Genomic DNA, 218,656 nt, shown 5'->3' with positions numbered 1-218,656 from the left:
ACACACCTTTTCAAATGATGTTGATAATTACGATTACCCAGGCAGATATAATTTTATTAGCACCAAAACATGTCAGTGGTTCAATTTTTCCAAAATTCCAAAAAATAGCTTTCCATTCTTCTTGGCAAAATGCCTCCAGTTCCTGTAAATGTTTTTCTTCTCCCCAAAGTGGCTCAATGACATTTTGGTCAGGATGCTTGTGATGGCCACTCCAGAACCTTCACCTTTTTTGCTGTAGCCATTGGAGGTTCAACTTGGCCTTGTGCTTTGGATCATTGTCATGTCACTATCCAAGAGCATCCCATGCACAGCTTTTGTGCTGTAGAGTGCAGATTGTCTGCCAGTATTTTCTGATAACATGCTGCAATCATCTTGCCATCAATTTTGACTAACTTCCCTGTCCCACTGGAGCTCACACAGCCCCAAACCATGAGAGATCCACCACCATGCTTTACAGTGGGGATGGTATACTTTTCACTGTAGGCCTTGCTTGACTCCTCTCCAATCATAGCGTTTATGGTTGTGAATATAAAGGGTCTCATCACTCCAAATGATTCTGCTCCAGAAGCTGTGAGGCTTGGCTAGCTGCTGTCTGGTGTACTGAAAGCGGGCCTTTTTGTGGCATGAGCGCAGTAACAGCTTTCTCCTGGCAACTCAACCATGCAGGTCATTTGTGTTCAAGTACCTCCTTATTGTGCTCCTTGAAACAACACCACTTTTTTCCAGAGCAGCCTGTATTTCTCTTGAAGTTGTTTGTGGGTTTTTCTTTGCGTCCTGAACAATTCTCCTGGAAGTGGTGGGCGAAATCTTTTCTGCTCTACCTGACCATGGCTTAGTATCAACAGAACCTCTTATTTCCCAACTCTTTATCAGAGTTTGAACAGTACTGATTGGCATTTTCAATTGTTGAGATATCTTTTTATATCCTTTTCCTGCGTTATAAAGTTCAACTACCTTATTACACAGATCTCATGGTGCAGTATCCAGTAAGTTAGTGCACCACCCCATGAGCTGAGAAACTCACTGATTATTAATGCACAGACACTAATTACAATTAGAATGAGTCACAGGTGTGGAACCTTACTTTTAATAGCCATTGTGTGAGTGTGTGTCAGCCTGTGTGTTTATAATGTGGCCAAACATTCAAGGATATGTAAACTTTTGATCAGGGTTGTTTGGGTGATTTCAGTCATCATTAGGTTTTAAAAAGGAGTCAAACATGTCTGTGATAATTAATGATTTCACGTGACTGCTATCCTTAAATAAGAAAAATGATCTTCATTATAAGTCATATTTTCCAAATAAATGGCAATGTTTAACAATTTCTTTCAGGGTATGCAGAATTTTGAGCATATACTCTGAACTGCTGGACAGTTATTTTTTTTGTGTGTAATTATGTTTTAGTTTGTACATGCCTGGAATATTTTATAACAAATTAGTTGTGTCCCAAAATAAAATCTATAAACCTAATTTAAACCACATACTTTAATCGGTAGGTGATTACTTCCATACATTCTGGCCCAGTCAGAGGTCATGGGTCAGCTATGCGAGATCCTCAACCTCAGTGTGCTCATATGCCTAGTTCAGGCTAACAAACAAAGTTCTTAAACACTTCATATTAATATAAAAAAAACCATTATCACTCACTCAAATGTACAAGAGTGTCCTCAAAGTCTCCATTCATATGGGACGTCCATTGTGCCTTCATCAGTGGATGTTCATGAACGTCCACTTCTCAGTTGATCCACAACATTTTTAATCTTTTTGAATTTGTTAAGTTTGGTAGCAGTGTCATGTCTGATGTGCTGGCCATGTTACCTCATAAATTCCACTGCAACCTTGTCACAGCTTCCTGATCCACAGCCATGAGAATGATTTCATTATGTTCTTCTTTCGTCAAAGGCATTCTAAAAGGCTAGCTGAAAAAAAAAATTACAAACTAAGTACAAAATATTTTGGAAGACATTTTTTTTTAAAAATGCTAATTTCCCCTGTGTATGAATTGAAGAAACCTGGTCTCTATTTGGTCTATATATATATATAGATACAGTTAGGGAAAAAATTTTTTGAACCCCTGCTGATTTTGTAAGTTTGCCCACTAACAAAGAAATGATCAGTCTATAATTTCAATGGTAGGTTTATTTGAACAGTGAGAGGCAGAACAATAACAAAAAAATCCAGAAAAATGCATTTCAAAAAAGTTATAAATTAATTTGCATTTTCATGAATGAAATAAGTATTTGATCCCCTATCAATCAGCAAGATTTCTGGCTCCCAGGTGTATTTTATACAGGTAACAAGCTGACATTGGGAGCCCTCTCAGCTCGTTACCTGTATAAAAGACACCTGTCCACAGAAGCAATCAATCAATCCAGATTCCAAACTCTTCACCATGGCCAAGACCAAAGAGCTTTCCAAGGATGTCAGGGACAAGATTGTGGACCTACACAAGGCTGGAATGGGCTACAAGACCATCGCCAAGCAGCTGGGTGAGAAGGTGACAACAGTTCAACTCAACTCAAATCAACTCAACTCGCCGTTTGTGGAGGAGGAGGAATGCTACCTATGACTCCAAGAACACCGTCCCCACCGTCAAACATGGAGGTGGAAATATTATGCTTTGGGGATGTTTTTCTGCCAAGGGGACAGGACAACTGCACCACATCAAAGGGAGGATGGATGGGGCCATGTACCGTCAAATCTTGGATGAGAACCTCCTTCCCTCAGCCAGGGCATTGAAAATGGGTCGTGGGTGGGTATTCCAGCATGACAATGATCCAAAACACACGGCCAAGGCAACAAAGGATTGGCTCAAGAAGAAGCATATTAAGGTCTTGGAGTGGCCTAGTCAGTCTCCAGACCTTAATCCCATAGAAAATCTGTGGAGGGAGCTGAAGGTTTGAGTTGCCAAACATCAGCCACGAAACATTAATGACTTGGAGAGGATCTGCAAAGAGGAGTGGAACAAAATCCCCCCTGAGATGTGTGCAAACCTTGTGGCCAACTACAAGAAACATCTGACCTCTGTGATTGCCAACAAAGGTTTTGCTACCAAGTACTAAAGCATGTTTTGCGAAGGGATCAAATACTTATTTCATTCATGAAAATGCAAATTAATATATAACTTTTTTGAAATGTATATATATATATATATATATATATATATATATATATATATATATATATATATATATATATATATACATATATGGCAGATGCCCTTATCCAGAGTGATTTACATTAATCTTTTTGATATAAATGAGCAGCTGAAGGTCAAGGGCCTTGCTTAAGGGCCCACCAATAGCAGCAGTGGGATTTAAATTAAAAACCTAACGATCGCTAGTCCAAGACCAGAAAACTCATAAGCAGCTTGCATTTATGTTAATTAACAGTGAACTCCCCCCACCCCATCGCACTGTTGTTTTGATAATTATTTATAAATCTTTCTGAGAAGATTTTGTAAAGAAAAAAAGCTGAGTGGCCATTTTATTTATATCTTTATATGTATCCATTTATAAAACTGTTAATGTAGAATAATGTATTCATGTTACCTCCCTTTTGAATACACATCATCACAAGCTTCTGACACTGGCTCCATGTCTCTCGTTGACTCTAATTTACTCTCATTCCCAGGGTTTAGACCTTGATATAGAGACTTGACCTTTCGACCTTTCAGGAGCTCCTCATTCCCTCTGCATTGTTTTCCAACGGTTTTGAAAGCTTGTTCAGGACATTAGCGCCATTTGTTCTTTTTCCCACGGTGCATCACCAGGCCTCTGTAGAACAAGCTTATCTGAACAATGCTTCAAATAGCTACAGAGACTCATCGGTCTTGCATTCCTGGCCCAGAGCATGACATGAGACTTTACGAGTGTGAGGTCTTTGTAGGGCAGAGTGGGTCTTAAGGACCTATATATAGGTGACCAAAACAATTGGAAAGGAGAAGAGGTGCCACAGATGGACTGTTGACATGTATGGAGGCCTGGTGGAGAGTTATCAGATAGCAGCTGTTGGGTTTGACGTGGCATCATCACACAGCTGTACTTGCACTATTGTCTCTTCTGGTTACCATAACAACCTCTCAGTGACAGTATGTGATCATCATTACTACCAGGCATACATTGATAATCCTTCACTGGTTTTGTTAGAGATTGTTGAAATACAGCCTTAACAGATTGTCATTTTTAAGCAATTTTAGCTAAATCCTTTACAGAAATTTTACACTGCCTGTATTTTTTTTTTTATTAACCAGTGTCATGATGCAGTGATCACATGTTTTTGGGATCCGCATGCATAAAATGATGTCAGTAATTCTTTTTAAAATTTGTTCACATACATAATGGAGGGTGTTGAATGCATATTCTGAGCATTTTTAATTGGACTATTCCTTTATTCATCATCAGTAAGCACTTTATCCAGGTCAGGGTTGTGGTGGATCAGGTGCTTAACCCTGGGTGTGAGATATAGGAATACACCCTGGATGGGTTGTCAGTCCCTTGCAGGGCACCCTGCACACACACTCATTCACACTTAGAGGCAATTTAAGATATCCAATCCACCTGTTGACATGTTTGGAGGTGGGAGATACCTAGAGAACCTGGAGGAACCCCCACAGACATGTGCACTGCATAGAATGCACCCACAGTTAGACACTCTTTAATCAGAAGATGATTAATGCATTCTGCCTTTGCCCTTGCATCCAGAATTTCAGTTCAGAGGTCATGGGCCAGCTATCTCAGATATTCGACCTCAGCGTCCTCATGTGCCTTGTTCAGTTTTTAGACATTTCCACATTACCGACGATGAAACATTTTAAACAACTTTATATTCATATTACTAACATCGCCAAAAAAAAAACATCTACAAACATATTGCTCAGTTGTCATTCGATAGATAGATAGATAGATAGATAGATAGATAGATAGATAGATAGATAGATAGATAGATAGATAGATAGATAGATACTTTATTCATCCCATAGGAAAATTCACAGTTTCCAGCAGTATCCACAAACACAGGTAATAGATAAAATAGTACTTCGAGCTCAACTGGTCACTCAAATGTCAAAATGTTCACAACAAAGCAGAGAAACAATATGAAATATTTTTAAGAAAAACCTGATATGATCACTTATACGCATGATAATTAACTTTGACACATTCATTCATTCATTCATTGTCTATACCCGCTTATTCCCAGGACTCCTAGGGTCACGGGGGTCTGCTGGAGCCTATCCCAGCGCACATAGGGCAAAAGGCAGTGGTACACCCTGGACAGGTTGCCAGTCCATCGCAGGGCACTTTGACACATGAAATTTTAAATATTTCATCATGAATTGCAGTGTTTGTATTTTTCGTGACCGTTTTCTGTTTGTCAGTTTGTTCTTCTTTGTGTGCCTTCCTTCCATTAACAGACAAAAGTCATATGCAGTAATGACCAGTATAGTAAACAAAATCTTCTCAATCCTTCAGAAAGAAAAAAACAAAACAAAGATGAGACTATAGTCTATGAAAGAGCTACTGTGTGTTCATATGAACTGAAGCTCAGTGCACTGACTCTACATTTTCTTGCACAGGCACATGGCAGAGTCAAAAGCATAGACATGTCCAGACTTGACTGCTTGAACTAGACCTGAAGTCAGGCTTGGAAATTCCCATCTAATTCAGTTCATAGAAATGTTTCAAAACTGTTTTGTTTCCTTATTTGGAGAGACTTGTCAAAAATGTTACACCACTGCAAAGCATTAATTATTGATTAAACACAAACGGTACCTGTATAATTCGACCCAGAAACCACAGACGCATTATTTTTTCTTCTCAACTCATCGCAATGCTTGACATCAATCCTTGTTATGACTTTTGTCCGGCTTGTTAGGAATTTACTGTCCTCAAAATACACCCACTGATTAACAGAAATAGAGTGAAATGCCATCTTCAGCACATGTGATAAGACTCAGATGTGGCACAGTGCTAGAAACACAATCTGCTGGTGCTGGTTTATACAGAGTACCTGATATTTAGATTCTACCCTCTTCTAACACCATGCCATTGACCGAGTGATCACATGTTAGATATACCAGTGAAGATAGACAATGTCTGCCAAGATCTGAATTAAGTAGGCACTTTCAGGATCCCTCCCATCAAGGCTCAAATGCTGTGGGATAGACTGACTCACAGCATAAACATGCCTGTATGTCTGTGTGCCCAAGACAACACCCCCACACACCCTGGTAACCATAATACAGCCAACAATACAACAGGCGAAGAAAGTCAGAAGACCTCTAAATTACACCCTATACAAACATAAGATGGCCTTTGAAAGTGGATATTGGTTTAATAATTAAGGAAAGGTGATACACGTGCTGTTAAAACTTGCAGCATTTTATATAGTGAATTGCTGTATAATGGGCTGTAAAATACTGTAATTGTTGTACAAATCCTGGGGCTTTTTCATGATGCTTGTCTGAAATTACAGTACAGTAAATATTTATCTATGAATGACAGCAAATAATAGTATGGGTTGGTATAAAAAAAATAAGTTTAGGTATGGTTTATTATAAACTTTAGATTCAACTACTGTATTGTGGACTGAGACTAAGAGCTGAACCTGTATTAATACAGATTTTCATGAACAAAAGAAACAGGAAGGCAAAAGAGCAACTGAGAAAATTGACCAGATTGATAATTACTGTATATACTGTACATACTAAAAATAATTTCATAATTATGTTATTTTAATATACATACAAATTGTAGTAAAGTTACTAATATTAGATTGTTTAATCATTGAACTTATAGATGAAATGTTATATACTACTGAAAAAGTCTAAAGTGTCCAAATCATGACCAATAAACTAGAGTGTTATGGATTATCTCTATTAACTATTGACTTACATTAACATCTAAGAGATTTCCTGTTTACTAAAAGTTGATCTAAAAGTTCATTAACTTTTCATATCTGCCAATATTCTTCTAGCAATTAAAGTCAGCAAATTTTAAACACGAAACTCTAAATAGTAAATAAATATTAAACTCTCTCTGTCTCTCTCTCTCTCTATCAGTATATATTATTTATATATATACACATGTAATAATTTGGAGTCATGGCATCTCTCTCTCTCTCTCTCTCTTTCTCACTCTTTTGCTCTCTCAGTATATATATATTTTTATTTCATTGTCTGTACCGCTTATCTGATCTATACTCGGGTTACGGGGAGCCTGTGCCTATCTCAGGAGTCATCGGGCATCAAGGCAGGATACACCCTGGACAGAGTGCCAACCCATCGCAGGGCACACACACACACTCATTCAGTCTCAGTATATATTATTTATATATATACGCATGTAATAATTTGGAGTCATGGCATTTGTCTCTCTCTCTCTCTCTCTCTCTCTCTCTCTCTCTCTCTCTATCTATCTATCTATCTATACATTTATATCTATACCTATATATATATTATATCTATACATTTATCTATCTATACATTTATATAATAAATAATTAATTAATCTTATCTATATATATATATACATATATATATATATATATATATATATATATATATATATATATATATATATATATATATATATACATATATGATTCATTAAGGAAAAGCAACAGGTGATTGAAAAGCTAACATTGTAAGATATGTGTAAGTTATGTGAAGTCCTTGTGCCTTGAGCATCAGATTCTACTGTACTTAGCTTATCTGCTACAAACCAAAAGGAACAATCAAATAGATAATGAAATCAGGTTAGTGAGGAGTGAGTTATTATAGTTGGGTCCTGAGAGTAACAGACTGCAGTGTTGTAATGAGGTATTTTAGGGAAGAGCTGAAGGGTGAAGGTCATTTTGAGCCACATTTCCGCCCACGTTCCGCCAATGAATTACTCAAATACCGAAAGCGCATGTGACGTGCAGGAGGCCGGGCAAAGCACACCGCTATAAACACTCCCAGTCTCATTCATTCCCAGTCACTGCCACACCAAGGAGAAGCTCCGAGACACGACAAAGACAGGAGCCTTTTATTTTATTTTATTTTTAAACCACTACATTAACGGCTTTCAGGATTCAAACCTGATCCTCCACAAAACATGAAAATGACTTCGGTAGAGAGCTCCAAGGTGCTGAAGGAGGGCGAGCTGGAGAAGAGGAGCGACAACCTGCTCCAGTTCTGGAAGAGAAAGACGTGCGTCCTCACCACGGACAGCCTGAACATCTACGCCGACACGCAGAAGAAAAGCAAAAGCAAAGAGCTCAAGCTGCAGTACATTAAGAAAGTGGACTGCGTGGAGCGCACCGGCAAGTTCGTCTACTTCACCATCGTCACCACGGACGATAAGGAGATCGACTTCCGGTGCTCAGGCGAGGATAACTGCTGGAACGCGGTGATCACCATGGCACTGATCGATTTCCAGAACAGGAGAGCCATCCAGGACTTTAAAACAAGACAGGACGCAGAAAGCTCCACTTTGGGACAGCAGGAGGCTTTACGCATGGCCCGGGCGCCGTGACACGCTCACATTCAGCACACACACTTACACTCCGGTGAGTCTGGCTTTAACACATGGAGACACTCTTTAGTGTGACACGCATATAGTGTTTAATACAGCTGTTTCATCATTATATCTCATTCAAAATACTACAGCTCTCCTTTGTACTGTATATATAACAGCAGTTTTTCTGGCTCTTTGGGTAACCATGGTTACGATTTAAGGCTATAATCTGCCATCTTGCTTAATATCTAATGTCTAATATTTGATATATCAATAATGAAATAATAATTTAAAAAAACAGTCAAGAGCCAAATATCCAATAAATCCACTCATTGTGGTCACGCATTAATTTTTCTTGTTTTTTTTTTCCTTTTTAAGGAGATGTAGAGCGATAGATGCAGAAGAAAGCTTGGACCAAAGCGGAGATATTTGCACCGTATCTGAGAAGAAGAGATGCCAGAAGAGAGGTGTAATATCTAAGATGAAGCGCTTCAGACACGCTGAAATAATTTCAACAGGCCAAACAGACACTCAAGACTGAATGCTCGAACTTTCAAAGTCAAGTTCTTCAATATGAGGGATCCTAATGCTCCCTGGATTTCACTTGTAAATTTGCTTATTTATTTGCTACGAGGAATGTAGTATGCATAAAAGTTGTTTGTTTGTCTTTAAGTTATTTACATGTCCTGTTTTTAATGTTAATTTAAATAAATTTTCATAAAAATATAGCAGTTCTTTTGGCTGTGTTATTCCGTCAAACACACTCATATCATTTTTACATATCAGATTCTCTTTCTATATACTTTATATCATATTCTGATTTTTCTTTGCGATAGTATTAAACGCATACAATTTCAAATGAAAGACGGCACGATGTAAAGAAGCTCAGCTATTTCTAAAGGCCACGGAAAGTCCCTTACTCATTCATGAACAATGTGGCGTCATACTATACGCGATAAGGGACTCAATAGACCTGTTTTATTGCATTGCTACATTGCCCTGTGATGACAGGATGCTGAAATCCTTAAGAGTGTGACGCTGGGTGTGCGTCCAACTATGTGGCTTAATAGTCTTTACATTATCAGCGTTTACGAGGGGTTTAACAAGCTTTTGCCAATAAACATGACTGAGTCTATAAGCAATCATGTCTGACTCACCCAAGGTTCAATACAAGCCGCTTCAATAACTGATAAAAATAACAGTAACCTAAATACAGAAAGCTATATTGTGTACTGTCATTTAGCACACTTAGACACACCAACTCAACCAGTTTCATTCTAATCCAACGTGAGAGCAGGTACAATCTAAGACTTGTAGATGTTAATGTATAGTAGGGATGTAGTGTGGAAGAAATGTAACATTAGTATATCAGTACGATATTTATAGTGTATATAGTATACGTTGGCACAAATATGACAAGTTTGTTCTTAATATATAATGTGGCTACTTAGCTAATAAAACACTTTTTTTGACATTTATTTCCCCTACAATGCCATTTTTAAAAACATATCCAGCCATCCAAGCAATACATTAAATAAAATCTGCACACATGGGTAGGTAATCATGTGCGAGCCGGCTGTAGAGAGCGTGTAACTCAGCGCTCTGTGTGTGGTGTTACGTTGCTGCCAGGCTTTTGATGCTGGATCAGACTACACTGTAGATCAAAGGCTATCCTGATCTAAGAAGAAATGCTGTGCTCTGATCGTGTCCCGAAATATGTCTCGCTAATTTGCCCTTCACGTCCAGTTCGCCCTCTAGCCACTTGACCATGAAGTGAAAAGTGTGTAACACCCATGACACTTTAGTCTTTATAGCATCATCATGTGCTTTTGCTTTGATAATCATGTGTTTGGCAAATACTGACTAAAATACAGCAAACATAGAAATCTTATAAAGAGTTTATAATGTAATGTCATTGAGGTGTATATGTATTTGTGGTACGGTTTAATGTCAATATTGGAGCGGACGCTGTCATTATAACTCTATCACATGAATAGAAATTAGTACCACTGTATGACTTTCATGTTTACTTTCTGGGCTTGCAGCAAAGGTATTTGGAGAAGTGGCTTGGGAATATATGACTTCAAGGTCACTCATCTGTGAGAAACAGGAAAGTGTCAGTGTTTGTGTTTGCTAAAGGTTAGGCTGTAAGCGGAAATGCCTCTCTAAGCCCATATCTAATAGATAAGCCTATCCCACAAGGCAACTCTCAGATCCTAGGAGTCATAACTTTACATGCCCTTCTGACTCATGGCAGATTATTGATACATCTCATTTTATGACTGACTTTTCGTTTTAACCTTAAAAAACAAATTGAACTGTCTGAAAGTAGATTAAAAATGAACAGAAAATTACTTAATTTATAAATTGGGTTTAAAAATAATGTTCAATCCTGAAGTTTAAAGCTGATCTGAAATAATTTAAAAACAATTTTGTTTATAATGAAGTTTTCTCACACAGAGAGAATTTACAATAATGTGTGTGTGTGTGAGAGAGAGAGAGAGAGAGAGAGAAAGAAAGAAAGAAAGAGAGAGAGAGAGAGAGAGAGAGAAAGAAAGAGAGAGAGACCTACTCTGTTGTAAAGTAAAGAGTGGATCGTTCTGGTTCTGGTTTGTTCTCCACAACTTTATGAGTCATCAAGGGGCTTTTAGGCTCTAGTAAACCAGCCAGACACGCTTCCAGACATCAGCGGTAACATAAAAACAAGCCTAGACCTACTGTTTCCTAAACACTACCACCAAACTACCATCATTCCTACATGACTCTTGGCCACAAGCAGTAATTATGACATCCGATTTCATCAGCTCACTGATCAAAAATGTGTTACAGCTATTTAAACTAGTAAACAGCCTGCGAGAGTGTTTCATTGGCTCATATACTCGTTTTGCTGCTGAGGCAGACTGCAGCTGCTGTGTCTTGTAGAGAAGCAGAAGTCTGCTGGGAGTCTAACTAACGTTCATTCATATTTCTCTTTCAGACAGAGTGGAATTTTAAGATTTCTCACGGCTTGAGAAAAATCACAGGAGAAGGTCAGGTGATCAAATACCAGTCACACCTTAACACATTCTCTTCACAATAAAGCATGAATATGACATGACAAAAATGTGACCCGCATACATGGTTCTTTTGTGGAACGACAAAGCGTAAATTGCGCTAATGCTTTACTACAAGTCATGTGACTGTATACAGTATGATTACGCAGTGTGTGTAATGGTGTAATGTGTGTGCTTTGTGCATAGTGCTTCATTTCTCTCACTTACTGCTAACTGAAGTTATTTTGAAATACTTTGCTTCGACTTGGTGCCCATCCTTCGATACACACACACACTGAATGCACAATGTTGGAATGAGGAGATATCTCATGTCTATCAGTGCCTCCATTTTAGCTGAAATTACCGATTGGAATCCAGTGAATGTGGCATCTCAGACACTGTTCACTAAGCACGAGGAGCGCTAAGACTCGTGCTGCACCCAATAAAGAAGAAAATCATGTGGTCTGAAGAATGAAGCCATCTGCAGCTGTCTATAGAAGTCGTGGAGAGAAGAAGGGAGAGGGAAGAGAGAGAGAGAGGAAGCAAAGAAAAAAGCAGAGCATATGAATAGTAAGACATATGTTTAACAGTCTGTGGGTCAATGTTAGCTGACAGAGTTGTTCACTGTCTGCTTTGTCTATTCCTGTTCCTGTCTGTTCCGTATACAGAGACAGATGGAGAGGTATGGACAGAGATGTAGTGGGTGTGATGTCATTTGTAAAAGCTTTTGCAGTTGATTTCTTCAAGGCATTTTGAAACCATACACCACAAAAGTAAAAAAAAAAAAAAAATACACCCACAGTTGAAATGAAGGATTGACAGATGCCTTTATCTGCCATGGAAATATATGGCTTCGTCAGAGAACAGACTTCCAGAGAAAGACAAAATGTAAACAGCCAAGGATGCTAACACAAATATTTATTTGTGTCTGAAAGAGGCAAGCATGTAATAGTGTACAACAAATATTAAGGTATAAATATGGTTTTGAAGAATAGAAACAATAAAGCCACAGATCCTGCCACAAAATTTGAGATAAATGTCTGCAATAAGCACCAGCTGGACTCATTTTCAGAGCATGGCACAGTTTTTAATGAGGAAGAGGTGGGGTTATTAGACCTCCAAACTCAATTTACTCCCAGACATAGGCCCATTTTTATATATTTCAGACACAACTGTTTTAGATTATAAAGCACTTAAAAAAGGGGGGTGAAAAAGAGCGAGCCAGACCATAACACTGAATATTGGTTCATAGTTGTTCTTTTAGTTATTAGTGCTATATATCAAATAACTTTCTATGTATCAAATGAATAAAACAAACATTTTTTTAGTGTCTTCTGAGCGGCAGATAAGCTTTCCCCATCCTCATAAGAGCTTTCAATTTCAAGAAGTTTGCTAGTCAGTTCAATTCAATTTTATTTCTATAGCACTTTTAACAATGGACATTGTCACAAAGCAGCTTTACATTATTATATGAATTTAGTATCTAAATTTTACATTTACAAATTTGTCCCTAATAAGCAGAAGCGATGGTGCGCAACTCCCTGAGAAAAAGAAACCTTGAGAAAACTGACTCTAACAGCAACCCGTCCTCATCTGGGTGAAATAATTTCCATTCTATAAATGTACACTACACAATCAAAAACATTTCTGATGATGCCACTGCCAACTAGAGCTGTAAGTCAAAGGGATCAAAACTGTCTGTGTTCTGTGGGTAGCATACTCTCCTGCCTGTCACATTCAACAATGTTTGCTAATTGTAGAAGACAATTGAAGAATCATATACGTAGAAGACGGTGGATTTCGCTTTTCTCTACATCCTAGCCTTCACCCTCAGCCATTGTTATGTCATATGATAGAAGAGAGCTGGCTGAGAATTGAGAACTGCATTAGTCAATACATGTACACCGTCATGCAGTTTTATAATCAGTTGGTTTTGTCTAATTTAAGCTAAAGAAGCAAATTGATTTGATTCTCACCAAAAGGAAATGGCTTGCTTTATTGTAGTGGTGCTCAAATGTGTCATTTCTGTGCATCTTCCTACATATTCTAAGGTTTGCTATTTATGTCATTGTGTGAGCTTAAGTCCCCAGTCTCGCGTCTTTACTTTCTTTCAGAAAGGTTGAAGTCATAATTAGCGGGATCAGATCCTTAAACGAGCTCTTCATTTGCTTTGGAACAATAAAAAGCATAAAAACATTTTACAAATGTATTTGAACTAAATTTCTGCCATTGAAAAGCTTCTCATGTTGTATGTGTGCAGCTGAACAGTCACATGCTGATACGGTCACATGCTGATATGTTTCACAGGCTGGCTGTGTCTGCGAGAAAAGCCTTCAAGTGGAAAGTCCCTAACAGGAGTTTCGTTATTAACTACTTGACCTCCTGTCCCTTAAGCACAAATCATTCGAACAGCATCCATCTCACAGGCAATCGATTTAGCAAACAGTCATCAGTGTTTCTCCACGTGAGGAGGGTGAAGTTGATAAATTAGTTCATTATTGGACATGGTACAGCGATTATAGGATTGTCATTAATTCCTCAGGGAAGGAAATGAGATCGACATAAGCTATACATACTCAGGTATAATGTTTCCTAACTGTATTTTCCAGGATCGCTTTGGTGGTACCATTAAGGGTGCATTTTTTTCTTTCATTAGTATGTCTCTATTACCCGGGAAGGCGAATGTGATATACCTTAGCCTTTCCTATAAGTTCCTATTATATATTCAGATACTTACTCTAGATACCAAAGGGGCATCTTTGATGATATCACCCCAGTGAGAAGAAAAAATACAGCTCAGAGTCTTTATTTCTGAGAGCGTAGCATTATGGAAAATTCCACCTACAAAAAATTAAAGTTATGCTTAGGTCATGGGACTTGTGTTACTTTTTTTTTTTTTTTTTTTTTTTTTACAACCTGCTAAATCCTACTTACTGCTGTTTGTTTCCATTTATATTTTAAGAACAAGCTCACATCATTTCTGTTCTTACACTCATACACACTCAGACATGAAGGAAAGACCCATCATTTCTTATCCACCTCAGCCTTTTGGCAGTGAAACTCCTGCACCTGTGTTCTGCTGCAGTATCTTTCCCAGGAAGCTTAGATTTACAAGGTCACTGTTCAACAGCCGCTGGCCTTAATGATTTTGGAAGCGTAGGTGTTGCTTTAAGGATCCAGGAACTGAGTACATATTCCATTGTATTCTAGACACAATGGCCGATTTTTTTTCACTCTACTATAGTCGGATGATTAAGAAGCAGGGTGCGGAAGTCAATTCTATAACATGGCTGCGATGGATATCCTAGTTCATAAAAGTTCAGACATATCCTCCGAAAGGCCATCTGTTTGGGGGCTGTATGGATGTGACTGTAATTGGGTCAGCAGCCGTATTCAGCTCGGCAGATAAGATCACAGGTTATTGTAGACACCGGTACTCCCCTGGTGGCTAGCTTTTTCATAATAATGTAACTCAATACAGGTGTTTGCATGGGAACCATATGCGCCACCTTTTTACTAGCCTACAGAAAGCAAAAAAACCCGCTTTTTAAAAAAAAAAAAAAAATCAATTTATGCCTTAACTGGGACTAATGGAGACAAATGCAACCCTTTACATGATTACACTTCACTCACACAGAGAGCTCTTTCACAGAGGATGGCTCTGCCCTATTTTGATTCTCTTAGGCTTGCTCTAAATCGTTGTTTGCTGGGCTGCAGGTTTTTGTGCGTGTCTCATGTGTATTTGTGTGTAAGAATGGGTGTGACATGCTATCCTTGAGTTTGGCTGCTTTACTCTGAGGCCATGCGGAATTCAGAGGGACTTTTAGAGAGACAGACAGACAGCAATGGAGCACAACACTGTGCTCCAAACACGCAGGACTGATGGGAACTGAGTGGGTGAAGGTGAGAAAGATTCCACAAAGTTTGTCTAAATCTGAACCTGACATATTAAATAAATAAAGAGCTGTATTCAAATCTAATGCCTACTCCAAACTGTTTAATATAGACGTAACCAAAATACAAATACATTCTTTAGACTGAACGTATAGTGTGTTCTATGCTAATAGAAGTTTTGTTTTTAGAGAAAAAGCTTCATACTGAGACTAGGTGTGTGCGTCGGAACTGGGATCTCACAGAACAAAAAGAAAAAGTTGCACAACTGCAAGGTTTTTTGCTCAGACAGAGCTTGAAAGGCATGAACATGAAGCAAGCTGACAGTTTTGGCAGGTTTCAGCAAAAAATTTACTCAAACTACAATTCAAAACCACACTAAAAGACCTAGCTCCTTTTTCAGTCTTTGCGTAGGAAACAATGGTGTGCACACATTTCTGCTTTATTTATAGAGCCTTTGCTCCATGTAGACAGGCCCATGCTGTGCACAGGGCATCATAAGTCTCTAAAATATAATCTCAGAAAAATAATTATTTATTGAAAAAAAATAATTTCTACAATCATTGCACTGTGTTCTGTATTTGTAAATAATATATCTCTATTATTATTGTAAGACAATCTTGCCACAAAACCATATAATAAAATGCCATTTTGACTCGCTACAGCACTTTAAGTACATCTCAGTTTTGTAGTAGACTCAGATCTTTCTAGAATGTAACAAATCTTAAAATCTAAAGGATATGTGATAAAATAATGATTAAATGTGTATTCCAGTCAACTATAAACAACAATAGCTGATTTGGGAAAGACATGCAGTGAAACCTAGCTTATTTACTCAGATATAGTAGACAGAAGATACTGGAAAGTTATAATGGATGCCTGGATGTGTTGTTAAATAAAATTATGTTCTATTTGTTGTGTAATTTGTGAATGAAAATGACTTCTTTCTTCAGCACCTCTTTTTGTCAGTGTTTCGCAATCTGTCCAGGGCATAGTTGTAGAGTCCACATTAAAACAAAGGCTCACCAATGGTTTAAATACCGATACTGATATTTTGAGCATTAAATAAATACAGATTTATTATGTTTAGTATTTAGTAATAACGACAATAAATCATGTGCCCATGTTTATTTATGAAGATGAGCAGAAATGTCACAATAAGTATGTAGGACTTTGAATGACAGGAAATGCATTCAGGCACACATATAAACCGGATAATACAGGCACATTGTGGCCTGCTGAAGTCCATTTCCAGCTAAACGGAGACACAATGAATGCTGTGTAACGGCAGTCAAGTCATTACACAACTTACACTTGTATAAAAGCAGAAGGAATCCCAGTTAATGTTGTAATTATTCATGGATATCTTTATGTCCAGTGATTCGAATGAATTTTGATTTAGTGTCACAATGTAATAATGAAGCAATACTTTATTCATTTTGATGCACCTTGACATGACATGATTTCTACAGCAGACATTCTGATTTATAATATTTTATATATTTTCATTTATCATAAAACATGAGACATTTTCTTTACAAAGCTTTATTACAGGCAACAGTTTGTATTTTACAAATGACGTACATGCAGAACAAACCTTTTAGATAATTTCCCTATCAATAGCTGCAGGTAACTTAAGTATTTGCATTCTTGGCAGAGAATGGGCAAAACTAATGAGACCAGATCAATAGTCAGTGTGTTTATGTTTTCAGTGCACAAGTGTATGACCTTTCTAATAACAAAAATCATTTTCATAAAAACGTTCATTCATCTTAAGTACGCTCTTTATCTTGGTGAATGGATCTAGAGCCTATCCCAGTGTATGAAGTGGGAATACACCCTGGATGGAATGCCGGAGCATCACAGGGCCACACACACACACATACACACACTTACTCACTCATGCATACCTAGCAGCAATAGTCAAATCAATAGTGAATAGTCATACACTTATCAGATTTTACAAAGTAGGGGTAAAGTCACACAGGAGAAACTGGGAGAAACTTCACATATAGAAAACCTCCTGAGAATATATTTTGTAAATTGTAAATCTCTCTAAAGCATGTATGGCAAAAGTCCTGACCACAGTAAACAATATCTAAAGCAAATAAAAAAATAAAATTTGTTGTATTGTATACACTCACACTGCAGTAGCTTATCTTTCTACATACCTTGGGAAAAAAGATGGACAGATGATTGTTGCATTGAACAATTTAACAAAATAAATACAGTATATACTGTTAGAAATACTATTAACCACCAACACGAGCAAGTTTCTACCCTCTAAACTTCTTTCAATTTTATCTGGAACTGCACGCATTAGCAAAATGCCCCTGACTTGCTCAGTGCATGTGTTCTTCGTATTATGTATAAGCCTTTATTCTTTTTCATAATGTTAGAGCTGACTGCATAGTGTTAATTTTTATAATAAAATACATAAAAAGTTGTGAAATTTACTGTTATAATATGTGCAGTGTTAGATGTTCTCTGTCTGATAATCAGTGAATTAGTGATTAGTCACATTGTTTAGTGTTAGGGTACATAGAAAGCAAATCTTTCTTAGGCGATAGTGGACTGAATTACAGACAACCACTCCAACTTCTCTAGGGCTGACATGCATTTCCTAGAATGCTTTCTCAGTGCACACACTTAAAGTCCTGTCCATGTGCCAGGATCTGGTGTCTAAGCCGTTGTCAGAGATAAAGAGCTCAGGATCGGTTTATTCTTCTTCACTGCCCCACTCAAATACCCACAGCCATCTCTCTTTTCTGCTCATACAAACAAGTCATACATGTGCACACAGACATGTATATTTATATACATCCATGTCCACAGAGAACCTCTCAGCTGTGCTGCCATTCCAAAGGAAGTTCTCATTTATCAGGGCCACGACAGCTGGTCATGACAGCAACTGCTGGCAGACACAACACGGGTGGAGAGCAGAGAAAAAGACAGGAAGAGAAATCTAGCATGAAGGAAATTGTGTTTCATGGAGTGAAAATGTCAGACTGATGACGGCTGATGGCAGGGTAAAGACTAGGAAATTAAAAATGCGGTCGAATCAGAGGTTTTGCAGTCGAGTAAGGAAAAGCAAAGGATTGACTCAAGTTATTTATTTATTTTTTATACACACACACATATATATATATATATATATATATATATATATATATATATATATATATATATATATATATATATATATATATATATATATATTAAAAAATTATATATATATATATAATATATATAGGTATATATATATATAGGGTTAGAGCTAACTGAAAAACTGCCATAATTACACTATAAAATCATTATAATGACACATGCGTAGCACCCAACATGCAGTATATTGTCTGCTTAAATGAAACAACCTATTCTGCATCATGTGTGAAATCAGGGTGTAGAATATCCACTTCATGATTTCCATAAGTCACTAAACTGTACATTTGTATGGAATAAAGTTTAATATTGCCTTCATGTGCTATCAGAATTATACTGTGTCCCACTTCTGAAGTGGTAATTATGAGCATGTCGTCGTTTACATGCTTTATTGTCATGGATGATAGCTGGCACCCAAAATAAATATCTGATTGGAGAATTCACACTGTTATCTGATCACGATGAGAAGAAAATCTCTGCACTTCCAGAATGTTTGTCCTTACACATATAGAGTAATACAGTTTCCAGGTTGAAACCAGGACAGATGTGTCATGTTTGTGTTTAAGCCCTGGGTGTGGGTTGTAGCTGTATATATGTGTGTGTGTGTGTTTGTATCTGGGCAGTGTTCGCGTCTCTCTGTGAATAAAGAAGTGAGGTCTATAACAAGACCTGACAAGCACAGCACAGCTCTAGTCACGCTTGGCCCTGCAGTTTGCACACACCGCCATCGAGACGGGTCAGAGCAGGGTGCCGAGCGTAGGTGGGCACACAGACGAGTGTGGAGTGTAGATGTGTGTGCCGCTGCTGTGTTTTGGCCCCTCTCTCACCCCGAGGGCTGCTTTGAAGTGAGCGGGGCTGACAGACAACTTCATCTCAGGCCCTGGAGCCAGTTTCAGTCATTACAGCGGACATGTGTCAGATTTGAGTTGAGGAAGTGAGACAGTGCAGATGCAGGTGTTATAGCAGACCACATAGACACTTCACTATGACTTTATCATTCAGAGGAGGGTATATAAACCCATGTGAACCCAAGCAGTAAAGTACAGCTGTAATTAGAGCACTTCATCATACAAGCAGCTCACTTCACAAACTGCACATGTGGTAGTTAAGGACCCAGTTTGAGGCCTTGACATACACTTTATCCACTCAGACACTTTAGAGGACTGCAGAGAGCAAGTGTAATTCCTTAATACTGTACATAATACTTGATAACATAAATAACTGGCGTAGATTTCATTTCATCTCACTGTGAGAGACACAGCGCTCCTGCACCACAATATGAATAAAGTTTCATACTAAACTAAACACGTATTAGCTTATATTTATATAGAATATACTGGCAACTCATTGTCTTGACACCACCAAACTACCACTGCTGAACCCTTAATCTTCTACAACCTTAAATTACTTTCAGCCAAATGAATACAAATTATATTTTATAACTCCTTCTTTTCATAACTATTTATAATTATAAGGCAGAGTGGTATTAATAACGCTAATCAAGGTCATTTAAGACCTTGACCTTAAGGTCTTTGATCTTTAACATTAACTTTTATATAACAAGTCAACCACCAAAAGACCTTTTAATGACATCCATGTCACTGTTTTAATGAACTGCGATTATTAAAATTTATTATTAACTGCTTCTAGTCATAAACCTTTATGGACAAGTGAGAGCTGCACACAGACTTGACAGATCCTGTAGATATCTGTGAATTTCATATAATAAAATAATATACAAGGTCTTAGCCAAATTCAACAACCAAAATCTCTTATGAAGTTTTATTCAGAGTGAAAATGCCGGAATGTTTCGCTCAGCTCTCGTCAGAGGACAATTCACTCTAACAAAAACATTGAAATGGACAGTCAGTTCTTTGTGCCCCAAATCTACACAAACCAACAACTTTTGATTTTTACTTAAAACAATTTGTCATATTACTTTTCCTCAGGTTTTGAGTCAACAGGTCTTAAATCAAAATCAAGTCCAAGTCATCTCACCTTCACCAAGTCATGCCTTAAGCTACTAATCAAATAGGACACAAGCCCCATCGCAGATGGAGAAAATGAAGGGTCATCCCACATAGATAATCTAAAGAGCTGCACTTCCTAAAAACAGTTCATACCAAAGTCTCACCCTTTGTCTCAGTACATAATCTCATCTGGATATTGTAGCTTTGTACCTAAAACTGCTATTGTAATCATAAAGACTGTAATAATCACACTCAGTACTGTTCAGTTTCACTGTATACAACTGTGGAAGAGTAATGAAATGCAGTCCGACTATTTGGTGCCTGATGAATTCGAAAGCTGAAAAATTCAGAAGTCTCTGACATTTTTGTCCTCCATGCATTCAGGCTTCAAAGTGGGAAAAATATGGATGCCGTGTCTTTTGTTAGCAAACATCAGGTAAGCTAACTGTGATGAGTGATGTGTATTTACCTCCTCAAATTAGTAGTCAGTGTATAGATATAGCAATCTTATATGTCTGTATTTTGACTGAACTGAAGCAAGTAAATATATACTGCGCTACTTTATTAATGGATGTGAGCAGCAGTGATTGCAGACTTTATTGACTTTTCAAGTAGTGAGGGTCACTTTCCTGCCTAGTGAGGGTCAGAAAGTCTGAGTTACACTTTCAAAGTGAATTGAAATATTCTGGTTACATTAATGAATATAGCAAAATCTTTTTGAATTTCACCTAGCTTATGAAACAATAATTCATACAGATTAAAAATCAAGGCAGGCAAAATTCCACGAAAGAGTTCTTAGTCTTAAATCTGTACTTTTAACACTTTAATTGTTTTGGTTTGGACTTTAGCTCATGAAAATTGAATTTGGACTCACTGTCTAAATACTGTACAACATTAACCAAATCAGTGCCACAGGGAGGAATATGAACAGTGTTTACTGGCACATCACTAAATAAAACACTACAGTCGCAATGTTTGTTCGTTCCAGTAAGGGTTTGTATTGACTGTAACCGAGCCAGCGTCTGCTCTTACACACAGCACATTTAACCTACTGTCTCTAGACATGCTGAAAGGGTAATGAGTGAGTAGGACTCAAACAGTGACTGTTGTTTGCCGTAAGAGTGTGTGTGTGTGTATGAGAGAGAGAACTCTGGTCTAGTCCTGCATGCCTAGGCATGTCTCCCTCACGTCTGTCTCTCACAGCGGAACTAAAAAGACTTCAGAATAGCTGTAATTACTGGGCAAACATCCGCACAAGGAACCCAACCCTATTCATTCTGACACACCTCAGTTTGCCCTCAGTGGCTCATAGATAATAAGAGGTGAAGGTAATCATTGGCAAATCACTTCTTCAAAGAAAGCCTAACATAGCAAGTGTTCCAGAGGAACATCAAACTCTTCTCTCAAAAGAGCTTTTAAATTTAGCTTCTCAATTTGAGGGGAAAAAAAAGCAGAATGAACAAGAAGGTTAAAGAAAGCTTCCACATCCTTACTTACATACTTTCACTTGAAAAGAAGTCACACAGCTGTGAATAATCACCTGATTTATGTGTAGTTTACTTATTTCCCCTGTAGTGAATGTGGGATTTCTGATTATTTATGTAATTTTCTTACATTAGTTATTTTTTTAACATGTGATCACATACTGTTTATGTTGTGTTTTGCTAGGTTTTAAAGTTCTTAATAATATCAGTGTATGAGTATTCACTGACCATTGAAACGTCTATACCAGTTCATACTTTTCTGCAGACCAGTAGACAGGTCAGAATTTTCTGCTTTTGGTCTTGCTTTCCTTACCCTTCCCACTTATTTCATGGCTTGGAAGTTAGTGTTGACTCATGCTTTAAATCATTAATAAAAGTAAATAAGTGTTAAATTATTAAGACAGCAAATAAATTAACTGGAGCATATCATCAAGGATGTGAACTTTTGAGCTTGCTGACTTAGGATCAGTTACATATATATTTAGACCATGCTTTTTCATTTATTCTGTATTGGGTGTTCATTTATTCACGCATGCACCAAGAGAGATAAAAACATCCAGTGAATATGTGAATATTTATAAAAAATAAAAAGAAAAAAGAAAAAATAATAGTGGCATAAATGCATATGCAATATGTTCCAACATGCTGAAAATACAGCATTATTATTATTATTATGATTATGATTATTATATAGGATTTTTCACTGAACTGAAGTCATCCTCTCTACAAGAGTGAGTCAACATATCCTGCTAACTTCTATTTAATGTCAGCCTCCATAGCAACAGCAAAAAAAAAAAAAAAAAAAGACAGTTTCCAAAATCTAGAAATGTATGAGAGCAGTGGATAGCCATGCAAGCAGGAAAACAAAAGTCCTGTTCAGGCTTGAAAGCTGGAGTCGTGTTGGAGAAATATGGAGGAAGCATGTCAGGGTATGCACATTAGTGGGTCAGCATAGCGCATTACAGAACAGGATTAACCCCTGACCCTATGCATGGATCCCAGCCTAAGGGCATGACATCATCCAAACACCCACAGACGAGCTTCTGCTCTGTAGGACACTCAGCAGCGCAGGGTGAAGTTCCTCACACACAAAGGAGGCACCTACAGGGTGAGTATATAAGTGAATATGAAATCACATCTGTCCGTATGTGAATAATACTCCAGGTTGACTATAAGCTGTCATTTTATAGAAGCATTCTTTGAATTCCGAATTTTTGACAAACATCGATAAATAACATAAGATAAAGCTTCAATAAAGGTGGAAAAAATCTAATTAATAATGGATTTCACACTCTATATAGGTCCATACATTTCACAAACAAAAAACAGTGGTGTATGTGATTCCCTGAATAAGAAAGCACACACAGAGCAGTGGGAGGGAGGAATTCTTTTGTGTGACGTCCAAGCACACATGTGGCCTAATTTGGCCCTGCGGTTCCACGGCGCTTCCGTCGGCCCCCGCAAGCGTCTGAACACAAAGCACCAGTGTGTGTGCGCCCACAGTCAGACATGGACGCTGTAGGCCTGGGCTTATTGCCACTGCAGCTCTGGAAAGAGGGAGGATCAAAACACGCTGAACACAGAGCGCTGTGTGAGGCGCCATGAAAGGCCAGTGTGTGGGATTTAGAACAATATGAGCAAATATACAGGTAGTCAAGTAAGAAATCCAAACATATAAAGCCTAAGGGACAGGAAAAGCTTTAATGCTGGACAACATGCGATTTAAAATATGGGGAGAGACCCAATACATCCGTAGGTTATTATAATACTTTTAGAATGGAATGCTGGAGGATTACTCACAGGAGGATCTCGAGGTTTACTCAAAGACTTCTGGTGTAAAGCCGCTTCATGTATGTGAGCTGAAATGTCCTTAAACTAAAGTGGTAATGAAAACTGTTATAAGATGCTAATATATACTACATTTCTGTTTTAATTTTAGAAGCCCAGCAGCCGAGTGAGTGAGAATGGAATTGATTTCTAATATACACAAAGTAAGGATTAAAAAGGAAAAGGATTTATTTATTGTTGTTGTTTTTTTTCATGTACTCTTCAAATAGTGTACTACAAATATTAGGAATGAATGGGTTCACAAAAAAAAAAGCCCCTTAAATTAGCCTGTCAGTGAAAGAAATGCAGTTAGACTTGACATTACAAAAAAGCACCTTAAGGCCTAATATAAAGTGCAGAAAGAGTTTTCTACAGCAGCAGTTCTAAAAGTAGTGCTGGCTTTAGGGCAAGTTTTAATGAAAGCACTTGTTCTTCATTATCATTCTTAGAGTAATAACCTACACAGGATTGTTTTTATGGAAGAAGTGTCCAGTGTAAGAGCTTTGTAACAAGCAGAGGTAAAGCTGTTCTTTTAAGAGCTCTAACGCAGAGGTTTCACTGTAACATGACCAAAAAAAGAGAGAGAGAGGCTATTGATGGAGCAATTGTTTGTAGTTGCTATAACACAAATGATAACAGGAAGTAAACTCGTCTCCCGGACTTTCTTAAAATTAAAGGTTAGTACTATTTTTCATAGGAAAATATTCCACATTGGGGTAGCACATCACACCACCTCGTTGTTGATTGCTTTCCAAAAAACACATTCCCTGCTGTATTTTATTGTCTCATTAAAGTATTCAGTCTTTCACAGTAAACCTACCCCAATCACTATAAGCCTGTGCTCTGGGAAGATATCCAAGAGATCTTACTAAATCTTAAACACACCTCTGTTTGATCAGGAAGCGATCAAAGGGACTTAAATAACATCCCTTGGGTTACACTTTGTTGGGGAACATTTGGTTTGATTAAACAGCCTATAATCTTACCCACAGACACATAAGTAACCAGTGATAAAAAAAAAAAAAAAAAAAAACTTTAAACAAATTGGCTGCGAGCAATCTCACATGAGCCGTCCTCTTATTCAACCTGGACACACCTGTGTCTGAAAAGTCTAGTGTAACGCAGGTAAAACCACATAACCACCCTCTACTGTAGTCTTCTAGGTTAATTATAGCTCCTAAGGGCTCTTTGCTTAAAGTCTAGCATCTTTTTGGTTATGTTGAGGGAGGAACCACACAGGATGGTGGAAATATGGCTGAGCTGCTATCGTGGTTTATCACATCCAGTGCATTGTGAAAATTTGCACTTATTGTCCTCACACATCTCATACTCAACTCATAGTACATGGCTAATAATACACACACACAGTTATTCTTTTGATTAAAATTGACCCATGCTCAATTTGAACCCTTTCTAGCAAGTTTAGTCAGGTCACTGTTGGGTTTCTGTGTGTAGAGTATCATGACCCTGATTAGCTGCTGGTGAACAGGTCAGTGTGATAGATAAGGGGTGCGAACTCCCTGCTGAGCAAATACTGTACAGGTACAGAGATAAAAAGGACAGCACAGATCTTTAGATAGTAAAACACTGAACAAGATGTGCAACCGCCACATTAAAATGATAACGTTAGCACACCAAGTAAAAACACTGATAAGAAGCTGCAAACTCCTAAAGCCCTGAGTGTTTACTTCATATGATCCACCATTGAAGAGGGTGACATCACGAATAAATTCAGTGTAGAACCCAGGCACAAGAAACATGTGAAAATTATACCGTTTGGATGTTGGTAATGAAATGTCTGAGCAGTGCTGCCCTCTTGTGGTGGTAAAAGAAATGAAACTGCGTTCGAAGTCAAAGATGTAGAAAGACAAAGATGAAACCAGTCAAAGTTGAAAAGTTTACTGTAGTGCTGCAATATGTAATAAGTATTGACATTCAGTGAGCTATTGGTATTTTTCTCCATTTAGAACAGTTTTACAGACTGCCATAAAATGTAAAAAAACAACAACAAAACAAAACAAAAAACAAAACAAAACAAAAAAGGCATTTATAGCCACCGGTCTCTCCACTCCTGCATTTATGGAGCCTTATGATGACTTGAGGCGTGCGTTTTTTTTTTTGTTTGTTTTTGTTTTAACAAGCGTGCTAAACTTGCATCAGCTACAATGGAAAAAAATCGTGTGCTCAAAGTCAAATCACAACAGGGCTCTACAGTTCATCTGGTGTATGTACACTACAGGCAGACGAGAGAACAGCTAGCCATCTATATCCCTGTCTCACCGTTCCACACTTTTTGCGGAAGAACAATGACCATATTGCTCCCAGAAAACCTGAATGAGTGATGCATAATATTTTTTTTTAAAATAGCATGATTACAAAAAAAAAAGGAAGAATCTAATAAATACATTCTTGATTTCATTTAAAATGGCATTGTGTTCCAAACAAATATATACACACTTGATCACAGAACCCTCATCGTATTCCTTATAAAAGACTTCATTGAAATTCAAGGCCAATATAAGCCAACAATGTACCAGTACCAACCCAAATGCTACATCAGCCTCATGGATCTGTATTCTGGACTATGGCTGATTGTTCATTTAAGTTTCATTAGGACACGTAGCATTTATTTATTCCTTCATCCGTACAATTTGTCGTTTGGCAACAGTGCATTTTTTTTTTTAAATATAGGGTACAGAAACAAACATGTAAACACAACTGAGGAATACTGTTTTGGTAAAAATGATTAATTTAAGCAAATATTGTTTGATTCGGACGTTAACACAAAAGCACGGAGAATTGCACTGATGGATGTTCTTCCACAGACTATTCTTCTGTTTTGTCTTTTCTATTTGGCTTCAGCATTAAGGCCCATCTTAATGGAGTGGGAAACGAACCGATTCACACACGTGTCGCTCACAATTAATCATTCATAACCTTACACTCACACGCCACAGCTGCCCAAGGAGCCTAGATGTGTCCAACAAACAACAAAACTGAAAACTGGTATGAAATAAGTTACACATCCATAAGCAAAGGTACAATTTTCCCTCCATCTTTCATTGGTAAAAAGAGTCTTGCGCTCTGCATGTCTGAAGTGCTGAGTGCCTGGAGCTACAGTCAGTGGGACCCTCAGGAGCTGTGTAGTGTTGGGAGTTTATTACTGTGTTTATTGCTAGGCAACAGTTGTAATGTGATGGTCTCAGAACAACTAGATGATGGTCTCTCAGCTGAAGACGTAGTTGATCAGGAGTTGAAAGAGCAGCAGGACGCACAGAACGAGGCAGTGGCGGAAGCTCAGATGCATACTCTGCTCTGTCCATCGCATCAACTCACGACTCAACACACTCAGATTTCTAGGTCAAGCAGACAAAAAAATATTTTATTGCCTGAATGTATGAAGCAATGATCAGGTTATAGTTTTCCTTTGGATTTAAAGGAGTGGCCTGTAATTGTTTTAAAAAAATCAACTGTAATATTGCTTATTATAATTATTATTATTGTTGTTTTTGATTTATTAACACTATGATTATTACAGGCATAGGAGCATGTTAAATTTTGCCAGCTGACCCTTTAGGAAGTTTGGATTTTTGAAAAACTATATTTTTGAACAGTTGTCCTATAAAAACCATACGCTTGATGTTTTTGTGATACTCACCTCTGAATGTCCTGCTGTGATTTCTGTATGGATGCTATAGATGTCTCTATTTGTGCAAGGTCTTTCATTTCCTTATTACATCTGGCACACTGGCTGTCAAAACCTAGAAACACAACACAGTGAATCTTTAACACATTACTTTACCACTACTACTGCTGCTACTATTTAGTATAGAGATAAGATAGTATAGGTCTTTAGAATTGATATATAATGGTATGTTGGGCTTGCCTTCATTATCTGAGGATTCATGTGTTGGCTCTGGTGTGCTGCTGCTGCTTTCTGTGTTCTGACTACAGCTGGATGGCTGGCTGCTTGACTTCCTGTGCTTTCCGTGAACCTGGGCCTACACATACACACAAACATACACCAAAAAGGGACATGTGAAGGCAAGCTCAAAAGTAGAAGAAAACGTTTTTAGAATGTTCTCAAAAAGCCCATCTGACCTTCTGCTGGCTGCTCCAGTTCTGGCTGTAGGTGAAGCCGTTGTGCTGACGTCGGGTCTTTTCTTTGGTCTGGATTATACCGTCTTTCTCAAACTGAACCAGGCAGCAGTTAGGATCCCATGGCTTAGTGCTGGAAGGAAGAACAGAAACACAAGGCATGATACAAAATTATGATAAAATCCAGGTCTTTTTGTTATCTTCGTTTTCAAAGCTGTGGCCTTTTGTGTGTTGAATGAACTTGGTGGGTGCATACTCCATGTGTTTGTAGTTCCACTCATTGGTGATGGGGTTCAGAGTGAAAAGGTGTGGGTTCCAGAGCCGGTCTCCTCTTTGCCGTGCCTCCTGCCTCTGTGCTTCCTCCAGAACAAACTTCTCCTGTGTAGCTTTGTTCTGGTCCTTGGTATTAATGGCACTGGTCACATGCTGCCATAACCTGAAACAAAAGGCAAACTCACTGCAACATGTGCCGTATCTTTCAAAATTCACATGTGCATAATTGTGGATAATTATAACATGCTAAACCATTCTTCTCCCCAAGTTTTTTTTTTTTTTTTAAATGTACTTGTACACTTAGTTTTGATAGAGTGTATTTTTAATCCTTTTTTTTTTTTTTTTTTTTAGAACATTTACAAAGACAAAATGTACTTTTACATCATTATTTTTGTTAAATTTCTGTGGCTGAATCTCCTTTAATATTCTCCTGGGCACAAAATGCACTAGGGCACTATACTTTATACCCTAAGCAGTGAGAATATGCAGGGAAAGAAACAAATTTTTCGGAAACATAATTGTGTGATAAACTGAAGGGAATTACTGTGAGTAAATACAAACAATTAAAACTATGATTGTGCTCAATTTCTTTGCTTAAGAAAGCAACATAATTTTGCCCTCTGTGGTTTAGGAGTGTGAAAGTGTTGTGCTAGGGCTAACGTATGTGGCAGAATAAAATAATATGCTAATTTATGACTGTGTATGAAGACTAGATGTAAACTGCAAGGCAGTCTGACAGCACTACTCCATGTCTTCATCTCTAGCTGCAATTATTAAGCCATGCTACTGAGAAAGCAGAGAATTCAATACATATTAATTATTTTAAAGATGAAAGCTGAAAGCTTCAGGCTGTATGATGTGTATTAGAAGATTCTGTAATCAGTATTTCACTGCTTGTTCCTAAAATTTCAGTGATGCATTATTATTACTATTATTATTATTACTACTACTATTATTATTATTATTATAAATACGTGGGTAACGTGAATAGCTACCTTAGGGATTTTAAATAGTTAAAACTCAAAAATCTGTTCTTATCAATTAAAAATAAAACCTTAATGAAACTTCTGTAGAATGGGACTATGAAATGTTTAAACAATGCAGTACTGTCAGTATTGGTACAATTAAATACAGCATGTGATGTTATTCTCATAAGCATAAGCGTACCGCTCTGATTCAAAGGGTCCCTGCTGATCAAACCGCACCACCTGCCTCTTCAGTCGCTGACTGCGTATGTCAGGTGTGGGGTTCCACAGCACCTCCTGGTGGCCAGTCTTCTTCTCACAGAGAAGCACCTCACCATCCTGCCAAAAGACATGTATTAAACACTTCAGGCGCCAGCAGAAGATCATTTATTCCAGCTGAAACATTAAACATGCCATCACTTGATGAAGAGCTGTGCTTTATCATTGCTGACAAGGATAACCATTTCAGTATGTGGGAAAGTGTATCTGGAGTTTGTATTAATACCCAGTGCCCTTCCACTGAGGCCCACACATCCTCTCCCAGACGGATCTTTCCAGAAACCTGGTTAACGTTATACGAGCTGCCGAGGAAAGGCTGAGGAAAAAAGGCAAGATATTGATCAAGAGTGTGCCCGACTTGAAAAAACTAGGAAATGTCATGAAGACAAGAAAGGAGTGTTTTGGTACCTTCAATTTGAATTCAAGTTCAGAAGAATACTTTGTTTTTTCACACTCGATAGTGATTTTTCCTCCGAGCTCCAGAGACATTGTACCATACAGAATGCCTAGAAAAAGCAGTCAAATTTGTAGAACATTCTAACCTTAAAAAAGTGAACAAGAATAGTTAATAATATCAGTACCTTTACAGTGAGCGTATGGCATTGTTATGACATATTCCTCATCACGACTTAGAAACAAAAGTCTGGCCTTCCCATCCAGTATTGCAGACAGAGAGTTCCCTGGGGATGGAAACAAATTATTATTATTGCCCAAACTCTCACAAAAATGCTCACGCTGTAGTAACTCCGATATCTACCATAGAATTTGGACTTGGCCAGGATGCTACCACTGATGATGAAGCCATCCTTCTTATTGCTCACATAGAAAGCAGAGATAGGAGGATGATGAGATACCTGTATATGGATAAAGTGTAGAATATTACAAAATCTGTCCTGCTGAAGGCTGAAACCAAATGGAATATATTTTCAGTGCTGTAGGTGTTATAGGTGGAGTCTCACCTGCTCAGCTATATAAAAGGTACAACTGTCAGTCTGGGGGTGCAGCCAACAGCAACGGAATGTTTCCCCGAGAATGGGGTTGTATGGCTTTTTCAGACCCTGGAAAACAAACACACACACTTCTATCATGTAGATCAAGATCAGATAACAACTAAATGTTCTCAAGAAATAGGTCCAAAAGTGAAGATCTTACCTTAGGTTTTTTGTAAAAGCCTGACAAATACCAGCGTAAGACTTGCTTCATCCTGCAGTATGGGCTTTCCTCTGCGACTGCCCTAAAACCAAGAAAACAAACAAAAAAAGTTTAGAATATCAGGAATATCATTTTCGTGTCACGCTTAATGTGATGATCGTTTTATTTGTGATCCTATTTTAATACTGTTCTATACATTTATACACATACCTATAGTAAGTGTAAGTGTTTATAGCACATCTAGCATCAAGAGCACAAGAGAAATGTTACAGACAGAGGAATAAAGACTCACTGGGACAGCAGGTTGGCGTGGTAGTAATAGTCAGACAGTTTGTCCAGGAAGGATCGCGCCTCTAGGATGAAGGTAGGCAAGACTACTTTGGATAGGTCCATGCCTGGCCTCAGCTGCTTCAGCAACGTCCAGATTAACCCTTTATTCTCATCTGACACCGTCTCCACCTGAGATGCTTCACCAGCCTACAGGAACAGCAGATCATTTACTGCTCTGGCATCGTGTTCTCTATTAAATGTCATGCTAATGTCAGGTAAGGACCCAACCCACCTCTGGTATTACTGACACACAATGTGTTTATCTCTATGTACTCTATAACTCCTTGGAGACAACTATATAATACAGCAGTGTGGGTATTTAACCCGTGAGTTCTCACCTCTCCCATCTCCTCATGGCCTTGTTCAACATACTGTGTTGCTTGGAGGCAGGGCAAAGGGTCATCTGATTGGTCCATATCGCTTTCTTCAGTTAATCTCCCACCATTTTCATTGGCTGCATTATCCGAGTCTTCATGGGCCTCTCTCTCAGATTCATTCTCCATCTGGCTGTTTTCAAGCATGGAGTCATTCAGCCTTAAAGAAAAAGAAACTACTATTTAGCCACAATTATAAATCTAATTATTTTAGTGAGATATGACTTTTTTGACTCCTTAGCAGATGCTGCAATTTATAGAGCAAGCAACATACATTATGATTATTCATTAGTACAATGCTGTGTTCTCATCTGTTATTACAAATGCATCCAAATGAAATGATACGCATTTCAACCAGTACAGGTAATGATTTCAAAGTCGCCCTGTTTGCTTTAATTAACTGCTATCCAACAAGGCCCACTAGTATTACATCACAGTCCTGGTCAGCCCAGTTTCCTAAGCAATTACACCATACTTCACCTTCATGAGCAATGACAATGTCACAAAGGCCAGTGATGGCACAAGATAAACGTGATGTCTGACATCCCCCAATTTTCAGTGAAAGCTTGACATAACCTTCACACACACACACACACACACACACACACACGCACACACACGCACACACACGCACACACACGCACACACACGCACACACACGCACACACACGCACACAACCAGAAGAAATGAACAGTGAAACTACTGATTACTTCTTGACCCCAGTTCTGGAATGTGCTTTGAAAGCTGGCTAGAAAATCTGAAAACTGACTGTTAATAGAGATAATATGCCTCGAATCCATCCATTAACAATAACCAGTAAAATCACAGCAGTCATTTGTAGTGTTAGCATTGGCTCAGACAGACAGTGAGAGACCGTCATCTCCCACTTCGTCCAGCACGCACACACACAGACACACACACAGACACACACACAGACACACACACAGACATACACACAGACATACACACACAGACATACACACACAGACATACACACACAGACATACACACAGAGACACACACAGACACACACACACAGACACACACACACAGACACACACACACAGAGACACACACACACAGACACACACACACAGACACACACACACAGACACACACACACACACAGACACACACACAAATTAGACCTGATAAAGGAACAAAAAAAAAAAAAAATCGCAAAATGACCGTCAAGAAGGAATAAACGACTAATGACTTTGTCCAAGAAAAGGCAATCAGGCAGTGTAAACATTAATCAACTTCTCTTACCTTACAGGCACAAGCAGTTACAGTTAAAAGGAAAAAATTTGACTGCTGTTAACACATAACTATCTTTCTTTCTCTTTAGCAGACAATCGTTTAATAAAAGGAGCTGTTTTTCTTGCCATACAGGCTTGCTTGCTTGCTGTGTGTGTGCGTCTGTCTGTCTCTCTGATGACGGCTCTCTTGGGGTGGTATTGACTTCATATTCTCCTTGTCGTTTCCTGCTTTGCGGAGTCACATGACCCACTAAGGCATATCTGATTGGCCAGGAAGTGTATCATGGCTCAAAAGTGCTAAAATGACCAACAGGCCATTTGGGTAGAGGTGGGGAAAGAGGCGGAGTACAGATTTGTGCTGCCAGCTGGAGAGCACCAGTGGTTTATTGCATACTGTGAGCATTAATACACGCACACACAGAGTGGTTTTACTATATCTGTGGTAGTCTTATTAAAATATGCATTACTATAGATAATCCTAACCTGCCCCTAAAATTTCAAAAGCGTGTCTCAATATGTCCGGCTTTTCAAAGTGAACCACATGATCTTAAATATTCAAATGTCTATTTTTTGCATTCAAATATGTAAATATTATGCAAATTATGGATTAGAACTCAAACAGTGAAGTTCATTCAGACCATTGTGTCTGTGCCTTGTTTTAGCAACTGTTAAAACAGAACTAAATCTAGTTTCTTGGGTATAATACATAAAGTTATATTCTGTGACTTTCTGTTAGTTATTCACTGAATGCCTCAGTATGGGAGTTAAAAAGTCAGGATTTGGGATAGAAGGCCAAAACACAGAAGCACAGCACAGCACATACTAGTTCTCTGTGATTGATTAATGACTGGACTGTAGAGGACAGCCCAGCTAAATATTTAAAATCTGGGAATATTGTGTATTCCAATCCAACATAAAATAGTTTAAACTTAATAATGTATCGTAGAATTAAAAGTCTACAATGGCACATTTTGACCTTCTCAAACTAAATTTTTATTATATTAAATAAATTTATCAAATCAAATATATATAATATATCAAACTAAACTTGTATTAAGCCAACATGGCATCACTTCCAGACAAGCATTTCAGACAGACTTAGGAAAGTAAAGCAAATGTCAAGTAACTTCTAGGTCATGGTTTGTTAGGACACAGTTCATACCATCACTTGCAATATAACTGACAACATGATGAAAAGTATGTTTCACAACACAAAAGGCCAAATCACACCAGACCCGGCATGTCATGTGCCTCGTCATGAGTCACGTTCAATCCATTTTAGTAAGACTTTTTTACCAAACCACACCTAGAACATTACAGGCACGTCTGTGAAGCATCAAATTTCGGTGGGACGGTGCCCATGTTTTCCTTTTTTCCCCCCACTTGGGTCAGGAACTAAGGACGTAATGAGCAACTGTTGAATGTATTCAGTAAACAGAAGGGTTTACTCAGCTTGCCTGAGAAGCAGCTGTGGTTATCAGTGGCACTTCCAGGAGACTGAGACAATCTAATGTGGTCGCTATCAAACTAGGCTATTATGATTTCACAAATCTTGAGCCTAAACCTGAAGGATCCAGTAAGAATGTCAGGCAAGTTAAGAACTTAAGGATATATAGTGTATTGGATGTCCTGGAGTTGCTGAGCATGTGCATATCACTCACTGTAGCAATTCCTGCTCACTCAGAGCAGTGGACTGGAGGAGCTGGAGTATATGGGAGGACTCAGAGGAGCTGCTCAGGTCCCCATCCCTGCAGCTCTTAGCAGTCAGCTTATACAGGCTGGAACAGCTGAGTGCCAACTCCAACGCATCCATCCAGCAACGGCCTGTGCGTACGAGAGACAAGGTCAGGTCTAACCATACCAAATACAGCATACTGTTCAATTATTTATCAGGCTTAGATAAACTGCTATGTAGGGTTAGGAAACTAATTTTCCACTACCAGGGTTTATATCATGACAGTTTTCCATCATCTAGTCAGCCTAATATATCACAGTACTTTGCCATCAATAAGAGTTTCAGTGATGGTCTGTAGTTACGTTTCTGTCCTGAGAACCTTGAAACAATGCTAGATATTTACAACTGTAACTTGGATTCTTTTATTTTAATGCTCTTTGATGTCATAATGGCTGTGTAGGCTATGCGACACAAACAGTAAACATTAAATCATCATTTATACATTTCTTAACAACGTTTGATGTTACTTTCATTTTCTAATCAAGTTCGACTAGCAGTCAGACATAATGGTGAAATTAAAGCGACTCCTTTGAGAAAAGCAATTGGTTACTATAGGGAATGTGGGCACACAACACAAAATCTATCTAATATTTTATCAAATGCTATGTGCAATTCCTGTAATACCTTTAACAGTGCCACTTGATGGATATGAGAACTTTGTACATTAAAAAAATGACAGCAACAGTTTCAAGCTTGCAAGAATATACAAGCTCATAATATCATTCAGAAACAAATCTATCGGAAATATTCTTCAACATTCCTCAACTGTATTCTAAGAGAAGCTACAGACTCCACCAATGATGTACTATAAAAGAATCAAATCGATCCTATTCAGATAGCACTTTTAGCAACAGATATTATCCCAAAGCATCTTTACAGAATTTCTGGTGTTGACTTGGATCCTTTAATGAACAATCTACAGGGACAAGAAACATGAGGCAGAACCCTACACAGGAATGACGTTATCGTTTTCATGGAAATAAAGGATAGTGCAATGATAAATCATTTTATAATTCATTATACAGCTGTATATTACTGTATACAGCTGTATAATGAATAAAGTATGAAATTATCCAATGAAGTGTGAGACTCAGACTATTTTTGGGAAAAACCGATAAATGCAGAAGCAACTGCAAGGTATGTTAGCCATAAAGCACTTTTAAGCAAACACACTATACTGTTAGCAGGCTTTAATATACACATTATATTATACACATGTTATACTAAATATAGGAAAGGTTCCAAACTATCGTGTCTGGTCTGAAACATAGTTACACATGCATGTGTACTCACCATCAGACTCAGATGCTGCTCTAAAAATCAGGTAATTGCTAGGCAGAGGCTGTGTGATGGAGCCAACTGTCTCTCCTTTAGGGCCCTGGGATTAATTAATCAACCAATTATTTAACTGTTTTTCAATTAACACACAGATAAAACAATCAAATTTAACGAGGCATGCAGAGACAATTTATTTCAATTGGAAAGCATTGCTCATTTTCAGGATCACCATGCAAGAGTGACATGCATGAGAACAAAGAGATTGGGGTTTATAAATCAACAGATAAAGACAGCTATGTCTAACCTTCATGGCCCAGATGGACTTCTCTAAGGGGTGGTAAAGTTTGAAGCAAAAGCCATCTTTCTTCGAGGGCCGCTCTATCAGTTTGCAGGCGTTTAGTATGATAGTTCCCACCCAGTGCTCGGAGCTTGGGGTTTTATAGATCAGGAGAACCCCAGGCTTCAGAGCGCACCACAGCTTCGTCCAGCTCTTCAGTGTCCCCCGGATCTAATGGGCAAACAGAATTATTCGCGTACTGCTATCTATCTGGGAACTGTATTTTTAAAATAACAAACATTTAGAAAAGTTTCTATACCTTTAACCAGTTAGAAATTATGACCACACTGGGGTCCTTTAGAGCACTGAATAGTTCTTTGGCTGCTCTCTTCTTTTCCTGCCGGTAATTCTTTTTTTGAACCTGCAGAGAAATATGGTAAGAAAAGACAACGTAGTGTGTGAAATATAAATTGTTGTAAGCCACCAAAGCAAAACAAAACAACCAAATACACACAACAAAAGCACGTTCAAAACCGCACCACTAGGGGGAGTCAGAGATACAGACATGGTGCTCTGAAAACTCTAGAACATATCTAAAGCTCAGCCCATCCGGTCAGGACTGTCCAGTCTTATCTGAAGGATAATTGTGTAACCAATCAAATCAAACGGATGTTTGATTTAACATGTTCAATAATAACTGATTTGCAGTGGGTTTATGCTCGTTGGAATGAAAACTTGCTGGCCCATTATAGATAAGATTGGACACCCTGCGTCATGTTTTAGTTTTTGTTGTGAAAACATGAGCATTAGAGGAACTTCCTTCACTTCCTCTTCTGTAGAATTTTGCTTGAAATGGACACCATTGTGCCCATTATCTGGTAGATCAGTTATTAGCTGAGCTGAGTCTCTGATATTACTGTGTTGTATAGCTACATTGTACATCAGATTTCCCATAAAGGTGAACATTGCTGGAAAACGGTGAGCGAAGAATTAAAGCCTTGCGCTGTTGTATTTCAAAAATACTGTGAAAATCCGAACATCAGTTCTTCATAGTTGAAGTTTTATATTAAACTCTATTCTAACTGATCCCAAAATATTTCAATTGACTTTGCCTTTAAGAAATACTTTTAGGAATGGAAATATATTCTACCTTTAGAGATTCCTTCCTGGCCAGCTTTTCAGTGGGTGAGGAGCTCTCCTTCTCCAAACCTATGAACATCTTTGATTCTGACTACACATGAGAAAAAGAGGACAAAATTGAAGAAGTAGTGAAGTGAGTGCATCAGCGATTGAGCAAGCATAAAAAAGCAATAAGATCATACACATCCACTGTACCACCACAGGCCACCATTAGTCTTACCACTACCACTTACCTCTATGTTTAGACTCACCAGCTCAGTAATTATGTTAGACTGAAAGGGAGGCCATCTTTAACAACAGCATTTTCCTTTCAATCTAACCGCAACTACAGGCAGCTAAATTCAGCAGGTCTGTGCAGTCAGCTGTGGATGTCAGCTGAAGCTCAGAGAGTGAGACGAGAAGGATGACTGCCTCCATAGCCCAAAATTAGCTTCGGAAGCTTGTGCTTTAATGCTAGAACCTGTTTTTACTCTACGCTTATGCGGATGATTTTTATAAATACTGCTTCTCAATCTTACCATACCCACAGTGTCTCATCTACTTTAATACTTCTGCTCAGACATTTTCTTTTCTCTTACTCACCATTGTCTTACAGACTCACACGTATGCCAATGATGCACGCTCTATCTAGCTGTTATTTCACTTCAGGCAAGTCAGCACCTCAACATCTATTTAAATCTGATTTACTGCAACTAACAGAGCTTTAGTGTTGCCATTGAGGAGGCTAAAAGTACACAATGACACAGATACAATGACTAAATAACCATCATTTAATTAACCACCATCTGTCTGTAACAGCAGTTCAACACAAAAACAAGAAGCAAGGCTATTAATAAATATTATTTGTTTTAAAAAAAGCATTGAATGGATGGAAATATTTTCAGACACATATAAACTGATGGGAAGAAGGAAGGGTGACTCACAGCACTGCTAGGAGACTGGCCTGGGCTGACCTCATCTCTTGGTAAAGGCAAACCATTCTTCTCCGACTCACTGCCTACAGAACATGTACACACACATACACACACGCCCACCTGAGCAAACACTTCAACTTTATTCACTGTGGATAAGGGAAAGATAAATACAAATTATATACACTGTCCTAAGCAAAATTATGGATTACAGGTTTAGAATATTTAGAATTGGGCCACATCAGTAGTGACTTCACATGCAGTGTGATGGGCAATGTAGTGTTAAAAGTTGGGACTAAATTAAATTATTTTGTTAATCCTTAGATTTAACAATTTGAAACAGTAAAAGGTGATAGCAGTGAAGAGTGAATGTCATGCTGTGTCACAAAGTGGCAGTATACACTCAGGGGAAAGAGCTGTCTACCTTCTTTCACATACAGGAGCACATAGATGCCTGTGACTGGCTAGAATACGCAGCTAATTTTGCTTTGCCGATGGCAGTGTCATTATATAGATTCATACGTGTGATGATTATGTTAATAAGATTGATGTGCTGAATCCAAACAAAGTACCGAATGTGAGTTAAACAAGGACTTACACAGTAAGAGTATTTCCCTTAGAAACTCAGTAACTAAAGCATAATGGTTCTATCAGTGCAGCACTGAGAACATTAGTGGCATGTACCTGGGCTGATCGGGTCCACTTCGTTGTCCCCGCCGTATGACAGGTTCCGGCCAAGAGCACGTGGATCTATTTTGGGTGGCGTGGTGGCTGTGGGACACAGAGAAAACCGCCGACGGAACAGGTTCTCCTCCTTCATCCCGTCTGCCAGGCTGTCGGTCTGCAGAGAAACGGATATGTGTTGAATTTTTATACTCATTCATTTCCCTCCGCCTGTGTTAATTACTTAACGACTTAATGACTTAACTAGGTAACTAGCTCACCATGTATTATTACCCTACATAAGCTAGCCTGCTCATTTAGAGTTCTGGAAATCTGGAGAGCACACTGTGATATCTAATGAATATATCATTTGTCCACCCCAGTTATGTGTCATTGCTACTACTAAAACGTCAGGGCACATTTACAAAATTAAATGCGCCGACAAAAATGGAAAGGCAAATGACTGAAAAAGAAAAAAAGAGAACAGATTTAAAAACCATCACTCTGACTGCTCCTTTTAGTAACACTTATGTCTGATATGTATCCAGTTACATGGTAATGTTTTCTTTCCATTACTATGATAATTATAAGGGTGTTTATATGACGCAGTGTTCGAGCATGGGAATCAAGTTAGTCCAAATCTCATCTCTGCTCTTGGAAGTGTGCTAAAAATAGCCCTTCTACTGCAGTGAGAGTCTGAGGAGGTGCGTGTGTGAGACTGCAAGTCTTTCAGGTGCAGTGTTACAAAACCCCACTCTGTTTCTCTCTCTCGCTTTAACTGGCACTGCAGTTCTGGCAGCACACACACACACACACACACAAAAAGATTGGCAACCCACAAGGCCAACTGCAGGTCAAGAACATTGCCGGAGGAGGGTTCGAAACGGACATCAGGGATTTGATTGGCTCAACATCTGGTTGTCATTTGCTAAGACGATTAAAAGGCTCTTAGTAGAAGGGCAGTGGAAAAAAAACGAACCAGACTAAACAAATGCAACATGCAAAAATGGCAAAACTAACAAAGCAACGTTACGTAAAAAGACGTGTGCAGGCCATGCTGCATTAGTCCCTGATGTCAGCTGCCCTACATAATGCAAGCTGGAGTTGTGTGTGTGTGTGTTGTTTATTTATTAAAAACAAAACCAGCAGAACTGTAGTTTATATCAGCATGATAAATATCATTTAAAATCTTCTTAGGGCAAGCTAATACACCTTATATGCAAGTTCATATTTTTTGTAATCTGTACATAAAAGACAGATTAATATTAACCATGCTGCTTGCATGTCGGCATGTAATCGTGTAGCACTAGCTGGCAGTCACGTTTATGTCTAACCTTTCATTCCTCTGCACAGACACACTTGAGTAGTCTTTTTCCAGGACCTGGTAAATAAATGTTAGAGATATAATACAGTGCTGACAGATCAGCAGTCATCACTGGGCAGTTCACCTACCTCTAGTGACCCCTCAGCAGTGATATAAACCACTAGCATTAACTTCCCTTACATTCATCTCCTGGAAGGGGAAAAAAAAAACAGCTTAATCCAAGCATCTGACATGTTTAGTCAGTTAACCTTTAACAAAGCCAGTGCTGAGATTTCACTTGGAGAGAATCGGTTATCCTGATGCTAACAGCTGGCTGGGTTCTGACTAAAAGGTTGAGGAAATCTGTTAAACGTCTCTAATTAACTTCTAACAGCTGCTCATAATTAATGATGATTTAAACATACATATGTTTAAGTGTCAGTCAGTCATTTAACTGGAGAAAAATTCAAGCGCATCACTTATTTCTAAGCTGCTAATAAAACCTCTGTCTCCATGCCAGCATGAAAGAGTGATGAATATTATTCTTTTTGTGACAGACCAAATATAGGGCTTTGCTTTGAATGCCATCGTGAATCATGAAATATGTGTAGGTCACTTGTATTATGTATCGTCTGTTTATTAGCATCAGCATCCACTAAGTTTACATCAAGATTTATTTGTCAGATGTGCGTTCATAGCAGGTACAAAAATGCAGTAAAATTAAATGTGGCAGCTCTGAAGACTGCAGAAAAAAACAAGAAATAGACTATACAGAGAATACAGCAATGGATAAAAGGTAAAGAAGAGTGCAAGATGACACATGCTAATGGATGTTAATGTTGGAGCCTTTTTCTACAAATGCATGACATTTGACAGATGCACAATATCAGTATCAATACTGATGCACCCCTAACTACTAATAACGGGCAAATAAACTAAGTAACAAAGAAACAAAGAAACAAAGATGGGAAATGTGACATGGGAGATATATTTCTAAATGTCTTTAAAAATCACTCTTGCAGCTGCATCAGTCCCTTTATCTGTTCCCAACTATAAACCACACCCAACTGCGTCATAGGAACATCCACTTGAGAAATACATTCACGATGAATCCTCTTTAAAATGAAAACAGAGCTTAAACACAGTGTGACAGAACAGGGAGTGTCTACAGGAAGCCAGCTTCCGGTTTGGGATACAAGCTTGGCCCTGCTGACCGGGAGTTTCATGAACTGCCTTAAATTTTCCTTCGTGGATTAGATGCTCACATTGGATCTGCAGACTGATCAGCTGCCCCTGGCAATGCTATGGTGAACAAGCACACTTGAAGCTCGTAAGATGACCTACATGACCGTGTCTTTTCTATTCTGAGCGTGCACAAGACCACTTAAGTATTGAGTATGTGCAATATGAACTGAAGCCAAGTCACATGAAAATCAAGTCAAGCTCAGTTAAGGCGAGTTAAAGAATCACAGACTTACAGTGACCTTAAAGTTAAATGTTAAACAGTAAAAAAACAAGGACAAAGCTTTCGGAATCTTCAAGCATTGTTAGAAATTAACTGGGTAAAACTAGCTAGAAATCATATTTTAGAAACTAATATATGAAAGAACAGACATGTGCCTTTGCACAACTGTCAAGCCAGTATGTCAGAGCTATAAGCAGGAAAGAACTTATGAAGGATTTAAGAAGTGACCAGTAGGCCTTCCTACTACTGGTTACCATAGTAATAACATCTGTCAGTAGGCGGCACAACTAGCATTATGAATCAGTTTTCTTATTGATAAAACAAAACATTCTGGACAGAGAGTGTTTATATATAATATTCAGCAGAGTATATATGCATCTTATCCTACGAGATGAAGGAGAAGCAGTCTGTGCTCTTTGCCATGAATCATGTGCCTTCTACCGTCGTCACCTCCATTGGTAGTCTCTGCACCAAGTCACTGTGTATTTGCATTAAGTTAAACTTGTTTCAGCTTCGTTGTTTCACGGGACACACCCACATCTAGTCGCCAAATGTTGCTGTCTTGTAGAATATAAGATGCAAGACACCACAATGAAAACCAAAAACCACAACTCGAAGAATCATCTCACCGTCCACTTTAATAAGAAGTCCTTTACAACTGCTCATTAATGCAAAGATACAGACCAAGAGTTTAAAATGAATGTGATATAAATATTAAAATAAACAAATAAAAATAAAAAAGGATCAGGTGTTCTGGTTGGGGTCTTTCAGAAACTGATGATCTCCTGGGATTTTCATACACAATAGTCAATAGAGTTAACACAGAATGGTGTGAAAAAAAAACAATACATCCAGGGAGCGTCAGCTTTGCCGGTGGAAATGACTTGTTGATAAGAAAAGCAGGGGAGAACAGGCAGGCTGGTTTGAGTGGACAGGAAATCTACACTCAAATAATCACTGTTTACAACTACGGTGGGCAGAAAAACATCAAGACAACATGGCAAAATGGGCTGCACAGTGACAATGAGCGAGTTCCACTCTCATCAGATATGAACAAGAATCTGAGGATACAGTGGACGCAGATTAAAAAACAACCAAGCTACGTGTTCCCCCCCCCAATCTTCAACTGAAGCCAACATTGCAGCAACTAAACATTAACTTCAGTTGATGGCAAACATTAGTATATTTTTCTTGGACAAAAATGATGACAAATTTATGTGCGTCTTCTTGTAGTTGTGGAAATATCATAATCATCTCTTTATATAAGGGTGAAATAAATAATATCTAATAAATTATATATTGTAAAGACACTATCCCTGTGTCCCAATTCTCTTACTATCTGTACTAAATGATAAGAAAAAGACTTTGTTACTGTCACATAGACCTTACAGCACAGTGACACATATTTCTTCACATATCCCAACTATGGAAGTTGGTGTCAGGGCTCAGGGTCAGCCACGACACAGTGCCCCTGGAGCAGGGAGGGTTAAGGGTCTGGCGCAGAAGCACAGCAGTGGCAGTTTCGCTGTGCTGGGACTTGAACCCTGACCTTCTGATGAACAACCCACAGTCTTAACCGCTTGAGCTACCACTGCTCAAGCATCCACTATTAGTGCGACCCAAATATAGTTTGGGTAAACCAGCATCCTACTATTTCCAGTAGAATTTCGATGTGTGGACACTTTTTCCAGATAATCATGGTCAGAACTTGTTGCAGGAGGAAGAAGGAATTTTGTGACTGCTTCTGCACATTTTAAATACATGTTCGAGAAGTGAATGAAGGGCATGTTAAATTAAATAATATAGTATAAATGATAAAGACATATTAATTGAAGAAATTCAGCAAGGAGTTTGTTTGCAGTGATAAAACTAGGCAGCAATGTTCACATCTATTACATGATATGCCAGTATGTCCCAGTACTCTTTTGCTACACACTCAAAAGTATATATTTGTCATCACAAAATAGCATACATACTTACAGTGCATAATATAAGTAATTGTTTTGCGAATGAATTTAGATGCAGCATATGTCTTTAAAACCGCCTCTGTCGCCTTTGTTCAGCTTTTTGATTCTGTCAGTTAGAATATTCTTCATGAGTTATGCACTCAGCTGTACACAACAGAGATAGCGATCTCATTTCTGAAACTTGCTTTAAGGGTGCTTTTATAAGACAGATCTCACAGGGATCACAGCTAGCTCCGGGTGCTCAGCAGAGATATCATTGTGAGATTAAGTGGAAATAAGAGCGTGCGTTTGTTTTTGAAGACTAGCCCTTATTTACCCAAGTTGCACAACCGCTAAAAAGTAAACATGCCCTGCGTTTAGGAAACCCGAGAATACCAAAACAAAGCCCGGTTCAATATTCAACTACAGGAGATGACAGTACCCTGAAGTAGACACTAATCAGCCACTAAAAATTCACAGCATGATACTTTTACTCATCCAGAACAGAGATTTATCCACGTAATGCGTCAGTATCTCACGGTGCACCTTTTCCTCTTAATTGTTCACAGTAGGTTCTGAGCACTAGTCATAATTCACATTTAACCTTACAGGAAGAATCCACCCAGAAACGCATATTATATACTTATGCTGAATTATTTGGGATGGGTTTCTTAGTTGGTGCAGTATTTTCAATATTTCTTTGAGAAGGAAAGTAGCTGTCAGTGCTAATAGATGCACAGGTAGACATTACAGTAGTGTTTTATACAAAAATAATAATAATAATAATAATAATAATAATAATAACAACAACAACAACAACATCAGACATAATGGATAACTAATGCTAACATTTTGTTGTTAAAAAACAATATGAGCGAGAGTATTTTTTTCTTACCATTTTCCAGCGATGTTCAGTCTCACATTAAAGAGAAGTGTAGAAGTTTCGGAGGAAGCAAACGCTGGACTCAAAGTTCCAGAATGCAATACACTGTACGAAGTTGCGATGATTTACGGCAAAGACTTGAGATGACGAGCACAATGGCTTAGATGGTGGTATTAACATATGACCTAAATCTTTGTAACCTGATCTGTTTGAGTGGTGAGGATTTGTTTGTTTGTGTTTATGTTTATTGCCATATCAGTTTCAATGGCTATTTCATGGAAAAAAGAGATATTAATCAAACATTTAATCAAATTCAGGTTATAAAAAAAATATCTAACAATTAACGTAAAACTCTATAAAAGTTTTCCTAAGTTTGTCTTACAAAATACACTGATCAGCCATAACATTAAAACTGCGAAAGCAGTGTCATGCTTTGGGCAATGTTCTGCTGGGAAACCTTGGGTCCTGCCTTCCATGTGGATGTTACTTTGACATGTACCACTTACCTAAGCATTGTTGCAGACCATGTACACCCTTTCATGAAAACGGTATTCCCTGATGGCTGTGGCCTGTTTGAGCAGGATAATGCACTGTGCCACAAAGCAAAATTGCTTCAGGAATGGTTTGATGAGCACAACAACGAGTTTGAGGTGTTGACTTGGCCTCCAAATTCCCAAGATCTCAATCCAATCAAGCATCTGTGGGATGTTCTGGACAAACCAGTCCGATCTATGGAGGCCCCACCTCGCAATCATGGTGCCAGATACCACAGCACACCTTCAGGGATCTAGTGGAGTCCATGCCTTGACAGGTCAGGGCTGTTTTGGCAGCAAAAGGGGGACCAACACAATATTAGGCAGGTGGTCATAATATTATGCCTGATTGGTGTAAGTCTTTCATTGTCAGTTGTATGCTGCTATCTCATAACACTGAAAATAGAGCAGAGCGGGAAAAAATGTTTTACAGTCAAGGGAATGTTACAGTATTGACATTTTGGTGGTTCTTCATACCCATGAGTCAGGATCTATTTCAAATAATTTGTTATTCAGCATTCTTCGCATGTTGCTTGCCCTTTGCCTGTACAGATGAGGAGGTGAGAGAGCTGGACAGAATAAAGGACTAAAGTGCTGCTGCATCATGCTATTTAGGTTAAAATAAATCATGAACTAATTCCCACTGAACCGCAATCAGCACTATTGAATAGCACCACTGGTAATGTATGAAACTCTTATCCAAAGTGAAAATAGACCAAAATGTCAATGGAAAAAAAAAAAAGTCAACTCAATTGTATTACAAAATGAATCTTGGCCCCACTGAAGATCAGATCTTAATTATAGAGATTAATGAGCAAGCCATTCAGGGTGGATTTTGGCTTTAATGATTCAGGCAGGCCAGAGCAAGCAAAGACAAGAAAGCGTCTTTTAACTAGAAGTGACTAATCATGCAGACACTCAAACTCCTTCATCATGAGTGGGTAGTAAGTGCTTCGTGTTTGTGTGCAAGCATAGAACAAGAGCCTAAAATAGAGAAAATCAAATCCATCAAATAGAAAAAGGTGCTATGAGAAGCAGAGGGAAATGCTATATCAGATCTTTTCTCTTTCAGAAATTGTAGTATGAGGAATGGAAGAATGGCTCTCTCAGTATGAACCAGAAGCAAGAATAGCATTAGCAGCAGTGCAAGGCTACACCTGAACAACTTTATGCTTACAAGATTACCAATATCCTATTACCTTTGACCTGCACGCTAATGCAAATGCGGCCATTCTTGGGCCCTTATTCCAAAATGCAAATTCACAAAGATCCCCAATGCCTAAGCAAACGAAGGTGTGGTGCAGGAGACTGGAGAGATGCTGTAAAGAAGGACGGGTGTTCAGGAAGATTCTCAGCTTATTTATATTAACTATACACAATAAATTTCAATCAGAACAAAATGACAAGGGGTGTCCACTGTGCCTGATTTTACATCTGTATGGACTGCTATATATGTATTTAAATGGCAGTTTTATAGAAATGTGGATCTAGATTTGATCTCAGAGGCAACACTCTTTGCGAGGCAATTTCTCTGATAGGGTATTAGGAAGAAACATTGAAAGGAACCAGATTCAACAAGGAACACGTGATCTCTAAGGGGGCACCTGCTTGTAAATAATGTGTTTAGAAGAGAACTCGAACAAGATAGACGTCAATTTGTATTGGATTGTTGCAGTTAAGAGTTTTTTTTTCAATCCATAATAGTGGAAACGCATGGTAATAATAATCTGATGGTACAAATACAGATATGTGCATGCCGTATTTACTAAACCCTTAAATGACTGAACTGAACACGAGCCTCATGAGAGTCGAAACATCTATAATCTCAATCCAACTACAGGGTTCAGATCAAAAATACTCCCTGACATGGTTTTCTTTAACGTTACTGCTTTATTTAAAGATACTGTTTCAAATGTGAGGATATGCAAACTGTAAAATAAGCAAGAAATATTAAAAGACATGGGGGCAAACCTATAAGAATGCTGTGATTCCTTCTTATTCGGATCAAACAGACTGCCTCAAATTCATTTCATGAACACTGCCACGAGGAAGAGAAATTTATGAGGAGATGCGTTGGTGCAAAAAAAAGCATTGATCCATATGTAGTATATCGGAATATCAGCAGAGGAACTACAAAATGCACGTAAAGCAGTGACTAAATTTAACTCAGTCTGCCCTCAAAGCATACCGAGAGGACAGGAAGGACGGCCCTTTAACCGTCCTTTAAACACAGCCAGGCCAGTCTGTGGGGTTAAAATAAAACACAGGGCCTCAGGGTTTTGATCTTTACTGCCCTTTCCCAGTGATATAATGTTATATTTGTCCAGCCAGCACTCGTTCAAAAATAATCAATATGCTTTGGCTTTGGACTCTAGTTATCCTGTGGGATTAAAAAAAAAAGGCAGCCCCCCCTATACAAACCCTGTGGGAAAATAAACAAACAAACAAACAAACAAACAAACAAATAAATAAATAAATAGCAACCTCAGACTGCAGATAGATTACATGATTAGATTTAAAGCTACAGTATCAATCAGAAACATTTATCGTCCATTTTTACAATCTTCCTTTTAAACATTAATAGTCTAGATAATCAGATTTTTTCTTATCGCTCATTTAATGCGATTTATTATCTTTTAATCACACTGTTGCACTTGAGTATTTTATTTACTGTTCTAGATATCACATTATAGTAAGTGATGTTAAAGTATTATGGACTGAAGTTTATTAATTTCCTCAGGAAGGAAAATCACTTACTAGTATTACTTCTGTATTACTTCTTGTTATAAATCACTTCTTTATGCAATTATACAGAAGACTGTTCATGTAAAAAAAAAAAGCCTTCTTCCAAAAATGTGAAGTGTCTCAGAAACAGAAGTGAAAAGGTGAGTGTTTCAGACTTGAACTGAGAGAAGTGATGGAATTAAATGGCATTAAATGTGGTCACTCAGGATGGTTGCTAAGAGTTATACACAGTGACCAGCATACAGAAAAGCACTATAGTGCAGCATGTAGACAGACTGAGTCTGTTTATTAGTTTGGAACAACACCACAAAGAAAATAAAAAAGAAAGCAAAATCGTAGGACATACGTGCCTGAATAAATGAATTGCAGCAGCTCATCTTATTAACTCGTACAAAATACATCTGATTTCCTACAGCCTAGGTGTCTTCCTCGAAACTGATTTAACTATAATGGGTGATTTCTGCATAGTAGTTTACAGCATAACCAGCAGTATCAAGATCATGGCTGGAGATTTATTTTTGCCGTACTTTACATACAAACGCCTTTGTTTTATTTTGTAGTGATATTAAATAGGAGGAGAATAAAAAATGGAAAAAGAAATTGTGACCAAGCTCACAAGTTTGATGTGGCAACTGTACCCATTCAGCCTCACGGTGCAAAAGAGGATTTTGGGTCCTGCTCCAATTTCCACTCTGATCTATTCTCACAGTTCTGCTTCCTCTCGGGAAGTGTGCCCGACCAACCACACACAAGAACACACTTTCACACCTATTAATGATGCGAGAGCTGTTCTTTCAACTGGCACTTTAAGCTCTGAAAGAAATCGGGGCAGGTACACAATTCTGCAAGTGGACGTGTTTGGAAATGTTCACTACTAATGAGTCAGTCTATCACAACAGTGACGCACAATCCCTAAAGATTCATATCTCTTTAATTCAGGATATGCGACATATCGCATATTTGCTTTCTGGATACAGCTGTGAAGGTTCTACCACTGTATTTAGGTACAGTGAATATAGAATGAACAGACATAGTGAGATGATCTCTCATTGTCCTTTATGGAAATCTCGGCATAAGTTACATATACATGCTGGGCACAATTACAACACTTTACCACTCAAGGAAATTTGATTGTCCATAATAAAGACTGTAAATCATGTTTGCATAGTCAATGATTAGCAGAAGCATCTGCCACTCCTTAGAACACCAGGCTATGTACACAAACCATGCTCGGGTTGGAGAGAAACCTTGGAGAATCCACTCCTTATATGGAATGACAACATCTTTCCAACTAATAATTCCAAGGCAATGGCGATGTTTGATTTAAAGGCTTATAAAAATACAAATGCAAAGGAAAGCAGATAAAATGCAAAGACGCACCAAGCCCAATCAAAATAATGCTTAAGGGAGAAAAAAGACCAGCTGAATGCAATGACATGAAAGGAAAGCTGCACTATGCAGGCCTGCCCCTTTTATTTAGTCTACTGGCAGAGGCAAATCTCCCATTCAGCAAGCTTAACAATGAGACTGGTCTATATCTGCGCCATTAAAAAGAAAAATCCACCATTTCTAAAACGGAAGCACGACAACAATAGAGTACAGCTAGCCTAAATAAGAAGGGAGGCGAAAGTGATTTATGTGAGTAATGGCACACTGAATGAGAAGGAAAAAAGTTTAGGTCATCGTCAGGGTCTAGCTTCTCCTTATAAGGACACTAAATTAAAAAAGGTCACCTGAAATAAAGTACGTTTTATTTAAACTCCAGTTTGACATTTTTCAGGTCCTGACAGCCAACAATCAGAATACATCAGAGCACATTCATGGTTCCCGCCCATGTTATAAGCTGCATATCATGGAATATGCATACATGCGCCCACAGACCCAACGAATGGCTATTGTGGCTGTGATTGACAGGAAAAAGAGATTATGACATCACTCCCACCCAGACAGTTTGGCAAGTCTTGCTTTCTTAGTAGCTTGTCCACAAACGGCTGTCGTGTCGACGGGATTTGAGTTTGTAATCCTCTAATGACATGAAGAACAGTCTTCTGCTGCACCCTAAAAAACCCCATAGAGTTAAAAACCAATGGGTTGAAGCTGTAGAAAAAAAATCAGCTTCAACAACTAAACTTTTTTATTTGAATATAATTCAAGATCTTAGTCCAAGTTACAACAAATCAGAAGCATCAGGAAAATAGTTTCCAAACCACCTGCAACTAAAGCAAACGTTAAACATGAGAGCAGCCTTTAGGAGATCACAAGCATGGGGGTAAAATTTGTCAACTTTCACTTACTCCGTTTTTCTGTCTTCACTTTTATAAAGCCCATTTTTATTACTTTATTGTTAAGAAGGTGAATGACACCTTACCCAGACTGCTCTCGATCATCTGATCAGTGTGGAATTGAAACTTCTCTTCATATAGAAATGTTAACAGGACTATAAGATTTGCTGCTTAGGAAACAGGAAGCAGTCCAGCATCTCCAGTAAAGAGCCTTTTGTTTGTATAGTATTTTATATTCAAACCATCTCTTGGACCTGAAACACACTCACTCGATTGTGCAGGCTGAAGATTCAGTCTCCAAAAGAGAAAGAAGCTGACGCCGACATTTTTTGTTATTTGGAAAGGGAGGAAACTGAATCTACAACAGCAGGAACTGATTCGTGAGAATGTTTACACACACACACACACACACACAGTTTATATGTATATGAAAGGTGGGTTCAAGGAATTTTTCAGTCAAAACCAGTTTTGCAAATGTTTGGTGAAGATCTCCTCATAGTATGTCAGCTGTCAGTTTCTGCTCACTGGAAAATAAAACCACTCTGCTTTCTATAACAGCCATAGGCTCTGTAAATGGAAGGAAAAGCAGCTGATGTGGCTTGCTGTATACTTATATTTGCTGTAGACTGAAATGTAAACAAAAAGATGCCTGCAAGAAGATGCCACCCAAATCATTATGCTTTCAAATAAAAAGCCTAATAAAAAGACTTGTGCATTCAAACTGAAAATGTAAAAAATAATACTAGTATCTCTTTAAATGAGTAAGATAACATTAGTTTATCCTAATAACAGTTTGTTGAGCTATTAGATGCACTGCATGTAGAGTTATGGGAAAATAATCATTGTTGGGATGACCTGATACAAAGCAGGGCTACTTTTACTATCCCAAAATTGATTTTTTTCCCCCAGTACACTCCAGTGTCTAGGAGTGTTTTATTCCTCTTATAGAAAAGCTATTTCAATTACAATTTTATAAATATATTAATGAATAGCAATTTTTATCAGTTTATTGTTACTTATGATGTTATTAAACATCTATGAGACAAATTAGTTCTGTTATCACTTTTACTACAGCAGCTATAAAGTGTCTTTTGATTATTATTATTACTATTACTTTCCCTTTTTTGAAATTGATAACACCAAAAACACCAAGCTGCAACGTGGAAACTCCTGTGTCCAGAAGACACAGAAGTCCTTCCTGTGTCTGACACCAGAGCCTCTTCCTATAAGTGTTAAATATCTCATTACAGCTTCACCATATCAATGATTATCTACTTCTTCAACACATTTTATACAATTTATTATTAGGCTTGGATTGGAATGTGCCGTTACTATAGAAACTATAACGTATACATGCTAGAGCATTATTATAAACCTGTGACTTGCCAGGCACTGCTGTCACAGCTGCTGTTTTATGAGATAATTCAGCTCCTACTGACCAATCAGTCACTGTAGTAAGAGTTAATATAATATACACTCTCCTGAATGAGACTATGACCCTGAGCCATGTACATGTACAAGTACTGCTTGTGAAGATGAGTACAGGCAAAAAAAAAAAAGCTGAACAGCACTCTGTATTGATTTCATTACAGAGCCTTACAAAGAAGCATAAAAAAGATTTGAAAAGCTCCTCATGATGAGGATGAAGAAGGGAAATCCATGCTTTTTTTTAAGGAATAGGTACGATCCATAAATGATTTATCACAAGGATAAGCTGGTGACTTATACCAGTCAAAAATCTGATGATTGTTAAAGATATGAGGACATAGCAGCTGAGGTTTAGAACAGGAAATAGCAGGACAGAACTTCTTAAAGACACTATGGGGATTATGTTGTCTCGGAGTTGTTTAGAAGACATGGTGTACTATTCCATAAAATCAGGCAGAAAAATGAAAACAGAACTTATAACACTCCTTAAAGTTTGGTGAATTGCTGGATGCTGAATTTAGTTCTCCAGTTCTGCTGCAAAGTAAATCTGACCCTCCTGATCTCCATGTCTAAGCGTGGGAAGGTATTTTATGCGCACTCTCTCTCTCTCTCTCTCTCACACACTCATACACCCTCCCTCTCCCTGCCAACAGTAGAGAGGCATGCCCCTAGAGAGGGCTAGGATGGTTTGTTTACACTGCATGTGCTCGTTTCCAAGGTCAATACAACCTGGGAAGGCCCCGGAGAACTAGTACCTTTTTCCACACGGGTTAAAACGGTCTCATCTGCCCTGCATGTGTCCGCTGGATCGGCTACAGTGAGACTGTTATTTGTAGGTCTGTCTATGTGTGTGTGTGTGTGTTACCATTAGAGGACCCTTTCTACTAATGAGCAGCCTCAAGTAAAGGCCCTGCTACACAGCCATTAGACACTGAGGGCTCCTTGATTACTACATGTAATTTCCAGCGGAAGAACATTAGGGAGCTTTCTCTGCTTTCTAGAGGTGATGGGTTTTATATCTTTATGCAGCAAATCAGCAGCAAGTGCTTGAGCTGAGGACACAGCAGTTAATCAAAGCCCTAGGGCTGCAACCACTCGGCAATACTGCTGATGATAACTATAAATAACCAATGTTACTACTGTTGTAGTTTTATCTACGTGACTACGTATTTTGACTCCTGGGAATATGTGAAGAAATCACAAATAGGAAGATGTCAGCCTTAGAAATAGCATCAAACCTACAAATGCTCGTAAACTAATCAAGGGAAATTTCCAGAAAAAATACTGGAAAAAAAGGAAAATGGTTAAGTGACAAAAAAAGTCACACTTACATTATTAAATGTGTCAGCTACATCTGAATAATGGTGGGGATTTGAATATTCTCTAGCCTCTTACTGTAGCACACAATGTTTGTACTGCAGCAGATCCACTGAGACCAATTACAGCTCTACCATTCCTAATCTCTAAGGCAATCCATGTTCATGTTCAGTTTCAGTCTATAGCCAAGCTGAACCAAGCAGCCCAGACCTCAGATAATACACGCATGAAAGAACGAGGTGGACTAATCACTAACATGGGTGTTCAGGACAGGCAGATTTTCAGTATCCAGGATACTGAAAACAAATATCCTGGTCATTTGTGCACTACACATATCAGGGTGTGTGTAACTGAGAGGAGAATGGATTCTACTATAAGATGGTGGCAAAACTGAAACTGCCAAACATACTACATGGCCAAAAGAAAGAAGACATTGCACAACCATGTGTATTAATATTCAATCGCTTCCCATTTGCTGTTATAATAACCACTACTCTTCTGGGAAGGCTTTCCACTAGATTTAGGGGTTTGGCTGTGGGGATTGGCTCGCTCTGGATGAGGGCATCTGCCAAATGCCAGAAATGATTGGCCCAATCAGTCAGAAGAGCATTAGTGAGGACAGGTGATGATCCGTAGTGTGAGGACCAAAGAGTTGAAGTCTGGGTTTGGAGAAACACAAATTCATCCACGCTAACCTTAACAAAATGTCTTCATGTGCTTTGCTTTATGCACAGGATCACCGTTATGCTGGAACAGGTTTGAGGCTGTAAGATCCAGTGAAAGGAAACTGTAATATGACAGCACACAAAGACATCCTATACAATTGTGTGTCTCCAACTTATGGTACCAGTTTAGGTAAGACCTAAATATGGGTATCATGGTGATGTGTCCACATAGGTTCGCTCTTTTGCAAGCATAGCAAACAGTTGCCTTGTGGTTACAATTGCTTTTACATTAAATGTACGGAGAGAACACTACAGTTCATAGCCAAAATAACGTTCTGTTAAAGTGCAAACACAAACACAAAAAAAACTTTATCAGGTTCGGATAAGGACAATAGCTACACAGTCATCCCCTCCCTGGACCATATACATGACCATTTCCTTCTGTCTACATTAATGCACTTCACTAGCTTGCTATGTTATCTACCACTATTTAGCCAGGTTTCTGGGCAACCAGAGCATGGGACTGGGCAGTACACTGGATTAGTTATTATTTTTTTTTATCTAAAACAGTAAGATACTAAAAAACAAAAAAGATTGCAACATATGGTTCATATGGTACTCATCTGAGAACAAACAATAGGAAAAACCAAATGAAAAAGGAATTCAACAGGCTCTTCTCACCCGTCCGTTAACTGGAACTGATTCTGAGAAAGCCAAACATCATAAATGTTAGAAAGCCTTTCAAGGTCAGCTCCATCATCCGTGCTTTTTGATTAGTTTATAACAGGCATGGATTATTTTCCACTCATTTACTCAAACTGGCCTCCATTACTCTTTAAACACAACAATTATTTTCCATTTAAAACATTGCTTCATCCATTTAAAATCAATCTGATTTCATATCGTTTATAGTCTTGTATAAAAAATAAATACTTTTTTTTTAAAAGAAATCAGGCTGCGAACCTGTAATCTCTTCAGTAAAGATTTTTTTTTTTTTTTTACAGTGATATGTTCATGTTTGAGTCTTGGTGACGTGGAATAGTGCACACACTGCATTACTGCAGCAGCGCACACACAGTCCTGAGACTGTACTGCACATAGAGCAGTGGGAAATTAGGGCAGGGCGTTCTCCTGCTTCCCAAAGCTGCAGGCCTCCTCTAAGACCAGGGCAAACTTAGACCAGGACACGTTTTTCCTGTACGTTGATCTCAATCAACAATCCTGAATGTCTTTATTCAGAAATGATGAGAAATATTTTTATGCTGTGCGGCCTGTAAAAGAAAGGCAGTGTGGATCAGGTTAAATTCAACCCTTATTTACTTTAATTTTTGCCTATATAAATATTTTCTCAGGAAAATAATCTGTTTTTTTTTTTTTTTATACACAATCAGAACATGTGAAGAGAGACACACATGTGGGTATACACATACACACAACCACACGTACACGCTGCACCTGCACACGGTGTGACCCACTTTATCCACCTACTCACAAATAAACAAGTGTTAACTGCTCTGATGTGCTTAAAGTGAAAAAAATGCACAAAACTCTCACGGTGTTTTCTTCCATTTCACATGGACCGTATTTGTTGTTGTTTTTTGGCATCCTTATTATACAAATCCAAAAACTTTAGTGAACTGAATTATAAGTATGCTGTTTAGCAACCCACAGTCCCTTTCCAAACTGTTCACACTAATACATGAGCATATCCCAACATACAGTACACTCAACACAGCGGTATGAAAATAAGCATCTTTACTACATTCACAGGAGATAAACAACAATTAAATATGGATAAATTATAATGATTATAGTTTTCATGATGATGATAATGATGATTGTTCTTCTTCTTCTTACTATTATTATTATTATATTATTATTATTATTATTATATAAGGCAGCACTTCACTTTTCATTTTGACACTGAGGGTCAAAATCTGAAAGCAATAGAAATAAAAAAAACTAATGCTAGTTGCTTAGATTTTGTAGAGATCAGTATCAGACATCAGTGCATAATAATCAGTGCTAAGCATTGTTACATGAGATATTAAACTAATGATCTTCATATTCAAGGTTATTCTGTGTCTCTACAAAACTTTGCATGAATCTGATTTGAGTGCATTTGAAGTGAATGAAAACATTGGCAGGAAATGAAGACATCATTCTGTATTCTTTGTTGCGCTCCACCAGTGTGCATAAAAAATTGTTTTTCTACATTAAGACTGAAATGATTTATTTTCTTTTCCACCCACCACATAAGTGTTGCACAAAAAAAAAACCCCACAGTGCTCGTATACTTAAACAGAAGTTATAACACACACTACTACTTCTGGCTTAACTAACAGCTAGGTATCTCTTTGCTGTAAAAAACTATTGTAAATCTTGGTATTAGGCATATTATATATTCAGTAGTATATAATAATAGTATACAGTCCCTGGTTTCAGTAGGCAGTGAATAAGAGAAGGCTGACGGAAGCAGACCAGTGGTGGACTGAAATCATATCGACCTCTGTGACAGTGAAGGCTATTGCTCAGGCATTTCATTACTCGCCTCTTCACGTCATCCATTCTCACACAGATGACACAACCACACCAGCCTGACAGAGTGTAGGACACTGCCATCCAGCCTATATTTATCTTATCTAAACTATATCAGCATAGCAGTACACACTCGAGATTATTCTAGATGATACTAATTTGACAATAAACAGCCTAGTAGATTTCAAATGAGCACATTCATCAGGAACGCCAGTGATTTGTTCAAATCCGTCCTGGTTTAACAATGATGCAATGAACACACCGCTCACATAACTAATTATGGAGACCAAACCTTAAAAATTAAGACATGCGCTGTCCCAATCTCTAGTTCGGACAAACAGGGTGTTACATATTCTGCTGTCTCTTATGCTGTCTGAAAGTGTGAAGCTTCTCAGCATTATTACTGGTACATTACTTGAGTTTAAATTTGGAAAAGGCAGAGTGGCACTATGAGCAAAGATTACACCGTAGAAAAAGCGCCAGCCGAGTGTCGATTTAACATCGTACACTAGTCTGGATTGGTTTAATGAGATGAGAGAAGCACCATTTGCTGAGAGCAGCACTCACAGAGATGGAGACAGAGCCCCTGTCAGCTGTCACACTCCACTAAAGAGGTTTAGCAGCCCTCGCCTTCAACCCCAAACACAAACCTAAAAATACACCATACACTTTAGCACTTTTTTTTTTTTGCCCTACTTATACAGAACAATAACTCAAACCAAGTTAACTTTTTAAAAGTACCAAACTTTTAACCAAATCTGACTAGTATACTTAATCTTAAAAACTTGTTCATATTTAGAAGGAGAAATCAAATAAATTTTTTAAAAAATCATGTCAATTTTAGCAATTTGAGGTCTTTTTCCAAGTTAAAATATAGCACAAGGCTTCGTAACTCCGCTTCTGCTGCCCAGCCCTTCCCCATGCAGATTAAATTTTGGTTACAAGAGGCAAGTCTGTACACCTTCAAGCATTACCTAACACCATTGCCTTTAAATTCATTTTTAAGCTTTTGGCCTTTCCAGAGCAACTCGCAGCATTTTTCTCTAATTATTCAAAAAGAATTAACATCTTCAAAAATAAACCAAACATACTGACAAAGCGAAAATCAGTGATTTTTGAACTGTAAACTTTACATTACTTTATGTAGAAGGTTATACCTCATGCAAAAATCTATCGCAATGTACTACATTCTTACAGCATACCGTATAACACATACTACACTATATACATAGTACCTGTAGTTGCAGTGAAGTTACATCTCGGATTATACCCTAAAGTAATACACTAAATATAAATAACAAATAACTGCACTATATCAGACTTATAATACAAATCATCATTCCATTGGATTGAACCTGCTCAGAGAGGCAGTTAGTTAAGTGCACAAACTAAGTAATCTCTGTGAGTTAAGTAAGTGTGAAATTATTTCCAGTGTCTCTTAATGAAATGTAAATGCTATAAAGAAAACAGATGAGGAGGAATGAAGAGTCTCAGTGGCTGTAGCAGGTTGAACTCTCCCAATCCTTCCCTTTGTGAATGAACTAAAATAGTACCCCAATTGGTGTTGACTTTTTTGGAGTGAAAATACACAAAAAAAAGGATACTCAAACAAGGTATAAATCCCAACATTAGGGGAAAGTTACCGTTCATACAAATGGCCTATCTGCTTCTGTTATGCAACGACAGGACACGATGTGGAGTGTTAGTACAAACCAGAAGAGAATAGGATTTTTCCATTCTTGAGGAGGTCTGAAAACATCACCACTCCTTTAACCAAGTCATGGTGAGGGGTGTAACATCTACGACATTTAGGTTATGGTGGGTTACCATGTTTTTACCTTCTAAGAACTATTGCTGTAATGGTTAAGACAGTGCTGTGCTCATCCCAAGACTATTATTCACAAACCACGCATTGTTTCAACACACTAAGTACGTTAATGTTCTACAACAGTACATCACCCACAATAGCATGAGTTCCCTTTTACATATCTTGTTCCTCTCACAGTTCCTCATGCTGTATCAGTTTCAGTCAACAATCCTTCAAAGTATCTGTATATCTTTGAATGCACTGATCTGTTGTTGAGGATTCGCACTGAGCAAGTACTGGATTGAAGCTGTGAACAGAATTTGATTTCAAATATATTTTATGCTGTGAACACCTGTAATGCTGACCAACATGTCACATATCTTGCACTTGAACACAGCCCACAGACGTGTTAAATGAGGATTTGCATATCTTGGTAACAGAAGCATGCTTGGTTATTATATCTGCCAAATGTAGCATTTCAGTCGCAGGATTTTTCTGTTGTAACGTGGTGTATTCTGGACCGAATTCTATATAAACTGGCAAAAAAAAAAATAAAATGTGTTATATATAGTATCTTTCCCTATTCTGAAGCATGCCTCAAAGCATACAAGAGCACGGAAAGCTACGAGTGGCCAAATGATCCCATAAAGCCTTTCATTAAAGGGACAGTAGGTGGAGATCAATTTTAGCAATAAAACATCTCGAAACAAATTTCCCTGCTGTCCCATAACACAGCTAGCTAGATAACACAGCTGTGCGGCATTATGACAGGGATGATCTGTTGCAATGTCGCTTGTTAAAGACCTACTGTATGAAATCATGTGCATTAGTGTATTACTTCACTGTTTAATGAAGCTCAGACATGAGAACATTGACTCAGTCAGCCTATTATTTCCTCAAAATAGCAGCAATAATACAGAGTGACATCACAAAAAAAAAAATGTAAAATCTGTACACTCCATCTACTAATCTCTGATGCCCGGGATAGGGGAAAGGAAAGAAAGAATAAAGAAAAAATGTGAGTTCAACACCAAGTATGAGAAATTAAAATATAATGGCTCACCTATCCAATACACTGTCCCTAAAGATCCTGTTCATCTCAAAGGTAAACTATTAACGACTAAATGACTTTGACTTTGGGGTCATTAGTGCATGGTACCAAACAGTAACTAAAAAGGTAAAGAGCTCGCACGAGCACAGGATATATTTACATAGCTTTAACGTAATGCAGATTTGTATACACGACACATGCAGGTGTTCACGTGCACTGAAACGTAATCCGTCCTCCCTTTTCACGTCAAATGAAACTTAGGCGTAGTCTAACCAAAGGACTCCGGGCTGAGGAGATGTGAAATAATGAATAAATACTTCTATCGATCTGAGATAATGGACAAATCTGTCTGCAAAACAGAGATGGTCTGATAATACGTATCTGATCGCGCCTTCCCAAAGCAGACCCGAGGCAGACAGACAGACAGACAGACAGCAACGTGGCTGCAGCAGCCTTACAACCAAATCATGACCTAATAGTACTGACACCTCTAATGATACTGCTCTGAAAACCATTTAAGAATAAGCATAAGAGTTATTTTTAGAATGTTCAAGTGTAAGCAACCTCAACGTAAAGACGGTCAGTGCTAAAAATAAAAAAAATGTCTATAATAATAATGGCACAACTGTTGCCCACTATGCGTCCAAATACACAGTTTAAACAAGGTCTCGGTGTTAGCATGGTCACCTACTCGTTTTATTTAGACACGAGATGACTCTTGAAGATGAAGCTTACCTTTTCCTTTTCGTCGATGTTGACGTTGCAACTTCGCCCCTTGTAAATGGAAACGGAGCTAGCAGGCTAGCGAATTAGCTAACATGATATCCGAAAGACTCCATCATCCCACATCACGTCGTCGAGAGCACACTTCACTTTATTTACCCTCACTGACACACGTTAGCTAGATAACTAGCTAGTTATCTAGGTGTTTCTTTTTTGAGGACTACTAGAACGTCATTCAACCCGATCATGTGAAGAGACGTTGTCTCAGACGAAAGTGCTAAATAAAACTAGCAAGTACAATGCTAGTCTTTAACTAAACAGCGGCGGTTTAAAATGTGAGATCATCTACATCCGTGATGTCCTCCGAAAAGAAAAAAAAAGAAAAAAGTGGCCACCCAGCAACAAACCCGCCCTTGGCGACTAGATTTGAGCTGAATAAAGCCGTTCAAAAACAAAGCGAGGGTAGGTTAAAAAAAAACCCGAGCACACAACGCGGTGCTTTCCGTGGAGACAGATACAGGAAGATGGTTATGGAGGCGTTGTGAAGTTCGGCAGCAATGTAGCGGTTCAGGAATAAAGCATCCAGCTGCTGCCGCACACAGCTGTTACACAGCGAACACAGGAAATGCCATCGGAGTCAGCAACACTAATCACACGGGTTTCAGCTAAACTCGGACTGGAGTCCAAGAGGATCTGGATTCACTCCGGGTCGCTCAACGTCACTTTTCTCCGCCATGTCTACGTTCACATCACAGCGCTACAGTGACGTAAATGTGTCTCGGAGCAAGGTCCCCCCCACTCCCTTGTGTGAACAGTATGAACGCAAAAAATTCGGATCTTTTAAAATCAGATTAATGTTGCGTTCACATTCGGTTACGTTAGAATATTTGCTCAATTCAGACTTTTTTTTGTTTTATTGAGATTCGATCCCATGGACAAATCACATTTGTGACAGCAATCTCTCTTTAATTCAAACATACCTATGCTCCACACTGATTCTCTAAATATCAAGTTAATCATGAATTTCTCCTTCCTACCAAGGAATATAGTCACTGCTGACAGTGGAGGATAATAAGAACAATGATATATGCATGTGTGTTGAAGGAGTCCAATCTGTCTGTTCTCCTTTATGTTGCATGGCCACGTATCAGATATGTATCCATTCTAGGACCTCATGGCTCAAGTCTGAGTTGAAAAGATTGGAACATGTCCACACAGTGCTGAAAAAAAAATACATGTCTCACATCTTTGCAGAAATTGATTTGTGTCATGTATGAGACATTCACAAAAACTCCATTTAGAGTTTCTCCTGAACATGCTACATTCCTGAAATGAGTCTCATGCCAGTGGTGGTTCTCTGGCCAGTCCATGACATAAGCCAGTGGTCCTCAAAGTACGGCAAGATGGGGTCTGTAAAGCATAACCAGAGGTCTTTTTTTTTTTACTTAGTTTTGTTGGTGGAATTCATAATCATTAAAGTCACTATATTCAATCACTGAGTTCTTATAGTTATTAGTTATTAGACTATGTAGGTCAACACTTCTTGATCCAAACCTTAATTACTTAAAAATAAATAGTTCTATAAATAATGCCAACTTGGATCTAATAGATGGGTGGAAATTTTGATCTATGCCTCTATTATATATAAATTATATTTATTATATATATATATATATATATATATATATATATATATATATATATATACATAATGAGACTAATATTTTATAGATCTGTGCTGAGGGGTTCTGTGTAATACAATTGTCACTTAAAGGGAACTGGTAAAAAAGTACAGGCAGCTGCCAATGGTGCCCTCTATGTTTACAATGACAAACAACAAGCAGTCATTCCCATCAAGGTTTTTTTTTTTTTTTGCAAAAGCCGGAAATCTGAGAATGAAAGATTTCTGCCCAAATTTCATGATACATAATACCAATAATACAGGTATTATTTTGTATCAGTTTTGGTATTAGTTAGCCTGCACTCTTTGCTTTGTATAGTCAAAATGTTATATGTACAAGGAGGCAGTTTAAAAGAAACAAGATGAGAAACTGTCTAAGGTGTTGGGTCACCATGAATTGCCAGAACAGCTTAAATGCACCTTGGTATAGATTATACAATCTCTTTAACTGTATTGGATAGATAAATTCCTTTGTTACCAAAAAACAAACATATTTCTTAAATTGGTGTTTTTATAAGGATGATGGTGAACACTAAAATATCACCAAAATCTCTTATTGGGCCTGGCATTTCATTGGGTTGAGCTGGTGACTTTAAAGGCCATAGCATATGATATACATCATCTATATCCATCTTTATCAAGTGAATCAAGAGCATGTCAATAAAATAACCCACAGCAAAACATAGTCCCTGGACCCTCGTACTTTAAGAGTCATGCAGACCTGTATTATTCTTGTTGTGTTTCACATGCACTTGCCCACTTTGTCAACTATATTGTGAGGGATGACTCATCAGTGTGCCTTTGACTCATCTCTGTAAACTCTTGCCTGTGGTTTTTACACCATTATTCTCTTCATGTTTTTTCTTATGCACTGCAGTCTTATTATAATAATCAATCTTGATGCAGCTGTTCCTATTCCTGTTAACAGTCTGATCACACACTGCACTGACATGCCCAGTCATCTAAAAACTGTTACTCTTCTGCTTTTCCTTTACGTATAAAACAAACATCACGGTCACTAAATGTGTATTTTTCAGCCACAAGTTTCAGCCCTATATACTGACATCTTTCCCATGGCTCTAAATTCAGTTGTCAGTTTAGTCACTGTCCCTACAGAAATAATAGCCAATTCAGCTTTTTTGTGTGACTGACAATGCACTTGCAGCACTTTAATAATTAATTCTCATTCAAAGATCCTTTTCTCTTGCCATGTTGATCCAACCTGGAAGAAAATAACTTTGTCTGCTCAGCATTTTTATACACGCCACAGCACATGGAAGGATGTTAACTGTTTCTTGCACTAAACCTGGCTGGAAGTATCTGCACTCATTATGTTTCTCCATTATATAACATTTAGACCTTTTAGATGTGGCAGATGATTATAGATTTTAATGATGAAAGAATCAAGCAGGTTTAATGGATTGTATAGTGGGAACAATATATCACCAATTGTTCTTACTATTCTTTAACTCTGTGTCTAGGGTTAGGCCCATTATACACTATGGCCCTGTGATAAAACCAGCCACAGCATATCTTCTCACTCCCAATTATCTTTGACACACACCGCTTTATTAACCCAGTTTCCTTTCTTTTTTTTTCTATTTAATGACCACTACATTTTTGGTATCTGGAATCACCCAATATAAGAGGCAACAATTTTGTCCTTACACAGTTTTGACTTCACATATCTAATTTTTATTTATCTAATGAATTATTAATATCTGTCACTGAGTTTCAAAAAACATCTAAATAACATATTTTAGGAAAGTCTGTTATACTTAAATATGATGCTGAGGCAATATCATATTTCTGACACAATCTGAAATGTTTACCATATTTATTGGCACTTTTTTTTTTAAATCACAGCTTTCAATCACCACAATATGTTTAACAGAAAAATGAACAAAGAAAGTATGATCTGAATAAGGCAACTACAATGTTTCTATGTGAATAATAAAAATCTGCATTGCAAAACTAAACATCTTTAATTTAATAAAACTCTTAAAGGATTTAAAAATATACATCTAGTAGAAAGTTACATTCACACTGAAGCTAGAAATCTATACACATACATATGTATATATACATATATATATATATATATATATATATATGAAATAACAAAATATTGCACAAGCCTAATTAAATCTTATAACAGTAGAGAATGCATTCAGCCATCACAGACTCATTACTCGAGCCTTATAACCTTATAAATTTTATATTGACAATTAAAAAATGCAAATCAGTGCTGAACAAAAATAACTTCCACAAATGTCCATTTCAGTACCTTTGCATTACAATTCCTATAAAAAAATATCAGTCATTAATGTTTGATCCTACAGTAACAGAGAAAGAACATACAGTGCTAATTCATTTTTATATCCCTATTTTATATCCTGAGTCTGACACTCTCGCAAAACATGACAGCAAAACACACAAATGTACAGTGTACAGATTAATGCCTGCTCAGGTTACTTCAAGCAACAAAAGAGCGCCCCCTGTATTTTTAATGATTAACTTCTTTGCTGGAATTTTGAAAATCATTTTCTGTTGAATTAATTCACCTTATATGTTAACATTTAGTGCATACCCGTATAAGAAATCTGAACATACTCCAATATATGCTTCCTGTTTACATTATTTTCATGTGCGACTTAAGACATGAATACATGTTTCATCTAACTCACTTTTCCTAGACACCTTTTGAGCTAAATTTAGGGGCTAAACCATTCTGATTCCCACAGATACCCATATATAGCTCTGATTATAGCTGAGGTCTTGTGTGGATGTTCTAAAATTTTTATGCTCCAAAATCCAAGTTTTTGGATAACACTATTTGAAGGCATGATGACCGGATAATAACTGCCTTATCATGTTATTCTTTCACCAGGAATACTTCATATACACTCATACATTATTTTATAAATTTGTTATCCAGTGATTATATGTAATGTATTATAGTCTTGATGACTTTCAAATAAAGTTACAGAATATTAGAAACCTTTGGTATGGTTTCAGATAAACCTATCTGAAGACCTTTCCTGCCATAACGTCCCATGGAATATTGACTATACTACGGCTGTCTATCGCCAAAAGACCATCATGTTCTGCAACAGAACATAACTCATACTGCAATGTTACAGTGAGCAAAAGCAACAAGACTGTCACAGACAAATCCATGTTATAACTGAAGGAACCAATTGTTCAGGGTGATTACTGAGTTCACAAATATGTGCCTAAAAAGTGTACAGTACATTACATTATTTTCATATATAAATTAGAAATATTTCTTACATTTCTTCAAAATTTAAGAGGTACACTTTCATGAAGAATATTAAGTACAATTTTCTTGTCTTACAATCTAGGGTAAAAAATGTGTTAGTTAAAGCATACTTCATAAAAATATTTGTCAGTGAACAGCAATGTTGTTGTGATACCCAGTTAAAAAATTCAATGGCTCATGCTGATTTTCCAATATCCTACAAAAATTTCCCTGATGTTCTGATCCCAAGTTAAATGTCACCTGAAATCCATTTCTGCTTAATGCTTTCACTCTTCATCGCTGCACATTCTCATAGATAGCGAACGCTGTTGCATTCTGGTAAATCAGGTCCACGTTGGTACCCATTCTGGATTTAATTATGTCAGAAGCACACTGATTCAAGAACACGTATTGGTCCTGTGGATTGATAACAATAAAATATAAGGCATATAAATAATTTATAACTGATAAAACCCATTACTGACAATTGACTATGATTCGAAGATCAGCCCATATACAAGCACAGGGTGGGTTGCAGAAACTTCACTTTTTTGAAGGCAAATGAAAGAAAAATTGTTGCTGATAAACAAAATTTATTTTTTGATAATGAAAGAACATAATTTCAGTTTTCAAATTATGCTGTTTTAAACAAAATATCTTGAAGGTGGTGGCCACCATTTTCTATGCACTGAATGCAACCGATTTCTGACATTTCCCTCTACACGTTCCAACATGTCCAACGAAATTCGGGCTATTTCCTGCCGAATAACATTCTTCAGCTGAAGCAGGTTTGTGGGGCGATGTTCAAAAACCACTGCCTTGAGGTATCCCCATAAAAAAAAAAATCACAGGGCGTTAGATCAGGCGAGCACACCGCCCATGGGATGTCACCTCAAATCGAGATGAGCCGTCCGGGGAACATTGCCCGCAAAACTGGCATCGAAGCTCGGGCTGTGTGGGCCATGGCACCATCCTGTTGGAACCAGACATCTCCTAGGTTAATTTCTTTAAGAGCCGGTTGGAAAAAGTTTTGAATCATGTCCACATACCGCTATGAATTGACAGTAACTGCTCGATTGTCCTCCTCAAAAAAATAAGGACCAATAATTCCAACTCTCGACAACGAACACCATACTGTCACCTTATCACCGTGAAGTGGCCTCTCATGGAGCTCTCTAGGGTTGTTACCACTCCAATAGCGCATATTCTGCTTATTGACACGTCCGGATAGGTGAAAATGTGCCTCATCACTAAAGAAAACAATTGCGTCAAGGGTAACAGTTTCTAATAAAGTTTCGCACGCCGTTATTCGGGCAGGAACCAGACCTCTGGGCTGAATTTTGAAGTGAATACGGAACGCACGCTGCACCGCCACATAGGAACGGTTGTTCGAAAAATAGGCTTCGACCACAAACGCACGCTGCTCCTTCGTCCACCTCATGTTTTGTACAGTACTAAGGGCTAGACAAAAATTTCCATGACTGAGGCGTTCGCCACGCAAATCCCCACTTATCTTCGACCTAACCACCCTTCACAATGCGCCTTCAAAAAAGTGAAGTTTCTGCGCCCCACCCTGTATAATTAAAGAAATGTAAGTGAAAAATGTTTAAAAGGATGTATACTGGCTGAATTAGTAGTCTTTTTTGTGTCATACCTCAGTCTGAACCATTAGTGGTCTGTGCATACGCATGTCATAGATAATTCCATAAATGTCTACCATGCTGTCCCTCTCAATCTGAAAGATCAGGTGATCGAGGGCAATGAATGTCCCAGTCCTCCCCACACCAGCACTGGAATAAATAAATAATTTCAATTATTAGGCACAGTTACATCCACAAACTGCAGTATCAACTCTTAATTTATTTTAGATAAAATACCTAAATTTACTCTTTGTATTTATTAGGTTTCCTTTATCTCATTAATGTTTGTGAAGTTAGTATAGAGCCTTCATATTCTACACACTGAGATATCTTTTTTGGAGAAGCATCCCATTAAAGATGTCATGAGTGTGAATCGTACCTGCAGTGCACTACAGCGGGAGCGTTACGGGAGAAGCTGTCCATGTGCTCTCTGACCAGGTGTCGGAAGTTAATGAGCACCTCTGTGGTCTCTGGAACGCCGTGATCGGGCCAGGCCGTAAAATGGAATTGACGAACATTCCTTGTCTCTGCTGTTTTCACCTGAGGGAATACTCTAATTTACTTCTTAGCTGTTGCTATTCTTAAAGATTAAGAGATTAAGACTGTGTAAAATAAATGGCAGCTGTTTCGAAGACATTATCAAAGAACACTTCTATTACTTGACGCCATTCCTCTCTACTAATTGAATTTTGAAAATATCCATAAAAAACCTTGTGCGGAAAAATCATTAATAAACAAAAAAACATATATTGACAAAAAAAAAACCCTTTTATTTCTGGTTTGCTTTGAACTATTGAAATCAGGAAAATAGTTGCTATGATTATCAATAGCATTAGCCTTGTAATCTCCTTGTGACCATGACCATGGTTAGCTGGTTAATAGTCCCAACTGCTTCAGCTAATCCTTTTCCATTCCCCTCAAATACCTCATCAGCAATGCACATAAAAGTGCTACTTGTGGACAGTGTGAAGCGGACGTTTTCTGCCTCTCTTCATCAGATTTTACACTCAGTGATACTTTATAGCAGCATCTGTGATGTGGTCCGTGTGATTCTGCTCTTGACCTGTTACTGCATAGATTTATGCATTGGATAATTAGCAATACTGATGTTCCTAATTAAAATGGATGGTGAGAGTATGCACAGTGCCGAAAGCCCAACCCAAGATTTTATGAATCTGGCAACACTAAGCCAGATATCCTAATTTTCACATGGTACTAAATTTCACAGGTTCACATTTCCTGATTTTTATTTCTAAATTGTGTAAAATGAGCAGTTCTAATACAGAAGAGTGATCTCACATTCTTGATGGTGAACTCCCTTATAGTCCAGTCTTCCAATTCGATATCTGATGTTGTTGTCACAAGTATATTGCTGTACAGCTTGGCTTCCGGTGGCCAGTATTTCTCACATTTAACCTGTAAAAGAACAAAAATTGTAAACAAAACATCAATATTTGCCCTATTTCAACTGCTGCTTGATAAGGAGTAGAAAAGATGACAAGGCAATAACAACTGGAGCTGAAACTGAAGATTCATCACACCAAACCGATAAGGCCATCAAACCGACAGTTTTTCATCACTCACTGAGACACTGAGCTGTTCTGCAGTTACAGTATTGCTAACCATATAACAAAACCATTCTTACAAGTATCAGTGATATTACATTGCACAGACTGTGTATCTTATTAGTGGATTTAAATAGTATTACCATCTCTAGTAGCATTCACCGCTGTATAAAGAAAAAAAAAACAAGGCCCTTATAGTGAAGCACTAAACTCACACGTCCTTGCTCATAGCACTTGGTCAGCATGACTATGGTATGGCAATTCTTTTCCCAGATCATTCTCCAGAACTCATTCACAGTAGCTGGTAGTGGTCCCTGAGCTGCTATGTACTCCTTCTTAGAGTTGTAACCCTGAAGAAATAAATTTCATATACAAATTGTATATCAATATGGGCGTTGAACAAAGTCAAGACAATATATATATATATATACATTTCATATTTATAACTCTGATCAGTACATGCTTTAGAAGGAAGAGTGCAATAAATTCAATTACAAATCCATGAATGTTTTGGTAAACATAAAAAAATCACATATACAATCTAGAATAAGAAAATAATAGAATAAAAAGAAATATTGGCTCCATGTACAGTGTTCATTGTTAATCACTGAAAGACATATATTTATTAATGTGCATAACCACATGTCTCTAAACACAAAGAAATGAATGTCAACTCACTGAAATATAGTTTGCGTTGATGTAGTCATCAAATGGGCTGCCATGTATTGACAATTTAACTCTTGAAGAATCGTCTAAAAAAGATTGACACATTCAAAGGTTTCAGCATGTTAACAGTTTGTATCTACTCTATGTCTACTAATCTACTACACCTACTAGTGCTGCCAGTAGTAACAGTAATAATTTACAGGGAACGAAGAGTCTACACTTACAAGGTAGTACATTATTGTAGCGATTCTTCCCCTTGTTCTCCATGGCAAGGGCACTATTCTTGGTTTGAGCTGTTCCAACAGCCTTAAGGTCCTGCCAAAAATAATAAAATAAGGCACCTTTTTTCCACAAAGGCATATAACCTATGTAAAATTTTCACTCTCATGTATATCCTTTTGGAAATATTCCCAATTTTGACATAATAAAAAAAATCCATTTATATTATTTAGAGAGTTTTCACACCTCATATTGTTCAGCAAAGCCACAATTGGAATCCAGCTGCTGCTTTTTAAAATATGCCTCAAATTCCTCCAACCTCACAGGAATGCTTCTGCAAATGACAAAAAAGTGGAAACAATTACACCAGTGGTACTGATGGAACTGAACTGATTCATGAATACACAAACTTCTATTAAAATGTTTTACTTACATTTTCGTTCTGTGTAAAGAAAGAGAAATAATTAGTGGGTTAGATTAGTCATAGAATTCCTTTACATAATGTTACAAAAATATCAAAACATAGAAATAATAAAATCACCTTAAGTTGTTGACAGGAATATCTGTATAGTCCTTTGTTATTCGTCTAAGAAAAGAATAAAGACAGTGAAGCTAATCAAAAGAGGTACTTCATCCTGGCTGTGTGTCAGAGACATAATAACCATAGTGTCCTAAAATATCCAATATTCTTCAGTTCCATTTGTTCTTACTGCCTTGTATTAAGCCTATTTCAAATGCTCAAGGACAAACATGGCACACAAAACAATGAAGAAATTCATGGCATGGTGGCTTTCCCTAAGGATGTGTTGCTAATGTTCAATCAACAGTTTGTAACTAACTGCTTCACTTGTACCCTAAATTATTTTACAGTGCCCTCCTTAAAGCATAATAACACTAAGACACCCTAATATCTCACACCCCGTTTTTCTAAACATTGACACTATGTGTCATGTTTTACCTGATAAGAGTTGCATGGGTTCTCACCTTTTCTGTATCACGAGGACTATGACAGCAATGATCAAGAGAACAATGATGGGCAACAGCACCCCCAAAACAATTGCAAGAGTGTTTGCTGTAGAGAGTTAAAGTTGAAGATGAGGGATTAATCAAAATACAGAGAAGTCACATGGAACATAAATGTGTGGTTGCTGTGGAACGGGGTTAATACTGATCTTGGGCTCAACAGTCCCATGTCAAGCTTACACAGTGTTCACCAAAACAAGTTTTCCCAGCAGTGGGCTCACACACAGAAGCTAAACAGAGTTACGATACTTTAAACAAAAACCTAACAGTGATATGACTAATCGTACTACAGTCTTGAGGTGAAAAAATGATTCATTTGTGAGTGTAAATGAGAGATAAATCAGTTTCCTTTCTGCTGGTGCAATGGAACACCAGTGCACTGCAATAAAATGTAATAAAATGAGAGACATCTAGTTTTCTATACTGTCCTTTACCCTGTTCCCTGCAGTTTAGCAAAACTGATAACAGGCTGGAATCTCACATGACTCGAAATTATTCATGCTTATTAGAATGTCAAGCCATGACCCTTAGACTTCAATAGAACTTTGCACTTTTTCCCTGTGTCCACCGTTGATAGAATCATCATATATAAATATATCAACAAAGGTACACACAATAACATACATTCTTCCATTAAATGATGATCATCGAATTATGAAACTCATGTTTCATAAAACTGCATAATATAAGTTGTATAAAACAATATAAGAAATGTAAGTTGATTTACATGTGGGGTCCAATGGTTTTGCTCTATTTTGGGCAAAGGGTGTTATAGAGTAGATTGATTGCTGGGTGTCCACAAGCCTGGCACTGATTTCCAGGTAGGTGAATAAAACCAAGGCTACCCTGCAAAGAGATAATAGAATTGGCTGTAAATAATGCGACTGACTATTACTACAAACTTTGAATGAACTTTATTAAACTTAAACCTTTAATTGTCTCTTTTATACTTTCATTCTCAGTATTCTGTAGCCTTACCTGTATACCTGATTTTCCAGAGGTCCGTTTTGATATGCTGTATTATTGAGTACATCTGAGTTATTTCCAATTACAATCGTAATCATATTGCTTCTCGTGTTTTTATTTTCATTTAATTTTAAAACAGTGAGATACGCCTCGGTGTTCCTGTTCAGCCAATCACTATAGGTCATATTCAGGAAGCTACTGGAGATGCTACCTGAAATCACAATCAAAACATTCTTGTTGTAAAAATGTTCAAGGTATCATCCTTCTATACAAAGCTCATTAAAAAAGGAAAACAATCCTACTTTGATGGTCAGTTGACAGCAGAACACCATAGGCTTCAATTGGTCCATTAGCACCATTCAGAAGACTGGCACTGAATTGTAGCTTAATTATACTCTGGCTTATTGGAGTGACTTCTATTGTTACATCTTCTCCCTTACTGGGAACTGGTGGCTCTTTAAAGATACAGTACAAAAATACAATTGATTATTTTCTATCATGCATCAGGACAAATATCTAAGCAACTTATCAGTCATGTTAGCTATACAGGGCTATTAATATGAGCTATTCACTATAAGTTTTAGACTACACAATACGTGAAAAGGACATGAAAAGAATTAAATCACATGCCTGTAACGCCTGTTGTGCAATTAAAGTTCCATGTGCCACTGTCACCACATCCAAGGGTTGAAATAACCAAACTATAAGTGGTGAAGTATTGGAGATTTTCAGAAAAACTGTAGTTACAGACGTTATTGCACTGTGGAATGAAGTCACTGATTGTTGGACTGAGACTGATTGTTGGCCTGAGACTGATGTTGAATCCTTCGTTGTTGCCTGGAGGATTCTGCCAAGTTAAGTTCAGCAACGCTGTTGAAGAGCGATTTGGTCCTTTACAGATTATGTCAATGACAGGACTTGCACCTTGAGGAATCAGATATTTACAAGATTAGACAAATTTAACAAGAACACAAATATTTCAATTGTAATATTGTTCATCAAACCGAGCATTTTAATGGTACTCAAAATGAGAAAGTGATTAAAAACACTGTTTGCTCTCCTTGAATGTACATACACAGAAGGTTTTACATATGGTGCTTGGGGAAAAAGGTGCCACTTGTCTGTTTTATTGAAAATAGTAGAAAAGATAACATGCACTCATTATTTTTTGTATATTAGGTGGAAAATACTGCATATAGCAATGCATAATAATGTATTTTCTATTACTTTAACAAATTGATTTTGTAGTCTACATCTTAAATAAGACAGGCAGCTTTTTTCCCCCACAAACATCTGGTGGTAAAATCCATGTATATATGCACTGCAGTTTCTACTGCGAATGGATCATGCTGTTTGAAATGAACACATTTTTTGCATATTTGAGTGATAGATCAGTAGCAAGCTCCAATATTAAAATGTGTACATAATGTAAAAATGTGCAAATTAACACCAAAATTAATTTCAAATATTTAGTATTTCACGTTACTCCCACACTTGTGCCTTTACAACCATGTAAGTTCAGGAGTGTTGACTTGACATGAAGGTGTTATAAACAAAAAGTGGCAAAAAAGAGTCCTTAAATGATTTACATGTATTTTTCTACTTTGCCTGCCCCAGTGTAGAAGATATTTAGTGAAGGAGGTTAATTTCTTACTATTACATGTTATCAATATCTCTGAGGTTACAATGTGTATACTCAAAAGTGTCTAAATACTTTCACATTTCACTCTCACATTTAGTCATGTGAAACATACCTGTGCAAGTGGAAACTTTAACCAGAGATCCTTCTGTTTTATTATCGGCAGCAACAGCTGATACTGCAAACGTGTAATTTGTTCCAGGTTCTAGATCAGTGATGCTAATGTTAGTTATGTAACTTCTTGTATTGTTGTTCATCCACTGCACTCTAAAAAAAGACCATTCTCCTGAAGGTACATCCCACTGCAGAACCATGGAGCTTGTTGTGACTTCAGAGGATATGAGATTTCTTACAGCATCTGGCTCTGTGGGAAGAGTTGTGTGTTACAGAAGAAAGTATAAAAAGAAGAATTAACTCTGGATGTTAAAAGTCCAAAAAACCCACAACAGTATCAAACAAATATTCAATGACATATACTTCGTTTAACAGTAGAATAAATGTGGCTTTATATAGCTCAGTAGCAGGAGTGCAGGTGTTCATAGGGAGTCTCACTGACATACTATGTTTTATTTTAAAGTAATTACTGTGTCCAATTTAGAATTTCTGTGATTCTATAGGCAATAAAATGATGAACATGACCCTGCTTACTGTTTCTTGTCTGCCAGCTCCACCCTGCCCTCATCCACCCATCAAAACAGAGTACATGGGTTCAAAATCATACAGAAACTAGTCTTGAGCTTCAGTTAATGTTGCCATCAAACATCATAATGAGTGTGATCTTTGTGCTTGAATGTTGGTACCAGATGGGCTGATATGGGACTTTCACATAAAACAGTTTCTAGAGTTTACACAGAATGGTACGAAAAACAAAAAACATCCTGTAAGCTAAGGGTCTGCAGGCTGATACAACTTGTGGATGAGTTCAGAGGAGAATGATCAGACTGGATTGAGGTGACAGGAGGTCTATAGTAACATAGTAACTCAAACAATTACAACCGTTAAGAGGAGAAAAGCATCTCAGAACATGCAACACATCAAACCACCAGGGAGATGGGCTACAAGTCCAGAAGAACACATTCCTGTCAGCTAAAAATAGTCAATTTATTCAGCAAAACTTGACAGCTGAAGACTGGAAAAAGACCAGTTTCTAATCTTCAGCAGTCCAGTTTGTGTGTCACTGATAGTATCAGATTCGTGTTCTTGCCTGACAGGAGTGGAACCCAATGTGGCCTTCTGCTGTTGTAGCCCATATCTCTCAAGATTTGTTGGTTTGTGTGTGCTGAAATGCTTATTCTCACCGCTGTTGTTATCTGAGTATTACTATATCCTTCCTGGCAGCTCCAATCACCACTGAACGGTCAGTCATTCATTGTTTCATGTATGAATATGTGTAAAAACATGCCATGATCAAAGTCACAGACATGTTTGATATAAACTTCTGAAGCTGAAGCTCTTGACCTATATTTTTATTTTTTGCATTGTACTGCTGCTACATGATTAGCTGATTAGATAACTGCATAAATGTACAGGTGTATATGTGCTCCTAATATAATGGGTGGTGAGTCTATTTTACATAACGTGAGAATTTACCAATTGGCCCAAGTACAAAACAATAAAATACAGGATAATAATAACATTGAATTAAATGCAGTGGCATTAACTGTCAGGCTCTGTAAAGTCAAAGGACCATTAAAATGAACAATGCTCAGAAACTCATTTTTTCATCAAATGAGTACAAATGAAAAAAATCTGAAACATACTTGTATAGACTGAAAGACTAATTGCTTCTCCTTCTGTTATATTATCTGCAGCAACAGCAGATATCAGGATGGTGTAATTGACTCCAGGATTCAGATCAGTAATGTTAAAGAAAGTGTTTGGGGTTGTTGAATTCAATGTTATGGTGTCATTACTCCACTGTACTTTAAAGAAATATCTTTCTCCTACAGGTTGAGTCCAGTTCAGAAACAATGAGCTTGTTGTAATTTCAGTCACTCTGAGGTCTCTTGGAACATCAGGTTCTGTGAGTACAGGTTAGAGGCCATTGTGTCAGAAAGTCACAAAAATTAATATGAAACAAACAGTAAATAATGAATTTCACAGTGGATCTGAAGCCTGTGCAAAAAAGGGTACAATATGGCAGAGGCTCCAGGTATACACTCCTTAAAGAAAGTACCCTGAACACAGCATAGAAGTGTGGACATCATGCAATTCTACCTGCTGTACCAGCATGCAGCCATAATACCAAATTACTTATGATAACTCATGGCTTACTTGTGTAGGTAGAAATGCAGCTGTAATTTCCTTCTGTTTTATTATCTGCAGCAACTGCAAACACTTTGAATGTGTACTGTACTCCAGGAGTCAGATTAGTTATGTTAATCCTGGTGATTTCAGTAGTCTTATTGACTGTCATATTGACATTGTTATATTGGATTACATAATGGGAAATATTCCCCATTGCCTTAGTCCAGTCCAGTAATATAGAGGTGGCTGTAACATTAACTGCTGTGAGGTTGCTAACAGTGTTGGGCTCTGGGAAGACAAAAGAAAGTCCATTAACATAAACATTGTTCAGAAATATCTTTCCTCATCTAATGAGAAGATAATTCACTAAAACATACTTGTATAGACTGAAAGACTAATTGCTTCTCCGTCTGTTATATTATCTGCAGCAACAGCAGATATCAGGATGGTGTAACTGACTCCAGGATTCAGATCAGTAATGTTAAAGAAAGTGTTTGTGGTTGTTGAATTCAATGTTTTGTTGTCATTACTCCACTGTACAATAAAGAAATCTTTTTCTCCGATTGGTTGAGTCCAGTTCAGAAACAATGAGCTTGTTGTAATTTCAGTCACTCTGAGGTCTCTTGGAACATCAGGTTCTGTGAGTACAGGTTAGAGGCCATTGAGTCAGTAAGTGACAAAAATCTAAATTGAACAAACAAGTAATAATACATTTCAAGCATTCAGCATTCCTTAATAAACACATCATCCTGGAAATGGTCACAGTGGGTCTGAAGCCTATGTGGGGGAAAAATGGGTACAAGTTGGGAATACACGCTATATGAGATGCCACTCAACTCTAGGGCACCACATACACAGTCATTCAAGCAAAGGAGCAATTTAGATTAGCTAGTCAATCCACCAGCATGGGTCAGGAGGCAATATGAAATAGGAAAACCTGAAACAAAATCCACAGAAACATAGAGAACATACAGTATATAGAAACTCCACAAAGTACAGTAACCTGAACACAAAATGGAAGTGTAGACACCATGCAACACCACCTGCTGCTATAAAAGCAAATTACTTATGATATTCAGACAATATTTCTAACTCATGTCTTACTTGTGTAGGTAGAAATGCAGCTGTAATTTCCTTCTGTTTTATTATCTGCAGCAACTGCAAACACTTTGAATGTGTACTGTACTCCAGGAGTCAGATTAGTTATGTTAATCCTGGTGATTTCAGTAGTCTTATTGACTGTCATATTGAAATCATTATATTGGATTACATAATGGGAAATAATCCCCATTGCCTTAGTCCAGTCCAGTAATATAGAGGTGGTTGTAACATTAACTGCTATGAGGTTGCTAACAGTGTTGGGCTCTGGGAAGACAAAAGAAAGTCCATTAACATAAACATTGTTCAGAAATATCTTTCCTCATCTAATGAGAAGATAATTCACTAAAACATACTTGTATAGACTGAAAGACTAATTGCTTCTCCTTCTGTTATATTATCTGCAGCAACAGCAGATATCAGGATGGTGTAATTGACTCCAGGATTCAGATCAGTAATGTTAAAGAAAATGTTTGTGGTTGTTGAATTCAATGTTATGGTGTCATTACTCCACTGTACTTTAAAGAAATCTCTTTCTCCTACAGGTTGAGTCCAGTTCAGAAACAATGAGCTTGTTGTAATTTCAGTCACTCTGAGGTCTCTTGGAACATCAGGTTCTGTGAGTACAGGTTAGAGGCCATTGTGTCAGAAAGTCACAAAAACCAAAACGAAACAAACAGCTAATAACAAATTTCATGCCTTCAGTCAAGTTCAATAATCACTTAAACCAGGACAGGTTCAAAGAGGATCTGAAGCCTGTACAGGAAAAAACAGGTAGAAAACAGGAATACACAATCTATTGGATGACACTCAACTCTAAGGCACCATGTACACACACTTTCACAAACAGTGGCAATTTAGATTAGCCAGTCAATCCACTGACAGTTTTGGGAGGTGAGTATGAACAGCAAAAACCTGGGAAAAAGCCCCATAAATACATTGGGAAACATGCAGAGAAACTCCACAATGACAGTACCCTGAACACTGCGTGGAACTGTGGACACCATGCAACGCTACCTGATGCACCACCTGCTGACATAATACAAAATTACTTATGATGTTCTGGCAATGTTTCTAACTCATGTCTTACTTGTGTAGGCTGAAATGCAGCTGTAATTTCCTTCTGTTATATTATCTGCAGCAACAGCAGATATCAGGATGGTGTAATTGACTCCAGGATTCAGATCAGTAATGTTAAAGAAAGTGTTTGTGGTTGTTGAATTCAATGTTATGTTGTCATTACTCCATTGTACTTTAAAGAAATCTCTTTTTCCTATAGGTTGAGTCCAGTTCAGAAACAATGAGCTTGTTGTAATTTCAGTCACTCTGAGGTCTTTTGGAACATCAGGTTCTGTGAGTAAAGGTTAGAGGCCATTGTGTCAGTAAGTGACAAAAATCTAAATTGAACAAACAAGTAACAATACATTTCAAGCATTCAGCATTCCTTAATAAACACATCATCCTGGAAACAGTCACAGTGGGTCTGAAGCCTATGCGGGGGAAAAATGGGTACAAGGTGGGAATACACGCTATATGAGATGCCACTCTACTCTAGGGCACCACATACATAGTCATTCAAGCAAAGGAGCAATTTAGATTAGCTAGTCAATCCACCAGCATGGGTCAGGAGGCAATAGGAAACAGGAAAACCTGAAATAAAATCCATAGAAACATGGATAACATACAGTATATAGAAACTCCACAAAGACAGTAACCCGAACACAACATGGAAGTGTAGACAGCATGTAACACCACCTGCTGCTATAAAACCAAATTACTTATGATATTCAGACAATATTTCTAACTCATGTCTTACTTGTGTAGGTAGAAATGCAGCTGTAATTTCCTTCTGTTTTATTATCTGCAGCAACTGCAAACACTTTGAATGTGTACTGTACTCCAGGAGTCAGATTAGTTATGTTAATCCTGGTGATTTCAGTAGTCTTATTGACTGTCATATTGAAATCATTATATTGGATTACATAATGGGAAATAATCCCCATTGCCTTAGTCCAGTCCAGTAATATAGAGGTGGTTGTAACATTAACTGCTGTGAGGTTGCTAACAGTGTTGGGCTCTGGGAAGACAAAAGAAAGTCCATTAACATAAACATTGTTCAGAAATATCTTTCCTCATCTAATGAGAAGATAATTCACTAAAACATACTTGTATAGACTGAAAGACTAATTGCTTCTCCTTCTGTTATATTATCTGCAGCAACAGCAGATATCAGGATGGTGTAATTGACTCCAGGATTCAGATCAGTAATGTTAAAGAAAGTGTTTGTGGTTGTTGAATTCAATGTTATGTTGTCATTACTCCATTGTACTTTAAAGAAATCTCTTTCTCCTACAAGTTGAGTCCAGTTCAGAAACAATGAGCTTGTTGTAATTTCAGTCACTCTGAGGTCTCTTGGAACATCAGGTTCTGTGAGTACAGGTTAGAGGCCATTGTGTCAGAAAGTCACAAAAACCAAAACGAAACAAACAGCTAATAACAAATTTCATGCCTTCAGTCAACTTCAATAATCACTTAAACCAGGACAGGTTCAAAGTGGATCTGAAGCCTATACAGGGAAAAAACAGGTAGAAAACAGGAATACACAATCTATTGGATGACACTCAACTCTAAGGCACCATGTACACACACTTTCACAAACAGTGGCAATTTAGATTAGCCAGTCAATCCACTGACAGTTTTGGTAGGTGAGTATGAACAGCAAAAACCTGAGAAAAAGCCCCATAAACACATTGGGAAACATGCAGAGAAACTCCACAATGACAGTACCCTGAACACTGCGTGGAAATGTGGACACCATGCAACGCTACCTGATGCACCACCTGCTGACATAATACAAAATTACTTATGATGTTCTGGCAATGTTTCTAACTCATGTCTTACTTGTGTAGGCTGAAATGCAGCTGTAATTTCCTTCTGTTATATTATCTGCAGCAACAGCAGATATCAGGATGGTGTAATTGACTCCAGGATTCAGATCAGTAATGTTAAAGAAAGTGTTTGTGGTTGTTGAATTCAATGTTATGGTGTCATTACTCCACTGTACTTTAAAGAAATCTCTTTCTTCTACAGGTTGAGTCCAGTTCAGAAACAATGAGCTTGTTGTAATTTCAGTCACTCTGAGGTCTCTTGGAACATCAGGTTCTGTGAGTACAGGTTAGAGGCCATTGAGTCAGTAAGTGACAAAAATCTAAATCGAACAAACAAGTAACAATACATTTCAAGCATTCACCATTCCTTAATAAACACATCATCCTGGAAACAGTCACAGTGGGTCTGAAGCCTATGCAGGGAAAAAATGGGTACAAGGTGGGAATACACGCTATATGAGATGCCACTCAACTCTAGGGCACCACATACACAGGAAATTAAACAAAGGAGCAATTTAGATTAGCTAGTCAATCCACCAGCATGGGTCAGGAGGCAATATGAAATAGGAAAACTGGAAATAAAATCCACAGAAACATGGAGAACATACAGTACATAAAAACTCCACAAAGTACAGTAACCCGAACACAACATGGAAGTGTAGACACCATGCAACACCACCTGCTGCTATAAAAGCAAATTACTTATGATATTCAGACAATATTTCTAACTCATGTCTTACTTGTGTAGGTAGAAATGCAGCTGTAATTTCCTTCTGTTTTATTATCTGCAGCAACTGCAAACACTTTGAATGTGTACTGTACTCCAGGAGTCAGATTAGTTATGTTAATCCTGGTGATTTCAGTAGTCTTATTGACTGTCATATTGAAATCATTATATTGGATTACATAATGGGAAATAATCCCCATTGCCTTAGTCCAGTCCAGTAATATAGAGGTGGTTGTAACATTAACTGCTGTGAGGTTGCTAACAGTGTTGGGCTCTGGGAAGACAAAAGAAAGTCCATTAACATAAACATTGTTCAGAAATATCTTTCCTCATCTAATGAGAAGATAATTCACTAAAACATACTTGTATAGACTGAAAGACTATTTCCTTCTCCTTCTGTTATATTATCTGCAGCAACAGCAGATATCAGGATGGTGTAATTGACTCCAGGATTCAGATCAGTAATGTTAAAGAAAGTGTTTGTGGTTGTTGAATTCAATGTTATGTTGTCATTACTCCATTGTACTTTAAAGAAATCTCTTTCTCCTACAAGTTGAGTCCAGTTCAGAAACAATGAGCTTGTTGTAATTTCAGTCACTCTGAGGTCTCTTGGAACATCAGGTTCTGTGAGTACAGGTTAGAGGCCATTGTGTCAGAAAGTCACAAAAACCAAAACGAAACAAACAGCTAATAACAAATTTCATGCCTTCAGTCAACTTCAATAATCACTTAAACCAGGACAGGTTCAAAGTGGATCTGAAGCCTATACAGGGAAAAAACAGGTAGAAAACAGGAATACACAATCTATTGGATGACACTCAATTCTAAGGCACCATGTACACACACTTTCACAAACAGTGGCAATTTAGATTAGCCAGTCAATCCACTGACAGTTTTGGTAGGTGAGTATGAACAGCAAAAACCTGAGAAAAAGCCCCATAAACACATTGGGAAACATGCAGAGAAACTCCACAATGACAGTATCCTGAACACTGCGTGGAAATGTGGACACCATGCAACGCTACCTGCTGCACCACCTGCTGACATAATACAAAATTACTTATGATGTTCTGGCAATGTTTCTAACTCATGTCTTACTTGTGTAGGCTGAAATGCAGCTGTAATTTCCTTCTGTTATATTATCTGCAGCAACAGCAGATATCAGGATGGTGTAATTGACTCCAGGATTCAGATCAGTAATGTAAAAGAAAGTGTTTGTGGTTGTTGACTTCAATGTTATGGTGTCATTACTCCACTGTACTTTAAAGAAATCTCTTTCTTCTACAGGTTGAGTCCAGTTCAGAAACAATGAGCTTGTTGTAATTTCAGTCACTCTGAGGTCTCTTGGAACATCAGGTTCTGTGAGTACAGGTTAGAGGCCATTGAGTCAGTAAGTGACAAAAATCTAAATCGAACAAACAAGTAACAATACATTTCAAGCATTCACCATTCCTTAATAAACACATCATCCTGGAAACAGTCACAGTGGGTCTGAAGCCTATGCAGGGAAAAAATGGGTACAAGGTGGGAATACACGCTATATGAGATGCCACTCAACTCTAGGGCACCACATACACAGGAATTTAAACAAAGGAGCAATTTAGATTAGCTAGTCAATCCACCAGCATGGGTCAGGAGGCAATATGAAATAGGAAAACTGGAAATAAAATCCACAGAAACATGGAGAACATACAGTACATAAAAACTCCACAAAGTACAGTAACCTGAACACAACATGGAAGTGTAGACACCATGCAACACCACCTGCTGCTATAAAAGCAAATTACTTATGATATTCAGACAATATTTCTAACTCATGTCTTACTTGTGTAGGTAGAAATGCAGCTGTAATTTCCTTCTGTTTTATTATCTGCAGCAACTGCAAACACTTTGAATGTGTACTGTACTCCAGGAGTCAGATTAGTTATGTTAATCCTGGTGATTTCAGTAGTCTTATTGACTGTCATATTGAAATCATTATATTGGATTACATAATGGGAAATAATCCCCATTGCCTTAGTCCAGTCCAGTAATATAGAGGTGGTTGTAACATTAACTGCTGTGAGGTTGCTAACAGTGTTGGGCTCTGGGAAGACAAAAGAAAGTCCATTAACATAAACATTGTTCAGAAATATCTTTCCTCATCTAATGAGAAGATAATTCACTAAAACATACTTGTATAGACTGAAAGACTAATTGCTTCTCCTTCTGTTATATTATCTGCAGCAACAGCAGATATCAGGATGGTGTAATTGACTCCAGGATTCAGATCAGTAATGTTAAAGAAAGTGTTTGTGGTTGTTGAATTCAATGTTATGTTGTCATTACTCCATTGTACTTTAAAGAAATCTCTTTCTTCTACAAGTTGAGTCCAGTTCAGAAACAATGAGCTTGTTGTAATTTCAGTCACTCTGAGGTCTCTTGGAACATCAGGTTCTGTGAGTACAGGTTAGAGGCCATTGTGTCAGAAAGTCACAAAAACCAAAACGAAACAAACAGCTAATAACAAATTTCATGCCTTCAGTCAAGTTCAATAATCACTTAAACCAGGATAGGTTCAAAGTGGATCTGAAGCCTATACAGGGAAAAAACAGGTCGAAAATAGGAATACACAATCTATTGGATGAAACTCAACTCTAAGGCACCATGTACACACACTTTCACAAACAGTGGCAATTTAGATTAGCCAGTCAATCCACTGACAGTTTTGGGAGGTGAGTATGAACAGCAAAAACCTGGGAAAAAGCCCCATAAACACATTGGGAAACATGCAGAGAAACTCCGCAATGACAGTACCCTGAACACAGCGTGGAACTGTGGACACCATACAACACTACCTGCTGCACCACCTGCTGACATAATACAAAATTACTTATGATGTTCTGGCAATGTTTCTAACTCATGTCTTACTTGTGTAGGCTGAAATGCAGCTGTAATTTCCTTCTGTTATATTATCTGCAGCAACAGCAGATATCAGGATGGTGTAATTGACTCCAGGATTCAGATCAGTAATGTTAAAGAAAGTGTTTGTGGTTGTTGAATTCAATGTTATGTTGTCATTACTCCATTGTACTTTAAAGAAATCTCTTTCTCCTACAGGTTGAGTCCAGTTCAGAAACAATGAGCTTGTTGTAATTTCAGTCACTCTGAGGTCTCTTGGAACATCAGGTTCTGTGAGTACAGGTTAGAGGCCATTGTGTCAGAAAGTCACAAAAATCGAAACCGAACAAACAAGTAACAATACATTTCAAGCATTCAGCATTCCTTGAATGAAAAAGCATCGTCCTGGAAACAGTCACAGTGGGTCTCAAGCCTATGCGGGGAAAAAATGGGTACAAGGTGGGAATACACGCTATATGAGATGCCACTCAACTCTAGGGCACCACATACACAGGCATTTAAACAAAGGAGCAATTTAGATTAGCTAGTCAATCCACCAGCATGGGTCAGGAGGCAATATGAAATAGGAAAACCGGAAATAAAATCCACAGAAACATGGATAACATACAGTATATAGAAACTCCACAAAGACAGTAACCCGAACACAACATGGAAGTGTAGACAGCATGTAACACCACCTGCTGCTATAAAACCAAATTACTTATGATATTCAGACAATATTTCTAACTCATGTCTTACTTGTGTAGGTAGAAATGCAGCTGTAATTTCCTTCTGTTTTATTATCTGCAGCAACTGCAAACACTTTGAATGTGTACTGTACTCCAGGAGTCAGATTAGTTATGTTAATCCTGGTGATTTCAGTAGTCTTATTGACTGTCATATTGAAATCATTATATTGGATTACATAATGGGAAATAATCCCCATTGCCTTAGTCCAGACCAGTAATATAGAGGTGGTTGTAACATTAACTGCTCTAAAGTTGCTAACAGTGTCTGGCTCTGTGAAGGCAAAAGAAAGTTCATTAATATAAACAATGTTCAGAAATTTCTTTTCTCATCTAATAAAAACATAATTCTCTAAAACATACTTGTATAGACTGAAAGACTAATTGCTTCTCCTTCTGTTATATTATCTGCAGCAACAGCAGATATCAGGATGGTGTAATTGACTCCAGGATTCAGATCAGTAATGTTAAAGAAAGTGTTTGTGGTTGTTGAATTCAATGTTATGTTGTCATTACTCCACTGTACTTTAAAGAAATCTCTTTCTCCTACAGGTTGAGTCCAGTTCAGAAACAATGAGCTTGTTGTAATTTCAGTCACTCTATGGTCTCTTGGAACATCAGGTTCTGTGAGTACAGGTTAGAGGCCATTGTGTCAGAAAGTCACAAAAACCAAAACGAAACAAACAGCTAATAACAAATTTCATGCCTTCAGTCAACTTCAATAATCACTTAAACCAGGACAGGTTCAAAGTGGATCTGAAGCCTATACAGGGAAAAAACAGGTCGGAGATAGGAATACACAATCTATTGGATGACACTCAACTCTAAGGCACCATGTACACACACTTCACAAACAGTGGCAATTTAGATTAGCCAGTCAATCCACTGACAGTTTTGGGAGGTGAGTATGAACAGGAAAAACCTGGGAAAAAGCCCCATAAACACATTGGGAAACATGCAGAGAAACTCCACAATGACAGTACCCTGAACACTGCGTGGAAATGTGGACACCATGCAACGCTACCTGATGCACCACCTGCTGACATAATACAAAATTACTTATGATGTTCTGGCAATGTTTCTAATGCATGTCTTACTTGTGTAGGCTGAAATGCAGCTGTAATTTCCTTCTGTTATATTATCTGCAGCAACAGCAGATATCAGGATGGTGTAATTGACTCCAGGATTCAGATCAGTAATGTTAAAGAAAGTGTTTGTGGTTGTTGAATTCAATGTTATGGTGTCATTACTCCATTGTACTTTAAAGAAATCTCTTTCTCCTACAGGTTGAGTCCACTTCAGAAACAATGAGCTTGTTGTAATTTCAGTCACTCTGAGGTCTCTTGGAACATCAGGTTCTGTGAGTACAGGTTAGAGGCCATTGTGTCAGTAAGTGACAAAAATCTAAATTGAACAAACAAGTAACAATACATTTCAAGCATTCACCATTCCTTAATAAACACATCATCCTGGAAACAGTCACAGTGGGTCTGAAGCCTATGCGGGGGAAAAATGGGTACAAGGTGGGAATACACGCTATATGAGATGCCACTCAACTCTAGGGCACCACTTACACAGGCATTTAAACAAAGTAGCAATTTAGATTAGCTAGTCAATCCACCAGCATGGGTCAGGAGGCAATAGGAAACAGGAAAACCTGAAATAAAATCCACAGAAACATGGAGAACATACAGTATATAGAAACTCCACAAAGTACAGTAACCTGAACACAACATGGAAGTGTAGACACCATGTAACACCACCTGCTGCTATAAAACCAAATTACTTATGATATTCAGACAATATTTCTAACTCATGTCTTACTTGTGTAGGTAGAAATGCAGCTGTAATTTCCTTCTGTTTTATTATCTGCAGCAACTGCAAACACTTTGAATGTGTACTGTACTCCAGGAGTCAGATTAGTTATGTTAATCCAGGTGATTTCAGTAGTCTTATTGACTGTCATATTGAAATCATTATATTGGATTACATAATGGGAAATAATCCCCATTGCCTTAGTCCAGTCCAGTAATATAGAGGTGGTTGTAACATTAACTGCTATAAAGTTGCTAACAGTGTCTGGCTCTGTGAAGGCAAAAGAAAGTTCATTAATATAAACAATGGTCTAGAAATTTCTTTTCTCATCTAATAAGAACATAATTCTCTAACACATACTTGTATAGACTGAAAGACTAATTGCTTCTCCTTCTGTTATATTATCTGCAGCAACAGCAGATATCAGGATGGTGTAATTGACTCCAGGATTCAGATCAGTAATGTAAAAGAAAGTGTTTGTGGTTGTTGAATTCAATGTTATGGTGTCATTTCTCCACTGTACTTTAAAGAAATCTCTTTCTCCTACAGGTTGAGTCCAGTTCAGAAACAATGAGCTTGTTGTAATTTCAGTCACTCTGAGGTCTCTTGGAACATCAGGTTCTGTGAGTACAGGTTAGAGGCCACTGTGTCATAAAGTCACAAAAATCGAAACCGAACAAACAAGTAACAATACATTTCAAGCATTCAGCATTCCTTGAATAAAAAAGCATCGTCCTAGAAACAGTCACAGTGGGTCTCAAGCCTATGCGGGGAAAAAATAGGTACAAGGTGGGAATACACGCTATATGGGATGCCACTCAACTCTAGGGCACCACATACACAGGCATTTAAACAAAGGAGCAATTTAGATTAGCCAGACTAGTTTAGGATTAGTTTAGGAAACAGGAAAACCGGAAATAAAATCCATAGAAACATGGAGAACATACAGTATATAGAAACTCCACAAAGACAGTAACCCGAACACAACATGGAAGTGTAGACACCATGCAACATCACCTGCTGCTATAATAGCAAATTACTTATGATATTCAGACAATATTTCTAACTCATGTCTTACTTGTGTAGGTAGAAATGCAGCTGTAATTTCCTTCTGTTTTATTATCTGCAGCAACTGCAAACACTTTGAATGTGTACTGTACTCCAGGAGTCAGATTAGTTATGTTAATCCTGGTGATTTCAGTAGTCTTATTGACTGTCATATTGAAATCATTATATTGGATTACATAATGGGAGATTTCCCCCACTTTTTCATTCCAGTACAGTAATATAGAGGTGGTTGTGACATTAACTGCTGTGAAGTTGCTAACAGTGTCTGGCTCTGTGAAGACAAAAGTCCATGAACATGAACAGTTCAGAAATTTCTTTCCTCATCTAAAGAGAATATAATTCTCTGAAACATACTTGTATAGACTGAAAGACTAATTCCTTCTCCTTCTGTTATATTATCTGCAGCAACAGCAGATATCAGGATGGTGTAATTGACTCCAGGATTCAGATCAGTAATGTTAAAGAAAGTGTTTGTGGTTGTTGAATTCAATGTTATGGTGTCATTACTCCACTGTACAATAAAGAAATATCTTTCTCCTATAGGTTGAGTCCAGTTCAGAAACAATGAGCTTGTTGTAATTTCAGTCACTCTGAGGTCTCTTGGAACATCAGGTTCTGTGAGTACAGGTTAGAGGCCATTGTGTTAGGAAAATATATGCATCTATATGAAAGAAACATAACTTACAAATAATATACTATAATAAGTTTGGTATACGTATAGCGTCTCCTATGACATCAGGATCTGTGAGTATGAGTGTGATTACGTAATGGGAGAGTTCCCCATTCAGTCCATAGAAGTTGTAACATTAACTGTTGTGATTGTGCTAGCAACACCAGGCTTTGAAATTTAGAATTTCATTTGTATTCGTATAGGATTAAAGAACAACTGATTTTCTTTGTTTTATTATCTCCAGCATTGTCTCATATCACAAGACATAATTTACTCCTTGATTGAGATTAGAGAAAGAAGAAATTCATAGTATCTCGAGCTGCTCAGTTCAACCTAATACTGTCATGGCTCCACTGCAGCTGACACACAGTGTTATGGATGGCAGTTTTAACATTTTGATCTTTGATCTTTGCTGTTTTTTCCACCTTGATAAAACAGTATTGCTTCAAGAGACAGTTCAATACTTACCAAATTTGCATGTGCCTTAGCAGTGTGCTTTCACTTTCTGACCTACCCATAAACCATTATCATGTAGAGCACTGTTGAAATTCACTTGCAAATAGTCAACCAGTAATCCTCAATCCTAAGCAACATTCTTATTATGAACGCACACAGCAAAGACAGAGCCCCTCTCAAGCTTTCTTTACAGTATGGTAATTGACATTAATGATGCTATACAAGCATGTAGACACATTACAGATACTACCAAGGAAGTCTATACAAGTTATTTTTGTGAACATATGCATGTTTGCTGCATCTAATATATACATGAAAATAAAAGAACAAGTTACCTGTGATTATTCACTTCTATTATTAAAATGATTTTATAACTTAATGTAAAGTACAGGTCTTACTTGTGAATGCTGAGGTTTGAGTTGGTGCTCCTGTAGTTTGGTTATCTGCAGCTACTGCAGTAACAGTGAATGTGTAGTTCACTCCAGCAGTCAGACCAGTGACAGTGTAAGATGTGTTTGAAGTGTTACTGCTTTCATTCACATTGCCACCAGTCCAGTTTACTATAAAGAAGGAGCTGCTCCCATTTGGCCCATTCCAGGTTAGATACACAGATGATGTGGTTCTGTTAAAGGCAGTGAGATTGCTGGAAACATCTGGCACTGTAAATCACACACAGACACACAATGTAATTACTAACATCTGTAATTTAATAGCTCAAAATGTATCTCAAGAAATGTGTCTCAACTAGGGTGTACATCTGATTCATAAAAATACTGCTACATAACTGCTAAAACAAAACTGCACTCAAATATACAGAGAACCAGGAAATGTGTAATGAATAAGGTTGTCTGGACTCACTTGTGAATGCTGAGGTTTGAGCTGGTGCTCCTGTAGTTTGGTTATCTGCAGCAACTGCAGTAACAGTGAATGTGTATTTCACTCCAGCAGTCAGACCAGTGACAGTGTAAGACGTGTCTGAAGTGTTACTGCTCTTATTCACACTGCCATCAGTCCAGTTTAATGTAAAGAAGGACCTGTTCCCATGTGGCTCATTCCAGGTTAGAGACACAGATGATGAAGATTTGTTAGAGACAGTGAAATTGTTGACAACGTCTGGGTCTGTGAATCAGACACACAAACACACATTTTATGTTCATTTTAAGAATTCATTTTTGAAAAAAATATCAAAATGATCAATTTAGAGGGTGACACCAGGTAAAAAGATAAATCAGCAACAGGCACAGTTCATAGCCAGTTACTTCTGTAGTCCTAGGATAGTATGAGGCTCAGGATAAATCTTAATATGCCTTAATATATATGTTTGACACACAGTATGATTCTACTACTGCGATTCCACTAAAATTCACCATTCATTGAACGAAGAAGACTTCACATGATATTATATCTGACATTCCATTATGCAGTCAGTCTATATCATACAATACTGTCTTTGATCAGTATTGTATGAAAGCTATTTAAAGCACAATGCCCCAATTTCTCCCTCTGATTATTATACTGCAAATAAACTATTTACCATCAGGCTGTGACAGGCTGCAGATGTTTATAGCAAAGCTCCCTACAATGAAAAACAGTATATCTAACAGTAGAATCTAGCAGTTGGCTTCTAGCAACAACTAAACATGCAAAAAATCTCTGTCTCCAAAATATTTCTATTTAAAGAATCATGAAATGTACTAAACACCAGTTCAAAGTATTCAGACTTCTTAGAGGCCTTCGCTGGGGTGCTGGAAGGAGCCACCACAAGTGACTTCATAGTTTTACTGGGGACATTTAACACTCACATGGCTAATGGCATTGAAACCTGGAGGTAATTGAATGGACTGTCTTATCTGAACCAGAGTGGTGTTCTGTTATTGGATTACTCTGCTAATCACAGTTTATCCATAACAAAAACAATAAGAACATAAGTGTGTCCTTAAGTATACTTGATATCAAAGCACCCTACTCTGCAATTCAGCTACATGGTTGTATCAACAGACTTGTGACCATGTGTTCTGGACACTCAGGAGAAGACAGCGGCTGAGCTGTTAATTGAGCACCACCAGGTAATAGTTGGATCAGATGGCATGGGGAGGTGCTGGACAAACCTGGCACACCAAGTGTGTAGTGAGGGTTTGCTGGGAGCATTTAGCAGATGCCAAAAGATCTGGAAGAAGGCTAATGTGGCTCAATGGAGCGTTGGTTGTAAGATTGTCTTTGCCTGCTATGGTGGTAATCCCCAAACTTATTGGTGGACACCGGGGGTAAAGGGAGCCCTCAAGCTTGGCAGCTGACAGATACTGGCAGGCCAAATGGAGCACAGCATTTGCAGTTGCAGAAGCACCTCCAAAACTGAGGCCATGGTTCTCATTCAGATCAGTGGATATGAGCGGAAGCCCAAGAATCTCTAAGGTTTATAAGAACCAGCCATTCAGTAATGGAGCTTGCTTTAAATACATCCAAAATCATCCCATACTTTCTACTGACAAATCCCAGGAAATGTCCCTAGTACAGAACTTACTTGTGAATGCTGAGATATGAGCTGATGCTCCTGCAGTCTGTCCATCTGCAGCAACTGCAGTAACAGTGAATGTGTAGTTCACTCCAGCAGTCAGACCAGTGATGGTGTAATATGTATTTAAGGTGTTAGTGCTGCCAATAGTCCATTCTATTTTAAATGACCAGTTCCCAGATATGTCATTCCAAGTTAGAGACACAGACGATGTGGTTTTGTTAGAGACAGCAAGATTGCCGACATCATCGGGATCTGTCAATCATACACATGCGTTCTTTTACAAAAAATCAAAAAAGTTGCTTTCAGTCCAAAATATTGTTAGTGTTTTGCACCCAAATGTCAAAAACTGTACAAAACTGAGCAAGAGAAACAATTCTTATATGCTATTTAAAAAATATTTATAGCTGATTATTTTTGGCAGGCATAATGAGGTCTCACAACTCATAGGACGTTGTGAGACTGAGCATTTATCATTACACATAAAATAAGGACATTTAGAGTAATAATTTATAAATAGTTAGCAAGTTGGTGAGGTAGGGTCATACAGATATTCTATTAGTTTTATACTTATATGTTTAAAAACTGGTTTACACCCAAAACAAATACTAATAAGCTGGTGCTATGTAGCAAATTTGACTTCCATCAACAAGAAAATTCAGTTACCTGCCTGCAGTTACTTACTTGTGAATTCTGAGATTTGAGCTGGTGCTCCTGTAGTTTGGTTATCTGCAGCTACTGCAGTAACAGTGAATGTGTATTTCACTCCAGCAGTCAGACCAGTGACAGTGTAAGACATGTTTGAAGTGTTATTGCTGTTATTCACACTGCCATCAGTCCAGTTTACTGTAAAGAAGGAGCTGCTCCCATTTGGCTTATTCCAGGTTAGAGACACAGATGTCCGAGTTTTACTAGAAACATTGAGATTGGTGACAGAATTTGGCTCTGTAAATCATAGACACACACACACACACACAAATGTGTTATTTATTCATATCTAAATAAAACATATTAAAACATTGTTTAAATCCAGTTGTTTAAAATTCTGAATAAATAAAGCTCTAGTTGATAACTACAAAAACCTTACTCACGTCTACATATACTGAAACACAGACAGATATAATACCACAGAGAGAAACTGTATTTTAAGCAGGTTCAGATGTTTAGTCGAAATGTATTTAAAATTCAATCCAATCAGTCTAATGTGTATGGCTGTCTTTATTTAATAGCAGTTCAGGACTTACTTGTGAATTCTGAGATTTGAGTTGGTGCTCCTGTAGTTTGGTTATCTGCAGCTACTGCAGTAACAGTGAATGTGTATTTCACTCCAGCAGTCAGACCAGTGACAGTGTAAGACATGTCTGAAGTGTTACTGCTCTTATTCACACTGCCATCAGTCCAGTTTACTGTAAATAAGGAGCTGTTCCCATTTGGCTTATTCCAGGTTAGAGACACAGATGATGGAGTTTTATTAGAAACATTCAGACTGGTGACAGAATTTGGCTCTGTAAATCATAGACAAACATACACACACATGCACACGTTTTATTTATTCACATCTAAACATCTTAAAACATTGTTTTTAGTAATGCATTTAAATCCAAGTGTTTAAAATTCTGAATTATTAAAGCTCTATTTGATAAATACTCAAACATTACTACATATACAGAGACACAGAAATATAATTACACAGAAGAACTGTATTACTCATTTTGAACAGTATTGTATTTTAAGCAGGTTTAGATGTTTAATCAAAATTAATCTAAAATTCAATCCAATCAGTCTAATGTGTATGGCTGTCTTTATTTAAAAGCAGTTTAGGACTTACTTGTGAATGCTGAGGTTTGAGCTGGTGCTCCTGTAGTTTGGTTATCTGCAGCTACTGCAGTAACAGTGAATGTGTATTTCACTCCAGCAGTCAGACCAGTGACATTGTAAGACGTGTCTGAAGTGTTACTGCTGTTATTCACACTGCCATCAGTCCAGTTTACTGTAAAGGAGCTGCTCCCATTTGGCTTATTCCAGGTTAGACACACAGATGATGGAGTTTTGTTAGAGACAGTGAGACTGCTGACAGAATTTGGCTCTGTATATCATAGACACACACACACAAATGTGATAATTAGTCACAATAATAATTGTATTATCTATTAAAAAGTGATTAAATAGGCTTTCTTATTTAACAAGCACCCTCCTGCCCTCTCATGCTCAATACTTGAAGCAGCATCAAAAGTGAAAATCTCACCCATGTGGATATTAGACAACCAATTATTTAAAGAATTATAATCTAATGTACTTTCTGTGGGCAAATAAATGTAGTTTTTTTTTTACTGTTTACTGCATACAACTAGAGAATCACTGAAAATCCACCATTCAGATAAGTTTTCCCAATTGCCACATTATCAACTGTACAAATTATAATATTATGCCCATATACTCCTTAAACAGGAAATGGTTGAGATGCAGGATCAGGAGCAGAGTAATATTAATTTCACACAAGCCCATTGCCAATAATGACTATATATCTATTTATTCTTAATGCAAAAATGTCATCAGTTTAGGACTTACTTGTAAATGCTGAGGTTTGAGCTGGTGCTCCTGTAGTTTGGTTATCTGCAGCTACTGCAGTAACAGTGAATGTGTATTTCACTCCAGCAGTCAGACCAGTGACAGTGTAAGATGTGTCTGAAGTGTTACTGCTGATATTCACACTGTCACCAGTCCAGTTTACTGTAAAGGAGCTGCTCCCATTTGGCTTATTCCAGGTTAGAGACACAGATGATGAAGTTTTGTTAGAGACAGTGAGACCGGTGACAACATCTGGATCTGTGTATCACACAGAGAGAGAGAGAGAGAGAGAGAGAGAGAGAGAGAGAGAGCAAAATGCACAGTATTAAAGTTAGTGATCAAATGGGACTGCAACCAGAGCAGAAGCCATTAAGCCTAATAGTTTGAGGTACAACAGGGTGCAGTTCCCCCTTCAGAAAGCAGGCTAGACACACATGAAACACTCCTACTGGTTTAACTAACATGTGCTTTAAATGATCAGGTTGAATCTTTAAAAAAGTTTGGTAAAGCAAGAGCAAATTGGAGTTTACATAACTAACACATACTCCAACATCCAGCATGTGCACCATGCCTCTTTTTTGTTTGAAACTGGGCAAATGTGCTGTTTGAAGGCAACAAAACTGTGCATCTACTTAAGAAGAAGCTTTTATGGTGGAGAAACATCTCTGCACAACCAAGGTAGGTTAATACCTGAGAAATTGAATTGTGGACTATTTCAATAAGATGCCCAAAACACCTGTGTGAATGCAGAGCATATTTTGTTAAAGTTTGGTGGCTTGATGATGTTGCATTAGTTATTAAATATGGAATAGTGGTCCCTACCTGACTCATGTGTTACCACTGTCAGGTGTATTGAAATAAGGGTTACTGAGAACAATGCAATACTGGTAATTATTTAAAAACATATATTTTTCAGTCTACAAAACAATATATTGAATATAAATTCTGAGATTTGATTCATGTTTCAATTATTATTCCAGTTGCATAATACCATTATTTTATCTGCAGCATAATTCTTACTTGTGAATGCTGAGATTTGAGTTGGTGCTCCTGTAGTTTGGTTATCTGTAGCTACTGCAGTAACAGTGAATGTGTAGTTCACTCCAGCAGTCAGACCAGTGACAGTGTAAGACGTGTCTGAAGTGTTACTGCTTTTATTCACACTGCCATCAGTCCAGTTTACTGTAAAGAAGGAGCTGCTCCCATTTGGCATATTCCAGGTTAGAGACACAGATGATGGAGTTTTACTAGAGACATTGAGTTTGGTGACAGAATTTGGCTCTGTAAATCAAAGACACACACACACACACACACGCACACACACACAAGTGTATTTTTCACATCTAAGTAAAACATTTTAAAACATTGTTTTGTAAGAAATGCATTTAAATTCAGGTGTTTAAAATTCTGAAGTACATGATGAAATACAGGGTTTACTTGTGAAAGCTGAGATCTGAGTTGATTCTCCTGCAGTGTTTCCATCTGCAGCAACTGCAGTGACAGTGAATGTGTAGCTCACTCCAGCAGTCAGACCAGTGACAGTGTAAGATGGATTGCTTGAATTGTCACTGCTCATATTCCCACTGCCATAATTCCAACATATTCTAAAGAAGGACCTGTTCCCATTTGGCTCATTCCAGGTTAAAGACACAGATGATGAGTTTTTGCTTGAGAAATTGAGACTGGTGACAACATTCGGGTCTGTCAATCATAGACACACACACACACACACACACACACAGCTTGATATGCCAACAAGATCAAAACAAATATTTTGTAATTAACGACAGATTTCAAGAGAATGGGCATAATGATTGCATAAAGTAGGTATTAAACAATAATTCATATTGGTGAAACTATTATCTTCTTCTTCTACAAAATTATTCTCAGAAAACTATTTTCCAAATTATAGTAAATACTAAATAATAAACAATGGCTATACAACAAATGCAAATGGATAAAAATACCTTTAAGCACAATCAGTGTAAGTTTAAAAGGTTTCACACATTTAGACCAGAATTGTTTTAATGCTCAGTGAGGAGGATGACGAAGGAGGAAAAAGATCTTATAACAAACCACCTTTATAACTGCTATCTTCATTTGGAATGATTGCACATACAGTGATTGTGTTAAAAAATACTATCTGTAATTATTCACCTCTATTATTAAAATTATTTTATAACTTAATATAAAGTATAGGACTTACTTGTGAATGCTGAGGTTTGAGCTGGTGCTCCTGTAGTTTGGTTATCTGCAGCTACTGCAGTAACAGTGAATGTGTATTTCACTCCAGCAGTCAGACCAGTGACATTGTAAGACGTGTCTGAAGTGTTACTACTTTTATTCACACTGCCCCCAGTCCAGTTTACTGTAAAGAAGGAGCTGTTCCCATTTGGCTTATTCCAGGTTAGATACACAGATGATGGAGTTTTACTAGAAACATTGAGACTGCTGACAACTTCTGGGTCTGTGAATCACACAAACATATACACGCATACACAGACACACACATACAGAGAGAGAGATTAGAATTTCTGATCAATAACTGCTAAAACAGTGTGACAACCTAAAAAGCATACATTCACATACCTATGTACAGACATATAAAGAAAAAAGAGTTACTTTAATTAATACTTTACTTTAATTAATTAAAGTAAAAGAGTTACTTTAATTAATGTTCAAACATTAAAGGAAAATAGAAAAAAGTGTGACCCCTGTGATTTTAACTATGGCATGACTCCTGGTTTTTGTTAGTTCTGACCTCCTGGGATTTTCACACACAACAGTCTCTAGAACAGTCACACAGAATTATAAAAACAAAAAATCCCATGAGCCCTCTGTCTGAATCGGCTGTTGCTGATGAGAGGAGAATAGACTCTGACTGGAGTTGAACCAATGTGGTCTTCTGCTTTCGTAGCCCATCCATCTTAAGGTCGATGTTTTGTGCATGCAGAGATGATTTTCTTCTCACCACAGGTGTAAAGGGTGATTATTTGGGTTACTATATTCTTCCTTACAGCTGGAACCTATCTGGCCATTTATTCTCTGACCACTCTTTCCAACAATGTGTTCTCACCCAAAAAATTGTTGTTCACTGATTGTTTACTGTTGTATGTATCATTTTGTGAAAACTCTAGAGACTGACATGGGAAAATCCCAGGAGATCAGCAGTTTCTTAAATACTTCAATCCAGCCCATCTGGTACCAACATCAATGCCATGTCTTGACTTGACTCTTGATAAAGGTCATAGAGATCACACATTTTCTTCATTCTGATGGTTGCTCTAAACATTATAAGGTTTTAGGTCAGTATCTGCATGGTTTTATGCATTGTGCTGCCTGCCACATGACTGACTGATTAGATAACTGCATGAATGACAGGCTGACAAGTGATCATGATAAAGTGGTTGGTTTGCATATTATTCATTAAGGGCTTTATTTGGAGTTGAAGTGAGGTAAATAACAGAATTGCTCACAGCAGTATACATAACTCAGAAGTAACTATGAGATATGTGAATATTGTGGGATTTGTCAGGAAATAGAATCGCATGTCAATTATGCTTGTGTCGATTTTTTCGTGTGTGATATCGTCTTCTGTGAGGAGAAGTTTGCTAACAATATATGGCACTCTCAAGCAATCATATCATCCCTGTAAAGCAGGGGTGTCCAATCTTCTCCAGAAAGGGCCGGTGTGGGTGCAGGTTTTCATTCCAACCAAGCACAAGCTACTCCTGGCTAATCAACTGATCTTGGCTTTCAGTAGACTCAGGTATGGCTTCTGCTCGGTTGGAATGAAAACCTGCACCCACACCGGCCCTTTGCGGATAAGATTGGACACCCCTGCTGTACAGGAAACAGCTACAACTAAACAGCAGGTTTGTGGGTCATATGTGGGTCCTATGGGTCCTAAGTCACCTAAATAGCTATTGCATCAATGTGATCAATATAGAAAATATTTTCAAAATATAAAGGTAATACAGTGATATCATAATAGTGATAGTGATTAAATTAATAATTTGTTTTCACTTATCAGATGAACTGCAGTGTACATTGTACATTTGTTTTTAGATGTTGGTGAAATCCATCTTGCGACTGTATTACACGTTACATTATTAATTTGTTGATGACTAATAAGTTATTTTGCAATTAAGTCTTTGCAATATTCTGTATTTTGTACAAGCCATCATGATATACAGTACAAGCCAACAAGCCTACACTGGCATGGTCTTGGAACAGATTTAATACTAACTACAGTGTAATTGTGCCTGACTGTAACTAAAGTGAAATTGTGTAATACTCAGCAAAAACTGCAAAATGCAGCAAAGACTGCAAATAACACAGCTTGAGCTCCTGATCAATTTGTTGAATATATCTTTTAGGTCAAGCCAGAGCAAGAACTTCTTTTTCAGTCAAAGCAATCACCCAAGTGTTATTCTTGGGTGATTCTTGTTTTAGGGATGTATTCTTGGACAATGCATTCTGCATGAATGTATGTATATAAAAAAAAAAATCATATATAAGCAAGCACATAAAAAATCTAAAACAAATAAACATAGATAAAAAAGATAATTGTAATAAAATGTGTTTTGAGATAAAGATAAAATTGCCCAACTATTATTAATTTAAATTGCATCACATAGGAATAATAGGCTCTATTTTGTGCCAATAAAGAATAAAATGTATTTTTGCTATGGTAATAAATTATTGTGCTGTGCAATAGGGTGTTACTTGCTAAATTTGCTGACACAGTAAGATGTCCACATCCATTTTGGTTCAAAATGCAAACACAGCTAAAGAATACTTCTTCAATTTCTTACAGCCCAGGTTAATGGATATACAATATTTTTGTCAGTCCACTTCAATATAAATAGGCCACGATTACAAACCCAATACAACAAACTTTGCTACTTTATCTGTAATAAGAACAAACCATTCAGCTGTGGCTACTGAAGGCCACAACAGAAAGCCTTTCAGTTACACACAAACTTTTTTTAACTAGTGTTTAAATCAGCAATGCTCATATATAGTAGATTCCAATAACATACTATCTGGCAATTTATCATTTCACATATTAGAGCAATTGTAGAATAACATCTGCAAAACAAGTCTTACTTGTGAATGCTGAGATTTGAGCTGGTGCTCCTGTAGTTTGGTTATCTGTAGCTACTGCAGTAACAGTGAATGTGTATTTCACTCCAGCAGTCAGACCAGTGACATTGTAAGACGTGTTTGAAGTGTTACTGCTGTTATTCACACTGCCATCAGTCCAGTTTACTGTAAATAAGGAGCTGCTCCCATTTGGCTCATTCCAGGTTAGATACACAGATGATGGAGTTTTGTTAGAGACACTGAGACTGCTGACATCTGGACACACACACACACACACACACACACACACACACACAGTTAATTATCCAGGTTAACAAATGATATCATTTAACAAAAATTGTTTGAACAATATGACTGTTCTGCATTTTACATACAGAAATAAAGAGAAATACAGAGAGAAAACAATTGATCCCAATTTCTTTTTAAAAAAAAATATGATATACATATCATAGCTCTAGAAATAGAGTAGACCAGTTTGTGGCAGTACTAATTACACAAAGCAAACAAAAGGTATGACACAGGATCTGTCCTGTGCTAAAGAAAACTTTGCTAAAAATGGTCTACAGAAAAGTTTGGTCTACATTTGGTTTGGTTTGCATTTTGGTCATTTTGGTTCAAGGACCCTAAATAGAAGTACAGAAAATGGGTTGTATTAATGAATAGCATTTCTCTGCAAGTGTTTACAGATGAAATGATGTCCCACTGTTCAAGATCTTTATTAGGTCATGCTTTAAATGTGGGAATGAGAATGACTTCAATGGGTTTTTTTTGCAGAAAAGTCTCCATTCCATAAGACAATTGTTTATGTTTTAAAATACTGGGTTAAAGTAATAGTATATTGTGTCAAATGTGTCACACATGTCCTTATTTATTATATGTTTATGTTTAGTTTAGCATGAGAGGAATCTCACTTTAACACTCCCAAGTCTTGAAACAAAGGACTGCACCTCAGCTACTTTAGAGCAGTCATGGAGGACCACATATCTTAGGACATCATTTGGGTGTATTAAATTTTTTTTTTAAAAATTAGAAAACTGAACAGGCTATTAGACTATTATTAGACTAATAGCTGGTGGTGTCATCATAATCCAATAAGCCAAACTTATATATTTAACCCAGTGATGCTTTGTAGTAAACATTGTGGTAATAATGGAATTTCCTTCCGTATCTATCTATCTATCTATCTATCTATCTATCTATCTATCTATCTATCTATAAGGGGTCTGAATACCTGTGTGATATTTCAGTAAGAAAAATGTAAAAAATTTAAAAAAAAAAAAAAAAAAAAAAGAAGAACAAAAGAAAAGAAAAGAAAAATGGGTCTGCATATTATATTCATATAATAAAAAAATACATTTGATTAAATAGGTTTAAATAGGACCAAATTCTCAGATATTGAAGCAACACAAAAACAAGTGTATCTTCTTGCACCGACCAGTCACAGTGTAATTTTGCACTTGTGAAATGTCAGATGCAAATGAAGTATATTAATAAACATTTTCCAGCACAAGCATATGCATGACAACGTTCATTTCATGTGATTGTTTTGTGCCAGTAGATGGCACTGCTGAACTTCCTGAGGCTGCAGCTGACGCGTGAGAACCAAGGAGCAGGAAAATGCTTTAAATATGACTAATATTTTCTCCTCCAGGTATGTTATCTGCTTCCTTCACATTCCACAGGGTCCAATCATATCCTCTACTTAGTTACTTTCTAATCAAAGATTCCCCAATGAATGAAAGCTACAGCTCTGTCTCACACTGCAAAACTGATCTTACTGGCCTGACAGCACTAGGTTTCCTGGCTTGACATGAAAGGAAACCTCAACATATAACTTCCTCCTCTTATATAAAATCCTACTGTATATGAAGAAAATGAAAGGTTAACCATTTTAAATTACTTACTTGGACCAGCCACGTCTGAGCTCTGAAAGAGAGAGATGACAGATAAATAAAAAGCTCGCCATAATGTTATTGTAATCAAATGGCAGTAAAGATTAAAAAAAAAAGAAAAGTAAAAATTAGTTTCAACTTTATATCTCAATATTTACATCAGCTGGTAACATGTAAACTGCAGGTTAGACACCAACTTATACAGAGCAGTATTTAACTTCCTTTCTATTTGAATTGAATACAAACCACCAAGCTGAATATGTGTCTAGGTGTAGGAAAACAACTGGGAACAGCCTTAACACTCAGACATCTCTATTTTTTATGATTGTGACACACCCTTTATCAGAATTACATTTTTTGGTATACGTTTGGTATTTTCATAAGCATATTGCTGAAGAGCAGCACGAACTGAACAAAAGAGCTAAGTTTGAATAAAAAGATTATTAAGAGGTGTGGTTAGGTGAGGGTCTGCAAACAAATCAAAACCCTAGTGTGTGCACTGTGGCACAATGATGTGTTTGTAATAAGATTTGGATTATCATTTATACATTTTATATAAAGTCTTAGTGGTAGAAATAACCAGTTAGCTGACATAAAGTAAAACAATTCTGTTTTCAGTACTTTCATTATACACTATATTGCCAAAAGTATTCGCTCACCCATCCAAATAATCAGAATCAGGTGTTCCAATCACTTCCATGGCCACAGGTGTATAAAATCAAGCACCTAGGCATGCAGACTGTTTTTACAAACATTTGTGAAAGGATGGGTCGCTCTCAGGAGCTCAGTGAATTCCAGCGTGGAACTGTGATAGGATGCCACCTGTGCAACAAATCCAGTCGTGAAATTTCCTCGCTCCTAAATATTCCACAGTCAACTGTCAGCTGTATTATAAGAACGTGGAAGTGTTTGGGAACGACAGCAACTCAGCCACGAAGTGGTAGGCCACGTAAACTGACGGAGCGGGGTCAGCGGATGCTGAGGCGCATAGTGTGAAGAGGTCGCCAACTTTCTGCAGAGTCAATCGCTACAGACCTCCAAACTTCATGTGGCCTTCAGATTAGCTCAAGAACAGAGCGCAGAGAGCTTCATGGAATGGGTTTCCATGGCCGAGCAGCTGCATCCAAGCCATACATCACCAAGTGCAATGCAAAGCGTCGGATACAGTGGTGTAAAGCACGCCGCCACTGGACTCTAGAGCAGTGGAGACGCGTTCTCTGGAGTGACGAATCGCGCTTCTCCATCTGGCAATCTGATGGACGAGTCTGGGTTTGGCGGTTGCCAGGAGAACGGTACTTGTCTGACTGCATTGTGCCAAGTGTAAAGTTTGGTGGAGGGGGGATTATGGTGTGGGGTTGTTTTTCAGGAGCTGGGCTTGGCCCCTTTGTTCCAGTGAAAGGAACTCTGAATGCTTCAGCATAGCAAGACATTTTGGACAATTCCATGCTCCCAACTTTGTGGGAACAGTTTGGAGCTGGCCCCTTCCTCTTCCAACATGACTGTGCACCAGTGCACAAAGCAAGGTCCATAAAGACATGGATGACAGAGTCTGGTGTGGATGAACTTGACTGGCCTGCACAGAGTCCTGACCTCAACCCGATCACCTTTGGGATGAATTAGAGCGGAGACTGGGAGCCAGGCCTTCTCGTCCAACATCAGTGTGTGACCTCACAAATGCGCTTCTGGAAGAATGGTCAAAAATTCCCATAAACACACTCCTAAACCTCGTGGACAGCCTTCCCAGAAGAGTTGAAGCTGTTATAGCTGCAAAGGGTGGACCGATGTTATATTGAACCCTATGGATTAGGAATGGGATGTCACTTAAGTTCATATGCGAGTCAAGGCAGGTGAGCGAATACTTTTGGCAATATAGTGTATTTTATGTTAATGTAGTGGTAGTATAACAGCACCAAGACTTCCGATACATATAACAGACTAATGTGGAGATGCAGGGGTGTAAAAGAAAGATGCCAAAGACATGACAAACAAGACATTAGAGTTTGTGGTTTTAAATGTGTAAATGCACATTTGCTATTTATATATCACATCTTCACATCTTTAATAATTTGAAAGAACTTTGCAATGTGTTCTTTTAAATAAGGCACTGCGTTGTGGGAGAATTACAGACTCTTGGCTTTATACGATCTGCTTCATGCCATCTTTAACAGAGAAAAACCATTTCACAATTTTATACCAGGGTGTAAGAAAAGGCATTCTGTGCCTGCATCTGCTCTAAGAGGTGGTTTTCAGAGGCCCCCATCCCGACCAAAATAAGGTCGAAACTGGCCGAATTTGCATGCTATACGCTTTTCTGCCATTCTGCCTTCACCACAGCTGATTTATTTCTGACATCAAAAACACCAACAGAGTTCAAACAAAAAAAAAAACCCCTAGGTTTCACATAATTAAAATATAAAACCCTCAGCATCTGTAACTAGAGCCATTAAACCAAACCTACGATTCTGTAATTAAAAATGTCCAACAAGTCCAATCAACTTAAATTATATTTCAACTGGATGCTGATGATCAACATTAACATGTACTTTGGTGAAGCTGGTATAGACATGATCTTTTATTTTATGGTTTTTAACAAGGACCAGTCACAGTGGATGGGTTGGTTGAGACTAACAAGTTGTTTTCAGCAATATTAAACCAAAAAATGGTGCCCTGAAGTGTCTTTCACACAGACAAAAATGTTGATATGGTAAAAAGAAAAAGAGAAAAAGCTCTGTGATCACATTACAGTGTTTCTAAAGAGTATTCTGTGGCCAATTTCATTGCTGCTCAGGCACTCTTCAGTTACACGCTACTAATACTACATAAAAAAGCTTAAGAGATAATGTATGAAATCATGATGAATCTTTAGTGCTAACTACAACAGCTTCATTGTTACAAACAACAGAGGTCTATTATATGTCTTTAATCATTAATAGGAAATTGAATTGAAAGGCCTTTTACAAACATGCCAACAATGTCACTCAATGAGCGGTCTATTTACTAGACTGGTAAATATTAACAAATTCCCCTACCACAATCAGTTCAGTTAGTCTTTTTTCAGTAGAACAATCAGTGTAAAGATTATTTACTGAATATTAGATTTAGTCCAGACTCTACACAATGGGTGTGTAGCATTGCCTTGGCATACAGGGAGCAGGAAGAGCATCATACTAATACCACAATTGCCACTTCCCACAACGACTGTTCTCAAAGAGCCTTGCGTTGCTGCTGACCCTCCTGACCCTTTTCCACTGCTCTGCCCTGTCTCGAACTCAATACTCTATTCTTTATGAAGGTCACAGAACATGCTGATATAATGTTGAGCTATGTATAGCATTTTCATAAGGACTACTGCATATGCCTACAATTGTTACAACAATCTCTACTTACAGACTTTTAACAATGTAATATTAAGTACGTGGTGATGTCACCAAAGACATTTCTTAAAAAACCCCTTTCACACCTCTGAGAATTTTAACTCTGAGAAAGAGATAGGACAGCAGAAAGGGCATCTAGTGTTTACACTTTTCTACCCAGGCTCAAATTTCAACACTGGCTTTAAAAATAAAATTAACACATTAAATGGGTGGATAAATAAATTTAATGAAGAGATAATAAAATCTCAATTTATGTTTTGCCAAACTACATTCAGGGTCCAATGTGTCTTATGTGTGTCTCTTAAGTTATCTGATTGTCTTTAATTGAATTATTTTATACATTTATGTCATTTAATTATTTTATACATTTATGTGTGTCGTTCAAAATAACCCCAAATATCTAGCAAATCATAGCATGTATCAAAAGCCAGTGAATGCAGGAAAGGTTACAGGGTTATAACATTTCAGCTTATACTAGATATTCTGGATATTCTGTTTTGATAATGCTATGCCTGTGTTGTTGTTCTGCAGGCTTAGATTTAGTTCCCTGGACTGGTGCTCACAGAACTTTGAGTCAGCTACTTAGTAGATTTTTATCAATTCACAAGGTTTAAAATCACAATGTTCCTTGTACTGATGATAATGGTTTGTTCCATTATGAAAACTAAACTATGACTAAACTAAACATAGTTCAATGACCTGTTCAAAATACATGATAAAAGTACATTTCTTTATCAAATAAAATTCTAAACCATCTTTAAACTCTTTCACAAGGCGCCTATGCAAAGTAATTATATTAAGACATGTTACACACTACACAGTGAAGCAAGAAAGCACACCCGCAGTGCTAAATGAACTATATGTGTATGTGTGCTAATGCTCACACTTCTTGCTTGTGATGGTGTGAGTGACACCATTTTGCGATATAATGTTTTATCTTTGAGGAGGTTTCAAGTTTTGTAGTTGTTTTTAGGCTGATACAATATCTTCTAAATAGAAATAGCATGTTGTATTACATTTTTTTCATTCATAGTTGCCCATTAGAGTAACATTATTAACGAAAAACTAAAAACACCCAGTAATCTGTATTTCTGTGTGTGGAAACAGCTTTTTGATGGGGTGTGAGAGGAGAAAGGTCAGACTGGTTCTAGCTAACAGGAAGGCTACAATATCTCAAATAACATTTCTTTACAAAAATGATTAGCAAAAAGCATCACAACACAACATGACATTGAAATCCTTTAGATGGATGACCTTCAACAGCAGAAAGCCACTTCACGTTTCACTCCTGTCGGCTAAAAACAGGAATCTAAGACTACACTGGCACATATTCACCAAAACTGGACAGGTTGGCAGCGTGTTTTGTTTTTTTTCCCCAATCCTCAGTTGTCCATGTTGCGTGAGCCTGTCCCTATTATAGCCTCAGATTCCTGGGCTTGGCTAACAGGAGTGGAACCCAATGTGGTCTTCTGAAGTTTTATTAGCCTGACCGATTGCATGACAGATTAGCTAACATAATTTGCATATTTAGGGGGAAAAAAAAATACCAACAAAGAGTGTATTATTTGAACACTAAAACACTTTACTTAGTGGTTAGGAATATGGTACCTTATCAGTAATTTGGTATTGCATTCATGTCCCATCTAATTTTAGAAATAGTATAATGTTAGAAAAATGTGCACATTGTCTATTTCATTATTGACCTTGAGGGCTGGTTTATAAATAGCTGGCAGACTGGATCTAATTTCTCAGACAGACTAATCTCACTCATCTTTGCATCTCACCAGAGCAGTATGATTTTAGAATTAGCAGTACGTAGATGAAGTTTATAGCAGTTTATATCTGCAGAATAAATGTTGGATTTTTCATTATTGTCTAACTGTTTTCTTGTTCTAAGAAAATTCTGCAATGTTCCTCACTTTTTGTTTCCTCTCCCGCAAACAGACACACACACACTTGTCAATAAGGAAGTTTAAATAGAGTAGTTACAGTATGAAACAATTTTTGCTGTCATGGTGTCACCTATATTTTACGGCATGGGTGATGGGCAACTGATGTGACAAACTAATACTGATCATCAGCATTTTTTATAACACTGCTGATTCCATTATTACGACATGTTCTACAAAATGTTTTAAACAGAATCTTTCCCTTTATGTTTTAACTCAGCTTCCCTTTTAACAGAAAAGTGGGGGTGGACAAATAAATTCATTAGCTAGCATAACTGTCAATATTTACAAACTTGAGACAAACATTTGTCTGTCAACACATCTTAAGTATTGAGTTACTTAACTGCCAGAAAATTAGCTTTTCTATTTGATAATAGCATTAAATATACATCTAAATGAATACAGAATTGCAGGCATGAACACAATTCAATGCTTTGCAATGGTGATTTCAGTCTTGAACCCAAAAATTTAAAGGAGCTTTCTAAGTTAAGCATATAAGGATGGTCCAAGATCTGTTTCTAGGCAGTCTTTAGGCTGTTCTCTAAGCTTATCAGTGCTGTTATTTTCTCTAGGGTGCCAATAATTTCAAAACCATTGTTTTCCAAAGGAGTTAGCACTCCTTAGAAGTTTTATATTAAAAATGTACAGCATCCCCAGGCATTTAAGCTCAAAATATAACGCATTCATTTTCTATATAAATTATTGACTAGCAATGCTTTCTTCTCTATCTTTTTATTCATATAGCCTCTAACTTATTACAACATGGGTAGGATTTTGTATTTGGGATTGTTAATGCATAACACATTACCCAAGTGAATGAACAGCCACTTCCTCAATTCCTGGTATGTGTTCACCACTGCGCATCAATGCAAATGTCTCTATAAATGATCTTACTGTGTTTCAAGCCAATTTCCTTATTTATCACTAAAACTGTCAGTCATTGGATTTTGTCATGTACAAAAGGACAAATCATAATCTTTGTTATACCATATATAAAACTTGGCCTGGACAAGATTTTAAATGCTTTCATTGTTTTGCGAATGCTGGTCTTCTGCCTGGTGAGAATCTATGTGCTGTGGAATTGTGGCACCTGCTAACTAGTTCTCATGTCATCGTTAACGTTTAAAGGTTCCTCAAGGCGTCTTTAAATACATAAGCGTTCGTAGCAGCTTTGACAATGCAGCGGTTTCGGGTTTCTTTAAGGAAACACAAAATAAGGACTGCCTAGTGGAACAACCAAAGGACTCTTCAGTTTTAGATTTAACCTAAAAAGTTACAGTTAAGAAAAGCCAATTCACCTTTTGACCCTGGAGCTGACAGGCAGCAATACTAACTGATAACACACTGTTGCTTTAAAAGCTTTAAAACATCCAACAACAAAAAAAATCCCTGGGAATGTACTACATTGTTAGTAAAGTGAATGTAATGAATAGTCAAATTGTCAAACTGTCTATCCCATTATTCAGTCAATAACAGGATGGTTTGGCATACACAAATGCATCTGCCCTTCCTACACTACAATTTCTGTGTAGTGTGGCCAATTATTGTCAACCATAGAGAAGAGAAAGGGAACATCATATAATTCCTTAAAATTTTGTCAATAATAGCTAAACACTCTCTAACAGTTGCACATTTCAAACAGGGAACAAGCTCCAACCAAGGACTCTGACACATACTCCCGAAACTTCCCATTACTGTGTAGCTGAAATTTTGTTCCAACTTCCTGGAAGATGTCAATACAGGTAAAACAAAGGCATGCCATTCTGTTCCACTTTGTTTATGGATAATCAAACAGCTTCCTGGAGGAATCTACTCCACTGCTTTTGTTCGCTCTCAGTAACATGTAACACTCCCACATTGCAGTGCACATACTGAACCTGTCAAACCTGTATACAATACAGCATAGTGTTAGCTCAAATATAAAAGGGAAACTGACAGTGATATCACCTTACTTAGAATTGCTTAGCCGGTCCAAATTAAAAAATATTTACAGTTCCTTGAATACATATCCATACGTTGCATATCCTTAACTGAATAGGGATGTTAAAGAAGAACATATAGGTGTGATGAACAGGCGTCCACAAATCTTTGGTCAAATAGTGTACAATAAAATAGTACTTTACAGTACTATTAAAATAGTACTTTAGATAAGCTACTTTTGTCAACATAAAAGGAGATAGAGGTGACTCAAGTAGTTAAGTAGTCAAGTAGTTAATGCTCTGGGTTGTTGATCAGTAGGTCAGGGTTCAAGCCCCAGCACTGCCAAGCTGCCACTGTTGGGCCCCTTGAGCTAGGCCCTGGATCCTCTCTTCTCCAGGGATGCTGTATCATAACTGCCCCTTTGTTGAGGTACAGTATGTGAAGAAAAGTATTCTGCTATAATGTATGTGTGGTGATAATATTGGATTCTTCTTCTTTCAATAAGAATTAAGTCAGGGGATTGGAATGGCCTTATCAGTGGATTAATCCTGGTAAGGGATCATTTCCTTTCTGGAACAGCCAACCATGGCCCAGTTGTAGCTTCTTGACAGAGGAGGCAAGATTTACATTTAAAATCCCCTTGTATATCTTAAATATCCATCATTCCTAACAAGTAGACCAACATCATCACAAATCCACAAATAAATTGAACAGTGGGGATTAGGTTCTTTGTTGTATAACTCTCTGTCTTTTCATGCCAAACCCACCTTGCGTGTAAGTTGTCAAAAACTTTTTTAAAAAATGTGCATACTTTCCAAATAATTTGTTGCATGGAGACTAAGTGACCCCAAAATGCTACCATATTCTGATGATCCCCAACTATGATTTTCGGAGAAATTTTCACCTCTATAACCGTCCTAATTTCCCGCTGCATGTTAGGGGAAAATACACTTACACCCTCTTCTAGGCAGGCTCATTTCAATTCTAGTCAAGTTTTTATTTATTGCTGTAACAGTGGTATGAGATTCTTTAGTGAAGTTAATGTGTAGGTAATTTTATTGACATTGCAGGATTTAGGAAGGCCATAACTTCACCGCATTTCATTTAAGTAACCTTATATTGATAAAGGAACTAACTCTGTCACTTCATATTTATGAAACAGGAAGTGCATTTGAGTAACCAATTGAGTTCCTAGACACTCTGGTGTACTTACAAAAGTAAAATAAAATAGGAAACAAGTTTCAGTTATGTTTTTTTCATTTCAGTGTCTGTACCGCTTATCCAATCTATTCTCAGGTCATGGGGAGCCTGTGCCTATCTCAGGCGTCATCGGGCATCAAGGCAGGATACACCCTGGACAGAGTGCCAACCCATCGCAAAGCACACACACACACTCATTCAATCACACACTATGGACAATTTAAAGACTCCAATCAGCGCAACAGTTCTTTGGACTGTGGGAGGAAACCCACCAAGGACAGGGCGAACATGCAAACTCCACACACACAGTAAGCAGGAGCGAGATTCAAATCCAGGAGACTGGAGGTGTGAGGCAAACCTGCTACCCACTAAGCCACCACGCCACCTTCAGTTATGTTCTTATTCATTAGAATTCCTATGATTTCCATTGCCTGAGGGAAAGGTTACGTTTTAACAGATTTGTTTTTACATTTTCATTTCTTAGAATAAATGAGCTGTTTTAAAATTAAGTATATATATATCACCTTTTATTGTATGATTTCTTTAATTAACCTCATGTTTTTAATTATAAATTTTCATTAACTCTACAACTTTTGAAGCTGAATGTCTGTCTTGAACCATTATGTTTGGGGTGTCAGAGTTCAATGGTCCTCTGCTCACATGTTTTCAGAAAAACTTTTTTGGGACCCCAAACAATGAGGAAGTAAATGCAATCTCAACAAAACCATGAAGGCATAGCTAAATGAATCCACTGTACTACTACTTTTTTTGCGGGTAGTGGTGGTGTTTTGAGATTTTTTTGCACATCTTTTTTGCTCATTACTTTTCTGTTCAAGCTTTGTCTTTTCCAATATTAATTCATTTTAATCTGCTAGCACAGTAATGTAACATGTTTCATATTACAGCCTTTAAAATAAATGCATAACCATATGCATTAATTCTAAAATGTAATTTTGATTCGGTCTATGGCTATGGTTACTTTCACATAAAGAGAAGTAAATAAGTATGCCCAACTCATAGGGTTCCCCATATTACCGTAAACAGCATTGTTACTAGTTCTTCTATTAGTCAAACAGACATTAGTTGAATAGAGAACTGACTTTCAAGCAGCTACATGAAATGTGTTGGCACTGAGGGCACTGTACTGTAGCTGAATATCTTCTTTAATGCAAATCCAGATGCAGATGCAAAACAATGACCTGTAATGCATGGTCAACACTAGAAATTAAGGTTGTTTTTAACCACATCAGCTGTTCTACTGTTCTGACAGGAAAATTTCCATGCTACAAATGGAAAACTCATCAGTACAACCCTGTGGGAATGATATACCATCAGATAATCATGCAAATGAAGAAAGCACATTAAAGCATAGTTTTAGCATTACAAAAACATTCCAAATCAGGTTTCTAAATCGTTTCATATTTTTTCTCTTGATCTTTTACGTTTGTTCCTTTTGCATCTTGTAAACTCATGTCTGTACTTAGCCTTGTCTGTTCCCTGTTTCACCTCTCTTTTTAGGTGCCATGCTTCTGCTCTGTTCCTTGAGTAGTCATGCATATGTAAATCTGCAATGCTGAGCTATGGTACTGAGTACTTTATTTCCTTGTTCTTTCCTCATCACATAATGTACCTATCTGGACCCTGATTGTTGATATGCCAGTGATAAACCTCTTCCCTGACCCCAGCCTTGCACTTTGATTAAGTGTTAAAGTGTTAAGTGTAAAAATAATAATACAAAGACTCTTTCTCCTAATAGGTACAGTTCTGAGAATGCATGTTGATATAAAGATATAATTATAAGCACACATTTCCCTACATTGATGACGTTGGATTCCATGTTAAACCTTTCGCAGGGTTTTATGCAAAGCAGTGCAACATTCTGTCTGACTTCAAATGCCCACATGGCTTACTGAGTAGCTGTTATGCCAGGGAAACGCTATTATGAAAATGACAAGACTGATACAAGGATGGTCTTCATTCTGGATGGTCTTCCTTCATGTTCCATTAGGTCCTAATATCTGAATTCAGCTAATCCAGAAGGCCAGGCCATACCACTGATGTGTTGAATCCACAGGGTTCTTGTAGGTGCTCAGATAATACTTGCCATGAAAAACAAAAATGCCCAGGGGACATTTCAAAGACAGATTTTAGACCATCCGTTTTGAGTAACACCCAAACCGGTACTTATCACACATATTAGAAATAACAGAAAAAGAATAAGCAAGAAAAACAGGCCATAATTTTCTTTCAGTCATCCTAGTCAGCCTATCCTAAATTCTAGGTGTGAGGTAGACTGGCATGCCTGTCATTTGCAAGGCAACACTTTATAGTATTAGTTATTTTCAAACATGTTTATTTATGTATCAGCACTGACTCCTGTTTCTAACATTGCACTATTAGTATCTTCTTAAGATTGAAGCTGAGGTGTTATCCTTTTGTTAAGAGCAATTTAACAAAAGTAGCTGTATCACGTAAAGTGATCTTTTGGAATTACAATTGTATACTATTCTATATTACTTTATACCTTTTAATAATTATTTTTCTTACACAAATAGTTATATGACACAAATAGTTATATAACAAAATATATGGCCGTTTTTACATCAAAAATTACTTTGAAGTATCTTCTAATACAAACCTAAAAATGTTATATGCTCATGAGGATGATAGCTCAATATTCAAAAATCAGAGATTTGTCTCATGTAAATGATTGTAATGTAAAATGTAAATGTAAACATAAATATAAATAAATCAATATAACACATTATGATTTTGTTGCAATGGGCAATATTAGTAGAAGTGTTTTCATTATATATAGTTTACACATAAAGCAGGATTCCGTGAATATTCACAAAGCAATTACAAAAAGCATAATGACATTTGTCTTTCACCTGTCACCCATTAAGGGACAACAAAGGCGAGAATGCTTGCAGTTTTGCAGTTGATACCACCAAATGCCTTTTTACACTTTGACATACTAAGTCTATTAACTTACAAGTCACAGTGCATGCATCTCTATTCAGCAAAGAGCCAAACAATAATGCAGGAGAAGAATAACAGGAAAGAAATGAAGATGTGAGATTTTTAACACAAACTCCAGTGACCCCAAATCACCTGTTCAGGGAGGTGTAGTGAAGGGGACTTGTTTCTCCTAAACTGACAGAGTTTTGCTGTTCATTCTTCCTGAATACTGCTATGAATTAAGTAATGCCACCTTGACCTAAGTATTGTAATTTAAAATAAAGCTGAAGTGTACTTTACAGTTGAGCACGTTTCTGTACCCCTTTATGTAAAGTAACTCACAATGAAGACAAAATTCAAAGAAGCCACAGAGCTGAAGCGTTTAGAGATAAGTATCCTGACATTTGAACTCTTCAGATCACCAGCCCAGAACTTAAAGCTGAAACAACCACTGCTTTTTACTGATAACCACTGCTTTTTACTGATAACTACTGCTTTTTACTGATAACTACTTTGTTTTCATATTTACTTCTGACATAGTAATGACCACTGTTACTTTAAAGACAAACAAAAATGTGAAAATCTATATACTTCTGTATCTTAGTTCAATTCTCTGTTGATGAACATCAGGAGAGAGGCCTTATTCCAAACTCTTATTACATTCTTATTACATTCTTGTTCAGTGTAGGACATAAAATCCTTTTGAAAATATTGGCATAAATTTATCCAATGATTACTTATAGGTTACTCCATCAGGCCTTGCTGCAAAAAATCCTGGTGCCACATACTAACCACATGCACACAGATCCACGAAACTTTTTCCGTTTCCCACTAAAATCAAAGACCTCACTTATCACAATTTTAGCTTCTTTAGAATCAAGTGATTTTATCTCAAAGCATTTCCTGTTGTCCAAAGAAAACAGTTTTATGTGCACTCTTGCTACAAGTAGTCTTTACTCCGTGAAGACTAAACAACCAAAAGATCTGTTTAGATTTAGAAAATATAATTTAACAGGAAGGTCTGTGTAACACAATGTGATATTACTGGGAAATGATCATACACTCATTTGCAAGGTCAGGAGTCAGAAAACAATCACGGAATTAAAATGTTTCAGTTCCCCTATTTCTAAGTGCATTTAAATAAGTTTCAGTAGTGGCCTATAATGACACAGACATTTCACAACACACTTTACAAGCCCAGAAACTAATGTTTTATCAATTCTATACATAGCAAAGACCAATAAACATTCAGAGTCAGCTTTCAGCTAGAGGACAAGTGTATAAGGGCTCTTAAGCCGTTGCATTTACATGAACTACAAAATATGAGGAACTTCACGTGAAAACTCTCGCCTAGCCTACTACTGTAGACAATTTTACTTTCAACCTTAGCCATGGGTTAAATGAAGAATGTTAAAAATGTCTTTTTGGTAAGAACTAGCACAAACTGGTAACATGCTGGTAATAGAACTCTTTGGTGTCCCGCACGTACATTGTCTTCTGTTTCTTTCCATTAAAGGTTTTAGTGTAAGCATTCAGATGATGTGCTACAAAGTGTTGTAATATCATGCAAGAAACTTGTATTTTGTATTTTGTGTCATTTTTAAAGGTCACTGGATGTACCAAGAAAAGGAAAAACGATACAACATCCCAAAAATATACTCAGGATCAAAATATTCACCTACTAAAGGATCAAAAGATTTACATTTGACAGTTTTATCAAGTCTAGTTCATAAACAATAGTGATTCGCCTACTTTTCCAAGCCCCTTCGCAAGTCTGATAACGTTTAACTTTTCCACAAACACTGATGGAGTTCATACTAATCCAGCGCTGTACCTGATGGAACAGGTGCATGGCTTTAGGTTTGAACCGTCATTACATCGTTCACTAGTCCTACACGATCAAACTTTTATCGTCAACGTTATTAAAAACAGATACCTACCTGAACTTGACACAGGCTCAAGAGAGTCGCATGAAGAAATATTCTTAACGAAAGCCGTGTCATGATCCCTGTTTGAGTCCAGCTGAGCGGGGGAGCCTCATATGTCCTGTTAAAAGTTTGCTCGCGCGAGCTCACCTCTTTCTGAAGACGCTCTGCCTCGAGCTCGAGACAGTTCGAGTTCGCTAAAAAAAAAATGTTTTCATAAAAGTATATATAAACAAATGAGAACAGAAAAACAAAACTCGCCGCCACAGACCCTCTAGGAGTGTGTGCGATATCTCACACTGTAAGATACTGTGAGATAAAGGAAGACAGATTTTGAATATACACTACTGGGTGGAGCGGCCATCGGGCACCAGCAGTCACTTCTGATGGCCTAGCGCACTAGTTCCGCCTTTTCACTAGGCCTCCAGAGCTCACGCCACAATGCTCTCTCTCTCTCTCTTTCTCTCACTCACTCTCTCGTTTTACCGCAAGCAGTGTATGTGGCTTTCTAACAGCTAAAAAGGAAGTTAGGCCATATGCATGTAGAAAGAAAAAACCCTTCTTTTGAAAGACCCCCAGAAGATGACCTGTTTTAGTGTTGTGTTTTTCTGGATGTCATCACTATGTCATCTGATATTTCAATAAAGTCATGTGGTCAACTGCAATTTTACTTGTCATTTGTCCATATCAGAAATTCAAGAATGACTAAAGAACACCCTTATGATCAGAGCACAGGTTCAATTTTAAGAACAACAGGGCAGTGTACCACCATATTTATCCAAGCCATCAAAGCTTTCTTATTCCTGATTTTCTACTCATCTGGATGATCTTCCACTCATCTGGATGCGCTAAAACAACATGGATCATTTTAACACTGATATTCCTGATATTAATTTTTAATTTCACTATTAGTGAAAAATCACATGTAATCACATGTAATCTTCTGGTTCTACTTACAAGGGTTTTACACCAGGACTTACAGTGGAATTCAGTAACTGGGGTGTAGAAATGTTTTAGTTTCATCTACTGGTGGTTTCTAAGAGAATCAGAAATGAGATCTGTTAGTTGTTGTGGTCTCCTTTTCATATTCAGATTACTCTGAGAATATAAACCACTGCTGTGTTTGCAGCATTTCTTTTAACAGTTTCACAGCATACAAAACACTTCCTGTTCCATCCTGTTCTACTATCATTGCTGCGGGTCAGAATGACCCATTTTGACTGCTTATATAACCCCACATACTGTACATATCTGCAGGAAAGTCTCCAAGAAAGTCACATCAACTCAGCAGACATGATCACTCAAATGTTCATGTTTCATATTCAAAATTACAGAAGAATTATTGTAAAACATAAACAAACAAACAAACAAAAGTCAAATACCTCTACAATAAAGAATTAGATGAGAATATGGCAAGTGAACTTACAAGAACTGAGAACAAAATCAACAGAACGATGCCACCCCAATCATGTAGTAGGTTCATATTTTGGGATATTTATCTATTAATGATCTATTAAAACACAGTAATCTCCTTATAGTGATGCATTTATAAAAAAAAATCCCGGTAACTTTCTGGTGTAGTTCTTCCCTTTAGATTCATCTGTTAACCATATACCAGATAACAAATATACCAAAACTTAGGATCTCCTACATATGTTCAAACTGTCAGGTTTTCTAGGTTTTTCTATAACAATCATGCATTAGAAGAGAACATATGCAATCACAAAGTTTTTGGTAAGCAACCCCTTATCACATCAGACATTTTTAAGCATTAAAGGAACATTTCTGGAATGTAACAGTCTAATCTTCAAATTGTTGAATACATATTAAACATGGACATGGACACAGAACTAACAGGGATATACAGTATCTTTTATTATATCAGTAATATTTTATTATATCTTTTCATGTGACAACACTGAAGAAATGACACTCTGCTACAATGTAAATTAGTGAGTGTACAGCCTGTATAACAGTGTAAATTTGCTGTCCCCTCAAAATAACTCAACACACAGCTATTAATGTCTAAACCGTTGGCAACAAAAGTGAGTACACCCCTAAGTGGAAATGTCCAAATTGGGCCCAAAGTGTCACTATTTTTTGTGGCCACCATTATTTTCCAGCACTGCCTTAGCTCCCTTTGCATGGAGTTCACCAGAGCTTCACAGGTGGCCCCTGGAGTCCTCTTCTACTCCTCCATGTTGATATCACAGAGCTGGTGGATGTTAGAGACCTTGCGCTCCCCCACCTTCCGTTTGAGGATGCCCCACAGATGCTCAATAGGGTTTAGGTCTGGAGACATGCTTGGCCAGTCCATCACCTTTACCCTCAGCTTCTTTAGCAAGGCAGTCTTGGAGGTGTGTTTGGGGTCGTTATCATGCTGGAATACTGCCCTGTGGCCCAGTCTCCGAAGGGAGGGGATCATGCTCTGCTTCAGTATGTCACAGTACATGTTGGCATTCATGGTTCCCTCAATGAACTGTAGCTCCCCAGTGCCGGCAGCACTCATGCAGGCCCAGACCATGACACTCCCACCACCATGCTTGACTGTAGGCAAGACACACTTGTCTTTGTACTCCTCACCTGGTTGCTGCCACACACGCTTGACACCATCTGAACCAAACAAGTTTATCTTGGTCTTATCGGACCACAGGACATGGTTCCAATAATCCATGTCCTTAGTCTGCTTGTCTTCAGCAAACTGTATGCGGGCTTTCTTGTGCATCATCTTTAGTAGAGGCTTCCTTCTGGGGCGACAGCCATGCAGACCAATTTGATGCAGTGTGTGGCGTATGGTCTGAGCACTGACAGGCTGACCCCCCACCCCTTCAACCTCCGCAGCAATACTGGCACTCATACGTCTATTTCCCAAAGACGACCTCCAGATATGATGCTGAGCATGTGCACTCAACTTCTTTGGTCGACCATGGCGAGGCCTGTTCTGAGTGGAACCTGTCCTGTAAAACCACTGTATGGTCTTGCCCACCGTGCTGCAGCTCAGTTTCAGGGTCTTAGCAATCTTCTTATAGCCTAGGCCATCTTTATGTTCGTGTTCTTTGCCATGAGGTGCCATGTTGAACTTCCAGTGACCAGTATGAGAGCGTGTGAGAGCGCTAACACCAAATTTAACACATCTGCTCCCCATTCACACCTGAGACCTTGTAACACTAACGAGTCACATGACACCGGGGAGGGTAAGTGGCTAACTGGGCCCAATTTAGACATTTCCACTTAGGGGTGTACTCACTTTTGTTGCCAACAGTTTAGACATTAATGGCTGTGTGTTGAGTTATTTTGAGGGGACAGCAAATTTACACTGCAATACAGGCTGTACACTCACTACTTTACATTGTAGCAGAGTGTCATTTCTTCAGTGTTGTCACATGAAAAGGTATAATAAAATATTTACAAAAATGTGAGGGGTGTACTCACTTTTGTGAGTTACTGTAAATGCTGTGAGTAAAACAAGTTAACAATAATTGTAAGGTAGTTAGAAAGATCTGGGAGCAAGTTGTAGGACAAATGAAAAAACAAGCAAATGGTAGTGAACTAAGACAGCATCACATGAAGTTAATTCTGTAACATCAAAACTAGAAGAGTGAGTAAAGAGATTTTTATATAGGATTTCACAGACCCACACATATTTCCTCATTCTGTAACTTCTGTTATTTAAAACTGCCATGAGAGTCTTTTTAAACTATGGCTTGCATGTGAAGATTTGTGTTTTCTGTAAGCCTTCGAAAAATAATGGACAATATACCTGACTTTAATCCCTACTGTTGAATTTACTGGTACATAGTTAAAGTCTGACTGAACTGCTAGGGTTTTATTTCCTGACGTTTATCGTTATTTAAATCAGGCTGTCAGTATATTAAGGCTTAGATCTTGCTATAATTATGCCAAAAATCATGCGGCCTGTGGATGACTTTATGTTATACCTAATACAACTAAACAGTGACAATACATTGTCAGCTTTAATACTGACCTCACAGCAATCTCTTATAACTGTTTTACTGCAATATAAAACCCTCATACTTCCTGTATAAACAAAGAAATTCCTTCTTTATTAAACTTTAACATCAAAGTTCAACATAATAGTTTCTTCTCATGGAGTGTAGAATCATTTCAGTCCCCTATGATTTAAGCTATTTACAGAGACTGCAAATTGCTCTAATTACACACAAACAACGGATGTAGAAACACAAACAGCATGTATTTATGTCACCATGGTACTTTGGAGAATATGGTTAATGCAGTTCCTTATCAAATGTCACCTCTTAGTCAGCACTGGGGCCCTCACTGACTGGACAGATATGAATGATGGTATGTAGAGGTATAGCCACTAGCCTGGTCCTCCAGGGTGAGGGTGCGTCTGCTCATGAGAGGTCATTAGCCTCCAATAAAGGCCAGTTCCTTTCCTCTCTCTGCTGAGTGGTTTTCCTATAAACAGAGACCTCAGGCACAAACACCATAACAAAATGCATACAAACTAGTGCTTCAAGCACACAGTTAAAATCCAAACTAAGATTTGTCTTTTTGTAAAAAGTTACAACTTCTAGAATTCTAAACAGACATTTTAATTACAGCAAATGTTTCTGTAGGCAAAAACATATTAATAGGTTTAGTTACTACTACTTTTTCATATATAAAGTGTTAATAACATTAATAATGTCTCCCTTTTGCTTTTCTTTTATCTTTCTTCTAGGCTCTGTTTTAAAATACATGTATGACAAAGAAATAAGTCCTAATTGATCAGGGATTAGCTTTTTTCTAAACTTAATCCCTACATTTAAGTTTGAAAAAGTCTAAAACTGAATAATGATATAAAAAAGTATATCACCATAATGCATGGGTATATATCAGTTCTGTTAGGTCCTGTGGTTTTCTCACATGCATTACTAGATAAAAGGTTTCAAGGGTACAATAGTGTGTAAAGCCAAGGGCAATGTTAGGGTGCACACTTTTTACTCCACTACAAGTAATTTCAATTTCTTCACAGCTTGCTGTTGAACATCATTTTCATCATGAAAGAGAACAAGGCTGCAGGGTATCGGACTTTCTCTAGATAATTAACTCACCGTTCTCTAGATCATTAATTTCACCTAGTTAATGATTTGGGGCGTTTTGAAGTTCTCCTGCAAAGCCTCACATGACAGCATTAAAAAGGAGGAACAATGAGAACATGTTTTGTTATACATCTTCCTGGTGGTTTTGGCTGAGTTAATTTTAGATTTGTTGACACATCTGTCATTATGCAGCTTAATTTTACACTCTAAAATTGCGGTGTTGAAAAGAGCCAAATCTATTAGACAGAACAAACTGTGTCAATTATACTATATCTGTTGGGTATTATTATTATTATTATTATTATTATTAGTAGTAGTAGTAGTAGTAGTAGTAGTAGTTGTTGTTGTTGTTATTTGTGTCAGTATTTTGCGTACAGTGATATTTCTAAAATGGTTGATGACAAGTAAATAGTTTATAATAAATAAATAAACAGTAGAATATTTTATTTGTGTATGCAGATCATACATGCAAAAAAAAAATAATTAAATGCAAAATTCATCAACACAGACAAAAGAAACCTCTATTATAAATAAATAAATATATTTATTATAAATATATATATATATATATTTTAATTTATTTCATATATGAATTTCTAACAAAAGTAGTTACAATAGACTTTGCCTAGACATATTTTATGGATTGATTATTGCAGTATATTATTTGCTATTTATTCTACATAATGTATCCCTGGGAACCATTTTAGTGTTTAAATAGTCAAATGTTGTAACCACAATCTTAATATAACATGCAAACATTGGAACTAGGTGGAAATAGAACTTCCATATTCAGACCTGACAGCAATTCTATAGCTATTCTATTATGTCTCATTTTCTGCACTTTTTGACCATATAGTACAAATACACAAGGGAAATTATTTTATAGTTGCACTCCCCAGTGTTACCCAGATGAGTATATATGTACTGTGTATTCTGACACCTTTTTTTTTATCAGAACCAGCATTAACTTCTTCAGCAATTTGAGCAACAGTAGCTTGTCTGTTGGGCCTTGGCCTCCCATGACCCTGTCACCGGTTCACATTTCTTGGACCACTTTTCATAGATCCTGACCACTGCAGACCGGGAACACCCCCCCATTAGCTGCAGGTTTGGAGATGCTCTGATCCAGTGGTCTAGCCATCACAATTTGGCCCTTGTCAAACTCACTCAAATCCTTACACTTGCCCATTTTTCCTGCTTCTAACACATCAACTTTGAGGATAAAATGTTCACTTGCTGTCTAATATATCCCACCCACTAACAGGTGCCATGATGAGGAGATCATCAGTGCTCATAATGTTATGCCTGATCTGTGTATATCTGCAATACTTTGAGTATTATTAAAATCAGATATTTAGATTTAAGCAGATATTTCAGTCTGAAGTAATTTAGCAATACTGTTTATTAAGAACATATTAAAATGAAGAATATGAATTTAATGCTGTTGCGCACGAAGTGCCTTAAGTCACATCGCGTGACGTCACGAATCCTGTTTTACAGAGGCCAACAAACATGGCCGCCACGGACTCCAACTCCCAGCAAACACCAGCGCTTCTACGGTCGCAATCGCCGGACTTTTAATGTAGCTCACTTGTATTCATTTATGTGTTTGCTTTTCCTGTTTGTAAGCTTTGCTGTTTTAGTTCTTTTTCGTGAGGTATACGCTTTTCGCCTCAGGTTTGTGACGTCACTAAACCGTGTTTATTCTTGGTGTGCTTTTGATACACTATGTCTTTATTTACGTTTGCATAATTCGATATTTTCCGAAAATTCTATTTTCGTGACTGTGCTCGTTCATTTGCATCCTCTATTTTTTTTGTGACTGCTTCTGCATTTTCACCTGTGCAAACTTTCTGTGACTTCAGTTTTAATTTTGCTGTTAATTAATCTGTGGTCTTTTAGAGCCCAGCATTTTCCCTGGTGAAACATAAGGCAAGGATTTGACGTTCTTCAACATTTTTGGTCGGGCACAGTCTGTAAGAGTGAAAACTGCAGACAGTTTATCAGCAGTAGCAGTGAATCAGCCTGTCTTTTGACTGACAGCAGGAATTGGTTGCTTCTGTAATGATAAAAAAAAACTGTGTGCAAAGTCTTACAGCTTTAACGTAGGGCCTTTAACTAAAACTTGCTCTTTGATCCAAACCAGGAAGAAGGTTGACACATTTATTTCTAAATTGACTTATAACTTGCACCTGATCAATTCAGCTTGGTATATACTGTACACTATTAAGTAAATCTTAGAAAAGCAGGTGATATTAATTTGGTGATACTAAATCTTGTTATTATTTATAAATGAAACATGGAAATTTAGTAGTAACAATAATAATCTTGCAGTAAGTTTTTGCCTATAGAAACATATGCTGTAATACAAATGTGTCTGAAGTTATAGACAATGCAACTTCGTACATTAAGACAAACAGAGTGATGTGGGAGCTTAGTTGCTAAAACGTTGGGCTACTAATCAACTGACTACTGGTTGTAAGTTCAAAGCCCAGGTCCACCAAGCTGTCACTGCTGGGCCCTTGAGCAAGGCAATTAACCCTTAATTGCAGAAAAGGAATAAAAAGTAAGTCACTCTGGATAAGGGTCTCTGCCAAATGGCAGCAATGTAAATGAACAGCAATACACATTATCCATAACTTTTAATGTCAGATAATCAAGATAACTGACAGACATCCACAGAGCACCACTGTTGAATAATCTCGAGTAATGAAGTGACAATAAAAACCTGATAAATAAATGTAAGGAATAAGAAATCAGTTCATTTGTAGGCATGGCTGAGTTTACTTTTTTTTTTTTTTACTAAACATTTGTGAACATCTCTATCTGATTGTTTTTCCCTACAATATTTGATCCACACTTTAATTTTAAAGATCTGTGCTTTCGAACTTGACTAATCAAAATAAAGTATTTCACCCAAAACACGCCCATATCATGACGGCGCTCCGACTCTCAGTTCCACAAGAGTATCCTACATAATGTGGAGCTGATTAAACATAAACTGGAATATATTATCCTCACATGAAATTTTAAATTCTCTTTAGACTACAGACGACTATGTAATTTGTTTGTTTTAGTGTGATGTCGCTATTTCCCTGTCCTCATGCAGACATCACATAAAAACAATCTCAAAGTTCACCGTTTTCTGTCCATCTGACGTAAGTGGTAACATTTCTCCAGTAGGTGGCGGTAGAAACCCTCCACATTTACTACAAGCTGTCTGTGTGTGTTGGCATGGCTCTATCAAGCTGGGCTTCTCTGTTTTCAGTAACTGAGCAAAAATAAATATAAATTAATGCCCACTTGGTGTCTGAAATGTCAGTCTGTCTGTATTAATTTCTTGTTATCCAACTGTTGTATAAAGCAATATCATACACAATATCATACTCTCAATCACGCTGTGTAGCAAACATCAAAATCGCAATCAAACGGAATATCAGCATGATTACAAAGTCACAGTTATGTTGATGAGATATGTTGACAACAATTCTCTTGCACGTACAATATTGCTTCTTTATACTACTACTCCGCGGTTTAATACTAGAATTGGATTGTTCACACTGGAATGCTCATTCTAAAATGGTATTGTATATATTGTTTTTAACACCACAAGGACTTGGATGTTGGATCCTCCATAAAATCATGTGTATGTTTTTAGAGGTTGAAGGAAACTGGATATCCTGTATTTAAATCCACATGAATCCCGGCAGGGCCGGCCCAATCCTTCAGAGGGCCCTAAGCAGAATTTTATTTGGGGGCCCCTCTGTGCCACCAATTTGACTAATTATGACTAATTATTTTAATTTTGTATAATAATCATTGTCATTTTGTATAATAACCATTGACATAATATACCAAAAAAATTCAACGATCTGTCATTTCATGTACTCTTGGGGGCCCCCTGGTGGCCACGGGGCCCTAAGCAGCCGCTTAGTTCGCTTAAGCCTTGGACCGGCTTTGAATCCCGGGTGAAAATGTGAAAATCAAAGACAGTAACTAGAGGACCCTACAACTGTGATGCAGCTATAGGGTAAATGAATGGCTTCTAAATGCTGTTTATAATTGTCCCAGGTAGTTTATTTAAAAAAGAACTGTCAGTGCTAGCCCTTTGCTGGTCTTTTTGGTAAAGTTTATGGATTGGAAAGAAAAGATCATATTTTAGGGATTATATTACTAGGAAAGTCCCTACTCAGCAATGCTACCTACTGCACCACCATGCTGCCTGTTTTTACCCATAGTCTGAAACATATAGCACAAATGATCTCCTATATGATTTGTTCTTCTGTATGAAAAACAGCATATAGCAGTAGCATTTATTTAAGATTTTATGTATTACTTCACAAGTGCAACACATTTTATGTTGCATTTCCCAAGATAACAACACCACACTGGATATCTTCTTCTCTTTTTGTCTCATAAAATTAAGTACTGTATTTAGAATATAACCTTTCCTCTTAAACCATTTGTTGTAGTAAATTTACAAAATGAATATATTTTGCTTACTTTTTATTTTATGGTTCATCTTTTATTTTCTTGCCTGTTAATTCTATGGGTCAGTATAGGCATGCAGCCTATCAGATTATGCAGATTGTGCTTTGTGCCTAAGGGGCCAACACCTTCCAGCGACCCAAACCTTGGCCCTGACCTGTTATCCTGTGAGATTCTGAATCCTGCTATATTTCTGACCTGATCCTGATATTCTGCCTGATCTCTGCCAGCTGTCAGTACCTGTTTGACCCTGGAACCGTTTCTGGATTAAGACTGGGATCCTGATTATTTCCTGCAAGCCTGTTCTGTCTGATACCTGGTTCAGACCCCTGCCTATATTATTAGACCTGGAATCTGTCTGCCTACCCAAATCTGTCTGCCTGTCTTCCTGTCCGAATCTGTCTGCCTGTATTCTGCCTGCCTCTCTTTTACTCTAGCCATCAGTTAGACTCTAGCCGTCCCTAGACTTCTCTCTCCTGTCTGCCATTTTGAGAGTCCTCATCTGTCCACCATCTTGGACAGCAGAGAAGGCCTTGCTGGCCCTGACGGTCCGCCACTGGTAAAAAGGATGTGCGGGGATGCTGAAAATCAAAATACAGTACAGCTGGTGGAAATAGTCTGGCCAATCGGAATGCCCCATTCATTTAATCACAGTTGTATGCATAGCTGCTGGCTATGCATGCAGTTGGGGAAAGGGAAGCAGAATTCTCCCAGTTCCTCGTGTGTCACTTTTGTTTTAGTTTTTCTGCAAGCTCTATTATGTCGCCCAAACGCTCTGTACCTTCTAAAGCTACTGGCAAGGAACTTACATACATACATACAGTACTCACTGTAAATGTTATATTTCTACGAATTTACCCCAAATCCATCTTGCGAAATGCTTGCAAATGTATTCTGTGTGTGTTTAAAGAGTGTGGGAGGGTCATTTGCGTCCTTGGCGTCCTTGTGTCGTGGATTTTCGTTTATCGTGGGTGGTTTTGGAATGTAACGGGGGATTACTGTATTGATTCGCTAACAACAAAAGTGGGTGGGTCCGGAGCGCAGAATGCTGCACCCTGAGGAAAATTTGAAACAAGCTAATCAGAGCTCATCCTCAAGTCACATGCTTTTCAAAACTTTACGGACCTACATACACACTCGTTTGCCTGGTGCCCCGCACACATGAACGAAATACAGTTTTGATTTTTTATTTTAAATAAATGATCATATGACATGTGATTGGAATAGTATGCCTAAATGATTTTATTTCGTTAAAACATATAATTATTGTTAAAGTGTTAAAGTAGGAGTCTTCTCTGGCTAACTTTATCAGGGCGGCACCCCAGTGCCCCCTGTTGACCGGCTGCCACTAGGGATGGGCGAAACCACAGTTTTTTAATACGATACGATAACGATACATTTTGTTACAATTTTTTATTTTGTTAATTTTTAGAAAAAAATTCTGAAGCAATATCAGCATTGTCCTTCTGAAGCACTATCAGCTGCATCACCAAAGAATTTTCAACTGGCCTTGCCTTTATACAGAGTGCATTTGTGCTTTTAAAACTGCAGGTGCTTTAAGATCCCACTTATCTAAATCACACCACAACACCGACACAGTCAGTTGAAAACTTTCAACATTTAATTGTGAACTGTGTGAATTCCGAGAGATTTGTACTGAGAAAAGGTTTTTCATTCACCTTCAAAATCATCTGAAACACAGAGAAACAATTCAGTGTCCCTTTAAAACAATCACCCAACCTTCAGCTCTCATAGAAGCAGAAATCATAGAAATCATACATTAAAGGACTTTCGAACGGTATTACAGTCTCAGATAGTGTTGATAATAAAGTGCTGTGTACCTCACAGAGCATTCTAGAAAGTGAATTTGATGAAGAGAATACAATAGAGAATATTGAAGATGTAAATACTCATACACTTGAACACAAGATTGCCTCGCTTTTATTGTGTATTCAAACTGTATTGCATGTCTCAAAAAATGCTACTCAGACAAATGTTGAGGAACTTAAAAGTATTTTGTTATTCTCAAAATCTCATGCCCTTCATACAATAGAAACGATTCTAACAAAGCACAATATTAACATTGAAAGTACTGTAATCAAAGACTTTGCAGATTCTGTGTTTCTAACAAATCCACTTTAAGCACCCATATCTGAAAAGAGTACTTTGTCTACTGACTATAGACGAAATCTATATTTTAAAGAGAGCTTTTCTGTAGTTGAACCTACAGAATATCTTTTGTTCACGTACCAGTCATTCAGTTGCCTGAAACCTTGTTAAATCAAGACAACTCTTTTTTCATTGAATTCACACATGAACGTCTACCTGGATGGTAAAGTTCATTTCAAGATGGAAAGTACTATAGGTGTGGTGAAAGAGAATTCATTGTGTGCTCACATTTACATTTCCGGTCGTGCCCCCGGTACTCATTATTGGGCTCTAGTTTGGGGGTATATAAAAAGGCGTTGCAAGAACAGCCAGGTCTTGCACTAATCCATTTCCAGAGGTGCTGTATGTGTCTGGTGTGTTGCATTTTTGATTATCACATGTGAATGTTATCGTCTAGCTAATATCAATTTCCTTTGGGAAGTGGGTTTAATCCTGGATCTTCGTTGTACCCGAGGTTGATGGATAAGCATCTCGTTGGCTGCCATTATACTCGTCCCTTCTAAAGAGCTGCACACTTTATTTTCTTGTACCTCTGGAGACAACTGCTGTTGCCTGTATGGTATGTGGGTTTTTGTTTCTTAACAAAAAGTACTTAACGCTTAGTAGCATGAAGATTATTAGGTGTATAAATTGACTGTTTCCCTATTTATTAATCTGTTAAAAGACTGACCGCCAGATAGGTGATGTGGTCTGCATTGTGTGGTAGGTGAAACCTATTTTCTTGGTGTCCGCCATACAGGTATGTGCTGTATCTTTTGTTTTAATGTCTTGTTGTATTTTAGGTAAATTGATCAGCCTGTGAGTGTGCTTTCCCACGTGTCCTCGGCTTTGCATCGCTTACAGCTTGGCTTGCAGCTTCAGCACTGCTGTTTTGCTTTTGTTTTGCTGCTGTTTTGCTTTTGTTTTGCTGCTGTTTTGCTCTATTTTGTTTTTGTTTTCTTGTTATTATTGTTTTAATTCTGCTAATTATCTCTTGCTTCGGTGCTAAGGCTTCGACGCTAGCATTTGTGTTGCTGGTGCTTCGGCTTTATTTGCTTTTCTTAAGTTTAAGGGTTTTGTTACTCTGTCCTGTGCTAATTTCTCTCTTTTCTTTTTTTTTTTTAGGAGCTGGGGACCGGGAGAAGGCAGACTAGCTGCTCGTGTGAAGTGGTGTACCTCTGTTCATGAAGTGTGGTGTGGCGTGGTACTACATTTTACTGGTGTGTGAGTGATTTGGTGCATGTTTGAGTACTTAATTTTACGGGCATTATTGCAGCCCTGTACCTAGCTTATCAACAACAACCAATAAGGACCTTATGGGAGTCTTCATGGCAGTCATTGACATGTACACACCAAAGCTTCTGAAACTATACAGAGCCAGAAAAGGAGCTTTTGGACATGAAATGGAATAGCTCCTGGAAAGACTTGATAAAATGCAAGAAAAGTTTCAGTATTTAAATGTTTTTTTTTACTGTTTGATCTATGTTAGTTTGGCTGATGATAACTCAGTTTTCATACTTTGACTATTTTGTTGTTTCCTTTTGTATGTTTTTGAAGACGACAGAAATTGTTAATCACAGTAGGATGGCTGCTTTGGAGGGCCTGCCTTTGTTTCTTCAATAGAACCCAACCAAGCTGTTTAAGAAATGTTTAGGAAAAGTATGTATCAAAGACTTTAAAGCAGGTTTAAAGCAGGGGTGTCCAAACCTGCTTCTGCATGGCTGGTGTCCTGCAGAGTTTATCTCCAACCTGTCTGGAAGTTTCTTGTAATCATGAAGACCTTGATTAGCTGGTTAAAATGTATAATTTCAGTTAAAGCTAACCTTCACAGCACTCTAGGAGCAGGACCAGACACCCCTAGCTTAAGAGTGTTCCAGATGTCATCAGTATGACACTGTTCATCTGTTCACTTAATTACTGCGGATTTGTTTTAAAGCAAAATAGTTTGATGCAGGATTTTATGAAAGAGTGATAATGAAAGATGATTCATTGTATTTGACCCAACAGTAATGTTGCAACACAAATCGATTAGAATAAATTAAATTCAACTTTCTTGTCATTGTGCAGAGTACAAGTACAGTAGCAGAAAGTAACAGAATTTTTTTTTCCATGTGTCACTATTGCTTTCTGTTATTACAGATTGTTTGAAATGTACTTAGTATTTATACCTTTTCAACCCAAATGGCCGATGTTGTATTCAGAGTAAAATGCATCAGCATTCATATAGTATTTTAAAATCATCTTTGGCTGATCACGGCAGTGGAATTTACTTCTGAATCTTTGTTTACTTATTGTAGACCTGGGCTCCTCATTCTTTACATGTTGTCTGTTTAATTGTCTGCTTAATGATTTTAAATTATAACACTATGTACAACTATAGTGTTAGAAACTAGACTATTACATAGCATGTTCGTAGTCTTACAACATAACATCTTGCTTGCTTGTTGATAAAGCACTATAACATATTTTATTATTTCGATACTCAAATGTATTCTTATTGTTATTGCTGTCACAGGAAACTGAAGATGGGACAAAAGGGGGTATCTATTGGCATTCTCTATGTTTTGGAAGATAACACCCAAACAGCAACACCAATGATCCAGAACATTGCTGTTGTATGGGAGGAGGTCGTTGTTTTGGAAGATCTTCCAGATACCTCTAGTGCTCTGGCATATCTGTTTGGCCTTCTCTATGCTCTCAACTTTTCCTATCTGAAAGATTTCAAGTACACTTTTGATACCATTCAGAATGTGTTCGTGGAGCTTGGGTCTGGATGCACCTAACGTGTGCTTTCCCTTAAAAACAAAATGTTAAACTGAAACAGTGTTGTCAATGGTCTTATGTCACAAACAAAGACCCAAGGTACAATTTGAATACTACATCTGGGCTGTGATTGTTTAACCAATGTTTTCAGTTAAATGTTTTGAATTGAAAAGGTTTAGATTTTAATGTTTTAATTTTGTCAATACACCAAGCACTGACATTTAGTTTTGTTTGGAATTATGGAAGCTGATGTCTGAATCAAACTGTTTGTCTGTGATTTGTTCTAAAAGCATTTGAATCAAATTTAGACAAGTATTCCAGTGTTGTCTAGATTTAAGTTTAAATTATTCATTAACCTCTCTATAAAGTCACTGCATTTTTTAGATACAAAAGTTAGAACTTGCATATGTGCCTGCAAATGACAGTATACTAAATTGGACGAGAAGTGTTTTATATTACATTTAACATGCTCATTGGTTATGATGTAAAACTTCAAAATTGTTTTTTTTTATTGTTGTTTTTTGCATTTGCAGTGCTTTTTCATCTGAAAACATTTACACACTTGTGTATTATGTACTTGTTGCTTGTTTATCTGTTGCTCCCAACTGAAATAAACTGGAAAAGTAATAAGTTCATGTTTGTAAATAGAGTTAAAATAATTTATAAATGGATAATATAATGACTAGTAATACCTTATTTTGCAAATTGAAAGATTTTCATCCAGTGAACAGAAAAAAATAAATTGATTCAACAACAGTAATTGTTCTTTCAGTTGCTGTGACAAGAATGTCTTTATTAGCAATATAAGACAATTAATATGGCATGAACAAAGAAATTTAGGTTAGCTGAACAAAGTATGGTTACTGAGAAGAACTATAAAATAGTTGTTGAGACAAAGGTCTTATTGCATCAAGTTGCCTTGTTTTTTTGTTTTCTCAACAATTTTTTTTACAGTGCACACACAAAAGAGAGAGAGAGAGAGAGAGAGAGAGAGAGAGCAAAATGCACAGTATTAAAGTTAGTGATCAAATGGGACTGCTACCAGAGCAGAAGCCATTAAGCCTAATAGTTTGAGGTACAGCTTAAACAGTGCGCTGTTCCCCCTTCAGAAAGCAGGCTAGACACACATGAAACACTCCTACTGGTTTAACTAACGTGCTTTAAATGATACTCAGGTTGAATCTTTAAAAAAAAAGTTTGGTAAAGCAAGAGCAAATTGGAGTTTACATAACTAACACGTACTCCAACATCCAGCATGTGCACCATGCCTCTTTTATTTTTTTTTGAAACTGGGCAAATGTGCTGTTTGAAGGCAACAAAACTGTGCATCTACTTAAGAAGAACCTTTATGGTGGAGAAACATCTCTGCACAACAAACGTAGGTTAGTACCTTGGAATTGAGTGTGAATTGTGGACTATTTCAATAAGATGTCCAAAACACCTGTGTGAATACAGAGCATATTTTGTTGAAGTTTGGTGGCTTGATGATGTTGCATTAGTTATTAAATATGGAATAGTGGTCCCTACCTGACTCATGTGTTACCACTGTCAGGTGTATTGAAATAAGGGTTACTGAGAACAATGCAATACTGGTAATTATTTAAAAACGTCTTTTTCAGTCTATAAAACAATATATTGAACTAAGAAAAGAAAACTTTTTGTTTAAAAAAAATATTATATTACAGTAAAACTAAATTACAACTGTATCTAAGCTGGAAACTGTATTGTGTTTTCCTTTTCATGCATTTTCTCCTATTTTAAGAATAGAAGCCAGTATACAGTATTATTAATTTGAATAGTACAGAATTTTGAGCAGATTCAGATGTTTAATCAGTCAAATCTAACCTAAAATTCAATCTAATCCATCTATATATAATGATGTTGTCTATCAGCAATACAGCACTTACTTGTAAATTCTGAGATTTGATTCATGTTTCAATTATTATTCTAATTGCAGAATACCATTATTTTATCTGCAGCATAATTCTTACTTGTGAATGCTGAGATTTGAGCTGGTGCTCCTGTAGTTTGGTTATCTGCAGCTACTGCAGTAACAGTGAATGTGTAGTTCACTCCAGCAGTCAGACCAGTGACAGTGTAAGACGTGTCTGAAGTGTTACTGCTTTTATTCACACTGTCACCAGTCCAGTTTACTGTAAAGGAGCTGCTCCCATTTGGCTTATTCCAGGTTAGAGACACAGATGATGGAGTTTTGTTAGTGACGGTGAGACTGCTGACAGAATTTGGCTCTGTAAATCATAGACACACACACACACAAATGTGATAATTAGTCACAATATTAGAGCTTGGGTCTGGATGCACCCAACGTGTGCTTTCCCTTAAAAACAAAATGTTAAACTGAAACAGTGTTGTCAATGGTCTTATGTCACAAACAAAGACCCAAGGTACAATTTGAATACTACATCTGGGCTGTGATTGTTTAACCAATGTTTTCAGTTAAATGTTTTGAATTGAAAAGGTTTAGATTTTAATGTTTTAATTTTGTCAAGACACCAAGCACTGACATTTAGTTTTGTTTGGAATTATCACTGTTTGTCTGTGATTTGTTCTAAAAGCATTTGAATCAAATTTAGACAAGTATTCCAGTGTTGTCTAGATTTAAGTTTAAATTATTCATTAACCTCTCTATAAAGTCACTGCATTTTTTAGATACAAAAGTTAGAACTTGCATATGTGCCTGCAAATGACAGTATACTAAATTGGACGAGAAGTGTTTTATATTACATTTAACATGCTCATTGGTTATGATGTAAAACTTCAAAATTGTTTTTTTTTTTATTGTTGTTTTTTGCATTTGCAGTGCTTTTTCATCTGAAAACATTTACACACTTGTGTATTATGTACTTGTTGCTTGTTAAAAAAGGCTTGTTTATCTGTTGCTCCCAACTGAAATAAACTGGAGAAGTAATAAGTTCATGTTTGTAAATAGAGTTAAAATAATTTAAAAATGGATAATGTAATGACTAGTAATACCTTATTTTGCAAATTGAAAGATTTTCATCCAGTGAACAGAAAAAAATAAATTGATTCAACAACAGTAATTGTTCTTTCAGTTTCTGTGACAAGAATGTCTTTAACACACACACACATTTTATGAATTCATTTTTGAAAAAAAATATCAAAATGATCATTTCAGAGGGTGACACCAGGTAAAAAGATAAATCAGCAACAAGCACAGTTCATAGGCAGTTACTTCTAAGGATAGTATGAGGCTCAGGATATGACTTAATATGCCTTAATATATATGTTTGACACACAGTATGATTCCACAACTGTAATTCCACTAAAATTCACCATTCATTAAACAAAGAGGACTTGATATTATATCTGACATTCCATTATGCAGTAAGTCTATTTCATACAAAACTGTCTTTGATCAATATTGTATGAATGCTATTTAAAGCACAATGCCCGATATCTCCCTCTGATTATTATACTGCAAATAAACTATTTACCATCAGGCTTTGACAGGCTCCAGCTGTTTAAACAACACATAAACATACAAAAAATCTCTGTCTCCAAAATATTTCTATTTAAAGAATGATGAAATGCAAAATCATAGACACACACACAAATGTGTTATTTATTCATATCTAAATAAAACATATTAAAACATTGTTTAAATCCAGTTGTTTAAAATTCTGAATAAATAAAACTCTAGTTGATAACTACTAAAACCTTACTCACGTCTACATATACTGAAACACAGACAGATATAATACCACAGAGAGAAACTGTATTTTAAGCAGTTTCAGATGTTTAGTCGAAATGTATTTAAAATTCAATCCAATCAGTCTAATGTGTATGGCTGTCTTTATTTAATAGCAGTTCAGGACTTACTTGTGAATTCTGAGGTTTGAGTTGGTGCTCCTGTAGTTTGGTTATCTACAGCTACTGCAGTAACAGTGAATGTGTATTTCACTCCAGCAGTCAGACCAGTGACAGTGTAAGACGTGTCTGAAGTGTTACTGCTGTTATTCACACTGCCATCAGTCCAGTTTACTGTAAATAAGGAGCTGCTCCCATTTGGCTTATTCCAGGTTAGATACACAGATGATGGAGTTTTGTTAGAGACAGTGAGACTGCTGACAGAATTTGGCTCTGTATATCATAGACAAACATACACACACACATACGTTTTATTTATTCACATATAAACATCTTAAAACATTGTTTTTAGTAATGCATTTAAATCCAAGTGTTTAAAATTCTGAATTATTAAAGCTCTATTTGATAAATACTCAAACATTACTACATATACAGAGACACAGACATATAATTACACAGAAGAACTGTATTACTCATTTTGAACAGTATTGTATTTTAAGCAGGTTTAGATGTTTAATCAAAATTAATCTAAAATTCAATCCAATCAGTCTAATGTGTATGGCTGTCTTTATTTAATAGCAGTTCAGGACTTACTTGTGAATGCTGAGATTTGAGCTGGTGCTCCTGTAGTTTGGTTATCTGTAGCTACTGCAGTAACAGTGAATGTGTATTTCACTCCAGCAGTCAGACCAGTGACAGTGTAAGACGTGTCTGAAGTGTTACTGCTGTTATTCACACTGCCATCAGTCCAGTTTACTGTAAAGGAGCTGCTCCCATTTGGCTTATTCCAGGTTAGATACACAGATGATGGAGTTTTGTTAGAGACAGTGAGACTGCTGACAGAATTTGGCTCTGTATATCATAGACACACACACACACAAATGTGATAATTAGTCACAATAATAATTGTATTATCTATTAAAAAGTGATTAAATAGGCTTTTTTATTTAACAAGCACCCTCCTGCCCTCTCATGCTCAATACTTTGAGCAGCATCAAAAGTGAAAATCTCACCCATGTGGATATTAGACAACCAATTATTTAAAGAATTATAATCTAATGTACTTTCTGTGGGCAAATAAATGTAGTTTTTTTTTACTGTTTACTGCATACAACTAGAGAATCACTGAAAATCCACCATTCAGATAAGTTTTCCCAATTGCCACATTATCAACTGTACAAATTATAATATTATGCCCATATACTCCTTAAACAGGAAATGGTTGAGATGCAGGATCAGGAGCAGAGTAATATTAATTTCACACAAGCCCATTGCCAATAATGACTATATATCTATTCATTCTTAATGCAAAAATGTCATCAGTTTAGGACTTACTTGTAAATGCTGAGGTTTGAGTTGGTGCTCCTGTAGTTTGGTTATCTGCAGCTACTGCAGTAACAGTGAATGTGTATTTCACTCCAGCAGTCAGACCAGTGACAGTGTAAGATGTGTCTGAAGTGTTACTGCAGTTATTCACACTGTCACCAGTCCAGTTTACTGTAAAGGAGCTGCTCCCATTTGGCTTATTCCAGGTTAGAGACACAGATGATGGAGTTTTGTTAGAGACAGTGAGACCGGTGACAACATCTGGATCTGTGTATCACACAGAGAGAGAGAGAGAGAGAGAGAGAGAGAGAGAGAGAGAGCAAAATGCACAGTATTAAAGTTAGTGATCAAATGGGACTGCAACCAGAGCAGAAGCCATTAAGCCTAATAGTTTGAGGTACAACAGGGTGCAGTTCCCCCTTCAGAAAGCAGGCTAGACACACATGGAACACTCCTACTGGTTGAACTAACATGTGCTTTAAATGATCAGGTTGAATCTTTAAAAAAGTTTGGTAAAGCAAGAGCAAATTGGAGTTTACATAACTAACACGTACTCCAACATCCAGCATGTGCACCATGCCTCTTTTTTGTTTGAAACTGGGCAAATGTGCTGTTTGAAGGCAACAAAACTGTGCATCTACTTAAGAAGAAGCTTTTATGGTGGAGAAACATCTCTGCACAACCAAGGTAGGTTAATACCTGAGAAATTGAATTGTGGACTATTTCAATAAGATGCCCAAAACACCTGTGTGAATGCAGAGCATATTTTGTTAAAGTTTGGTGGCTTGATGATGTTGCATTAGTTATTAAATATGGAATAGTGGTCCCTACCTGACTCATGTGTTACCACTGTCAGGTGTATTGAAATAAGGGTTACTGAGAACAATGCAATACTGGTAAATATTTAAAAACATGTCTTTTTCAGTCTATAAAACAATATATTGAACTAAAAAAGAAAACTTTTTGTTTAAAAAAAATATTATATTACAGTAAAACTAAATTACAACTGTATCTAAGCTGGAAACTGTATTGTGTTTTCCTTTTCATGCATTTTCTCCTATTTTAAGAATAGAAGCCAGTATACAGTATTATTAATTTGAATAGTACAGAATTTTGAGCAGATTCAGATGTTTAATCAGTCAAATCTAACCTAAAATTCAATCTAATCCATCTATATATAATGATGTTGTCTATCAGCAATACAGCACTTACTTGTAAATTCTGAGATTTGATTCATGTTTCAATTATTATTCTAATTGCAGAATACCATTATTTTATCTGCAGTATAATTCTTACTTGTGAATGCTGAGATTTGAGTTGGTGCTCCTGTAGTTTGGTTATCTGCAGCTACTGCAGTAACAGTGAATGTGTAGTTCACTCCAGCAGTCAGACCAGTGACAGTGTAAGACGTGTCTGAAGTGTTACTGCTGTTATTCACACTGCCATCAGTCCAGTTTACTGTAAAGGAGCTGCTCCCATTTGGCTTATTCCAGGTTAGATACACAGATGATGGAGTTTTGTTAGAGACAGTGAGACTGCTGACAGAATTTGGCTCTGTATATCATAGACACACACACACACACAAACACAAATGTGATAATTAGTCACAATAATAATTGTATTATCTATTAAAAAGTGATTAAATAGGCTTTTTTATTTAACAAGCACCCTCCTGCCCTCTCATGCTCAATACTTGGAGCAGTATCAAAAATGAAAATCTCACCCATGTGGATATTAGACAACCAATTATTTAAAGAATTATAATCTAATGTACTTTCTGTGGGCAAATAAATGTAGGTTTTTTTTTACTGTTTACTGCATACAACTAGAGAATCACTGAAAATCCACCATTCAGATAAGTTTTCCCAATTGCCACATTATCAAGTGCACAAATTATAATGCCCATATACTCCTTAAACAGGAAATGGTTGAGATGCAGGATCAGGAGCACACACACACACACATACAAAGGTTTTATTTATTCACATCTAAAACATCTTAAAACATTGTTTTTAGAAACGCATTTAAATCCAGGTGTTTAAAATTCTGAATTATTAAAGCTCTTTTTGATAAATACTCAAACATTACTACATATACAGAGACACAGACATATAATTACACAGAAGAACTGTATTACTCATTTTGAACAGTATTGTATTTTAAGCAGGTTTAGATGTTTACTCAAAAATCTAATGTGTATTGCTGTCATTACTTAATAGCAGTTTAGGACATACTTGTGAATGCTGAGATTTGAGTTGGTGCTCCTGTAGTTTGGTTATCTGCAGCTACTGCAGTAACAGTGAATGTGTAGTTCACTCCAGCAGTCAGACCAGTGACAGTGTAAGACGTGTTTGAAGTGTTACTGCTTTTATTCACACTGCCATCAGTCCAGTTTACTGTAAAGAAGGAGCTGCTCCCATTTGGCTTATTCCAGGTTAGAGACACAGATGATGGAGTTTTGTTAGTGACAGTGAGACTGCTGACAGAATTTGGCTCTGTAAATCATAGACACACACACACACAAATGTGATAATTAGTCACAATATTAGAGCTTGGGTCTGGATGCACCCAACGTGTGCTTTCCCTTAAAAACAAAATGTTAAACTGAAACAGTGTTGTCAATGGTCTTATGTCACAAACAAAGACCCAAGGTACAATTTGAATACTACATCTGGGCTGTGATTGTTTAACCAATGTTTTCAGTTAAATGTTTTGAATTGAAAAGGTTTAGATTTTAATGTTTTAATTTTGTCAAGACACCAAGCACTGACATTTAGTTTTGTTTGGAATTATGGAAGCTGATGTCTGAATCAAACTGTTTGTCTGTGATTTGTTCTAAAAGCATTTGAATCAAATTTAGACAAGTATTCCAGTGTTGTCTAGATTTAAGTTTAAATTATTCATTAACCTCTCTATAAAGTCACTGCATTTTTTAGATACAAAAGTTAGAACTTGCATATGTGCCTGCAAATGACAGTATACTAAATTGGACGAGAAGTGTTTTATATTACATTTAACATGCTCATTGGTTATGATGTAAAACTTCAAAATTGTTTTTTTTTTATTGTTGTTTTTTGCATTTGCAGTGCTTTTTCATCTGAAAACATTTACACACTTGTGTATTATGTACTTGTTGCTTGTTAAAAAAGGCTTGTTTATCTGTTGCTCCCAACTGAAATAAACTGGAGAAGTAATAAGTTCATGTTTGTAAATAGAGTTAAAATAATTTAAAAATGGATAATGTAATGACTAGTAATACCTTATTTTGCAAATTGAAAGATTTTCATCCAGTGAACAGAAAAAAATAAATTGATTCAACAACAGTAATTGTTCTTTCAGTTTCTGTGACAAGAATGTCTTTAACACACACACACATTTTATGAATTCATTTTTGAAAAAAAATATCAAAATGATCATTTCAGAGGGTGACACCAGGTAAAAAGATAAATCAGCAACAAGCACAGTTCATAGGCAGTTACTTCTCTAGTCCTAGGATAGTATGAGGCTCAGGATATGTGTAACGTCTGGGACCCCCGCCCTATGTGGGGCTCGACCCCAGACGCCCGTGGTGTGTGTGCGCACGCCGGCACACGGTGTAATGAGACCCATGCGCAGGATTCAGCGAAGCACTGCTTTTATTACATTTAAGACGCGACATAGGGAAACAAATGTAACACTAGACATGGCGTGGTTAACTAAACTAAACTAAACTAAACCTAGACCTTAGCTTGGACATGGAACCTAGCAAACAAAACCCCAACAGAAACCACGGTACAGATAACAATCATGGACAAGGACACAAACACAAGGATCCCTATTTATAGGGGTAGACATTAGGGCTAATGGGATACAGGTGACAATCAGGATAGGAACAATAGGAAGGGCGTAACAAGAGACACACAAAGAAGCAGGCTTCCAAGGTTCACCTGCCAGCGCCCTCTCTGGGCCTGGCAGGGAACTGTCCAGCTGTTCCTGACAATATGACTTAATATGCCTTAATATATATGTTTGACACACAGTATGATTCCACAACTGCAATTCCACTAAAATTCACCATTCATTGAATGAAGAGGACTTGATATTATATCTGACATTCCATTATGCAGTCAGTCTATTTCATACAAAACTGTCTTTGATCAATATTGTATGAATGCTATTTAAAGCATAATGCCCGATATCTCCCTCTGATTATTATACTGCAAATAAACTATTTACCATCAGACTTTGACAGGCTCCAGCTGTTTAAACAACAAATAAACATGCAAAAAATCTCTGTCTCCAAAATATTTCTATTTAAAGAATGATGAAATGCACTAAACATCAGTTCAAAGTATTCAGCCTTCTTAGAGGCCTTCGCTGGGGTGCTGGAAGGAGCCACCACAAGTGACTTCATAGTTTTACTGGGGACATTTAACACTCACATGGCTAATGGCATTGAAACCTGGAGGTAATTGAATGGACTGTCTTATCTGAACCAGAGTGGTGTTCTGTTATTGGATTACTCTGCTAATCACAGTTTATCCATAACAAAAACAATAAGAACATAAGTGTGTCCTTAAGTATATAGTACTTGATATCAAAGCACCCTACTCTGCAATTCAGCTGCATGGTTGTATCAACAGACTTGTGACCATATGTTCTGGACACTCAGGAGAAGACAGCGGCTGAGCTGTTAATTGAGCACCACCAGGTAATAGTTGGATCAGATGGCATGGGGAGGTGCTGGACAAACCTGGCACACCAAGTGTGTAGTGAGGGTTTGCTGGGAGCATTTAGCAGATGCCAAAAGATCTGGAAGAAGGCTAATGTGGCTCAATGGAGCGTTGGTTGTAAGATTGTCTTTGCCTGCTATGGTGGCAATCCCCAAACTTATTGGTGGACACCGGGGATAAAGGGAGCCCTCAAGCTTGGTAGCTGACAGATACTGGCAGGCCAAACGGGGCACAGCATTTGCAGTTGCAGAAGCACCTCCAAAACTGAGGCCATGGTTCTCATTCAGATCAGTGGATATGAGCGGAAGCCCAGGAATCTCTCAGGTTTATAAGAACCAGCCATTCAGTAATGGAGCTTGCTTTAAATACATCCAAAATCATCCCCCACTTCCTAGTGACAAATCCCAGGAAATGTCCTTAGTACAGAACTTACTTGTGAATGCTGAGATATGAGCTGATGCTCCTGCAGTCTGTCCATCTGCAGCAACTGCAGTAACAGTGAATGTGTAGTTCACTCCAGCAGTCAGACCAGTGATGGTGTAATATGTATTTAAGGTATTATTGCTGGTAGATGTACTGCCAATAGTCCATTCTATTTTAAATGAGCAGTTCCCAGACATGTCATTCCAAGTTAGAGACACAGATGATGTGGTTTTGTTAGAGACAGCAAGATTGCCGACATCATCGGGATCTGTCAATCATACACATGCATTCTTTTACAAAAAATCAAAAAAGTTGCTTTCAGTCCAAAATATTGTTAGTATTTTGCACCCAAATGTCAAAAACTGTACAAAACTGAGCAAGAGAAACAGTTCTTAAATGCTATTTAAAAAATATTTATAGCTGATTATTTTTGGCAGGCATAATGAGGTCTCACAACTCATAGGACGTTGTGAGACTGAGCATTTATCATTACACATAAAATAAGGAAATTTAGAGTAGTAATTTATAAATAGTTAGCAAGTTGGTGAGGTGGGGTCATACAGATATTCTATTAGTTTTATACTTATATATTTAAAAACTGGTTTACACCCAAACCAAATACTAATAAGCTGGTGCTATGTAGCAAATTTGACTTCCATCAACAAGAAAATTCAGTTACCTGCCTGCAGTTACTTACTTGTGAATTTTGAGATTTGAGCTGGTGCTCCTGTAGTTTGGTTATCTGCAGCTACTGCAGTAACAGTGAATGTGTATTTCACTCCAGCAGTCAGACCAGTGACAGTGTAAGACATGTTTGAAGTGTTATTGCTGTTATTCACACTGCCATCAGTCCAGTTTACTGTAAAGAAGGAGCTGCTCCCATTTGGCTTATTCCAGGTTAGAGACACAGATGATGAAGTTTTGTTAGTGACAGTGAGACTGCTGACAGAATTTGGCTCTGTAAATCATAGACACACACACACACACACACAAATGTGATAATTAGTCACAATATTAGAGCTTGGGTCTGGATGCACCCAACGTGTGCTTTCCCTTAAAAACAAAATGTTAAACTGAAACAGTACAGAGACACAGATGTCCGAGTTTTACTAGAAACATTGAGATTGGTGACAGAATTTGGCTCTGTAAATCATAGACACACACACACACAAATGTGTTATTTATTCATATCTAAATAAAACATATTAAAACATTGTTTAAATCCAGTTGTTTAAAATTCTGAATAAATAAAGCTCTAGTTGATAACTACAAAAACCTTACTCACGTCTACATATACTGAAACACAGACAGATATAATACCACAGAGAGAAACTGTATTTTAAGCAGGTTCAGATGTTTAGTCGAAATGTATTTAAAATTCAATCCAATCAGTCTAATGTGTATGGCTGTCTTTATTTAATAGCAGTTCAGGACTTACTTGTGAATGCTGAGATTTGAGTTGGTGCTTCTGTAGTTTGGTTATCTACAGCTACTGCAGTAACAGTGAATGTGTATTTCACTCCAGCAGTCAGACCAGTGACATTGTAAGACGTGTCTGAAGTGTTACTGCTGTTATTCACACTGCCATCAGTCCAGTTTACTGTAAAGAAGGAGCTGTTCCCATTTTGCTTATTCCAGGTTAGAGACACAGATGATGGAGTTTTATTAGAAACCTTCAGACTGGTGACAGAATTTGGCTCTGTAAATCATAGACAAACATACACACACATACACACGTTTTATTTATTCACATCTAAACATCTTAAAACATTGTTTTTAGTAATGCATTTAAATCCAGGTGTTTAAAATTCTGAATTATTAAAGCTCTTTTTGATAACTACTCAAACATTACTACATATACAGAGACACAGACATATAATTACACAGAAGAACTGTTTTACTCATTTTGAACAGTATTGTATTTTAAGCAGGTTTAGATGTTTAGTCAAAATTAATCTAAAATTCAATCCAATCAGTCTAATGTGTGTGGCTGTCTTTATTTAAAAGCAGTTCAGGACTTACTTGTGAATGCTGAAGTTTGAGTTGGTGCTCCTGTAGTTTGGTAATCTGCAGCTACTGCAGTAACAGTGAATGTGTAGTTCACTCCAGCAGTCAGACCAGTGACAGTGTAAGATGTGTCTGAAGTGTTACTGCTGTTATTCACACTGCCATCAGTCCAGTTTACTGTAAAGGAGCTGCTCCCATTTGGCTTATTCCAGGTTAGATACACAGATGATGGAGTTATGTTAGAGACAGGGAGACCGGTGACAACATCTGGATCTGTGTATCACACAGAGAGAGAGAGAGAGAGAGAGAGAGAGAGAGAGAGCAAAATGCACAGTATTAAAGTTAGTGATCAAATGGGACTGCAACCAGAGCAGAAGCCATTAAGCCTAATAGTTTGAGGTACAACAGGGTGCAGTTCCCCCTTCAGAAAGCAGGCTAGACACACATGAAACACTCCTACTGGTTGAACTAACATGTGCTTTAAATGATCAGGTTGAATCTTTAAAAAAATTTGGTAAAGCAAGAGCAAATTGGAGTTTACATAACTAACACGTACTCCAACATCCAGCATGTGCACCATGCCTCTTTTTTGTTTGAAACTGGGCAAATGTGCTGTTTGAAGGCAACAAAACTGTGCATCTACTTAAGAAGAAGCTTTTATGGTGGAGAAACATCTCTGCACAACCAAGGTAGGTTAATACCTGAGAAATTGAATTGTGGACTATTTCAATAAGATGCCCAAAACACCTGTGTGAATGCAGAGCATATTTTGTTAAAGTTTGGTGTCTTGATGATGTTGCATTAGTTATTAAATATGGAATAGTGGTCCCTACCTGACTCATGTGTTACCACTGTCAGGTGTATTGAAATAAGGGTTACTGAGAACAATGCAATACTGGTAAATATTTAAAAACATATATTTTTCAGTCTACAAAACAATATATTGAACTAAGAAAAGAAAACTTTTTGTTTAAAAAAAATATTATATTACAGTAAAACTAAATTACAACTGTATCTAAGCTGGAAACTGTATTGTGTTTTCCTTTTCATGCATTTTCTCCTATTTTAAGAATAGAAGCCAGTATACAGTATTATTAATTTGAATAGTACAGAATTTTGAGCAGATTCAGATGTTTAATCAGTCAAATCTAACCTAAAATTCAATCTAATCCATCTATATATAATGATGTTGTCTATCAGCAATACAGCACTTACTTGTAAATTCTGAGATTTGATTCATGTTTCAATTATTATTCTAAATGCAGAATACCATTATTTTATCTGCAGCATAATTCTTACTTGTGAATGCTGAGATTTGAGCTGGTGCTCCTGTAGTTTGGTTATCTGCAGCTACTGCAGTAACAGTGAATGTGTAGTTCACTCCAGCAGTCAGACCAGTGACAGTGTAAGACGTGTCTGAAGTGTTACTGCTGTTATTCACACTGTCACCAGTCCAGTTTACTGTAAAGGAGCTGCTCCCATTTGGCTTATTCCAGGTTAGAGACACAGATGATGGAGTTTTGTTAGTGACAGTGAGACTGCTGACAGAATTTGGCTCTGTAAATCATAGACACACACACACACAAATGTGATAATTAGTCACAATATTAGAGCTTGGGTCTGGATGCACCCAACGTGTGCTTTCCCTTAAAAACAAAATGTTAAACTGAAACAGTGTTGTCAATGGTCTTATGTCACAAACAAAGACCCAAGGTACAATTTGAATACTACATCTGGGCTGTGATTGTTTAACCAATGTTTTCAGTTAAATGTTTTGAATTGAAAAGGTTTAGATTTTAATGTTTTAATTTTGTCAAGACACCAAGCACTGACATTTAGTTTTGTTTGGAATTATTATCACTGTTTGTCTGTGATTTGTTCTAAAAGCATTTGAATCAAATTTAGACAAGTATTCCAGTGTTGTCTAGATTTAAGTTTAAATTATTCATTAACCTCTCTATAAAGTCACTGCATTTTTTAGATACAAAAGTTAGAACTTGCATATGTGCCTGCAAATGACAGTATACTAAATTGGACGAGAAGTGTTTTATATTACATTTAACATGCTCATTGGTTATGATGTAAAACTTCAAAATTGTTTTTTTTTATTATTGTTGTTTTTTGCATTTGCAGTGCTTTTTCATCTGAAAACATTTACACACTTGTGTATTATGTACTTGTTGCTTGTTAAAAAAGTCTTGTTTATCTGTTGCTCCCAACTGAAATAAACTGGAGAAGTAATAAGTTCTTGTTTGTAAACAGAGTTAAAATAATTTAAAAATGGATAATGTAATGACTAGTAATACCTTATTTTGCAAATTGAAAGATTTTCATCCAGTGAACAGAAAAAAATAAATTGATTCAACAACAGTAATTGTTCTTTCAGTTTCTGTGACAAGAATGTCTTTAACACACACACACATTTTATGAATTCATTTTTGAAAAAAAATATCAAAATGATCATTTCAGAGGGTGACACCAGGTAAAAAGATAAATCAGCAACAAGCACAGTTCATAGGCAGTTACTTCTCTAGTCCTAGGATAGTATGAGGCTCAGGATATGTGTAACGTCTGGGACCCCCGCCCTATGTGGGGCTCGACCCCAGACGCCCGTGGTGTGTGTGCGCACGCCGGCACACGGTGTAATGAGACCCATGCGCAGGATTCAGCGAAGCACTGCTTTTATTACATTTAAGACGCGACATAGGGAAACAAATGTAACACTAGACATGGCGTGGTTAACTAAACTAAACTAAACTAAACCTAGACCTTAGCTTGGACATGGAACCTAGCAAACAAAACCCCAACAGAAACCACGGTACAGATAACAATCATGGACAAGGACACAAACACAAGGATCCCTATTTATAGGGGTAGACATTAGGGCTAATGGGATACAGGTGACAATCAGGATAGGAACAATAGGAAGGGCGTAACAAGAGACACACAAAGAAGCAGGCTTCCAAGGTTCACCTGCCAGCGCCCTCTCTGGGCCTGGCAGGGAACTGTCCAGCTGTTCCTGACAATATGACTTAATATGCCTTAATATATATGTTTGACACACAGTATGATTCCACAACTGCAATTCCACTAAAATTCACCATTCATTGAATGAAGAGGACTTGATATTATATCTGACATTCCATTATGCAGTCAGTCTATTTCATACAAAACTGTCTTTGATCAATATTGTATGAATGCTATTTAAAGCATAATGCCCGATATCTCCCTCTGATTATTATACTGCAAATAAACTATTTACCATCAGACTTTGACAGGCTCCAGCTGTTTAAACAACACATAAACATACAAAAAATCTCTGTCTCCAAAATATTTCTATTTAAAGAATGATGAAATGCACTAAACATCAGTTCAAAGTATTCAGCCTTCTTAGAGGCCTTCGCTGGGGTGCTGGAAGGAGCCACCACAAGTGACTTCATAGTTTTACTGGGGACATTTAACACTCACATGGCTAATGGCATTGAAACCTGGAGGTAATTGAATGGACTGTCTTATCTGAACCAGAGTGGTGTTCTGTTATTGGATTACTCTGCTAATCACAGTTTATCCATAACAAAAACAATAAGAACATAAGTGTGTCCTTAAGTATATAGTACTTGATATCAAAGCACCCTACTCTGCAATTCAGCTACATGGTTGTATCAACAGACTTGTGACCATATGTTCTGGACACTCAGGAGAAGACAGCGGCTGAGCTATTAATTGAGCACCACCAGGTAATAGTTGGATCAGATGGCATGGGGAGGTGCTGGACAAACCTGGCACACCAAGTGTGTAGTGAGGGTTTGCTGGGAGCATTTAGCAGATGCCAAAAGATCTGGAAGAAGGCTAATGTGGCTCAATGGAGCGTTGGTTGTAAGATTGTCTTTGCCTGCTATGGTGGCAATCCCCAAACTTATTGGTGGACACCGGGGGTAAAGGGAGCCCTCAAGCTTGGTAGCTGACAGATACTGGCAGGCCAAACGGAGCACAGCATTTGCAGTTGCAGAAGCACCTCCAAAACTGAGGCCATGGTTCTCATTCAGATCAGTGGATATGAGCGGAAGCCCAGGAATCTCTCAGGTTTATAAGAACCAGCCATTCAGTAATAGAGCTTGCTTTAAATACATCCAAAATCATCCCCCACTTCCTAGTGACAAATCCCAGGAAATGTCCTTAGTACAGAACTTACTTGTGAATGCTGAGATATGAGCTGATGCTCCTGCAGTCTGTCCATCTGCAGCAACTGCAGTAACAGTGAATGTGTAGTTCACTCCAGCAGTCAGACCAGTGATGGTGTAATATGTATTTAAGGTATTATTGCTGGTAGATGTACTGCCAATAGTCCATTCTATTTTAAATGAGCAGTTCCCAGACATGTCATTCCAAGTTAGAGACACAGATGATGTGGTTTTGTTAGAGACAGCAAGATTGCCGACATCATCGGGATCTGTCAATCATACACATGCATTCTTTTACAAAAAATCAAAAAAGTTGCTTTCAGTCCAAAATATTGTTAGTATTTTGCACCCAAATGTCAAAAACTGTACAAAACTGAACAAGAGAAACAGTTCTTAAATGCTATTTAAAAAATATTTATAGCTGATTATTTTTGGCAGGCATAATGAGGTCTCACAACTCATAGGACGTTGTGAGACTGAGCATTTATCATTACACATAAAATAAGGAAATTTAGAGTAGTAATTTATAAATAGTTAGCAAGTTGGTGAGGTGGGGTCATACAGATATTCTATTAGTTTTATACTTATATATTTAAAAACTGGTTTACACCCAAAACAAATACTAATAAGCTGGTGCTATGTAGCAAATTTGACTTCCATCAACAAGAAAATTCAGTTACCTGCCTGCAGTTACTTACTTGTGAATTCTGAGATTTGAGCTGGTGCTCCTGTAGTTTGGTTATCTGCAGCTACTGCAGTAACAGTGAATGTGTATTTCACTCCAGCAGTCAGACCAGTGACAGTGTAAGACATGTTTGAAGTGTTATTGCTGTTATTCACACTGCCATCAGTCCAGTTTACTGTAAAGGAGCTGTTCCCATTTGGCTTATTCCAGGTTAGATACACAGATGATGGAGTTTTGTTAGAGACAGTGAGACTGCTGACAGAATTTGGCTCTGTATATCATAGACACACACACACAAATGTGATAATTAGTCACAATAATAATTGTATTATCTATTAAAAAGTGATTAAATAGGCTTTTTTATTTAACAAGCACCCTCCTGCCTTCTCATGCTCAATACATTGAGCAGCATCAAAAGTGAAAATCTCACCCATGTGGATATTAGACAACCAATTATTTAAAGAATTATAATCTAATGTACTTTCTGTGGGCAAATAAATGTAGGTTTTTTTTTACTGTTTACTGCATACAACTAGAGAATCACTGAAAATCCACCATTCAGATAAGTTTTCCCAATTGCCACATTATCAACTGTACAAATTATAATATTATGCCCATATACTCCTTAAACAGGAAATGGTTGAGATGCAGGATCAGGAGCAGAGTAATATTAATTTCACACAAGCCCATTGCCAATAAAGACTATATATCTATTTATTCTTAATGCAAAAATGTCATCAGTTTAGGACTTACTTGTAAATGCTGAGGTTTGAGTTGGTGCTCCTGTAGTTTGGTTATCTGCAGCTACTGGAGTAACAGTGAATGTGTATTTCACTCCAGCAGTCAGACCAGTGACAGTGTAAGACGTGTTTGAAGTGTTACTGCTGTTATTCACACTGCCATCAGTCCAGTTTACTGTAAAGGAGCTGCTCCCATTTGGCTTATTCCAGGTTAGAGACACAGATGATGAAGTTTTGTTAGAGACAGTGAGACTGGTGACAACATCTGGATCTGTGTATCACACAGAGAGAGAGAGAGAGAGAGAGAGAGAGAGAGAGAGAGAGAGAGCAAAATGCACAGTATTAAAGTTAGTGATCAAATGGGACTGCAACCAGAGCAGAAGCCATTAAGCCTATTAGTTTGAGGTACAACAGGGTGCAGTTCCCCCTTCAGAAAGCAGGCTAGACACACATGGAACACTCCTACTGGTTGAACTAACATGTGCTTTAAATGATCAGGTTGAATCTTTAAAAAAGTTTGGTAAAGCAAGAGCAAATTGGAGTTTACATAACTAACACGTACTCCAACATCCAGCATGTGCACCATGCCTCTTTTTTGTTTGAAACTGGGCAAATGTGCTGTTTGAAGGCAACAAAACTGTGCATCTACTTAAGAAGAAGCTTTTATGGTGGAGAAACATCTCTGCACAACCAAGGTAGGTTAATACCTGAGAAATTGAATTGTGGACTATTTCAATAAGATGCCCAAAACACCTGTGTGAATGCAGAGCATATTTTGTTAAAGTTTGGTGGCTTGATGATGTTGCATTAGTTATTAAATATGGAATAGTGGTCCCTACCTGACTCATGTGTTACCACTGTCAGGTGTATTGAAATAAGGGTTACTGAGAACAATGCAATACTGGTAAATATTTAAAAACATATATTTTTCAGTCTACAAAACAATATATTGAAGTAAAAAAGAAAGCTTTTTGTTTGAGAAATACTGTATTACAGAAAAAACTAAATTACAACTATATCTAAGCTGGAAACTGTATTGTGTTTTTCTTTTCATACATTTTCTCCTATTTTAAAAATAGAAGCCAAATATACAGTGTTATTAATTTGAATAGTACAGAATTTTGAACAGATGTTTAGTCAGTCAAATCTAACCTAAAAGTCAATCTAATCCATCTAATGAATAATGTTGTCTATCAGCAATACCGCACTTACTTGTAAATTCTGAGATTTGATTCATGTTTCAATTATTATTCCAGTTGCATAATACCATTATTTTATCTGCAGTATAATTCTTACTTGTGAATGCTGAGATTTGAGTTGGTGCTCCTGTAGTTTGGTTATCTGTAGCTACTGCAGTAACAGTGAATGTGTAGTTCACTCCAGCAGTCAGACCAGTGACAGTGTAAGACGTGTCTGAAGTGTTACTGCAGTTATTCACACTGCCATCAGTCCAGTTTACTGTAAAGAAGGAGCTGTTCCCATTTGGCTCATTCCAGGTTAGATACACAGATGATGGAGTTTTACTAGAGACATTGAGTTTGGTGACAGAATTTGGCTCTGTAAATCAAAGACACACACACACACACAAGTGTATTTTTCACATCTAAGTAAAACATTTTAAAACATTGTTTTGTAAGAAATGCATTTAAATTCAGGTGTTTAAAATTCTGAAGTACATGATTATGTGAAATACAGGGTTTACTTGTGAAAGCTGAGATCTGAGTTGATTCTCCTGCAGTGTTTCCATCTGCAGCAACTGCAGTGACAGTGAATGTGTAGCTCACTCCAGCAGTCAGACCAGTGACAGTGTAAGATGGATTGCTTGAATTGTCACTGCTCATATTCCCACTGCCATAATTCCAACATATTCTAAAGAAGAACCTGCTCCCAATTGGCTCATTCCAGGTTAAAGACACAGATGATGGGTTTTTGCTTGAGACATTGAGACTGGTGACAACATTCGGGTCTGTCAATCATAGACACACACACACACACACACACACACACAGCTTGATATGCCAACAAGATCAAAACAAATATTTTGTAATTAACGACAGATTTCAAGAGAATGGGCATAATGATTGCATAAAGTAGGTATTAAACAATAATTCATATTGGTGAAACTATTATCTTCTTCTTCTACAAAATTATTTTCAGAAAACTATTTTCCAAATTATAGTAAATACTAAATAATAAACAATGGCTATACAACAAATGCAAATGGATAAAAATACCTTTAAGCACAATCAGTGTAAGTTTAAAAGGTTTCACACATTTAGACCAGAATTGTTTTAATGCTCAGTGAGGAGGATGATGAAGGAGGAAAAAGATCTTATAACAAACCACCTTTATAACTGCTATCTTCATTTGGAATGATTGCACATACAGTGATTGTATTAAAAAATACTATCTGTAATTATTCACCTCTATTATTAAAATTATTTTATAACTTAATATAAAGTATAGGACTTACTTGTGAATGCTGAGGTTTGAGCTGGTGCTCCTGTAGTTTGGTTATCTGCAGCTACTGCAGTAACAGTGAATGTGTATTTCACTCCAGCAGTCAGACCAGTGACAGTGTAAGACGTGTCTGAAGTGTTACTGCTGTTATTCACACTGCCATCAGTCCAGTTTACTGTAAAGGAGCTGCTCCCATTTGGCTTATTCCAGGTTAGATACACAGATGATGGAGTTTTGTTAGAGACAGTGAGACTGCTGACAGAATTTGGCTCTGTATATCATAGACACACACACACACAAATGTGATAATTAGTCACAATAATAATTGTATTATCTATTAAAAAGTGATTAAATAGGCTTTTTTATTTAACAAGCACCCTCCTGCCCTCTCATGCTCAATACTTTGAGCAGCATCAAAAGTGAAAATCTCACCCATGTGGATATTAGACAACCAATTATTTAAAGAATTATAATCTAATGTACTTTCTGTGGGCAAATAAATGTAGGTTTTTTTTTACTGTTTACTGCATACAACTAGAGAATCACTGAAAATCCACCATTCAGATAAGTTTTCCCAATTGCCACATTATCAACTGTACAAATTATAATATTATGCCCATATACTCCTTAAACAGGAAATGGTTGAGATGCAGGATCAGGAGCAGAGTAATATTAATTTCACACAAGCCCATTGCCAATAAAGACTATATATCTATTTATTCTTAATGCAAAAATGTCATCAGTTTAGGACTTACTTGTAAATGCTGAGGTTTGAGTTGGTGCTCCTGTAGTTTGGTAATCTGCAGCTACTGCAGTAACAGTGAATGTGTATTTCACTCCAGCAGTCAGACCAGTGACAGTGTAAGACGTGTTTGAAGTGTTACTGCAGTTATTCACACTGTCACCAGTCCAGTTTACTGTAAAGGAGCTGCTCCCATTTGGCTTATTCCAGGTTAGAGACACAGATGATGAAGTTTTGTTAGAGACAGTGAGACCGGTGACAACATCTGGATCTGTGTATCACACAGAGAGAGAGAGAGAGAGAGAGAGAGAGAGAGAGAGAGCAAAATGCACAGTATTAAAGTTAGTGATCAAATGGGACTGCAACCAGAGCAGAAGCCATTAAGCCTAATAGTTTGAGGTACAACAGGGTGCAGTTCCCCCTTCAGAAAGCAGGCTAGACACACATGAAACACTCCTACTGGTTGAACTAACATGTGCTTTAAATGATCAGGTTGAATCTTTAAAAAAGTTTGGTAAAGCAAGAGCAAATTGGAGTTTACATAACTAACACGTACTCCAACATCCAGCATGTGCACCATGCCTCTTTTTTGTTTGAAACTGGGCAAATGTGCTGTTTGAAGGCAACAAAACTGTGCATCTACTTAAGAAGAAGCTTTTATGGTGGAGAAACATCTCTGCACAACCAAGGTAGGTTAATACCTGAGAAATTGAATTGTGGACTATTTCAATAAGATGCCCAAAACACCTGTGTGAATGCAGAGCATATTTTGTTAAAGTTTGGTGGCTTGATGATGTTGCATTAGTTATTAAATATGGAATAGTGGTCCCTACCTGACTCATGTGTTACCACTGTCAGGTGTATTGAAATAAGGGTTACTGAGAACAATGCAATACTGGTAAATATTTAAAAACATATATTTTTCAGTCTACAAAACAATATATTGAAGTAAAAAAGAAAGCTTTTTGTTTGAGAAATACTGTATTACAGAAAAAACTAAATTACAACTATAACTAAGTTGGAAACTGTATTGTGTTTTTCTTTTCATACATTTTCTCCTATTTTAAAAATACAAGCCAAATATACAGTGTTATTAATTTGAATAGTACAGAATTTTGAGCAGATGTTTAGTCAGTCAAATCTAACCTAAAAGTCAATCTAATCCATCTAATGAATAATGTTGTCTATCAGCAATACCGCACTTACTTGTAAATTCTGAGATTTGATTCATGTTTCAATTATTATTCCAGTTGCATAATACCATTATTTTATCTGCAGTATAATTCTTACTTGTGAATTCTGAGATTTGAGTTGGTGCTCCTGTAGTTTGGTTATCTGTAGCTACTGCAGTAACAGTGAATGTGTAGTTCACTCCAGCAGTCAGACCAGTGACAGTGTAAGATGTGTCTGAAGTGTTACTGCAGTTATTCACACTGCCATCAGTCCAGTTTACTGTAAAGAAGGAGCTGTTCCCATTTGGCTCATTCCAGGTTAGATACACAGATGATGCAGTTTTACTAGAGACACTGAGTTTGTTGACAGAATTTGGCTCTGTAAATCAAAGACACACACACACACACAAGTGTATTTTTCACATCTAAGTAAAACATTTTAAAACATTGTTTTGTAAGAAATGCATTTAAATTCAGGTGTTTAAAATTCTGAAGTACACGATGAAATACAGGGTTTACTTGTGAAAGCTGAGATCTGAGTTGATTCTCCTGCAGTGTTTCCATCTGCAGCAACTGCAGTGACAGTGAATGTGTAGCTCACTCCAGCAGTCAGACCAGTGACAGTGTAAGATGGATTGCTTGAATTGTCACTGCTCATATTCCCACTGCCATAATTCCAACATATTCTAAAGAAGGACCTGTTCCCATTTGGCTCATTCCAGGTTAAAGACACAGATGATGGGTTTTTGCTTGAGACATTGAGACTGGTGACAACATTCGGGTCTGTCAATCATAGACACACACACACACACACACACACTTGATATGCCAACAAGATCAAAACAAATATTTTGTAATTAACGACAGATTTCAAGAGAATGGGCATAATGATTGCATAAAGTAGGTATTAAACAATAATTCATATTGGTGAAACTATTATCTTCTTCTTCTACAAAATTATTCTCAGAAAACTATTTTCCAAATTATAGTAAATACTAAATAATAAACAATGGCTATACAACAAATGCAAATGGATAAAAATACCTTTAAGCACAATCAGTGTAAGTTTAAAAGGTTTCACACATTTAGACCAGAATTGTTTTAATGCTCAGTGAGGAGGATGATGAAGGAGGAAAAAGATCTTATAACAAACCACCTTTATAACTGCTATCTTCATTTGGAATGATTGCACATACAGTGATTGTGTTAAAAAATACTATCTGTAATTATTCACCTCTATTATTAAAATTATTTTATAACTTAATATAAAGTACAGGAATTACTTGTGAATGCTGAGGTTTGAGCTGGTGCTCCTGTAGTTTGGTTATCTGCAGCTACTGCAGTAACAGTGAATGTGTATTTCACTCCAGCAGTCAGACCAGTGACAGTGTAAGACGTGTCTGAAGTGTTATTGCTATTATTCACACTGCCATCAGTCCAGTTTACTGTAAAGGAGCTGTTCCCATTTGGCTTATTCCAGGTTAGATACACAGATGATGGAGTTTTGTTAGAGACAGTGAGACTGCTGACAGAATTTGGCTCTGTATATCATAGACACACACACACAAATGTGATAATTAGTCACAATAATTATTGTATTATCTATTAAAAAGTGATTAAATAGGCTTTTTTATTTAACAAGCACCCTCCTGCCTTCTCATGCTCAATACATTGAGCAGCATCAAAAGTGAAAATCTCACCCATGTGGATATTAGACAACTAATTATTTAAAGAATTATAATCTAATGTACTTTCTGTGGGCAAATAAATGTAGGTTTTTTTTTACTGTTTACTGCATACAACTAGAGAATCACTGAAAATCCACCATTCAGATAAGTTTTCCCAATTGCCACATTATCAAGTGCACAAATTATAATGCCCATGTACTCCTTAAACAGGAAATGGTTGAGATGCAGGATCAGGAGCAGAGTAATATTAATTTCACACAAGCCCATTGCCAATAATGACTATATATCTATTTATTCTTAATGCAAAAATGTCATCAGTTTAGGACTTACTTGTGAATGCTGAGGTTTGAGCTGGTGCTCCTGTAGTTTGGTTATCTGCAGCTACTGCAGTAACAGTGAATGTGTATTTCACTCCAGCAGTCAGACCAGTGACAGTGTAAGACGTGTTTGAAGTGTTACTGCTGTTATTCACACTGTCACCAGTCCAGTTTACTGTAAAGGAGCTGCTCCCATTTGGCTTATTCCAGGTTAGAGACACAGATGATGAAGTTTTGTTAGAGACAGTGAGACCGGTGACAACATCTGGATCTGTGTATCACACAGAGAGAGAGAGAGAGAGCAAAATGCACAGTATTAAAGTTAGTGATCAAATGGGACTGCAACCAGAGCAGAAGCCATTAAGCCTAATAGTTTGAGGTACAACAGGGTGCAGTTCCCCCTTCAGAAAGCAGGCTAGACACACATGGAACACTCCTACTGGTTGAACTAACATGTGCTTTAAATGATCAGCTTGAATCTTTAAAAAAGTTTGGTAAAGCAAGAGCAAATTGGAGTTTACATAACTAACACATACTCCAACATCCAGCATGTGCACCATGCCTCTTTTTTGTTTGAAACTGGGCAAATGTGCTGTTTGAAGGCAACAAAACTGTGCATCTACTTAAAAAGAAGCTTTTATGGTGGAGAAACATCTCTGCACAACCAAGGTAGGTTAATACCTGAGAAATTGAATTGTGGACTATTTCAATAAGATGCCCAAAACACCTGTGTGAATGCAGAGCATATTTTGTTAAAGTTTGGTGGCTTGATGATGTTGCATTAGTTATTAAATATGGAATAGTGGTCCCTACCTGACTCATGTGTTACCACTGTCAGGTGTATTGAAATAAGGGTTACTGAGAACAATGCAATACTGGTAAATATTTAAAAACATATATTTTTCAGTCTACAAAACAATATATTGAACTAAAAAAGAAAGCTTTTTGTTTGAGAAATACTGTATTACAGAAAAAACTAAATTATAACTATAACTAAGTTGGAAACTGTATTGTGTTTTTCTTTTCATACATTTTCTCCTATTTTAAAAATAGAAGCCAAATATACAGTGTTATTAACTTGAATAGTACAGAATTTTGAACAGATGTTTAGTCAGTCAAATCTAACCTAAAAGTCAATCTAATCCATCTAATGAATAATGTTGTCTATCAGCAATACCGCACTTACTTGTAAATTCTGAGATTTGATTCATGTTTCACTTATTATTCCAGTTGCATAATACCATTATTTTATCTGCAGTATAATTCTTACTTGTGAATGCTGAGATTTGAGCTGGTGCTCCTGTAGTTTGGTTATCTGCAGCTACTGCAGTAACAGTGAATGTGTATTTCACTCCAGCAGTCAGACCAGTGACAGTGTAAGACGTGTCTGAAGTGTTATTGCTGTTATTCACACTGCCATCAGTCCAGTTTACTGTAAAGGAGCTGTTCCCATTTGGCTTATTCCAGGTTAGATACACAGATGATGGAGTTTTGTTAGAGACAGTGAGACTGCTGACAGAATTTGGCTCTGTATATCATAGACACACACACACAAATGTGATAATTAGTCACAATAATAATTGTATTATCTATTAAAAAGTGATTAAATAGGCTTTTTTATTTAACAAGCACCCTCCTGCCTTCTCATGCTCAATACATTGAGCAGCATCAAAAGTGAAAATCTCACCCATGTGGATATTAGACAACTAATTATTTAAAGAATTATAATCTAATGTACTTTCTGTGGGCAAATAAATGTAGGTTTTTTTTACTGTTTACTGCATACAACTAGAGAATCACTGAAAATCCACCATTCAGATAAGTTTTCCCAATTGCCACATTATCAAGTGCACAAATTATAATATTATGCCCATATACTCCTTAAACAGGAAATGGTTGAGATGCAGGATCAGGAGCACACACACACACACACACATACAAATGTTTTATTTATTCACATCTAAAACATCTTAAAACATTGTTTTTAGAAACGCATTTAAATCCAGGTGTTTAAAATTCTGAATTATTAAAGCTCTTTTTGATAAATACTCAAACATTACTACATATACAGAGACACAGACATATAATTACACAGAAGAACTGTATTACTCATTTTGAACAGCATTGTATTTTAAGCAGGTTTAGATGTTTACTCAAAAATCTAATGTGTATTGCTGTCATTACTTAATAGCAGTTTAGGACATACTTGTGAATGCTGAGATTTGAGTTGGTGCTCCTGTAGTTTGGTTATCTGTAGCTACTGCAGTAACAGTGAATGTGTATTTCACTCCAGCAGTCAGACCAGTGACAGTGTAAGACGTGTTTGAAGTGTTACTGCTGTTATTCACACTGCCATCAGTCCAGTTTACTGTAAAGGAGCTGCTCCCATTTGGCTTATTCCAGGTTAGATACACAGATGATGGAGTTTTGTTAGAGACAGTGAGACTGCTTACAGAATTTGGCTCTGTATATCATAGACACACACACACAAATGTGATAATTAGTCACAATAATAATTGTATTATCTATTAAAAAGTGATTAAATAGGCTTTTTTATTTAACAAGCACCCTCCTGCCCTCTCATGCTCAATACTTGGAGCAGCATCAAAAGTGAAAATCTCACCCATGTGGATATTAGACAACCAGTTATTTAAAGAATTATAATCTAATGTACTTTCTGTGGGCAAATAAATGTAGGTTTTTTTTTTACTGTTTACTGCATACAACTAGAGAATCACTGAAAATCCACCATTCAGATAAGTTTTCCCAATTGCCACATTATCAACTGTACAAATTATAATATTATGCCCATATACTCCTTAAACAGGAAATGGTTGAGATGCAGAATCAGGAGCAGAGTAATATTAATTTCACACAAGCCCATTGCCAATAATGACTATATATCTATTTATTCTTAATGCAAAAATGTCATCAGTTTAGGACTTACTTGTGAATGCTGAGGTTTGAGCTGGTGCTCCTGTAGTTTGGTAATCTGCAGCTACTGCAGTAACAGTGAATGTGTATTTCACTCCAGCAGTCAGACCAGTGACAGTGTAAGACGTGTCTGAAGTGTTACTGCTGTTATTCACACTGTCACCAGTCCAGTTTACTGTAAAGGAGCTGCTCCCATTTGGCTTATTCCAGGTTAGAGACACAGATGATGAAGTTTTGTTAGAGACAGTGAGACCGGTGACAACATCTGGATCTGTGTATCACACAGAGAGAGAGAGAGAGAGAGAGAGAGAGAGAGAGCAAAATGCACAGTATTAAAGTTAGTGATCAAATGGGACTGCAACCAGAGCAGAAGCCATTAAGCCTAATAGTTTGAGGTACAACAGGGTGCAGTTCCCCCTTCAGAAAGCAGGCTAGACACACATGAAACACTCCTACTGGTTGAACTAACATGTGCTTTAAATGATCAGGTTGAATCTTTAAAAAAGTTTGGTAAAGCAAGAGCAAATTGGAGTTTACATAACTAACACGTACTCCAACATCCAGCATGTGCACCATGCCTCTTTTTTGTTTGAAACTGGGCAAATGTGCTGTTTGAAGGCAACAAAACTGTGCATCTACTTAAGAAGAAGCTTTTATGGTGGAGAAACATCTCTGCACAACCAAGGTAGGTTAATACCTGAGAAATTGAATTGTGGACTATTTCAATAAGATGCCCAAAACACCTGTGTGAATGCAGAGCATATTTTGTTAAAGTTTGGTGTCTTGATGATGTTGCATTAGTTATTAAATATGGAATAGTGGTCCCTACCTGACTCATGTGTTACCACTGTCAGGTGTATTGAAATAAGGGTTACTGAGAACAATGCAATACTGGTAAATATTTAAAAACATATATTTTTCAGTCTACAAAACAATATATTGAACTAAAAAAGAAAGCTTTTTGTTTGAGAAATACTGTATTACAGAAAAAACTAAATTATAACTATAACTAAGTTGGAAACTGTATTGTGTTTTTCTTTTCATACATTTTCTCCTATTTTAAAAATAGAAGCCAAATATACTATAATAATTATAACTATAACAAATAATTTAGTCAGTCAAATCTAACCTAAAAGTCAATCTAATCCATCTAATGAATAATGTTGTCTATCAGCAATACCGCACTTACTTGTAAATTCTGAGATTTGATTCATGTTTCAATTATTATTCCAGTTGCATAATACCATTATTTTATCTGCAGTATAATTCTTACTTGTGAATGCTGAGATTTGAGTTGGTGCTCCTGTAGTTTGGTTATCTGTAGCTACTGCAGTAACAGTGAATGTGTAGTTCACTCCAGCAGTCAGACCAGTGACAGTGTAAGACGTGTCTGAAGTGTTACTGCAGTTATTCACACTGCCATCAGTCCAGTTTACTGTAAAGAAGGAGCTGCTCCCATTTGGCTTATTCCAGGTTAGAGACACAGATGATGGAGTTTTACTAGAGACATTGAGTTTGGTGACAGAATTTGGCTCTGTAAATCAAAGACACACACACACACACAAGTGTATTTTTCACATCTAAGTAAAACATTTTAAAACATTGTTTTGTAAGAAATGCATTTAAATTCAGGTGTTTAAAATTCTGAAGTACATGATTATGTGAAATACAGGGTTTACTTGTGAAAGCTGAGATCTGAGTTGATTCTCCTGCAGTGTTTCCATCTGCAGCAACTGCAGTGACAGTGAATGTGTAGCTCACTCCAGCAGTCAGACCAGTGACAGTGTAAGATGGATTGCTTGAATTGTCACTGCTCATATTCCCACTGCCATAATTCCAACATATTCTAAAGAAGGACCTGTTCCCATTTGGCTCATTCCAGGTTAAAGACACAGATGATGGGTTTTTGCTTGAGAAATTGAGACTGGTGACAACATTCGGGTCTGTCAATCATAGACACACACACACACACACACACACAGCTTGATATGCCAACAAGATCAAAACAAATATTTTGTAATTAACGACAGATTTCAAGAGAATGGGCATAATGATTGCATAAAGTAGGTATTAAACAATAATTCATATTGGTGAAACTATTATCTTCTTATTCTACAAAATTATTCTCAGAAAACTATTTTCCAAATTATAGTAAATACTAAATAATAAACAATGGCTATACAACAAATGCAAAATGGATAAAAATACCTTTAAGCACAATCAGTGTAAGTTTAAAAGGTTTCACACATTTAGACCAGAATTGTTTTAATGCTCAGTGAGGAGGATGATGAAGGAGGAAAAAGATCTTATAACAAACCACCTTTATAACTGCTATCTTCATTTGGAATGATTGCACATACAGTGATTGTGTTAAAAAATACTATCTGTAATTATTCACCTCTATTATTAAAATTATTTTATAACTTAATATAAAGTACAGGACTTACTTGTGAATGCTGAGGTTTGAGTTGGTGCTCCTGTAGTTTGGTTATCTGCAGCTACTGCAGTAACAGTGAATATGTATTTCACTCCAGCAGTCAGACCAGTGACAGTGTAAGACGTGTCTGAAGTGTTACTACTTTTATTCACACTGCCCCCAGTCCAGTTTACTGTAAAGAAGGAGCTGTTCCCATTTGGCTTATTCCAGGTTAGATACACAGATGATGGAGTTTTACTAGAAACATTGAGACTGCTGACAACTTCTGGGTCTGTGAATCACACAAACATATACACGCATACACAGACACACACATACAGAGAGAGAGATTAGAATTTCTGATCAATAACTGCTAAAACAGTGTGACAACCTAAAAAGCATACATTCACATACCTATGTACAGACATATAAAGAAAAAAGAGTTACTTTAATTAATACTTTACTTTAATTAATTAAAGTAAAAGAGTTACTTTAATTAATGTTCAAACATTAAAGGAAAATAGAAAAAAGTGTGACCCCTGTGATTTTAACTATGGCATGACTCCTGGTTTTTGTTAGTTCTGACCTCCTGGGATTTTCACACACAACAGTCTCTAGAACAGTCACACAGAATTATAAAAACAAAAAATCCCATGAGCCCTCTGTCTGAATCGGCTGTTGCTGATGAGAGGAGAATAGACTCTGACTGGAGTTGAACCAATGTGGTCTTCTGCTTTCGTAGCCCATCCATCTTAAGGTCGATGTTTTGTGCATGCAGAGATGATTTTCTTCTCACCACAGGTGTAAAGGGTGATTATTTGGGTTACTATATTCTTCCTTACAGCTGGAACCTATCTGGCCATTTATTCTCTGACCACTCTTTCCAACAATGTGTTCTCACCCAAAAAATTGTTGTTCACTGATTGTTTACTGTTGTATGTATCATTTTGTGAAAACTCTAGAGACTGACATGGGAAAATCCCAGGAGATCAGCAGTTTCTTAAATACTTCAATCCAGCCCATCTGGTACCAACATCAATGCCATGTCTTGACTTGACTCTTGATAAAGGTCATAGAGATCACACATTTTCTTCATTCTGATGGTTGCTCTAAACATTATAAGGTTTTAGGTCAGTATCTGCATGGTTTTATGCATTGTGCTGCCTGCCACATGACTGACTGATTAGATAACTGCATGAATGACAGGCTGACAAGTGATCATGATAAAGTGGTTGGTTTGCATATTATTCATTAAGGGCTTTATTTGGAGTTGAAGTGAGGTAAATAACAGAATTGCTCACAGCAGTATACATAACTCAGAAGTAACTATGAGATATGTGAATATTGTGGGATTTGTCAGGAAATAGAATCGCATGTCAATTATGCTTGTGTCGATTTTTTCGTGTGTGATATCGTCTTCTGTGAGGAGAAGTTTGCTAACAATATATGGCACTCTCAAGCAATCATATCATCCCTGTAAAGCAGGGGTGTCCAATCTTCTCCAGAAAGGGCCGGTGTGGGTGCAGGTTTTCATTCCAACCAAGCACAAGCTACTCCTGGCTAATCAACTGATCTTGGCTTTCAGTAGACTCAGGTATGGCTTCTGCTCGGTTGGAATGAAAACCTGCACCCACACCGGCCCTTTGCGGATAAGATTGGACACCCCTGCTGTACAGGAAACAGCTACAACTAAACAGCTAAACTAAACAGGGTCATATGTGGGTCCTATGGGTCCTAAGTCACCTAAATAGCTATTGCATCAATGTGATCAATATAGAAAATATTTTCAAAATATAAAGGTAATACAGTGATATCATAATAGTGATAGTGATTAAATTAATAATTTGTTTTCACTTATCAGATGAACTGCAGTGTACATTGTACATTTGTTTTTAGATGTTGGTGAAATCCATCTTGCGACTGTATTACACGTTACATTATTAATTTGTTGATGACTAATAAGTTATTTTGCAATTAAGTCTTTGCAATATTCTGTATTTTGTACAAGCCATCATGATATACAGTACAAGCCAACAAGCCTACACTGGCATGGTCTTGGAACAGATTTAATACTAACTACAGTGTAATTGTGCCTGACTGTAACTAAAGTGAAATTGTGTAATACTCAGCAAAAACTGCAAAATGCAGCAAAGACTGCAAATAACACAGCTTGAGCTCCTGATCAATTTGTTGAATATATCTTTTAGGTCAAGCCAGAGCAAGAACTTCTTTTTCAGTCAAAGCAATCACCCAAGTGTTATTCTTGGGTGATTCTTGTTTTAGGGATGTATTCTTGGACAATGCATTCTGCATGAATGTATGTATATAAAAAAAAAAATCATATATAAGCAAGCACATAAAAAATCTAAAACAAATAAACATAGATAAAAAAGATAATTGTAATAAAATGTGTTTTGAGATAAAGATAAAATTGCCCAACTATTATTAATTTAAATTGCATCACATAGGAATAATAGGCTCTATTTTGTGCCAATAAAGAATAAAATGTATTTTTGCTATGGTAATAAATTATTGTGCTGTGCAATAGGGTGTTACTTGCTAAATTTGCTGACACAGTAAGATGTCCACATCCATTTTGGTTCAAAATGCAAACACAGCTAAAGAATACTTCTTCAATTTCTTACAGCCCAGGTTAATGGATATACAATATTTTTGTCAGTCCACTTCAATATAAATAGGCCACGATTACAAACCCAATACAACAAACTTTGCTACTTTATCTGTAATAAGAACAAACCATTCAGCTGTGGCTACTGAAGGCCACAACAGAAAGCCTTTCAGCTACACACAAACTTTTTTTAACTAGTGTTTAAATCAGCAATGCTCATATATAGTAGATTCCAATAACATACTATCTGGCAATTTATCATTTCACATATTAGAGCAATTGTAGAATAACATCTGCAAAACAAGTCTTACTTGTGAATGCTGAGATTTGAGCTGGTGCTCCTGTAGTTTGGTAATCTGCAGCTACTGCAGTAACAGTGAATGTGTAGTTCACTCCAGCAGTCAGACCAGTGACATTGTAAGACGTGTTTGAAGTGTTACTGCTGTTATTCACACTGTCACCAGTCCAGTTTACTGTAAATAAGGAGCTGCTCCCATTTGGCCCATTCCAGGTTAGAGACACAGATGATGGAGTTTTGTTAGAGACACTGAGACTGCTGACATCTGGACACACACACACACACACACAGTTAATTATCCAGGTTAACAAATGATATCATTTAACAAAAATTGTTTGAACAATATGACTGTTCTGCATTTTACATACAGAAATAAAGAGAAATACAGAGAGAAAACAATTGATCCCAATTTCTTTTTAAAAAAAAATATGATATACATATCATAGCTCTAGAAATAGAGTAGACCAGTTTGTGGCAGTACTAATTACACAAAGCAAACAAAAGGTATGACACAGGATCTGTCCTGTGCTAAAGAAAACTTTGCTAAAAATGGTCTACAGAAAAGTTTGGTCTACATTTGGTTTGGTTTGCATTTTGGTCATTTTGGTTCAAGGACCCTAAATAGAAGTACAGAAAATGGGTTGTATTAATGAATAGCATTTCTCTGCAAGTGTTTACAGATGAAATGATGTCCCATGTTCAAGATCTTTATTAGGTTATGCTTTAAATGTGGGAATGAGAATGACTTCAATGGGTTTTTTTTGCAGAAAAGTCTCCATTCCATAAGACAATTGTTTATGTTTTAAAATACTGGGTTAAAGTAATAGTATATTGTGTCAAATGTGTCACACATGTCCTTATTTATTATATGTTTATGTTTAGTTTAGCATGAGAGGAATCTCACTTTAACACTCTCAAGTCTTGAAACAAAGGACTGCACCTCAGCTACTTTAGAGCAGTCTTGGAGGACCACATATCTTAGGACATCATTTGGGTGTATTAAATTTTTTTTTAAAAAATTAGAAAACTGAACAGGCTATTAGACTATTATTAGACTAATAGCTGGTGGTGTCATCATAATCCAATAAGCCAAACTTATATATTTAACCCAGTGATGCTTTGTAGTAAACATTGTGGTAATAATGGAATTTCCTTCTGTATCTATCTATCTATCTATCTATCTATCTATCTATCTATCTATCTATCTATCTATCTATCTATCTATCTATCTATCTATCTATCTATCTATCTATCTATCTATCTATCTATCTATCTATAAGGGGTCTGAATACCTGTGTGATATTTCAGTAAGAAAAAAAAAGAAGAAGAAGAAAAGAAAAGAAAAAGAAAATGGGTCTGCATATTATATTCATATAATAAAAAAATACATTTGATTAAATAGGTTTAAATAGGACCAAATTCTCAGATATTGAAGCAACACAAAAACAAGTGTATCTTCTTGCACCGACCAGTCACAGTGTAATTTTGCACTTGTGAAATGTAATGCAAATGAAGTATATTAATAAATCAGATGCAAATGAAGTATATTAATAAACATTTTCCAGCACAAGCATATGCATGACAACGTTCATTTCATGTGATTGTTTTGTGCCAGTAGATGGCACTGCTGAACTTCCTGAGGCTGCAGCTGACGCGTGAGAACCTAGGAGCAGGAAAATGCTTTAAATATGACTAATATTTTCTCCTCCAGGTATGTTATCTGCTTCCTTCACATTCCACAGGGTCCAATCATATCCTCTACTTAGTTACTTTCTAATCAAAGATTCCCCAATGAATGAAAGCTACAGCTCTGTCTCACACTGCAAAACTGATCTTACTGGCCTGACAGCACTAGGTTTCCTGGCTTGACATGAAAGGAAACCTCAACATATAACTTCCTCCTCTTATATAAAATCCTACTGTATATGAAGAAAATGAAAGGTTAACCATTTTAAATTACTTACTTGGACCAGCCACGTCTGAGCTCTGAAAGAGAGAGATGACAGATAAATAAAAAGCTCGCCATAATGTTATTGTAATCAAATGGCAGTAAAGATTAAAAAAAAAGAAAAGTAAAAATTAGTTTCAACTTTATATCTCAATATTTACATCAGCTGGTAACATGTAAACTGCAGGTTAGACACCAACTTATACAGAGCAGTATTTAACTTCCTTTCTATTTGAATTGAATACAAACCACCAAGCTGAATATGTGTCTAGGTGTAGGAAAACAACTGGGAACAGCCTTAACACTCAGACATCTCTATTTTTTATGATTGTGACACACCCTTTATCAGAATTACATTTTTTGGTATACATTTGGTATTTTCATAAGCATATTGCTGAAGAGCAGCACGAACTGAACAAAAGAGCTAAGTTTGAATAAAAAGATTATTAAGAGGTGTGGTTAGGTGAGGGTCTGCAAACAAATCAAAACCCTAGTGTGTGCACTGTGGCACAATGATGTGTTTGTAATAAGATTTGGATTATCATTTATACATTTTATATAAAGTCTTAGTGGTAGAAATAACCAGTTAGCTGACATAAAGTAAAACAATTCTGTTTTCAGTACTATGTCATTATATTTTATGTTAATGTAGTGGTAGTATAATAGCACCAAGACTTCCGATACATATAACAGACTAATGTGGAGATGCAGGGGTGTAAAAGAAAGATGCCAAAGACATGACAAACAAGACATTAGAGTTTGTGGTTTTAAATGTGTAAATGCACATTTGCTAATTATATATCACATCTTCACATCTTTAATAATTTGAAAGAACTTTGCAATGTGTTCTTTTAAATAAGGCACTGCGTTGTGGGAGATTTACAGACCCTTGACTTTATATGATCTGCTTCATGTTATCTTTTACGGAGAATAAACATTTCACAATTTTATACTGGGGTGTAAGAAAAGGCATTCAAGTCCTGCATCTGCTCTAAGTGGTTTTCAGGGGCCCCCATCCCGACCAAAATAAGGTCGAAACTGGCCGAATTTGCATGCTATATGCTTTTCCACCATTCTGCCTTCACCACAGCTGATTTATTTCTGAGAACAAAAACACCCAAAAAACAAAAAAACCCTAGGTTTCACTTAATCAAAATAATAAACCCTCAGCATCAACCAGTAAACTACATCTATATCAAAAGCCATATAAGCAATCCTACAATTCTGTAATTAAGAAAGTCCAACAAGTCAAATCAACTTAAATTATATTTCAACTGCATGCTGATGATCAACATTAACATGTACTTTGGTGAAGCTGGTATTGACATGAACTCACTGATGTGAGCAGTTGTCTCTAAACTGGAAATTTTATGGTTCTTAGCAAGGACCAGTCACAGTGGAAGGGTTAGTTGAGAGTAACATGTTGTTTTCAGCAACATTAAAATTATAAAACATTAAAAATAAAAAAAATATATATATATATAATGTATGAAATCATGATGAATCTTTAGTGCTAACATATAACAGCTTCATTGTTACAAACAACAGAGGCCTATTATATGTCTTTAATCATTAATAGGAAATTGAATTGAAAGGCCTTTTACAAACATGCCAACAATGTCACTCAATGAGCGGTCTATTTACTAGACTGGTAAATATTAAACAAATTCCCCTACCACAATCAGTTCAGTTAGTCTTTTTTCAGTAGAACAATCAGTGTAAAGATTATTTACTGAATATTAGATTTAGTCCAGACTCTACACAATGGGTGTGTAGCATTGCCTTGGCATACAGGGAGCAGGAAGAGCATCATACTAATACCACATTTGCCACTTCCCACAACGACTGTTCTCAAAGAGCCTTGCGTTGCTGCTGACCCTCCTGACCCTTTTCCACTGCTCTGCCCTGTCTCGAACTCAATACTCTATTCTTTATGAAGGTCACAGAACATGCTGATATAATGTTGAGCTACACTATATTGCCAAAAGTATTCGCTCAACTGCCTTGACTCGCATATGAACTTTAGTGACATCCCATTCCTAATCCACAGGGTTCAATATGATGTCGGTCCACCCTTTGCAGCTATAACAGCTTCAACTCTTCTGGGAAGGCTGTCCACAAGGATTAGGAGTGTGTTTATGGGAATTTTTGACCATTCTTCCAGAAGCGCATTTGTGAGGTCACACACTGATGTTGGACGAGAAGGTCTGGCTCTCAGTCTCCGCTCTAATTCATCCCAAAGATGTTCTATCGGGTTGAGGTCAGGACTCTGTGCAGGCCAGTCAAGTTCATCCACACCACACTCTGTCATCCATGTCTTTATGGACCTTGCTTTGTGCACTGGTGCACAGTCATGTTGGAAGAGGAAGGGGCCAGCTCCAAACTGTTCCCACAAAGTTGGGAGCATGGAATTGTCCAAAATATCTTGGTATGCTGAAGCATTCAGAGTTCCTTTCACTGGAACTAAGGGGCCAAGCCCAGCTCCTGAAAAACAACCCCACACCATAATCCCCCCTCCACCAAACTTTACACTTGGCACAATGCAGTCAGACAAGTACCGTTCTCCTGGCAACCGCCAAACCCAGACTCGTCCATCAGATTGCCAGATGGAGAAGCTCGATTCGTCACTCCAGAGAACGCGTCTCCACTGCTCTAGAGTCCAGTGGCGGCGTGCTTTACACCACTGCATCCAACGCTTTGCATTGCACTTGGTGATGTATGGCTTGGATGCAGCTGCTCGGCCATGGAAACCCATTCCATGAAGCTCTCTGTGCACTGTTCTTGAGCTAATCTGAAGGCCACATGAAGTTTGGAGGTCTGTAGCGATTGACTCTGCAGAAAGTTGGCGACCTCTTCGCATTATGCGCCTCAGCATCCGCTGACCCTGCTCCGTAAGTTTATGTGGCCTACCACTTCGTGGCTGAGTTGCTGTTGTTCCCAAACACTTCCACATTCTTATAATACAGCTGACAGTTGACTGTGGAATATTTAGGAGCGAGGAAATTTCACGACTGGATTTGTTGCACAGGTGGCATCCTATCACAGTTCCACACTGGAATTCACTGAGCTCCTGAGAGCGACCCATTCTTTCACAAATGTTTGTAAAAACAGTCTGCATGCCTAGGTGCTTGATTTTATACACCTGTGGCCATGGAAGTGATTGGAACACCTGATTCTGATTATTTGGATGGGGGAGAGAATACTTTTGGCAATATAGTGTATGTATAGCATTTTCATAAGGACTACTGTATATGCCTACAATTGTTACAACAATCTCTACTTACAGACTTTTAACAATTTAATATTAAGTATTTGGTGATATCGACAAAGACTTAGTAATTCACATATAGTTTAAAAAACCCCTTTCACACCTCTGAGAATTTTAACACTGAGAAAGAGATAGGACAGCAGAAAGGGCACCTAGTGTTTACACTTTTCTACCCAGGCTCAAATTTCAACACTGGCTTTAAAAGTATAATTAACACATTAAATGGGTGGATAAATAAATACAATGAAGAAATAATAAAATCTCAATTTATATCTGTCTTATGTGTGTCTCTTAAGTTATTTGATTGTCTTTAATAGAATAATTTTTTACATTTATGTCATTTAAGTTTAAAATAACCCCAAATATCTAGCAAATCATAGCATGTAACAAAAGCCAGTGATGGCAGGGCAGGCTACAGGGTTATCACATTTCAGCTTATACTAGATATTCTGGATATTCTGTTTTGATAATGCTATGCCTGTGTTGTTGTTCTGCAGGCTTAGATTTAGTTCCTTGGACTGGTGCTCACAGAACTTTGACTAAATAATAATTCAATGACCTGTTCAAAATACATGATAAATGAACATTTCTTTATCAAATAAAATTCTCAAGGCACAAGGCACCTATGCAAAATAATTATATTAAGACATGTTACACACTATTTAGCACACCCTCAGTGCTAAATGAACTTGTCTTCTCTGTGTTCTCGGTGTATATGTGCTAATGTTCACACTTCTTGCTTGTGATGGTGTGAGTGACACCATTTTGCGATATAATGTTTTATCTTTGAGGAGGTTTCAAGTTTTGTAGCCGTTTTAGGCTGATACAATATCATCTAAATAGAACTAGCAAGTTGTATTACATTTTTTCATTCATAGTTGCTCATTAGAGTAAAAACTAAAAACACCCAGTAAGCTGAATTTCTGTGTGTGGAAACAGCTTTTTGATGGGGTGTGAGAGGAGAAAGGTCAGACTGGTTCTAGCTAACAAGAAGGCTACAATATCTCAAATAACAATTCTTTACAAAAATGATTAGCAAAAAACATCTCAACATGGCATGACATTGAAAACCTTAAGATGGTTGGCCTTCAACAGCAGAAAGCCACTTCACGTTTCACTCCTGTCGGCTAAAAACAGGAATCTAAGACTACACTGGCACATATTCACCAAAACTGGACAGGTTGGCAGCATGTTTTTTTTTTTCCCAATCCTCAGTTGTCCATGTTGCGTGAGCCTGTCCCTATTATAGCCTCAGATTCCTGGGCTTGGTTAAGAGGAGTGGAACCTGATGTGGTATTTTGACATTTTATTAGCATGACCGATTGCATGACAGATTAGCTAACATAATTTGCAATTTGAAAAAAATACCAACAAAGAGTGTTTTATTTGAACACTAAAACACTTTACTTAGTGGTTAGGAATATGGTACCTTATCAGTAATTTGGTTAATTTTAGAAATAGTATAATGTTAGAAAAATGTGCACATTGTCTACTTCATTTTAACCTTGAAGGCTGGTTTATAAATAGCTGGCAGACTGGATCTAATTTCTCAGACAAACACTCTTTTGCATCTCACCAGAGCAGTATGATTTTAGAATTAGCAATACATAGTTGAAGTTTATAGCAGTTTATCTGCAGAATAAATTTAAGATTTTCCGTTATTGTGTAACTGTTTTCTTGTTCTGAGAAAATTCTTTTCACTTTTAGTTTCCCCTCCCGCAAACAGACACAAACAGACACGCACACCCACACACACACACACACACACACACACACACACACACACGCACACACACACACGAACACACCTGTCAATAAGGAAGTTTAAATGGAGTAGTTACAGTATGAAACATTTTTTGCTGTCATGGTGTCACCTATATTTTACAGCATAACTTCAACTCAACTTTTCAACTTTCAACTTTATTGTCATTCATTTTTACGTCACAAGTACGCATATGAACGAAATTACGTTTGCATTACTCGCAAGGTAGAGGATAGGTAAAATAATTGATGAAGAGTTAGAACATGTAATGAAAATAGAAAGGGCAAATTGAATAAAAATAATAGATGAAATAAAAATAAAATATAAATAAAATATGAATAAATGGGGGATGGGGTACTGATAGCTAAACTACAGATAGCTATAGCTAGTCAACAATAGCTAAACTGTCTCTAACAGTTGCACATGGTTGCACATTTTAAACAGGGAACAAGTTCCAACCAAGGACTCTGACACATACTCCCAAAACTTCCCAGTACTGTGTAGGTGAAATTTTGTTCCAACTTCTTGGAAGATGTCAATACAGGTAAAACAAAGGCATGCCATTCTGCTCCACTTTGTTTATGGATAATCAATCAGCTTGTCATTGAACATACACTCACATACATGTTCTATACAGAAGCTTAGCACACATATTTTGCACAATTTCTTTATTATAATCAGAATCAAGGTTATCTACAACTCGTTTGAGAAAAAGATGATGTGGCTCAAAATGAAACTAACCAACAAAGTAAAAAGCTGCTCTGTGTAACGGAACTATCCTGACAGGAAGGTAAATGATTACTCAGTGTGAATACTGGAATTTCCCCTTTTCACTATTTTTTCGATGTCTGGTGTTACAGATGTCACTTTGATGCGCAGGGAATTCTCCAGGTTTATGTGTCAGTCGGTTTCTCTCCTGCTTTTTCATTGCATTTATTGACAAGAAAGTTGACTCACACATATAAGTAGAAGGAAACATCATGAGCACATAGAAAGCGAGCTTTTTGATTGTATCATAATCCTCAGAGCACACAAGCCAGAATGCGCACACAGACTCTGAGCCTCGGAGCACAGAGCTGACCTGCAAGAACCTCAAATGTTGCCTCATTTAACAATGGAAGGGTTTTCTTGGCCATAAAGAGAATTGAGGACTTGGTTGGATACTGAGGGGATCATGCACGAAGGCAGTGATGGCTTTTGGGACAGAGTAGTCATCAAATCTGGACATGAAGTTTTCCTGAAGCTGTTTGATGAAATCCACCATTAGCTCAGTCACATGTCCTGGTGCTTGTGCCTTTAATGTATTGATATGAATGAGCCTGTAGGTTGTTATGTCTGTTTCCAACAACTCTAATATTCTAACAAACGATTCTAGCTTTTCAACCATGTCCACAATAATTTTGTCTCTCCTCTGCAGCTGCAAATTGAGCTGGTTATTTGCTAAACCAATGTACATCGTTGTGTAGAAGTAGATCACTATATGTGGCCTCCTCTGACTTAGCCACAATTTCTCAAAAAAGGTGGTCTTGTGTGCTTGATGTTCCTCTGACATACTTAATGATACGCATTACTTTATCCATTGCTTCCTTTAGTTCGCCACTCAGCGTCGCACAGAGGACGCTCTGATGAATGATCCATGTTAAACCTTTCGCAGGGTTTTATGCAAAGCAGTGCAACATTCCATCTGACTTCAAATGCCCACATGGCTTACTGAGTAGCTGTTATACCCAGGGAAAAGCTATCATGAAAATGACAAGACTGCTTTGACTTCATCCTTTAGGAACAGATCAAATTCACAATGCCTCAAGATTTCAATACTGATATAAGGATGGTCTTCAAATTGGATGGTCTTCCTTCATGTTCCATTAGGTCCTAGTATCTGAATTCAGCTAATCCAGAAAACAAAAATGCCCAGGGGACATTTCAAAGACAGACTTTAGAACATCCGTTTTAATTAACACCCAAACTGGTAGTTATCACACATATTAGAGATAACAGAAAAAGAATAAGCAAGAAAAACAGCCCATAATTTTCATTTAGTCATCCTAGTCAGGGTTATGTTGGATTCAGAGTTTAACCTAAATTCTAGACTGGATGCCTGTCATTCGCAGGGCAACACTTTACAGTATTAGTTATTTTCAAACATGTTTATTTATGTTTTAGCACTGACTCCTGTTCCTAACATTGTACTATTAGTATTTTCTTAAGACTGAAGCTGATGTGTTATCCTTTTGTTAAGCAAGTTAACAAAAATAGCCACATCATGTAATATAATATAATAATTATTTTTCTTACAAAATAGTTATATTAATATATTGTATATAATATGTAACACATTATGATTTTCCTGCAATGGGCAATATTAGTAAAAGTGTTTTCATTATATATAGTTTACACATAACAACAACAGAGATTCAGTGAATATTCACAAAGCAATTACAAAAAGCATAATAACATTTGTCCTTCACCTGGAACAACAAAGGCGAGAATGCTTACAGTTTTGCAGTTGATACCACCAAATGCCTTTTTACACTTTGATATACTAAATCTTGCTTACAGATCTTAGTGCATGCATCTCTATTTAGCAAAGAGCCAAACAATCAAGCAGGAGAAGAATAACAGGAAAGAAATGAAGACTTGACATTTTATCACAGACTCCAGTGACCCCAAATCACCTGTTCAGGGAGGTGTAGTGAAGGGGACTTGTTTCTCCTGAACTGACAGAGTTTTGCTGTTCATTCTTCCTGAATACTGCTGTGAATTAAGTAATGCCACCTTGACCTAAGTATTGTAATTTAAAATAAAGCTGAAGTGTACTTTACAGTGGAGCACGTTTCTTACAAAATACCCCTTTATCTAAAGTAACTCACAATGAAGACAAAATTCAAAGAAGCCACAGAGCTGAAGCGTTTAGAGATAAGTATCCTGACATTTGAACTCTTCAGATCACCAGCCCAGAACTTAAAGCTGAAACAGCCACTGCTTTTTACTGATAACTACTGCTTTTTACTGATAACTACTTTGCTTTCATATTTACTTCTGACATAGTAATGACCACTGTTATTTTAAAGACAATGCAAACAAAAATGTGAAAATCTATATACTTCTGTATCTTAGTTCAAATCTCTGTTGATGAACATCAGGAGAGAGGCCTTATTCCAAACTCTTATTACATTCTTATTAGACTCTTGTTCGGTGTACCTATATAACATAAAATCCTTTTGAAATTTTTGCCATAAATTTATCCAATGATTACTTATGGTTTATCACATCACGGCCTTGCTGCATAAAATCCTGGTGCCACATACTAACCACATGCACACAGATCCATGAAACTGTTTCCGTTTTCCACTAAAATCAAAGACACAAATCATAATTTTAACTTCTTTAGAATCAAGTGATTTTTATCTCAAAGCATTTCCTGTTTTCCAAAGAAAACAGTTTTATGTGCACTCTTGCTACAAATAAAAAACCTTTCCTTCAAATTCCCTTCAATATTCCCTTTACTCCGTGAAGACTAGATCATTTAACAGGAAGGTCTGTGTAACACAATGTGGTATTACTGGGAAATGATCATACAGTCATTTGCAAGGTCAGGAGTCAGAAAACAACCGCTGAATTAAAATGTTTTGATTCCCTTATTTCTAAGCGCATTTATATAAGCTTCAGCAGTGGCCTATAATGACACGAACATTTCACAACAAAATTTACAAGCCCAGAACCTAGTGTTTTATCAGTTCAGTACATAAACATTTAGAGTCAGCTTTCAGCTAGAGGACAAGTGTGTAAGGGCTCTTAAGCCGTTGCATTTACATGAACTATAAAATGTGAGGAACTTCACATGAAAACTCTAGCCTAGCCTACTACTGTAGACAATTTTACTTTCAACCTTAGCCACGGGTTAGATGAGGAATGTTAAAAATGTATTTTTGGTGAGAACTAGCACAAACTGGTAACATGCTGGTAATATAAATCTTTGGTGTCCCGCACGTACATTGTCTTCTGTTTTTTTCCATTCAGATTATGTGCTATAAAGTGTTATCATGCGAGAAACCTTTTTTAAAGCCACACTTTCAATTATATTTTGTGTCATTTTTAAAGGTCGTTGGATGTGTAAAGAAAAGGAATAATGATACACCATCCCAAGAAGATACACAGCATCAAAATATTTACCTACTAAAGAATCAAAAGATTTACATTTGATAGTTTTATCAAGTCTAGTTCATAAACATTCACCTACTTTTCCAAGCTCCTTTGCAAGTCTGATAACGTTTAACTTTTCTATAAACACTGATGGAGCTAAAACTAATCTAGTGCTGTACCTGATGGAACAGGTGCATGCAGGGGCGGACTGGCCATCGGGAGCACCGGGACATTTCCCGGTGGCCTGATGGTCGTTCTGGCCTGCCGCAGTGCAGTTGATCACCTTGACGTGCGATAGCCTGGTTTGCAGCTAGGAATAAATTGACAGACCTCTCAATCTTCGAATCAGGAAATCGCAGACTGAAAATGACAGACCAAGCTGGTATAGAACATCAAAGTACTGTGAGAGTGACTTAAGTGTACGCTTGAATATAGGGAGCAGACTGGTCAGAATTACATTTACTTGACATTTACATCATCATTTAGCTGATGGATGCTTTCATCCAAAGCAACTTGCAAAAGATCAAATCAAACCAGCAAACTTGCAATAATATGTAATAGGGGTGCTCCGATTGATCGGTCGCCGATCATAATGTTGCACATGTTGCTTGCCAATAAATACAGTTATCAATTCATGATATTCCTCTTCTCGTAATTTCAATACTTAATTTACATTGTTGTTAAATATAGTTTACTAAATAATGCTATATGATAAGGCTTGAAATAGACCCTGTAATCGGTATCGGTTGATACAGCTTCTAGTGATCGGAGATCGGTGATCGGCTACAAAAATCCTGATCGGAGCACCCCTAATATGTAAGTGCTGTGCTGTTACAAGTCTCATTTAGTCTAATGCAGTAAATGTAGCATGTTTTTTATAAGAAATAAAAAGAATAAAAATAGATAGAATAGTGAGTACTAGTGTTAGTGGGTCAAGGTTTTTCTACCATAAATATAAGAAATTAAGCAGATAGCATAGAAGTAGAATAGAGGGTGTGAGTGTTAGAGGGTCAAGATTTTTTAGAATCAATTAAGTTAATTACCTGCACATGCGCTTCTACAGCATGGCTAACTACCGCCTAATAAGTCCACTTTGTGCAAGTTAATGGTGTTCACAAAATATATTTTCAAAAATATATATACAGATAGATGTTTTAAAAGAGTATGTTGCAACATCTTAAGAAATGACAAACTAGCACACTGTTTTAGAAATGGGGATACAGTATTTTCTAGTGCCAAATTTGACCAGAAATTTCTTTTCTTTTTTTTTTTGTGTACTAGTGCTTATTACTTACTGTTTACTCTTACTTGTCTTTTCTTATGCCATTGAGTGACCATTTTTATCTGTTACTTACACTGTTGTAGCTTTTGTTAAGTTTGTGTTTGTGTTTCTGTTACTTTTGATATACTGTACTTGATCATTGGAAATACATAAAATATATATCTCAACATTTGAATGCATATCTCTTATTATCCCTTTTTAAAAGTGTATAGATGGTGTATTCCTAGTGAGTTTTTTAGGGTTCATTTAGGCCTGTTTATTCATTTAGAATTCGTCTGGTAGTCTACAATGGAGTTAGCCTACAAGATTAGCAGTCTGGTGGCAACAACAAAGGTGGCCTGGGATGGAGTCAAATTCCCAGCCTGAATTATTGTCCCAGTCTGCCACTGGGGGAATGGCTTTAGGTTTGAACCGTCATTACATCGTTCACTAGTCCTACACGGTCAAACTTTTACCCTTAAAATATCGTCAAATTTATTAAAAAAACAGATCCCTACCTGAACTTGACACAAGAGAGTCACATAAAGCAATATTCTTAACGAAAGCTGTGTCATGATCCCTGTTTGAGTCCAGCTGAGGTTTCTGAGGATGCTCCGCCTTGAGCTCGAGACAGTTTGAGTTCTCTAAAAATGTGTTTATATAAAAGTAAAGGCCTCCAGAGCTCACACCACAATCAACTCTCTCTCTCTCTCTCTCTCTCTCTCTCACTCTCTCACGTTTTACCACAAACAGTGTATGTGTCTTTCTAAAAAGGAAGTTAGGCCATATGCATGTAGAAAATAAAAACCTTCTTTTGAAAGACCACCAAAAAGTGACCTGTTTTAGTGTTGTCTTTTTCTGTATGTCATCACTATGACATCTGATTCTTCAATAATGTCATGTGGTCAACTGCAATTTTACTTGTCATTTGCCCATATCAGAAATTCAAGAATGACTAAAGAACACTCTTATGATCAGAGCTCAGGTTCAATTTTAAGAACAACAGGGCAGTGTACCACCATATTTATCCAAGCCATCATATTCTTATTCCTTTCTTATTCCTGATTTTCTACTCATCTGGATGATCTTCCACTCATCTGGATGAGCTAAAACAACATGGATCATTTTAACACTGATATTAATTTTTAATTTCACTATTAGTGTAAAATCACATGAAATCACATGTAATCTTCTGGTTCTACTTACAAGGGTTTTACATAAGGACAATGGAATTCTGGGGTGTAGAAATGTTTTAGATTCATCTGCTGGTGGTTTCTGAGAGGATCAGAAATGAGATCTGTTAGTTGTTGTGGTCTCCTTTCATATTCAGATTACATTGAGATTATTAAGAACAGAGACTGAAACCACTGCTGTGTTTGCAGCATTTCTTTTAACAGTTTCACAGCATACAAACACTTCCTGTTCCATCCTGTTCTACTATCATTGCTGCTGGACCCCACATACTGTACGTATTTGCAGGAAAGACTCCAAGAGTCTGAGAAAATGTTCAAAGATTACAGAAGAATTATTTTGTGTAAAACATAAACAAACAAACAAACAAAAGTCAAATACCTCTACAATAAAGTATTGGATGAGAATATGGCAGTTGAACTTACAATTTATTTTCAACATAATCAACGAACTGAGAACAAAATCAACAGAATGATGCCACCCCAATCTTATAGTAGGCATTGTTTAATATTTTGGGATATTTAGCTATTAATGATCTATTAAAACACAGTAATGTCCTTATAGTGATGCATTTCTAAAAAGTCCAGGTAACTTTCTGGTGTAGCTCTTCCCTTTAAATTCATCTGCTGACCTTATACCAAATAACAAATATACCAAACTTAGGATCTCCTAAATATGTTCAAACTGTCAGGTTTTCTAGGTTTTTCTATAACAATCATGCATTAGAAGAGAACATATGCAATCACAAAGTTTTTGGCAAGCAACCCCTTATCACATCAGACATTTTTTAAGCATTACAGGAACATTTCTGGAATAGTCTAATCTTCAAATTGTTGAATACATATTAAACATGAACATGAACATGGACACAGAACTGACAGGGATATAAATGCTGTGAGTAATTTTCCACCAACAAGTTAACAATAACTGTAAGATAGTTAGAAAGATCTGTTAGAACCCCAACTGAATGAGAGGCTGGAAGCAAGTTGTAGGACACATGAAAAACAAGTAAATGGTAGTAAACTTAGACAGCATCACATGAAGTTAATTCTGTAACATCAAAACTAGAAGAGTGAGTAAAGAGATTTTTATATAGGATTTCACAGACCCACACATACAGTATTTCCTCATTCTGTAACTTCTGTTATTCAGAACTGCCATTAGTGTCACGAGGCCTGAACACCAGAGGGAGCCATCGCCCGAATATTAACTGTTTCTGCTCACTTCCGGTTCAGTGACGTATAAAAGCAGCACACTATCTCGGTCACATCGTGAAGCATTGTTTCCTTAGTGTTACCTGACAAGCCATGATTTAGCTATTATCTAGTTTCCTCGTGTATGACCCTGCTCGTTTTCTTCTGACTTTGTTTTCTGGACTAGCGTTTTGGTTTTGACTGTTTCTACGTAGCTTTCTGGTTTTGACCCTTTTTCTCCGTGACCTCGACCAAGATCTTAGCCTTTGGCCCTTTACATTCTCTGCGAATGGATTCTAATACTCCTACATCTGACGAGACGTTACAATGAGAGTCTTTTTAAACTATGGCTTGCATGTGTTTTCTTTAAGCCTTTGAAAAACAATGGACAATATACCTGACTTTAATTACTACTGTTGAATTTACTGGTACATAGTTAAAGTCTGCCTGAACTGCTAGGGTTTTATTTCCTGAGGGTTATCATTATTTAAATCAGGCTGTCAGTATATTAAGGCTTAGGGTGCGTCTGCTCATGAGAGGTCATTAGCCTCCAATAAAGGCCAGTTAATTTTCCTCTCTCTGCTGAGTGGTTTTCCTATAAACAGTAATATTAATAAACAACAATATTAGGGTGCACACTTTTTACTACACTACAAGCAATTTCAATTTCTTCAAAGCTTGCTGCTGAACATCATTTTCATCATGAAAGAGAACAGTGCCCAAGGCTACAGGACTTTCTCTAGATAATTAACTCACCATTCTCTGGATCATTGATTTCACCTAGTTAATGATTTGGGGAGTTTTGCTGCGAGATCATGGGCTCTGTGGAAGGAGGGAGAACAGGGTTAGTGTATGGTTTGAGCAATGGGACATGAAAGGATGGGGATATGCGGTAGTGCTCTGGGAGATCGAGCTCATAGGTCACTTCATTAATGGGCCGCCGGATGGTGAAGGGACCTATATAGCTTTAGGCGGAGGTCCCACATGGAGAGCCAGACTCGATCTCCTGGCTGATAGTGCGGTGTCTCTCGACGACGTGCGTCAGCTTGGCTCTTTTGCCGGTGAATCGCACGGTGCAGGTGGACGTGCGCCGACTCCCAAACCCTCTCACTCTCTCTGAACCAGTGGTCGACTGATGGTACTTGGGACGGCTCGCTCGACCATGGAACAGAGGCGACTGGTAACCGAGCATGCACTGGAAAGGGGTGAGTCCCATGGCTTCTTGGAGTAGCGAGTTCTGTGCATACTCGGCCCAGGGAAGATATTTGCTCCATTCGTGCTGGTGGTCGCAGCAGTAAGCTTGAAGATAGCGTCCCACTTCTTGCACTTTGCGCTCCGTCTGGCCGTTCGACTGGGGATGATATGCAGAGGACAGGCTCACTGGTACACCCAGTTGTTTAAAGAACCCGCGCCACACTCGGGACACTAACTGGGGCCCTCTGTCAGACACGATGTCTTCGGGGATGCCAAAGTGTCTAAAGACGTGGTTAAAGAGAGCCTCAGGCGTTTCCATGGCCGTGGGCAGGCTCTTGATGGGTATCAGTTTGCATGCTTTCGAGAATCAATCAACCACGACGAGAATGGTAGTGAAACTGTCCGACGTGGGCAGATCGGTCGCGAAGTCGATCCCCAGGTGGGACCAGGGTCGGTGGGGAATCGGAAGCGGCATGAGCTTACCCTCTGGCAGACGACGTGGTGTAGAAATAACAGCACAGACAGGGCATCCTTTCACGAATTGGAGCACTTCCTCTTTCGTGTTTGGCCACCAATATTTTTCCCAGATGAGTGAGAGGGTTCGTTGACTGCCCAGATGTCCAGAGCCCGGAGAGGGTTAGTCCAGAAAGTTTAGGCGCAGCGCAGTCGGAACATAGACTTTCCCTTCTGGACCTCCCGCATTCTTCCGGTAGGGGATCTGGTGCATGCATCCAGGAAATGCATCCGCTTTTGTGTTTTTATGCCTGGGATGGTAGGTGACAGTGAACCGGAAGAGAATGAAGAATAGTGCCCAGTGAGCTTGTCGGGGGTTCAGCCGTTTCGCTTCCCTGAGGTACTGGAGGTTCTTGTGGTCAGTAATTACCTCAAAGGGAGGGACAGCTCCCTCCAACCAATGCCGCCACTCCTCCAAAGCCACCTTGATGGCTAGTAGCTCCTGGTTGCCGATGTCATAGTTTTGCTCTACCGGGGTTAGCTTTTTAGAAAAGAAGGCGCACGGATGGAGCGCCGGGGGCTCACCTCCCCGTTGGGACAGCACCGCCCCTACTCCTACAGCCGAAGCATCTACCACCACCATGAAAGGTCGGCTGGGATCGGGATGCAGCAGGGTAGGTGCGGAGCAGAAGGCGGCTTTCAGCTTCTGGAAGGCTTCGACCGCAGAAGTCGTCCAGCGCAGCGCTTTTGGTTGATTGAGGTGAGAGTGAGGTGAGAGGCACAGTGTGTTTTCTATAACCTGCTATGAAGTGGCGGTAAAAGTTCGCGAACCCCAGGAAGCATTGAAGATCCTTGATGGTTTGGGGTTGTGGCCAGTTCTTCACCGCTTCCACTTTGGACTGGTCCATCTTGATGCCCTCCGAGGAGATGACATAGCCGAGGAATTGAATGACGGGCTAGTGGAACTCACACTTCTCAAGTTTCAGGTAGAAGTGGTGATGGCGGAGACACTCGAGTACCTGCCGGACGTGGCGAACATGCTCCAACTGGTTCGAGGAGTAGATTAAGATGTCATCAATATATACGATGACGAACTGGTGGAGCATGTCCTGGAAAATTTCGTCCATGAAATTTTGGAACACTGACATTGGAGAGACATTGGGGCATTGGAGAGTCCAAAAGGCATGACGCGGTACTCTTAGTGTCCCGATGATGTGATGAACGCCGTCTTCCACTCATCACCTCGCCGAATACGGATCAGATTATAGGTGCTCCGTAAGTCGAGCTTGGTGAAGACGTGAGCTCCACGTAATTCTTTGAAGGCAGCTGGGACCAGTGGTAGGGGGTAGGCGAACTTCACTGTTTGCGCATTTAGACTCCGATAGTCGATGCACGGTTGAAGCCCACCGTCCTTTTTGGCTATGAAGAAGAAGCTGGAAGCTGCCGGGGAAGTGGATGGGCATATGAATCCCTGGCAGAGCGCCTCCTGAATGTAATCCTCCATAGCCTTTTGCTCCGGGACGGACAGAGGGTAAATACGACCCTTGAGCAGTTTAGCGTCAGGCAGGAGATCCACCGCACAGTCCCATGACCGGTGTGGGGGCAGTTTCATTGCTGCGGCCTTGCTAAACACACTGGGAGTTTCACTTCGGTGTGCTGCGACGGGCTTTTGATGCTTGTTGATCCCAGGAGGGCAGTTTTGGGAGCCGGGATAGGAAGTGCTTTAATACAGGCCTGAAGCCAGTGATCGCTCCATTGGGTGATACTATCCATGCTCCAACAGATGTTGGGCTGGTACCACGCCAGCCAGGGGCGTCCCAGGACAACATCCACTCTGGACTCCTCCAGCACTAGGAGAGAGAGCGTCTCTTCTTGCAGGCAGCCAATGGGGAGAGTCAGTTCGGGGGTTAACCACTGCACCAGTCCACTACCCAGCGGCTTTCCTTGGGTCGTGGTGATCTGATCTTCTCGGGCATGGTATATGGCAGGTGGGTAGGAGGCGGGATGAGATGAAGTTCCCCGACGTGCCCGAATCGAATAGCACAGTCACTGGGTAGTGGTGAGAACCGTGAGTTAGTATAGCATCATGATACTGGGGATTGCATTGGAATGAACGAACTGAGTTGGAGTGTACTCACCGCTGGGCGCAGGGGGCAGACTGGACAGGTCTGGCGTGCGTGGCCCGACTCTCCACAGTATATGCACAAACCTTGTCAGAGGCGGCATTCGCGTTCGTGTCGTGACAGGTGGTATTCCCTCGTCAAGATAGACTTCTGTGCTGGGGAGTCCTCGCAGGGTGAGGTATCGGGGTTGTCACTCTGCTCTACGATGATCACGGCCAGATGTTGGGAAATGCTCTGCGCCTTCAGCATAAAGGTCTCCAGGCTGACGGTATCGTCATATACCGCCATCTGCCGTTGGATCGCCAGCTGTAAGCCCCGTCGGTAGGCCGCGAGTAGCACCACCTCGTTCCAGCTGCTAGATGCCGCAAGCGTGCAGAAACAAAGCGTGTACTCACGTGTGGAGCACAGAGTACATGCACGGACAGGGCGGATGAGCTGGCTCCGAAGACTTCCTTGAAGTGGGTTAGAAAGGCGTCTAGGGAGTCGAGTGCTGGGCTCTTTGATGCCCACAGTGATTCTGCCCAGTGCCGCGCGTCTCCAGTCAGCAGTGAGAGGATGAACGCAGTCTTCAAGCGGTCACAAGGAAACTGGTGGGGGAGAGCATCAAAGTGTAACTGGCATTGCATCACAAAGCCTGGATATTCCAATACCTCACCCGCGTACACCATCGTTACAGCCACGAGCATGCAGGAATAGCCGCAGAACGAACTGCCTCACTTAGGGCAGCCACCAATCCAGCCATCTGATCCGGTACAAGATGTGTGCCGGGTTGCGTCATGGAGATAGGATTCTCTCCTTTCTTTCCTTTAGGGGTGAGTATTCTGTAACAATTGGGACTCAGGAGGCAGAGAGAGAGAACATGAATTCAGCTTTAATAAACACAGGCAGGCAGAAGGCAAACATAACTCAATCAACAGGTAAATCAGGCAGGCAGGCAAAACGTAACTAAGGATAAAGCAGGCAGACAGAACAGAACGGAAATCACGCATATTATGGCACGTGAGCCTGATAGTCGTAATACTCTCTGCAGACGCTGGCAAGTAAGGGCTTTAAATAGACGCGTGGGAATTGGGTGCAGGTGGCGCGATCAATAATCAGGGGAATGAGAGCGAGGAAGTGCTGCTGGGGCCGGCATGCCCGTTACATGACCATATTTTTTTCCAGTTGACATTTTCATATCTAGCAGACCAGAACATTATTGAGCAAGGCAAATAGTTTGTTTCTAAAATATTTCTAATATATTTGTTATGACATCTATCTATTACTATATTAATATCCACAATAAATATAGTATCACTACAAAAACTGGTCTGAAGATCAATGTCCACAGGAGAAAATCTAGGATTTCGTAACAAAGAATTTCGCAAACAAAAACTTTGCGAGGAATTGCATCAAAAATAATAGAATATTCTTTTGGTCTCACAGGAATCATAAATTTATTGAGAAATTCAGAATATGTTAAAAGTAAACCTTGTTCATTAAGCAACTGACTGACAGTAAGAATTCCATTTTCGTGCCTGTTTAAAGATTGACTTTTTTTTTGTACAAGGTATCTTTATTATTCCATATAAAACATTGATGCAGTGAGAAGTTATGTCTATATAAAATAATTGCCAAGCCAGCAGTGCCTGCTTATGAAAATTTGCCAATTTAACTGGGATTTTTCCAACCGAAAAATTACATTTTAAAAGGAAATTAATGCCACCCAAAGAGTTAAATATATAATTGGTGAAGACATTCCATGTATTATCTTTATTTTTAGTAAATTCAATTATCCATTTTATCTTGAACATATTATTAAGGTCTGTAAAACTTAAAACTTCAAGGCCACCAAAGTCTCTATTATTATTAATAATATCTTTCCGTAAATAGTGTATTTTCTTCCTCCAAATAAAATCATAAAGTATCTTATCTAATTCCCTGACAACATTGTTTGGAACATCTGCTGACATAGATATATAAACAGACCTTGAGATCCCTTCTGCTTTTGAGAGTAGAACACGTCCATATAGGGACAGATCTCTCATAAGCCACATATTAAACCTGTTACTAGATTTCTCAATAATAGGGTAAAAATTTAACCGGCTTCTCTGATTCCAATCTTTACACACCTTTATCCCAAGATATGTGACATTGTCTTTAATTGGTATCCCACAAATTTCTTTCAGGAGACAATCTTTAAGAGAGAATAATGTGGACTAATGTTCATATTCAATCCAGAGATTCCAGAAAATTCTTCAATACATTTAATAACTTTATCCATTTCGTCACTATTTTTGACAAAAATTGTGGTATCGTCTGCTAATTGATTAGAAAAGAAAGTTTAATTTCTTTACCAAACACTGAAATTCCTTGAAAACCCACTTTTTTGATATGAGCAGCCATGACCTGAGTAACCAATATAAAGAGAAATGATGATATAGGACATCCTTGTCTTATCCCACGGCCCATATCAAATCTCTGACAGGTACCGTAAGACAACTGGACTGAGCTATTGGTACCATTATAAAGCGTATGAAGCGGCCTTTCAGAAAACCTGACTGCTCTTCATCAGTTATTGAGTTAAAATTTTTCTTAAGTCATTTTTAGTATCTTAAGAAAAGATTTTAGTATCATTATTTAACAAACTAATTGGTCTCCAATTTTCCAAGAGTAATTTGTCTTTGTTAACCTTGGGTATAAGTGTAATTACCCTTTGTTTTAGTGATGTGGGCATTTCTACCAAACCAATTGCTTCTTCAAAGACTGCCAATAAAAAGGGTACAAGGTCATTACAAAAAGTTTTATAAAACTCCCCTGTCAGGCCATCATTTCCAGGAGACTTATTTTCTTTAAGACTATTTATACAGTTAGTGATTTCCTGAATATTTAAATCTTTATCGCATATTATTTGTAATCTGAAGTAATCTTATTAATATTGGTTGATAAATTATTAAGAAAAAAATCTGCATCATTTAGTTGATTATTTGAATTATACAATTTACTATAAAATTGATTAACAAAACGAGATATATCCTTGGGATTATCATTAGTAAGTCCATTTATTATTAATTTGTTTATAGAATTTGTTTCTCTATTTCTTTTTTCTAAACCGAAGAAATATTTAGTATTTTTTTCTCCTGCTTCCATCCATTTTTGTCTTGACCTAACGAAAGCACCCCTAGCTTTCTCTTCATAAATATCATCCAGCTCATCCTGCAGTGTAGCAAATTCAGTGCTTGACATATTTTGGTTATTTTTACAAATATTATTTCATTAATTATTTTGTTTTCATTTTCTTTTTTCTTTTTCTTAATAAATTTTCCATATGATATTGTGAATTCCCTTGTTTCAAATTTTGTTTGTTCCCATAACTTCCCATAAGTTTGAATCAAAGAAGCCTGTTGCCAATACTTAACAATTATATTCTTAATTTGGTCACAAAATTCATCATGTTTCAATAGACTATTATTTAACTTCCAATATCCTCTCTTAACTCCACCTGATTGACAAACTAATACAATAATTTTAATAAATATGCCTTTGTGATCTGTTAAAACTGATGAATAGTAACAAATTCAACTTTCTCTTTTATATGTTCTGAAATGAGCCAAAAATCAATATGTGATTGTTGAGACCTGTCCCTATTACTCCATGTATACAAAAATGATTGTGGATTTTTATATCTCCATATGTCAATTATGCTCAGTCGTAAACAAACATTGTTTAATTCACGTGCCATATTGTCAGTTCTAGGTGGCCATCGATCTTGTTTTCCATCAAACACTGTATTAAAGTCACCACCCTAAATCACTTCAGCAGCGGGAAATTTTGAATGTAAATGATTAATATGGCCTTCAATATCTTGAAAGATTAACTCATTTGTTTTTTTATTACTGGTGGCATATATATTTATTATAATAATAATAACTTGGTTTATATCAATAAGTAGAGCGATCCAATGACCTTGATTATCTGTTTTGTGATTTAGAACTTTCCCTGAAAATCTGTCATTTAAAATGGCGACACCTGCTGTTCTATTTGAGGCACCAAAGAGAACCAAATGTCAGAACCCCACTGATTCTTCCAGAAAAGTATATCATCTTTGCAGTCATGAGTTTCTTGAATGAAACAAAAATCAGCTTGTTTTCCTTTACAAAACAAAAACAGACCTTTTCTTTTTAGCATGTTTCGTAGACCCCTGGCATTAACTGAAAAAATACTTACTGACATGAACTTGAAAGAAAAATTAAAAATGAAAAAAAAACCTTGATAGAACAATGAATTGAACAATGAATAGAATGGAATGTAAGTGTTGAGAGAGTATAAAGGGTACTCTTATTTCCAACTTTTCATACACCAGTCATACTTCAGATTCAAAAGTTGAGATCCTGTTGAACGCTTGAGTGTAACAAAAACAAATTAAAGTGACATCGATATATAATCCCAGTATCACAAAAAACAAAGTCAAGTAACATCCTTACCTAGGTCTTATGTCACATGAACATTAAACAATAACATCAGTATAAGCTTTAAGCTACATTAGAAATAGAAAAAAAATATCCTAATTATGTATTGCTGCAGCAAACAGATCTTTTGTATCAGATCGTACTATGATTCTAGACCAATGACCTATAGAAGCATAATTTAATGTTTGATTTCTTTACCATCCACTATTGCCTTGACTTCCACATAGAAGGCCCTCTTGTCTTCTTTACATGCTTGTTCAATCATAGGCCAGAAGCCTCTTTGATCGTGAAATCTTGTTCTTTTTGAGAAATTAATTTCCCTTTGCTCCTTTCCATGTAAGGTCTCGAGCTGTTCTGGAAGCAAATCTTATTATTATTGGCCTTGGTTTCTTTCCCTTGCCGCCATCCACACTTTGTCTTCCAGTGCAATGAGCAATGTCCACATTGTTCCCCACGAATTTACGCTCCTCCTCGACAACCACCATTCTGCAGATCTCAATCACCCGAAACTTGACATTATCCTTGGTACATTCAGTCAGCCCCTCCAAACAAAGATTCCATCTCCGACAGTATCGATCTTGATCATTCAATTTATCCTCTTTGACCCGCTTCACAATCTTTTCATTTTTGTTTTTCAAATCTTTGTTTTCTTTCCGAATGTCAAATATTTCAGAATGTACAACTTCCAGTGCTTCTTTCAAGAGGTTGATGCTGGTCATGTTTTCTTTCACCATTACTTTTATTTCCTTGGAAGACTGTTTGATTATTTGAATGATGCTGTGCTGTACCTGACTTAAGGTCAAGTCGTCTGATGCATCTCCCATTGCAAGCTTCTTCGGTGGATGTGCTTCGGACGGTGTGTTTGGACAAATCACATTCACCTCCTTTTTTGCTTCGGCAAGTGTAGGAGTGTGTGTCATCAATAAGTCTTTTTTCCGTCATCTTTCGAACCTCCACTTCGGGAACTGCCAAATCCATGGTAAGTTAACTCAAACTCTTCTGTAGAATTAAGGAAACCCCAGAACAAGCAGTAAATAACGCGAATTTATGCTAGAATCTCAGTAACACATAAGACAAGTGTGACGTATTTCTTATATCAACATTAGTAAGATATACCCTAAGTTTATTTTATGCAGCCATGTAAATACAACTAATCATGCCGCCATCTTGAATCGCTCGTTTTCGTGAGATATATGCTTTTTGCCTCAGGTTTGCGATGTCACTAAGCCGTGTTTATTTTTGGTGTGCTTTTGATACACTACCTTGTATGTCTTTCATTACTTTTGCGTGTTCCACTATGTTCCGATATTTTCTGACAGTTCTATTTTCGTGACTGTGCTCGTTCATTTGCATCCTCTATTTTTTTGTGACTGCTTCTGCATTTTCACCTGTGCAAACTTTCTGTGACTTCAGTTTTGCTGTTAATTAATCTGTGGTCTTTTATAGCCCAGCATTTTCCCTGGTGAAACATAAGGCAAGGATTTGACGTTCTTCAACATTTTTGGTTGGGCACAGTCTGTAAGAATGAAAACTGCAGACAGTTTATCAGCAGTAGCAGTGAATCAGCCTGTCTTTTGACTGACAGCAGGAATTGGTTGCTTCTGTAATGATAAAAAAAACTGTGTGCAAAGTCTTACAGCTTTAATGTAGGGCCTTTAACTAAAACTTGCTCTTTGATCCAAACCAGGAAGAAGGTTGACACATTTATTTCTAAATTGACTTATAACTTGCACCTGATCAATTCAACTTGGTATATACACTATTAAGTAAGGCTTAGAAAAGCAGGTGATATTAAATTGGTGATACTAAGTCTTATTATTATTTATAAATGAAACATGGAAAATTAGTAGTAACAGTAATAATATTGCAATTGCAATCTTACATATGTTTCTATAGGCAGGTTTTTCCTATAGAAACATATGCTGTAAAAAAAATGTGTTCATCTCTGTCTAAAGTTATAGACAATGCAACTTCGTACATTAAGACAAACAGAGTGATGTGGGAGCTTAGTTGCTAAGACGTTGGGCTACTGAACAACTGACTACTGACTGGTTGTAAGTTCAAAGCCCAGGTCCACCAAGCTGTCACTGCTGGGCCCTTGAGCAAGGCCTTTAACCCTTAATTGCAATGAAGAAAAGGGATAAAAAGTCACCCTGGATAATTATCCATAACTTTTAATGTCAGATAGTCAAGACAACTGACAGACATCCACAGAGCACCACTGTTGAATAATCTTGAGTAATGAAGTGACAATAAAAACCTGATAAATGAAATGTAAGGAATAAGAAATCAGTTCATTTGTTGGCATGCCTGAGTTTACTTTTTATTTTTACTGAACATTTGTGAACATCTCTATCTGATTGTGTTTTTCCCTACAATATTTGATCCACACTTTTGAAGACTCTCTTCTGAGTGTTAAAGATCGGTCCTTCAAACGTGACTAATCGAAATCAAGAATTTCACCCAAAACACGCCCATATCATGACGGCGCTCCGACTCTCAGTTCCACAAGAGTATCCTACATAATGTGGAGCTGATTAAACATAAACTGGAATATATTATCCTCACATGAAATTTTAAATTCTCTTTAGACTACAGACTACTCTGTAATTTGTTTGTATTAGTGTGATGTTGCTATTTCCCTGTCCTCATGCAGACATCACATAAAAACAATCTCAAAGTTCACCGTTTTCTGTTCATCTTACATAAGTAGCAACATTTCTCCAGCAGATGGCGGTAGAAACTCTCCACATTTACTACAAGCTGTCTGTGTGTTGGCATGGCTCTATCAAGCTGGGCTTCTCTGTTTTCAGTGACTGAGCAAAAATAAATATAAATTAATGCCCACTTGGTGTCTGAAATGTCAGTCAGTCTGTAAGGGGGCAGTGGTGGCTCAAGTGGTTAAGGCTCTGGGTCGTTGAGCAGAAGATCAGGGGTTCAAGCCTCAGCACCGCCAAGTTGCCACTGTTGGGCCCTTGAGCAAGGCCCTTAACCCTCTCTGCTCCAGGGGTGCCGTATCATGGCTGACCCTGCGCTCTGACCCCAACCTCCAAGGATGGGATATGCGAAGAAAGAATTTCACTGTGCTGTAATGTATATGTGACAAATAAAGGCTGTTTCATTTTCATCATTTCATTAATTTCTTGTTATCTAGGATCGGATTGTTCACACTGGAATGCTCATTCTAAAATGGTATTGTTTCTATTGTTTTTAACACCACAGGGACTTGGATGTTGGATCCTCCATAAAATCAAATACTAACAAAAATACTAAAACAAAAAAATATATAGTTATTGATGAGGTGAGTTTTTTTATTTGTAGACATTTCCCAAGATAACAACACCACCAACAAAAATCTGTTCAACTGGATATCTTCTTCTCTCTTCTTTGTCTTATAAAATAAGTACTGTATTTAGAATATAACCTTTCCTCTTAAACCATTAGTTGTAGTAAGATCCATAAATTTACAAAATGAATATATTTTGCTTACTTTTTATTTTATGGTTCAGTTTTATCTTTTATTTTCTTGCCTGTTAATTCTATGGGTCAGTATAGGCATGTGTCTTTAATGCAGAATAATCATTATCGTAGAATAATAGTGCCTGGAGTTCAGTTCAATTCAATTCAATTCAATTCAAAAAACTTTATTTATCCCCAGGGGGCAATTTACAAAGAAAAGGAATTTGATACAGTTGCAAAATGTGTTTATAAAAATGTCACAAAGTCCATAACCCTATATCTACTATATCTATGTATATCTACTATAGATTTACAGAAGAAATAAAGACTGATTAGCAAAAGTGATAAATTATTATGTTTAAGGCTTTGTATTGCCCAATAGTGAAAACCATTAACAATAAAAGCAATAACAAACACAGCATTTGAAATAGGCTTATGCTCATGAGATACGGAAAATTATGGCAGGGATGGATAAAAAAAAAGATGGCAAATTCTTTTTTAAATGATGGTGAGCCACATGCATTCAGATGTAATCGCTGAGGGTTATTTCAGAGTTTACTATTTACTATTTCCATGATGTTCGAATTGGTGGCAGAATCTACAGCAGGTCTCTGTACATGAGCCAAGTTCATATAGGTTGCTTGCAGGTCAGAACCTGAAAATATAAGACCAGAAACTTAGAAAAAGCTCTTAATTACAGTAAGAAACACATAAGTTCCCCTTCAAGGGAAATTGATACTGCATCCTGGCTGACACTATAGGAACACTTCATTGAGGTTTTTTTTTTTTATCTGAAGCTCTGTCTGCATACACAGCAATTTATTGGCTCGGATAGGACACGTGACAAAGGGAATACGTGCCATTGAGTCCATATAAGGGTATCTACATCACATTACTCCAGCTTCTTTGTCTTCAGGAAGCACTCTGTGTATGTTTGGGTCAATTGTCTATCCTGTTTGTCTAGACATTTTCTATGGAATTTTATATATATACATATATACATATACATATATATCTAAAAGACTAGGGGAAAAAGTGATTTTGGTGAGCAAGCAATTTAAGCGGTGTTTGCATCCATGCCCCCGCTATATCATGGAGGATGACACACACTCTTTTTGTGTTGTTTGTTTGGGAGGGAGCATGCCCTGCCCTGAGGGAGCTGGCTGTGTGCACTGCGAGAGGTTTCCCTTTCGCAAGCTCTGAACTTGCTTGGCTGTATTTTCTGGCCAAGCTTCTGTGCTTCATGGCTCGGGTTTCGTGTCTGCTGAGGTGTGCTTCATTCATGGGGTTCGCAGGTCGAGTTGGCGGTAACAGTACAAGAGACAGGTCTTCCCCTTTACTTTGTATGCTCCCCTGACTCCGATATCCCTGTTTCAGATTCTGGAGCCCCCACTGCAATTTCTCCTGATCCGTAAGAGGATATGTTGTTATGCTCTGAGGTCCTCGATGATCCCCTCCTGATCTGCCACCGCAGTTTTTTGTGTTCGAGGAGCTCCTTGAGCTACATTCAAATTTGCCTGAAGAGAAAGTTAGCATTGCTCATTCTAAGCTTGATGATTGCGTCCTGACTTCAGACCATGTGCCACCTCCATGCAGGTGACTGCTGTTTTTCTCAGCTCTCCATGCCATGGTATTGAGGTCCTGAGGGAATCCCTATTTTGCCCATATGTTTTCCCTGGCCACCTCTAATTATGCGGCCATTGTGGGGTTTGAAGTACAGTGAGGGAACAATTATTTGATCCCTGCTGATTTTGTATGTTTGCCCACTGACAAAGAAATGATTAATCTATAATTTTAATAGTAGGTTTATTTGAACAGTGAAAGACAACGAAAAAATCCAGAAAAACTCATTTCAAAAAAGATATACATTGATTTGCATATTAATGAGTGAAATAAGTATTTGGCCCCTTCGCAAAACATGAATTAGTACTTGGTGGCAAAGCTGTTGTCACTCCAGGACCTTAATGTGCTTCTTCCTGAGCCACTCCTTTGTTGCCTTGGCCGTATGTTTTGGGTCATTGTCATGCTGGAATACCCATCCATGACCCATTTCCAAAGCCCTGGCTCAGGGAAGGAGGTTCTCACCCAAGATTTGATGGTACATGGCCCTGTCCATCGTCCCTTTGAAGAGGTGCAGTTATCCTGTCACCTGGGGATGGTGTTCTTGGGGTCATAGGCAGCATTCCTCCTCCTCCAAACACAGCGAGTTGTGTTGATGTCAAAGAGCTGGATTTTGGTCTCATCTGACCACAACACTTTCACGCAGTTCTCCTCTGAATCATTCAGATGTTCATTGCAAAACTTCAGACGTGCCTGGACATGTGATTTCTTTAGCAGGGGGACCTTGCGGTTGCGGCAAGATTTCAGCCCTTCACGGCGTAGTGTGTTAACAATTGTTTTCTTGGTGACTATGGTCCCAGCTGCCTTGAGATCTTTGACAGTGATTCCTGTGTAGTTCTGGGCTGATTCCTCACTGTTCTCATGATCATTGAAACTCCACGAGGTGATATCTTGCATGGAGCCCCAGACCAAGGGAGACTGCCAGTTATTTTCTGTTTCTTCCATTTGTGAAAAATCACACCAACTGTTGTTACCTTCTCACCAAGCTGCTTGGTGATGGTCTTGTAACCCTTTCCAGTCTTGTGTAGGTCTACAGTCTTGTCCCTGATGTCTTTGGACAGCTCTTGGCCATGGTGGAGAGTTTAAGAGAGTGCTCCTAATCTCAGCTTGTTACCTGTATAAAAGACACCTGGGAGCCAGAAATCTTGCTGACTGATAGTATCAAATAGATCAAATACTTATTTCGCTCATTAAAATGCAAATCAATCATAGACTGATCATTTCTTTGTCAGTGGGCAATCTACAAAATCAGCAGGTGATCAAATACACTACCAGTCAAAAGTTTGGACACACCTTCTAATTCCATGGTCTTTCCTGATGTTTATTTCTTTCTACATTGTAAAACAATGCTGAAGGCGGCCGAAATACACAATAATCTTGTTTGAACAGTTGATATTGAGATATGTCTGCTACTGATGCTCTGTAAAGCCTTCATAACAGCTCTAATCTGAGGTGCTGTTAATTGGTGATTTCTGAGGCTGGTAACTCTAAATGAACTTCTCCTCTGTAGCAGAGGTAAGTTTTGGTCTTGCTTTACTGGGATGGTCTTCATGTGAGCCAGTTTCATCATGGTGCTTGATGGGTTTTGCAAATGCACTTGACAATACTGTTCTTGCAAGAACTATTCCAGAACACCTGACCTTCGTGTCTTAAAATAACACTTTCTTGCTTAATGACAACGGCGAGGGAGAAAAATTTCTAGTCTTGAGAGACAGTGAGTGGAAAACAAATGTTGCTTTTCTTGCAGATGTCACAGCTCACCTAAATAAGCTGAACCTGCAACTTCAGTGTGACGGGAAACATGCTGATGACCTGTTGGGCTGTGTTGAGAGTTTCAAAATGAAGCTAGGACTGTACACCTCACAACTGAAAGATGGTGATTTAACTCACTTTCCACTTCTGAATGACGCATGTGAGGGTGTACTGGACGTACAACAGAAAGAACGATTTGTTAAAACTGTCAATCAAATGCAGGAAATATTCATCTCTCGTTTTTCTGATTTTGAGAAAATAAAATCTGCAGGACATTTCATCAGAGAGCCATTCACTTTCCCTGTGGAAAAAATCAAGGACTTGGCTGCAACTTTCGGTTTGCCCCGCCGCTCACTTGAAGATGAACTGATGGATGTTCAGGCTAGAAGACACTGTACCGTGCAGCAGTCATCCTCAGTTGCAGAAATGTGTCGAAACATCTCTGGACAAAGCCTCAGATTATTAAGTTCAAAAGTGGATCTTTGGATCAACATACATTTGTGAATGCACATTTTCTGCAACTTTCCTGCCTCGCTGCCTTTGGCATTTCAGGAGGTCAGTTGGGTCTGCTCCCGCTCCTTTTTCTTGCACAGTTCTGTCCCCAGGGTTAGCGGTGAAAGAGGTGTCAAACTCATTATGATCTCCCCAGCTCCCTGAAACAGCGAGCTGATGAGATCATAATGAGGTCGACACCTCTTTCACCTCTTGTTACAGTGTTCTAATAATTTGCACCTGATGTGGTAACCTGTAGGTAATTTTATCAATTTTATGTACAAATAAATGTGGGGGTGTCCTTAATTTTTCCTCACAAGAAATTGGATTTTTTTCAAATGATATTTTACAGATAGTTAAAATACTTTTCTTTGGTTCTATTTGTTTATTTATATTACTTGACTCTTTCAATATTGTTAAAATGAAGATCAAAAGCCCATATGTTTAAATATGTTAAAAAAACATACAGGGTTTCATGGGGTGTGTGTGTATTGTATAGTGTGTTATGTCACGTGTATATTGAATAGATGTTACTTCAACAGCTCAAAATCATTGTTGTGCTCATCAAACCATTCCTGAACCATTTTTGCTTTGTGTCCCGCTAAAAGAGGCCACAGCCATCAGGGTAGCAAAGTAACATCTGCATGATGGCAAGACCAAGGTTTCCCAGGAGAACATTGCCTGAAGCATGACACTGCCTCCGCCAGCTTGCCTTCTTCCCATAGTGCATCCTGGTGCCATGTCTTCCCCTGGTAAGTGACACAAACGCACCTGGCCATTCATGTGATTTAAAAAAAAAAGTGATTCATCAGACCAGGCCACCTTCTTCCATTCCACCTTCTTCTTCCTTGGCGGTCCAGTTCTGATGCTCACATGCCCATTGTTGGTGCTTTCGGCACAGGGGTCAGCATGGGCACCCTGACTGGTCTGTGGCTATGCAGCCCCATGCGCAGCAAACTGAGATGCATTGTGTATTTTGACACCTTTTTATCAGAACCAGCATTAACATCTTCAGCAATTTGAGCAACAGTAGCTTGTCTGTTGGATTGGATCACACGGGCCAGCTTTAGCTCCCTACGTGCATCAATGTGCCTTGGCCACCCATGACCCTGTTGCGGGTTCACCACTGTTCCTTCCTTGGACCACTTTTGATAGATACTGATCAGTGCAGACCAGGAACACCCCACAAGAGCTGCAGTTTTGGAGATGCTCTGATCCAGTCTTCTAGACTTCACAATTTGTCCTTTGTCAAACTCGCTCCTTATGCTTGCCCATTTTTCCTGCTTCTAACACATCAACTTTGAGGACTAAATGTTCACTTGCGGCCTAATATATCCCACCCACTAACAGGTGCCATGATGAGGAGATAATCAGTGTTACTCACTTCACCTGGCAGTGGCAGTAATGTTATGCCTGATTGGTGTATATATTTATATATGTATGTATACAATAGAGAGATAGACAGCTATAGAGCATACTGCATTTCTATTTAAAAGCATATTTCATTCTAATTTTACATTTACATTTCTGGCATTTGGCAGATGCCCTTATCCAGAGCGACTTACATTTTATCGCATTTTATATAACTGAGCAATTGAGGGTTAAGGGCCTTGCTCAAGCTTGGTGAACCTAGGATTTTAACGCATAACCTTCCGATCAGTAGTCCAACACATTAACCACTAAGCTATCACAACCCCCCCCCATATAATTTTTAACATAAGCATACATCAAATTTCTTATATTCACTGACTCACTTTCAGTAGGCACTTTCATCTCATTCTGGTTAGGACTGTGGTGGATCTGGAGCCTATCACAGAAACAAAACACATGAAAAAGTGAAAAAAAAAAAATGAAACATACAAAATGAAATCATTCACCACCCCAACACTTTAGGGTTGAGATTCATAACAGCGTATAAGTATTTGAAGTTTCACTTGATAGAATCACATAGTCTCACCTTCTCACAATGACAATGATGATAACCATGATAAAAAGGCAGATGATGGGTAACACCACCCCCAAAACAATTGGAACAGTGTTTGCTGTAGAAGATGGCTCTTTAAAGATACAGTACAAAAATACAATTGATTATTTTCTTACATGCATAAGGAAAAATGTCTATTCAACTTATCAGTCATGTTAGCTATACAGGGCTATTAATATGAGCTATTCACTATAAGTTTTAGACTACACAATACGTGAAAAGGACATGAAAAGAATTAAATCACATGCCTGTAATGCCTATTGTGCAATTAAAGTTCCATGTGCCACTGTCACCACATCCAAGGGTTGAAATAACCAAACTATAAGTGGTGAAGTATTGTAGGTTTTTAGAAAAAATGTGGTTACAGACATTTTTGCACTGTGGAATGAAGTCACTGATTGTTGGACTGAGACTGATTGTTGGCCTGAGACTGATGTTGAATCCTTCGTTGTTGCCTGGAGGATTCTGCCAAGTTAAGTTCAGCAACGCTGTTGAAGAGCGATTTGGTCCTTTACAGATTATGTCAATGACAGGACTTGCACCTTGAGGAATCATATATTTACAAGATTAGACAAATTTAACAAGAACACAGAAATATTTCAATTGTAATATTGTTCATCAAACCGAGCATTTTAATGGTACTCAAAATGAGAAAGTGATTAAAAACACTGTTGGCTCTCCTTGAAGGTACATACACATAAGGTTTTACATATGGTGCTTGGGGAAAAAGGTACCACTTCTTTGTTTTAGTAAAAATAGTAGAAAGATTACATTCACACATTATTTTTTGTATTTTAGGTAGAAGATATTGCATATAGCAATGGACAATAATGCATTTCCTATTACTTTAACAAATTAATTTTGTAGTCTACATCTTAAATAAGATAAGCACCTGGTGGTGCCTAAAAATCCATTTATATATGCACTGCAGTTTCTATTGTGAATGGATTAATCATGCTGTTCGAATGCATATGAATACATTTTAGGCGTATTTTTGAGTGATAGATCAGTAGCATACTGTGAGTTGTGTACATAATGTGAGATGCTTTACATTTGGGAGTTTGCTCTAAGAGGGGATCTCCAAATGCAGTAATGCAAGTGCAAATTAAATAAAAGTGCAAATTAAATTAAATAAAAGTAAATAATAAATATTTTGTATTACACATGTTGCTCCCAACATTTGTGCCTTTACAACCATGTAAGTTCAGGAGTGTTGACTTGACATGAAGGTGCAATAAACAAAAAGTGGCAACAAAGAGTCCTTAAATGATTTACATGTATTTTTCTACTTTGCCTGCCCCAATGTAGAAGATATTTAGTGAAGAAGGTTAATTTCTTACTATTACATGTTATCAATATCTCTGAGGTTACAATGTGTATACTCAAAAGTGTCTAAATACTTTCACATTTCACTCTCACATTTAGTCATGTGAAACATACCTGTGCAAGTGGAAACTTTAACCAGAGATCCTTCTGTTTTATTATCAGCAGCAACAGCTGATACTGCAAACGTGTAATTTGTTCCAGGTTCTAGATCAGTGATGCTAATGTTAGTTATGTAACTTCTTGTATTGTTGTTCATCCACTGCACTCTAAAAAAAGACCATTCTCCTGAGGGTACATCCCAGCGCAGAACCATGGATCTACTTGTGACTTCAGAGGATATGAGATTTTTTACAGAATCTGGCTCTGTGGGAAGAGTTGTGTGTTACAGAAGAAAGTATAAAAAGAAGAATTAACTCTGGATGTTAAAAGTCCAAAAAACCTACAACAGTATCAAACAAATATTCAATGACATATACTTCGTTTAACAGTAGAATAAATGTGGCTTTATATAGCTCAGTAGCAGGAGTGCAGGTGTTCATAGGGAGTCTCACTGACATACTATGTTTTATTTTAAAGTAATTACTGTGTCCAATTTAGAATTTCTGTGATTCTATAGGCAATAAAATGATGAACATGACCCTGCTTACTGTTTCTTGTCTGCCAGCTCCACCCTGCCCTCATCCACCCATCAAAACAGAGTACATGGGTTCAAAATCATACAGAAACTAGTCTTGAGCTTCAGTTAATGTTGCCATCAAACATCATAATGAGTGTGATCTTTGTGCTTGAATGTTGGTACCAGATGGGCTGATATGGGACTTTCACATAAAACAGTTTCTAGAGTTTACACAGAATGGTACGGAAAAACAAAAAACATCCTATATGCTAAGGGTCTGCAGGCTGATACAACTTGTGGATGAGTTCAGAGGAGAATGATCAGACTGGATTGAGGTGACAGGAGGTCTATAGTAACATAGTAACTCAAACAATTACAACCGTTAAGAGGAGAAAAGCATCTCAGAACATGCAACACATCAAACCACCAGGGAGATGGGCTACAAGTCCAGAAGAACACATTCCTCTCAGCTAAAAATAGTCAATTTATTCAGCAAAACTTGACAGCTGAAGACTGGAAAAAGACCAGTTTCTAATCTTCAGCAGTCCAGTTTGTGTGTCACTGATAATATCAGATTCGTGTTCTTGCCTGACAGGAGTGGAACCCAATGTGGCCTTCTGCTGTTGTAGCCCATATCTCTCAAGATTTGTTGGTTTGTGTGTGCTGAAATGCTTATTCTCACCGCTGTTGTTATCTGAGTATTACTATATCCTTCCTGGCAGCTCCAATCACCACTGAACGGTCAGTCATTCATTGTTTCATGTATGAATATGTGTAAAAACATGCCATGATCAAAGTCACAGACATGTTTGATATAAACTTAGCTGAAGCTCTTGACCTATATTTTTATTTTTTGCATTGTACTGCTGCTACATGATTAGCTGATTAGATAACTGCATAAATGTACAGGTGTATATGTGCTCCTAATATAATGGGTGGTGAGTCTATTTAATTGAATTTAATTTAATTCATTTTTTATTAGGGTAGTGTTTTATATTTTTTATTTGGGGCCTTTAAGGGTGTAGTTCTTTTTAGTTTGTTAGTGGTCTTAGGTTTTTTGGTTGTTTGTTTGTTTGTTTTTTGGGAGGGGGTGGACTTGTGACATAATTATTAAGATATCCCACGCACCTCTTGTTATGCTATGCTATTACCCTATGACATACGTGATTTGCAGGGTCATCTTTACATACTAAACTGCCATGTGATTCCTTCTGTTTTATTATTTGCAGCAACTGTGTATCATGGTGCTGCTGTCTGAAGTATGACTGGAAGGAAAGCTCATACTGGATTACATAACGAGAGAATTTACCAATTGGCCCAAGTACACAACAATAAAATACAGGATAATAATAACATTGAATTAAATGCAGTGGCATTAACTGTCAGGCTCTGTAAAGTCAAAGGACCATTAAAATGAACAATGCTCAGAAACTCATTTTTTCATCAAATGAGTACAAATGAAAAAATTCTGAAACATACTTGTATAGACTGAAAGACTAATTGCTTCTCCTTCTGTTATATTATCTGCAGCAACAGCAGATATCAGGATGGTGTAATTGACTCCAGGATTCAGATCAGTAATGTTAAAGAAAGTGTTTGTGGTTGTTGAATTCAATGTTTTGTTGTCATTACTCCATTGTACATTAAAGAAATATCTTTCTCCTACAGGTTGAGTCCAGTTCAGAAACAATGAGCTTGTTGTAATTTCAGTCACTCTGAGGTCTCTTGGAAAATCAGGTTCTGTGAGTACAGGTTAGAGGCCATTGAGTCAGAAAGTGACAAAAATTAATATGAAACAAACAGTAAATAATGAATTTCACAGTGAATCTGAAGCCTGTACAAAAAAGGGTACAATATGGCAGAGGCTCCAGGTATACACTCCTTAAAGAAAGTACCCTGAACACAGCATAGAAGTGTGGACATCATGCAATTCTACCTGCTGCACCAGCATGCAGCCATAATACCAAATTACTTATGATAACTCATGGCTTACTTGTGTAGGTAGAAATGCAGCTGTAATTTTCTTCGGTTTTATTATCTGCAGCAACTGCAAACACTTTGAATGTGTACTGTACTCCAGGAGTCAGATTAGTTATGTTAATCCAGGTGATTTCAGTAGTCTTATTGACTGTCATAATGAAATTGTCATATTGGATTACGTAATGGGAAATATTCCCCATTGCCTTAGTCCAATCCAGTAATATAGAGGTGGTTGTAACATTAACTGCTATAAAGTTGCTAACAGTGTCAGGCTCTGTGAAGGCAAAAGAAAGTTCATTAATATAAACAATGTTCAGAAATTTCTTTTCTCATCTAATAAGAGCATAATTCTCTAAAACATACTTGTATAGACTGAAAGACTAATTCCTTCTCCTTCTGTTATATTATCTGCAGCAACAGCAGATATCAGGATGGTGTAATTGACTCCAGGATTCAGATCAGTAATGTTAAAGAAAGTGTTTGTGGTTGTTGACTTCAATGTTATGGTGTCATTTCTCCACTGTACTTTAAAGAAATATCTTTCTCCTACAGGTTGAGTCCAGTTCAGAAACAATGAGCTTGTTGTAATTTCAGTCACTCTGAGGTCTCTTGGAACATCAGGTTCTGTGAATACAGGTTAGAGGCCATTGTGTTAGGAAAATATATGCATCTATATGAAAGAAACATAACTTACAAATAATATACTATAATAGGTTTATTGTTACAGGTTAGAGGCCATTGAGTCAGTAATTGACAAAAACCAAAACGAAACAAACAGCTAATAACAAATTTCATGCCTTCAGTCAAGTTCAATGATCACTTAAACCAGGACAGGTTCAAAGAGGATCTGAAGCCTGTACAGGAAAAAACAGGTCGAAAATAGGAATACACAATCTATTGGATGACACTCAACTCTAAGGCACCATGTACACACACTTTCACAAACAGTGGCAATTTAGATTAGCCAGTCAATCCACTGACAGTTTTGGGAGGTGAGTATGAACAGGAAAAACCTGGAAAAAAGCCCCATAAATACATTGGGAAACATGCAGAGAAACTCCGCAATGACAGTACCCTGAACACAGCGTGGAACTGTGGACACCATGCAACGCTACCTGCTGCACCACCTGCTGACATAATACAAAATTACTTATGATGTTCTGGCAATGTTTCTAACTCATGTCTTACTTGTGTAGGCTGAAATGCAGCTGTAATTTCCTTCTGTTATATTATCTGCAGCAACAGCAGATATCAGGATGGTGTAAGTGACTCCAGGATTCAGATCAGTAATGTAAAAGAAAGTGTTTGTGGTTGTTGACTTCAATGTTATGGTGTCATTACTCCACTGTACTTTAAAGAAATCTCTTTCTCCTACAGGTTGAGTCCAGTTCAGAAACAATGAGCTTGTTGTAATTTCAGTCACTCTGAGGTCTCTTGGAACATCAGGTTCTGTGAATACAGGTTAGAGGCCATTGTGTCAGAAAGTGACAAAAATTAATATGAAACAAACAGTAAATAATGAATTTCACAGTGGATCTGAAGCCTGTGCAAAAAAGTGTACAATATGGCAGAGGCTCCAGGTATAAACTCCTTAAAGAAAGTACCCTGAACACAGCATAGAAGTGTGGACATCATGCAATTCTACCTGCTGCACCAGCATGCAGCCATAATACCAAATTACTTATGATAACTCATGTCTTACTTGTGTAGGTAGAAATGCAGCTGTAATTTCCTTCTGTTTTATTATCTGCAGCAACTGCAAACACTTTGAATGTGTACTGTACTCCAGGAGTCAGATTAGTTATGTTAATCCAGGTGATTTCAGTAGTCTTATTGACTGTCATAATGAAATTGTCATATTGGATTACGTAATAGGAAATAATCCCCATTGCCTTAGTCCAATCCAGTAATATAGAGGTGGTTGTAACATTAACTGCTATAAAGTTGCTAACAGTGTCAGGCTCTGTGAAGGCAAAAGAAAGTTCATTAATATAAACAATGTTCAGAAATTTCTTTTCTCATCTAAAAAGAACATAATTCTCTAAAACATACTTGTATAGACTGAAAGACTAATTCCTTCTCCTTCTGTTATATTATCTGCAGCAACAGCAGATATCAGGATGGTGTAATTGACTCCAGGATTCAGATCAGTAATGTTAAAGAAAGTGTTTGTGGTTGTTGAATTCAATGTTATGTTGTCATTACTCCACTGTACTTTAAAGAAATATCTTTCTCCTACAGGTTGAGTCCAGTTCAGAAACAATGAGCTTGTTGTAATTTCAGCCACTCTGAGGTCTCTTGGAACATCAGGTTCTGTGAATACAGGTTAGAGGCCATTGAGTCAGTAATTGACAAAAACCAAAACGAAACAAACAGCTAATAACAAATTTCATGCCTTCAGTCAAGTTCAATAATCACTTAAACCAGGACAGGTTCAAAGAGGATCTGAAGCCTGTACAGGAAAAAACAGGTCGAAAATAGGAATACACAATCTATTGGATGACACTCAACTCTAGGGCACCATGTACACACACTTTCACAAACAGTGGCAATTTAGATTAGCCAGTCAATCCACTGACAGTTTTGGGAGGTGAGTATGAACAGGAAAAACCTGGAAACAAGCCCCATAAATACATTGGGAAACATGCAGAGAAACTCCGCAATGACAGTACCCTGAACACTGCGTGGAACTGTGGACACCATGCAACGCTACCTGCTGCACCACCTGCTGACATAATACAAAATTACTTATGATGTTCTGGCAATGTTTCTAACTCATGTCTTACTTGTGTAGGCTGAAATGCAGCTGTAATTTCCTTCTGTTATATTATCTGCAGCAACAGCAGATATCAGGATGGTGTAATTGACTCCAGCATTCAGATCAGTAATGTTAAAGAAAGTGTTTGTGGTTGTTGACTTCAATGTTATGGTGTCATTACTCCATTGTACTTTAAAGAAATATCTTTCTCCTATAGGTTGAGTCCAGTTCAGAAACAATGAGCTTGTTGTAATTTCAGTCACTCTGAGGTCTCTTGGAACATCAGGTTCTGTGAATACAGGTTAGAGGCCATTGTGTCAGAAAGTGACAAAAATTAATATGAAACAAACAGTAAATAATGAATTTCACAGTGAATCTGAAGCCTGTGCAAAAAAGGGTACAATATGGCAGAGGCTCCAGGTATAAACTCCTTAAAGAAAGTACCCTGAACACAGCATAGAAGTGTGGACATCATGCAATTCTACCTGCTGCACTAGCATGCAGCCATAATACCAAATTACTTATGATAACTCATGTCTTACTTGTGTAGGTAGAAATGCAGCTGTAATTTCCTTCTGTTTTATTATCTGCAGCAACTGCAAACACTTTGAATGTGTACTGTACTCCAGGAGTCAGATTAGTTATGTTAATCCAGGTGATTTCAGTAGTCTTATTGACTGTCATAATGAAATTGTCATATTGGATTACGTAATAGGAAATAATCCCCATTGCCTTAGTCCAATCCAGTAATATAGAGGTGGTTGTAACATTAACTGCTATAAAGTTGCTAACAGTGTCAGGCTCTGTGAAGGCAAAAGAAAGTTCATTAATATAAACAATGTTCAGAAATTTCTTTTCTCATCTAATGAGAACATAATTCTCTAAAACATACTTGTATAGACTGAAAGACTAATTCCTTCTCCTTCTGTTATATTATCTGCAGCAACAGCAGATATCAGGATGGTGTAACTGACTCCAGGATTCAGATCAGTAATGTTAAAGAAAGTGTTTGTGGTTGTTGAATTCAATGTTATGGTGTCATTTCTCCACTGTACTTTAAAGAAATATCTTTCTCCTACAGGTTGAGTCCAGTTCAGAAACAATGAGCTTGTTGTAATTTCAGTCACTCTGAGGTCTCTTGGAACATCAGGTTCTGTGAATACAGGTTAGAGGCCATTGTGTTAGGAAAATATATGCATCTATATGAAAGAAACATAACTTACAAATAATATACTATAATAGGTTTATTGTTACAGGTTAGAGGCCATTGAGTCAGTAATTGACAAAAACCAAAACGAAACAAACAGCTAATAACAAATTTCATGCCTTCAGTCAAGTTCAATGATCACTTAAACCAGGACAGGTTCAAAGAGGATCTGAAGCCTGTACAGGAAAAAACAGGTCGAAAATAGGAATACACAATCTATTGGATGACACTCAACTCTAAGGCACCATGTACACACACTTTCACAAACAGTGGCAATTTAGATTAGCCAGTCAATCCACTGACAGTTTTGGGAGGTGAGTATGAACAGGAAAAACCTGGAAAAAAGCCCCATAAATACATTGGGAAACATGCAGAGAAACTCCGCAATGACAGTACCCTGAACACAGCGTGGAACTGTGGACACCATGCAACGCTACCTGCTGCACCACCTGCTGACATAATACAAAATTACTTATGATGTTCTGGCAATGTTTCTAACTCATGTCTTACTTGTGTAGGCTGAAATGCAGCTGTAATTTCCTTCTGTTATATTATCTGCAGCAACAGCAGATATCAGGATGGTGTAATTGACTCCAGGATTCAGATCAGTAATGTAAAAGAAAGTGTTTGTGGTTGTTGACTTCAATGTTATGGTGTCATTACTCCACTGTACTTTAAAGAAATATCTTTCTCCTACAGGTTGAGTCCAGTTCAGAAACAATGAGCTTGTTGTAATTTCAGTCACTCTGAGGTCTCTTGGAACATCAGGTTCTGTGAATACAGGTTAGAGGCCATTGTGTCAGAAAGTGACAAAAATTAATATGAAACAAACAGTAAATAATGAATTTCACAGTGGATCTGAAGCCTGTGCAAAAAAGTGTACAATATGGCAGAGGCTCCAGGTATAAACTCCTTAAAGAAAGTACCCTGAACACAGCATAGAAGTGTGGACATCATGCAATTCTACCTGCTGCACCAGCATGCAGCCATAATACCAAATTACTTATGATAACTCATGTCTTACTTGTGTAGGTAGAAATGCAGCTGTAATTTCCTTCTGTTTTATTATCTGCAGCAACTGCAAACACTTTGAATGTGTACTGTACTCCAGGAGTCAGATTAGTTATGTTAATCCAGGTGATTTCAGTAGTCTTATTGACTGTCATAATGAAATTGTCATATTGGATTACGTAATAGGAAATAATCCCCATTGCCTTAGTCCAATCCAGTAATATAGAGGTGGTTGTAACATTAACTGCTATAAAGTTGCTAACAGTGTCAGGCTCTGTGAAGGCAAAAGAAAGTTCATTAATATAAACAATGTTCAGAAATTTCTTTTCTCATCTAATGAGAACATAATTCTCTAAAACATACTTGTATAGACTGAAAGACTAATTCCTTCTCCTTCTGTTATATTATCTGCAGCAACAGCAGATATCAGGATGGTGTAATTGACTCCAGGATTCAGATCAGTAATGTTAAAGAAAGTGTTTGTGGTTGTTGAATTCAATGTTATGGTGTCATTTCTCCACTGTACTTTAAAGAAATATCTTTCTCCTACAGGTTGAGTCCAGTTCAGAAACAATGAGCTTGTTGTAATTTCAGTCACTCTGAGGTCTCTTGGAACATCAGGTTCTGTGAATACAGGTTAGAGGCCATTGTGTTAGGAAAATATATGCATCTATATGAAAGAAACATAACTTACAAATAATATACTATAATAGGTTTATTGTTACAGGTTAGAGGCCATTGAGTCAGTAATTGACAAAAACCAAAACGAAACAAACAGCTAATAACAAATTTCATGCCTTCAGTCAAGTTCAATGATCACTTAAACCAGGACAGGTTCAAAGAGGATCTGAAGCCTGTACAGGAAAAAACAGGTCGAAAATAGGAATACACAATCTATTGGATGACACTCAACTCTAAGGCACCATGTACACACACTTTCACAAACAGTGGCAATTTAGATTAGCCAGTCAATCCACTGACAGTTTTGGGAGGTGAGTATGAACAGGAAAAACCTGGAAAAAAGCCCCATAAATACATTGGGAAACATGCAGAGAAACTCCGCAATGACAGTACCCTGAACACAGCGTGGAACTGTGGACACCATGCAACGCTACCTGCTGCACCACCTGCTGACATAATACAAAATTACTTATGATGTTCTGGCAATGTTTCTAACTCATGTCTTACTTGTGTAGGCTGAAATGCAGCTGTAATTTCCTTCTGTTATATTATCTGCAGCAACAGCAGATATCAGGATGGTGTAATTGACTCCAGGATTCAGATCAGTAATGTAAAAGAAATTGTTTGTGGTTGTTGACTTCAATGTTATGGTGTCATTACTCCACTGTACTTTAAAGAAATATCTTTCTCCTATAGGTTGAGTCCAGTTCAGAAACAATGAGCTTGTTGTAATTTCAGTCACTCTGAGGTCTCTTGGAACATCAGGTTCTGTGAATACAGGTTAGAGGCCATTGTGTCAGAAAGTGACAAAAATTAATATGAAACAAACAGTAAATAATGAATTTCACAGTGGATCTGAAGCCTGTGCAAAAAAGTGTACAATATGGCAGAGGCTCCAGGTATAAACTCCTTAAAGAAAGTACCCTGAACACAGCATAGAAGTGTGGACATCATGCAATTCTACCTGCTGCACCAGCATGCAGCCAAAATACCAAATTACTTATGATAACTCATGTCTTACTTGTGTAGGTAGAAATGCAGCTGTAATTTCCTTCTGTTTTATTATCTGCAGCAACTGCAAACACTTTGAATGTGTACTGTACTCCAGGAGTCAGATTAGTTATGTTAATCCAGGTGATTTCAGTAGTCTTATTGACTGTCATAATGAAATTGTCATATTGGATTACGTAATAGGAAATAATCCCCATTGCCTTAGTCCAATCCAGTAATATAGAGGTGGTTGTAACATTAACTGCTATAAAGTTGCTAACAGTGTCAGGCTCTGTGAAGGCAAAAGAAAGTTCATTAATATAAACAATGTTCAGAAATTTCTTTTCTCATCTAATGAGAACATAATTCTCTAAAACATACTTGTATAGACTGAAAGACTAATTCCTTCTCCTTCTGTTATATTATCTGCAGCAACAGCAGATATAAGGATGGTGTAACTGACTCCAGGATTCAGATCAGTAATGTTAAAGAAAGTGTTTGTGGTTGTTGAATTCAATGTTATGTTGTCATTACTCCACTGTACTTTAAAGAAATATCTTTCTCCTACAGGTTGAGTCCAGTTCAGAAACAATGAGCTTGTTGTAATTTCAGCCACTCTGAGGTCTCTTGGAACATCAGGTTCTGTGAATACAGGTTAGAGGCCATTGAGTCAGTAATTGACAAAAACCAAAACGAAACAAACAGCTAATAACAAATTTCATGCCTTCAGTCAAGTTCAATAATCACTTAAACCAGGACAGGTTCAAAGTGGATCTGAAGCCTGTACAGGAAAAAACAGGTCGAAAATAGGAATACACAATCTATTGGATGACACTCAACTCTAGGGCACCATGTACACCCACTTTCACAAACAGTGGCAATTTAGATTAGCCAGTCAATCCACTGACAGTTTTGGGAGGTGAGTATGAACAGGAAAAACCTGGAAACAAGCCCCATAAACACATTGGGAAACATGCAGAGAAACTCCGCAATGACAGTACCCTGAACACAGCGTGGAACTGTGGACACCATGCAACGCTACCTGCTGCACCACCTGCTGACATAATACAAAATTACTTATGATGTTCTGGCAATGTTTCTAACTCATGTCTTACTTGTGTAGGCTGAAATGCAGCTGTAATTTCCTTCTGTTATATTATCTGCAGCAACAGCAGATATCAGGATGGTGTAATTGACTCCAGGATTCAGATCAGTAATGTTAAAGAAAGTGTTTGTGGTTGTTGAATTCAATGTTATGGTGTCATTACTCCACTGTACTTTAAAGAAATATCTTTCTCCTATAGGTTGAGTCCAGTTTAGAAACAATGAGCTTGTTGTAATTTCAGTCACTCTGAGGTCTCTTGGAACATCAGGTTCTGTGAATACAGGTTAGAGGCCATTGTGTCAGAAAGTGACAAAAATTAATATGAAACAAACAGTAAATAATGAATTTCACAGTGAATCTGAAGCCTGTGCAAAAAAGGGTACAATATGGCAGAGGCTCCAGGTATAAACTCCTTTAAGAAAGTACCCTGAACACGGCATAGAAGTGTGGACATCATGCAATTCTACCTGCTGCACCAGCATGCAGCCATAATACCAAATTACTTATGATAACTCATGGCTTACTTGTGTAGGTAGAAATGCAGCTGTAATTTCCTTCGGTTTTATTATCTGCAGCAACTGCAAACACTTTGAATGTGTACTGTACTCCAGGAGTCAGATTAGTTATGTTAATCCAGGTGATTTCAGTAGTCTTATTGACTGTCATAATGAAATTGTCATATTGGATTATGTAATGGGAAATATTCCCCATTGCCTTAGTCCAATCCAGTAATATAGAGGTGGTTGTAACATTAACTGCTATAAAGTTGCTAACAGTGTCAGGCTCTGTGAAGGCAAAAGAAAGTTCATTAATATAAACAATGTTCAGAAATTTCTTTTCTCATCTAATAAGAGCATAATTCTCTAAAACATACTTGTATAGACTGAAAGACTAATTCCTTCTCCTTCTGTTATATTATCTGCAGCAACAGCAGATATCAGGATGGTGTAATTGACTCCAGGATTCAGATCAGTAATGTTAAAGAAAGTGTTTGTGGTTGTTGACTTCAATGTTATGGTGTCATTACTCCACTGTACTTTAAAGAAATATCTTTCTCCTACAGGTTGAGTCCAGTTCAGAAACAATGAGCTTGTTGTAATTTCAGTCACTCTGAGGTCTCTTGGAACATCAGGTTCTGTGAATACCGGTTAGAGGCCATAGTGTTAGGAAAATATATGCATCTATATGAAAGAAACATAACTTACAAATAATATACTATAATAAGTTTGGTATACGTATAGCGTCTCCTATGACATCAGGATCTGTGAGTATGGGTGTGATTACGTAATGGGAGCGTTCCCCATTCAGTCCATAGAAGTTGTAACATTAACTGTTGTGATTGTGCTAGCAACACCAGGCTTTGAAATTTAGAATTTCATTTGTATTCGTATAGGATTAAAGAACAACTGATTTTCTTTGTTTTATTATCTCCAGCATTGTCTCATATCACAAGACATAATTTACTCCTTGATTGAGATTAGAGAAAGAAGAAATTCATAGTATCTCGAGCTGCTCAGTTCAACCTAATACTGTCATGGCTCCACTGCAGCTGACACACAGTGTTATGGATGGCAGTTTTAACATTTTGATCTTTGATCTTTGCTGTTTTTTCCACCTTGATAAAACAGTATTGCTTCAAGAGACAGTTCAATACTTACCAAATTTGCATGTGCCTTAGCAGTGTGCTTTCACTTTCTGACCTACCCATAAACCATTATCATGTAGAGCACTGTTGAAATTCACTTGCAAATAATTCAGACAATTGCTGATGTCAACCAGTAATCCTCAATCCTAAGCAACATTCTTATTATGAACGCGCACAGCAAAGACAGAGCCCCTCTCAAGCTTTCTTTACAGTATGGTAATTGACATTAATGATGCTATACAAGCATGTGGACACATTACAGATACTACCAAAGAAGTCTATACAAGTTATTTTTGTGAACATATGCATGTTTGCTGCATCTAATATATACATGAAAATAAAAGAACCTGCGATTATTCACCTCTATTATCAAAATGATTTTATAACTTAATGTAAAGTTCAGGACTTACTTGTGAATGCTGAGGTTTGAGCTGGTGCTCCTGTAGTTTGGTTATCTGCAGCTACTGCAGTAACAGTGAATATGTAGTTCACTCCAGCAGTCAGACCAGTGACAGTGTAAGATGTGTTTGAAGTGTTACTGCTGTTATTCACACTGTCACCAGTCCAGTTTACTATAAAGAAGGAGCTGCTCCCATGTGGCTCATTCCAGGTTAGATACACAGATGATGACGTTTTGTTAGAGACAGTGAGACTGCTGATATTATACAGATCTGTCAACCATTAAAAAATGTTATCAGTGTTCAACTTGATAGTATAGTATATTCATTATGTTGCAGTTTTAAAAGAAGCAATGCTATCATAAAGTTCCAAATGAATATTGTGTAATGTTTACTACACTACAGTACTTACATGCACCTTCAGCAACAAGTAAGCCAAAGCTAAAAGAGAGAAGCTGAAAGAGACATGAAATAAGGTAATCAAGAATGTTCAAGAGGCAAAAACAACTGGTCCAGAACACTAATGGATTTTAACATTTAAAATGTTGGTTTTTAATTTGATATAGCCATCAAAACAACAGGATATTGTCCTAGATGTTTTAGATATACACTGGCAAGAAAAAGTTTTGAAACACATTTATGTATCTTTATTGTCTTTTTCTGGTTTTATTCATTCATTATTCATTTAATTTTATATTAAATGGCAAAAAAAAACACAAAACAATGAACAAAATTCACTTTCCAGCAGTAATGCCTGACAAATCTGTAGCATTCTACTGATCAGTTTTTGCAGATATGCAGTAGCGATATCCACCAAGGCCTTCTGCAGCACTTCCCAAAGGTCTGCTGTGCTGGTTGTGCAGTGTTCTCGAACTCGTCTGTACAGCTTCCCCCACAACAGTAAGATGTTGTTTAGTCAACAAGACTTGGTTTAAGTCATCTAATGTCCACTGTGCAACTTGGCCAAGTGAGACTTTCCTTTTGATTTGACAACCTTAATGGGGTTTTTTTTTTTTTTTAGCTGAGTCTCCAATGCACAGTGTCTGTGCACACTGGTTTCTCTCTTGTTTTTTTCAGCCAATTCAGGAGCAGTGAGGCATATGTTTCTAAAGGAGGACACTTGTAAGTACTTGTCTTCTTGGGCAGATACACTTCTGCTGTGTCTTCGGTCCTGATTGGATCCAGTTGCAGCATGTCTCTAGAGACCTGTCTGTTGTAATTTGTCTTAACAATAAGACATATTTTTTACAGAATAATGAAAATTTGTCGATTTTATTTGTTTTCTCTCACAATTGTTTTCTGTTCTTGCAAATGTATTTAAATAGACTACTGTCTATCAAAAGGGAAATAAGAAGCTTTGGGATACTGAATCAATTGTATAGTTAACTGGAGTATTTGAATTTTAAAACATAACCTTTAGTAGATAGACTGTATGAAATCATTTACACTAACACTGGGAATTTCCACATTATTTCCATGCCCAGAAGTTTGGTGTACATAATCGTTTTACACTTTGTGCAGCCCATTCCAGTCTGTGCGAAATCTGGTTGTATTTCTACATCTAGTTTCAAGCTCACTGTCCCTTCTTTATTTCTTAGATGCCTTGTAGGTATAAAGACATGATGCTGAGCTGAGAATTCCTGTAATAAAACTTCCTAGTTCCTTGTTTATTGCTTTTTTTTTAAACTATGACATTTATTTCATGTCCTATTAAGGGCAGGTTATTTTTAAGTTTGTCCACAGTTAATAGTTTTATGCACCAATTTGACAAGAAAAAAATTAGGATACATGCTAAGATTTTTTTAAGCTGCTGCACAACATTTGTGTTTCCTCATATAAGAACTGTCTTTTGTTTAAACTTGGTCACATTTAAAGACAATAATGTTTTCAACATTGACACACAATTCCATGCAGTTGAAAAATCATTGTAAATAATAATGTGTGGGAAAAGGACAGGATTTTTTAACATGTCTAAAGTCCATATTTAAGGGTTAGGTTTAACTTAGGGAGAACAATGGGAAATTTTAAAAAATTATCATTCAATCATTCAACTACTGCCATGGTTATTCCAGAAATGACACTGAACTACATTACACATCAGCCCCAACATGTCCAGGTCGCATATCCTCATCACTTCCAGTGCTCTGTGCTATGCCTAATAAACTCCCCTGTTTAAGTCATGCTTTCTTTGGCCTCCATTTTGTGTGTACATAGTGTACACCTTTTAAAGAAATCATTAATTTCTTGGCCAAATCTTATAGAGATTTTCACTGAAAATGACAGATCACTCTCCCTATGGAGGAAAAGATGTTTTCACACCTGAGCCATCCACATTTTCACATTTAAGGCCATCCACACTAAAATTTCTGGAAAAACAGATAGTTGCAAAGCCTCAAGTTTAACACTGATTAAGTAGCAAATGGTAGTTGTTTTGTGAAAAGTTATCTTTGAATTTTAGATGGTTGACTGACTGATTAAATTGTAAAAGATGATGTTTTTTTTTGTTTTGTTTTTTTTACATTTCAGTGTAAACATACAATAATGTCTTGGTGTTTTTTCATATGAACTTTGCCATTTATATGTATACATTTCCACACTCATATGTCCACATTTATGGCTCCTTCATTCAACTGAATGTGTTTATCTAAGTTTCTCTTTGAAGCTAAAAACATACGTTGAGAGTGAATGAGAAGAATCTTCTAAGATAAACAAAGCTGCCTCTGTGTCCTATCTGCAATCGGTCTTGCTACATTAACCACAGTGACAATTTTGATTCACTTAAATTAGATTTTAGAGTGTTTGAGAGATCAGTTGGTCACCTAAGACCAGCTGAAAAAGGTCATTTTAATGGCATTTGTTATGAATCATTCGATACAGGGCAGCGGAGTTAGTGTGAATATGTATTAGATTAAAGACAGGTTATTCTAACATATTAGTGCAAACAGGGAAGCAAAAATACCGCTTGTATTACTGATTAAACCACTTCAGAGACATTTTAATAGCAATATATGACAGCTTCCTTATTACAAGCAGTAGCAAAACTCCGTGGCTTTAATCATTAAAAAAATAGAAACTAGTAAATGTTCAACCAATCCACCAAAATCCACTCACATTTACTTTCATCAGAACAACAGAATAATGTTATCCAGTCTTCCCTTAGCTCACAGGGAGCAGAAAGAGCTCAGTCCTGAGTCCACAGCTGCTATCATGACTTTTCTAAATGTCTTTTGCATTGAAGCCATTGCATATAGCTACAACAATATAATGTGTTACGTTGCAGTGAGCTGTATGCATTTAGACAATCTACTAAAAATAAATAAATAATTAAATGCATTTTCAGCTGCTGTGGTAACCTCAGTCTGGTATAACTTTTTTGGATGATAAGTCTCAGAAGTTTGCTACACCCTACACTTCAAGCATTGCTAGTACTAAGGTTTCAGGACCTGGGACAGGAGCAACAATTGCATAGAAAATCAGCAAGGTCCTATTCCGAGGAAGTCTTTAGATAAATAGACCTTATACCCCATGGTTAGCCTTCTCACATTAATGCTCACTTTAATAATTTGTCTGTTGTCTGTTGTAAATTTGTCTTAACAATAAGACATGTTTTTACAGAATAATAAAAGTATCTACCGCAGTTGTGTTTTGCCTCTTCTGTTCTTGCAAATGTATTTAATTAGACTACTGTCTACAAAAAAAAAAAACCTCTCCCCTCAAAGAAATAACAAATTTGGGACACTGAATCAGTTGGATAGTTAACCGGAGTATTTGCATGTTTTAAAAGAAACACTTTGTGTGGAATCATTTACGCTGACACTGGGAATTTCCACATTATTTCCATGCACACAATTTTGCTGTACATAATCCTTTTCCAGCCCATTTACAGCTGTGCTAAATCTGGTTGTGTTTCTACATCTAGTTTCAAGCTCACTGTCCCTTCTTTATTTCTTAGATGTCTTGTAGGTATAAAGATATGATGCTGAGCTGTGAGTTCCTGTAATATAACTTCCTAGTTCCTTGTTTACTGCTTTTTAACTATGAACTTTGTTTCACTTCCTATTAAGGGAAAAAAAAAAGTTATTTTTATGTTTGTCCACAGTTATTCCATAATTTAATGCACAAAATTTGCAAGAAAACATTTAGGATACATGCTAAGATTTTTTTAAGCTGCTGCACAACATTTGTGTTCCCTCACATAAGAACTGTCTTTTGTTTAAACTTGGTCTCATTTAAAGACAACAAGGTTTTCAACATTGACACACAATGTTCCATTCACAGCAAGACACCACACTATCAAAAACACTGTCTACAAAAAAGTTTAAATTATATTCATAAATTGATAAATTGTTATATATTCTGTTGCATAAAACATCTGCATTCCATCTGACGGGTTATTAAAGACAATATGCCCCAGTGATTCAAGGTTTGTACCTCAAACCGTTTAACTCTACCATGAGACACATGAATCCATAATATGCTATTATAAGCAATAATATGTAAACAAAAACTTGTCCAGTTTTGGCCTAGCCTTTAAAAATACAGTATTACATCCACAACAGCCCCAAATCACTGTGAAGTTTCATATAAAGTTTGCTAAAACACCCTGTACATTTTGATATTATTATTATTATTATTATTATTATTATTATTATTATTATTATTATTAAAAGATATAACTCATCTAAAATCTGTTCATTAACGTAATCATCAGCATAACAACTAATCACCACACTGCGTAAAAAACCCAGGTCACATAAAAAACAAAAACAAATTAAGCTGTCACAGGCAATCATATATTGCTAACTAATGTTTACACCCCAAATACTTATTAAATTAGTAAAAAAAAAATTTTACTAATGAAAAAACCTTACCTGAAACAGAAAAGGACTCAGGGGAGTCCTCTGACGGTTTTTGCTTAATGTACAGCGTTTCATGATGCCTGTTGAGCCCTACTGACTGCTGAAGCCTTACATGTGCTGTTTAAATTGTGACGGCAGTCAAGAAGTAAAGTGTGTGTGTGTGTGTGTGCAACCTACATGAGTATGAGTAAAACTTTAGAGCAGGGCTCTCCAACCTTTTTTCCCTCAGAGCTACTTATTACCATTAACCAAACCAGCTGAATAAGCTATTTTTGTGTGAACTGAAAAAAGGTTATTACTGTCAGATTTTGTTCAAATCAATTCTGTTATTTATCAACAAATTGTTACTTACAAGTCCCCTTTGGTATTGAAGGTAATATTAATTTTGAAAACAGGGACCTGAAATTGTACTAGACTTTATGTAGTTAAATAATAGTATTTTTATACCAGTCATATGCATGTGCAATGGGAAATATTAAACAGTACTTTACTAAGAAATACCACCTGAACTAATAAGAAATACAGCACATGATTAGATTCATTCAGTGGTTTTGCTTTGGCAGCATCGTAGCTGTAATTCGAACGCTGTCGAATCCCCAGCAGCTTCCAAGTTGAATTAATCTGCAAGGTGTTTTCTTTATCCTTTATCCAAACTACTTCAATTTGTGCCGATAGATTGAAGTTTATATAACGCTTCCATGTACGGTCTTGGTGATAGCTGAGTGTGAAATGCGCTTGCAGGTTTATTAAGTTACTATGATGATAAACAGCATTGTGAATGACCCCACACACCCCTCACACACACTCTTCACCCTTCTGCCATCCAGAAAGAGGTACCGAAGCATTCGGACCCGCACAACCAGACTGTTGAACAGCTTCTTCCCTCAGGCAATCAGGTATTTCAACAGAGAACTGAAATGAGTTGGACACGGATGAGCACACACACACACACACACACACACAACTGAGAACTGTTCTCAACAGAGCACTGAACTGTGCTGGACACAGTGTTGTACACACACACACATGCACAACAGAGAGCTGGTCTCAACAAAGAACTGAACTGAGCTGGACACACACACGCACAAAATTTGTCTTGTTTACATGCACACGTCACTTTTACATTGATCTTGTTTAGACTTTAAATATGTTATAAATATTTATAACTGTTCACTTGGTCACTTTAATTAAATGTATCTGTTTTAACTTAATTGCTTCTGTTACTTCTGCTGATATATTCACTGTCCTAACCTGTTTCTATCTGTCTTTACACCCACTGTTAACAGTTTTTTTGCACAAGAGTCAGCATTATATGTCTTGTTTGTCTGCACTGTCTTGTCTTGTCATCTGTCTTGTGCACTTATGTTGTATGTTTAGTTTCTAAAGAATGCACCTTGTAGGAATAGTTTAGTTCTATGTTTGTCTGCGTCACCTGTACTTTGTTTTTGTTCTGTGTATCACCTCTGCTCCATTAGGAACGTTGTTTCACTTCACTGTGTACTGCATCAGTTATATATGGTTGAAGTGACAATAAAGCTTCTTTGACTTTGACTTTGATTTTATCAGTTATGTACATATTACATGAACGCTTAGGCGAGCTACAGTTGTGCTCAAAAGTTTGCATACCTTGGGAAAATTTGCAGGATGTGTACAGTACCATTTTTTTTAAAAAACATGAGTGAGAATGCAAAACACATTTATTTTATTTCTTACAGGACTCAAGTTCATATGTAAGGCATAACAGAATGACACAACCATCAAATAAAACATGACAATAAAGAAAATGAGGAAATAATCCCTGTTCAAAAGCTTGCATACCTTTAGCTCTTAATATCGTGTATTGCCCCCTTTAGCATCAATGATGGCATGCAGTCTTTTGTAATAATTGTGCATGAGATCCTTAATTCTCTCAGGTGGTACAGCTGCCCATTCTTCTTGGCGAAATGCCTCCAGTTCCTGTAAATTTTTTGGTTGCCTTGTACAAACTGCACTTTTGAGCTCTCCTCAAAATGGCTGAATGATATTGAGGAGACTGTGTTGGCAACTCTAGAACCTTCTCCTTTTTTTGCTGTAGCAATTGGAGGGTCAACTTGGCCTTGCGCTTTGGATCATTGTCATGTTGGAACATTCAAGAGCGTACCATGCGCAGCTTTTGTGCTTGCAATCATCTTGCCAATAAATTTTGACTAACTTCCCTGTCCCACTGGAGCTCACACAGCCCCAAACCATGAGAGATCCACCACCATGCTTTACAGTGGGGATGGTATACTTTTCACTGTAGGCCTTGCTTGACTCCTCTCCAAACATAGCGTTTATGGTTGTGAATATAAAGTTCAATTTTGGTCTCATCACTCCAAATGATTCTGCTCCAGAAGCTGTGAGGCTTGGCTAGCTGCTGTCTGGTGTACTGAAAGCGGGCCTTTTTGTGGCATGGGCGCAGTAACAGCTTTCTCCTGGCAACTCAACCATGCAGGTCATTTGTGTTCAAGTACCTCCTTATTGTGCTCCTTGAAACAACACCACTTTTTTCCAGAGCAGCCTGTATTTCTCTCGAAGTTGTTTGTGGGGTTTTCTTTGCATCCTGAACAATTCTCCTGGCAGTGGTGGGTAAAATCTTTTCTGCTCTACCTGACCATGGCTTAGTATCAACAGAACCTCTTATTTTCTGTTTAAACTCTTTATCAGTACTGACTGATTAGTACTGACTGGCATTTTCAATTGTTAAGAAATATTTTTATATCTATATAAAATATATATTTATATATATATATATATATATATATATATATATATATATATAAATAAATATTTTTATATTACACAGGCCCATTGGTAGTTATTTTATTTCAGCCAAATCAGTGCATCGCCTCATAAGCTGAGAAACTCACTGACTATTAATGCACAGACACTAATTACATTTAGAATGAGTCACAGGTGTAGAACCTTCACTTTGATAGCCATTTAAACCTGTGTCAGCCTGTGTGTTTATAATGTGGCCAAACATTCAAGGATATGTAAACTTTTGATCAGGGTTGTTTGGGTGATTTCAGTCATCATTAGGTTTTAAAAAGGAGTCAAACAAGTCTGTGATAATTAATGATTTCATGTGACCATCCTTAAATAAGAAAAAAAAAAAACCTTTCATTATCAGTCATTTTCCTAATAAACGGCGATGTTTAACAATTTCTTTGAGGGTATGCAAACTTTTGAGCACAACTGTACTTAGAAGTGGGTAATGAACTAGTAGCGAGCGACGTGTTGGAGACCCTTGCTTTAGAGTCAATGCACACATTGCATTTTACTTATCTATCCATCCATCTATCTATTACTTATATATATCTATACTCATCTAGGTCAGTGGGTTATGACACAAAGTTAAATTGGCAAGAGCTTCATTACAACCGACTACGCCACCTATGGTATAAACGGAGACCCCAGGAACTCGCTACCAAAATAAGTTTTATTTTGTTAAATCGTTATCAAGGGATGGAACACACCCGACAAAAACTCAAATACACAATTCTTTATTACAATCAAGGGATACTGGAAAGAATAAAAAAGAACCAGGGTCCAAATTCCACGCTCAGTAAGCAGTCCGGAGTTAAAACAGTCTCAGCTGGGCATCAGAAATCACAGCCACCATCCTTTAACCCTCAATTCCCCAATAAAGGCCATGGGAGTGGTGATGCTGGAAAATAATGAAAACACTGCCAGCATCCAACGTAATAGTCTCACAACACTTAATATCCACACAGATTTTCAGTCTACTCAGTAGCACTATTATACCCTAAAAAATAAAAATCGGCCGATCTAAAAATCACTTATTTAATAAAAACAGCCAATCTGATGGACGCGTTTTCTTAACGGAAATGTTAATAGTTCCTCTCCAGTTGTAATCAGTCGTACTCACAGCGTGACCGGATAACAACCCCACTATCCAGTCTGTAGTCACGCGCAGAAGAATCACGTCAATGTTCGCGCTCGTCTTCGCAGCACCCGCAGTAGACTCCCGCAAACATCCATCCATCACGCATGCTGCTCGCCCTATAAAACATTATGCAACACAACCAATTCTCTCCTTATCACATCTATATTGCTTATAGTAAATGACCACATGCTTCAGCTCGCCGATGCAAAATATTCTCTGGCTTTGCGGAAAAACCTTGTACTAAAAGGGGTGAATGAATTAACAAAGCACAGTCCTTAATAAAGAAAAAATAATAATTTTGTTGTCAACTGTAGTACCTAATCTACAAAAAGACAATGTTTTAGGTCTGGTATTTATTGGTAAACAACGGCTTATTACTTATTTGTGGAATTGTTTTCCCATCATTGTGTGTCGCAAATCAATTATATTAAATATCTAAAATTGTGTAAATATGCTGTATATATATATATATATATATATATATATATATATATATATATATATATATATATATATATATATATATACAAACTTCATTTTAGAAAGTAACAGCCGCGAAATAACCATAATAATAAAAGATAATTTCACTTTATATTCAGACACATAGGCATCAAAACAATAGCAAATATATAAATACCAAGTATCTTCTCATACAACTTAAGAAAGATCCCGTCAACACAGATTTCAGTGGCGGTGTACAAATTCAATTAAATGCTAAACAGTTTATATAATCTATTTATACAATTATAGATATAATTAACCGCGTTCATGCAAATTATATTCTGTTATATTTTATGCTGACAAACGTGTATTTATTTTCAGTCTATTATATTTAAAGGATCCGAAAGCAGGCGCTTAGAGATTGTGTAATAGTTATATTAGAACAGCTGTTATGATAATTAACCAGAGATAAAATGTAATCAAAAATGAACACAAGGCAAAACATTTAGCTATTTAGTTTTTTCACCCCCCCCATACACACACACACACACACACACAAAACACGCACATTTTATATAATTTATTCCTATTTTCCAGATTTATTTATTTTTTTAATTAATTTATTTTTTTGCCTTCTTCCTTTTCCTCTTCTAAAGCTGCTAGTTATTGGCTAGTTAGACCCCAGCATTTAAATTGTCTGATATAATAAACAGTGTGTGTTTATGGACCCCTACACTGCCACGATGAGCTTGTTAAAAATATAAGCACACAGATCTCATACTCGGATTGGCGCGCGACTCCGACTAAAATTATTCACTTAGTGATTAATGTATTGCTCACGTGTACTCTTTTAAATAGTGTCTTACCAAGAAAACACAAAGACAGTCTTGACCTGTAAAAATTATTATTATTTCATCTTTACATACTCTGATGCCTGACTGTCAGGTTGTTCATATTAGGACACAGTTTCAAGGTTTCATTAATTATCACGTTCTTTTGCCTGATTGTTCAGAATTGTCTGATGACTGCAAAAATATTGTATTATTATTGAACCTGAAATCTTGAATCTTGTTGATTTGCATATTGAATGCTGATTGGCTGTAGATGTAATATTAACAGCACAAACTGTTGTTGATTTGCATATTGAATGCTGATTGGCTGTTGAAGATATTATGTTAACAGCACAGGTTGTCGTTGATTTGCATATTAAATACTGATGGCGGCTGGTCTCTATGGATGTATGCAGTAACTTTAGTAAAGAGCAGTCACTCCACACTTAGTTTTGCTCTGAGTTTTGGCAAGAAAATATTACAAACAGTTGATGATTAAATGAAAGAATAATTGAAAATTGAATAATTGAAATAAGTTAAAGAATCTTAATGCTTCAGGATACCAAAACATTTTGGACAATTTCATGCTCCCAACTTTGTGGGAACAGTTTGTGGATGACCCCTTCCTGTTCCAACATGACTGCACACCAGTGCACAAAGCAAGGACCATAAAGACATGGTTGAGTTTGGTGTGGAGGAACTTGACCTCAACTCGATAGAACACCTTTGGATGAATTAGACTGGAGACTGCGAGCCAGGTCTACTCATCCAACATCATGTGCCTGACCTCACAGATGCGCTTCTAGAGGAATGGTCAAAAAAATTCCCATAAACACACTCCTAAACCTTGTGTTTGAAGATGTTATAGCTGCAAAGTTCGGGCCAACTCCATATTAAATTCATTTATTCATTAATTTTCGTTAGGAAAATTTGCTCTGACGCACTTGTACTGAGTGGCAAAGAGCATGTCCATGTCCATGCCACAGGGTGGCGCAGTTTCACTCTACTTTTTATGCCGGAGCTTCTCTCCTCATTCTCGTTTGTTATGACGCAGTGAATTTTTTTTTCTTTGAATAAAAATGATTTCAAATGAATTTCTGTAAAGATTAATTGCGACAAAGAGCTATTCAAGCAAAATCAAACATTTCATGAGTTAATGTTTTTTTAAAGAAAAAAACAAACAAACAAACAAACAAAAACCAACAACGCTCATACAGTCAGACCTTGTGTACTTGCACATGAAGCTTGTATTTTTGGTTTAGATTGCTTTACTCAGTTCAGCTGGTGCTGTGGGTTTCTCAACATCAAATATTCTCATGTTGATGACTCAAGTGGTTAACCTTGTATTCAAATAGCAATAGTAATGAATCTCAATGACAACAGCTTCTTTCTAAACAGCTCACTGTTGACATGGGTCACTGAATCCCTGAGCAGTCATTTCAGTCCCCTGAGTGAGGGCTGTTTACAGTCTGCAAAATGATCTAATTACATTTAGACCCATGGATATACAACACAGAGTGGCAGTATTTATGACACAACATAGCTTGTCTTAAAGCAGCATCTTTGTAGGTCATGGCATGTGATGGTATTAACTCTACCACATTTCACTCTGTCTCTGTCTCTCTCTGTCTCTCTCTCTCTCTCTCTCTATCTGTGTGTGTGTGTGTGAGTGTGTGAAAGTGCAGTCTGAAAACTTTTAAAGACCAGAAGCTGTCTACCTAGAGTGTTTACTATAAACACAAAAACTTCAGGTATCAAGTTAGTACATAAGACAATTTAACTAGTCATTATCATCGTGCTTTATATATTTTGAACTTGTATAAAGTGAATAATGATCTTTAGTTTGTATTGTATAACCAAATATCCAGTCAATATATCACAGTTATACATCAGTTCTTGTCTCATTTATTTTCTTACATACCTTACACAAAAAATCAAAAACCATAAAAAACCAGCTGTGAGTTTTTTCCAGGCTGATCATCATGTTATCAGAAGGAAGAGATTATTTGAAATGTTTACTGTTTAATGTTTTTTGTTTATTTTTATTTTCCCATGCAGATCTACAGCCTGCCTGTCTCTATCACTTTTGTCATCTCTCTGTCATGTGTGCTATTGTGTACATGTAAACTCAAGGGTGCAGGGTATTCTGGCTTCTATAAATTAATAAATGACCACTGTTTGTCATCAACAGTTCATGAGTGAATACTCAAAAACCTGCAAAATGGAAATATATAATTTTTTGTTTCAGGTGCTGTCCAATTTCTCATTTCTGAAACAAATCTGATATTTTGAGCTGACATTTTAAGCAGTGATTTTGCAGACTATTATAAATTTAATATAAAACAAAGGGCATGTTATGTCTCTCTAGTGGACTCTCTCAAGGAAGTGGTGGAGAGTAGGACTCTAACCAAAATGCTGTCCATCATGGCCAACCCCGACCACCCACTGCACATATTTTTTTTCCCTCTGTTTTCTGCAAACAGAGGAGTGTGTTCAGTGGAAGACTTCTGTCGCAAACCTGCTCAACGGACAGACTTAGGAAATCCTTTGTTCCCAGAGCCATTCGGCTCTTCGACACCTCTCTACAGGGACATGGTAATGTGGACTGGGAGATCTAGGCTAAGGCTCGTCTGCTATATACATCATGGTGTTACATGTATAACTCACATCCGTTAGATTCAGGGTCTGCTCAGTTACTCTCACTATTGCATATCTTGCCATTACAAACAGACTTGTACTTTCATGCTGCTCTTTGAGCAAATATTACCATTTGCACTGTCACTTGTTACATATAAAATTGCACATCAAGGCTGCACTGCAATTAACCTAATTTCTCTTATTCCTGCCCCCCCCCCTTTAAATTGTGATTCATATGCTGTATTTATTTGCTTCTTATATATCTTGTAGTTTTTGTTCTTAACATTGCACTAGTAACTTCTGGTCAGGTATCACATTACCCTGTGTATACTGACTATTTGTAAGATATACAGTGTGCAATTTATAACCTGTCTTTGTGTTACTGTCTCTATCTATCTATCTATCTATCTATCTATCTATCTATCTATCTATCTATCTATCTATCTATCTATCTAGTTACGTCTCTCAAAACATCAAAAAAATCAGATGGTTTCATGTGACACATTATGTAGAATCAATCCATTCAAATACTATACTGTTATTCATTTGTAAAACATATTTACTGTAATCATAACACATTATTTGAATAGTATTATTGTATTTAAATATTCACCATTAAGCCGAACAGACATAGGCCTAATAATATGGAGCACAAATGAAAACTAATTTAAAACTAATAAATTCCTCAAACACTTTAAAATGTTTTGAGTGTAGTGATATTATTCCTTGATGTGTACATTTTTTTGTTTTTTTACTTCCTCTATAATTATCGACTGTTATTTTGAAAAGCATCGTGTGATTGACGGACAGATAATAAAAATAGGCCAATCAGGTTGAAGCTTTTTTATGTTAAACCACACCTACATCATGTAGACCTGTTTGTTTTCTCCACCATTTCACCTCATGATGGCACTGTCTGACTTTCAGTTCCGCCATTGCACGATTTACTTTCTGGGAA

At 37.4% G+C, this 218,656-nt stretch overlaps 5 protein-coding genes and 2 long non-coding RNA genes across 8 annotated transcripts; 2 read left to right on the top strand and 5 right to left on the bottom strand.

Moving 5' to 3' along the window:
- The first annotated feature begins 7,966 nt into the window (after nt 1-7,966).
- phlda2 (pleckstrin homology-like domain, family A, member 2) lies at nt 7,967-9,226 on the top strand. Its single transcript, XM_058407432.1, has 2 exons — nt 7,967-8,550; nt 8,877-9,226. The coding sequence occupies exon 1, from the start codon at nt 8,097-8,099 to the stop codon at nt 8,514-8,516; it is 420 nt and encodes a 139-aa protein (XP_058263415.1). The 5' UTR covers nt 7,967-8,096; the 3' UTR covers nt 8,517-8,550; nt 8,877-9,226.
- Nucleotides 9,227-25,747: 16,521 nt separating this feature from the next.
- osbpl5 (oxysterol binding protein-like 5) lies at nt 25,748-59,996 on the bottom strand. 2 transcript variants are annotated; one of them, XM_058408244.1, is made up of 23 exons: nt 59,298-59,996; nt 40,052-40,112; nt 38,621-38,777; nt 37,949-38,022; nt 37,036-37,116; nt 36,205-36,306; nt 35,913-36,116; nt 35,624-35,708; nt 34,257-34,419; nt 31,300-31,495; nt 30,924-31,108; nt 30,632-30,713; nt 30,439-30,537; nt 30,237-30,333; nt 30,061-30,159; nt 29,888-29,985; nt 29,706-29,795; nt 29,403-29,539; nt 28,219-28,398; nt 27,966-28,095; nt 27,751-27,865; nt 27,523-27,625; nt 25,748-27,220 (listed from the first exon to the last, which is right to left on the bottom strand). In XM_058408244.1, the coding sequence occupies exons 2-23, from the start codon at nt 40,088-40,090 to the stop codon at nt 27,091-27,093; spliced, it is 2,646 nt and encodes an 881-aa protein (XP_058264227.1). In that variant the 5' UTR covers nt 40,091-40,112; nt 59,298-59,996; the 3' UTR covers nt 25,748-27,090. The 2 variants fall into 2 exon arrangements, with proteins under 2 accessions (XP_058264227.1, XP_058264228.1); XM_058408245.1 differs by lacking the exon at nt 40,052-40,112 and having other exon boundaries at nt 59,298-59,993.
- A 2,790-nt stretch (nt 59,997-62,786) lies between these two features.
- ptprjb.1 (protein tyrosine phosphatase receptor type Jb, tandem duplicate 1) lies at nt 62,787-152,409 on the bottom strand. The gene is made up of 33 exons (XM_058408749.1): nt 152,406-152,409; nt 151,989-152,246; nt 150,732-150,989; nt 149,997-150,254; nt 149,233-149,496; nt 148,832-149,092; nt 147,555-147,812; nt 146,813-147,070; nt 93,828-94,088; nt 93,059-93,322; nt 92,642-92,902; nt 91,622-91,879; nt 90,882-91,139; nt 90,298-90,558; nt 89,738-89,998; nt 89,063-89,308; nt 87,400-87,660; nt 86,940-87,200; nt 72,062-72,310; nt 70,938-71,231; nt 70,610-70,762; nt 70,320-70,518; nt 70,069-70,187; nt 69,303-69,390; nt 68,860-68,904; nt 68,565-68,652; nt 68,324-68,414; nt 68,112-68,185; nt 67,649-67,783; nt 67,168-67,284; nt 66,248-66,408; nt 65,883-66,018; nt 62,787-64,645 (listed from the first exon to the last, which is right to left on the bottom strand). Exons 1-33 carry the CDS (start codon nt 152,407-152,409, stop codon nt 64,523-64,525), a joined length of 6,483 nt encoding a protein of 2,160 aa, XP_058264732.1. The 3' UTR covers nt 62,787-64,522.
- LOC131364300 (uncharacterized) lies at nt 118,606-128,018 on the top strand. Its single transcript, XR_009206450.1, has 3 exons — nt 118,606-124,233; nt 124,339-124,873; nt 126,169-128,018. It is a non-coding gene; the product is annotated as an uncharacterized LOC131364300 (long non-coding RNA).
- A 504-nt stretch (nt 152,410-152,913) lies between the features above and the next one.
- Nucleotides 152,914-172,011, bottom strand: LOC131365122 (receptor-type tyrosine-protein phosphatase eta). The gene is made up of 9 exons (XM_058408748.1): nt 171,896-172,011; nt 170,296-170,426; nt 160,960-160,981; nt 159,009-159,260; nt 156,100-156,360; nt 155,332-155,595; nt 154,926-155,186; nt 153,666-153,923; nt 152,914-153,182 (listed from the first exon to the last, which is right to left on the bottom strand). Exons 2-9 carry the CDS (start codon nt 170,347-170,349, stop codon nt 152,914-152,916), a joined length of 1,641 nt encoding a protein of 546 aa, XP_058264731.1. The 5' UTR covers nt 170,350-170,426; nt 171,896-172,011.
- A 13,591-nt stretch (nt 172,012-185,602) lies between these two features.
- Nucleotides 185,603-210,033, bottom strand: LOC131364298 (receptor-type tyrosine-protein phosphatase eta-like). Its single transcript, XM_058407405.1, has 9 exons — nt 209,875-210,033; nt 205,416-205,458; nt 205,016-205,276; nt 194,708-194,968; nt 192,727-192,975; nt 191,535-191,828; nt 191,260-191,359; nt 191,057-191,109; nt 185,603-186,093 (listed from the first exon to the last, which is right to left on the bottom strand). The coding sequence occupies exons 1-9, from the start codon at nt 209,935-209,937 to the stop codon at nt 185,987-185,989; spliced, it is 1,431 nt and encodes a 476-aa protein (XP_058263388.1). The 5' UTR covers nt 209,938-210,033; the 3' UTR covers nt 185,603-185,986.
- On the bottom strand, nt 195,928-199,209 carry LOC131364299 (uncharacterized). Its single transcript, XR_009206449.1, has 3 exons — nt 198,859-199,209; nt 197,261-198,769; nt 195,928-197,171 (listed from the first exon to the last, which is right to left on the bottom strand). It is a non-coding gene; the product is annotated as an uncharacterized LOC131364299 (long non-coding RNA).
- Nucleotides 210,034-218,656: the final 8,623 nt, after the last annotated feature.

This window comes from Hemibagrus wyckioides, linkage group LG14, assembly GCF_019097595.1.
Source record: "Hemibagrus wyckioides isolate EC202008001 linkage group LG14, SWU_Hwy_1.0, whole genome shotgun sequence".
In the NCBI taxonomy this organism is placed as follows: domain Eukaryota; kingdom Metazoa; phylum Chordata; class Actinopteri; order Siluriformes; family Bagridae; genus Hemibagrus; species Hemibagrus wyckioides.
This window is presented reverse-complemented; position numbering and strand designations above follow the sequence as displayed.

What these genes read in the sequence shown, in the direction of transcription:
- phlda2 (XM_058407432.1), top strand. Translation starts at nt 8,097, where the DNA reads ATGAAAATGACTTCGGTAGAGAGCTCCAAGGTGCTGAAGGAGGGCGAG.
- osbpl5 (XM_058408244.1), bottom strand. Translation starts at nt 40,090, where the DNA reads ATGCTAGTGGTTTATATCACTGCTGAGGGGTCACTAGAG. An exon ending in CTGCTGAGGGGTCACTAGAG is followed by an intron (nt 38,778 to 40,051) that starts GTAGGTGAACTG and finishes GTTTCTCTGCAG; the next exon opens with ACCGACAGCCTGGCAGACGG. An exon ending in GGCCAAGTCCAAATTCTATG is followed by an intron (nt 30,160 to 30,236) that starts GTAGATATCGGA and finishes TTCCATCCCCAG; the next exon opens with GGAACTCTCTGTCTGCAATA.
- ptprjb.1 (XM_058408749.1), bottom strand. An exon ending in TCAGATCTCAGCTTTCACAA is followed by an intron (nt 149,093 to 149,232) that starts GTAAACCCTGTA and finishes TTTGATTTACAG; the next exon opens with AGCCAAATTCTGTCAACAAA. An exon ending in TCAAACCTCAGCATTCACAA is followed by an intron (nt 93,323 to 93,827) that starts GTAAGTCCTATA and finishes TATGATTGACAG; the next exon opens with ACCCGAATGTTGTCACCAGT.
- LOC131365122 (XM_058408748.1), bottom strand. Translation starts at nt 170,349, where the DNA reads ATGTCCCGGTGCTCCCGATGGCCAGTCCGCCCCTGCATGCACCTGTTC. An exon ending in TCAAACCTCAGCATTCACAA is followed by an intron (nt 155,596 to 156,099) that starts GTAAGTCCTGTA and finishes TATGATTGACAG; the next exon opens with ACCCGAATGTTGTCACCAGT. An exon ending in TCAAACCTCAGCATTCACAA is followed by an intron (nt 153,183 to 153,665) that starts GTAAGTCCTAAA and finishes TATGATATACAG; the next exon opens with AGCCAAATTCTGTAAGCAGT.
- LOC131364298 (XM_058407405.1), bottom strand. Translation starts at nt 209,937, where the DNA reads ATGAAACGCTGTACATTAAGCAAAAACCGTCAGAGGACTCCCCTGAGT. An exon ending in TAGTCTTTCAGTCTATACAA is followed by an intron (nt 192,976 to 194,707) that starts GTATGTTTCAGA and finishes CTCTTCCCACAG; the next exon opens with AGCCAGATTCTGTAAAAAAT. An exon ending in GATGAAAGTGCCTACTGAAA is followed by an intron (nt 186,094 to 191,056) that starts GTGAGTCAGTGA and finishes TTATATTTTCAG; the next exon opens with GTTCTGACCTGCAAGCAACC.